Source organism: Acomys russatus, chromosome 10 (genome assembly GCF_903995435.1).
Source record: "Acomys russatus chromosome 10, mAcoRus1.1, whole genome shotgun sequence".
Taxonomy (NCBI): Eukaryota; Metazoa; Chordata; class Mammalia; order Rodentia; family Muridae; genus Acomys; species Acomys russatus.
The window spans coordinates 4,261,434-4,491,144 of NC_067146.1; the positions used below are offsets into that span (position 1 = coordinate 4,261,434).

At 47.4% G+C, this 229,711-nt stretch overlaps 3 protein-coding genes across 4 annotated transcripts; all 3 read left to right on the forward strand.

The window, feature by feature from the left end:
- Nucleotides 1-7,152: 7,152 nt before the first annotated feature.
- On the forward strand, nucleotides 7,153-58,722 carry Zc3hav1 (zinc finger CCCH-type containing, antiviral 1). The gene is made up of 13 exons (XM_051151718.1): nucleotides 7,153-7,613; nucleotides 25,416-25,551; nucleotides 29,387-29,639; nucleotides 33,582-34,613; nucleotides 34,875-34,973; nucleotides 37,536-37,659; nucleotides 42,695-42,869; nucleotides 47,441-47,561; nucleotides 49,322-49,424; nucleotides 52,595-52,673; nucleotides 53,399-53,529; nucleotides 53,963-54,096; nucleotides 58,377-58,722. Exons 1-13 carry the CDS (start codon nucleotides 7,306-7,308, stop codon nucleotides 58,643-58,645), a joined length of 2,964 nt encoding a protein of 987 aa, XP_051007675.1. The 5' UTR covers nucleotides 7,153-7,305; the 3' UTR covers nucleotides 58,646-58,722.
- A 13,447-nt stretch (nucleotides 58,723-72,169) lies between these two features.
- On the forward strand, nucleotides 72,170-78,632 carry Zc3hav1l (zinc finger CCCH-type containing, antiviral 1 like). The gene is made up of 4 exons (XM_051151720.1): nucleotides 72,170-72,615; nucleotides 73,399-73,534; nucleotides 75,921-76,176; nucleotides 78,475-78,632. Exons 1-4 carry the CDS (start codon nucleotides 72,245-72,247, stop codon nucleotides 78,591-78,593), a joined length of 882 nt encoding a protein of 293 aa, XP_051007677.1. The 5' UTR covers nucleotides 72,170-72,244; the 3' UTR covers nucleotides 78,594-78,632.
- A 26,120-nt stretch (nucleotides 78,633-104,752) lies between these two features.
- Kiaa1549 (KIAA1549 ortholog) lies at nucleotides 104,753-226,484 on the forward strand. 2 transcript variants are annotated; one of them, XM_051151711.1, is made up of 20 exons: nucleotides 104,753-104,894; nucleotides 159,944-162,778; nucleotides 166,547-166,635; nucleotides 167,631-167,808; nucleotides 174,102-174,229; nucleotides 176,578-176,761; nucleotides 178,723-178,782; nucleotides 179,836-179,984; nucleotides 182,871-183,048; nucleotides 189,151-189,335; nucleotides 200,421-200,617; nucleotides 204,031-204,146; nucleotides 210,896-211,101; nucleotides 212,139-212,362; nucleotides 213,519-213,672; nucleotides 218,371-218,688; nucleotides 220,575-220,621; nucleotides 222,219-222,379; nucleotides 223,964-224,109; nucleotides 226,044-226,484. In XM_051151711.1, the coding sequence occupies exons 1-20, from the start codon at nucleotides 104,753-104,755 to the stop codon at nucleotides 226,293-226,295; spliced, it is 5,949 nt and encodes a 1,982-aa protein (XP_051007668.1). In that variant the 3' UTR covers nucleotides 226,296-226,484. The 2 variants fall into 2 exon arrangements, with proteins under 2 accessions (XP_051007668.1, XP_051007669.1); XM_051151712.1 differs by having other exon boundaries at nucleotides 222,222-222,379.
- The last annotated feature ends 3,227 nt before the right edge of the window (nucleotides 226,485-229,711 follow it).

The window sequence follows — 229,711 nt, forward strand, 5'->3', positions numbered from 1 at the left end:
TGAGGGATTTTTGGAGATGGTGTGGGGAAGGAACATTACTTTTTGCTGTTGGGACATTGGCTGAGGAAGGTGGTCAGCTGGGTGCTTTCTCTGCCTCTCTGAGCTAGCAGGCTTTCATCCCAACATCTGGCTCCTCAGTCTTTATCGGCGAAATTGAAAATTTGAGATGTTGTTAAGAAACAATAGAACTAAACTAGACTGTTTATTTTAAAGATGTTAATTTCAGAATCAAAGGCAGGAAATATGTTGCATCGGGGAAGGGATTTTTGCCTTTGTTTCAACAGGAGAATAAAAGCTGTGGATTCCTTCAAACTTAATTAAGATTAGATTTGACTTGGGGAGACATCCTGAAAATACATATATTTTTTCAAGACAGGGTTTCTTTGTGTAACAGTCCTGACTGTCCTGGATTCATTTTTGTAGACCAAGCTGGCCTCGAACTTCCAGCAATCTGCCTGCCTCTGCCTCCTGAGTGCTGGGATTAAAAGCGTGCACCACTACACCTGGCCATCCTGAAAATCTTGACTGCAGACATGAAGGAAGAAACCAAGAAGAACAACAAAACAAGGTAGCATGAATTGGGAACAGCTCTGAGACTGCTTGAGACATCTCTCTGCATAGCCAATAAATCTCGATGGCTATAGAGTCCTCAGCACTTATCACGACATCCTTTTACATGGCATAAATGAAAATTGATAATATAATTTGGTATTCAGTCCAAATTGGCTTAAAGAAAGACAGATGCCTTTTACCAGCTTGAACACAGAGCAGAGAAGCATTCATAGCTAAATTGTGCACAAGTCACATTCCTTATGTATGTTAATGAAAAGTATTTATTACCTTTAAAAGTTTATATGTTTACAGAACAAAGGGACCAGACACCAAAGAAGACAAGACAATTAGCCAAGATGATCCAACCTCACAGACTGCCTCAGTGGCTGCTTCCTCAAAATCTGCATCCAGAACAACTTCTACATGGCTAGCTGAGATCATCCAACCTCACAGACTGTTCCAGGCAAGACTTGAGTTAAGCCCTGCCATTTCTCATCACAGAGAGAGTGGACAACAAACGACACAGCTAGCTCTCCTAGGACTTGGTCATTTTCCCAATTTTCAAGAAAACTTCACCCCAAGAAGCAAGAAGCAATTTTTAAGAGAAGGGATGGGGTGGGTGGTTTTTGGTCCTTGGATGGGTGATGGATGTTTGTAGTCATTAAAGGGGGTTAGTTGCAAGTTGTTAATGGTCTAGGTCCAGGAGGAAACAAATTAAAGGTTAGATTCAGGGATTTCTTTCTCTCTTTCTTTTTTGTTCCTCTATTCTTCTTTCTCTCCTATGTAGTGTGAAGAGGAAAGGGGTGGCGGGGGGAGAAAGAATAAAAATAAAAATGGGGGAAACATAGGAATGATAAGATGAAAGGGTAGATTATTGAATCTACTTTTAGACTAGTGAGCATCAACAAGCCAAATATTTTTACATTGATCTAGATTATTGTGTTGTAGGCTCAGTTTTCTTATCAATTATTTTTTTTATTATGAACTTATTAAACGAGCCTACCTCCCTAACAACCCAACTAACCCAAACAATTGGAAAAAGATATTAAAGAACACTATAATGAAACCTTAAGGATATGAGTTCTGAGGAATGATTCTCCGGGCAGCAGACCAGCAATTCCACCAAAGTTGCTGCTGGGATTTGGTACCTCAGCCTCAAGCTGGAACCTCAAGCCTCAGCTGGAGTCCAAAGCCTTGAAACTTTCCCTGGAGAAGTTCTTTTTGGGAGCCTCTTGAAGTGCAGGGATGAACAGCCAAAGACCAAGTCCCAAACAAAGCCTACTCTCTCCTGTTTTGGATATATATATATATGTTTTAAGGTCTACAAAGGTATTTATTGGTTGATAAATGTAAGTTATGATAGAAAGTGATTTAAATATAGAACTTTGAACTCTATTATCTATCTATCTATCTATCAAGATAGGATAAATAGTAGATTGCTTTCTCCAAGGTTGCCAAATACAGATGGACTGGACATTATGAATGTACTTTTTTTTGTTTGTTTTTTGAGACAGGATTTCTCTGTATAATAGCCCTGACTATCCTGGAACTCTTTTTGTAGACCAGGCTGGCCTAGAACTCACAGAGATCCATCTGGCTCTGGCTCTGCCTCCCAAGTGCTGGGATTACAGGTGTGAGTCACCATGCTTGGCTAAGAATGTAATTCTTACCTGATAATTTTCATAATTGTTCAAATTGTATATTGTTTACTAATGAAGAGAAAGAGCCTTTTATTGGACTAAAAGGAGGCGATGCTGGAGGATGTTTGGTGCACTGTATATTCAAATGCTGCTTTATACACCCAGAGATCTGGTTGCAGTCCGGAGATATTGTAATTTAGGTAAAGCATCTCCTGTTGTGTAAAAATTGTTCTCCATCACCCTTTGATTGGTTAATAAAGAGCTAAACAGCCAATTGCTGGACAGGAGAGGAAAAGGTGAGGATGTGCCAGATGGAGGAGGTTTGCCATGAGAGTTGTCGCTTTGAGGACACAGACGAAGCAGGAGCTGCAAGATTGAGACTAAGATGGGAGGTAACAGGCCATGCAGTTGGGAAGTAGACCAGTGTCAGGATGATTTGGGTTACTTTAGACTGAGGTAACTGAGAATCTGCCTAAATCGACTATCAATAAATATAAAGGCCTCTGTATCACTGTTTGAGAGCAAAGGAATACATTAGAAAAGCCCTTATTTTCACTTCTGGCCAAACAAACAAACACAAACAAACAAACAAACAAACAAACAGCAGTCCATTCATGAAGACATACGTCTAACCAGCAGCCTAAGGCAGCCAACATAAGGTCATAATCATCATTAAGTCCTGGTCTGCTATTAAGTTCCTGTGCTCTTATCAGAAACAAAAAACAACAAACAAACAATACTTCCAGGTTAGCAAGATGACCCTGGGTAAGAGCTATTCAGAAAAGAACATCACCAGTATACTTAAGAAATAATTCTGGCAGCATCTTTGCTGTGTAATCTCCCACCTGGCTAAGCAATGAGACTTGTAGTGTCCTGTCTCTGTTTAAATGTTTAAAGTGTAACCTGGGGCTGGGATGAAAGAGATTTAAGGGTGGCAGTGTATGAGAAATGGATAAGCCCAAGGTGTATGTAAATTAGTAAAAATCTTATGTTTAAGGCCAAGTTTTCCTTGGGCATTAGCCCCAGCCAGACAAACACTATTAAAGAGTGTTTTCTTCATCTCTTAAGTGTTTGGAGTGACTTCTTACTGGAAAAGGCATTTTATTTCTAATACACTGCCTCATTCCCACCAACAGCCCACTGAGGCAAGAAGTGTGCCTCCATCTATCTGGCCCTTTCTGTACTTTTAACTCTGTCATTAGCTCCCTCCCAAGAAACTCAACTGTGACAGTTTTCAAAATGCCCTAAAATCCCAGCATTCGGGAGGCAGAAACAGGAAGATCTATGCCTTTGAGGCCACCCTAATTTACACAAGGAGTTCCAGGACAGCCAAGACCACACAGAAAGAATCTATTAAAAAAAAAAAAAAATTCTAGCTAGGCGCAGTGGCATATGCCTGTAATCCCAGCACTCTGGGAAGCAGAGGCAGGAGGATCAGATCCCTGTGAGTTTGAGGTCAGCCTGGTCTACAAAGCGAGTCCAAGACAGGCAAGGCTACACAGAGAAACCCTGTCTTGTTTTGAAAAACAAAACGAAGCAAGACAAAAGACCCTAAATGTGTCCTTTGTCCCTTCTTTCCACAACTTAAAGTGCTCTTTTAGTTATGTATCTATACCTCCTTCCTTCCTTTTTTCTTTCTTTTCTTATTTTTGTTTTTGTTTTTTGAGACAGGGTTTCTCTGTGTAGCTTTGGCTGTCCTCGACTCACTTTGTAGACCAGGCTGGCCTCGAACTCACAGATATCTGCCTGCCTCAGCCTCCTGAGTGCTGGGATTAAAGGCATGTGCCACCACTGCCGGTTTAAAATTTATTTTTATCGTACGTGTGTTTGCCTGTTGTACTGCTTGTGGAGGCCAGACCATGATGGTGTGGTTTGAACCCCTATAAGGTGCTGGGAACTAAACCAAGATTCTCCTCAAGAGCAGCAAATGTTCTTAACTGCTGAGCCATCTCTCTAGCCCCCATGACTGAGGTAATCATTATTGGGATTGGTTATTTTTGAGAGCAAAGGGCTGAAACAGTAAGACTCCTTTCACCACTCCTAATACCTTAAGCATGTTCCGTTAGGAATATGTTTAAGGATCCCAAAGAAAGGCGTATTATTCCACCTGAAGAGTAAAGACAAGCTTTATTCTTGATCAAGAGGGTGTCCTCGGATGAGCAAACAGACAGAGGTGGGAGGCCTACATGGCTCTCCTCCTCCTCCTCCCCTCCCTCCCTCTCTCCTCCTTTTCCTCCTTCATCTTTTTTGAGGCAGAGTCTTTGTAGCCCTGGCAGTTCTGGGACTCTTTTTGTGGAGGAGGCTGGGCTGGCCTCGAATGCAAAGAGATCTGCTTGCTTTTGCCTCTGGAGTGCTGGGGTTAAAGGTGTGTGCTGGTAGCCTGGCTAATTGGCTCTTATTCTAACTCAGGTAGGTGGTGACTGAAGTCATACACACACACACACACACACACACACACACACACACACACACACACACACACACACACACACACACCATGCTAGCTAAGGTCCTACCTCACAGTCTTATTTGATTGTCTAGTCTTAAAGGAAATGCCAGCAAAAAAAAAAAAAAAAAAAAAAAAAAAAAAAAAAAAAAAAAAAATGAAGGAAAAGACGAAGGAGTTGTGTGTTTTGTTTTGTTTAGTATTTACATAAAAGTCTTTCTTACAAAGTGGGGGTGATAAAAAAATCTTTTAATTACTTGTCCTAAACATAAGTTTATAGTATTTGATAGAAAAGACTCATACTTAACATTTCTTATATTCCATTTGCCCAGTCCCTCAACCATTCATAGGAGTGACTTGACTAGTTCTTATGCCCTAGGGGGAAGCAACTCCTGTTTACAAAGCTCTCTGAGAGCAGAGACTTTCTTGATTTCGGTGTCTTCAGAGTCACTACTGTAAGAACCACACAGAAGACAGTCAATAAACACATTGATCTTACTTGATTGAATAAGAACTCTCTGAGAACCCGTCAGACAGCAGTTAAGGCCAAATGGATTAAAAGGCAACTACAGAGGCATGAAGCAAGAGTCAACGTGTAGCCAGAGCAGGGCCCAGGCTCGGCTGGTTTTCATACCAAAGAACTCTGCTCCAGCGAGTCAGGGTGAAGGACCAGGAATCAGGACACCCAGAGCGATGACTCTCATTCAAGTCTCAGAAGAATTTGAAAATTTTTATTTCTTAGTAATTTTTCAAATTTTGTAATTACATTTATTCGGAGAGAGATATATTGGAAACGTTTTTGGAGGTAAGAGGGTAATTTGCAGGAGCAAGCTCTCTCAGCATGTGGGGAGGCTCTGGGGGTCAAATTTGAGTCCTAGGTTTTAGCAACTAATGCCTTTTCCTGCTGAATCATCTTCCTGGCCTATAATCCCCCTGCCTCAGGCTCCCAAGTGCTGATATTACAGGCATACAATCACCATGCCAAGCTTTCAATATTATTTTAATGTGTGTGTATGTGCGCGTGTGTGTGTGCTGTGTGTTTGTATGTTTGTGTATGTGAGTGTGTATGTGTGTGTGTGTGTGTGTGTGTGTGTGTGTGTGTGTGCAGGCATCCTCTTACACTCTTTTACTCCTGCACCATGTCTGCAGATTTTATTTAAAAAAATTTTTTTTTCTGCAGATTTTAAAGAAAGGTTTATTTCCTATCTGATCAGTGACCCTATCCGTTCATTTCATTTTGGAGTGCTAAAAAGAAAGCCCTTTCCCTTTCCCAATTTGGGTCTAGTGTTTAGTGGCCTGCAAATTAGCTGAGACTATAAATGAAGGAAACAAACGACAATTGTCCCAAATAAAAGTTTTTTCTTCTTTCTTTTCTTCCTTCCTTCCTTTTTCCTTAGCCATGAATATGGCAATGAGTGGTAGTTTCTTTCCCTATAGTTTTATGTTTTTTCCCCTCCCTTTTCATTTATTTATTCATTTAATCACTTTACAGCCTCCTCCTTCCTTTCCTCCCAGTCCCACCCCGCCCCCGGACACACACACACACGTACGCACACACGTACGCATGCACAAACCCCCCTATATGTTTTCCTCCCACACCAAAAGTTTTTAAGTCTTAATTTAACGAGAAGGGGGCGGAACGCCGGGCAAGTTGTGTGTTTCACTGCGAGAGTCTGGAAGGATACACGGGGCTTTTTAATGCTAATGACTTGGAGCAGCTGAATCTTCTGGAATCTCCCTGGGGACCTGGATGGCTCTTTAATGTCGTCAGCTTTTGCTTCCCTCAGAGGAAAATCTAGCTACTATTTCTTTCTGCCTCTACTGTATCTCAAAGGGTTTATCTTAAAATCACCCACATGTCAATTGGGGGCGGAGGGTAACTGGGGATATTTTAAGCAATTGTTTTGGGGCACCAAAATTGGCAATTTTGTTTAAGAAGGCCAGAACCGATCAAAGAGTGGGTCTTCAAACAGCCCTGGGAGAATAACAATCACCGCCCTCTGAGAGGGACTCCGCAGCGCGTAGAAAGTAGAAAGTGCGTAGCACCTAGACCAGTGCGCAATCAGGCGCGGAGACCGATGTTTGAGAACCTCGGTCTTCCGAGCTCCACCTGTTCGTTCAAGTTATTTCCTCAAGTGCGGAGTTCGGATACTGTCCACGTCCAGGAGTGCTTAAGAAGATGGACAACGCCGGCAAAGCGCCACGCTTGCAGGAAGCGCTCACCAGGGTCAGCTCTTTCCGGGGCTGGGTGGAGCGGACTTGAAGAGGCCTCCAGTGGCCCCCCAGGATGCGTCACTCGCCCCAGGCTTATCAGAACTCCACCCGAGCCTCACGGACATCTTTACTTCCTCTCTTCCCCGTAGCAGTCTAGCGGCCCGTGCTTGAGGACAATCTCACATCTAGCCTGGAACCGACGGTGCCGCCGCGCAACAGACCTGCCCGCGTCGCGTCGCTTTCTTCTCGCTCGCTCTCCGGTGCCGCCGCTGACTTCAAATCTGACCCCAGGACCCGCCGGGTGAGGTCCGGCCTCGCGACGCCACAGCCAGAGTTGGAAAGCGAAACCGCCCTCGTCTGCAAACGGCACCGCCCGCGTCCGCCCCTGGGGCCGCCCGTAAGTTTCGATTCTCGGTGAAGCGGACTCCCGCGCGGCGGCAGCCATAGCGAGCCATGGCCGACCCCGGAGTGTGCTGTTTCATCACCAAGATCCTATGCGCCCATGGGGGCCGCATGACCCTGGAGGAACTGCTGGGTGAGATCAGTCTCCCCGAGGCGCAGCTCTGGGAGCTGCTGGAGACGGCGGGACCCGATCGCTTCGTGCTGTTGGAGACCGGAGGCAAGGCCGGGATCACTCGCTCAGTGGTGGCCACCACTCGAGCCCGCGTCTGCCGTCGCAAGTACTGCCAGAGACCGTGCGACAGCTTGCACCTCTGCAAGCTCAACCTGCTGGGCCGGTGCCACTATGCACAGTCCCAGAAGTGAGTCCCCTGGGGGTGGGGAAGGTTCTTTGCCTGCCCGGCTGGGGCTACTTCCTCGGGGAGGCCGAGCGAGACTAGATGTCGCTCCCTACGCTCCCTTCTCTCTCTCTCTCTCTCTCTCTCTCTCTCTCTCTCTCTCTCTCTCTCTCTCTCTCTCCCTCCCTCCCTCCCTCTCTCCCTCTCTCCCTCCTTCCCTCCCTCCCTCCCTCCTTCCCCTCCTCCACCCCCTCTCTATTCCTCTAGGCCAGTGGTTCTCAACCTTCCTAATGCTGAGACCCTTTAATATAATCCCTTAGGTTGTGGTGACCACCCCTCAACCATAAAATTATTTTCGTTACTACTTTATAACTGTAACTTTGCTACTGGTATGAAACGTAATGCAAACATCAGTGTTTTCCGATGGTCTTAGGCGAGCCCTCTGGGTCGTTGGACCTTCAAGTTGAAAGGCGCTGGCCAAAGCGTTATTGCAGATTCAGCACCTACTAGAACCCTAGTTAAAGTACTTTTGGGCCAACCAGAGTTTGGAAAGGTTGCAGACAGATCTTTTCCTCCTTGCTACCTTGGTACCCCGGGGTGTTGTGATCGCCTCAGAATCGTAGCCGTGCTGTGCACTCTCCCGTGTCTCCGGTGCACCGGTGGGGGTGGGGGTGGGGAGCGCTGCAACTCTCCACTCCTGGACTCCCCAAATTCCCCTTGTCTCTTGTCTAGCGACAGGTTGCGCCACCTGGCCAGATTACGGAAGATGTACATGGTCTCCCAGCCGCCTTCTCTTGTGTGCGTGGTGGCTCCCACAGTGACCCACCCCTTCTTGCGACCCGCTCCCTCAAATTGCATGAAATAATGTACTTTAACTTCTCAAGCAGCTGCTTCTTTCTGTTCCCACTTCGTCCTTATTTTATTTTATTTTTTGTTTCCTAAATGCAGGCTTGACTCCAAGGCTTGAATCGAGCCTTCTATTTAACAGTCTTCCACATTTCTTCACGAGCGCAATCACTTGCTTGGGTTCACTTGTCATATCTACCGAAAAAGGTTCCAAAAACACACCTCTCCTGCTCAGGCCTGTAGTATGAACCCAGCGTCTCCATCCAGGGTCTGAGGAACCAGTGTCGGCCCCCATGGCTCAAATTCCCCTTCAAGCAGGCCCTTCGACTTCGCGTCAGGTTGTGTTATTTCTAAGCCCTTCTTCTGCCCTTCCCGTGTTGCAGAAGTAATGAACAGTTGGTCTTTGTGAAGGTGGTGGGACTTAGGACCCGGACTAGGGCCTGTTTCATGCTCGGCAAGCACCCCACTACTGGAGCGGTCAGAAATCTTGTTTTGTTTTGTTTTTCGAGACAGGGTTTCTCTGTGTAGCCTTGGCTGTCCTGGACTCACTTTGTTTGAGGCAGTCTCACCAGCTTGCCCAGGCTGGCCTTGAATTTCGCTCCGTACCCCTTAAACTTGGCGTCCTCCAGTCACTTACTCCCCAAATGGCCGAGATTACAGGTCTGTGCCGCCAGGCCTGTATTTCTGCTCACTTATTTCTTCTGGGTAGCACACTTTGCTGCTTCTTAAAACACTGAAATCCCATTGGATACAGCGTGATCATCAACCTTTTTCTTTTTTCTTTTTAAAATCATCTCATTATTTACTAGCAAAATACTCTAGGCACTCACCTCCAGGATGTGTGTGTCAAAACACACAAAGGAGGTGTGTTAAAAAAAAAAAGTAATATTTTAAAAATTGTTTGGAGCAAGAACTCATTTAGTTCATTAAGTGTTTGAAGAAATGCTTCTTTATATAAATAGTTTTATGATGCAACAGTTCGAAAGCCTCTCTGAGCTGCAGGAAGCTGTGTTCAGAAGACACCATCTAAGTGGCTTGCAACTGAAGGAGTCACCAAGGAGGAAGGAAGGGAAGTGGTTAGAGGGAGAAAAGGAAGGAACATTCTAGCACTGTCCTGAGCAGCAGCAGGTTAGAATGCGTTGCGATTCTTCTTCCTGTTGCTGCCTGTTCTGAGAGTTTCTTCAGTAAGTGGCTGCTTTTAGTTAGAAACGTTTCGTTGTTTTTCTACAGTTCTTGGCGTATTGAAAAGTGGAGAGGGCAGATTGCTGAGTCTCTGTGTGCCCATCGTTTTTATTTCAAAATATGGTGTTGGGGATTGGTCTGGTGCACATCACTGGGAGATACGTGAGTGTGTGCTTGTCTGGGCAGCAGCCAGATCTTGGAGTCGGTATTTAGCATTAGAACGCAGAGCACCAGAGCAACTCCCAACAACATGACCTGTCTGTGTCCTGTATTCTCCGTCTCTGTCTCCAACTCCAGTGTTTTATGTTAAAGCAAATTCTGGTGATTATTTACTTCATAACTGTTCAGTATCTCTAATGGGTAAAGGCTATACCTTACTAATATTCTCAATATACAACAATCACTTTTTAAGAAATCTCTCTCTCTCTCTCTCTTGTTCTCTCTCCCTTAAGACAGGGTCTTGCTGTAGTCTAGACTGTTTTAGATTCCCCTTAGGGAGTTCCCCTTGAACTTTTTTTTTTTTTTAAACCAGAGCATTTATTTTATGGCTGAAATCCTCAAGATGAACTGGGTACCACTGCCCGCTTGGGTATAGATGTTGTTCCTTCGCGGAATCCATATCTGAATCTCCAGTAGGCAATTTTTAGACTCCTCATCCGCCCAGTCCCGGTTGTGTTTCATCTCTTAGCTTTGGTGCTCCAGTTATACTTTCTGATGCTAGCATGATAGGGCAGCCACATGTGCCACAGGCGACTTCTGAAGGTGGTCGGCCTTAGAGCCACAGCAGCGGCACAACGTGTGCGTCTTATTGCGATACTTTCCAAAGGATGATGTTCCTTCTGTCATCTTGCTTCTGCTGCTGAGGTCAAAGAGACCAGACTCTCCTTAATCCTCATACCTCCAACCAAGTGCTGGGATTACATGCTTGGCACCACCTTAACAGGTAGATGAGGTGCCAGAGATGGAGCCCAGGCCCTCATGCATGCTGGGAAGCACTTTACCAATGCAGCTATACTCTTCAGCTCTCAACAATTATTTTATTTTATTGGTTTTCTGAGTCAGGGCTTCTCTGTGTGTAGCCCTGGCTGTCCTGGAACTCACTTTGTAGATCAGGTTGGCCTCAAACTCACAGAGATCTGCCTGTCTCTGCCTCCCAAGTGCTGGCATTAAAGGCTTGCGCCACCACGTCCCGCTCAATAATTATTTTATTATCAATTAATTTAGTATTCAAATACTCCTAACTGCTGTAGTAGTCTAACATGTATTTTCACCATTATACCTGGCTAGACTGTGTTTATTTTATTTTATTTTTAATGTGGATGGGTGTTTTACCTGCACATCCACCACTTTCTCATGCTTGCCGTCTTCGGAGGGTGGACAAAATCGGTATACTCCTGTGAGTCACTGTTTAGTGCTGAGAATCGAACCAGGGTCCTCTGGAAGAGCAAGTAGCCAGTGCTCTCAACCCCGGCCATCTTTTCAGCCTCTAGACTCTCTACAAATCTAGGAAAAAAAAAAAAACCAAAACCAAGTATGAGGCCTGGTGTGGTGGCGCATGCCTTTAATCCCAGAACTAGGGAGGCAGAGGCAGGTGGATTACTGTGAGTTTGGGGCCAACCTGGTCTACAATGTGAGTCTAGGACAGCCAAAGGCTACACAGAGAAATCCTGTCTCAAAAAACCAAAAAAAAAAAAAAAAAAAAAAAGAAAAGAAAAAAGAAAAAGAAAAAGAAAAAAAGAACATGTATGTTTTATAGTAGTTTCCCTTTAGCAACTCACAGAATTTTTAAATTTTTTATTTATTTATTATATATACAATGCTCTGCCGGTATGCATGCCTGCAGGACAAGAGAGGGCATCAGATGACATTATAGATGATTGTGAGCCACCATATGGTTGCTGGGAATTGAATTCAGGACCTTCGAAAGAGCAGTCAGTGCTCTTAAGCTCTGGGCCATCTTACAGAATTTTGCCTTCTAAAATTTGTCATACATTAATGACTTTCTCTTGAATCACTGTTTAATAGTGATTAATTAATAATACCCATAATGAAGTACTATATTTCCTTTTTGTGTGTGTGTGATTTTTCGAAACTGAGTTTCTCTGTAGCCCTGGCTGTCCTGTACTCACTTTGTAGACCAGGCTGGCCTCAGACTCACAGTGATCCACCTGCCTCTGCCTCATAGAGTGCTGGGATTAGAGGCGTGCGCCACCACACCCAGCTTTTTCTGGTCTTATAAGTTCTCTGTAGTCCTTTTCTTTATAGATAGAACTTCTCCTCTCTTGGTGTTCCTGCCTTTCCTTTTGTCATGCTTCTGGCTATACATTTTGGTCCACAACAGGGCTTTCCTGGGTAGGCGGTGTATGCTTGTTGGACACTTTTGTTTGCTTTGTTGACGTATTTCCAAGCCAGTAATTCAAGTCCCAGGCACAGTACAGACATGCATTACAGTAGAGATGACAGCTAAGTTAGCCTTCACCGTAGCTCCTGAGAATAAGTACAAGTCCTTCCCTTTTCAAACCTATTTTAACATCATTATTGTTGTTGTTGCTGCTGCTGTTGTGTAGGTGTGCATAGGTGCACAAGTGTGTGTAGGGAATCACATGTGTGCCCTCTGGAGCACATGTGGAGGCCAGGTGCATAGGTGCACAGTGTGTGCAGGGGATCACACGTGTGCCCTCTGGAGCACATGTGGAGGCCAGGTGCATAGGTGCACAGTGTGAGGGGATCACATGTGTGCCCTCTGGAGCACATGTGGAGGCCCGCACAGTTCATCTTGGGGCTGGAGAGGTGGCTCAGCAGTTAAAAGCACTTTCTGCTCTTGTTGGGTTCTGTTTCCAGTATCTATGTGGTAGCTCAGAACCATCTGGAACTCCAGTTTTGTGGGGTCTGACACCCTCTTCTGGCCTCCGCAGGCACCAGGAATGCATGGGGTTCACATACATACATACATGTAGGCAAATTACTCGTGGATAAAATAAAAAATAAGTAAGCCTAAAAATAAAAATCTCATTCTAATCAGATGAAACAAGCATAGAGGTCTTTAGGTTTTTACTGAACTGTTGAAACATAGCAGAGGTGACAAGTCAACCGTATTTGGGTGACTTCTATAGCTTCTCCATTGTCTAATAGCTGTGTGAGGTATGGTCTTTCATTAATCACGCTATTTGCCTTGCTGCTGTGATTTCTGTTGAACCGGTTGGAACAGATTGTCTTAAGGTCATGGTGTTACTATGGTTTTTGTCAACGTGGGTGTTTTCTCTGGGCTGTTTCCTGTTTTTATGGTATTCAGTGCTGAAACCTAGGGTAGGTGTGAGGGCCTGTGAAATGGCTGGTGGGGTCAAAGCGCTTGCCTTGCAAACCTGATGACCTGAGTTCAATTCCCAGATTCCATGGGAATATGGAAGAAGGAAATGAAATCCACAAAATTGTTCTGGTTTCTACACACACACACACACACACACACACACACACTTTGGCATGCATGTGCCCCCATTACACGTTACACACTAGTGCACACACACTACAATAAACAAGATATTTTAAAAGGGAATAAGAACCAGGCCTTGGTGTGCACACATTTAATCCCAGTACTTGGGAGGCAGAGGCAGGCGGATCTCTGAGTTCGAGGCCAGCCTGATCTACTGAGTGAATTCCAGGACAGCCAGGACCACACATAGAAACCCTGTTTGTAAAACTACAAAAACAAAAACAAAAAAGAAAAGAAAAAAAGATGATCTAGAATGACTGTTCCTGTTTTAGTCCCATTCTTTTGCCCGTTTTCAGATCTACAAACCAATGAGTGATTTCAAGGCTAGGGTATTTGTAAGCTCCACATCTGTGGATTCAACCAACGACTGATGGAAAATACGCAGGGGGGAAAGGCTTGGGGCTGTCCTGAATCCTCGATTGCTCTCTAAACAACCCAGCAGAACAAGTATTTACATAGCATTTCCATTGTATCATGTGTTCTACATAATCTCAGGGCGGAAGGGTGTGTCTAGGTGGCATGCAAATGCTGCTCCTTTTACATAAGGAAATCTACCTCGGATTTCAGTGTTGAGGGGGGCCTTGAAATCAGCCTATAGGGTCCCCAAATGATGGCTCGCCTCCTTTCATTTTCTCTTGTTTGCTCAAACATGCTGCTACCCCTGCTCTGTTTGCTATTCTGATTTTGACTTGAGCTCTGGGGTTTTCTGGGTCTTTGTTCTGGTTTCTGCCAAGTTGTATTCATATCCACTTTTAAAAGACTACACAGTACCAAGGCATTATGGCCACTCCAAACCGGAACCTCCCCTTCTCCACACCTGCACTGTACCTGGGGCTCTTGGGCCTGTAAATGTCTCGGTGTTATTTCTAGAGTCTATCTATGCTTCCCTGGGTCTTTCTGTAATGGTTTGTGCAGTCGGATGCATCCCATACCTCAGGCTGTCAGTTCTCTGTGTGTAGGGTGAGCCCAAGAGGAGAAGAAACTGGGGGGGCTGCGGCTGGGGACCAGGGCTACTATCCTCCACTCTGAGACTAAGCAGTTAGAATCCTAAAGTCATAGCTGACTATCCTGGTCAGATCTACAAAGCGAGTCCAGGACAGCCAAGGCTACACAGAGAAACCCTGTCTCAAACAACAACAACAACACTGTTAAATATATAGGCATTTCACATGGGCCCTCATTTACAGCTTTGCTGTAGACCCCACAAATTTTAGAGGTGTACTGTTCTGATTTATTTCAGGCATATAGCTTTGTTTTAAATGCACATACACAGCATGTTTTCTCATTACTAAAATTGAGATTATTTTAAATTTTTTGTCACTAAATCAAGCTCTTGGGTTATTTTGGTTATGTTTCTTTGTGCACACCTTCCCTATAGAACCAGCAATGTGGGCTGGAGAGATGGCTCCGAGGTTAAGAGCACTGTTTGATCTTCCAGAGGTCCTGAATTCAATTCCCAGCCACCACATGGTGGCTCACAACCATCTATAACGTAATCTGATGCCCTCTTCTGGCTTGTAGGTGTGCATGAAGACCACTATATAAATAATAAATAAATAAATCTTTAAAAAAAAAAAACCATGCCGGGCGTGGTGGCGCACGCCTTTAATCCCAGCACTCGGGAGGCAGAGGCAGGCGGATCGCTGTGAGTTCGAGGCCAGCCTGGTCTACAAAGTGAGTCCAGGACAGTCAAGGCTACACAGAGAAACCCTGTCTCAAAAAAAAAAAAAAAAAAAAAAAAAACCATAAAAAAAAAAAAACCAACAATGTAACTTTCCAAACTGAAGTTTTATGGGAAGAGTGTTTGTGGAGTTGGGCGCAATGGCACATTGCTGAGTGCTGAGTTAGAGGCCAGCCTGATCTACACAGCAAGGTCCAGGTCAGACAGCACAGTTAGACCCTGTCTCAAGGAAGAAAAGAAAGGTGTTGTCCAATTTACAATCCGACTAGATAGGAATATTCTTTGTTTTTTGCTTGGTCTCATAACCCCTTTGAAATTTGAGCTGATGGAGGGAATGTAAAATTGTATCTCACTGGCTTTTTGCTATTTATTCATTCATTTTCATTCATTTTATCTATTTGTGGGCAGAGCTTCATGTAGCCTAGGCTAATCTCTGTTCTTTTTTGTTGTTTGTTTCTAAGACAGGGTTTCTCTGTATAGTCTTGGCTGTCCTGGATTCATTTTGTAGTCCAGGCTGGTTTAGAATTTACAGAGATCTGCCTGCCTCTGCCTCCCGAGTGTTGGGATTAAAGGCCTGCGCTTAACCTCCATTCTTTTTTTTTAAACGTTTATTTATTTATTTATTTATTTATTATACAGTGTTCTGCCTCCATGTACACCTGCACACCAGAAGAGGGCATCAGATCACATTATAGATGGTTGTGAGCCACCATGTGGTTGCTGGGAATTGAACTCGGGACCTTTGGAAGAGCAGGCAGCGCTCCTGACCTCTGAGCCATCTCTCCAGCCCCCTTAACCTCCATTCTTAATGAAGTTGAGGACAACCTCCTGTGTCTCACTCAATCACTCGTTTTTGAAGTTTGTTGGACTTGATGCATTTTATTGCCATTCTTCTTCTTTTTTTTAAAAAATCATTTTAGCATAGCATTCTTTTTGTTTGTTTGTTTTTGGCTTTTTTTTTTTGAAACAGGGTTTCTCTGTGTAGCCCTGACTGGCTTAGCCTGCCTCTGCCTCCAGAGTGCTGAGATTAAAGGCCTGAGCCACCACGTGATATTTGTTTTTTTTTGTTTGTAATGGTCTTTATTTTATGTTGTTGTTGGTTTGTTTTGTTTTGTTTTGTGTTTTTTTTTTTTTTTTTTTTTTGGTTCGGTTTTTCGAGACAGGGTTTCTCTGTGTAGCCTTGGCTGTCCTAGACTCGCTTTAGTAGACCAGGCTGGCCTTGAACTCACAGCGATCCGATCTGCCTGCTTCTGCCTCCCGAGTGCTGGGATTAAAGGTGTGTGCCATCACGCCCAGCTGTTATTGTTTTTTTTAAATAGCTAAACGCATTTTAAAATTTTTGTGTCAATAAGCACATTAGTGGCTTTGTGTAAACAAACATTCATGGCTTCTATCAAAATCCAGAACACTTTGTAGCCCCGACCCCCCAAAGAATTCCCTGATCCTGATGCTTTCCTACACGCTCATCTTCTGGCCAACTCTGACCTCCTTCCTGCCCATAGGACTGACCTGTTCTGGACCTTTCCTCTGGTAGCTCATCATATGGGGTGTGGCCTCGGGGGTCTGCTTTGCTCCTTTATGGCAGTGTGTTTTCAGAGCTTCAGTGGAGGGGTAGACTCTTAGTTTGCATATATTTACCCAGGAGGGGAGGGGGGCCTCCTGGGAAGTTCTTTCTGTCCTGGGGCCATGGCCTTAAAGGCACAGTCCCAATTTTCTGCACCCTGGTGACCAAAACCAGAAGAATCATTTTGGAATCTGTTCTTTTTCATATTTGCTTTATTTTATTTTATTTTATTTTTTACTTCAATCAAACTTGACGTTCAGTGTTAGCAACATTATACAAAGATGAAGCCAAGAAACTCGATATAAGTAATACTATGACCAATGATTTAAAAATATCCTCTTTTGGTGCAGTGTTGGCGGTATGGTGGTGAGCATAGCTTCCTTCCAAAAAAATCCTCTTTATTTATTTTATTTATTTTTCTGAGACAGGGTTTCTCCGTGTAGCCTTGGCTGTCCTGGAACTCACTTTGTAGACCAGGCTGGCCTTAAACTCAGAGAGCTTCGTCTGCCTTTGTCTGTTGAGTGCTGAGATTAAAAGTGCCACCACTACCAGGTTGCTTTTTACTTTTTTTTTTTTTTTTAAGATTTATTTATTTACTATTTATACAGTATTCTGCCTGCACACCAGAAGAGGACACCAGATCTCATTCTAGATGCTTGTGAGCCACCATGTGGTTGCTGGGAATTGAACTTAGGACCTTTGGAAGAACAGACAGTGCTCCTAACCTCTGAGCCATTTCTCCAGCCCAGCTTTTACTTTTATGTGACACAACCAAGAGACATGGAGGAAACCTTTGGCATTCAACCCAGCTGCCAACAAAAACAAATCGAGGGCATACTTCCAATACTGCTCTCAGGAAAATACAATCCTCAAGTAGTGCCTGAAGGACACAGCTAACCATACACATGTAACTCCATCTTGTGACTAGGCTGGCTGGAGTTTCTGTCTTTCAGAGTTTTGTAAACAAATTTCCTGGAAAAGCCATAGCCCTGGGGCAGCCGATCAGGATGGCCAGAACACCTGGCCTGAGGAAGGCGAAGTTATTTAGCTACCAGTTTAAAGAGCTGCTAACTCCTGACCTAGCTTCAAGAACACCTACCAGTTTGGGCCGGTTTGGACTCATTCAGAGGACCCCTAGCCCGGTATCAGAGCTTTAACCAATCCCAGACGCACTCGCACCCTTGCTCCTGATCTGTACCAATAGACGTAAGGATCACCTAACTCACATTGGCACTTCCCTTGATTACCTATAACAAAGCCTGCATACCCAGCTGCATGCCCTTTCGCCATCTTGCTTTGCGTTGGTGAGGACCCCAGTGCACCAGGTCTCTACAGAATAAAGGCTCCTTGCTTTTGCATACAACTTCTGACTCCTGGTGATTTTAGAGGAGTCCTTGAGATCTAGGCATAACATTACCTTATTCATGAATTTTTCTATTTTAATATTCATCTAGCCTTTCAAAGAAATTAATGTGGGGAAGTATGGGTGGAGAGAAAGGGTATGTGGCAGGACTGGAGGGAGTGTGGGTGGCCTGCTGTTTTCAGAGGATCATCAATATTTTGGTAATAACACTGCTCCCTCCCGCTCTTTGCTCCCTTTGATTCCTGTGCCTTTTCTCAGTCCCGATGTTGGCTTCGGGAAGGATGTCCCCAGTGTTGCTGCACATTGAAATAACTTGAGAAAGAATAGTGGTGCCAGCTTCTACCCTTATACACTAACATGTGTGTGTGTGTGTATATACATATATGTTACATGTTATAAATAGTATACATCACATATATGGCATATACCATATATATACACATATAGTATATAACATAATATTTTTGTGTGTGTCTACCTGCGTGTGTTTTGCATCACATGAATGCAAGTGCCCACAGAGGTCAGAAGAGGGTGTTGGATACCCTGGAACTGGAGTTGCAGGTGGCTTTGAGCTCCCCAGTGTGGATGCTAGGAACCAGTTTGGGGTTCTCCGTGAGAGCTAAGTATTCTCAACTGCTGAGCTGCCTCTTCAGCCCCAGACTTTTAGAGATTTAGTGAGGGTATGAATCAGGCACGGGAATTTTGTTGTTTAAGGGGTTTGTTTGTTTGCTTGATTTTTGTTTTGGTTTTTTGGTTTTTGGTTTTTTTGTTTTTTGTTTTTTTTTCAAGACAGGGTCTCTCTGTGTAGCCTTGGCTGTCCTGGACTCGCTTTGTAGACCAGCTTGGCCTCCAAATCACAGTGATCTGCCTGCCTCTGCCTCCCAAGTGTGCATGGGGGGTAAGGGGGAGGCCTCCTCCCCCATGAGCAAACCTCTTTGCCTCACCTTGGTTGTGCTGTTTGTTAGGACTCTGCTTCAGTCAGCCTACTCATGATGTCATTGCCTACCTGTCATCGAGGTATGGCCCTGCCGAGGGCCATATACAAGGACAAAACCTCCACCCCCTCCCCCTTTCTCTCTCCCTCCCTCTCCTTTTCTCTCTATCCTCTCTCTCCTTTTCCTCTCTACCCCCTCCCCCCCTCCCAATTACCTCTTCCTCTCTCTCTGGGGTACCCCCTTCTCCCTTTCCTTCTCCCCCTATGTTCATTTAATAAACTCCTCTACAACATGACATCTGCTGCCTTGTATCTACTTTGTATCTACCTTCTATTTATCCTTGCTTTAATTATTAAATATAAAACTGCTCTGTTCTTTTTTGTTTTGGTGGTTTTTCGAGACAGGGTTTCTCTGTGTAGCCTTAGCTGTCCTGGACTCACTTTGTAGACCAGGCTGGCCTCGAACTCACAGTGACCCACCTGCCTCTGCCTCCCGAGGGCTGGGATTAAAGGAGTGTGCCACCACGCTCAGCTTGCTCTGTTCTTTTTATGACTCCATCCTACCCAGTGATCCAAATTCAGTGACCAGTAGAAGTCCTGTGCTTTTAAAACAATACTTTCTTGGGGTTTGTTTTTGGTTGCTAACACTTTACTCTCTAGACCAATGACTAGGTATTATTTTTCATACATCCTGGTTCCTTTTCTACCTAGATCACCTTATGGTGCACAATTTCCTGTTTTCGATACAAATCAACTTTGTGTTTATCAACCCCATAGGCTATGCGGGAACATAAGGGTTGGGGGAGAGGGAAAGAATATTTCAATGTAGTTACCATCAAACCCCGAAATGATCTTCTGCTGAGCAACTCGCAAATTTACTGGCCTGTGCCTCTCAGGGAAGAACACCCAGTTCAGGAGCCACACCCAGAACTGGATGTGAAGAGCTCAACCCTCCAGTCTTGGGTCCGGAAAACATTGGAATCCCTTGGCGTCCCACACCAGTGAGGCTTCTTCAGTTGCGTTAAGAACCACTTCCCAGGCTAGATTGTTTAGGCCACGCCCCTGGGCTGGAGAGATGGTGGGCTGAGTGGGTTAAAGTAGGATTGTGTGGGTTAGAGTGACAACGCAAAAAGGTCATCTGTTGTTAGGCTTGGGGGTCTGAGAGACACTCCTGCCTCTTTTGTGGTCACCTTTGCTTCTTTTTCAAAGTTATGGTTTCCTATGCCTGGAGCTGTTTGCCTGTTGTGTGTCTGCTCTCGGGTGGCAGCAGTCAGCAACTGTTTGCATTGTCCTGGGCCATTCGTGCAGGGGATTGTAAGCAAGCTCTTTTTCAGTCTGGGAGCTGAGGGTACCAGAGCTGGGGCCACCAGAGGCTCTGATCAGCCCTCTCCGCAGGAGCACTTGTCCCCTTTTGGGGGCGGAGCATGACCACTCCCAGTATCACCTGGGAGTCCAAGTGACTCTTGTCAGCCCCTGCCTTAGATAAACTGTCTGAGAAATGGCTTGGGGCCCAGCCATCAGTAGTGTAACAAACCTTCTGGTTCTAGGCGATTCTCTTGCATGTTACAAGTTGTTGGAATCAACTAGCAGGTCTGGGATGGGACCCAAGAGCTGGCTTCAGCTACTGTTAGTGCTTGAGCTGGAAGCAGTGGTGGGAAAGAAGATCAACATTAGCTCTAACCAGCCCAGCAAACACCACAGGCGGGTTTTGCCCTATTGCACTTTATCCTTTATGACCTTTATGACCTCTGCTTTACTTCTGCACTCAATTTTCCAGCCAGTCGCGAGGAACAGTGGCTTCAAAACCCCCCTACATTTTTCATTAGTAAGTTTCTGATCTGTTTTCAGTTTTGCAGAATAGAGGGTTTTCTTCCTCTCCCTTCCTGTTTTTGAGGTTAGAGTTCCTCTCACCTGTGTCCCTCTTTAGGTTTTCCTTTACTGGGCCTTAGTTGCCCACTTTAGGGTTATTGTGATTGCTAATCCGGGTCAGGAAGCACGGGAAGGGTATTAGTTCTGTATCTCCTCAGACATCAAATGCAAACATGCCCTGCCCCCCTTTGTGGCTGATGAGTGTGCTGAGATGAAGGCCAGGGTAAAAACCTGTATGAAGCTGCTGAGGGGATGCCCAGAGTCTGTGGGGGAAAACAGCAGAGCCTGCTAGAGGTGGGGGCACCAACCCCATCCAGACTAGACATAGCTGCACCAGATGAAACCGGGTTTGAGGTGAGGACCAGAGACTAGGGAGATGGAGGTGAGAAATAAAAGATAAAACTGGAGCCATCCGAAGGACAGCATCAAGGACAACAGCCAGCGCAACTTAACTCTTCTTTTTTGACATCCATGCCTTGAGTGGGCTTCCAAGCAGATGGAGCCCTGTCAGTGTGGCTCTGTGGTCAGCATGTCTGGGCTTGATCCAAAAGGGAAGGAACCTATAGAGTCAGGGGGCGGAGCCTGCCTGTCTATGGGAGTGTTTACCCACGGAGCCACCCTGCTGGCCCTGGGCAGGTGCTTCAGCTGGGTCATTCCAGTGGCCAGGGACAGTGGGGTGCGGTGTGCTTCAAGGGGTGAATGAGGTAAGGGAACTCCTACACATCTGGCAGAGCTGTAACAGGGTGCTGGGACAAGCGGGGTGGGGGCGGGGCCGCTGGGGGGAAATTTCTCCTTAGGGCTGAGACCAGAAGGGGGAAATTTCTCCTTTGGGCTGAGACCAGAAGGGATTACCTTTAATCCCAGCACTCGGGCAGCAGAGGCAGGTGGATTGCTGTGAGTTCGAGGCCAGCCTGGACTATAAAGTGAATCCAGGACAGTCAAGGCTACACAGAGAAACCCTGTCTCGGAAAGCCAAAGGGCAGGGGCGGGGGGGGGGGGGGAGGGGAGAAGCCTTTCCTACTATAGCGCGCTCTTCAGATCCTCTCCTGTGGACTCAGGGAGTAGGTGGTAAGGTGGAGTTTTTTCCCAGCTGCCAAGGCTCTTGGTGGTAGAGGCTGGTGGGAGCAGTTATCTGAAACCGCAGAGCAGATGCCGAAAGTTAGCCCAGCAGAGGTCAGCCTTATCAAGGAGCACCAGAAACACACCGGAAACCAACGTTAGCCGTGGGGAAAGTAAGGATGGGGGCCTGCGTGGGAAAAGGCTAGGATGGAGGTCTTTACCAGCCCTTTACCTTTTCCTGAAGCCAAAGTGCCTGGGAGGGCTGGCTGGAATTCAAGGACTCCGCTACCGGCCTTCAGGGTTGTTGTCTGTAATTTTATTTTTAAGGTTATGTTACATCTGAAGGCAATTCGGGAGGCTTAGTAACATTCCTGTAAATGAGTGTGTCTGTGTGTGTCTGTGTGTGTGTGCGCGTGTGTGTGTGCGCGTGTGTGCGCGCGCGCGCACACACACACACACACACGAGCGCGCAGGAGCGCTGATTGGAACTCACCAAATAACTGAGTTTGCTGGTTGGTGAGCTACAGGGACCTGGCCTGTGTGCACTTCTTCAGTTCTAGAATTACAGAGGAGTCACTAGGTGTAGGGTTTTGTTTGTTTTAATGTATGTTCTGGCACTTGAACTCAGGTTGCAACGATGGCAAGGTGTGCACTTTTTTGACTGAGCTGATTCTGTAGCCCGCAGAAACGACTTTTAAAGACTAGTTTGGAGGACGATTTCCACTCAGATACTATGTTTCTGAAGACCTACCAGTTTCAATAAAATCATTTTGCATTTCTGTTTACCGGTGATAGAGCAACTGAAAAATAGTAGTGAAGCGGGCAGTATTTAGAAATGAAAGATAATTATTAAGGAGAAATTTTCCCTTTGGGGGGGGTTCTAGAAAGGGCTTCTCTGTGTTAACAGCCAAGGCTGTCCTAGACTCTTTGTAGACCAGGCTGGCCTTGAACTCACAGAGATCCACCTGCCTCTGCCTCCCAAGTGCTTGAATTAAAGGCATGTGCCACCACACCCCGCTGAGGGGAAATTTCATTTTAATTAATTTATTTTTATTTTATGTGCATTGGTATTTTGCCTGCATGTATGTCTGTGTGAGGATGTCAGATCTTGGAGTTACAGACAGTTGTGAGCTGCCATGTGGGTGCTGGGAATTGACCCCGGATCCTCTGGAAGAGCAGTCAGTGCTCTTAACCTCTGAGCCATCTCTCCAGCCTGAAATTTTTTTTTCAGCCAGAAAATTTTAATTAAAAATAAAATGAAAAATGGAAGAAGGGGCTGAGAGAAGGCTCAGCAGTTAAGAGCACTGTCTGTTCTTCCAGAGGTCTGAGTTCAATTCCCGGCCACCACGGTGGCTCACAACCATCTATAATGTGATCTAATGCCTTCTTCTGACATGCAGGTGTACATGCAAATAGAGCACTCATATACAATAAACTAGTAATATCTTTTAAAAATAAATAAATAAAGGAAGACTTCCTGGATAGACCAGATGCTATTTTCTGCTCCAGGGCACTCTAGTGCAGTTGTGACACAGAGGCAACAGGTCCTCATTGTGCTGTTTTGTAGAGATTCTGACACTCCTAGTAACATTTGTACATACAGAAGCAGTTAAGTACATTAAAGATCTTTTAGATAAGAGTAAGCCAATGCTACCGTGAATCATTGTGTTCATATCTTATGGTGTAAAAGGCATATAAATTATGGCCATTGGCTTCAAAGCAGGACATTCTACGAGTCAGCTATCCCATGAGGGTGCTAGGATCCAAACTCAGGTCCTCTAGGGCTTCTGAGCATCAGGCCGTCTCCAGGCCTCTTAGTGACTTTGTTCTCAGTGGACAGTGGTTTCCGAACAGGTTGCTTCCTACGTCTAAGCCATCTTTATTCTTCCTTCACAGCTATCTGCAAAAGAAATATTACACTAGTTGAGTTCAAATACTTTGTGTACATGTATATAATTTATAAAGGATGTATGCGCCCTCCTGATTTAGCTGTTTGGCAAATATATCTTTATTATTATTTATTTATTTGTGGGCTTTTTGTTTTGTTTCGTTTTTTTTGTTTTTTGTTCTTTTGAGACAAGGTCTCTCCCTGTGGCCCTGGCTGTTCTGAAATTGGCTATGTAGAGACCAGGCTGGCTTCAGACTCACAAGAAATCCTCCCATCTATACCTCACAAGTGCTGGGTTTAAGTGCATGCCACTCACTAGCCTGGCATAGTGGCACACACTGTAATTCTAGCACCTCAAAGGCAGAGGCAGATGGATCTCATGAGTTCAAAGCCAGCCTGGTCTACAAAGAGAGTTCTAGCATAGCCAGGGCTGTTACACAGAGAAAACCTGTCTCAAAAAACAAAAACAACAACAACAAAAGTGTGTGCCACACACCCCACTTTTGTTGTTGTTGTTGTTGTTTAAGGTATAATTAAAAGTAAAACAACAACAACTTGGAGGCAGAGGCATGCAGGGCACTAGGAGTTTGAGACCAGCCTGGCCTACATAGCAAGTTTCAGGCCTGTTCCAGGATATTTGATTCCTTTGCGATCCCTGAGATTGTGAACTGTAAAAACCTGTCCTTTGTTTGGTGTGGCTCAGCCCTAACACACATCTTTAATCCAAGAACTTTCTACACACAGGATTTAATAAAGTTAACCCTAGGTCAAGAGGCGCAGCAAGAAACCAGCTGACAGGGATTAAAGAGTAGGAGGGACTTTGAGTTGAGGGCTATTTAAGACAGGTGTAGAAGTGGAAGGAGCTCATGGGCTCTTCAGCTCCTTGGCTTTTGGCTTTTGGGGCCTTCTGAGCTTTGAGCTTTGAGCTAGCAAGCCTTTGGCCTTGAGGTTTTTGGCCTTTTCCTCCTGGGCTGTCAGCTGAGCTAGTGAGACTTTTGGGCCTTTTCCATCAGGACATGAGCTGAATAGGAAGGCCAGCTGGGTTCTTTCTCTGTCTCTCTGAGCTAGCAGGCTTTCACCCCAGCATCTGGCTCCTGAGTCTTTATTGGTAAAATAGGACAATTGGGATTTTCCTTGCATAGGCTCGCTGATGCCTGGGGAAGGAGACCCTGTTTTTGTTTTTTGTTTTGTCTTGTTTTGCTTGCTTGTTTAAGGTATATATTTGTGTATGTGCAATCAAACTGAGGTTATCAGGTTTGATGGCAAACCCATCTTACCCACTGCACCATCTGGCTAGACCAAGTTTTCCTTTTAAAATTGTATTCTTCCTGTAGGATTGACTATCCTGTATTAATTACCAAAGGATACAGTGTTGATGTCTGCCGAGTGAAAGTTCATTGGACTCTTTCTTTTTACTCTACCTCGCACATGCTAAGCACGTGCTCTAGCACTGAAATCAGCTCTTTTAAAACAGTCTTGGTGGCTGGAGAGATGGCTCAGTGGCTAAGAGCACTGCCTGCTCTTCCAGAGGACCCAGGTTCAACTCCCAGCACCCACACGGCAGCTCACAACTGTCTGTAACTCCAAGATCAATGCACATACATTAAAATTAAATGAAATATTAAAACAAACAAACACCCCAGTCTTTTAGGGTAGCACATGAAGTAATGGCATTTTCATGCATCCATAACATTACACTATGGTCTTATTCGTTCCCCGGTCCTGGTACCCTTCCCTGCTCCCCTGTATCCTCTTGGTAGTTCATTTCTTCTCCCCAGTAGTTCCCCGCTTCTGCATCCCTTTTTTCTTCTCCTCCCTCCCTTAGAACTCGAGATGCCTTCTTCCCTCTGCCTGCCCTCTTTCTGCCTCCATGTCATGTGTGCATGGCTGCCTTCCTTTTTATTTTTTCGGTGACGTGCGGACACTGACAGCTGTCCTCTTTCCTCCCAGGCACCTCTGCAAATATTCCCATGAGGTCCTCTCAGAGAAGAACTTCCAGGTCCTGAAGAGCCATGAGCTGTCTGGGCTTAACCAAGAGGAGCTGGCGGTGCTCCTGGTCCAGAGCGACCCTTTCTTCCTGCCTGAGGTAGGTCCCGCCTCTCACACCTTTAACCCCAGCACTTTTGGGAGGCAGAGGTAGGCAGAGCTATCTGAGTTTGACGCTAGCCTTGTCTACGTAGCAAGTTCCAGGCCAGCCAAGGTTACCTGATGAGACTCAGTCTCAACAAACAAATAAGGCCGGGCATGGTGGCACACACCTTTAATCCCAGCACTCAGGAGGCAGAGGCAGGTGGATTGCTGTGAGTTTGAGGCCAGCCTGGTCTACAAAGCGAGTCCAAGGCAGCCAAGGCTAACACAGAGAGACCTTGTCTTGAAAAACCAAAAAAAAAAAAAAAAAAAAAAAGGCAAAAAAACAACAACAACAAAAAAGAGTTTGAGTCCATATGCATCCTCCACTAGGCTGCCAGGCATTCCACTGTAAACAAGGATGAGTTAAAGACAGCTGGAGTCTGTCTGGTTGATGCTTTACATCTGGGAAGGCTTTGAATTAAAGCTGGAAAGATGTAGGCACAGGCTATGTTGCTGTACAAGAGACTCTTGCCTTAAATTCAGTGATTAAAACCATAGACTTTTAAGTTTTTTTACTCATTGATAGCCTCATCGGGGATCAGCAGGCTACAGCCCAGAGGCCAAACCTGGCCTGCCAGCAGTCTAGAAATAGAAGTCGGCTGGAACACAGTCGTAATGATGTGTTTACTGACTTCCTGTTGCTGGTCTCCCCGTTCAGGGGTCAATTGTGTTGCAACAGAGACCCAATGGCTGGAAGAGCCTAAAATGTTTACTGTGCACTGTTAAAGAAGTGTGCTGCCTCTAGGCCCCTGCCCGGCTACGGGCAGGCAGATATGCTGCGTGGTCGGGCAGGGAATCCTACACTGTCTTCCAGGGACTCACGTTGGTGGGTTAGCTGTGCTGTCTTCAGAATGAGGCTATAGAGTGGAGGGCCAGTCGATGTCTCTCAAAGCATCGTGTCTGACCTGAGTGGAGAATCTTTGAGTGTACTACACCCACAGTGCAAAGTCAGGACCGGCCTGACACAGAAAGGGTGGCAGTGACACAGGAGGAGGAGGAGGAGGAGGAGGAGGCAGAAGGTAGAAGACACTCAGAGCTGCAAGGGAGGTTGGAGTTCAGTGTTTTCTGTTCGATAAGACAAGACAGCCAATGGAGATTTCGGGAGGATTCGACCATTTGGGGTGCTTTAAAAACTTGGCCCAGTAGGTGGTTTTTGAGGTGTTCACTGAGCTCCGGGAGCTCTGAGTGTAGGACATCGCGCAGAGTGTGCTGATGGAGGAGAGAGCGTATGCCCCCTCTTTTCATAGTGCCAGGCGTTCTGGAGGTGTGTAGGACGCCCTGCTCCATGCCTTTCTCCTTTCTCCCTCGGCTCTCCTTTTCTGTCCCCTCTCTTCCCTAGCACTGCTCATTATCCTGCCTCCGCCTCTAACCACCCCTGTGACCTTGGACAGAGTTTCAACCCGCTTCTGGGCATCGTGGCGTCTGGTCTATGGTTGGCTTTGCAGATGTTAAGATTTAGCAGTGCCCGTATTTTAGTCAAATATTGACTAAAGCAGTGGACAAGACACACTCCCCTGTCCTAAAAATTAATTAGTTAATTTATCAGTTAATTACTTGGTGGGGACAGTGAGACAGTTCGGTGGATAAAGGTACTTATCTCCAAGCCTGATGAGTTGGGGTCAATCCCTAGCACCCACTTGATAGAAGGAGGGAACTGACTCCCCCCAAGCTGTCCTCTTTGTAGCTCAAAATATCCTGAAACTCACTCAGCTCTCTAGCCTAGGCTACTCTCAAACTCCTGAATCTCCTGACCTACTCCTAGGTGCTAAAATTATAGGCAATATACCATAACCTCCTTCTCTTGGATATGTAGTCTTGCTTGGTTTCCCAACAAATTTTTTAGGCAGGCAGATAGGACAAATACTAAAGGCTCAAGCCTTTAATCCTAGCACTAGGCAGAGGCAGGAGGCTCAAGGCTAGCCTGGTCTACAAATCGAGTCTAGGCCAGGCAAGACTACGCAGAGAAACCTTGTCTCAAAACCAAACAAACAGGAAAAGAAAGAAACTAGGTTACCTTGCTGCTTCTCAGGCCCTGGCCTTTAAACCAGCCTCCCTCAGCTCTGCAGCCACCTGGCCTGATCTCAGCTGCAGCATCTTTACTCCATCTTTGTAGAGCTATGTGTGCAGCTGTGTTCTCTTAGATCAGTGGCTCTCAAACTTCCTAATAATGCGTCAACCCTTTAACACAATTCCCCATGTTGTGGTGACACCCCCCCAACCATAAAATGATTTCATTCCTACCTCATAACTATAATCGTGCTACTATTGTGAGTCACATCCTGATACGCAGGATGTCTGATATGTGACCCCCAAATGGACTGTGACCTACAGGCAGAGACCCACTGGTTTAGATAGCATGTAAGGATTTCCTTACTGAGCCGGCCATAGTGGTGAATGCCTGCAGTCCCAGCACTTGGGAGGTCAGAGGAGGAGGATTGTGAGTTGAGATCTAGCCTGTGCTACATAATGAGTCCTTGTCTCAAAAAACTGAAAACAAAATCCCAGCACTCAGGAGGCAGAGGCAGGCAGAGGAGTCCAGGACAGCCAGGACTATAAAAGAAACCCTGTCTCAGAAACAAAACAAAAGGGGCTGGAGAGATGGCTCAGCAGTTAAGAGCACTGATTGCTCTTCCAGAGGTCATGAGTTCAATTCCCAGCAATCACATGGTGGCTCACAACCATCTATAATGTGATCTGATGCCCTCCTCTGGCCTGCAGATATACATGCAGTCAGAGCACTGTGTATGTAATAAATAAATAAATCTTAAAAAAAAAAAAAAAAAAAGGAATAAGCAAAACAAAAATAACTGAAACCCAAGCTGAGTGTCGTGGTGCATGCCTTTAATTCCATCTAACAAACAAAAACAAAATGGGGAGAGGCAGAGACCAGTGAAATTTTTAAGAGTTGGAGGCCAGCCAAGTGTACCTAGAAAATTCTTGGCAGGGCTGAAGAGATGGCTCAGCTGTTAAAAGCACTGTCTGTTCTTCCAGAGGTCCCGAGTTCAATTCCCAGAAACTACATGGTGGCTCACGACCATGTATGATGTGATATAATGCCCTCTTCTGGCCAGCAGATGTACATGCAGGCAGAATGCTGTATACATAATAATTAAAAAAAAAAGAAAGAAAGAAAATTCCTGGCCAACTAGGGCTATATAGTGAGACCCTGTCTCTGTCTTCTCTGGCCCCATCTCTTTCCCTCTCCTCTCTTCCTCTTCCTTTCTTCTTGCCACTCCTTGCCACATACAGATCATTTGCAAAGGTCCTGTTTTGGCTATCAGACACCAAATGACAAAATCCCAAAGTTGCACATAAGACACACGTGTCTTTTCAGCTGTAGAGTGAGCTAGCATCCAAGCGAGGCTCCTCTCTGGGGCTCCTTTATGAAGCCCTGTACACGGCTACCATTTCAGTTTGATTCTTCCTGGAATCATCAAAGTCATCGCCATGTTCTTTCCTTGCGTTTCTTACCTTTTAGACACAAAGTTCTGCGCTGACTTTATGATCCTCCTGAGCGCTGTGTTACAGGCATGCAGCACGCACCGCCGTGCACGATATTGTCTGTTAACTCGTCTTTGGACCTCTTCTGGCCTCAAATAAGTCACCCATCATCAATCTCTCTCATCAGTCCCATCTCACTGTGGGTGGCGCGTTGTTTTCTCTTGGGGGCACCTCTGCTGTTTTATGGGATGGGGGCTTATGCATTCCTTAACAGGTCCGGCAGATACGAGGTGTTCTTGCCCCGTTGCTTTTTTTTTTTTTTTTTTTTTTTTCTTTTCTCTTTTCTGTAGATATGCAAGACTTACAAAGGAGAGGGCCGGAAACAGGTTTGCGGGCAGCCACAACCATGTGAGAGACTCCACATCTGCGAACACTTCACTCGGGGCAACTGCAGTTACCTCAACTGCCTCAGGTCTCATAACCTGATGGACAGGAAGGTGCTGGCTGTCATGAAGGAGCACGGGCTGAGCTCTGAGGTGGTCCAGAACATCCAGGACATCTGCAACAACAAACACACTAGGAGGAACCCCACCACCGTGAGAGGTGCGCCCTCTTCCTTTTTAATTGTGTGAATTTGCAAAGAAACAGAAATTACAGCGTTGTGTGGTGGCGCACGCCTTTAATCCCAGCGCTCCAGAAGCAGAGGCCAGCCTGGTTTGAGAGGCACAAGCTGTGCATCCGTTCATTCCAGGCAGAATTAATTTGCATTAACTTGGAGGCAGAGACCAGCCTGGGCTATATAGAGAGACCTTGTCTCAAAAAAAAACAAAAAAAACAAAAAAAAAGTTTCTTTTTTTCTTTTTTCTTTTCTTTTTCTTTCTTTCTTTTTTTGTTTTTGTTTTTTTGAGACAAGGTTTCTCTGTGTAGCCTTGGCTGTCCTGGACTGGCTTTGAAGACCAGGCTGGCCTCGAACTCACAGTGATGAAACTGCCATTTTAAAGATGGGACTCAAACAAATATTTTTTGAGTTTCAATGTTGTTCTAGTTGTTTAGCCTCTGTCTCTGTGTGTACATACAAGCGTTTATGCACATGTATAATTTTTAATTACAATTACTTATCTCATGTGGAAGTCAGAGGGCAATTTTTGAGAGGCAGTTCTCTCTTCATCTTAAGGGTCCTGGGAATGAACTCAAGATGGTGACCGAAAGCCATCTTACCACCCCGACACATTTTTGTTTGCTTGTTTGTTTGTTTGTTTGTTTGTTTGTTTTGAGACAGTCTCAGTGTGTGGTACTAGCTGGACAAGGCCTCACATTATACACCAAGCTGTCCTCTAATTCACAGCGATCCGCCTGCCTCTGTCTTCTGAGTGCTGGGATTAAAGGCATGCACCACCATGCCAAGCACACACACACATTTTTGTGGTTAAAATACCTGACATGTGGGTGGATGCATTGTGATATTTTACAGAGATCTTATCAACACATATGTAACCAAAAAAAATGTACTTTTAGATTTAGTTTGTCACCTTAAAAACCGTGTGCATGTGTGTGGGAGTTGGGCTATGTGTATGCATTTGAGTGCAGTGCGAGTACCTGCACAAGCCAGAGGCATCAGCTCTCCCCGGAGCCGGAGTTACAGGCAGTTGTGAACAGCTCAACACAGCTTTGTAATAGCAGCGAGCACTTTTAAGCAGTAGTCTGTCTCCCCAGCCCCTCTCTTTTGAGATGCACAATGTCCTTTCCTATGGCTTGACCCCATTGTGCTTGATCAGCCGTTTGTTGATGGACAGTTTGGTTTGTTTCTGTGTGGTAGCCACTGTGGGCATAGTGCCACTGTGAATGGTGTGTTTCTGTGTGGTAGCCACTGTGGGCATAGTGCCACTGTGAATGGTGTGTTTCTGTGTGGTAGCCACTGTGGGCATAGTGCCACTGTGAATGACGTGTTTCTGTGTGGTAGCCACTGTGGACATAGTGCCACTGTGAATGGTGTCTTTCTGTGTGGTAGCCACTGTGGGCATAGTGCCACTGTGAATGGTTTGTTTCTGTGTGGTAGCCACTGTGGGTATAGTGCCACAGTGAATGGGCATGCTCAACTATCTCCTAGAGATTTCTAGATCACTTTCTAAATGTGTTGAGTGTCTTGAGGAATGCTGTGCTGTTTTCTATAGCAGCTCTGCCATTTCCTATGCCCCACCTGCAACACACAGGGTTCAAATTACTGCACTCTTTCTAGTGCTTGCCACTGTTGGAGTTTTTATGAAACAGCCATCCCAAGGGGAAAGGAATGGTACCGTTTCTTAAGCATTTTCATATGACATGGTACTGATCTGAAAATTTTTTTTTGGCTTTTAGTTTAAACTAAATTATATTATTGTCTTAGTTAGGGTTGTTATTGCTGTGATGAAACACCATGACCAAAGCAGCTTGGGGAGGAAAGGGTTACACTTGCACATATCACTGTGCATCATGGGAAGGAAGTCAAGACAGGAACTCAAACAGGGCAAGACCCTGGAGGTAGAAGTTGATACAAAGAACATGGATGAGTGCTGCTTACTGGCTTGTTCAGCTTGCTGTTTTTCTTTTTCTTTGTTGTTGTTGCTTTTGTTTTCTTTTGTTTGTTTTTGTTTTTGTTTTGTTTTTTGTTTTTTGTTTTTTGTTTTTTTTGTTTTTTTCTTTTGAGACAGTGTTTCTCTGTGTAGCCTGGCTGTCCTGAAACTTACTCTTACAGTCCAGGCTGGCCTCGAACTGACAAGAGCTCCACTTCCCTCTACCTCCCTAGTGCTGGGACTAAAGGTGTACATACAATTCAGCCAGCTTTCTCATAGAAGCCAGGACAGCCAGCCCAAGGGTGGGACCACCTATGAGCTGGGCCCTCTCATATCAACCATTAATTAAGAAAATGCTCTAAAGTTCCCTCCTCTCAGAAAACTCTAGCTTGTATCGAGTTAACACGAAACTAGCCAGCACAGCCATCTTATGGATTTACTGTGTACGTGTAACTACATGTAACTACATGTATGGAAGGCAGAGGGCACCTGACAGGAGTTCCCTCTTTCCTCGGGCTAAACCCAGGCGTTTCGGGCTCGGTAGCAAGCACCCTTACTCACTGAGCCTCTAGTTGTCTTCGTAAAGTGGACCTAGAGGAGGTGACATTTATGAAACGGTACAACACCTGACTCTAAGACGCTGCAATGGAGAGCTACGTCACCTTGTCCTATGGGAAAGGTTTATAACTCGCAGGAGACTTTGGCCTGGGATACTTCATTCATCATTATAACCCTCACAGCAAAACTGTGAGCAGTGGCAGGTTTACTGCCTGTTAGCCTCCCTTAAAGGCAAGGAAACGGGTGCTTAGAAGAAGTGTTAAGCAGCTTTTACTGCAAGCAGCTTTCAATCATACTTCCAAGACCAACCAGCACTGTGGAGATGAAATCAAAAAAGCCATGCTTTCTGCGGCTCACAGCACATGTGGGGTCGGTGTTGGGGGAGGGGGCACTAGGGTGGTTGGTGTCCCATTGTGGGTTCACAGTGTGTGGGGAAGAGCCATAGTTATTGTCACTTCTAGTTAAGCTAGGGAGTTAGCCATCATGCCTGGAGGAGGTTTGCTCTCTCGCTGCATCACTGTTGTCTGCGTTGCTCCGCCAGGATAGCGCGCGCGCACACACACACACACACACATGTTCTTCATAAGCATACAGACAGCACCACCCCACCCCCACCTTTCAAATGCCTTTCCGCCACAGATATTGCATATTTACGTTACACACCCACGCTTCACGCACTGGCTTCACCCCTCCTGTCCCTGCCTCCCAGCGGGCGTGAATATCACTTTGCTTCATCCCTTTGACGTTAGCTTTTTATATAATGTAGGGTAGGCTAGCCTAGCACTTGCTGTATAGCCAAGGCTGGACCCCTGCCTCAGCCCACTGGAATTCATTGGCACGGGCCACTGTGTCCACTTTCAGTTTTGGCTTTTGAATGTAAGTGCGGGCACGAGGGGAGGCAGGGAAAGAACTCTGGAAAGTTTGTAGCTTAGGTGAACTCATAGCTCGAGTTTGTGGTCACTTTGCTGTTTGGTATCAGAGTTAGAAATGTTTATTCAGAACCCAAGCAGGGGCACATGCTTTATCCCAGAGGAGGCAGAGTCAGGCACATCTCTGTGAGTTTGAGGCCAGCCTGGTCTACAAAGTGGGTCCAGTACAGCCAAGGTTACACAGAGAAACCCTGTCTCGAAAAACAAAACAAAACAAAAGCTTGTTCAGGTATCCATACTATAACTAAAATCTCTGTGAGTGGACTGGGGGACCTCACTGAGTTTTGGGAGAGGTTGGGGTAGGGGGTGGCTGGCTTCGGGTCCTCCTCTCTTAGCTGGACTGCTGTTGTCCTGGACTCTGCCAGGATCCCAGCTCCACCCTACTAAGATTTGTAGCCAACTGTTAGGAGACTCCAGAGATAGACCTCAGCCAACAAGGCTGGACCAGCAAAGAGAACATCAAACTGGGAATCTGAGTTTGAATTTTCTCTTTGGGTGTCTCTTTCCAGCTCCTCATCCACATCGCAGAGGCGGGGCACACAGAGACAGAAGCAAAAGCAGAGACCGGTTCTTTCAGAACAGTCTAGAAGTTTTCCCAATGGTCTCACCTGTGGGATCTGGTCCCTCTAGCCCAGACATCACCGGCTGTAAGGATTCCCTGGAGGATGTGTCTGCAGATATCACCCAGAAGTTCAGGTACCTGGGGACTCAGGACCGTGCGCAGCTTTCGTCCGTGTCATCTGAGGCTGCTGGTCTCCGAGGACACAGCCCAATGGGAGCGAGCCAGGAGTTCTCAGAGGATGGGGACCCAGATGGCTTGTTTTCTAGGAGTCGTTCTGGTTCGTCCTCAAGTCGAGCCTCCGAGGGCTTTCCTCTAGATGTTGCACTAACACTTGAAGCCGTGACCATGAAAACCGGCCAGCTTTCCGGACACCGCATGGATGTCAAGGGCAAGAGTGAGGCTCCGGGGGTCCAGCACGTGTCTTTTTTTAACAGTTACGCCGATGGGGTGACTAAGGAAGGGACGGCCTCAGGAATTCTAGGTAACAGGGCCACAGCCAATGGTCTGGGAGAAAAGGCATTGCCAAGCAGCCATTGGAAGAGTGCAGCTAAGCACCAAGATCCCCACAGCACTGGCAGAATCACCAACAGTGGCGAAGACATGGTGTTCCTGAATAATAAATATGGAGCAAACACTACAGTGTGGACAAATCCATCGACCCGTAATGCACCAAATGGCTCTAGTCGAATTACGGATGGAACTCCAAATGACCCTAAAAGTAGTGCCACTGTGTTTGGCGTAAAAGCAGCAGTCACTGGTGGAAAAGTAGTGTCTTCAGGAGCTCAGAGTCTGAGAAGCCAGGTCCTGGCTAAGCCTGGGGAGACCACTGCCCCTGTACAGGCCAACAAGCTGCCTCAGTCGCCTCTGCCTTCCTCAAGCCACAGAGTTGTAGCCTCTGGGACCCCTGGCAAGAATTCCGCCTCTGCCACTGTGAGCCTAGCCAGTGAACCTTCGTGGATGACCTCCAACTCTGGTGAGTGTGAGTCCCCTAGGGAACTCCCAAGGCTTGAGTGCATGGGGCGAGAGACAAACACAACAGCACGGCATTGAGTTACCTGCCTGAGACATCTCTGGTGCCCTGTTGTCTATATTTCATTGTACAGAAGGGCTGTGTAGGCTCTCAGGAGCAGCCCGTGAATTCCAGGATGTAGATGAATGTGGACCACATTCCCTGTGTTTTCCTACTGTAAGACCAGGCATCCTCATTTCCGGCATACATGCATCCTCTCTTGCTTTGCAGATCCCCTGTGCTACACCACAAGTCCTATATCTCCAAGGATGGATAATCAAGGCCCACAGGAAATCTGCCTGGATCATCTGTATAAGAACTGTCAGCAGGGTAAGTTGTGTTTTCTGTGAGATGCCTTTAGTTGCTGTGCACATGGCTGCTGTGAGCATAGCACCAAGTACCAGTACTTGGTGCGTGCCCGAGACCACACTGCTGCTTTTGAGTAATCTAAGGAATTGGATCATAGGGTAATTCTGTTTGATTTTTGGAGAAAACATTTTTCATTGTCGCTTGGCTGTTTTTCTCTTCCGTCTCTTTTTACCCTCTCTTTTTCTTTCTTTCTTTCTTTCTTTCTTTCTTTCTTTTTTCTTCTTTTCTTTTTTTGGCTTTTCGAGACAAGGCTTCTCTGGGTAGCCTTGGCTGTCCTGGACTTGCTTTGTAGACCTGGTTGGCCTCGAACTCACATCAATCCATCTGCCTCTGCCTCCCAAGTGCTGGGGTTAAAGGCGTGTGCCACCACTTCCCGATTTGCTTTCTTTTTATTCTTTAAAAAGGAAATCTTTGACAATATCATACAATATATACGTGAATTTTTGTTCTTTTCAGAAACACACCTACTACCCCCTCTCATTCTTTTCCCTCTCGCTGAACCTCCTTTTCCCAAGTCCTCCTGTGTGTCCATGTCTTTATTTTATTTTATTTTATTTTTGTAATGACCCACTGCATTTAATCAGGACTGCTTGCGCAGAGTTATTTACAGGGCCACAGGCAGCTTATCAGTGGCTATACCACTGAAGAAAATGACTCTCAATCTTCCAGAACAGCTTTCCTTCTCCTCTTCCTTTGTAGACCAGGCTGGCCTCGAACTCACATAGGTCTGCCTGCCTCTGCCTCTGGAGCACAATTATGCCTGGCCATTAATCCATTGATGAGTCATATAAATCTCAAGCAGTGCCATCCTGTTGAGTTCCTCTATGGTGCCTTTTTATTTTAAAGTAGCCATGTACTTTTATTTAATTTATTTTTTGGTTTTCTGAGACAGGGTTTCTCTGTGTAGCCTTGGCTGTCCTGGACTCTCTTTGTAGACCAGGCTGGCCTCGAACTCACAGTGATCCACGTGCCTCTGCTTCCCAAGTTCTGGGATTAAAGGCGTGCGCCACCATGCCAAACCTAGCCATGTACTTTTAAACATTTTTACAGTAGTTTAAGGGGCTGGAGAGATGATGGCTCAGAGGTTAAGAGCACTATCTCCGCCTAGAAATAAATAAGCCTATTCAAGTGAGATTAAAAGTTTAAAAAGTCAGGTTTATTTGGCAACGGGGCTCCTGGGAGTTCACCAGCCTCAGGGGATGAGACTTGACCATTAGGGAAGGATTTTATGGACTATAGGCCAAGGAAATTGACATCTCTGACACACGCTGGACTTGTGCCCAGATATGGGGTGTGGAGGTCTTAGGTGGCTGGCCTCTTCAGGTGAGGGGAGTTGGGACAGCTGCCAGGAATGTCAGAAGTGGGCCTTGGAGGCTTTCCAAGTGGGCAGGGTTGTAGAAAGAGAAAGGAATAGAGTTTTACTGGACCATGTTGGGGAAGACCCCCTCCCCAGACTCCCAAGGAACAGTGCTCTTATAGAGGACCTGGATTAAGTTCTTCGTCCTCACATGGTTGCTCACAACCACCTGCAACTCTAGGGAATCTAATGCCTTCTAGCCTTCATTGGCATCTCCGTGCACATGAAGTATATATAAACTCATGCAGCAGGCATACACACACACACATAAAAATGTTTAAATCGTTTTTAAAAACCAACAGTTATATTTATATATTTATCCATTTTACACACACACACACACACACACACACCATGAAATTTAAAAAATAAAACATTGATAGCTGTGGGGGGAGTGTTTCAAGACAGGATTTCTCTGTGTAGCCTTGGCTATCTTAGACTCACTTTGTAGACCAGGTTGGCCTCGAACTCACAGAGATCCGCCTCCCTCTGCCTCCCAGAGTGCTGGGCAACATTGATAATTTGAAAAGCCATTTCCTGTATTCCTGTGGGCAGGGGTCCTGATGGTTCCTTGCTCAGCAAGTGTCTGTTCTGGTATCTCTTGCCACTGGGCGGGGAGCATGAGCTTCTGTGTCTGGAATTGAAGTGGGCAACAGCGTACCCATAAACAGGAAGATTGTCTAAAATGAGTGAATACATGGCACCTAGCCCAAAACGGGTGTCAGATAGCGGCTTAAGGAATTCAAAACCCCAGTGAGATTATAGTGGGAGTGAGAGTGGTGCTGGGATTTGTTCTGGAAGAGTTGTCATCTCTGAGGCCAAGGGTTCAGAGAAAGACGAGGAGCTGTCTGTCCTAGAAAGCCCCATATCCAGAGCAGAAGAGGGCCTCAGATCCCCTAGAACTGGAGTTACAGATGCTTGTCTGAGCTGTCCTGTGGGTGCCCAGATTTTATTTCCTAATGAAATCCATGGAAACCAGAGTCCATGACACATAACCCAAGCAGGGGCCAGAATGACTGAAGGGATGGTGGGGAAATGCCTGGCAGGCTGGGTGAGCAGGCCTTGACAGGGAGGTCAGTAAGTAGTGCAGTTGACGGTCAAGGGTGAAGTTGAATTGGTTAAAAAGCCCAACACTTGGCTGTAAGGACCCTTCTTTGTCGTTGTAGGCAACTGCAACAAGAGCCACTTCCATCTGCCCTACCGGTGGCAGGTGTTCTTACTTCCCACTTGGGAGGACATGCAGGACATGGAGAGAATCGAGAAGGCCTACTGTGACCCCCAGGTTGAGATGTAAGTTGGTGGCTGTCCTCTGGCTAATGGGATCCAAATTGGAAGAGATGGGAGCTTCAAGGGCAGCCTGTGGCACAACCAAGTTGCCTAAGGCTGGGGATCCTGGGGAGATGAGTAACTGCAGTGACGTTAACGGGGATGTGATTGTTCTGGATGGGGGTCTTGCAGCAAAGCACAGTACAGAGGTCAGCTCATACTCTCTCTTTTTTTTTTTTTTTTTTTTTCGAGACAGGGTTTCTCTGTGTAGCCTTGGCCATCCTGGACTCAACTTTGTAGACCAGGCTGGCTTTGAACTCACAGCGATCCGCCTGCCTCTGCCTCCCGAGCGCTGGGATTAAAGGCGTGCGCCACCACGCCTGGCTGTAGCTCATACTCTCAATAGCTCATCACCATAAAAAAAAACAGTCAACGGGACCAACGGGATGGCTTTGAAGGAGATGAAAGCACTTTTCCCCAAAGTCCGACACCCTGAGTTTGATCCCGGAAAGTCACGAAATAGGCACATGAGGTGGCAGACATCTGGACTCCCAGAATTCCTAGAGCTAGAAGCCAGTGAGTGGCCAGCTAGCCCAGGGTACACCACATAACAGGGGAAACAGGAAAGACCATGCCTGAGATAGGTAGAAAAGAGAGAACAGTTCCAGCAAGTTGCCCTCTGCCATCTACTTGTGTGCTGTAGCAGGTGTGCCCACACTCACACATAGATAACACACACCAAAAAGCTTTTTAAAATATATACACCAAAAGCCAGGTGGCAGCTTTTTGGGTTTTGTTTTGGTTTGTTTTGGTTTGGTTTGGTTTTTTTTTTTTTTCTGAGACAGGGTTTCTCTGTGTAGCCTTGGCTGTCTTGGACTCACTTTGTAGACCAGGCTGGCTTCGAACTCACAGTGATCCACCTGCCTCTGCCTCCCGAGTGCTGGGATTAAAGGCGTGTACCAGCCACGTGTGGTGGTAGGTGGATTTCATTGAGTTCAAGGCCAGCCTAGTCTAGGATAGCTTGGCTCTTACACAAAGAACCCCTGTTTCAAAAAAAAAAAAAAAAAAAAAATCAAACAACAAAACAGTTCTAAATAAGGGCTGGGGGAACAGCTCAGTTGGTAAGGGCTTGGTCTGAGTTATACCCCTCAAACCCATGCTTTTAAAAAGCCAGCCAGACACAGCCAGACATGGTGGCATACGCCTTTAATCCCAGCACTTGGGAGGCAGAGATAGGCAGATCTCTGAGTCTGAAGACAGCCTGCTCTACAGAGTGAGTTCCAAGAGAACTGAAGCTACACAGGAAAAAAAACATATCTCAAGATTACTTAATTAATTTTCAAAAAGATTTATTTATTATGTATACAGTACTCTGCCTGCACATACACCTGCAGGCCAGAAGAGGGCATCAGATCCCACTATAGATGACTGTGAGCCACCATGTGGTTTCTGGGAATTGAACTCAGGACCTCTGGAGGAGCAGACAGTGCTCCTAACCTCTGAGCCATCTCTCCAGGCCCTGATTAATTATTTTTTATGGAAGCTAGCCAGATATTAAGGAGTGCTAGGATGCTTGCCTAGCCAGCACAAGGCTCTGGCAGGGGAACGGGGAAGCAGGGCACACGGTGTGTGTATGACCCCAGCCCTGGATCCTTAGGGTATGCTAGTTGGTCTCCCTGCTCGGGGAATCTCAGAACAGCAGGGCCCATCTTAAAGAATGAGATGGGAGGTGTCAGGAGAGTGCTGGCGGGGCTGTCTTCTGGCCTCTACTTACATGCAGACACATGTACATGCATGTACACACATACGCACACATTTTAAGAAGAAACATTAAGTGAGTCAGAAGAGGTAAGGCGTTGGCTTACTTTCTTTATTTAAGAACACTACTTGAAGCTTGGGAGATAGCCTCAGTCAGTGAAGGGCTTGGACCCCCAGAACACATGGGCGGGCTGTATGTAACCCTGAGCCCTGGGAACATGGGGACGGCTGAGTCCCAGCCTAGCCTACTTGGTGAGTTCCAGGTCAGTGAGAGACCCTGCCTCCAAAAAGCCACAGTGGCTGTGAGTTTGACCTCTGGACTCCATACACACATGCACACGCACCCCCACCCCATGTGTTCCCCACCCCATGTGATCGAGTACAGAAGTTCCATATGTCCCTACGTGTTTGTGTGCCATCTCTGTTCTAAAGGCTTCCAGGAGAATGGATTACATCTTGTCATTTAGTGCTAGGGTTGCCATGGCTGACAGCCACATGGCCACATTTACTTTCTATGTGCAAGAGGGAAGTGTACATGGTTTTTATTCTGTATGGAATTTAGAAAGCCTTTGGTAGATGTCCTGTGTTGTGTTCAGCCATTAGGGGCGGCATTAGCTGTTCTCACATGTAGATGGGATTTTTTTTTTTTCCGTGTCCCTTCCTTCTTTTTTCTTTTTCTTTTTTTAGGTCGAACATACTTTCCCAATCTTGACACTATTGATGTTTAAGAACAGGATTTGTTGTGGGGCTTCTACCCCTGGCCCCCAACAGGGTTTCCCTATGTATTTCTGGCTGTCCTCGAACTCGGCTTCTGTCTCCCAAGTGCTGGGATTAAAGGCCTGCACCACCCCCACCAGGCTTGTGGGGCAGTGTTTAGCAGGATTCTTGGTCTTGTCTTCCCTGAGTCCCTTAACCTGTGGTGACCAACCTTGTCTTCCACTGTTACCAAAGGCTCCATGATCTTTCCTTATCCAGGGCCTAAGCAGTCTGTCTTAGAGTAGCAGTTCTCCAACTTTCATCTCAACACCATTAGCACTCCTGAAATGTACTGAGGATCTGTGTGCATGACTTATAGCTATCAGTATGCCATATTGAAAGTAATGCCTCAGACCAGGCACAGTAATGCTTTTTAATCCCAGCACGCAGGAGGCAGACATAGGCAGATCTGTAAGTTCCAGGACAGCCAAGGCGACACAGAGAAACCCTATTTTGAAAAGCCAAGACAGAGCCGGGCGTGGTGGCGCACGCCTTTAATCCCAGCACTCGGGAGGCAGAGGCAGGCGGATCGCTGTGAGTTCGAGGCCAGCCCTGGTCTACAAAGTGAGTCCAGGATGGCCAAGGCTACACAGAGAGACCCTGTCTCGAAAAACCAAAAAAAAAAAAAAAGCCAAGACAAAAATCCAACATCGCTTTTTCCCTTTCCTATTTCTATGTATACAAGATCATTTTCTGGATGACACATAATACATAACTTTACAACAAGTTTAACTTTTATTTGTGTGTGTGTGTGTGTGTGTGTGTGTGTGTGTGTGTGTGTGACATGTGTATGTGATTGGAGAGTGTGTGTGATGTGTGTGTAGATTGTGGGCGCGTGTGTGTGATGTGTGTGTTTGTACGTCTATGTATATATAATGTAGGTGTATGCTGTGAGGGTATGTGTACAATGTGTGTGTGTGTGTGTGTATGATACATGTGTGCACGTGGTGTGTGCACACAAGTACATGCATGGAGGTCAGAGAACCACACTTAGAAGTCAGTTCTCCAGCTGGAGAGGAGATGATGGCTCAGCGGTTAAGAGCACTGGCTGCTCTTCCAGAGGTCCTGAGTTCAATTCCCAGCAACCACATGGTGGCTCACGACCATCTATAATGAGATCTGGCGCCCTCTTCTGGCCTGCAGGTGTATGTGCAGGCAGAGCACTGACTACATAATAAATAAATAAATAAATAAATAAATAAATACTAAATACTAAAAAAAAAAGTCAGTTCTCTCTTTCCACAGTGGATTCTGGGAGCTGAACTTAGTTCATTTCCCCCCCTTACAATCTAAGCACCTTTATCCAATGAGCCTTCTTCCAGCCCTAGGGTTTGTTTGTTTTTGTTTTTGTTTTGTTTTGGGTTTTTTGAAACAGGGTTTCTCTGTGTAGCCCTGGCTGTCCTAGACTCACTTTGTAGACCCGGCTGTCCTCGACCTCACATGCCTGCCTCTGCCTCTCAGAGTGCTGGGATTAAAAGCATTCACCACCAGGCCAGTCTTTTTTTTTTTTTTAAGGATAATGTTTTAAATATTATTGTGATAACTTTGACGTCAATCCTTTCATAGTTCTTATATTCTTCAAACTATCTGAATTACATTTGTTTTTCTTTCCTTAATTAAAACAAACAAACAAACAAACAAAGCAAGTTCCTAAATATCAAGCCCAATTATTTGTTCTTTGAGCAATTTTATTCCTTTTTGTGAATGTAGTGGGGGAATCATTTTACAATTTCCCTTTACGTAAAGATTTATTTTATTTTACCTTATTTTATGTGTATGAGGGGTTTTGGCTGCATTTGCATGTGTGGACTCCCTGGAGTTACAAATGGTTCTGAGTGAGTCAACATGTGAGTGTGGGAAATAGAGCCCCGGTCCTCAACCATGCTGAGCCTTGGCTCTAGCCCACTGGGGATTTTATTGGGGGGTGGGGTGGAGAACGAATACCTCTTCAAAGCATTTATTTATTTATTTATTTATTTATCTGTTGTTTGTTATTTATTGAGGCAGGGCCTCTATGTAAAGCAGGCTGGCCTCCAACTCGTGGAGACTCATCTGCCTCTGCTTCCTGAGTGCTGGGATTAAAGTGTAACACCACACCCAGCAGGACTATATTTTTTGGAAACCACTTACAAATGTGGTGCAGATAAATACCTTGCCTGCATTTCAGTTTGTTTATTATGTGTAAGATTAGAAGCTGTACAGAGAAATCTCCAGGAACATTTCGAATGAAAGAAAGAAATAGCCGGGCGTGGTGGCGCATGCCTTTAGTCCCAGCACTCGGGAGGCAGAGGCAGGCGGATCGCTGTGAGTTCGAGGCCAGCCTGGTCTACAAAGGGAGTCCAGGATGGCCAAGGCTACACAGAGACACCCTGTCTTGAAAAACCAAAAAAAAAAAAAAAAAGAAAGAAAGAAAGAAAGAAAGGAAGGACGTTTAAAGCCCCGTTGCAGCCCTGAAGTTTAAGTGCTGTTTTCCTGGAGGTGTACCCAGAATGCAGGAGGCAGAGGCTGTTGCACATTGAGTTAACTTTCTACTTTTCTCTCGCAGCATTTTGATAGGAAAGCATCAAATCAATTTCCAGAAAATGAGTTGTGATTCTTATCTCATCCGACGCCTCTCCACTCCTTCATCTGTCAAAAAGCCAAACGACAATATCTTCACCACCAAGTGGCTTTGGTACTGGAAGGATGAATTTAATAAATATATTCAGTATGGGGATGTGGTGAGTACCATTTCACCAAACACTATTAAAACATCTGAAGGCTCCATACCTACCTACCCTTGGAGAGTGCATATGGCAGGTGAAGGTTTGGTGGGGGCGGGGGGCGGGCATACATTCCAATTCCTGTATACTTTAGGAGGAATGAGAAACACATGTCTATATTTTCACTTGGGAGGTACAGCTCAGTCCTGTGTCGCTCTTTCTCATTCTGAAGGATGCCTGGAGCTGTGAAGTAGCTTTCGGTGTATCCATCCCAAACACACAGCAAGGAGGGTGATAACGGGGCCTTAGGAGGCTGGTGAGGAGAGATGGTGTGGCCTCATGGTGCTTCTAGCAGAATGTCTTAACCTGCTCTAACATGCAGACCACATCTGGTCCCTGATGTTCAGTCAGAGTTTGGAGTTTGCTGAACTTGAAATATTGGGCTAGAAGATTCTAGGCTGACCCGCAGTGGGGACATAGTAAGGCAGACTAGTTGTCCGGTTAAGCTGAGCATCTGTCCTTTGGTGTAAATGTCTCTTCCTCTGGTTCATAGTTTAAAAGGGTAGGGGTGGGAGGAAGATGGCAGAGAGAGGACGGTCTTTGCATCAAAGTGACTTGGAAAGAAAGAAGCAAATAAAGGCAAGAGTAGAGGAAGGGCAAAGAAATGGCAGTGTAGGGTTCTGTGTTAGAAGCGAGGGACAATGGAGCTGCCAAAGCCAGGAAAGAAACACTATTCATTAGAGAGTCCCCAGCAATACCACACGGTGGAGACACTCCTGTTTCTGCTAAAGTGTTACAGGTGTGCTGGAGGGAGAGGCCCTCTACAAGGGTCAGTTTGGCAGCACACACATTGTACCAAAGGCGCCAGACCTGATGCCTTGGTCCTTGTATTGACCCACTTTCTCCCATGGCTGGGTGGAGCATCTTTGGAGCAGAGTTCTGTTCACAGTAGGTGCAGGCCCCTATGACAGGGAACTCTCCAGTTCTTATATTCAGGCCAATAATGGTGTCGAAGTGCAGTTTCATAGAAGTGATTTTTGGGCCGGGCAGTGGTGGTGCACGCCTTTAATCCCAGCACTCGGGGAATCTGAGGCAGGCAGATTGCTGTGAGTTCAAGGCCAGCCTGATCTACAAAGCGAGTCCAGGGCAGCCAAGGCTACACAGAGAAACCCTGTCTCAAAAAAATAAAAAATAAAAGTGATTTTTGTCAAGTGCTGTGGGAGTAGACACCACCAGGCCAAATTAATTAGCCCCAGGAAAAATGAAAATAAACTATAGGTCTCAATGGTTCCTAAATCATGTATCCAATGTTCTGTCCGGTAAGGGAGAAAGATCAGGAAACGTTTGTATCCTGGTCATGTCGTCAGTTCCAGAGATCAAAGGCTGTCAGTGGAGAATAGGAGCTATGTAAGTTTAAATTCAGAGCCAGCAAGATGGCTCACTAGGCTAAGGTACGCGCCATCAAACTTGAAAACCTGAGTTCCATTTCCCCCACATAAGTAAGTAAATGTTATTTAAACATGTAAGTGTGTATAGTTCTATTGACCACATTTCAAGAAACGTCAGCCACAAGCACGGGAGTCGGGCTGGGGGGGTGGGGGGGGGGAAGGGTGTATGACTGTAATCTTATCACTGGCTACATACTGAGACCAGCCTGGGCTATGTAATGAGACTGGCCCGAACACTTCCTCTACCCTCCCACTAAAGAAATGTCAAAAGATTAGAAAGTATTTCTCTAGGTCAGGCATAGTAGCACATACCTGTAATCCTAGCAGTTGGCAGAGGTGGATGAATCTCTGTGAGTTCAAAGCCAGCCTGGTCTACATAGTGAATTCCAGACCCTGTTTCAAGGCTGAGCTGGGGGCGGGGGAGGGGTAGTACATGAGGAAAAAGCATTTACTCTTTTCCCAATTCTAAGTTACAGCCTAAGGAGCTGGTTGGTGGTCATGGGGCATCTAGAGTCGAGAAGCAGAGAGCAGGGAATGGTGATCTCGCTCATTCTGTCCGTTCTCTTCAGTCCAGCACCCAGCCCGTGAAATGGCTCATCTACCTTTGGTATGGGGCTTTCTAGCTCAATTAACCCAAGAAAGAGAGTCCCTCACAGGCCAACTTAATCTACACAGTCCCTTATTCAAATCACCTTCCCAGCAGACTCCAGAGTCTGCCAAGCTGATGTTGAAATTAGCCGTCCTAGGGCTGGTGAGATGGCCCAGTGGCTAAAGGCACTTGTTGTCAACCATAACCTACCTTCAGTCCCCAAGACCCACACGGTAGAAGGAGAGAACCGACTCTGACCTCTGACTTCCATATGTACACAGCGGCACATCCACCTCCCCAATCCAAAATAAGGTGCAAAGACAGGGAGAGAGAGAAGGGAGGGAGGGTGGAGAGAGGGAAGAAGGGAGGGAGGGAGGGAGAGAGAGAGAAAGAGAGAGAGAGAGAGAGCGCTTTTTTAAAAAATTAGCTGGGCAGTGCACTCTGGATGCAGAGGCAAGAAAATCTCTGAGTTTGAGGCCAGCCTGGTCTACAAAGTGAGTTCCAGGACAGCCAGAGAAGCCCTGTCTCAAAAATCCAAGCCAAGTACATAAATTAATTAGTTAATGAAATGAAATATAGTTTAGGAACTGATAAGAAACAAGGTGGGGATAACAATTGAGATGTAATATGAATAAATTAATAAAATACATTAAAAAAAAAGAAACAAGGTGGGAGAGGAACATGAAACTGTCACATTTAATCTGCAAAGTTCAATAGAGCTAAGAAGCTCATGACAGTTTTAGAACGAGTTCCTATTTGTCTTGGGCTGCGTTCATAACTAGCCTCAGCTGCACTAGAGCCTAGAGCCTTGTTAGTCAGAGAGCACGGTTCACAGATCATGGCCTGCATGAAGTTCAAACGCCGAACCCCCAAGCCCTCCCCCCCCCCCCACCCCCCAAACTGCAGCCTGTGCTTTAGTCAGTGCCTGGTGCACTCCCAGTGTGTGAAGTTTGGGAAAGTGACTTAAGACACATTAGAGTGGCATCTACAGAGCCGGAACAGATAGTTGGAGGATGCAAGACATCAAGCTAGAGAGCTGGCAAGTCTCTTAGCCTTACAAGGATTTGCCCCGTTGGGCTGTTCTTTTGAGTCAGAGGCACATGGTGCCGCCCAGTCATGACAGTGATCTATCTCAGCCATTTTGTGTTGGTGGCAGCTGCATCACACATTTTCATAGTTGGACTTCCTCGTTGGATGTTGGAGCTTAGAAGTCTTTATTTTTGGTTTGTTTTTCGAGACAGGGTTTCTCTGTGTAGCCTTGGCTGTCCTGGACTCGCTTTGTAGACCAGGCTGGCCTCGAACTCACAGCGATCCGCCTGCCTCTGCCCGGCTGGAGCTTAGAAGTCTTATGCCTTTTGTTTTGGCCCCATCTCCTCACCCCACGCCCATGCCGACTCCCACTCAGCATTATATACAAGCATTTGAATTCAAACATCTCCCTTCCATCCCTGCTGGTCTGTGGGATGGCAAGAGAGCACGCAGACCCTTGACCTCAACATATTTTCCTCGGGTGCTTTAGTACCAGTGCCCTTACTGATGGACATCTGGCAGGCCTTTCCCTCAGGGAAGAGAGGCCTAGCAGAAAGTGGAATGTCACTAAAGAAATCATGAACCCCTCCTCCATGTAGGCAGCTGGCAGGATTGCTCTCTTCAGCCCCTGGCCCTCGTCCTCAAGGAAGTGTCCTGCAGCCAGTAGCCCCTGAATGTGGAGGTTTTTCGTCAGACTGCTCCTGGCGTCAGCCAGATGTAGTGGGATGATGACTTAGTTTTGACACTTCTTTCCCCATCCATGCTGAGGTCCACGAGTTTCAGACATGCCTCGAAAACAGAGATTAGGCCTTCTTTGCCTGAGTATGCAAACCCCTTTCAGCTCAGCCTCCGTGGGTGTCTCGCAGCCGAAGCACATCTTCAGTGCGGTTGCCTGGTCGTGCTGCCTACTCTGGTTGTGGGCAGAGGAGAGAGCCCGGCCATTTCTTTGGGCAGCAGTAGCCCCTGTTGGAGCTTAGACGGATTTTGGAAAGGCGTCTTGACCACCCTTCCCTACAACTCCAAACTGCCCGTGACATGATGGTTCTGAGTCACACGAGATTAATTGGGTGCTGTTGGACAGCAGGTGCAGATGGGCTTGTGTTGTGTAGACAGCGTAAAAGGAATTTTAAGCAGTTAAGAATTTTATTGCAGAGCTGGGCGTGGTGGCGCACGCCTTTAATCCCAGCACTCGGGAGGCAGAGGCAGGCGGATCGCTGTGAGTTCGAGGCCAGCCTGGTCTACAAAGTGAGTCCAGGATGGCCAAGGCTACACAGAGAAACCCTGTCTCGAAAAACCAAAAAAAAAAAAAAAAGAATTTTATTGCAGTTAAGGTCTTCGGGACGGTGCTCTCTCCAGCACTGTGACTCGGTTGGTGTCTGGTGGGAAGTCGTATGCCGGGCTTGGGAGAACTTCGCTGATGTCAGTCACTAAAGCCAAACGGTGTAAGATAGAATAGTAGAGATTTCCCGAAAACCTACCCTCAGGTCTTTCACCTCTGCGCTCTTCAATTTTCATGTGACTAGAGCTCGGACCATCCCAGTTCCGACATCAGCGCTACGTACCTGGAGTCTTTCTTCCAGACCTGTCCCAGGGGAGTTGTGCCCTTTCAGGCCGGTTCACAGAGCTACGAGTTAAGCTTCCAAGGTGAGTTCCTGTCTTTGGCGATGTGGAGCACCATGGAATCTGGCACTGACCACACAAGAGTAGACAGTCCACATGCATTGCCACACTTGGGGGCAAGCGTGTTCTTTTAATAGGAGAAACAGTCTCCGAGAGTGGCAGCTGTAAGTCCATCCATGCTCTGGTGCCCTGTTCCCTATGGCCACTTTCTTTGTGAGCCCAGAAAGGCCTTCAGGCTCTGTGCGTGCCCACTTCTCTCCTGGAAACCAGAGATTTGGACAAGATGGCTCTTCACCTCTGTCCAATGATGTTTCCAATTCTGGAGGTGCACTTTGAGTTTTTAGTTGCTGATGACTTACAAAGACTATCTTGGTCCTCTGGGCATCCTTAGGCATTTAGGAACTCGCTCTTGGCTTCATACCCCTCCTCTCAGTCAGTGATTTTCTCACCACCACTTGGGCACTTGGCCCGCCGCCATGTTTATTTGACCCTGTGTAGGAAGGTCTCCTTGGTAGCGTCCACTAGTGTGCCTGCTGTGTTAAGTGAAAAGGAAATGGGGTCTGAAACCGACCTTTGAAAGCACTGTCCCCTTGGCGTCATGCCTCAGGGACATGCCAGACACTTGTTGAGTGTACCTCAAGCTCTTGACCTTCCTGGTGGTCTCTGAGATTTGAACCCTGGGCCATTGATTGTGTTGGAAACAATGTAACTTTAGAGACTGTGTTTCCTGGGTCGTTTTGGAAGTCAGCCTGGCACTCACACCAAGACATGTTGAAATATGCCCACTGCTTCATTTTCTCTGTGTTCACTAGACAAGCGATGAGTAAACAAACTCGGCCCAGTAGATGAGCAATCAGTGCTCTCGATCACTGAGCCATCTCTCCAGCCCTACCCCCTTTTTAAACATCAGAGCCGCGGGAAGATTTTGAGTAGCATCACAGCAAGATCCAATTTACCTTCTTCTTTTAAAAAAAAAAAATGTTTTTATTATTATAAATATAGTACTCTGCCTGCGTGTACACCTCCATGCCAGAAGAGGGCATCAGATCACATTATAGATGGTTGTGAGCTACCATGTGGTTGCTGGGACTTGAACTCAGGACCACTGGAAGCACAGTCGGTGCTCTTAACCACTGAACCTTATCTCCAGCCCCCAATTTACCTTCTTAACGTTATGTTTGTTTGTCATATCACCCTTCCTGACTCTTGGTTGTCTCAGTTAAGTGAGTCCATTCCACTCTTACAGCTGGTTGAGCATTGACGAGTAATTTCATGTAACAACCACTCTTACCAAGACACAAAACACTTCTGTCTGTCTAGAAAGTTTGTCCTGCCTCTTTTCTTTTTCAAAAAAAATTTTTTCTGGGGGGCGGGGGGCTTGGTTTTTTGAGACAGGGTTTCTTTCTATAGCCTTGGCTGTCTTGGAAGTCACTCTGTAGAATAGACTGGACTCGAACTCACAGACATCTGCTTGTCTCTGCCTCCCCAGTGCTGAGATTAAAGGTGTGTATCACCACTCTTCTGTCCTGCATCTTTTATAACCGCAGACCTCATCTTTTACTCCATGACAAGCTACAGCTGGTTTGCTTTAAGTGCCTATAGGTCATCTTTACCATTTAAAAAACTTCATATTAATAGATTTTTTTTCTTCAAGAAAAAGGAAGCAAGCAAGAAAGATTGATTCAGTCACGAGTATCTGCTGTACAAATGGCCTCTGGGGGGGTGGGAAGAGTCATTTTCTAGGGTCAAACCTTGATTTTTATTTTATTTTTTTCTGTCTAAAGGGATGATCCAGACAAACGTAACTTCCAAGACTCAAAGGCATGTCGTCAGAAGGCCTGTATTCCTTTCTTCAAAGGACGTGGAGCTGATAAGAAGAGGTCTAGAGTAAGTGTCTGGAGCTGCTAGCTGGCAGGTGTCTGAGGCACTCTCTCTGGCCCCGATCTCTCCGAGTCACGTCATGCGTCTGGATTCTGTGTCCTTGGGAAGTTCCAGCTTCTGCTCACTGCCGTTTCTGTTTGCTCTACCTAAGTAAGGAGATTGTTAAGCAACATGGCGTAACTGAAAGGCTGGCGGACCAAGGGTCCGGGGGTGCAGGCCTTTGGTTAATGGATACGAGGCTTTGGGTTTCCGGTGTAGGGTGGGCAGGATGTTGTCCTTAACACACAGGGGATTTTAGCGGGTCTCATGCGCATGGGCCTTCGGCTGCTCTGGCTGTCAAGGCTGGGTCAAGGCTGTGCCTGGGGAGTATGGGATACGTACACTGGATTTTTGTTTTGCTCAGGGTCCTCTCATTGTATTCGGTTGTGCAGTGTGGTTTATAGAGGACAGTAGGTTGGGGGGAAAAATGTTTGCGTGTGGCCAGGTGGTGGTGGCGCACGCCTTGAATCCCAGCACTTGAGAGGTAGAGGCAGGTGGATCTCCATGAGTTTGAGGCCAGCCTGGACTACAGAGCAAGTCCCAGGACAGCCAAAGCTGTTACACAGAGAAACCCTGTCTCAAAAAACCAAAACCAAACCAAAACAAAAACAACCCCCCCCCCAAAAAAAAAGGTATGCTATACTAGGATAAAGCTGGTGAAGGGCTTTGGTTTTAGTTTTAATTGACTTAAAATTGTTGTACTAATGGGGCATTTCAAGGCAGGTTTTGCTGTGGGGGAATTTATTGTAAGTCACCTGTCTGTTGTGAAACTCAGTAAAAATCTCATTGTTCATAAACTTTGCAATTGGATTTTTTTCCCCCCTGGGGGATGTGTGATTATACTAATCAGGTTTCAAGGCAGGTGTAAAATCAAGCTGTTCTACATTCTTGTGGTTAGGGGAGTCCAAGGTGGGTTACCACAAGGCAACATGGGAAATAACATCTAAAAGAGCTCAAATATGGGATGGGCAGGGAGTCATGTCCAGGAGGGATGTGGGTGCCAGTGCTACAGGACTCTGACCAGGTCTGAGACTCTGGTCACAGGCTAAACTTGTCACCTAAGTTCACACCTGCCCTCTGTTCACTAACCTGGGGATTTGGCAGGTGAACCACATCCTCACTGCTGACATTACACCTTCAGACTCCGGGACCGGCGGCTGATACGGGTGTTCCACACCGTCATGACTTCTCTGGTTTGCATTTCTCTTGGTGTTAGACTCTGTGACAACGCTGTGTACATCTAGCAAAACTGACGATAATTCATTAAATGTCGTGTAATATACCCATTTTATGTTTTTAGATTTACATTCTCTTTGAAATTACTTTTTGTAGTTGGTTTATCCCCTATTATATTCAAACAGGCTCTGAATATTGCGTTTAGTTGATTTAGTCCCCAAGCTGCTTTAAAAACTATTTAAGTGTACCCATCTCTATTTTTACCAATTGTGTGTATCACACGTAAGTGCATGTTCTCGCCCGTTCTGGTACACGTAGAAGACAGAAATTGGCATTGGTATGTTTTCCTTAATCACTTTACCTTGAGACAGAGCTCCTTGCTGAACCTGAAGCTTGCACATCGGCTACACTGGCCGCCCAGCAAGTCTGTAGGACACATTTCTCTCCTCTCCTACCACTGCTGGTGTTCTGGAGGGGTGCTCTCTGTCACACACAGCTTCTTCGTGGGTGCTAGAGATCCAAACGCAAGCCCTCACTTTCCCCAGTGAACCACCTGCTCAGTCCATCCCCTACTCTACCTTCCTTTCCTTTTTGCTTGTTTGCTTGTTTGTAGTTTAACCTGGCCTCAAATCAATATGTAGACCAGGCTGACTTCCAACTCATAGAGTTAGGCCTGGTTCTCCTGAGTGCTAGGATCACATATGACTCTTACCTCTATTTTAAAAAACGTGAGTAAAAAATTTTTGATCTATCAAAATATACTCCATTGTATTCCGGTGCGGTCATTTTCTGGGTGGCTCTGTAAGCTGGTCACTAGATTGTGAGGACTTGTTGGGTCCAGGCTGAGTTTTTGGTCAAGAATGCAGCACAAGGGATGGTTTCTCTTGTCTACTGACCTTAAGGAGTGTCTGCAATTAGTCTTCCAGCTGATCTCACACTCTGAAATACAGTTTCTATAGAAAGGCAAGATTCTTTCCCCTGTGTTACTCTTTTCTTTCTTTTTAAAAAAAGATGTATTCATATTTATTTTATGTGCATTGGTGTTTTGCCTGCACATATGTCTGTGAAGGTGCCAAACCTGGAATTGGAGCTACAAACAGCTGTGGTTGCTGGGAATTGAACCAGTGCTCTCAGCCTCTGAGCCATCTCTCCAGCCCTTGTGTCTTTCCATACTTACCTGTCTGTCACTTGGCAAAGAAGTTACAAGACACACATGCTCGCACTGACATACCTGTACCTTTGAAGGTTCAGCAGATACATAAAAAATAAATTGGTGCCTTTATATGGATTTGGTTGGTTGGTTGGTCTTTTTCTTTCTTTCTTTTTTGTTTGTTTGTTTGTGTGTTTGTTTTTTTTTTGTTTTTGTTTTTTTTTGGGACAGAGTTTTTCTGTGTAGCCTTGGCTGTCTCACTTTGTAGGTCAGGCTGGCCTCTAAGTCACTGCGATCCACCTGCTTCTGCCTCCCAAGTGATGGAATTCAAGGCGTACACCACCATGCCCAGTAGTAGTTTTATTTTTAAGATTCATTCAATCATACATTTATTCACACACATACACACACACACACACACACACACACACACACATACTCACACAAGAGGAGGTCAGGGGACAAACTCTGAAGAGTCAGTGCTCTCCTACAACCTGGAAGGATCCAGCAGACTCATATCATCAGACATGCATGCAAACCCCCTTGCCTACTGAGCTATCTTGGCTGCCAAGTGCTTTTACAGTTTAAAACCGTGGGAAAGAGCATTTTCATTACTAAATTATGCCTTTTTTTTTTTTTTTTTTTTTTTTTTTTAAAGCTGTGGTTACCGGAACCAGGAATTTTCAGGGGTAGTCCAAAGGAGATACAGAAGTCAGCAAGACATGTCCCTGGAAGCCCCGGCCTCCTGGCCACGCATTGAGGGTGGAGAGAAAGTTGACCAAGTGAATGCTCCTTCTGTCTTTATTTGTAGCCACGAGCCAGTGATACTGCAGGCAGATGCTCTTCCGAAGAGGAATATCAGCAGCCCCATTTCTCCTGGCAAATACGAGGTACTTGTTTCCACTTGTTTGGTGGCAAGTCCTTTAAAGGTGGGGAAATGCTGCGCAGTAAGAGTATGGGCTTGAGCCGGGCGTGGTGGCGCACGCCTTTAATCCCAGCACTCGGGAGGCAGAAGCAGGCGGATCGCTGTGAGTTCGAGGCCAGCCTTGTTACCGGAGTGAACGAGTTGCTTCTTCAAAACTTAGCTCCAAAGTCAAAGGCGGGTGTCTAGGCATGGTTGTGACACTTTCCCAGAAACCAACTGTCTCCTAGGGCAGTACAGTGGTTCCTGAAGGCAGAGTCTCACCACAGCTGTGTGGGATCATTACCTAACTAATAGGAAAACAAGATCTCAGAGTACCAGTTCTGGAGCTCCGAATGCCTCACTCGGGCTGGGACGGGACTGTTCCTGTCTGTGTAGCTTCAGGCTGCAGCTCTTCCGAAGGCCTGTCTGCTTGCGGCCCGTGCCATCTCTGATCTGATCCCTCTGGCATGGGTTGGTTTTGGAATTTGGGCAACAACCTTCCAAAGTCTCTGGACTAAGTCATGTACTGCATAAGTTGGCCTGAACAGACAGGTGCACATGCATGTTGGTTCATAAGAGGCTAGATATGGACACCCTGAGAACAGCAGTTATAGTCATGGCATGGGGCGGGCACATGTGTGGGTATAGTATGCTTCTGGTAGTTTCTACTGTAACATTTAAACATCTTTTTCTTTGTTTGTTTGTTTGTAGTTTCTAGAGCTCAATAGCCAGGATACAGAATACGTCACAATAAGTGAGCTTTTTAGAGCATCCATGAAACAGTTCAAGATTGCAAAGATAAAGAGGATATGGAATCAATCGCTCTTGGACACTTTTGAAAGGTGACATAATCAGACCGTGTCTGCGGTCATGCTTTTAAAGTAGACTGAGAGGAGAGTGCCCATTTTACATTGATTTATTTAGTACTAGGATGTGGGCCGTGCTGGACAACTTGCTTGGGTCAGTGGCCCTCCTCTGACCCTGTAGGGTCCAGTTGATTGGACTCAGGCTCTCATGTTCAACAGAGGCCATCTTGCTGCCTGGCACAGGGTTCTTTTTGGGGTGGGTGGGGGTTGTTTGGTTGGTTTTTATTCGAGACAGGGTTTCTTTGTGTAGCCCTGGCTGTCCTGAACTCACTTTGTAGACCAGGCTGGCCTCGAACTCACAGCGATCTGCCTGCCTCTGCCTCCCGGGTGCTAGGATTAAAGGTGTGCACCACCACTTCCTGGCTGGCCCAAGGTTGGTGGTTCTGAGTCTGCCGTTTCTCTCTATTAGCAAGAAGCGGAAAATGAAGAATAAAAACGAGATGCTCCTGTTTCACGCGACGTCCCGCACTCATGTGGATTATATCTGTAAGAATAATTTCGAATGCATCCTGCATGGCAACCGGGAAAGCAAATACGGAAAAGGTTCGTGCCGCAGTGTAGGGAGCCGGGACTCCAGCTCCAGGCATGGTTTTGTTGAGTGGCTCTTGGCGTTAACTTTGTAAACCTGCATGACTGGGCTTCCTTAGCCTTGAGAGAAAATATGCCTTTGTCAGGACGGTTCTGTTGACTTGGGGTGTGGGTGCTGGGCCTTGGCCTTAATGGCTCCTTTCTTACCGGTCTCGTCAGTTTTCTCTGGGAACAACTCAAGGTCGTTATACATGTAAACCGCTCTGTCTGCTGGCTATGCTGTCTGCCGATGCTACGTCCTGGAGATAGCTCTTTCTGACCTGGGTCTGTGGGTGGCTCTGGGTGGCAGAGCGTTTCAAACTAGCTTCCTAGTGTCACCAATGGACTCCAGTAAAGAATGGGAGAAGAGGACCCTTCTCATCTCAGCCGCACTGGCTTGTCAGGGATCTGCCCTCCTTCTTTTTTTGGTGAATCATTCATTCTTGGTGGCTGTTTAAGGACTGAGACGCAGTCGGACCTGGCAGCACAGGCTTGGAAGCACAGCTACTTGGAAAGCTGAGGCAGGAGGATTTGTTCAGGCCAAGGCCAGTTAGTACTGCAAAGCTAGCTCAAGGCTGGCCTGAACAATTTAGTAAGACCGTGTCTTCAAATAGAAAGAGCCGGGCGTAGTGGCGCACACCTTTAACCCCAGCACTTGGGAGGCAGAGGCAGGAGGATCGCTGTGGGTTTGAGGCCAGCCTGGTCTACAAAAGCGAGTCCAGGATAGCCCGGACTGTTACACAGAGAAACCCTGTTTCGAAAAACCGAACAAGAAAGAAAGAAAGAAAGAAAGAAAGAAAGAAAGAAAGAAAAGGGCTGGACTAATGCTCAGTGGTAGCATGACAGAGCCCCAGAGGTTTAATTCCAGTATTAAATGGAGGAAGAAAGAGAGAAAGAGAAGTATAACAGTACAGTTGGATGCATGAGGGTGTCATGGTGAACCCCACTACACTGTATGCAGACCTACATATTAACAGGACAGGAAGAGGGGGGTGGGAAAGATGATGACATGGCCATTTTGATGGCTATTGTAATGATGGGAGTCTGGGCAGCTTAGAGTAGCAATGTGCAGTAGGAATCAGACCTATCCCAATGAAGAATAATACAGAATATCTGAGTGTGGCGTTTATTATTATTATTGGTTTGTATGTTTGAGACAGGGTTTCTCCGTGTAGCCCTAGCTGTCCTGGAACTCACTCTGTAAGACTAGACTTACCTCAAACTCAGAGATTTGCCTACCTCTGCCTCCTGAGTGCTGCTGGGATTAAAGATGTGCGACACTGCGGCCTGGCTGGTGCATGCTTTGAACCTCAGTGCTTGGGAGGTAGAGACAGGAGGATCTCTGAGTTTGAGTTCAGCCTGGTTCACATAGCCAGATCCAGGAGAAGCCAGAATTACATATTGAGACATTGTCCTAAATAAAATAAAGAAGGCATGCCCCTCCCTTCTGTGACTCAGGCTCAGAAGACCAGAGTGGAGCACAGCTGTAATTTGAAATCTGGTAAAGCTGAGGAGCTGGGAACAGCTGGATGGAGGGGGGCAGCGATGACAGCTAGACTGGTGGGCTGTGGCAGTGTGGGGGAGGGTCTGACAGCTGTGGCAGTGTGGGGGAGGGTCTGACAGCTGTGGCAGTGTGGGGGAGGGTCTGACAGCTGTGGCAGTGTGGGGGAGGGTCTGACAGCAGTGGCAGTGTGGGGGAGGGTCTGACAGCTGTGGCAGTGTGGGGGAGGGTCTGACAGCAGTGGCAGTGTGGGGGAGGGTCTGACAGCAGTGGCAGTGTGGTGGAGGGGCTGACAGCTGTGGCAGTGTGGGGGAGGGTCTGACAGCAGTGGCAGTGTGGGGGAGGGTCTGACAGCTGTGGCAGTGTGGTGGGAGGGTCGATCTGTTTGCATGTTTGGCCATTTTCTGGCTCCTGGCCTACTTTGTAAATCTGCAAAAGATTCTGCACGGAACAATTCTCTTGAAAATAAGTCTGTTTTGACAAAACCTTACATTGGTAAGAAAACACAAATAGCTGGGCATGGTGGCACACGCCTTTAATCCCAGCACTTGGGAGGTAGAGGCAGGCGGATTGCTGTGAGTTTGAGGCTAGCCTGGTCTACAAAATAAATCCAGGACAGCCAAGGCTACCCAGAGAAACCCTGTCTTGAAAAACAAAACAAAACAAAACCACAAATAAGGCAATGTGGGGAGTTGGGAAGACATTTAAGAAAGTAGGTCAGGGCTGCAGAGAGTAGTTCAGGCCCAGTTAGAGGACATGAGTTTGATCCTAATAAAATGAAAATAATAATAATAATAATAATAATAATAATAATAATAATAATAATAAAATGGCGGCATGATAACATGTATTTGTAATCTCAGTGCTGGGGAGGCAGGCAGGTAGATCTCTGTCTCACTGAGTGGGCAGCATAGCCTTTGTGGCAAGCTCTGGGCCAGTGAGAGATCCAGCCTCAGTCAGTCAGTCAGTCAGTCAGTCAATAGATGGAGATGGCACCAGTACCTAAGGTTGTCCTCCCTCTTCCACATACTTGCATACATGTATGCATGGGTGGGCGCGTGCATGCGCACCCACGCATGCACACGCACACAGCAGTTCAGACTGAGGCCAGCCTTGGTTATGTAATGAGAGCTATCTCAAAACTCGGAAATAAGCGTGGGGAGTAGTTTGGCTAGTAGGCTGCCTTTGCATCGTTACACTCCGCAGCTCCCAGGGGGCTGTTTTCCTCAAGGCAGGCTTTTCTTTAGCCCCATGGAAAGTGAGGGGTCTCCTTAAGGGTGCCAATATCTTTAACAGTTTTAACCACGCTGTTGGTACCTGATCTCTCTGCCCCGCTCTCAACTTTAAGTGAATCCGTCATTCTCTCTTTGGCAGAGCTTTTATTACCTGCCTGCTCTGAATCCTCATGATAAGTCTCAGTAAACACAGTGAGCAGTGATCATTCTGCAGTCTGAATGGTGCCATCTTGAAATTCCTCTTGCCAGTCACCTTAGGCCATTATATTCAGCTTCACACTAATAGTCAGGACATGGGCTGGAGAGATGGCTTAGGGGCTAAGAGCACCGGCTGTCTTTACAGAGGACCTGGGTTCGATTCCCAGCACCCACATGGAGGCTCACAACCATCTGTAACGCCAGTTCCAGGGCATCTGATGCCCTCTTCTGCTCTGCAGGGTCCTCCATGCATGTGGGGCACATGTGCTCACACAGCTACACAAAAATCAAAGTAAGTTTTAGGGGGGGAAGAAGAAGAAGAAGAAGAAGAAGAAGAAGAAGAAGAAGAAGAAGAAGAGAAGAAGAAGAAGAAGAAGAAGAAGAAGAAGAAGAAGGTGGCAACCACGCACAGTTGGTTGTTTGCTAAATGTAGCACAAATGGCTACTAGCCCAGGCCCCAATAGAGCCTTTGTTTCCGGTTCCCCTTTACATCCACATAAGCACGGATTTCACTCTGTGTGGTTTTTGTTATTTGTTTTTTTGTTTTTGTTGGCATTCTGGTCTTTTCCACCAGAATGGTTTTTCCCATTAGGCCCCACCTGCTGCTCTAGCCCTGGGATCCAACTCTTCCATGTTCCTTCCGCGACCAGCTCCAAAGGCGAACCTCTTGCCAATGACCCCATTTGTTGACATCAGTTTTCTGTACCTGTTGTCACCATGACAACAAGAAACAGCTTAAGGGGCAATGGGTTTATTTTGGCGGGAAAGGCATAGCGGCACTAATTCTAAGCAGCTTGTCATGAAGCAGATGTGTGTGTGGGGTGGGGGGTGCACGGCGGGGGAGCCAGGGGTGCTAATGAGTATCTGTTCTTTTTTTTTTTTTTTTTTAGATTTATTTATTTATTATATATACAGATTTCATTATAGATGGTTGTGAGCCGCCATGTGGTTTCTGGGACTTGAACGTATGACCTTTGGAAGAGCAGTCAGTGCTCTTAACCTCTGAGCCATCTCTCCAGCCCTATCTGTTTTCTTTATGTTCGTTTTTCACCCAGTCTGGGTTTCCAGCCCTTGGAATGATGTTACCCACATTCAGGTGGCTCCTCCAGTTCAGCCTCTTCTGTATGTGCCTCCCACTAGATTGGAAATGCAGTGACAGTGATGCTGAGGACTAAGGGTTCTGGTTCCGGAGGGCTTACAGGCATCAGTAAGGTGCTGTTCATTGCCAGATGTTTCATTCATACCAGAGTCTGACTCTTTGTATCCTGTTGTAATCTACGCTGACTGATGGTAACTCTCCGCCTCTTTCTGGTTGTTTCTAGGAAATTACTTTGCAAAAGAAGCCATCTACTCCCACAAAAACTCTTTATATGAAACCAGGAACATTGTTATGTTTGTAGCCCGCGTCCTGGTTGGAGATGTCATTGAAGGGAATATGACATACAAGAGCCCTCCTGTGCCCTATGACAGCTGTGTGGACACCAGGTTGAACCCCTCCATCTTTGTCATCTTCCAGAAAGAGCAGATTTACCCAGCGTATGTGATTGAGTACTCTGAGTCAGAGAAAGAAAAAGCCTGCATAATTAGTTAGAAATAACGTGTATACGGTGCCCAAACAATTCTGTTGATGTCTAGGACCAACTCATCCCCAAACAGTAGACAGGCCTTTGAGTTTCCTTGCTTCATTGCCCAAAGTCTTGAACTAGCAATTCTCAAATGTTTCTGTCCCCAGAGTCACAGTCCCAGGTTGCACCCCGACACAAGCCAGGTAGTGCCAACCCCCGCCCCCCCCCAACTCCAGTGTTTTGAAATGTTTGCATCGTCGTAGTTAGACATTACCAGTCAGGCAGATTTCCAGATCGTCTGCAGTTGGCTTCCATCTCTCTCATTTACTCTTTGTTTTACTGTAGCGTTGTTCTGGTTTTGCTTAAATTGAATGGATATTAGTTTGGTAAATTTGAGACAAATGTAAATAACATAAGCATAATGCATTATGCATAATGAAATCGTGACATAAGATTTTGTAGCTTTGGGCAGAAACCTTGCTAAGGAGGAAGAAGTTTAAAAGTTAAATTTAAACACGATCGAAAGACACAAACACGGTATGCAATGTCACGTATTATCGTGCGGTAAAACCGATCTAAGGAAAACATTTCTCTCTTTCTCGCTGCCATTTACTTAGAAGACAGAGTGCATGGGGTTCACTCTCTTAAATACAATGATAAGAGCCCCCGTGTATAGTTCAGAGCCAGCTAGCTGGAGTTAACTATCCATCTAGAACCCCCGGCATTCGTGTTCTAACTAATGTGATCACAGAGGAAGCCTTTTGCAGGTCAGGCTTTCATGGAATCATCTGGAGGTTAGTAAGATTTAGTACCCAGAGTCAAACAAGCAAGCCTGGTAACCCTGAGCACTGCTGGGTTCGCTCACAGTGACAGACATGCTAGAAAAGGCTCACCAGAAACCAGGAAAGCCATCCCCGTGTGCAGGCTGAGCTTTGTAAGGATGCAAGACTGGTTTGCTGGTGAGCACAAAAGCCGTGTCCCACATAGTCCTTGTGCCTGCGAGGCGCACCGTTTTGAAAACACAGTGGATGTGTGTGTTTTTAGAGCATTTAGGATGCCTGGACCAATATTTTCTTCCTTCCGGGTCTTTCTTTCCAGTTACCCTTTCTCAACATCCTGTACCAGTTGCCATAGTTTCCTGGTGGATTCCTTCAGGCAAATATGTTTATCATTAATTGGCATTTGGTCAGATTTTTAAGTCAGTGTAAAAGGCTTCCCAGTTGCTTTACTTTGAAGGCTCCTGCCAATAACACTCTACAGAGAATTTTTTTTAGAGTGGGATTCTTTTCTAGGGTGCTTGCCATGTTTTGTTACTTTTTTTTTTTTTTTTTTTTTTTTTTTTTTTGTAATTCATTGATTTCTTTTTTCCTTTTCATATGGTAGTTTTTAATTTTGGAGTACTCATTCTCTGACCTAGACCTTCATACTGTAGACATGCAACGCATTCAACTACCCACTAAGCTAACTTCTAGTTGGATATTTACCAGTCATTGCTGATTCAGCTGGTCCAAAATGGACTCAGTTCATGATGTGTTTGTACACACCACACCCCTGCACACCTCCCCCAACCCCATAAACAGCATCACTTGCTCCCTGCTATGCAAGCAGAAAGCTAGAATTTATCCCAGGCTCCTCACTTCCCCGAGCCCCTCATACATCCATCTTACCTCCCCTGGATAAGCCTCTTGGTGCCTTTTGCTCCCAAATCAGTGGTTCTCAATGAACTGATCTGTCAGTTTTAACCCCCTACTAGGCAAATATCTTTTTTGTTTTAATCTCTGAAGTGCAATTCAGGTATATATTCTCCACACAATTCCATTAATTAAAAAAAAAAACAAATTAAATGTAATAAAAGGGGGGAAATTAAAGATCATAACTTCGGCACGACTTTACAGACGTGACGGAGCCGTCAGACACCTATATTTATCATGAACCGGTACGAGCTTATAAGAAAAGGAACTGGAGGACCATGAAAAGGCAGGAAATGTGTAGACATTAGAGTAAAAGCTAATGATACAAGTTCTCTGCAAGTGTCAGGACTGTCCGTAAGAACGAAATACTGTCACTGACATAAAGATACTACACAGAATAACTTACAGATTGTCGAAACGGAGAGGATGGAGAGACACACTAGTGCAGACGAGCTGTAGGTCATACACGAATGTCTAGTGAGACATTCTAAACTCGAATAGGGCGCAGAGTAATTTCTTACTGTGAGGAACTGCCCAAATGTACTGAAAGATGCGTAGTTGGCTCTTACATGCTAAATGCCAGTAGCGCCCTCCCCTGCCCACCGTCATGACAGCCACATGTCCTTGTAGACCTGTTCATCCTTTCAAAGATAGATCTTTTATTACATCCGTTGCCATCTGGAGATGATTTACATAGGTAATATGATCTATACGCAGGAGCTTATTAGAACCTAATTTAGCCGGGTGCTCAGGAATGATTATGCTGTAAGCTTATGAAACAAACATGTTAAACTCTTACTATGAATAGGTTTAGCTTAAGAGTCCAACAGAGGCAACTTCCTGAACTGAATTGAAGGACAGGAAAGTGAAAGCTTAGAGGGCTGTGTGACAGAGTGCAGACAGCATTCGGGTACTCCATAGCGGACTACGCACCTTGTCTGTCTATGGTAAAGGGAAAGGGCGAAGTCACTTTAGTTGAAATGATAATAAGACAGGACAAATTACAGTTTGTCTCAGAGAGAACCAAGTGTTCTCTCTCAGACGAGCTGTAGGTCCTGCATACATGTCCCAACAGGACATTAGACAGTCGTAAAGGTGCAGAGCAGTGTGTGCCGGGGACTGACCCATCCACACACAGCAGGACACTTGTTCTGCCTCAGGCTGCATCTACTCAGTGGCGACCGTCTCTCTGCGATATCCTACGTGAGAACCACTGACCGAGTCAACTAATTGCACTCTTGGAGCAATTCTTATTTCCTCTCTGTTCTACTGTAGAGTACGCCAGATCCTTGCCCCCAGTTTTAAAAATTCTCTGTGCTTTGGTTTTGTCCATCTTTATCATCCTTCTCGTTTGCTCAATAAAAAGAAAAAAACAATTTGGTTCATTTGCCTTCATTTGCTCCATTTATGGCTATCACACACACACACACACACACAATCCACTACAAACACCTGCCCAAGGCAAGTTATGCATGGTGATAGTTATATGACAGTTGATTGGCACAGCTTTGTACTACAAACTCAAGGAAGAAAGTGCTGGAAACTACAAACATACTTTTCCCCTCTGATCCCAAGGGTGGTAACAGTGTCAGACTACGGCGTAAGGCACATACATTTATAAGCAAAATTATCCTGTTGGCCAGCCACCAGAAGCCCTTTCTCTAAAGCTGGTGAGGTGGCGAGTGCCTGTTGGCTCTTTTTTTTTAATAATTAAACTTTATTATACAACCCAACTAGCTTACACAAGAAGGAAAAAAGGTTAAAGGGACAAAAGAGTGAACCCTCCGGTATCCGTTCCATGGGACGGGTCCTTAGGTGTCTCTCTGGCCCGCATGCTGGTCCAGCCGGTCCAGTCCACTGCTCCCCATGCTCTCTCCCCCAGGCCCAACTTGTTGTTTTTTCCTCCCCAACTCCTGAGTCACGTGGGAAGGGCCGTGGTGAGGGTCAATTAGAAAGACAATAGTTCAGGTGGTGTTCCCAGGTCTGCTTCCTGAATTCCAGACCCAGGATGGCTCCACTCAGTCTGTCACAAGGTATTCATGGGGGTGCCCCAAGGGTAAAGCCTGCCAAAACTGCTTCCACCTGTGACAAAGCTTAAGCTTTCCCACAAGTGCCTTTACGCAGAGACAGGTGAGTTCTAGGCCAGCCTGGTTGGTCTGCGTCAAAACAAAGAGTATTTGTCTAGCGTCTGGGGATGCAGCTCAGTTTCTAAGAGTGCCTGTCTAGGTCACATGAAGCCTAGGCTTCAGCTCACTAGCACTACGGAAGATCAGGGGTAGTGGTTCGTGTGATCACAGCCCTTGGGAGGTGGAGGGTCATTAAGTTCAAGGCCAGTTGAATAAATGACTGGTTTGTTGTTGTTGTTGTTGTTGTTTTAATCAAGTGATATGCTTTCAGGGACCATTTCTATAGTTCATTACTACTCGTTCCCTTTTAATCACAAAGTTGTGGGCCACGGAGAGAAAATGAGAGAGCAGTGTGTGGCAGCGCACATTTGACAAAGTGGGGGCAGAATTTCCATGAGTTGGGCTTCAATGCCAATAAGGCATCATACACCCATTGTCAAAGTGTTCAAATCCAAACACAAAAATGCCATCAAACCAAACATGAACAGATATTTGAGGGGTTTGATTATAAAAATGGTCTTATATGTCCTAGTATGTGCTAGCATGTGCATAGACATCAGGACATCCTGTGGAAGCTGGATCTCTCCTACCACACAGATCTCAAGTACTGTCAGCGAGCATCTTCAACCCCCACCCCCCCTCAGCCAGACCTTGATTTCCTTTTCATTGTGTTTGCCTGTCACTGCAGGCTCCTGGTAAAGTCAGAAAAGAACACATTTGCTGGTCTCTCAGGTGTATTTCTCAGTCCAGAATTCAGTGTAAGCAGAACTAAGGAACAAGTGACAAGTACCCCCTTAAGGCCACTGTGGCTATGTTCTGGGGCATGGCTTCAAAAGGGTGCCATGGTCTCATGAGCTTCAGAATGGAGCATTAGGACACAGGGAAAATTAAGAAACTGCTTAAGTCCTAAAACAATAGGGCTGAAATATTTCCCCAGCCTCAACATTTCTCTTGTAAACCTGCCTGGCATCCAATGTCTCTTACCCATTCCTACACTCCCAATAGTCTGCTCTAGGATCTTTGGGGAGGGCCTTTTGTCCCCCCCCACCTCCCCTTTTTCGGGACAGGTTTTCTCTGTGTAGCCTTGGCTGTCCTGGACTCACTTTGTAGACTAGGCTGACCTCGAACTCACGGAGACTTTATCTGACTGCCTCTGGCTCCCTGAGTGCTGGGATTACAGCATGCGCCATCACGCCTGGCTTAGAATCTTTTTCTCTCCACGACACAGTTCTTGTGAATGCTCTTCATTTTCTGCCTTCACATCACAGACGCTGTCTTTGTATCGTCAATGTACTCCAAAGGCTTAAGACTGGTAGGGAGTGGTGGAAACCAGCACTGGACTGCCACAGCCCTCAAACAAACATGCCCATTGATGGTGGACAAAACACCCCAACTGAGCCACTGTACACTTGTCTTTCAGGACTGGAGAGATGGCTTGGAGGTTAAGAGCACTGGTTGCTTCAGAGGACCTGGGTTTAATTCCCAGTGCCTACATGGCAACTCAGAACTGTCTAGAACTCCAGTCCCAGGGATCCAACAGACACATGGTGTACAGATGTTGGCAGAACATCCATTCCCATAAAATAAAAATGAAAGGTCAATAAATTTATCTTTCCAGGGCTGGAGAGATGGCTCAGTGGTTAAGAGCACTGACTGCTCTTCCAGAGGTCCTGAGTTTAATTCCCAGCCACTACATGGTGGCTCACAACCATCTATAATGTGATCTGATCATACTGTATACATAATAGATAAAATCTTTTTTTTTAATTTTTCAGAGATTTCTTTATTTATTATGTATACAATATCCTGCCTGCAAGCCAGAAGAGGATACCCGATCTCATTATAGATGGTTGTGAGCCACCATGTGGTTGCTGGGAATTGAACTCATGACCTTTGGAAGGGCAGTCGATGCTCTTAACCTCTGAGCCATCTCTCCAACTGATAAAATCTTTAAAAAAAAATTTTTTTTTAATCTTTCCTTTAAATAAAAAAAAAAGACATTTATTATGTTTGTATATACTTGTGTGAGTTTATAGGTGCACACACACACATGCAGGCACCCATTGAGGCCAGAGGAGGGCATCCAATCTGCTGGAACTGGAGTTAGGCAGCTGTGAGTTGCTGTGTGGGTACTCACACCAGAACCCATGTCCACTACAAAAGTGGTAGGCAGTCTTAACTACTGAGCCATCTCTCCAGCCCCTAAAATTTTCCTTTTACAGTTATTTTAGACAGTTGTTACAGGAACAGGAAGCAGACTGATAGGATACAGCACACTTAGAATTTTGTGTCTCTTGAGTGTGTGTGAGAGAGAGTGTATGTCACTTTCTCTGTGGAACAGTCCTGGCTGTCCTGAAAGTCGCTCTGTAGACCAGGCTAGGCTTGAACTCACAGCGATCCAACTGCCTCTGCACCACCTAGTGTTACCTTTCCTTTCAAAAGACATATTTATGGACCTTTTCATTCATTCTGTCTCTCTCTATCTCTCTCTGTCTCTGTATGTGTGTGTGAGAGAGAGAGAGAGAAAGAGAGAGAGAGAGAGAGAGAATGCATGAATGTATACATGTTCACACACATATGTGTGAGTGCACATGTGTGTGTTTTCATGTGCATGCCCTAATTTGGCTTTGGATGACCTGCTGAATTGCTCCTTACTGTATTTCTGGAGACAGGGACTTTGGCTGAAGCCAGAACTCACCAATTTGGTTAGTCTAGCTAGCCAGCTTTCCTGTGACTCCTGCCTCTGCCCACCAAGTGCCTGAGTTAGAGGTGGCCCCATGCCTTCCTGTATCTCCTTTCAGATCTGGGCATTCAAACTCCAGCCTTCCACTTGGGCTGTATCCACTAGGCCGTCTCCCCAGACCATTTGTCCTCTAACATACAGAACCAACCTTGTGAAGCTTCTGAATGCGCTTGCTTGCATCATCAGCACCCTTGAAGGAAAACTCCTCCCCACCTTTATGGTGCTTGAACCCCTCTTCTCTGTGTGTGCACGTGACTCTTGTTCTTCCCTAACCTCTTCCTCAACTCGTGTCTCATATCTTTCTCTTTCAGTTGTACCTCAGGCTGGCTTCTCTCAGAGGCCAACACACAGGGACTGATCGAGAGCAGTTCCTTTAGAAGGTAACTGTCTCTCGGTTTACATTTTAGGCTGGCCTCCCTGGCCAGCAGATGTGGATTACATGCAAGCAGGGTCTTCCAAAGGTAAGCAGGCTGTAGTCTTGGCAAAGGGGTTCATAGCCATTAGGGACCCTCAGGGAGACGGTTGAGTATCTAATTCCAAGTCACTCCTTAGAGGAATAAGATAGGAGGACATTTGTCTATTGTTAGGAGAAAAAGGCCTCTTAGGGTTAGTGCGTGTGTACGTATACCACCACCGATTTGACAATAGGAAAAATATGTATATGAATGCACAAAAGAAGTAACTCCTTAAACAGCTGAAGGTAAAGACTTAGATACACCAGGCAGTGGTAGCACACGCCTTTAATCCCAGCACTCAGGGAGGCAGAGGCAGGCAGATTTCTGAGTTCGAGGCCAGCCTGGTCTACATAGTAAGTTTCAGGACAGCCAAGGCTACACAGAGAAATAACTGTCAGGGGTGGGGGGGGGGGAGTAGAGTAGGGGGAGGGGGATGTGTGTGTGTGTGTGTGTGTGTGTGTGACATATAGTGTTACTCCTGAATATTGCAAGAGGAAAAACCAGTTCCACAATTTTGAGCCAAATCTGAAGTAAGCTTTAATTATTACAGACCAGGATGGACTGTATGTAGTCAAGACCACTCTAGAATCCCCAGCAAATGGCAATGAGACAAGTGTTGTAGGAGTTTTTAAGGACAAAACCATAGGCCACCATATTTTCCTATGTAGCTTTGCTGTTTTCCAATTTCTTTTACCTCCCAGCTTTCCAGAAAGGTACCTGGTCCTTGGGCAGGTAGGGCTGACAGGCTGACTTTTGGTCTTAACAGTAGCTTAACAGAGGAGATACCTGGGCATGGTAACACATGCTTGTTATTCTAGCACTTGGGAGGCAGAGGGGCTATATGAGACAAATAAGACACAGGGACTAAAACCTGTCTGTGAGAACAAGTGATTTTTAGGGGAACAGTGAGGAGATAAGTTTGTGATAATGCTTGTTTGTGCAGGTTTGTGTGTCATCTCCCTTTTTTTTTTTCTTCTTTCCTTTGGTGATGGTGATGGGTTCGAGACAGAGTTTACTCTGTGTAGTCTTGACTGCCCTAGACTCACTTTGTAGACCAGGCTAGCCTCAAACTCACACTCACAGCGATCCGCCTGCCTCTGCCTCCCAGAGTCCTGGGATTAGAGGCGTGCGCCACTGCATGTGACTTCATTTTTAAAAAAAAAAATGTCATTTATATTTCATGTGTATGGGCGGTTTGCCTGCATATAGTTCTGTGTAGCACATGCATGCCCACTGTCCTCAGAGGCTAGAAGAGGCTCTGAGCTGCCACTTGGTGCTAGGAATCAAACTAGGGTCCTCTGTGCTCTTAACTTGGTGAGCCATCTTTCCAGCCCTTCTGTTTTAATTTTTTGTTTGGATGTTTGGTTGTTTTTTCCAGACAAGGTTTCTCTGTGTAACCTTGGCTGTCCTGGACTTGCTTTGTAGACCAGGCTGGCCTCGAACTCACAGTGATCCACCTGCCTCTGCCTCCCAAGTGCCTATTTTAATTTTTAAAGACAGTCTCACATTATAGCCCAGAATAGCCTTGAACCAAACCTCCCAAGTGTTGGGATTACAGATGTGAGTCACCACACCAGGAGGTCTCTTTTTTCTTTTTTTCCCCCATAAACAACCTCAGAGAGGGGGTCGTGCAGTACAGTGAATGTAAATATGATTTAGTTTTGATCCCAAGTGTGGGATGCGAAACAGACTTGTATGAGGGTGTGTGATGTTTTCCCGCTGGAAACAGATTTGTGAGAGAACAGGTGATGTTTGTCCACTAGAAGAAGAACCACCTCTTGTGCGGGCATGGTCTTTGCCGACTGATAAATATCCTACTAAGGACTCTGGGACTCTGAGGACTATATATATACCCCAGAACAATATGCTTGGCTTTTTTGGTTTTGGCATTGCTTCTTATTGTTTGGCTATTCCTTGCTCCACTTGGAGACACTCCTTGAAAGAATCACTCCAGAGAATGCTTCCAAGTTCCTAGTTCCAGCTGCTGCCCGGGTTCTGGCTGCTGCGGTTGCAGTCACCTTTGCTGAATTGTTGGTTTGCTGTTTTAACAGGTCTGCTGAAATCCTAAATCAAGATTAACCTCTTTTCTCTCCTATCTAGGATAGGTGGGTTGGAAGGGGGCGGATAAGCATTGAATAACTCCAAATAAAGTAGCTGCTTTTGTTGTTGCTGTTGTTTTTCCAAGACACGGCTTCTCTGTGTAGCCTTGGCTGTCCTGGAAATTGCTCTGTAGACCAGGCTGGCCTCGAACTCATGGAGATCCGCCTGTCTCTGCCTCCCACGTGCAGGGATTAAAGGCGTGCGCCACTGCCTGGCTTAAAGTAGGTTCTTTTAGAAGCTTGTTTTTAGAGAGGTCTCTGCATCTGTTAATTTTGCATATCTTTACAATAATCCCTCAGATCAATTCTCTGGGTGAGAGCTTTGTTTCCCCCTAGAGGCATGGGCTCCTTGTTTTCTCTACCACTGGCAAGCTCAGCCCTCTGCGGAAGACCTCAGATAGAGTTCAAGTGCAGATGCTAGTGCCAAAGAGACATAGGGGCTGCTGCCACTGCCCAATTTTTCTCTGCCTCCACCCATTTCTTTAATACTGACCATCCCCAGAGAGGCACGCTTCTCTCACTAGACACTTTTAGGAGCCGAGGACAGAGACCAACAATACAAAGAAGATTCCTGCTTTCATGAACCTGAACCCTAGAAACAAACATAGAAACAAGAGAGAAAAATGTCAGTGGCATGGCTCTATGCAGGGACAAGGGACCTGCTTTATAGTGGGTTGTCACAATGACAACCTGGAACTGACTGACACAGAGATGTCCATGGAGATGGCCAGGCAGAGGGATCCTGTCACTTCCTAGCTAAAAATTGTTTAGTGGCTTCTTTGCATTTCCATGAAATCAATTCATCTGGTGCTCAGAAGCATCTGGTAAGGTTAGCGGCCAGGCTGGCAAGGTTAGCGGCCAGGCTGGCAAGGTTAGCGGCCAGGCTGGTAAGGTTAGCGGCCAGGCTGGCAAGGTTAGCGCCCAGGCTGGCAAGGTTAGCGGCCAGGCTGGTGAGTCTCTCATCTGTCTTCTTTATCTTTGCATTTGTCACCTCATTAGCAGCTCTCAATAAGCAACCAGTAGATGAACAAAATGGAGAGATATTTAGTAAAATACAGGCCTGGATTGGTGCTACCCAACAGAAATATGTAATTTTCCCACGGGTAGATTAGGAAAGTAAATGAAATGGCTTAACAGTTTTTTGGTTTTGTCTTGTGTAGCCTTGGCTGTCCTGGACTTGCTTTGTAGACCAGGCTAGCCTCGAACTCACAGAGATCTGCCTGCCTCTGCCTCCCGAGTGCTGGGATTACAGGTGAGCGCCACCATGCCTGGCTCATGGCTTAACCGTTAAGAGTACTTTGGTTTGGTTCCCAGCATTCATGTTAAGTGGCGCACACTCTACCTACAGGGGATGTACCTGGTACTCTCTTCTGGCTGCCTTCTATGGGGCACATGTGCCACACACACATTTTAAAAACTGCTTAAAAAGGAACCGGGCGGTGGTTGCACACACCTTAAAAAAAAAAACTTTTTATTGATTCTTTGTGAATTTCATATTATACACCCCAATCCCACTCACCTCCCTTCATACTCACTCTCCGCCCTTGCAAATAAAATATGACACCCTCCGTGAGTTGGGTGTCATATTTTAAAATAATATGTAAAAATAAATTTAAAAGCCGGGCGTGGTGGTGCACGCCTTTAATCCCAGCACTCAGGAGGCAGAGGCAGGCGGATCACTGTGAGGTCGAGGCCAGCCTGGCCTACAAAGTGAGTCCAGGACAGCCAGGGTTACACAGAGAAACCTTGTCTCAAAAAACCAAAATAAAAATAAATAAATAAATTTAAAATAACATTTAAAAATAAATTTAAAACAAAAAAATCAATATAAATAAATTAATTAATTAAAGATAAAATAGAATAAACAAAAAAATTAGAATAAACAACAACAAAAATCTCATCGACGAAGCTACAGTGTGTCACACAGGATCTTTTGTCCACACATCTTCACTTGCCAGTGTTCATTGCAGGGACTCACTCGCTGGTCTGGTGTGAGGGCTCTGGCTTCTGCTACACTAACACTGGATTCTCTCTGAGACTCCTCTCAGAGATCCTGTTGTGGCTGTGTCATGGAGATCCTGCTGCTTTGGCTCTGCAGGACCCGCCCTTTTATGTACTCACAGATGGAGTAGATGGTGGCGTGGGCCAACTCAAAGCCCTGGATCCGGACCTGGGTGGTGACTGAGTTGGTCAGCATGCCAGCTCTGCTGCGCCACACCGCCAGGGTGAGCTCTCCAGCACTGCCCCTGCTAGCTCATCCGATGCCACCAGAGCTGAGTCTACTGTGTTGGGAGTAGGGGTTGGGGTGGAGATGGAGGGCATCTCTCCGAGGTGGTACACACCTTTAATCAATCCCAACACTCAGAAGGCAGAGGCAGGCAGATCTCTGAGTTCGAAGCCAGTCTTATCATCTATAGAGTGAGTTCCAGTACAGGCAAGGCTACACAGAAAAATCCTGTCTTAAAAAAACAAACATCTGAGCCGGGCGTGGTGGCGCACGCCTTTAATCCCAGCACTCGGGAGGCAGAGGCTGGCGGATCGCTGTGAGTTCGAGGCCAGCCTGGTCTACAAAGTAAGTCCAGGATGGCCAAGGCTACACAGAGAAACCCTGTCTCAAAAAAAAAAAAAAAAAAAAAAAAAAAAAAAAAAACAAACATCTGGGCTGGAGAGATGTCTCGGAGGTTAAGAGCACTGTCTGCTCTTCCAAAGGTCCTGAGTTCAACTCCCAGCAACCACATGGTGCCTCACAGCCATCTATAATGTGATCTGGTGCCCTCTTCTGGCCTGAAGGTGTACATGTAAGCAGAGCACTGTCTACATCATCACCATCATCATCCTAAATAAATACATCTAAAAATATTTTTAAAAAAAACAAACATCTTTAAAAGGAAAAACCAAAAATCTTTAAAAGGAAATGTTGCATTTTGCTATGCAAATATTTCACACACAGTACTCACTTAAAAAAAAAAAAAAGATTTATTTTTTGTATTATTTATGTGTAGGTGTACCTTACGTGACCTGGTGCCCTTGGAGGTCAGAAGAGGGTGTTGGATCATCTCGGACTGTAGTTAACAGATGATCGTGACCCACCACACCTGCGGAGCCAACTCTCCCACCCAACTTTCAAGCAAATAAAATGGAGATTTTCTTTCTTTTTTTGAGATAGGGACTCATGTAGGACAGGGCAGTTCTCAAACTAGATGTGCCATGGAGGATAACCTGGCGCTCCTGACCCAGCCTCCACCCGCCCAGTGCTAGGATCACAGGCAAGCCCCCAAGGCCCAGCGCAGCGCTACTTGGGAATGGAGACAGGGCTTCCTTCGTTAATGCAAGCCGGCAGTCTACAGAGCTAAATCCCCAGCTCACAAACTGAGATTTTTTTTTTTCCATTCTAAATCTAGTGTGTGTTTCACCTCTCAGTTTGAACTGATCATATTTCATAAGCGATCAGCAACCACACGTGGCAGCCTCTTTCAGAGAGGTTCTCCACCCATCCACACACCCACCGGTCATCTCCTTAGTAACCTACCAGCTTTCAAAAAACAAACAAACAAGCAAAAAACCTTTAAGTGTTATCTATTATTATGTGTGTGGATAGTATGCGTCAGCATCTATGTATAATACGTGTTAGTGCAGATCCGCACATGTGGAGATCAGAGAGCAACATTCTAGACTCGGTTCTCTCTGCCATGGGTTCCAGAGACCAAACTCAAGTATAGGCTTTACCCAGTGAGCCATCACTGCTGGTTCCTTAGGTTTTTTGTTTGTTTGTTTTGGTTTTTTTGTTTATTTTATATGCATTTGATGTTTTATTTTTTATTTTGTTTTTTCAAGACAGGGTTTCTCTGTGTAGCCTTGGCTGCCCTGGACTCGCTTTGTAGGCCAGGCCGGCCTCGAACTCACAGCGATCCACCTGCCTCTGTCTCCCAAGTGCTGGGATTAAAGGCGTGCGCCACCACGCCTGGCTGCATTTGGTGTTTTAAATGCATGTCTGTCTGTCTATGTGAGACGGCCAGATCTTGGAATTACACACAGTTGTGAGCTGCCATGTGAATGCTGGGATTTGAACCTGGTCCTCGAGAAGAGCAGTCGGTGCCCTTAACCGCAGCGACCCATCATTCCAGCCCCCTTACTAGATTTTTAAAGACGGGGTGTCTGTCATAAAGTTAGACTCCAACTCACGAAGGGTGTCGGTTAGCCCAGGCTAGCCTCCAACTCCTTAGGTAGCCAACGCTAGCCTTGACCTCTGATTGTTCCTGCCTCCACCTCCCCAGGCGCTGGCATTACAGGCGCGTGCAAGCAGTCTGGGCGCACCACTTTGCCAGTGTGTATTCTTTGCAGGCCTCCCCGGTATCTGCAAGGAACCCCCGAAGGTTGCTAGGGGCCCAGCCCTTGCCTTCAGAGGTCCAGCCCCCTACTGCTCACAGGCTCCGGTCGGTCGCTATGGCGGCGGGGGAGGAGCCTGCAGGCCCCAAGCTGGCGGGGACGAACTGCGCGGGCTCCGGGGGGTCATGGCGGACCTCACTGTCTGCGCCTTCCTCACCAAGGTGCTGTGTGCTCACGGCGGCCGCATGTTCCTGCAGGACCTGCGCGGCCACGTGGAGCTGTCGGAGGCGAAGCTGCGGGCGGTGCTGCAGCGCGCTGGCCCCGAGCGCTTCCTGCAGCAGGAGGTGGAGCTGCGCGACGGCCCGTGGGACCCGGAGGCCGAGGTGGCTGGGGGCGCGGGCGCGGGCTCGGGCGGCGGCGCCACGGCCTGTAGGGTGGTGGCCGTGTCCTCCGCTCGCCTCTGCGCCCGCTACCAGCGCGGGGAGTGCCAGGGCTGCGACCAGCTGCACTTGTGTCGCCGCCACATGCTGGGCAAGTGTCCCCACCGCGACTGCTGGTGAGGGGGCAAGTGGGTGCGGGCGGGAAGCGCCCTCCGGATGCTGCTCGGAGAGCCACGGGTGGGATGAGACAAAGGCCTTCGCGCAGGCCTCCCCTGTGTTCCTCGAGAGCAATAACCTGGAAGGTCTTTCTCCACTGACGTTTGTTATTCATACACCACCCCCACCCCCACCCCCAATTGCTCTCTCGGGCAGGGAGAGCAACACCAGCCAGGTTAAATCCGTGTCGCCACTTTTGAGTTCAGATGCCAAGAGCCTCAATGAGGGACATCTGAGGCCCCCATGGCCCGCGGAACTTCTGATCCCTTCCTTCCTTCAGTAATTACAGCCCATTCGGGGTTAAAAGGCTGGTCTAGTGCAACCGCAGGAAATTGGTGACCAGATGGGGTGAGCGAGGGACCCCCTCCCAGGGCGGGCGGCTACATGGGCCAAGCCCAGTGCTTTGCAGCCGCTTCTGGTGCTTTCTTTCTTGTGTTGGTGGACAACGAGAGATCAGCAGCTGTTGTTGGTATAAAGATAAAGTTTTCGTCTTCACAAAACAGATGAGTAACCTCAGACAAGGCTATAAGGGTGGGGTGCTCACCCTCGGCTTTATAGCTACTCACTGAACAGGAAAATGACCCCTGGAAATGGAGTTGCCTCAACCCTCATTTTTTTTTTTTTTAAATCAGTACTTGGGGATTTCACATGTAACTTGGAAATGCCATAGGCAAAGAATTAGACCTAACAGGCTTTTTCCTCTTCTTGACCTGGGCTTCTGAGAGTGTTTTGAACTCTTCTAGGTCTACCTGCGTTCTCTCTCATGATATCCATACACCTATCAACATTCGAGTCCTGAAAAAGCACGGGCTTTTTGGCCTCAATGAAGCGCAGCTCCGAATCCTGCTTTTGCAGAATGACCCCTGCCTCTTTCCAGAGGTGAGTCCTTGAGGCGCTGCCGCTGCGGCCCTACCACCATCAATGGTGGCAACTCTTCCTTTCGTTGATCTTCTGTTCCTGGAATGTTTGTTGTTGTTGTTGTCGTTGAGGTAGGATCTTTATAGCCCAGACTGGCAATGAGCTTGCCAGTTACCTGAGGCTGCTTCTCCCAGTCCACCTCCCAAATGCTAAGGTTATAGGTGGCCCCTCCCATCACCACTTTAGATGTTAATTTTATTTATTTTTAATTTTTTGAGACAGGGTTTCTCTGTGTAGCCCTGGCTGTCGTAGACTCACTCACTTTGTAGACCAGGCTGGCCTCGAACTCACAGCGATCCTCCTGCCTCTGCCTCCCAAGTGCTGGGCTTAAAGGCGTGCGCCACCACACCCGGTGACTAGATGTTAATTTTAACTGCTTTGAAGCGCTATGATTTGGTTCCAGATACTTAGAAAGCGCCCAGGTTTAACTGTTGTAATGGTAAAATTTGCGCTTTTGTTTCTATTTATGTGAAGAATTTGCTAACAAATTCTCAAATGATGATCTCAAATAAAAATTTATGAGACTACCAGTAGAATTTTTAAATCTGGCGTCATCATTCTGTTGTAGACATTCCAGTCAGAGGCAGGGAACCGACACATAGCTCGAGGGTATCTCCTTCTACACCCTGAGGCATTTCCTCATCTTTGAGGGACCCCAGCCTAGATCAATCAGATTTCTGGCTTCAATGTAGAAAAGAATATAGGGAGAGCTTGCATGAAGTAGGGTTTATTAATAGACCTTAAACTTAGAAGTATTTACCGGTGAGGTGTTTTGGTTTTTTGGGGGGGTTTGTTTGTTTGTTTGTTTGTTGTTTTGGGGAGGGGTCTGGTGAAGCAATGTAGCAAGCATCTGTGTGGTAATGAATTCCTGTAGCCAAAGGAAAGGTAGGAGAAAACTCTGAACGCTTCAGACCTGCCTGAACTACAAAGTGAGCTGCAGTCCAAATAACTCCATGCATTGGACCCCTGTCTTAAAAACAAAAACCCACAAAGTATCATTTCATCAGATTAAATTGGCTATTGTCAAGAAAGAAAGAGGGAAAGAAAGAAAGAAATGAATAAGAAAAAGTAGATGTGTGTGATGGTGCAAACCTGAAATTCTCTAGAGACTGAAAGATCGAGAATTCAGGGCCAGCCTGGGCTACATAGCAAGATCTTCACTTGGAAATGAAGCAAACCAAAAAAAAAAAAAAAAAAAAAAAAAAAAGAAAGAAAGAAAGAAAGAAAAAAAAAGAAAAGAAAAGAGAAGAAAGAAAATGAAGCAAACCAAAACCCAAACGAAGATAAAACAGAGATAAATTATGGCAAGGGTGCTGAGAATTCTCATACATTGTTGGTGAAATTATAAATTAGCGTAAACATTGAACAACCAGGTATGGAGGTTTTTTTTTTTTTTAGGAAACAACAAGGCTAGGCATGATGGCTCATTCCTGTGATCCTAGCACTCAGCTGAGGCAAAAAGATAGTAACAGACCTTGTCTCAAAACAAAACCACAAGGGCCAGAGACGTAGCTCAGCTCCTGGAGTGCTCGCCTAGTGCGGGAAAGCCCTGAGCTCAGTCCCCAGCACTGCGTAAGAACCAGGTTTGGAGGCACTTCTGACCCCCTGTCCCTGTCTCCCTGGTATGATACAGGTGTGGACCAGCATGCCCAAGCATGTCCAGTTTTATGCAGTGCTGGGGACGAAGCCCAGGACCCCATATGTGTTAGGCAAGCTCTCTCTACCGGCTTTGTTGGACATAGGTATAATTTCAGCTCCAGAGGGTCTGTGGGCACCTGAACTCACATGGTTGTACCCCTATACACAAACACACAAATGCATAAAGGGTCCCCCTCCCCCCCAGACAGGGTTTCTCTGTGTAGCCTTGGCTGTCCTAGACTCACTTAGTCAACTAGGCTGGCCTCGAATTCACATTGATCCGCCTGCCTCTGCCTCCCGAGTGCTGGGAGTACAGATGTGTGCCACTACGCCGGCTTTCTCTCTCTCTCTTTCTCTTTCTCTCTCTCTCTGTCTCTCTCTCTCTCTCTCTCTCTTTAAAGACAGATGTAGCGGGTTACCCTATAGTCATAATGCTGGGGAAGAGGAGACAGGAGAACCCTGGGGGCCTGTTGACCAGCCAACCTATTGAACCAGTGGGCTTCAAGTTCCAGGGACCTGGCCTCAAAAAATGAAGTGGAGAGTGATTAAAGAAGACACCCAGGTCTGACCTCTGACCTCCACAGGCATATTGGCATACATGCAGCCCTCCCCCAAATATGCTGTTAAAGTTCTAAGTAAGCTATAGTTTATTGGCTTAAAGGTAATGGTGGAAAACTCCTATTCAAACCTGGCTTCACTTCTGCCCCAGGTCTGTTTGCCCTACAACAGAGGCGGTGATGTCCTTTATGGCTATTGCAGCCTTAGGGATGAATGCAACAAGTTCCATGTATGCAAATCCTTTGTCCGGGGTGAGTGTACACTTCAGACCTGCAAACGCTCCCACCAGCTCATTCAAGCCGCCACCCTGAAGTTACTAGAGGACCAAGAACTGAGTGTTTCAAGTGTCGTGAACTTCCAGATAATCTCTGTCTACAGACATAAGAAGTTGCACAAGATGCTTGAAGGTAAGGTAGGCATAGAACCATCGGCGAGGAGGTGCAGGGCAGGCATAGAACCACCGGCGAGGAGGTGCAGGGCAGGCATAGAACCACCGGCGAGGAGGTGCAGGGTAGACATACAACCATCGGCGAGGAGGTACAGGGCAGGCATAGAACCAACGGCGAGGAGGTGCAGGGCAGGCATAAAACCACCGGCGAGGAGGTGCAGGGCAGGCATAGAACCAACGGCGAGGAGGTGCAGGGCAGGCATAGAACCATCGGCGAGGAGGTGCAGGGCAGGCATAGAACCACCGGCGAGGAGGTGCAGGGCAGGCATAGAACCATCGGCGAGGAGGTGCAGGGTAGACATAGAACCATCGGCGAGGAGGTGCAGGGCAGGCAAAGAACCACCGGCGAGGAGGTGCAGGGCAGGCATAGAACCATCGGCGAGGAGGTGCAGGGCAGGCATAGAACCATCGGCGAGGAGGTGCAGGGTAGACATAGAACCATCGGGAGGAGGTGCAGGGCAGGCGTAGAAGCACCGGCGAGGAGGTACACTTGGGTTTTCTGTTCTGTGGGGTAGGAGGAGCAGTGAACGGAAGTGGGTCTGGGGGCAAAACATTTCGTTTGCTAATTGCAAAGGTTAGGACTGTCAACATCTTATTTTGTTATTTTATTTGTGTGTGTGTGTGTGTGTGTGTGTGTGCACCCATGTGTGAGGGAGGTGCCAGAAGAGGGCACTTGAGGGATCTGAGAGCTTCCTGACGTGGCTGATGGGATCTGCACTCAGGTCCTTGGGATTGCTGTAGCCAGTGCCTTTAGTCACCGAGCCGTGTTTCTAGCCCCGGTTAGCACTGTATGACATGGGAGTACGATTCTAACCAAAGAAGAGCAGATGTTTGCCAAGTTAGAGACCTGGCCCCAGTATCTGAATGCGGTAGCTTGTGGGGGCCATGAACTTGGTGGCTAGCCTTAACAGTTCAGCTGGGAACATGGGGCGAGGGGAGCTGGCCCATGAGGAATAATGTACATGTGGGTTTCTTTTATCAAATTGAACTAAGGTTTTTTTTTTTTTCCTTTCTTATTTTCATTTTTGAGTAATTTTGACCACCTTACAAGCAACAGACTAGAAATAAAATTGCACGTCTCAAGAAGGGCTGGAGAGAGAGGGCTCAGCTGTTTAGAGCACTTGCTGCTCTTGCAGAGGACCCTAGGTTCCCAGCGGCTCGTAGCCATCCTAACTCCGGTTCCAGTGACTCTGACGCCCTCTTATTGCCTCAGCAGTCACTGCATGCATGCACATGGTGTGTTTACATACATGCAGGCAAAACACTCCTCCTGCACATAAAAGAAAATACTTTTTTTTTTTTTCCCGAGGCAGGGTCTCTCTGTGTAGCCTTGCCTGTCCAGACTGGCCTCGAACTCACAGGGATCCTCCTGCCTCCACTTCCCAAATGCTGGGATTAAAGGTGTGCACCACCATGCCTGGCCCGAAAATACTTTTTTAAAAAGTTTGTCTTAGTCACTGTTCTGTTGCTGTGAAGAGACACCATGACCACGGCAGCTCTTATGAAGGAAAGCATTTAAAAACGGGGCTGCTTACAGTTCCAGAGGCTGGTGTCATCATGCAGGGAGTGTGGCGGTGCGCGGCAGGTGTGGTGCATGGCAGGCATGGCGTGCGTCAGGTGCAGGAAAAATGGTTGAGAGCTATATCTTGATCCACATGCAGAGAGAGAGAGACAGAGACATATATATAGAGAGGCAGAGACAGAAAGAGACTGGGCCTGGAGTGGGCTTTGAAATCTCAAAGCTCACCACCAGTGACACTGAGCCTTTAACAAGGCCACACCTCCTTTAATCCCAGCACTTGGGAGGCAGAGGCAGGTGGATTGCTTTGAGTTCGAAGCCAGCCTCGTCTACAAAGTGAGTTCAGGACAGCCAAAGCTACACAGAGAAACCTTGTCTTGAAAAAAAGAAGAAAAAGAAGAGGAGGAGGAGGAGAAGGAGGAGAAAAAGAGTACTGACTGCTGTACCAAAGATCCTGAGTTCAATTCCCAGCAACCACATGGTGGCTCACAACCATCTACAATGAGTGCTCTCTGGTGCCCTCTTCTGGTATGCAGGTGTTACATGCAGTCAAAACACTATATACGTAATAATAAATAAATCTAAAAAAAAAGAGAGAGAAATATCTCCTCATATTGCCACTTAGTCTTTCTGACTGCTTATTTTTATTTACTTATTTGTGTTTTGATCCAATTCCCTCCCGCGTTGCTTCCAACATAAAATTAAAACAGAAAGCTCCATCTCTCTTCTTCCTTTCAGACAAGGCAGCTGCTGCTGAGAACTCACAAGGCCTTGGGAAGCAAGGAGCCAGGGCTGGGGCTAGAGATGCCAAGCCTCCAGTCCCTGCCCCTGCTCAATTGCCCAGGAAGCCCCAGTAAACCTTAGAGAGCACGGAGGACAGGAGAAGCAGCCTGCCCATCTCGGAGGGTCAGAAGCAAGACTTCCGCCGAGCCGTTCGCTCTCGCTTTGCCTTACTCGATAACACTGGCAACTCTAATACCTACCTCACAACTGATGGCGAGAACCCAGAGTGGAAATGAAATTACACTTGTCGGTGAGGCTGGACCTGGACGCAGCAAAGAGAGGGTAAACTTTTGAGCACATGGCGACCAGTTCCGGGCAAGTCCTGAAGCTGCAGCCTCTACCTGCAGTTCCTGAGTGCCTTCCCAGCCTCAGGACGAGGCCTGGTTTCTGCTGCCCTTCTGTGTCCAGCTGGTGTTTTCCAGACTCCGCTCACACAGCTTACGTTGTGGACATCACAGAGTTTCTGCACTCTGTGCATTATTTGTTGCTTGGGTTTATATAACATTCCTTTTGCACAGAATTGTTCATATAATTTAGTTAACTCCCTTTTTTTTCTGGAGTATTTCAATGCTCCTAACAATGTTTTGAATATCTCCTTTGTATCTGCAGTATTGAGTTTAAAAGCCGTTTCGTGCCTTTGCTTGGCTTGTTGGTGCTAAACAATACTGTTTTTTGTTTGTTTGTTTTTTTCCGAGACAGGGTTTCTCTGTGTAGCCTTGGCTGTCCTGGACTCGCCTTGTAGACCAGGCTGGCCTCGAACTCACAGCGATCCGCCTGCCTCTGCCTCTCTAGTACTGGGATTAAAGGCGTGCACCACCACCGCCCAGCGGACTTGACTTTTCAAATTAGTTCCATGGCACATGGTGAACAGTCATCGAAGTCAGGAGTTGACCAGTGCTTATGAAGTGGAGTTTCCCATCAGAAGCCTGTCTCTCCACCATCGTTGTGCCCTGCCTCTCCTTACTGTGCTTTATATAAATCTATTATGCTAATTATTTCTGGATTATTTTTTGCTTGTGTTGCTACTAATTTTGGGGCTATCCCATAAACATTGTTAACTTTGTTTTCATTTTTCGAGGCAGGGTTTCTCTGTGTAGCCTTGGCTGTCCTGGATTTTTGTAGACCAGGCTGGCCTCGAACTCACAGAGATCCATCTGCCTCTGCCTTCCAAATGCTGGCATTAAAGTCATGCGCCACCGCACCTGGATTTGCACTGTTGACTTTTAAGATACTTATCTTTGAGTGAACTGTTAGTTGTAATAGTTGTAGATAGCCTGTATGTTTTTCTGACTATCAAATCATAGCTACAAAGCGATTTGTTACGTAGTTCTTGCATTTTTTTTTTTAGTTCTTGCATTTTATGTTAAAAACAAATAAAAATATTTTGATATTTCTTTATTAAACATAGTTGTTAGTTTTAAATGACTGTTCTTTATTGGAATAAGAGAAACACTCTATTCTTTTGTTTGTTTGTTTGTTTGTTTTTCAAGACAGGGTTTCTCTGTGTAGCCTTGGCCATCCTGGACTCACTTTGTAGACCAGGCTGGCCTCGAACTCACAGCGATTCACCTGCCTCTGCCTCCCGAGTGCTGAGATTAAAGGCATGCGCCACCATGCCCAGCAAACACTCTATTCTTATTTGTTAGAAGTTGAAGGCCTGATAAATACATCAATCTCTTAATGTAATATTATTTTAATCACCTTGCATTAAACATTTTTATATTATTAAAACTTCGTTAAATTTTTGTAATACACTCGGCCTAACTGTGGCATATACTTTTTAATGTCATTTTTTCCTACTTGTTATGTATCAATACATTCAAATAAAAGTCATTTATATTTTATTGTGTATATAGTGATTTTCTTAATTATATTGGTATATATGATCAAATATATTTATATTATTTATTTATTTATTTTTGGTTTTTTGAGACAAGGTTTCTCTGTATAACAGCCCTGGCTGTCCTGAACTCACTTTATATACCAGGCTGGCCTTGAACTCAGGGATCTGCCTGCCTCTGCCTCCCAAGTGCTGGGATTAAAGACATGTGCTACCATGCCCCCAAAGTATACATTTTATCTTAGGTAACAATTACAGCTTTTGTAAGTTGATTCATTACTTATTTGACTTTTTTATGCAGGGTCTCACTCTGTAGCCCAGACTGGCCTGGAATTCCTGGTCCTTCTGCCCCACGTCCTCAGGTTCCGGGATTATTAGGTGTGAGCCGTCACTCCCAGCTTCATTTTCATTTTAAAATTTATTTATATTTATTGTATAGGTATGAGTGTTTGCATGAGTTTATGTATACCACATGTATGCAGGTGACCAGAGATGTCTGAAGAGGACATTGGATCCCCTGGAGCTAGAGTTACAAATGGTTGTGAGCTACTCTATGGATGCTGGGAACCACCTTGTGTCCTCCACAAGAGCAGCAAGTGCTCCTCTCTATTGAGGAACCTATGTGGGGTTCAGAGGTATAGCCTTCAGAAATGGATTGTATCCTGAAGGGGTCTGGCCTTATGAATCTATTCACATATTTATGGATTTAAAGTATAGGGGCTGGCGAGATGGCTCAGAGGTTTAGAGCACTGCCTACTCTTCCAAAGGTCTTGAGTTCAGTTCCTGGCAACCACACAGTGGCTCACAACCACCTATAATTAAATCTGGTACCCTCTTCTGGCATGCAGGCAGAACACCGTATACTTAATAAATAATACTTAAATAAATCTTGTTTTAAAAAGTATAATGGGATAGTGGGAGATGTTTGAAACATTGAAAATTGAGCTATAGTTGGAGGGTGTGCCCTTGAAGGGTGTATTTTGTCCCCTTTTCCTTCCTCTCAGCTTCCTGGCTGCCACAAGCTGAGCAGCTTTGTGTCACCAAATGCTCCCACCATGATGTCCTGTTTCACCAAAGGTCCAGAAACATCAAAGCTAAGTGATGTGGCCTCAAACCTCTGACTGGGAGCCAAAAGAAAGTTTTCCTCCTTTAAGCTGACTTCCATGGATTTGTCATAGGACAGAAAGCTGACTGGTGCAATGCAAATATATTAAGAAAGTAATAATCACCTATTATACCACTATATAACAGTCGTAAGGGGGGGGGGGGTTGGTGGCGGCAGTGGCAGTGGCAGTGGCAGGGGCACGCACCTTTAATCCCAGCCCCTGGAAAGCAGAGGCAGGCGGATCTCTGTGAGCTCAAAGTCAGCCTGGTTTGATCTATGGAGCAAGCTCCAGGACAGCCAGGGCCACACAGAGAAACTTTCTCTTGGAAAACGATAGATAGATAGATAGACAGACAGACAGACAGATAGATAGATAGATAATCATGCTGGCTGATGAGATGGCTCAGTGGGTAAGATCACTTACCACCAAGCCTGTGTGATTCCCTGGACCCACATGACAGAAGGAGAGGACTGGCTTCTGCAAGTTACCATCTGACCTACCCACCTACACACACACACACACACACATACACACACACAGTACATGATTAAAAAAAAGAGGTAGTCATTGCCAATATGTTAAGTATTTTCAGTGTTGAGATATCGAGGCTATGTTTGTCTAACTTGGATCTTATAGGCATTTTCCTATAACCAAAAGCATTTGTAGTTTTATTAGATGATTGTGTTACACTTGTGTGTGTCATATAATCATAGTTCTGCTGTTGGATGTTTATTGTCTGTGTCATCTTAGTGTGCAAGCAAGTGCCTGTAATTGTTATTTTCCTAGACTACATTTCTAGAAGTAAATAGACCATGCTCAAAGCTAGTGGACAGTAGAAAGACTCGCAAGGGATTTCAGAACTGCCTTCCCCAGTAGCTAGAGCAGTCTCTGCTCATCATTGGCATGGAAAGAGCTGGTCCAGGGTCTCTCAGAAGTGTGCTGTCTGCATATTCTCATGAGAGACACACCACGTTTCGTTCCCTACATGGTTGTTCCAGACAATATATGTTACACAGAGTATAATTCAATATATTATATTATAATGTCCTTATTCCACAACAATTATGCTTTCCTTCTGTAAGAAAAAGTAAACGAAGCTTTTAAATGTTTAAAAGAATTTACAGCATGATGGATCACGCCTTTGATCCCAGCACTAGAGAGGCAGAGGCAGGAGGATCTCTGTGAGTTTGACAGCAGTCTGGTGTGGTCTATAAACTGAGTTCCAGGAGGACAGTCAGGATTCATTTTCTCTGTCTCTCTGTCTGTCTGTCTGTCTGTCTCTGTCTGTCTGTCTCTGTCTGTCTGCCTCTGTCTGTCTCTGTCTGTCTCTCTCTCTCCTTCCCCCTCTTCCTCTCTCGACCCCCTCCCCCACCCATCTCCCTCCTGAGTGCAGGGCCTTGCAGGCATCATCACTGAGCACCAGCACCAGCCCCAGTGTTCTCTTTCTCAGTACTGGCCGTTGAGCTCACAGCCTTGTGCATGCTACTCAAGCACTGTATCCTTAGGCCTCTGGCTGCTTTAGAAAATGTTCTTTACTAACACATTCATTGTACATAATCATGGGTTCCATTGTGACATTTCATACATGGATATGCTGCATTTAGATCATATTCACCCCACTACCCTCTTACCCTCCTCCCACTCCCCATGTTCCCCTTCCTCTTTCAGTTAGCCACCTCAGTTAGCCACCTCAGCCACCTCAGTTAGCCACCTCAGTCACCTCAGCCACCTCAGTTAGCCACCTCAGCCACCTCAGTTAGCCACCTCAGTCACCTCAGCCACCTCAGTTAGCCACCTCAGTCAGCCACCTCAGTTAGCCACCTCAGTCAGCCACCTCAGTTAGCCACCTCAGTCACCTCAGTCAGCCACCTCAGTTACCTCAGTTAGCCACCTCAGTCACCTCAGTTAGCCACCTCAGTTACCTCAGTTAGCCACCTCACTTAGCCACCTCAAGTAGCCACCTCAGTCACCTCAGTTAGCCACCTCAGTCACCTCAGTTAGCCACCTCAGTTAGCCACCTCAGCCACCTCAGTTAGTCACCTCAGCCACCTCAGTTAGCCACCTCAGCCACCTCAGTTAGCCACCTCAGTTACCTCAGTTAGCCACCTCAGTTACCTCAGTTAGCCACCTCAGTCACCTCAGTTAGCCACCTCGGCCACCCTCAGTTAGCCACCTCGGCCACCTCAGCCACCTCGGCCACCTCAGTTAGCCACCTCAGCCACCTGTTAGCCACCTCAGTTACCTCAGTTAGCCACCTCACTTAGCCACCTCACTTAGCTACCTCAGTCACCTCAGTTAGCCACCTCAGTTACCTCAGTTAGCCACCTCAGTTAGCCACTTCAGTTAGCCACCTCTCTGTTCGTGCTGTTTTTTGGAGGGGATGTTTGAGCCAATGAGTTTAATTAGGGAGGTTATAAGGAACATAGATAACTGGTAATTTACAGTAGCATGGACAGTTCACCAGTGACTATACCACTGGAAAAAACATGTGTCTGCCCCCAGCAACTACTGCCTTTAGCTCCTCAGCAAGAGGAGGCTTTGAGCCTCTGAGCACCTCCCAGCAGCAACCACTGGCTCCTGGTGTCCTTGTATAGTAAGGATGCTTTGGCTCTCCTGACCTGTGGTTTTACCTTACTAGTCTGGACTCCTAGTCAGTGCACCCCAGAAGCTGCCCTATCCTCTCCTTTATTAAAATAGAAGGAGAAAGGTTTCTTAGATAGTCAGGAGGTAGGGGTGTAGCTCAGCTGGGAGTGTGCTTGCCTGCCTTTGATCTCTAGCATCTCATAAAACCGGGCCTGGAGACCCACACCAGTAATAATAGATCCAAGGAGCTGCAGATAGCAGAGACAAAGGGACTTCTCTCTAAGAGATAGTTCTTCCCCGAGCCTGGGCTGAGGAGGAGAGAGGAAATACACAAGGCCCCTCTAAGACTGAGAATTGGCACAGTTTTGCTTCTGTGCTACTTTCTGTCAATTGGACACAAGCTAGAATCCTTGAAGAGGGAACCTCAATTGTGAAAACACTTCTATCAGATTGGCCTACAGGCAAGGCTGGGCTTTTTTTTTTTTTTTTTTCTGACTGATGGGAGAGGGCCCAGCCCACTGTGGGCAGTAGTATCCCTGGGCAGGTGGTCCTGGGTTCTATAAGAAAGCAGGCTGAGCAAGCCATGGGAAGCAAGCTAGTCAGCTGTACTCTTCTGTGGCCTCTGCCTCAGTTTCTGCCTTTAGGTTCCTGCCTTGAGTTTCGGCCCTGACGTGCCTTGATGATGAACCTTTCCTACCTTTCCTACCTGTGAGCCAAATAAACCCTTTCTTCCCCAGGTTGCTTTTGGTCAGAATGTTCTATTGCAGCAATAAGAACCAAACCAGGGCAGCTTTCCCTGCATTCTCTTTTCCAAAACAGCCCATGGCGTGCAGGGAGTGAGGAAAGAGATTCTGCTTGCGATGGGAAGAGCTACAGCTTCAGACAAGAAAGGAGAGGGAGGAAGCGGGAAAGAGAAGTTCGCAGTTGAACGACTTTTGCAACCAATAGCCCATAGTGGATGCCGAATACAGAAAAATGACCAGCTGGGCATGGTGGCACACGCCTTTAATCCCAGCACTTGGGAGGCAGAGGCAGATAGATCTCTGAGTTCGAGGCCAGCCTGGTCTACATAGAGAGTCCAGGACAGCCAAGACTACACAGAGAGACCCTGCCACCACCCCCCCCCCCAAATGACCAGACAGTAAATCCAAGACCACCAGGAAATCCCTGCATTCAGGATTTGGGTAGTAGCTACTGTTATGTCATGTGTGGGAGAAGCTGAGGTGTTTCAGATACCTTACCAGCCAGTTGGCCAGTTTCTGTGAGGCTTTCATATCTTAGATCTTGCTGGCTAAGGAGGGATTATCCATCCCTGAGCTATAATATTCCTAGAGACAAAAAAAAAAAAAAAAAAAACAAACCTCTCAGGTGAGCCTTTCATATGCTAACTAATGGCCCTCTTATGGATTCCTGCCTGAGATGTCATGTGCCATTCCTCTCAGGAACTATGATAAGCGACTTTTTCTTATATAACTGAATAAAATCAATAATCCTATTTAAAAGCCGATACCATTTGTCTCGTATTCAGGATATATAACAGGCTTGGTGGAGTCTTCCAGCAAGTGGCAATATTTTTAGGGAAATAAATGGAGGGTCTGGTGCAAGCCACTGGAAGAAGCTGTCATTCCTGACACAGTAGGGGCCAAGCAGAGGACCACCACAGGGCAGACAGAGAGGGTTTCTGGTTACTGAACAGACAAACAGGAAGAGCCTTGCTCCCCTGACTTCTCCATCACTGAGAAAAATAAGGCTGATTTGGACATAAGCACCGTGCTGCTGGGACAGTCAGTCTGTTGACCGAGATGATTGCCAAATGAGCAGCAGTGGGCAGGGCAGGCAAAGCAGGCACGCCGCGTGAAGGGCCCATTGACACCCAGGGCGCACCGTGATCCCATTACCCAGAAGGGCGTGCGATGTAAGAGTTATGAATTGTTCTGGTCTGGAATTTTTCATTTGGTCTTTTCCGGCTGTAGTTCACTGTTTAATGAAACCACGGAAAGCAACGCCATGAGCAAGGAGGGAGACACTGCATACTCTTCTGTACTTTTTGTTTTCACTTAGCAATTTAGCCTACAATTCATTCCACATGCGTTCACAGGGTACCTTCACAGAAAAGGATAAATAACCCAGACCTGGTGAAAATTTAGGAAAATTACTTTCATATGTGATCATAGAGCGTGTGAGCAAATTCTTTTTTAGATAGATGTAGGTTGAAGATCTTTAGAATTTGAGGAATCAAATAAAAATCACTTGACACCATGAGCACCCTTTGAGTTGGACTCCCTGTGGTTTTTGTATATTTTTTGTTCCTCAATGGAGTGAGGGGAAACTGAGTTAGCCTAAGGAGGGCTAACTGCTGTGGCATGGCACAAGTCTAACGCTTTGCCTATGACTTTAACCCTCGTGGAAGGGCAGGGTAGTCTTATGTGATGAGCACATGCCTGGGAATTCATTCAGGGTCCAGCTCCGCCTTCAGTATACTGTGTGATGTTTGATGGATCGGAGACTCTGAGCCTGTGGCACGACACGGTGATGCATGTCTTTGACTCCAGCACTCTGCAAGCAGAGGCAGACACATCTTCCTGTGCGTTCAAGGCCAGTCTGGTCAACGCTGTGAGTTGCAGGCCAGATGGTTGACACCTTGTCTCTTAAAAAAGAAAGTGAAAGGAAAAGGAAAGAAAGAAATAGCACTTTGGTGTTCTCAGTATGTCCCCCCAGGGGGCGGGGTCTCATGTATTTAAATACTTGGTCCCCAGTAAGTGGCGCTGTTTTGGGGGCTACGGAACTTTTAGGAGGTGGAGCCTTGCTGGAGGAAGGCTAAGGATAAATAACTCTATCCTGGTGAAAATTTGGGGAAATTATTTCCATATGTGATTGCAGAGTGAATTAGCAAATTCTCTTTAGATGGATGTGGGCTGAAGATCTTTAGATTTGAGCAATCAAATAAAAAACAGTTGAAACCATGAAAGCGCTTTGAATAGCCACCATATCACTGGTGGTGAGATTTAAGGGTTTATAGCTTCACCCCAACTTCTGTTTCTCTCTCTCTGCTTCCCGCTACTGCCCCCATGCCTTCTCTGCCAATATGTACCTGTCCCTATGGAACTGTTAGCTAAAATTCTTTCTTCTTTATGTTGGTCTCAGTTGTGGTGTTTCTTACTGCAACAGCAAAGTACTACGTGAACTAACACCATCTGCATCAACTCAGAGGCTGCTTCTTTTTTGTTTGTTTGTTTGGTGGGTTTGTTTTGTTTTTAAGACAGGGTTTTGGTTTTTCGAGACAGTGTTTCTCTGTGTACCCCTGGCTGTCTTGGAACCTGCTATGTAGACCAGGCTGGCTTTGAACTCACAGAGATTTGCCTGCCTCTACCTCTCTAGTGCTGGGATTAAAGGTGTGCACTACCACTGCCCAGCTTGGTTTTGTTTTTTCAAGACAGGGTTTCTCTGTGAAGCCTCGGCTGTCCTGGAATTCACTCTGTAGACCAGGCTGGCTTCAGAGATGCACCTGCCTCTGCCTTGAGTGCTGGAACTAACGGTGTGTGCCACCATGCCGGGCTACAGGACTGTTTTTAAGGTAATAGAGGAAATAAAAGTTCCGAAACAGAACAGAGATGCTAACCCTTATATACATAAGTTACATTTATATACATAATTGTATCACAGTCACAAGTAAGGAAGTATCAGAAATGGCGATACCATGGGTCTGAATGAACCAAGTGCTTTAGAGCTAGACAAGGGGACGGAGAAGCGGGCTGTGAGATAGAGGAAGTGTTGCCTGGCTTGGCTGTACACACTAGCCTAGTTTACATGAGGTCTTGGGCTCAATCCCCCAGCCCTCAACAAACAAACAAAATTCAAAACAAACAAACCCCACACATATCGTCTTGGTCAATGTTCTACTGCTGTGAAGAGACACCATGACCATGGCAACTCTTGTTTTGTTTTGAGACAAGGTTTCTCTGTGTAACACAAGCTGTCCTTGGAACTCACTCTGCAGACCCGGCTGTAGACCCGGTTAGCATTGAACTCACAGAGATCTGCTTGCCTCTGCCTCCAGAGTGCTGGGATTAGAGATGTGCACCACCACCACTTGGTTTATGGCAACTCTTTTTTTTTTTTTTTAAGATTCATTTATTTATTATGTATACAATGTTCTGCCTACACCTACATGTGTGCCTGCACATCAGAAGAGGGCACCAGAATTCATTGTAGATGGTTGTGAGCCACCAGGTGGTTGCTGGGAATTGAACTCAGGACCTCTAGAAGAGCAGTCAGTGCTCTTAACCTCTGAGCCATCTCTCCAGTCCCTACGGCAACTCTTTGAAAGGAAAGCATTTAATTAGGGCTGGCTTACAAGTTGGGAAGTTTAGTCTATTATCATGGTAGGAAGCATGGCAGCACACAGGCAGACATGGTGCTGGAGAAGGAGCTGAGAGCTCTACATCTTGGTCTTCAGGAAAGTGAGAGAGAGAGAGAGAGAGAGAGAGAGAGAGAGAGAGAGAGAGAGAGAGAGAGAGAGAGAGAAAGAGAGAGAGAGAGAGAGAGAAGAGACTGGACCTGGCTTTTGTGTTTGAATCCCCAAAGCCCAGCCCCAGTGACACACTCCCTCCAGCAAGGCCACACCTACTCCTACAAGGCCACACCTACTCCTACAAGGCCACACCTCTTAATCCCCAGTCAAGTAGCACATTTCCTAACAACTGAGCATTCAAATATATGAGCCTATGAGGGCAATTCCTTCTCAAAATCAAAACCAAACAAACATACTGGACATGACGGCACATGCCTTTAATCACTGCATTTGGGACCAGCCTGGTCTACGTAGTAAACTCCAGGCTAGCCAAGGCTATACAGTGAGAATCTGTCTTTAAAAAACAAACAAAGAAACAAAAAAGCCAGGCGGCACATAGTACATGCTTTTGGTCTTCCCAGATAGGAGGCAGAGGCAGGCTATCTCTTTGAGTTTGAGGCCAGCCAGGGCTACATAGAGAAACCCTCTCCCAAAAACCAAAACCAAAACCAAACCAAACCAAACAAACAAAAGTTCCCCAAAGTGACTATATGTGACTGCCCTGCCAGCCTGGGGCTGTGGGAACATGGGATGACATAGCTTTGACTTTGCAGAAATGTCTGGGGTGGAAATGTGTAGGTAAGCAAGCAAAATCAAATGAAAGCATCCAGCGCTGCATGGCAGGCAGCCCTGGAAAATCAAATCGTTTTGCCTTGTTACTTCCGGTGTCTGTTTTCTGTTCGCACTATGTTCCAGTAAGCTGTGCAGAACATACTCACAAATCTGACAGCTTTCAGTACAAGGGCACACTTCAAATGTGGAATATTATATATACTGAAAAAAATTCAAAGGACTTTAAATTAGTAGACCATATAACGTGAGAGGCAGGATATTGACTAGTGTCTTTTAGCAATTGGAATGGTGCATACTGAATGTGGACTCGAAGATGCCTCACTTTTATGAAAATAGTGAGATTTAATTACATTAAAAACGTTGCCGGGCAGTGGTGGCGCACATCTTTAATCCTAGCACTTGGGAAGCTTAGCTAGGTGAATCGCTGTGAGTTCTCGAGGCCAGCCTGGTCTACAAAGTGAGTCCAGGACAGCCAAGGCTACACAGAGGAACCCTGTCTCAAAAAGACCAAAACCAAAACAAAACAGTAAGTGCAACATGATCTCAAGGTAACTTAAACCCGAGAAAGTGGCAAAGGCCCTGTAAGGGGAATGTGACTCAAAATTGCTTCAGCTTTCACAGAGCATGGAGGAAGGCAAGACTGCTATACAAACGGGAAAGAAGTCAGCTCAGATTTTAATGGACTCTTCACAGACAAGGCCACAGGCCAATCTGCTGGCCTCAGCCATTCCTTAATTGAAGTTCTCTTTTCGCAGGGGACTCGAGGTTATGTTGAGTTGACAATAAAAACAATCAGCACAGATAGTGTGTTTAAAAATGAGGTGGAGAGGCCCTGGATGGTGGCGCATGTCTTTAATTCTGGCACTTGAGAGGCAGAGGCAGGTGGATCTCTGTGAGTTCGAGGCCAGCCTGGTCTATAGGGTGAGAGAAACCCTGTCTTGAAAAACCAAAAAAGAAAAAAGAAAGAAAAAAAAAGTAAATAAAATAAAATAAAAATGAGATGGAGAGATGGCTCAGTGGTTAAGAGCACTATCTGCTCTTCCAGGGGTCCTGAGTTCAGTTCCCAGCAACCACTTGGTGGCTCACAACCATCCATATTGGGATCTGATGCCCTCTTCTGGCATGCAGGTGTACATGCAAATTGAGTGCTCACAAAATAAGTAAATACATTAAAAAAAAAAATGAGGTGGAGAGGCTGGGCCATGGCACACACCTTTAATCCCAGCACTCAGGAGGCAGAGGCAGGCGGATTTCTGAGTTCAAGGCCAGCCTGGTCTACATAGTGAGTTCCAGGACAGTCAGGGCTACACAGAGAAACCCTGTCTCAAAAAACAACTAATTAACTAATTAGACAGACAGACAGATAGACAGATAAGGAAGAAAGAAAAAGAGAAGGTAGAGAGCAATTGAAGAGGACACCCCCCATAGATGTCTGGTATCCACATGGGTTCCCACCTACACACATAAATACAACCTCTCCCCAAATATTTATAAACACCAAATGTGAAACTATCCAGTTAGACAAAGGGCCACAAGGCTAGCATTCTCACACCCTGCTGCAGGGATGGAAGACAATTTTGCTATGTTACAAAGCTCTTTAAAATATGTAGCTCAGGGGCTGGAGAGATGGCTCCGAGGTTAAGGGCACTGACTGCTCCTCCAGAGGTCCTGAGTTCAATTCCCAGCAACCACATAGTGGCTCACAACCATCTATAATGTGATCTGATGCCCTTGTCTGACCTGCAGATGTACATACAGGCAGAGCAGTGTATACATAATAATAAATTAATTAAAAAAATATGTAGCTCAGGGCCTGGCTGGGGGGCGGGGGCTCTGTGGCTAAAGGCACTTTCTGCTCTTACAGAAGATCCAGGTTCAGTTCCCAGCACCTAGGAGATGGTTTACTGTCATTTGGAACTCTAGTTCCAGGAGTTCTGATTCCTTCTCTGACCGCTGCAGGCACTAATACATGCATAGTGTATATATGTGCATGTGTGCAAAATACCCACATACATAAACATAACTGAGTCTAAAAAATAATTAAACTATGCAGCACGACGTTTAGGTGCCTTCTGCGCTTCCCTCTAGAGACACTAGGATTGCAGGCCTGGCTGGGACGTCTGATACTAATGCTTCTTTGGGGGTTAGTGAGATTATGGATAATTTTAATATTTATAATTTTGCTTGGTATATTTGCTTTTCCTACAACATGTGATTTAAAAAAATTAAAGTTCTTTTAAGAAAAAATGAGAAAGATGACATGATCTTGAATTATTTCTGGGAGTTAAGTAGGTGCTCTTCTTACCAAAGATAAGGAAGCTTCTTTAAAAATTCTATTAGAGGCCAATTTCATCTAGGAACACAGTTACAAAGTCCTGAAAATCCTGGTAAAGCATTAAGCAATAACAATCACCCTTGTATATTTACTTAGATGCCTGTTACTATATGGAGTGTGTAACATGTGTGTGTAGTGTACCAGAGCCATGCTATCTAATTTGTAGCACATTAAAATATTTAAAGTTAAATTAATCTGCAGTCCAGCCAGGCGTGGTGGCACATGCCTTTAATCCCAGCACTCGGGAGGCAGAGGCAGGCGGATCGCTGTGAGTTCGAGGCCAGCCTGGTCTACAAAGCGAGTCCAGGACAGCCAAGGCCACACAGAGAAACCCTGTCTCGGAAAAAAACAAAACAAAAAAATTAATCCACAGTCCTGCAAGCTGAATGTTGAATTCTTGGCAGCCATGGATGGTTCACTACACTACAGATTTAAATATTCATTCATGCATGGCTGCATGCATGCATTCTATTTGTGAGTGTGTGGCTGCATGCGTGCATTCTATTTGTGAGTGTGTGGCTGCATGCATGCACTCTATTTGTGAGTGTGTGGCTGCATGCATGCATTCTATTTGTGAGTGTGTGGCTGCATGCATGCATTCTATTTGTGAGTGTGTGGCTGCATGCATACATTCTATTTGTGAGTGTGTGGCTGCATGCCTGCACTCTATTTGTGAGTGTGTGGATGCATGTGTGCATTCTATTTGTGAGTGTGTGGCTGCATGCATGCAGAAGCATGTCTTCTTCTACAATTTCCACTTCATCTTTGGGATGCTCCCCAGTTCAGCATGGCAGCCTGGCAAGCCCCTGTCACTTCCTCCAATGCTGGGCTAATAGGTGCGCGCAGACATGCCCAGATACTTATATGAATGCTGGGGATTTGAACTCAGATTCTCGTGTTTGTAGAACAAGCACTCTTACCCACTGAGCTATTTCCCCAAGCCCAGACAACAAGAATTTATAGGACAATTTCATCACCAGGAAAGGTCTTTTCCCTAAAAATGTCTCAATTTGTCCCTTGAAAGTGGTGGATGAAGCCTGGCCTGGTGGCACACGCCTTTAATCCCAGCAATTGGGAGGCAGAGGCAGGAGGATCTCTGTGAGTTGGAGACCAGCCTGGTCTACAGAGAGAGTTCTAGGAGAGCTAGAGCTGCTACACAGAGAAACACTGTCTTAAAAAACAACAACAACAACAACAACAACAAAAACCCAACAAAAAAGAAAGAAGAAAGAAAGAAAGTGGTGGATGGACAAAAGCAAAGCAAAACAAACAAAAGGAACTGGTGGCGCATGCCTTTAATCCCAGCACTTAGGAGGCAGAGGCAGGTGGATCGCTGTGAGTTCAAGGCCAGCCTGGTCTACAAAGTGAGTCCAGGGCAGCCAGAGCTACACAGAGAACCCCTGTCTCAAAAAATCAGAAAAACAAACAAACAAACAAAAAAACAAACAAACAAAAAACCAAACAAATGGAAGTGGTGCATGAATTCCACCCAGGGTTACCTGTGGGCAGGTAATTTTGTCACCCAGATTCTGGCAATTTTCTTCCTGAGTCTACAGCATTCAGTTTTGTCTATTGTGGAGTAAGATCCAAACTCAAAGCATCTTTTCTTTTTTGGGGATGCTACTTTCTGAAGGATAGAGCTGTGCTCTTCCTGGAGCCGTGTCAAGAGCCTTGGTCCACTAAATTTAACAAAACATTGGTGGATGCCAACTCACTTAGCTCCTGGGCTCTGTGGAAGGCCAAGCCCACATGGGGTTTGAAGCGGCCTTTTTATACTTCCCCAGTGATCTCAGCTGGCGTTTTGGAATACGTGGCAGAGAAGCCCAGCATTTCCTCACATGCTTTGAAACTTGAGTAGTTACTCTGTCGGAGCAAGGGTGCCGAAGTAGATGCCAAGCTACTTCCCTTCTGGGCCTGGTACCAAAGAGCTTGGCCAACCTCATGCACTCTCTCAGGGGAGCGGGGAGGGGTGAGGCAGGAGGAGACACTGTCTCTGAGCTTTGCTCCTGATTCCGTTTGTCCATTCACCAAGCATTCGTTGAGCGTTAGTGACCCCTCCACCCGACAGGAAAGGAGGAAGTGTCTGTCCTTGGACTCTCCCTGGAGATGGAGAGCTGACACACAAACTCCATACAATCATCACAGCAACAGAGGGGTCTCAGGGCCTGCATAAGAAAGAGCCAGAACACTATGTTCTGGAGACCAGGGAAGACTTCCGGAAAGAGTGATACTCACAGCTCTGCAGTCTCCTGACCAGAACTCCTGGGAAGGACGTGGCTCTGGGAGGTTTTGTTTTTGTTTTTGTTTTTCTCCTTTTGTTTTTCTTTGTTTGTTTGCTTGGTTTTTCAAGACCAAGTCTGTGTAGACTTGGTTGTCCTGGACTCATTTTGTAGACCAGACTGGCCTCAAACTCGCAGGGATCCTCCTGCCTCTGCCTCCCTGAGTGCTGGGATTACAAACATGTGCCACTGTGCCCAGCTACGCCTCTGGGATTCAGCTAATTAAAGGAGTCGTCTAGAGAGTGAGTAACGATGGTTAGGATGATGTTCTGGCTGGATTTTAAATGTCAACTGGACCCTGTCACACATGACAAGGGTCCTTTGGGAGGAAAGAATCTAAATTGAGAAAATGCCTCCCTAACATTGTCCAGTTTTCTCGCTGATGACTGATGAGGGAGGGTCCAGATCACTGTGGGCAGTGCCACCCCTTGGCAGGTGATGCCGGATGATACAAGCAAACAGACTGAGCAAGCCATGGCAAACAAACCGGTAAGCAGCACGCCTCTGTGGCCTCCGCTTCAGTCTTTGTCTCCAGGTTCCGGCCCTGACTTCTTGCCTTGACTTCCTCAGTGATGGCGTGTGACCTGAGCGTGGTGAGCTGGAACACACATCCTTTCCTCCTCAAGTTGCTTTGGTCACGCTATTTTATCACAGGAAGACAAACTCTAAGGCAGACAGTTATCTAGTTAGTGTGGTTTTGGCTTCGCTTGTGCTTGCTCTGAACCCGTGACAAGACAGAAGAGCGAAGGATGGAGCTAGGCCACGCCCGTTATAGGCCACGCCCATCATTCTGGGTCCCAGCTCGCAGGAGTCAAGTTTCAGACACACTCACGTGGGAGTCGGAGTCAGTACAAAGCTAGAGAAGGAGGCTGGTCCTAAAAATAGTTTTCGCCAACTGTCGCCATGATTCTGATGTGGGTATTTGGAGGGCTGCCACCAGTTGGGGCTATAGGAGGAGATGACCATGGTGAGTGTAGGCAGAGGGTTTAGCTCATGGATTGGTGACAGCTTGTGCGTTGGGGGCTGGAGCCTGGCGGAAACGGAGGTGGGGGAGCTGAGATAGGCAGGGAGGTGGGCCTGGAACCTCCCTCCAGAAGGTTCTTGCTTGCCACCATTGCTACCAAATTGTGTAACAGGGAAAAGACTTTCCAGTTCAGTCTGTGCTATGGGACTGGAGAGCCTTGGGACTGGGGAAAGCTGCCTGGGGCAAGAGTGGGATCTAAGTGTGTCCAAACCCTCAAAATCTTGTCCTGATATCAGCAGTAGTAGGACTGTTCCCCTACTGACCTGGGCCTATTTTTCTACTCCACCCCCGCCCCACCCCCACCCCCCAATGCTGCCTCCAGGTCATGTAGCCTGGTAGCCAGGTTAAACTTTTTCCTTATGAAGTCATGTCCAACAGCACCTAGAAATCCATCTCATGCAAATGAGGCATTCCCAGCACCCTGGCCCCAGCCTCATCCTAAAAAGCCCCTACCCACTCCCCAAAGGTGCTGGGATTAAAGATGTGGGCCACCACGCCCAGCTGTTCGTGCCCAGCTGTTCGTTTCATCTTGATTGCTTGTTGTTGTTGTTGTTGTTGTTTTTTTTTCCCAGCAGTGCCTTCTTCTTCTTTTTCCCCCTTCTTTTGCTTTCTTTCTTTCTTTCTTTTTTTTTTTTCCTTTCTTTTGAAGAATTTTACTCACTGTTTCTGTTGCCCAAGACAGATCTTAAACCCCAACGTTCTGGGGCTCCTTTTGTAGTTCACACTGATCTGCTCCTGTTTTTGGTTTTCCTGTTCACAGTCTTGCAAACACTGTCATCTAAGCCGGAGACTGACATTAAGAGGGAGTGATTGACTGTGAAGGCAATCTTCACAGTCCTTTGTCCTTATCTTGGGGGAAGACATTGCCTTCTAAGCATTTATTTTCACTTATTTTGGTCTTTGAGATAGGATTTCACTCTGTGGTCCAGGCTGCCTCTGTCTTCAGAGTGCTGGGATGAAAGACATGAGGCATCATAGCTGGCTAAGATGTTTTTTTTTTTTTTTTTTGACTGAAAAGATAAATATAACAGCTTTATCATAGTAATCAATGCCCCACATCACATTATCTTTATACAACAATCTTTTTTCTTTTTTTTGGTTTTTTCGAAGCAGGGTTTCTCTGTGTAGTTTTAGCTGTCCTGGACTGACTTTGAAGATCAGGCTGGCCTCAAACTCACAGCAATCTACCAGCCTCTGCCTCCCGAGTGCTGGGATTAAAGACCTGCACCACCACGCCCGGCAATACAACAATCTTTAGTGTTGCATTCCTTCCAGTCATGCAAATTGTTTTATATTAGACCATGCACTACATAGTAACAATTTATTCCATTTTCGTGTGTGTGGGCGCACATGCACGCACTGCTCATAGAGGCCAGAAGAGGGCACCAGGCCACCTAAAACTAGACTTAGAGGTGGTTGCGAATCCCTTACACACATGCCCAGAGGTTGTCTCCTAGGTAATTCTGGATGCTAGCAGGTTGATAATCAACATGTCCACTGCACACCTCACTCTGTCCAAAAATTGCTATTGGTCTTTTACATGGGCTCCATTTAATCTTTTCCGCAGGTAAGTCTTTCTCGAGTGCCTCTCATTGGTCCTTGTCTGCCTTCAAGTCCTCTCTTCCTGGGTGCAGGAATATACTCTCATAGCTGAGCTACCAGCCTGCTGTAGATGATCTCCATGTCTGTGTCTTTGGCTTTTGGCTGAATCTTTTAAGGCACAAGTCTTCCTTACCTATAGCTCATATGAGCTGGGCTCCCACAGCCAGCAGTCGAGTGTTCCACTCTTCAGTTTGTGTCTTAATCCAGCCTTGCCTAGTCAAATGTTTCCCAGATATGACACAAAAACCAGGAGCAAAAAAAAAAAAAAAAAAAAAAAAAAAAAAAAAAAAAAAAAAGCAAGAAAGGCTGGCTTTCATCAAAGTGAGAGAGAGAGACAAAAATGTCTGCTCTTTGAAATATACCATCAGAAGAATGAAAAGACAAGCTGTGGGCCAGGGAACATATTGCCAAAATATTCATCTGATGGAATATTTATACCAAAAATATATAAAAATGCTTACAAGTTGGCAATAAGAAAAGTGGCCCATAAAAAAAAAAAATGGGTAAAAGATCTAGAAACATATTGCCCTGAAGAAGATCTGGTAAGTACAATTAAACACAAAACACAGCGCTCAGCAACATTATAATGCAATAAAGAGTCATCTGTGCACAGCTACTAGACCCATTGAATTAGAGCTGCAACAAGGCTGGGATCATGGTTCATGCTTGCTGTTTCGACCATCTGGGAGACTGACGTAGGAGGATTGAAAGTCTGAAGTCAGCCTGGTAATTTAGTGAGACCCTGTCTCAAAATGTATAGAGGGCTGAGTTTCTATTCCAATACTGAAAAAAAAAAAAAAAAAAAAAAAAAGGCAAACAAATTTAGTTGTGTGTACAACTAAAAACCAATGTGGACAAGAATATAGAATATCTAGGATTTTCATTCATTGCTAATGTGAATGTAAACACGTATACTACTTTGGAAGACAATTTAAGAGTTTCTTATAAAACTAAATATAGATTTGCTATAGAATCTGGTGATTCTACTCCTACGTATTACTCAAGAAAAATAAAAGTACAAGTTGATACAAACATTAGGAAACAAATAATAGCCAAGAAAATGGAAACAACCCAAATGTCCATCAGTTAGTGAAACGCATAAAGAAATTGTGGCATATCCATTCAGGGAATACTACTAAGCAACATAAAGGAACAAACTACTGATACATGCAAAAACTGATATATATTAGATAAAGCAGAATCAAAAACTTGTATATATTTAATGGGGGTTTACTTTATCAGCTGGGTGGTGGTGGCATACACCTTTAGTCCCAGCTTTCAGGAGGCAGAGGCAGGTGTATGTCTGTGAGTTTGAGGCCAGCCTGGCCTACAGAGTGAGTTCTAGGACAGCCAGGGATATACAAAGAAAACTTGTCTCAAAACACAAAACAAAACAAAACAAAAAAACCAAAAAATTGTATATATCGTATGAGTGCATATATATGAAATTCTGGAAAAAGCAAAACTATAAATGTATAAACTATATCATTTGGGCTGTCAGGAATTGTGTGTGTGTGTGTGTGTGTGTGTGTGTGTGTGTGTGTGTGTGTGTAGGAATATATGGCAAGATGATATAAGGCACTGGTAATGTTCTATATACTGAATGTGGTGGTGGTGGTTATGGGATTCCCTAGGCTTGTGAAGACCAAGTGAACATTTTAAAAAGGTGAATTTCCTTGAATTCCATTGCCTGACTAAAATTATCTAACTAAATTAAAGATAGAAAAATGAAAGAAATGGGAAGAATTGAGGGTGGGAGAGAAAGAGGGAAAGAAAGAAGAAAAGGCAAAGGAGAGAGAAAAAGAAAGAAAAGAGAATGAGAAAGGTAAGTAAGGGGGAAGGGAGAAACCGTACATATTCTGAGGTGGCCTTTCTGGGTTGCATTGTGAGCCGATTTTAAATACTGAAAGAAAAATAGAGTGAATGAATGGGAGAGAGAAATCACACACATTTCAAATTTATTTAATTATTAATTTTCTGTGTATGGGGATCTTGTCTCTCTGTGTGTCTGTGCACCCCATGGGCCAGAAGAGGGTGCTGGGTGACCGGGGATTGGAGTTATAGATGGTTGTGAGCCAGCATATGGGTTCTGGAAATGGAACCCAGCTCCTCTGCAAGGGCAACCAGTGGCCCTTAACAACCGAGCCATCTTCCCAGTCCCAAGAAACCATTTGTATTTTGAGTCAGGCTTTCTGGGCTTCATGTTTGTTGAGCCAGTTTAAAATTTTGATGGATAACGCCAAGACAGCCTCCAAAACGCTTCTATCAACTGACGGTCCCGTCAGCAGGATCTGAGGATGCCTATTTCCCTATATTCATGTAAAAATGGATAAGATAAAAAAAATTAAGCTTTCTCTCTTTGATGGTGGGAGATGCTCAAATCCTTCATGGTTCGTGCACACAGGGTTGCAGTTTCCTAACTGGTCTTCCCTCTTCAGCCTTTCCTCCCCAAAATGGTCTTATACATTGTTAATAGACTCATCTTTCTTATGCTTCCTTCTAATAATAGCTCCAAAAAGATCTTTACTGGTACACTTCATCGCCTGCACATGCGGTTCAGACCCTTTAGCCGCTGTGGCTCAGGTCTTGCTCTGCTCTGATTCGCTCTTCCTTCCTGCTCACCAGCTCTTCTCTTCACTCTGACTGAATGGGTCCCCTCCCTGACCGCACATGAACATCCCAGGAAACTTGCTAAACAGAGGGATGCCCAAGCCTTAACTGTAGACATTTGAATGTAATTACTGGAGGTATGGCCCAGGGGTGGCATGCTGTAGTTATTGAACTCCAGTTGAGTTTGATTAGTTGCTAGGGTTGGGATTCAGGGTTCCAGTTGAGCTAACATATTAGAAGAATTGCATGTCCCCTCCAGGTGCAATCCCTGCTAAATCTTTTTATATTTATTTATGTATTTATGTGTTTATTTATTTATTTATTGGTTTTTCAAGACAGGGTTTCTCTGTGTAATAGCCCTGGCTGTGCTGGAACTCTCTCTGTAGACCAGGCTGGCCTCGAACTCACAGAGATCTGCTTGCCTCTGCCTCCCAAGTGCTGGGATTAAAGGTGTGCGCCACCACGTCTGGCTTTTCCTGCTAAATCTTGGAGCTCTCTAATTCCTAAAGTCCTAACTCCTGTGCTGCTGAGTGCTGGGACTTGAACCCAGGGCTTCATGCATGCCAGGCAAATGCTCTACCACTGTACCACTGTGCTCACGAACCTTTCCTCCTGTCCCCTCCAAATACAAGCGCCCCACTTGAACATTTAGCGATGCCATTCTGACACATCTTCTGCTTTGTGTTAGAGTCACTTTGAAACCTATTCCTCCCCTGTAAGATTATAAGCAGTTTGGAACCAAGCCATGGTGTTATATAACAGTGCCCTCTGGGACTGAAACATTCCATCCTTCAGAGAAGCTCCTGAAGCAAGAAGGGAAAACAAAACAAAACAAAACAAAACCAAAAAGCAAACAAACACAAACTTCAAAATAGCTTTAGGATGTCCCTGAAACTGACAGAATTCTCTAGGGCCCCTCCCTGCCAGAGTAATAAAGGTTGAGAGTCCCCTTCAGAGGAGCAGAGCCAAGCTGCAAAGAAGACCCAGACAAGCCACGCTGCAAGGAAGACTCTCAGACCGCACCAGCTGCCTGGAAGAGGCAGAAGCCAACTGAGATGCCTGGAAGAGATTTGGACCAACTGAGTCACTTGGAAGGGACAGACACTCTCTGCCCTGTTGAGCTGGCTGCAGGCTGTGTAGTGTGCTGCGGGTTCCCAGCTTTTGTGAGCTGTCACTCGTGCAGGGGTGGGCTTTAGTGGTACAGCTGCCTTTGAGTCATTTCTGCTTCTGTGAGTGACCCCTCACCCATATTCCTGTAAGTAACCCCAATAAAACTCATGGTTTGCCAAGTTGGACTTCGGTGGTATCTGTACGTTGTTTTGTCATAGGCTCCCTGTTTGGGGCAACACACAATACATGGCTAATTACTCTTCTTGGAGGCCCACCATTACTCTGTGGGACAGCCTCAGGGGCCCAGTAAACTGTTGGATACTTAACCCTGCTTGGTTTTTTTCATTTTCATTTTCTTTTCTTTTCTTTCTTTCTTTTTTGGTTTTCCAAGACAGGGTTTCTCTGTGTAGCCTTGACTGTCCTGGACTCACTTTGTAGACCAGGCTGGTCTCGAACTCACAGCGATCCACCTGCCTCTTCCTCCCGAGTGCTGGGGTTAAAGGCGTGAGCCATCATGCCTGGCTTCCCTGCTTGGTTCTTTATCATGCACAGTTTCCCCCTCTGCCTGGCACCCTTTGCTCCAATTGTGTCATGGTTCAATGTCGCCTTATTGAAGAGACTGTCGTTGACTCCTCTAGTTGTCACAGTAACACTGGCTTTGCCCACACTCCATTCTTCCCTTATTTTATTTATTTATTTAAATTTTGAGACAGGGCCTTACTTTGCAGCCCTGGTTGTCCTGAACTTGCTATGTAGACCAGGCTTGTCTTGAACTCACAGAGATCTGTCTGCCTCTGCCTCCTGGGTGCTGGGATTAAAGGCCTATGCTACCACGCCCAGCCTTCCCTTTAATCCCTTTAAAGGTCTCCAAGTAGCTGACATCAGTGGCATAGTCTCTTGTTTATCTCTCACTGCAATGCACTATCAGAAAAAGCTCCCTTCTGTCTGCTGTGTTATCCCCAGAGCCCACTATGGGGTCTGACACATATAACAAGTGCTCAAAATGTGGGTGGGACTTAATGGACCTTGTATTTCTGTGACAAAATATTGACAGAAGTGAAGGAGAGATAAACTTTTTTTTTTTTTTTTTTTTTGTTTAGATCACAAGTGGGGGATGAGAAAAAGACTTGTGAGAGAGCAGGTGATGTTTATCCCCTTAGAAGTTGAACCACAATGTGGGGGAGATTGGTTATTAAGCAGCTGAAAAACATCCTTGAACAAATGCTAAGAGGAGGTATAAATGTGAGCCAAAAACAAGAGGCTGGGCCTTTGGAGACTTGGGATAGTTTTGGCTGCTCATCTCTCCTCTTCGAGATGCTCCTAGAGAGAACCGCTCAAGGGAAGGCTTCGTGGCTCTAGGCTCTGGGCTCCAGCTGAGGCTCCCGGTTCTGGTTGCTTCAGGTTCCAGCAGAAGAAATCCTGATTATGCCAGGAGAATGGTTCCTTGGAATTGATATCCTTATGGTTTCATTACTGTCTTCATAATCCTCTTTTCCTATTGTTTAGGTTAGTCGGGTACTCTCAGGTAATAAGTTCGTAATAAAATATATTTGTTAAGAAAATTGAGCCTACACAGAAGCAATGCAAAGGAAGAACAATTTAATTTGGTGTGTGGTTTCAGGGGTATCAGGGCACTGTGGTGGGGAAAAGCAGGGACATCCGTGTGGCTCAGGAGTATGGTTCAGCTCATGGTAGATCAGGGAGCAGAGCCATGTGGATAGAGGGCAAGAGGGCACATAGTGAATTATCAGCAAGTGCTACGATGAGCAAGCAAACAATGCAAGAAGGCACCCACCTTTGCCCTTTAGTGTACAGACCTTCCTCCTAACCTGGCAGGCCGAGTTCAAGGGCACAACTTTAGACTCCCTGGGTTGTGAAAACATTCACTCAACCCCGTGTGAGGCAGGAGCTTGTCTGACACTTCCTTCCCACCCTTGAGGTTCTTTGCTTCATCCTGTTGGCTTTGCATAGGTGCCCTATCCACCTGTCAAAGCCCCACCTGCACCCCTGGGAACAGCTATGCCTCGAATACTTGTAGCCTGACACACCAGCGACTGACCCACTTTGGGGAGGACAGACCTCAGGATGGTACCGCACAGACTCTGGAGTGGAATTCTGGGGTTCTGGGCACTCAGGCACTCAGGAAGACTGAGCCTGTTGGGCCTGTGGGGGTGCAGCTGCCAGAGGCCCACAGTGATGCCTGTTTTACAGGGCTGAGAGTAAAAACTGAACCTTTCTCTCTCCTTCCCCAAACCAGGCCAGAAGACTTGCTGAGAAGCCATGTCGATTCTCCCCTCCTCACTGTTGGCACCTCACTTGCGGCCAATGGGAAGCTCATCTCTCATGTATTTATACATAAAATAAAATGATAATTGGGTGAAAGAGTCTAAAAATCAATTCTTCTTTCTTCTTCATCTTCTTCTTCTTCGTTTTTTTTGATACAGGGTTTCTCTGTGTAGCCTATTAATAAGTCATACAAAGTGCTAAGAAATATTATTCACTAGGTCTGTTCATTGCACAGTTTTGCATGAATGCCCTGAGGTTGTGCCTTGATCCATATTCTTAGACACAAATGTGCATAGTTGTGTGAATATGTGTGGGGGCATGCATGTGCACACATGTATACACACACACACACACACTTACCTGGCACATTCACTCCTGCTGGGACTGCAAAATCACACTATCTGCCAGCTGAGCCCCGGGAGACGTTCTCTTGGACTCTGAGGGAGAATGCTCTAATTCCCAACAGAGGTTGGTTTTATGTTTTCAGAGAGTCTCTAAGTACCTCCTCTTCCCCAGAGAGTTGATGCCTGGGAGTCCTTCCTGTTGGCCCCAGGTTGCATTTTTGCTTATTACTAGCAGAGCCTCGCTTGACTCAGAATGGCGAGAGGGTTCCTTTCTCCCACACCCTCGAGTCTACTGCAGATGGGAACTTCCTGGAGGCCGAGGCCAATTATACACTGTGCATATAGGTTCCCATCAATAAATACATAGTGAAATCTTGTTGGGGTGATGGGAGATTCTATGTGGGGTGATAACATATTAGAATGTAATTTTAACTTAGTGGGGGGAGGCAAAGCCCAGGTTCATTAAAAAAAAAAAAAAAGTATAACACAGTAGGATTAAATGTCATGAGCTGCCCCAGGTGGGGGGCCTGTGGTCATGAGTTGTGTACACAAAGGCTTCAGAGAAAAGCCAGGAACGAGGGGACCCATACTTGGAGCTAATGTAATGAGGGTGCAGACATGCTCAGACTAGCAGACCCTCCACTGGGTATGCTGACGGCAGCTCTGTGGGTGTGGGTGGCAGGGGGAGCAGGAGAGCAGCTTCCGCAGGCTGCTTAAGGCAGGTGGCATAAGGAAGCACAAAGGTTAGGATCATCTACCAAAGCGGTTAATCTATATTCTCATTTTCCTTGAAGTTTAACAGGTGCCCGTCCTTCTGAGAAGAGGCGCTCTTGATGCTCTTCCTAGATAGCTGAGTTGGCTCAGCAAAACCGGGGAGCTCCTCCTGGTCCTATTTGCCCATCTCATTGAAAAGCAACCTGGATCCTTTGTCCAGAGCGGAAGTCTCACATTTCTTGCTGCCTGTCATAGGTTCTCAGTGCCGAAGATACTTCCCTCATGTACAACTTTAAGGCCATGACTGGTGTGCAACCTCTAAAATACAACTGTCCAAAATCGTGGCGTGTTCCAAGGCCTTCTAACTTTACTGGTCTTCGGAGTTAACAAGCCTGGCTCTTAGCACAGAGACAAATGTTAACACTCATTCGCCCTGGAAATTAACTCCCAACGGGGTCTTTCACATCATCCATTCGTGTTACTTTTTCCTTAAAAAAAAACAAGGCCTGGATCCGTGTGTTTGTGTCTGTCCACCTCGGTGCAGCCCAGCAGCTCCTTTCTGAAGATTCCAGGCAGTAGGCCCAGATCTCTCCAAAGATCCACCTTTGCAAGGTGGCAGAGTTCTGGGGGTGTGGGGGTGGAAAGGATGGGCAGAGTGGTGTGCGCCTCCTCCCCAGCCTTTCCTGCACGCGGGCTCTGGGTAAGAAAGCCCGACTTCTTTCGGCTTTGTCCGCTCTGCAGCGCCGGGCCTGCCAGGGACCCTGGCCGTCCCGCACACACACCTGCTGCCTGCCCCGCGTGGGCGGCTCAGGAGGCGCGATCGCCAGAATCCCCGGGATCCCAAGTGTTCCTGCAGCGGCTCGCGGGGTGCGGGTGCGGGTACGGGTGCGGGGCGGCGCCGTCCCGCTGGCCCTCCCGAGAGGCGGGTCCTGGAGGGAGGGCGGGTCCCGGGTCCCGCCGCGCCCTCCGCCCGGCCGCCCGCAGGCAGGCGCCGGGCCGGCCGGGAGGTGGTGCTCGCCTCCCCGCGCGGGGCGGTGCATTGCCGGGCAGCGGCTGTGAGGCTCGGGAGGGGGCGGAGCGGCGCGGCCGGCGTGCAGCGGCCCCTGTCCGCCGATCCGGCCCGGCCCGCCCCCGCCTCGCCGGCCTCGCTGAGCGCCGGTGCGCGGCGCCCAGTCTTCGCCGCAGCAGCCGCCGGCGTCCGGAGCCTGAGCGTGCCCACGCCGCGAGGCCGGGGTGCTGAGGAGCCGACGCGTGGCCATGGAGCGGGAGACCCGCGCCGGGGTTGCGCTGGTGCCGAGGCGGAGCGGCTGTGGGCCTTCCTCGCGCCACCGCCGCCCAGGGCTGCTGCTCCCCGGCCTCTGGCTGCTGCTGCTCGCCCGGCCGGCCTCGTGCGCCCCAGGTAAGCCCCACCGAGACCCCCTGGGATGCGGCCGCCACCCTGCGCGCCTTCGTGGCCGCTCTCGCCAGCCACCCCCGGCTCCCCACACCCGCCCATCCTCTTTTATTCTCCACCGCTTCCTCGCCCTCCTTGCTGGAGATGCTTTCCCATTCTCTTCCTGGGCCCAGCAAATAATGGCACTGAGGAAATGAATAAATGCAAAGGAAAAGAGCGAGCGGTTTCTGACCGGTCTTGTTAAAAGGTCTGCAACCTAGTCTTCCATGAACCATGTTGCCCGAGGCGGGTCTGGCTAGTGTTTCTGCTCTGAAGATGCCTATTTTCTTTTTTGTCTTTGCAAAACGCCGGCACTGGAATTGTGTTTGTGCATGGCTATGTGAATGTGGCGTAGCGAATGTTTTGGGATACTTTATTGTTGGGGCAAAGGGGTACATCTGGTGTGTGCTGTAGGGCAGTTGTGCATTGCCGTTAACAGCCAGTGTTCTCCCAGATGCAAGCAAGCTGGCCGTGTCCCCCAGTGCGCCAGGACACAAAGAACATTCAAAGAAAAAAATCTCTTGGAAAGCGCCCTGGTCATGGATCTTTCCAGGGAACTAGCTATTGGTATGGCCTCTACAAAGGCATTACAATGGAGTGTGAAAATATTTTGAGTTTGAAGTGTCAGGGTATGAAAGGAGTCATGGTTGGTTTTTATAATAGATGCAATTTAGTGACTGTTCATCAGCGTGGGATTACGAGACATGATTTATGAGGCGCGTGGGTGGGTTTTGCTTGTTGAGGAAATGGTTTAATTCACGTTGCTTCTCTGAAATGTTTATTTGTCCACCCTGACTATGCACTGGGAGGATGGCCTGGAGACCATCTCCGAGGTGACAGACACACACTCACTGTGAGCCTAAGATTGCCCCAGCACACACATACATGCTTGCCTACTTTGTGGGGAGGAAAGGGAAGGTGGAAGGAGTGGTTTAGGGTAGACAACTACTTCTCATTGCACAGGGTGTGGAGTGTGGGGTGTGGGGGTGTGGGGTGTGGGACCAAAAAAGCCATGGGAGCAGCTAGGAACCCTCCCCTGCTTGTAGGAGCAGGGCCAGGGGGCTGCTGGGTGGCTGGAAGGAAGTGGAACACATCTGCAGGTGTCCCTTAGGGCCTGCCTGTGGGCATTGTAACTGCCTGCCACGAAGGGCATGGTGGAGTGGAAGCCAGGAAGGGACTTCAGGGAATGCAGGATGAAACTGCTTTACCTGTGGGGAAATTAAGGCAGAAACATCTTGCTCAAGGTCACTGGCTAGATGGGAAAGGAAATGCTGTAACCGTCCATCTCCCCCCCCCCCCTTGCTGTTTTGACCCACTGACTGGGTTCGTAGCTGATGTCTCTGGAGATATCCTTTAGCTGGGTGGACCACTGCCTCAGGGCACCTCAGCAGAGGCAGGGTTGACAGAGTGGGTCTCTTTGAGGCTCTGTACAGTGGGTACCGAAACTCTGCCCACACTAGCGCCTCCTGTCTTAGTGTCACTCCATGAGAGTTCCAGTCCAGTGTCAGAGGAGAGGGGTCAGTCGTCTGGGAGTGCCCTTGTCTTTAGTCAACAGAGGAAGCTGGATTCCGCTGGATTTGCTCATCACGGGACCTAGTTCGATGGTTGTTTCCACTGACACGTGTGCCAGGTGCTGTGTGACCCAGTCACATTGGGAGTTAGGTTTTATGAGCCCTCCTTTACGGAGGAGGTCCTTAACAGGTGTTCAGGAGAGTGTGCCTCCCGACTCTATGATACACTTAGCTTCCAGGGGGTGGGGAGGCCCCATGTTTTCCTGCATGCACATTGTCATCTGACAATTCTGGAGAGGCTGTAGGAGAGAAAGCTATTTTGCTAAATTTAAAGTCGACAGCGGCTCTGCCTCCACTGCCCCCACACCTTCTTTAGAGACCTTCTTCTGTTTCTCTGCCTACTCCTAATCCCAATGTCCAGCCTGGAGGTGAGAAGTTACATGTCTGTGACATAGAGGTGACGTCACAGAGCCGGAGGCCTCCTCTCCTTTTCCTGATTTGCTCACTGGGCCCCTCCGGTTTGCATAGCTGCTTCTGGGCAGGAATGTAGAGTGAGAACCAGTGTGCATAGTATCCAACGGCAGGCCCCCTCCCCCCCTCAGGGATCCCACCTGCAAACAAGAAGCCACTGTATAAGCAAGTGTGGGTGTTTGTACCCACTCAGAGAGGGTCTTCAGGGGTGACTTGAAGATGGTAACTTGATTATAGGCTCTGGGAAACTGGCTTCACGGAGGGTGGCTTGCTGAGGTGCGTAAGGCTGCTTGGGGATGCTTGGGCATAGCCTGTGGCTGTTGATCCTGGGAGGAGGTGGCGTGTTTGGCCCAGGTTGCCCCTCAGTGGCACCAGGACCATCTCATTTTAGTGATGCACTTTCAGCAACAGTATGGGCAGTGAGACTTGGCTGAGGGCTGTCCTGGGGGAGGCGGGATGTGGGGAGTGGCGGGGAGTGGGGGTGGGTGGGAGGTGGGGTGGTGCCTTAATCCTGTTCTCAGCTCGTCTGGGAAGCAGCAGTCAGTCCCTTCCGGTCTGACAAGCTCCCCGCCTTCAGCAGAGATGGAGTTGCTTTCCAGGTGATCCCCTTATTACAGACTTGAGAGGGACCTCTGCGCTGTATTGGTATGCTGTCCCTTTCTAGTTTCTTCAGCATTTTAAATGAACTTATTTTTTGTTTTTTGTTTTTGGTCCTGACCGTTCATTGTTGTTTGGAAGTAACATGAAACGCTGGGGGATTTCTTTTGAAAAATAGTGCTTTTAGGTAGCCAGCTACCCACAATGGAAAAGGAGAGAGTGGTGCCCCATTGCTTATTCAGGGACAAATCTACTTAAGAATTTTGATTATCATGAAATGGACAGCATGGCAGAATCTAGAAATTAATGAAAGGTTGCCAAAAAGTCACTTGGGACTTGGGGTACGACTCAGTGGTAGAACATTGGGTAGGTAGCTTGCACAGGCAGCTACCCAGTCTTGTGTCCTTGTATTCTTGTTCAACTCCCAGGACATGAAAGGAGGGAAGGGTGGCTTACCCACAATTCCACAGCCCACAATTAACACTGTCAATGGTTTCAGTTTTGCTTTTGAGACAGAGTTTTGTTATATAACCCAGGCCTTACTGTGTAGACCAGGCTAGTTTTAAACTTGTAACAGTCCTGCCCTCACCTCCTGTGAGCTAAGGTTTCAGATGAGTGCCACTAGGCCCAGGCCTTTTTGTTGTTGTTGTTGTTAATGTCTAAAAAGCGAGAAAGCATATGCATTTACTGTCTCTGCTCATGCACAATTTTCTTTTTGAAAATAAACTTTTGAGGCGCCATAAATGGTTTTTTGTTTTTTTTGTTTTTCCTGAGACAGGGTTTCCCTGTGTAGCCCTGGCTGTCCTGAAATTCATTCTGTAGCTCAGACTGGCCTTGAACTCAAAAAGAGATATGCCTGCCTGTGCTTCCTGAGTGCTGGGATTAAAGGTATGGGGCACCAATGCGCCACCGATGTGCTACCACTGCCTGGCCAAGCTGCCATAAATGTTAAGGCGAACAGCCGTACAGATGAGCCTGTGGCTACTTTTCTGTATATATTGGTCTTTATTTTCAAGCATGTATTGGTAGCGTGGAGATGACAGTATGATTAAGCTGTCAGGTGTGCCTGGCTGGCTTCCTGTGCCTCGGCTGAGGTCGATGAATGAGTCAGTCTTCTGAAAGTTGTAATGCCGGAAAAGACACAAAAGTTTATGTAGATGTCCACCACCATACCATTTATTATTATTATTATTATTATTATTATTATTATTATTATTATTATTATTATTATTATTATAGACATCATCTCTCTGTGTGGTCCTGACTATCCTGGAACCCTGGTCTTGAACTCATTGGGATCCCCTGCCTCTGCCTGACCAGGGCTGGGGTCACAGGCGCTTTCTTTGATGGTTTTTAAACACTGTTGTTAGCTATATTTGCAATACATTGTTTTAATTTTTCACCTTTCTTTAGTGTTGAAGTTTTGTTTATTTTCGTATTTGCATTCTTTGAATTTTGTCCTTGTTCCTTCTATCGTATTTTCCAATGTGTTTTCTTTTACATTTAATTAATTAACTAATTAAACTTTGAGGCAGGGTCTCATATAACTCAGGCTGGGTGCAGACTGACTCTGTAGCTGTGTATGATCCTCCTGCCTCCACCTCCCCCGTGCTGGGATTCAGCACGCATCACTGTCCTATACATGTTGGTGATTACACTCAGGGTTTTGTGCACGCTGGACAAGGGCTCTCCCAGCTGGGCCACAGCCTTGGCGGCTTCTTTTACATTTTACATAATTGAAAAAAAAAGTGTGTTTGTGAGTGTCCATATGTGCATACATGCTATGGTGAGCCTGTGGGGCAGAAGAACAACTCTCTGCAACTGCTTCTCTACTTTTGTGTGGGTTCGGAGGCGGGGGGGGGGGGGGGTCAATCTCAGGTTGCCTGGCTCCAGTGCCAAGTGCGTTTACTTGCTGGGTCATCCCACTGTCCCCACTTTTCATGTAAGTTTGAGACACAGAGGCGTAGAGTCACTATGGTTAGCAAAATCTTCTTTTTCTTTGTGTAATATTTTTTCATACATAGATGCTTGCTTCATACATAGCAGCTTGCTTAATTTTCATTTGTCTTAATGAGCTGCCGGTCATTTCAAGGTGAAAATTTGCTAGACCTGGTTTAGAATTGTGAACAAGGACTTGAAATGTGTGCAAAGTGTGATTCCCCAGACCTCCTGCACCCTGTTATTTGGAGTTGGGGGCATGCTTGTTAAGAGTGTAAACTTCTGGAACAGGGTTGGGTATTGCAAGCCTCTAATCTCAGCACTTGGGAGTAGAGGCTGGAGGATCTTAAGTTTGGTCTATATATGGAGACTCTGCCTCAAAAAAACAGGAGCAGAACCCAAAAAAATGACAACCAAAGGATTTAGATTTCTTTTCTTTGAGAAGACTGTCTTATGATTGTCTTTTTGTTTTTTGTTTTTTTGTTTTTTGTTTTTTTTTTTGAGACAAGTTTCTCTGTGTAGCCTTGGCTGCCCTGGAGTCTATTTTGTAGATCAGGCTGGCCTTGAACTCACAGGGATCCACCTGCCTCTGCCTCCCAAGTGCTGGGATTACAGGCCTGTGCCAGCGTGCCCCCGGCCATGGTTGTCCTTTTTTATCTTAGGTTTTATTTATTTATTTTATGTTTATATATACAGGTGTCTTTGAGGCCAGAGGAGGGCATTGGATCCCCTGCAGCTGGAGTTACAGGCAGTTGTGAGCCACCATGCAGGTGGTGAAATCTGAACTCAGGTCCTCTGTAAGAGCAGTGACCAGTTGAACCGTCCCTCTGTCCCCTGCAGCCCTCTGTTTACACACTCTGCTGACATTGCTTTAGGTCTTCGCTGGGTCACTGTTGTTCTGAGTCTCCCTCCTGGCTTCTGGGCACTGCAGCCCCGGAGTCTTAGTCAGGAAGTGCCTCCCTCTACTCTTGAAAACTGAACCCCCACAGGGAGCTGTTAAAAGTCACCAGGGACCTGGGAGCAGGGAGCAGGGCTTTTCTGTCTGCCCTGGGTGATAACAGCAGCTAATTATTGTGGTTATAATCACAACAGGTGGTTTTTCCTAGAGAGGAGGACACAGTTCTGACTGCAGCGGCTGCTTACAAGTTGTGGCCACCACTGACCTTTTCACCTGGAGCCCACCAGGATGCGATTTCCGGTCGGTGTGCTGCAGGGTGCATATCCTTCTGCACGTAACTTACTGTGTGACCACAGACGTGTAGCCTGGTTATTTTGGATGCCTTGGGAATGTACAGATGCCTGTTTCTCTCTGTCTGTCTGTCTGTCTGTCTGTCTGTCTCTGTCTCTGTTCCCTTTGCCCCACTAGGTTTGCTAGGCCAATGATCTACTGAAGACAGGTTTTCTCATTTCATTAACAACCAAAAAAAAAAAAAAAAAAAGAGGTGTTTTGTTTTATTGAGACAGGTTCTCATGTATCTTGGGCTACCTGCTTCCATGATATGTAGTTGAGGATGCCCTTGAACTTCTGATTTCTTGCCTCTACCTCCTAAGTGCTGGAAGTATAAGTGTGTATCATCATGCCTGGGTTATAGGGTACAGGGATTAAACCCTGCTAGGCAAGCACCCTAACCAAAACCTTGTTCCTTTTTTTTTTTTTTTTAAAGATTTATTTATTTCTCATATATACACAGTGCTCTGCCTGCATGTACACCAGAAGAGGGCACCAGATCTCACTGTAGATGGTTGTGAGCCACCATGTAGTTGCTGGGAATTGAACTCAGGACCTTTGGAAGAGAGCAGCCAGTGCTCTTAACCTCTGAGCCATCTCTCCAGCCCCCAAAAACCTTGTTTCTTAAATCTTTCTGCTGGCTGTTGTGGCGCTTACCTGCAGTCACAGTTTTGTCAAGAGGCCAAGGGAGGAGAATAAAACATTTGAGTGACGCTAACCTGGCAAGTAAGTGGGACTCTGTCTCAAAGTAAAACTGGAAAGAGGCAAAGGTGGAGTGTCGTGGCTCAGCAAGAAGGTGCTTGCTGCAGGGCCTGACAAGCCGTGTAGTGGAAGGACAGAGCTGACTCTAGGAAGTTGCCCTTTGATCTTCACACGTGTGCCCACACACATGCACACACTCAAATAAAATAAATAAATGCTACCAAAAAAATAGGGGGAAATGAAAAAGGGAGGAATTGTATGAGGCTGGGGCTGTAGCTCAGCGGGATAGCAATTACCTAACATGTTCCTGCATTTTTTTTTTTTTTTGTTTCTTTGGGTTTTTTTCCATCTCCGTTGACAGTGTGGTAGGTGCCGATGCTGTGGCCTGTGGCTTCAGGCATCTGTTAACACTGGTGAAGGTTTATGTTCCTGCTCCCACTCGTGAGGGAGTTCACGTTCCCTCAGCAGCGTCAGCTCCTGACAGATTGAATTTGCAGGGTCCCACCCTGGACCGTCTGAATCTCAATCTGAACTTGTCAAGTCCCTAGGTTCTTGTGTACCCACAGTTCAAGTTTAAGAGGCCCTGGGTGTGGAGGCAGTACTTCCTGTTTCAGCCTCCTGGGGCCAGGTAATGCCAGCCCCTGTATCTTCTCTCCAAGTGCCCTGCCCCTCTGTCCTCCCTCAGGATCTTTCTCTCAGCTTCTGCTCTCTCAAGTTCCTGTGGGAAAGGGAGCACTGTTACAATGGCTGCCCTATGATTACCCTTGACAGCCATTTAGCAGCTGTGAAGTGATGCACCCCGACAGCTGTGTCTTGTGTTACCCCCCTGATTACTGATGCCTGGCATTTATACCTCTTGACCATCGTTATATCTTGAGAACTTTCTCTTCAGATCCTTTGCCCTTAAGCATGATAGAATAGTACCAGTTCTTTTAGACAGTGCTCACGTTCTGGTTGCCGTTAACTGTGTTGGCATGGATACAGAGGGAGATGTGCACCCTGTGTATTGGCGATGCAGTGGCCCAAGGTTGCCAGTAAAAGAAGTAGAGGGGTGGATGTGGACCCTAAATTCTGCTGTACCTAGATCACCGCCCAGCATTACAGAGGTTGTTTCTCAGTCCAGGGAGGCCAGTGTTAGAGAGGTCCCAGGCCTTCAGTGCTTTCTTGCCTGTGCATGCTCAAGAGATGAAGCAAGACAGTAAAAGGGTCAAGAGGTGAAATAAGGCAGTGAGCTGGTCTTGGGGGTGAAGGAGACATGTTGCTGGAGGCAGAGAGGGCAGGAGTGTGTTTGCTCATGTTTGGAAGGGGTGGGAGCCAGGGCAAGTGTGAAGAAAACAGAGGAGAGGCAGGCAGCGGTCTCTGGAGGCAGAGATGCCTTGAGTGGCTCTTCACGGAGGGAGGGAAGTGGAGGTGCACCTGGGAACTGGGAAAGCACCGCTGTGGTCCAAAGGAGAGAGGGAGGGAGGAAATGCCAGGCCAGGTGGGGAGTTGGAAGGACCCTTGGCAGTAGACCAGACGGACAGAGTCTTGGTGGAGAATGGTGGTATGGTCCTGAGTGGGGATGGGCGGGGCTGGCGGGGAGGCAGCTTTTCCTACGGTAGGCTCCTCACCGGCCTGGGCCATCATTTGGAGACTTTTTTTTTTTTTTGCTCCTCTTGTTGGGGCCCGTGGAAAGAGCCCTTCATTGTTTAGCGTTTCAGGTGCAGGGATTAACTCCGGAGCCAGACAGTCTGAAGGTCTGTTTTTAAATGCTGCGGAGCGGAGGGACTGAAAACATACTGAACAAATCATCATTTGGAGTCAGCTCTGGGGAACTCCGGCAAAGCCCAGGAACCCAGGGCTCACTGCTCCCGTGTGGTCCCCCAAACGAGTGCCATCATCACTATCAGCATCACCTGGGAGCCTGTCAGAACCTCAGCAGAACAGGTGCTAAGTGCCTGAAATCCCAGCTCCCAGGAGATGGAAGCAGGAGGATCCGCAGTTCAAGGTCAACCCTATGTACACAGGGAGTTAGAGGCCAGTCTGAGCGACACAAGAGCTGACCCGCGCCCTCCCGGCCGGCTGAATAAGCCAGCTCCCCCTTTAGGTATCTCTAGGTGAGTTGTGTGTTCCCTAAGGTTTGGAAGCATTGGCCTCAGCAGTGTCTTTTTTTTTTTTTTTTAAATATTTTTAAAATATGTATTTATTTATTATTCATACAGTATTCTGCTTGCATATGAGCCAACAGGCCAGAAGAGGGCACCAGATCTCATTATAGATGGTTGTGAGCCACCATGTGGTTGCTGGGAATTGAACTCAGGATTTGTGGAAGTACAGCCAGTGCTCTCAACCTCTGAGCCATCTCTCCAGCCCAGCAGTGTCTTAAGGAGCTTGAGTGTATTTCAAAGATTTCCGGTTGGCCCCCTAATTAGGGGGGAGTCCTCAAGTTGTTGCAAAAAGCACAACCTAGATTTCTAGGGATGTGGAGGGTAGAGCCCTGAGCTGGTGGTGTCTGGCTGGATGTGGTCAGAGCTCTGCTCCTCCTCCGGGCTTCTTTACAGAGGACCAGAATCACTAGTCCTGGTTTCCCAAGCTGTGTGGATGGGTCTCAGCTAGGCTATCCACCAAGGGTTACAGAAACCCTAGAAGACAGGAGGACAGATGGTGAGCAGTGGGTGTGTAGGGAGTCTTCAGCCCCCCTCCCCACAAGAGGGAGGAAATAGTGGCACACTGCAAAGTGGGTAGACCTTGAGTTACAATGAGTGACATCACCTAAGGGTAGGAGGACGGATGCTCGGTACTTTCCATTAGGCGAGGTCCTGGGTATGGTGGACATTTTAGAATCTGTCTGAAGGATGGTAGCTACCAGGGCCTACGAGGCGGAGCTTAGAGAGTTGTGTGAATTATAGAGTGTCAGTTTGCCAAGGGGAAGTGTTTAGGAAATTGTTGTTTAAAAAGTAACAGTCGTGGTGGAGTCGGGCCTGGAGTGGGGCCTAGTTGTGAAGGAAGGTAGGAGAGAGCATTAAGCTGAAGTGCGCTGTGGTCTAAGTAAGTGGGAGGTGGTCCCGGGAGCAGGGAGCCCCGGTTCCAGGCAGGTGACAGGCATGGGGCGTGGGGCAGGTGAGCAGCTGGTGGCCAGACAGAGATCTCCAGGTGGTCCACCTCAGGACTGCTGTGCCGGGCCTTGCTTAACAGGACTTCTCCTGCCTCCCCCTCCCCTTCTCACCCTGAGGGTTTTGAAGGCTTTTTTTTCTTGGTCAACTGTTGGCTGGAGCCTGGGCTGGGCAAGGCAGTTGGACAGAAGGGTTGGTGTTTTCATCCTGGGCCCGCATAGTGGATGCTGCTGCTGCTGCTGCTGCTGCTGCTGCTGCTGCTGATAATTTGGTGACAGAGTTTTGCTAAACTCTTGGGCCCAGGTGATCCTCCTGCTTTCAAATAGTCTTAAAGAATTTGTAAAATTTCACTATTCTTCACAGCCCTTGGAATTGGGCTTTTAAGTATCTTTATGTGTTTTTTAAAAAATGTATTTATTATTATGTATACAGTGCTCTGCCTGCATATATATCCTCAGGCCAGAAGAGGACATCAGATCTCATTATAGATGGTTGTGAGCCACCATGTGGCTCCAGGACCTCTGGAGGAGCAGACAGTGCTCTTAACCTCTGAGCCATCTCTCCAGCCATCTTTATGTGTTTTGAAGGTTACAATAGTTTTATTGGTTTCCCTCCCTGATTATAAAAACAATATGCATTGGTTGCAATAATTAGTACTTGCTGATCCTTCTGTCTGGAACATTCTTGTCTCAGATTTTATCTACAGTCCCTTCGTTTTGTACGGGTCTCTCCTCAGCTCCCACACAGTCAGAAGAGGCATTCGCCAGCAGGAGTGCTTTCATTCCTCCGGAGTCCTCCGTCCTGCCTGTATTTCTTTCTGTCTTTTTATTCTCACTAGGCCACAGGCTCCGAGTGGATGGGCTTGCGTTGCTCAGTGTTTCGGTTCTGTGTTTTTGCCCATTTCTGTAGCAAAGCTTCCTGCAAGCAACAATCACCTCAAATCCCACAACTCCAGATGTTTGCTGTGGCATTTAGCTGTCTCTCCTCTTAGTGTTTCACACATACAAGCACACATGAACACACACACACACACACACATACACGCAAAGCAGTGGTATCATATCCGACACATTGTTTGGCAGTTTGCATTTTTCCGTTTCGCACATCATTGTGGGATCTTTGTGTTGTCAGGAAGCACCGCACACAGGTTTGTACCACAAGCCGTTGCATTTGGTGCTGAGCTTGTTCTCTGCCTCCCTTAACCAGTTTCCAGTTCATGGGTTGTGATTGTATTGCGTTGAACTCTTGAGCGTTAACTCCTGTACATCTTCACACACTTTTCTAACAACTTCTGTAGGATGAATTCCCAGAAATAGACTCACTGGCCTAGGCAGTGTGTACACATTAAATTTTGATGCACCCTGCCAAATTGCTCTCTAGAAAAGTTGAAGCAATCCACATCATCTCTAGCCAATGACTCAGAGTTGCCACTGTTGTATCGCCTCTCTGAAATACAGCCCGTTACCCATCTATCGCCTTTGCCAAGCCCCCCCCCCCCGTAAGTCACGTCTTCCTAACTGTTGCATTCCTTTGATTGCTAGTTGGCATTTGAGCCTTTGATCACGTTTCCCCTTGACGCGCTTTCTCTGGTTTTCTGCTGAAATCCCAGGGCTAAGGGACTACAGAGAGAGAGTTTAGTGGGTTTGAGCACTCGGTGAGAAAGAAGCATGAGATGACCAGTTTTGAGCACAGGGACCCAACACTCATGTAAAAAAGCCTTTTATACTAATAACGCCAGAGCTGTGTGGGGTGGGAGATGAGAGGAATGCGGGGGGTTTGCTGGCTGTCAGCATAGGTCTCAGTTAACTGAGAGACCCTGACTAGAAAGGGACAAGGTGAGTAATAGAACGGGACGCCTGCCATCTCCTCTGGCTTCCGAGCATGTACATAGGGTTGTGCACATACACACACACATATGCACACCTACATACCCAGGTGTATTCTCTCTGTGTCTCTCTCTAACCCCAGAGCTGGGTTAGAGCAATAATAGCCTAACCGAGCATGGTGGGAGGCCGTCTAGCTCTCATTTCACTCATAGGACAGGTCTGTGAGATAGGTGTTCCTGCCACTCCTGTTACATGAGTGAAGACGCACCTCGGGGGGGGGGGGGGGCACCAGCTTGCTCAAGGTCACACAGCTAATGAGTCTCCTCTCAACCCTCAGGTGAGTGTGCACACCCTGACTAGGCCATGTTAGTGAATGGTGTTCACAGGTTTGGCTTGCTTGGCAGAGTGACCTCTGTAGACAGGTCCAGGGTCACGGCTGACTGTGACCACCTTCCCTTGTCGCCCCCCCCCCCCCCCCCCCCCGGAGAGCCCTAGGCCGGTGGCACGAGACAAGCCTTGACTGAAGGCACATACAGCCCTGGTCATAGAAGGATCACACCAATCCTTGGTTGGGAGAAGTGAATAGGGCAGGCTTTCCAAAGCCACAGAACTGCACGGACGCCTCTTTTGTTTGGCTTTAGTAGTTGAACATTTAACAGTAACAATTTCAGAAAATGGAGGTTCCCCTTCCAGAGTGCGTTCTGTGTCTCTCTCGGCCTGGAGGGAAACATAATATTGGGTGACATTTTCTCCCCGCGCTAACCCCGTTCATTGTGACCTGGATCATATCCTGTGGTGTAGATAATATTGCTACGTGGGTGACGCTGTCTCTGTGGGTTGTTTCTGACGGCCAAGTGTGTGGTTCAAGGGTTTCATCTTTGATCATAAATTATAATATGCTTCTGGTTTAAAAATCAATTTTCTCATGAACTTTCCAATTTTGTGGGGGGTGGGGGCGGGAGTGGGGAGGAAGTCAGTGCCTTCCGAGTGCCTTGTTCAAAACCAACAGTATTCAGCTGGCCGCGGTGGCACACGCCTTTAATCCCAGCACTTGGGGAGGCAGCAGCAGGTGGATATCTGTGAGTTCAAGGCCAGCCTGGTCTACAAAGCTAGTCTAGGATAGCCAAGGCTATACAGAGAAACCCTGTCTCAAAAAATAAAAACAAATCAAAACCCACAGAGAGATGATGACCCGGTCCTTAATAGCATTAGGTCTTGTAGAGGACCTGGGTTTGGTTCTCAGGACCCACATGATGGCTCACAACTGCCTGTAACTTCAGAGATCTGGTGCCCTCTTTAGGCCTCTGTGGTCACCAGGCACACACATGGTGTACAGACATGCATACAGGAAAACACCCCCATATACCGCCCCCCCCACACAGATTAAAACAAAAGCAAAAACCAGAGCAACCCCACAGCCAGCTACTTTTCCGTGCTTTCTCTACCCTTTGAAAACCCAAATAAAGCCGGGCGTGGTGGCATACGCCTTTAATCCCAGCACTCGGGAGGCAGAGGCAGGAGGATCTCTGTGAGTTCGAGGCCAGCCTGGTCTACAAATTGAGTCCAGGACAGCCAAGGCTACACAGAGAAACCCTGTCTCAACCCCCTCCAAAAGAAAACCCAAATAACAGTACATTAATATCTTGCTTTTGTGCTAGGATCTGATGTTAAATATTAACTTTCTAACTGATGCCCGGAAACAGTGGTCTTGGGAACTGTTATTCTTAAAGAGTTATTATTATTGTTGTGTGTGCTATGAGGGTGAGGGGTGCATGTGGGCAGAGTGTGTGGGCATAGGGCAGAGGGCAGAGGACAGAGGGCAGTGCACATAGAATGTCAGCCCTTTCCTGGCGCAGGAAGGAAAGTGACTGGTGCAGGTGAGTCACGTGAGTAAGTGGATAGGGGGAGGAGGCTGCTGTTGACATACGGTGTCCAGCATCCTCTGTGTCTTTTCTTGTGGCGTCACAGTCATTATGGAAGGGGGATGGGGCTGGCACAGGGTGGACTTTGTGGGGAAAGTGGTTTACAGTTGCCATTTTTGTGCCTCGCAGAGGAAATCGACGTGGAGTATCTTGAGTCTTCAAAGTAGGGTGGAGTGGGGAGCTCAGAGGGCAGCGGAGTAGGCACAGGTCTGGAGACCTGAGGCCGCAGTATGCAGCAGTTTCTGCCGTAGGGGAGCCAGCTGCCCCATGCCAGGGTAGACAAGGCTCACCACAGGGCTGTCCCACCGTGGCTCCAACCTTTTGCTCTGGTGGCTTCTACATGATCAGATTTCCCGCAACCTCCAGCATTCCTACTGTAGATGAAAGAGGGAGCTCCCCAGGGGTCCTTCTGCACAGACTATATGTACTTATTTATTTATTTATTGGTTTTTCGAGACAAGGTTTTTTCTGTGTAGCTTTGGCTGTCCTAGACTCACTTTGTAGACCAGGCTGGCCTCGAATTCACAGCAATCCGCCTGTCTCTTCCTCCCAAGTGCTGGGATTAAAGGTGTGTGCCACCATGCCTGGTCATGGACAGCCTTTTTTTTTTTTTTTTTAAGTTTTTATTTGTTTATTTATTATGTATCAGTATTCTGCCTGCATGAACATCTGCAGGCCAGAAGAGGGCATCATATCACACCACAGATTGTTGTGAGCCACCATGTGGTTGCTGGGAACCAAACTCAGGATCTGGAAGAACAGACAGTGCTCTTAACCTCTGAGCCATCTCTCCAGCCCTGGGCAGTCTTGTGACGTCTGGTGTTCGCCAGTCTTTTGACCTTTAAATGTGCAACTGTTCAGCCGTTCTCTTGAAGTGTTGAGGTACATTTTCCTAGTTGTCTATGGGCATGATTTGAGGTAGTTAAAAAAAAAAAGTTTGGCTATGAGGGAATGAATTAGTGTGCATCCAATTTTTAGAATACTATTAAGGTCACTTGGTGACAAAAGGTATGCCTGAGGTAGGGAGGCAGAAGCTCTGGAGATGCCCTGGACTGATAAAGTTCTTTTCCAGGAAACTGCCAAGAGGTTGCCTACGCTTGAGAAAAGGTACAGACCGGCCAGAGTCAGAGGTGGAGGTCCGAGGACAGCACCACTGAGTAACCACGGTGTCCTCAGAAGCAGGTTCCGGGCGGTGGATTTCAAGGTGGATTGGAGACTGGCTTCCTTAGCCGAGACTCCAGGAGAGAGTTAAAACAGTGTTAGAACATCTAAGTAACCGATTGTAAAGAGAAAACAGGATCAGCAAGATGGCTCAGTGAGCCGCTGAAGGCCCTTGCTGCCCATCCTGAGGACCAGGGCTAGATTCCCCGGGGCCTGTGTGGTGGGAGGAGGAACCAACTCTTGCCAAGTTGTCCTCTGACCTCCACGTGGTATACGAGTGACACCACCTCCAACACATGCAAAAAAAAATCAAGAAATGCAACTTTAAAAAAATAAAAGCCTAGATAATATATAAAACGATGGATGAGAATTGTAGGCCACAGAACTGATCTGTATTATTTGTCAGCAGTGTCCTGTGTTCACCTCTCTCTGAGAGAATGGCTGGGGTGCGGCCAGTCTGTTTGGGTCATCTTGGGTTGCTGGCCCTCCCTTTCTCCGCTGAGGACGTTGCTTTCTGCTGTGAGGATGAACAGGCTTCTCTGGACTCAGGAGAGGGGCACTCACTGGTGTGGGATTGGAGCGGGCATGCCACTGAACCAGAGGATGAGAGGCTCCACCTCTAACCACCTCTAACCACAAGCGCAGGCACAGCTGTCATCATGGGGACTGTGTGAGAGACTGTTCTAAGGAGCTCCTGAATCATAGAACCTGACAGCTGGCAAGTTGCATACATATTCATATGTGTATCAGTTTTTACTTCTGTGGTTCTGACAGGATGCTCCAGGGCCCACGGTTTAAGGATGCAGGCTGTAGGAGGCGGAGACTGACTTGTCAGGGCATAGCTAACAGGGTACATGCCAGCTGCTTATTATTCCGTTGGAGATTCAGATTCTGCAGAGGGAGCTGGGACCCAGGAGTGGCGCCCAGCCCTCGGCCAGGAGCATGCACGGATATGCGAGGGTGTACATGTCTGCATGCAGACACGATAATACATGGGTGCTTTGGAGGGGAGGCTGAGTACTAGAGAGTGGACCAAGCATAGCAAAGGGGCAGGGCAGATCAGGAGGGGTCAGCAAGTGACCGTGGGAAGCCAGCTGCCTCGGAGTAGTTGGTTGAGCTTTGTGAAGGGACTTTGAGTTTCTAGCATTCCCATTGCTGGGCCTCCTGGCTGTGTTCCTTATCAGTGTGTACAGTAAGTTCATTTGATTGGGACAGCCGCTTCCCTGCCCCGCGTCTAACCTGTTTCTTCCCGCCACACTGCAGTGGGCTAGCCTTCTCCACAGGGGGAGCTCTCCTGAACGGTTTGATGCTTTTATGCTTCCCATGTGCTGTTCTTTCCTTCTTGTTTGCCTCTGTTCACTTTTCCCTTAGAAATTCCAAGCCTCACTTCACCCTCCGCGTGGTCTGTGAGTGACATGTAGAAAACAGACTGGCTTACGTGTTCTCGGTCCACCTGCAACTCAGCTAAATTCATAACCTCCGAGAGCAGGTCTCGCCGTGTTTCCCGACTCCTACCAGTGTGCACTGTGGCTGGCCCCGGAGGCCATCCTCTGTGAATACCCAACGAATTGCTAAAAGGGTGAACGGAGGAGGAGTGACTGCATGAGAGAGCCACTGACTGCACAATGGAATGAGCTAGAACAGCTAATGACATGGCAGGTTTGGTGTGACTGTGGCTTCTCTCGCGTTGAAAAATGGATCTGGAGAAAGAAGCCGGCACCCTTCCCTTTCATTACTGCCTCTTACTGGTTTCTCCTCCCACATTCCGAGCTCAGACCTCTTTGTACCCCCTCTTTCTTTGTATCTTTGTCTCTCTCTTGGCTTCAGGAGCCCCATCCATGTGGTCAGACCCCACAACTACATCTTTGTCCCAGATTCATCTCAACATAATCCCCTGCGAGTGACTCTGTCAGTCTGCCTTGAAAACGGTGGACATGCGCACGTCTGTGTGCTGAGTCCCCAGTTGAGACAGAAAAGCTTATTAGTCTCCGATTGTAAATGATAGTCACTTTCAGATGCTTTGCAATATGATGTATATTTAGAAAAAAGTACCCATCTCCATTTCTGCTTCATAGTTTGATACGCATTTTCGTAGTCGGTGTTTGTTTGTGTGTGTGTGTTTGTTCATGTGTGCACAGGTGTGTACATGCATGTTCATGTGCATGTAGAGACAAAGCGTTACCTTGGCCATAGCTCTTGGGAGCCATCTATCTACCTTGTCTTTTGATAAAGTCTCCCTTTGGCCTGGAGCTCTTTGTTTAGGTGAGGCTGGCTGGCCAGCGAACCCTGGGGAGCTGCCTGTCTCCCCCTCCTCCACGCCTGGGATCACAGCTGGGCACCACTGTGCTTGGGTTTTTTACTTGGGTTCCGGGGTGCGTTCAGAGCCTCCTGTTTGCTGAGCAAGCACTCTGCCAGCTGGTTCATCCCCTGGTCCCTTCTTCCTGGTCTCCTAAACACTGTGCGTTTATGTATATGTGCTAGACCCCACTTTTTTGAAAAATAGAAATTGGATTGTACTAACCATAGAATTTCGCGTCTCCCAGTTTTCATTTGATTGTAAATGTTTTCCATATGCGTTAAAATATTTTAAAGCAAACACATAATATTCATTTATAGGGCAGAATTTTCCAAGCTATTCCTGAATTTCTTGTTTTATGTTTTTACGATCCTGGGGATCCAGCCTGGGGGCCCTTGCACATGCTAGGCGAGAGCTGAAGCCATGAGCTACATCCCAGTCACTCCTAATCGTTCAGCGGCTTATTGGTTCTCCTGTGCCAAACTTTGTAATCCTGTGACGAACTGTGTGCAGAGAGCTTCGAGCTTCTCTTTATTTCCTTCAGGATAATTTAAAGGAAGGAGTTGGATCACAAAGGGTGCATTCGGAGAAGGAAAAAAAATCCCCGAATCAGTGTACACGAGAAAGCTTTGTGGGGCTTTGTGTTGGAGAACACGCACAGGGCTGGGATCCTAGAGTCCAGTTTGTGTAGCTCAGCAGCTTTTAAGGAGACTATCTAGACAGATGGCTGCTTGCCCCATGCCCTGCTGGCTGCCTTCTTTATACATGAGCATGTGTTGACCCACTAAGGGTTAGCACCTTTGGTGACCTGTGAAGACCAACGTCAAGGAGTCAGTATGGGTGGTGTTGGGAATCTTAGCTGCCCTTGGGACTGCCACAGGAGAGCACCGCTATTCTCTGGGACTGATGGCATGATTTAGTGCCAAACGACCAGCGCCTGGGGAGCGGGGGAAGTGGGGAGGAAGGATGTGTGTGTGTGTGTGTGTGTGTGTGTGTGTTGCGTTGCATTGCTATTCTCTGAGCCTCGGAGCCAGCCCCACCATCTTTCCACAGCAGACTGCCTCTTCCTCGACCCTCCTTTCTCGCCACAGCCGTATTTAGTGTCTCTATTCTAATTGTTTCCAACTTGAATTACAGTGATTACTTGATTTTCAAATTTGTGGTTAAAATGCATATAGCATAAAATTTGCCATCATAGCCATTTTTTAAGTACAGGGTTGAGCAGTGTCAAGTACCTTTGCAAACCCTTTTCATCTTGCAGAACTGAGCTCTGTATCCATTGGAAACATCTCCCTGTTCCTGTCCCTCCAGCCCCTTGGAGCCACAGCCCTACTCTCTGTTTTTATGAGCGAGACTCCTGTGTTCTTCTAGATACATGGAATTATATGGTACTATCCTTCAGGCGCCAAGTTCAATCTTGGTGGAGGATCTATCACAGTTCCCCTTTAAGGCTACATAGTATTCCATCAGATGCATGATCCATGCTCCCTCCCTTTTTCCTTTTTCAAATATTATGTACACATTTCAAACTAAAACACATTAAGTGTTTGTAGTCTGGGTGGTAGAAAAGCCAGATGAGGCTTGTTTTGTTTATCCATCATTCCTGAGTGGACATTTCTTTAAAAAAAAAAAACCTTTTGGCTATTGTAGATTATAGCGATTTAATCCCATTCTCACTACCAGACTCAACAGTGCAGTCAGGGGCAGTGTTTGACTCACCTCTATGTCCTGGAAATAAAGTACTGTCTTCGGCACAAGTAAGAGGTAAGTTGGTGTTTGAACAAAGAGATGATGGAGCCGTCCAGGACACCCCAGAGGAGGGAAGAGAAAGAGAGAGAAAGAGAGAGAGAGAGAGAGAGAGAGAGAGAGAGAGAGAGAGAGAGAGAGGGGAGAGAGAGAGTGTGTGTGTTTCTGTGTAGGGTGTGTGTATGTATGTATGCATGCATGCATGTATGTATGTGTGTATGTGCGGGGTGTATATGTGTATATGCATGTATGTGTTCACTTCATCCAAGTCTTGTGCTCTGTGGTGCCACTGAACGCACTGTGACTTTGCTTTTTTTCCGTCCTTGTCCAGCCCTGAGTGTCCCACAATACCCCTCATTTCTTCTCTGCCACATTCTCAGTCCTCGCCTGGGATGTTAGCCTGCTCTCCAGCACAGAGATCTCCCCCAGCCCTGAGTGTCCCACAATACCCCTCATTTCTTCTCTGCCACATTCTCAGTCCTCGCCTGGGATGTTAGCCTGCTCTCCAGCACAGAGATCTCCCCCAGCCCTTGCACGGCAGCATCGCCTCAGGAGTTGGGCAGGTTGCAGGGTGACACTGGAGTTAGGGAGGGTACACTAAGACCAAGGGCTGAAGTGGAAATGGACTGTGGCATCCGCTAGGGATGGAGGATCCTGAGGGAGAGGAATGTGTGTGTGTGTGTGTGTGTGTGTGTGTGTGTGTGTGTGTGTGTTTGTGTTTGTGCACGTCCAGGTGGGCAGATCCACATGGCCAGAGGACAGGAGCTGCACAGTGTCCCTGGCTGTTGTAGAGAGCAGTGGGACTGCAAGTTTTCCCCAGAGTTAGGCCCAGGAACCTTCCCCAGCTTTCTAGGCCCTGTCACTACCCTGTGAACCCAACCCTGCTGGACAGTGACATGATACCCACTCTGTCCCTTGCGTTGTCTCTGACGTCTCTCCCCTGCGCAGCACCGCAGAGGGAGCAGGAAGGTCTCCAGTAAGCAGCATTCCTCTATGGTTTCTGCTTCAACCTCCTGCCTTGAGTTTTTGTCTTGATTTCACTCAGTGATGGCCCTGTAGGCCAAGCAAACCCTTTCCTCCTGAAGTTGGTTGGTGTGACAGCACAGCAGCAGGAGGCTAGCTAGGACACTTCCTACCCAGGTTCATAGCTGCTCACTAATGCTGTAGTACAGCCTTGTCCCCTGGTGTCTGTGGAGAGGAGGGAGCTGCTGGGTCTAGGCGTCCCACGGACACCAGTGTCTCAGGGCGCTCACATCACCAGCATTCTCCCTTGTGCACTCTGCTGTATTGTGTACGTCCTGTCTAGATGACTTCTGCGTCATGCAAAGGCATTGCTCTGTGCATATGGTTACCCAGAACTGTTGAGGGGCTAAGCCCAGGAGGGAAGCTTGCATATGTTTACTACAGACACACGTTTAAGGGAAGACAAGGCTAAACAAAACTGTTTTCAGTGCCTGTTGTTTGAACCTAAAGACGCAAAGCCTGTGGGTACTAAGGGCAGGTTATAGAAATAATCCTGCTGACCGCTAGCTTGTGTCCCACGGGCACTAACGTGCCATTGGTAGAGTGGACACCGTTTGCTTTCTGTGTCTCTGAAAAGGAAGTTGCTGCCGTTGAGAGCCCGCCACCCCCTGTGGATGCATCCTGACACACGGCTGTAGTCAGTTTGCTCTTTTGAGACTGGATCTTAGGTAGCCCTGGCTGACCCCGAACTCCTGATTCTCCCGCCTCTTCTCCCAAACGCTGAGATTGAAGGTGTGACCACCGCAGGCAGCTGAGGAGGTCCAGACACCAGCACAGGAAAGAACAGTCCTGGAGGGATGGATCGCAAGTCATTGGGGGCCAATGCTGGCCAGTTTGCTTTGTTTACTGCGAGCATGTTTGTGTGGTGTGTGGGAGGAAGATAGATGAGGGAGTTTATAGACAATAGTGGAAAAACTCTTAAGTTTTTATTTCTGAAAAATTCCTAATTAAATTCCCGTGAGTCTCTTCCTAGGAATGTGGATGGAGCCCATGACTTTCCCTTTTGAGTTTAGCGTAGTTCCTGTGGGTCTGTCCTTTGCTCAGGTGGCTTTCTTCATTTTCTCTTACCTGTTTCCTTTCGTGTGTGTGTGTGTGTGTGTGTGTGTGTGTGTGTGTGTGTGTGTGTGAGAGAGAGAGAGAGAGAGAGAGAGAGAGAGGATCCCACAGTCTTTGTAGGAGGGTGACTGTTGTTTGCTTTTAGAAGTCTCTCTCTTAGAACTCTGTATTTTTATAATTTTCCTCACATTATTACTGCACGTGAAAGAAAGCAAAGATGAAGTTGCTTTCCAGCAGGGATTGAATTTGCACAGAACTTCTCAGTGATAACATTTGACCCCGGCTCATCTTAGAGGATCGCTGGCTTATTGTCCATACGGACGGATCCTGTCACTCCTGCCAGTCTTGCTTTGCACTTCTCGAGTGCTCAGTGCAAACTTGCCTACTGTCTGTGTTCCAAGAATCCTCTCCTGGGTTTTTATCCTTTCCTTTTGGGAGGTAGAGTCAGGAGGATCAGGAGCCATGTGAGACTCTTGTCTCCAAAAACTGAAGCTTACCCCTCTCCTGCCAAAACAAAACCCTCCTAGCAAAAACAAATGCATGGATGACATTCTTAAATTGTGTGAGGACGTGGGTATATATGCCAGTGTGTGGACATCCGAAGACAGCTGTGGGAGTCAGTTTTCTTCTTCCATTGTGCTTCCGAGGATTGAACTGGAGCCACCAGGCTTGAAGGGTGGTGCCTGTATCTTTATTGGGTGTTACTTATTGAGGGTTTCAGCTTACTGGTTTTGGTGGCTTTTAGAATGTTCTAGAATTCTTTGTTGGGACTGTCTCAAGATGATCACCAAGAGGCTGGGCATGGTGGTGCATGCCTTCAATCCCAGCAGTTGGAAGGCAGAGTCTGTGAATTTCAGGTCAGTTTGGTCTACATAGAGAGTCCCAGAACAGCCAGGGTTACATAAATCCCAGCACTCAGGGGGCAGAGGCAGATAAATTTCTTGAGTTCCAGGCCAGCCTGGTCTACTACAGAGTGAGTTCCAGGACAGCCAGGGCTTCACAGAGAAACTCTATTTCGAAAACCAGCCAACCAACTCCCACTCCCATCCCCCCCGAAAAATCCCAAGAACTTGTCTCCAGTGCTAAGTATTAGTTTCAACTTGTGAAAACACATTTTTGGATTAGTGTGTAAATGTTTTGCTCCAGGAGGCCCATCAGGCAATTATTGTGACCCTTACACCCTTTCCCTGTTTTTCATCAGCTAAGATTAACTGTTCACCATCTCATTTAATCCTGTTCCCAACTTTCCTGATTTCCCTATTGATTGGCCCAGGGTCAATGGAGATCCTAGTACAGTCTATATAATCACAGAGGCTGTCATTGATTGATTGATTGATTGATTAATTGACTGATTGTTTTTTTTTGGGGGGGGGGGTCTCATTGTATCCTTGGGTGGCCTGAAACAATAGGCTGTTCTCGAACTCACAGGGGACCCACTGGTTACATACCTGGCCCAACAAAGGCTGTTTAAAAATTTTTAAAAATTATTTATTTTATTTTATGTGTATGAGTCTTGTGCCTGCACGCCTGTATTGTGCAACATGTGTGTGACTAGTGTCCATAGAGATAAGAAGAGGGTGTTGTGTTCCTTGAAATAAATCTGGGTTCTCTGCGAGAGCAATAAGTGCTCTTACTGGCCGAGCTACCTCTCCAGCCCCTCAAAAACTCCTGTGTGCCTGCTGTTTTGTGGTGGAGGAAACCTTGGAGTAATACAAGGTAGTTCTGTAATGCTTGTAAGGGTTTGGCCGTTGCCTCGTGGAGTGCCTTTAAATTCCTGACTCTCGCTTGGACATGTATGCTGTGTGCTTTTCCTGTGTAATTTGCCCATCACGATGGCAGAATTTCCACTACTTTTGAGGTCTTCGCTGCTTAGCATTTTATGAACCCAGACTGGCTCCAGATGCTTCTAAGGAAACAAGCTATGGTTTTGCTTCTTTATTGAAATTACTCATTTCGAGCCCATAGTTTTGGGAGAGAAAGCAGGTTATCGCTTCCACCACGTGCCCTGCTGAGCTGCGCAGGTGAGAGAAACAGTCTCGGGGCCAGCTTGCGTGTGCAGATTTCTCAGTGGGAAGACACAGCAGTTGGGAAGACACAGCGAAGGGTTGTCAACTGAGTATTCAAGGACACGAGCAGAGCAGGCAGCAGGGATGGAAAGGAGAGTCACTTACTGCTCCAGGGAGAAAGCTGTGGGAGGAGGATGTGAGGAGGGCGGAAGTGAGCGGTTCTGCATCTGCCTTCTGTGGTGCCTCATTCCCTTTTGGAACACAGGAACGCGCCAGTCGGGGAGGCTATGCGTGCCCCTGATCTCGGTGCCGACACAGACTGTTACACAGGTAATTGGCAGAGTTGTAGCAGGGAGGACACTGGCTAAAGCGAGGGGTGAAGGCTATTTCATGTGAGATGGTGTAGGTAACTTCAGCCAAGTTGGAGGCAGGATCTGATGGAGTGTGCGGTTTCAGCTCTGGAGAAAGCCAGTGCCCAGGAGCTAGAGGGAGGGGGCGAAGAACTGGTCAGGCTGTGTCCTCTGGGGACTAGCTGCTGAGCTGGCACTGCAGCAGTGCATGGGAGCCCTGTCCACTTCCCCAGCACACCCCCCTTCTAGGACAGAAGGAGTCCGCTGAGGCTTGCCAGTTGTGTGGAACAGATTGGAAGAGGCTCTTAATGGCTATTTTAGTTTTTGAATTTTTGAGACACGATCTCACTGTGTAGCTCAGGCTAAGCATGCGGCAATTCCCCTGCCGCAGCCTGTGTGAGTGCAAGGCTTGCAGGTTGAACTTGCCTTTCAGGCTTCCGCATGAGAAGTGGTTTAGTTGGCCTGTAGACTTGTTAAAACTGTTGTCAGTTGCCAACAGTTAAAAGCAAAGAGTTTTCATTTAGAATAAATGACTGTGTGGCTTGCAGAGCCTACTTGTGTAACTCCAGTAGCATGGCAGCTTTGAACTTAGTCCCTTTTTGATGTTTACTCCTGAGCTGCCCTCACTTGACCCCAGTAGGTCTTTGAGTCTCCTGTGATTGTAAAGGCAGTCCTTTAAAGATAATGGCAGGGTTTCTTTCTTTTCTTTTTTTTTGAGACAGGATTTTTCTGTGTAGCCCTGGCTGTCCTGGAACTCGCTCTGTAGACCAGGCTGGCCTTGAACTCATGGAGATCTGCCTGCCTCTGCCTCCCAAGTGCAGGGATTAAAGATGTGTGCAACCACGCCAAGTGTATATCATTGCAATTTTTTTTTTCTTTTTAAGAGATGGGGTCTTGCTTTGTCGCTCAAGCTGGAGTGCAGTGGCTATTCACAGGCGTGGTTCCACTGCTGAGCACCACGGAGTTTTGACCTGCTCTGTTTCCGACCCGGGCTGGTTCACTCCTCCTAAGGCAACCTGGTGGTCTCCACCTTCTAGGAGGTTACCACATTGAATCTGACCTTAGTGTAGACATCTGATCGGCACAGTGCAGTACAGCCCAGGACTCCTAGACCTAAGCGATCCTCCTGTCTCAGCCTCCCTAGTAGCTGGGACTACAGGTGTGTGCCACCGCCAGCAAGTGTGCACTCACACTGGCCCGCATGGGGATTGAACTGCAACCTTGGCGTTATTAGCAGCCAGCTGAGCTAACTGGCCAGCCACTCATCCTAAGTTTTGCTCCTCGTCTTGGGATCTTGTCAGAACTGAGCACAGAAAACAGATTTCCATATTATCAGGAGCCATGCATTGGATTTTCCTACAAGTTTTATTTATTAATACAGCTTTTACTCAAAGGTTATCCTTTTATGTTTCAGAATTTATAAGGCACACGTTTATAAGTAGAGATGCATCCTTCCTATCTGGTGTGTGACACTGTTCCTAGGAAGATGAGAGCAAAAGTCTACTCAGGGACCCGATAACAGACCAAAGTAAAGATCCCATCAAAATCCATCTTGGTGAACCAGTGGTTTTTATTGGGTTATATACAGGTGTTGAGGTGAGGGCTTCTTAGCTGGAGTAGAAATGACTCAAAGAGAGCAGCATCACCAAAGCCCACTGAAGCGTGCGTGAGTGACATCTACAGATCACTGCACAGCTTTCAGGGGGATGTCTGTTCCAGACACTCAGTTGATCTGAGCCTCTTCCAGGCAGCTCAGCTGGTTTGTGTCTGTCAGGTGGCTTGGCTGGTCTGAGAGTGTCTCTTAGCAGCCCTTATTCCTTATATATGCTTGAGGAAGGAGAGTCTAGTGATTATGGTCAGTTTCAGGGACTTCCTGAAGCTTTTGAGTTGTTTACTTCCGGAGCTGAACTTGCTTCCCCAGCAGCATGGCCAATATTATTTCACCTCCCGTTAAAACATCCTGGTCTTAAGAGAATCGTTAACACAACACCCTATTACCCAACACCCCCATTCCCCTTCTCAAAACCTCCCAGACATAGTTAACAACACCCCCAGTCCCCTTCTTGAAACCCCCCAGACATAGTTAACACATCATAGACTCATCAGTTTATCCCTTTTACACAGACACCCCGTCAAGCTCACTGCTCTGACCCGTGACACTGTTTCATGTTGGTACTTAAAGACTGCTTCCTCATATTCTAACATGTACTGTGGGATGCTGGAGAGAATTTTAAGATCGTTTGGATTTGGATGCTAGAAGTCAGGTGTGGTGCTTTGTAATTCGTACAAAGGTCCCACTTTCAGGGTAGCACCTGCTCCTCGGTTGCTGCTGTTTGTCATGCTCGGGCCTGGGCTCTAGGGGTGTGTGCAGCCGCTCTGCAGCTTCTGGATCCTTCAGCAGCTCTAGTTTGGAAGTTCTGATGCCCTGACAGGCACACTTCATTGCAACTCTAAGGATTTGCAAGTTCCCTGTGCCTCTCCTACTGTGTGTCTGTGAAATCCATCTTTTTTTTTTTTTTTCTCTTCTCCCTGAGACAGGGTAGCCTTGGCTGTCCTGGATTCACTTTGTAGACCAGGCTGGCCTCGAATTCACAGTAATCCGGCTGGCTCTGCCTCCCGAGTTCTGGGATTAAAGGCGTGTGCCACCACTGCCCGGTCTAGTGACCTAGTGAATACTCTAAGTAAGTTCAGACTTGGTGAGCCCGGATGCTCTGACTTTTCCAAACTCAGAGTTGGTTGCTTCCGTGAGTACTGGTGAAGTTGTCAGGAAAGTCCCGCAGCTTTCGCCAGAATCCTCTTCTTCCCATGGTGTGAGAAGAGCCCCAGCGGAGCAGGCTTTTGGTCTCCACAGTGGAGTGTGGGAAGGAAACATTAGAATTTTCTGTGTTTGTTTTTCTTCTTAGACTGTGTGTGTGTGTGTGTCTGTTGTCTGTGTGTATGCTTTTGAATGTGTGTGCATGCATATTTGAGTTCATGTAGAGGAAAGAGCTTGGTGTCAGAATCACTCTTGGCCACTCTGCCACCTTCTTCAGAAAGACAGATTCTCTTAGTCAAACCCAGAATTTGCCAAAATGGCCAGTCTTGCTCTGAGGACGCCCTGTCTCTGTCTCCTAGGCTGGAATCACAGATGACTGCCATGCACACCCAGCGTTTATGCGTTTCTGAGGATATACTTCAGTCCTTTTCATTTGACATGCTGGACCATCTCCCAGCCCCCTTTGTGTTCTTAAAAAGTAGCCATTAAAAAAAAAATTAAGTTTTAGTGATGTCTGTTCACTGTGTTGACTCTGCTGACAGAGTATTATGTTACATATGGAAAGAAAATCGTCCTGAGGATAAACAGGAATATGCCTTGTCACGGGGGCTTGGCTTTGCATAGGTCGCCTCCTCGTTGGTGTCTTTCTGTGACTTGGGATGGGTGAGGTGACCAGGGCTTACTGTAAAGAGTTATCAGGTAATTAGAAGCTTTGTAAAAACAAAATTTCCCTAAGTGGACAGTTGACCCCAGAGATTTGTCGAGGGCTGGAAGTTTACGGACTGAAGGTTGCATTAACAGTGCCGATGGCAGCACTCTTATGGAGTCAGATCTTGTTAGCTTCATGGCTTTGCACCTTGGAGTCGTACACAGGACCTGGGTAGCAAAGGACCATGGGCGGGGTGGCCTGAAACCAGACTCCGTTTCCCTACAGTGTTGGAGGACTCAAGTCCTAAACCCTGGGTTCGTTTGGCTGTACTCCCTCCCTGGGCTCTAGGGGAGTGTCTCTGCTTCTCCCAGCTTCTGGCTTTTGCTGGCAATTCTTGGCATCCCTTGGCTGTCACCGCCAGCCATGTGGCTGTCTTCTTGCTGTGTGTGTTCTGTGCATCTTTCTCTGGGCCTTCATTGTTTTGTGCATGCCCACGTTCCCTCTTTTTTTATGAAGACATCAGCCCTGTCAGAACCAACGCCCCCCATGTTCTTAACTATCTATGTCATCAATATGATTATCTTTATTAAGACTGTTTCCAGATAAGGTCCCTGAAGTGCTGTGGATAAGGACTTCATCATAGCTTTTGGGGGCCCACACAGTTCCTCCCATCAGAATGTCTAGAGTTGGTTCCTGGGTAGTAGAGTTCTTCAGGATGATCAGCAGCCTGGTTGACATTTACAGTTCTTGTCAGACCCGCACATGGGTTTGATTTTGCCTTCTCATGCTAGTGAGTGTAACTATGAGAGCTTGCTTGCTTCATGTATGATTCATATGATTCATGTGTGCATTAGGGAGATAGCTTGGTGGTAGAGCACTTAACCTAAGACGCACGAAGCCCTAGGTTGAATCTCCGCTGCACAAACAAACATGACTCACGACATGAAAGTGAGCTGTGGTTGGTTGTTGGAGGCAGGCTCTTGCTCTGTAGCTTAGGTTCATCTGGAACTCTCTCTCCACTACCTCAGCCTCCCAAGCAGCCGTGTCGTCATACCCAGTGGTAGCTTTTAAATGAAGTGTAAGTATGTACTTGGGAATTTTCTTAATTTTAAAGATCATTTGTTTATGTATTTACTTACTTATTTACGGGCATGTGCTTGCATGCGTTTGGTTTATGTGCACCACATGTGTGCAGGCACCTGAGTAGGCCAGAAGATGGTCTTGGGGGGGTCCCTGGAGCCCCCAAGGGAATTGTGAGCCATCTAATGTGTTGTTGGGAACCAAACCCGGATCCGCAGCAGAAGCCACAAGTGCTCTCAACTGCTGAGCCATCTCTCCAGCCCCCGGATTTTCCTTACGAATGAGGTGTGTGACCCGGTCTATTTGGAGATACCTGGGTGGTCTGAGGAGTGGCGTCGCTAGCCCGCCAGCCCCACCCCGCCATTCTTTGCTAACTTAATTGGCTGTAGTGGTTTTTAACACCCTCTCTAACTTTGGTTTCCTCATTTGAACAAGTGGGTTGTTGGGGGAAATTAAGCCATTTAATCGCAGAAAGGTTCTCAGTGCAGAGCTTGCTTATGGTAGGCAGTCGGTAAATAGAAATCATCCTAGACATTAATGAGTTCACTTTTCCTTCTTTAATTCTGGCAACTTACTTAATATTTCATCTTGGGGAAACCAGTCAACAATAGGGGCTACAGATTTCACAAGTAATTAATTAATTCAGTCTGCTGAGGTATGATTCTCTCATGGACGTAAGAGCTGTGAGCAGGGTGTGGGAAGCGGTCAGGTTTACTTTTTTGCCTCCATCTTGGAATGACCATGATAAATAAAATGCAAGTGAGCGGTGCTTTCTTTCTATACAGCGGGCAGTAGGTGCCAGGCGTGTTTGGCGTCTCTTTACTTATTCCCTGGTTTGACTTTCAGGCTGTGCTAGTGAAGATACCGTGTGTTCTAGCGTTCCTATCTGGGCCCTTCTCCTGCGGGTCATTTTCAATGCCTAGAGGTACATCTTGTTCCTGGAGTGGAGTTTATAGACAGTGGGTGAGGTCCAGGGGTGGGGGTGGGGGAAATCCCGGGGACCTCTACATGTCACTGTGTAGGATTGCTAAAAGGCTTAAAAAAAAAAAAAGTTGAAGTTTTTTTCTTAGAAAATCTTTGGTCTGTGAGAGACGTCTCTTTCTATCCCTGTAGCCAAAACAGAAGAAAGAGTAATTGTGTCCGCTGGAAAGTGGGCTCACATGCTCACTGAAGATGCCTGTGTTTCTTATTTAAATAGCCTCAGCAATCAAGAGTCCTTTTCTCTTAAAGGCCACTGATTCCTCTGGAGAAATCAAGTAAGTCTTACACACAGGCAGAAAAGCATTTCTAAAAGAACAAATCACAAGCAGTGTTTAAGCACAGAGAATAAAAAGCCTCACTCAGTAAGTGCAACAATGAATATAGTATTCGCTTTCATATTGTTATGATACATTAAACCAGCTAAAGAGGAGAGCCGGTGATGAGAGGCAGTCCCCGGGGACGCAGGCAAGGCGCCTTGCTGAGCCGGGAGGGAGGGAAGAGGAGGGGAGGGGAGAGTCCCTGGCAGGAGGAGAAGTGGGTGGGATCAGTACACTGAGATGGGAGGCCAGGCTTAAAGATGCCTACTGTTGTCTTTGACAGCCGGTCAGTAAATCACCACGTCGTATAAGGAGAGCCTTTCCTAATCTCGTTTAAAACATGGCCACTTGTTGGTGGTGCTGTTTCAAAAGAGGCTTGTTTTAATAATGTCTTTGTGAAAGCGTGTTAGCAACTCAGCTTTAATACTAGATTAAACATGCATGTATTTACTTAGTGTGGGTGCATGTATGCCACAATGTGGGTGTGTGGATCGGAGGACAACTTGGGCAGGTGGCTTCTCTCCTTGCACCACGTGCATCCTTGGGGGGGCAAGCGCGTTTATTCACAGAGCCATCATGTCAGCCCAGCAAGCTGCTTTTCAAGTAGGGGCGGCCAACAGTTAATCATAGTTGTTGAGCCTGCAACATGAGCAATTTCATACTTCCGACATGTAAAACTGATGGATGGAATACAAAGGAAGTCTGATTAGTCTCTGAAACAAGAGGTCACTCCTTGGGCCAGAAGTGGCACAGAGCCTTAAGGTAGTCAGGCAGGCAGCCTCTGCCAGGTGGAGAGGGCCCCACACAGAAGGTGCCCCTGGGAGACAGACATAGCTGCTGCCGTCAGCTCGGAACTGATAGCCAAACATGGCGGCTGTCAGCACGAGCAGACTGACCATAGTGAGGACTTACCCCGTACCTTCCCTTCCTGAAGCTCTAAGAATGGTCTAGAAGGACACTTGTAGACTGCCTTAGACTTTGGATGTCACTAAGACACTTAAATGAAGCTAAAAATGTTTATTCCTGGCCTTCAGGCTCCAAAACTATAAATAATAGATTCAAAAGCTCTCCAGTGATTCTAAGAGCAGGACCCCTCTGAGGGGCTCTGCTGGCAGAAAGGACAGTGGGCTCTAGGAAGGGAACAATTTAACCCAATTAAATGAGGCTAATGTGGCTTAATTTCTATCAATGCGTTCTTGTACGTGTGTCCTTCAGTTTACTGCTTTTAAGTTATTTTGGGGGAGGATGTATATAAAATTTAGTATTTTAAGCACTTGAAGTTATGCAGTACGGTGGCACTAATTTCCATTTATAATAATGTATAGCAGTCATTGCCTCCTGCCCACGGCAGTACCTAGCCACCTGGCTGGCACTGGGCTGCTGTTAGTGTCTATGAGTTTGCCTTTTGTGAATGTTTCCTATATGTAGGATCATACAGCATGTGTGAGCGTGTTAAGAGTGTGCATGTGTGTGTGTGTCTTTCTGCTTGACTGTCTGTGTGTGCTTTCACTTAGCATAATGGTTTCAAGGTTTAAGGTCTATGTTGGGACACGCATTGCCGTTGCATTCCCTTTCTATGATTGGATAATGTTTCATATATGGATATACCGTGTTATTTATATTAGTTGATTGACATTTGGGTTGTTTCCACACTTTGGCTGTTAATGCACAATGCTACTATGGACATTCATGCACATGTCCTTGTTTGAACACTTGTTTTTAGGACCAGCAAGTTATCTCAGTGAGTACAGAGTTTGCTACCAAGTCTGGTGGCCTGAGTTCAGTCCCCTAACCCACAGGGTAGGATATGCTGTAGCATATACCTGCCTACCTCCCCAAATGTTATAAATGTCAAAAATAATACCTCTTTCCCCTTTTCTTTCCTCCTTTCTTTCCTTTCCTTTATTTTATTTTATTTTTTTTAATTTTTTATTTAAAGACAAGGTCTGTCCATGTAACCTTTGCTATCCTGGAACTCACTCTGTAGAGCAGGTGGGCCTCGAACTCACAGAGATCTCCTGCCTGTGTCCTAGGCCCAGCTGCAGTGCCTGTTCTTTTTTTTTGTTTTTGTTTTTGTTTTTGTTTTGCTTTGTTTTTTGAGACAGGGTTTCTCTGTGCAGCCTTGGCTGTCCTGGACTCAATTTGTAGACCAGGCTGGCCTCAAAACTCACAGTGATCCACCTGCCTCTGCCTCCCAAGTGCTGGGATTAAAGGCATGAGCCACCACCGCCCAGCTGATTGGTCAATTTTTAATGGTTTTCATTTGCATTTCCCCGGTGGATGATGCTGAGCATCCTTCCTTGTGTTTTGGCAGTTATCTGACTTTCTTGCTGTTGAGTTGAAATTTATTTAAAAGCGGGGCAGTGGCGGTGCTCGCCTTTAACCCAGCACACTGAAGGCAGAGGCAGGTGGATCCCTCAGTTTGAGGTCAGCCTGGTCTACAGAGTGAGTTACAGGACACCCAGGGCTATGTAAAGAAATCTGGTCTGGGAAAACAAAAACAAAAAGTTATTTAGAAAGAAAGGGTAGTTATGGGCTTGGGTGATGCTGGCACAAAGGATAAAAAGTTTCTCTTAGGAACGAACAATAAATTCAGGAGGTTAGGCAGCATAGTGACTGTAGTTACTAACAATGTTACTAAGTGAGGTTAATTGATTTGGCTTAGCCGTTTTACAACATCTGCAAACATCAGAAAACGTGCTGTAGGGATCAGTGAGGTGGCTTAGTGGGTAAAGACACTTGCTACCACGCCTAGCAATTTCACCTCCACACCCCACGTGATGGAAGAAGAGAGCCAGTTCTTGCAATGTGTATCTTTCCCCCACACACTAAGTGCACACTAAATAGCGTGTGCACTATTATATTAGTAATAATAAATATGCCCATTATAGATAGATACAATTTTAAAAGAATAACGATGGTATTTCCCAAGTGCAGGAATCAGGCTTGCTTGTTGTGTTGGACAGACAGCTGAGTGTGGTAAAACCTGTTGAGTGATGATCGTAGCAGCCCTGCTGAGAGCCTTAGGGTATATGAAGGGCACGTGTGACATACCCAGCTACAAAGCGGGTACCTTGTTTTTCCGTTGCCACGGTTGTCACAGATAAGGCAATCTGTCATTACCTGTCTGTTCTGTATGGGTCCAGCAGGCCACCTCGGCTTCTCAGTGGTGGAGGATGGACACATATTGGTTGGCCATCTGTTGTGTGAGGCCCCAGGCAGCCATTAACAGGTTGCTGGGTATAGCAAGCAAGCAAGCAAGCAATTTGGTCCCTTACTTGAGCCTTTCTTGTTTCTGGTCCAACTTCCAGTATGTCTCTGCAAGCAAGGTAATGAAGAACTACTAGGCCAGTGCCTGGGAAGTCGAGGCCCTGGTAGACTCTGTTGGTAGCACACGCCTTTAATCCCAGCACTCGGGAGACAGACATGGATGGATCTCTGTGAGTTCGAGGCCAGTCAGGTCTACAAAGAACCGCTTGGGATCTTGTTACAGAGAAACCATGTCTCAAAAAAAACAAACAAAACAGCAGCAGCAGCAACAGCAGCATCCCAGCGTACCCTTATTTCCGTTCTAGAGGCATATAGGCCCTCTTGTCTAACTGACCCCTGAAAGTTACCCCGGTGCCCATGTCCTTCCTCCCTTTCCACTTTCTGCATGTGCCCAGCTGGTCCTCATCATGAGGGTCAAACTCGCTGTCTGCAACTTGAAGTTCTCCAGTGGGGGTAGGTGGGCACTTGCTGAGGGGGTAGGTGGGCACTTGCTGAGGGGCAGGTGGGCACTTGCTGAGGAGGCAGGTGGGCACTTGCTGAGGGGCAGGTGGGCACTTGCTGAGGGGCAGGTGGGCACTTGCTGAGGGGCAGGTGGGTACTTGCTGAGGGGCAGGTGGGTACTTGCTGAGGGGCAGGTGGACACTTGCTGAGGGGCAGGTGGGCACTTGCTGAGGGGGCAGGTGGGCACTTGCTGAGGGGTAGGTGGGCACTTGCTGAGGGGGCAGGTGGGTACTTGCTGAGGGGGCAGGTGGGCACTTGCTGAGGGGCAGGTGGACACTTGCTGAGGGGCAGGTGGGTACTTGCTGAGGGGGCAGGTGGGCACTTGCTGAGGGGTAGGTGGGCACTTGCTGAGGGGGCAGGTGGGCACTTGCTGAGGGGCAGGTGGGTACTTGCTGAGGGGCAGGTGGGCACTTGCTGAGGGGGCAGGTGGGCACTTGCTGAGGGGCAGGTGGGCACTTGCTGAGGAGGCAGGTGGGCACTTGCTGAGGAGCAGGTGGGCACTTGCTGAGGGGCAGGTGGGCACTTGCTGAGGGGCAGGTGGGCACTTGCTGAGGGGCAGGTGGGCACTTGCTGAGGGGGCAGGTGGGCACTTGCTGAGGGGGCAGGTGGGCACTTGCTGAGGGGGCAGGTGGGCACTTGCTGAGGGACAGGTGGGCACTTGCTGAGGGGCAGGTGGGCACTTGCTGAGGGGGCAGGTGGGCACTTGCTGAGGGGCAGGTGGGCACTTGCTGAGGGGCAGGTGGGCACTTGCTGAGGGGGCAGGTGGGCACTTGCTGAGGGGGCAGGTGGGCACTTGCTGAGGGGCAGGTGGGCACTTGCTGAGGGGCAGGTGGGCACTTGCTGAGGGGCAGGTGGGCACTTGCTGAGGGGCAGGTGGGCACTTGCTGAGGGGGCAGGTGGGCACTTGCTGAGGGGGCAGGTGGGCACTTGCTGAGGGGCAGGTGGGCACTTGCTGAGGGGCAGGTGGGCACTTGCTGAGGCTGGCTATTAATAGAGGCTCTCAGGTCATTAAATGATTATGGGGAAGGTATTAACTAGTCTCTGACTGGGGGAGGGGTTCTTCTCTTTACACAGGCATTTTACATGCTGCTTTTCTTTATTTTATGTCTTAGACTTGAAACTCCTTAAAAAGCTTTTTAATTGACATACACATAACTTGTTTCGTTATGTTTTTTCATACACATGTATGGTATTTGGTTCACATTTACCCCTTCCCACCTCCCCAAGACTTCCTCCTTTCCTCTCACTTATCCTCTGCCTCTCCCCCAAATAGTCATATCACACACACACACACACACACACACACACACACACACACACGCACACACGCACACACATGTGCACACATGTGCGTACACACATACAAAGACATACTATATATGTGTATAGCTGTAGATTCTACACAGGAGAGAGAACATGTCTCTCCACTTAGCTCTTTGCTCCCTTTAGATCTAGTCTCCTTCCGTTTTGATGTCATATATATGCATAATACAAGTTGTATGTATCTATGTCACATGTAGAGTGAACGTGCAATGTTTGTCTTTTTGGGTCTGGCTTATTCTGCTTAACATAATCATGTTCTGTTCCATCCATCCATTCATTCATTCATTCATCCATTTATTTATTTATTTTTGGCAAAGGATCTAATTTCATTCTGCTTTGTAAAAGAACGATTTGGCTGTGTGTAGATTCTGCATTTCTTAACCCATTCGTCTGTTGATAAGCATCGAGGCTGCTCCGTACCTTGGCTGCTGTGAGCATGTGATAAACAAGAATAATGCACAAGTGTCTCTGTGGGGTGCGGGATGGAAAGAAGAAGACTGGGATTCTTTTTGTCGCGTTCTAGAAGCTCTCAGTATGGAGCTGCAGAGGGAGAGGACGCTGACACCCATTTAGCCACAGTGATTCCAGCTTACTTCGGTCCTTCATTAATCTGCGTCTAAAATAAGCATGCTGCGTTGGACATGTTTTAACATTTCTATTTCCTCCTCTCCTTCTTCAGAAGTGTCATAATTCCAAGATCTGCTTGTTTCTTTATTCGACGTCTTTCTGAACTCTGAACTAACAAGAGAAGGAGAGCTTTATCCTACATTCTTAGAGCCAGGGGCTCATCTGCAGGATTTCCAAGGAGCAGCAAGACACCGGAAATTTTGTATTGAACCCCTAGTCAGTCGACTTAGGGGTATTCTAAACATAAACATGATAGCGCTTCAGACACCAAATAATTATCATTCTTTCTTTAATTATATCTTTGAGCATTGGAATATCTTTAATTAACGCAGCCTTACAAATGCACCCTCCCTAATGCAGTAATGAGTGTCGGCAGCAGTCGGGGCAATCGCTTCAACAGCGGATGAAAAGCTGGCGAGGAGCCTCCCACTGCTGGAGCAGGCCGCCACCACCTAAGCCCACTCAAGAGTGGCACAGCTGGAAACCCCCACAGCACCTGGAAGGTGTCGGGGACCAAAGCGTTGACCCTTAACCCCCAGGAAGCTTCTTGATCCATCCAGCAGTACAGGAGATGTGGGGCAGAAGAAGTTGAAACGACACCATGAGCCAGTAGCCAGCCAGAGTGTGGGCTGTCTGCGGGGACAGATGACCTGCTTTCTTTAATAATGAACAAGTGAGAGTCTCAAAAAGAAAAGGAGAGGAAAACTTAATAACGTGTGAGAGACTTAGGAGACATATGAACCAAAGCAGTGTGTTTCCTGTTTGGGACTTGACTGTGCAAAAGTATCTTATGGCCATCAAGGAATACTGACTATGAAGTGGGTAATTAGGTGATATTAGGAATTATTTTTAATTTTGTCAGATGTGATGATTATACTTGGTTATTATCTTAGAAGCCCGTAGCAGAGAAATGGAAATATTTCTTGATGTTAGTAATGATGTTTGGAATTTCTGGTGTGTTCTTGGGTGTGCATAAGCATGTGTGCTGCTCTGCGTGCAGAGGTCAGAGGTCAACCTCAGGTGCCTCAGTCCTCAGGAGCTGCCCGCCTTGTTGTTTGAGACAGTATCCATCACTGGCCTGGAGCTCACCAAGTAGGCCAGGCTGACTGGCTAGTGAGCGTCATAGATCCTTTGTCTCTGCCTCCCTCCCTCCCCCCCCCCCACACACTGTGGTTACACATGTGAGCCACAGCCTTCTTTGCTTGAGTTTGAACTTGGGTCTTTGTGCTTGCTTGGTAAGGACTTTGACTATTGAGCTATTGGCTCGGCCTTAGAATTTACTTTGTCTCCCCGTAGCTGTGGACCTAGTGGCATTAAGGCTGTGCGATAGAGTCTGGTTTTGTTTTGCTTTTAGCTTTTGTTTATGTTTATACGACAATAGAAAATTTAAATGCCAAAAATGGATGCATTGGCAGCATTTGAACATTTTACCGTAAATGGTAAACGCATATATCGAACTCCGCATTTGCACCTCGGCTTTAGAAGATTGCTTTTTGGTTTATTCATACTTTCGATCTGGCTAGTTTCTTGGCAAATTAGTATTTATATTAATTTTATGTTGATCTTCATTCTGGAGTCCCAAAGAGCCTCCCAATAAACCATATTGCCGATGCTTGGAGAGTTAATGTTATGGATAATTGCTAATCAGTAGGCTCTTTGTACCAATAAGCAGGCAGATAGAGGGGGTTTGGGAAAGGACTTAGTGGCTGGGGATACGTTAAGTAAGGATGAGAATAATCTGAGTGCACGGCTGCATGGAGCCCATGAAGTATGTGCCCATAGCACTTGACCTGGCGTGGGACTTAGCCTGTTTGTGCTGCTGCAATGAACTACCTTAGAGTAGGCACTTCCTAAACAGTAGAAGTCTGTTGCGCACTGTTCCGGTTGCTGGCAAGTCCAAGGCCGAGGAGCAGCAGATTGGGTGTCTGCCGAGGGCACCATTCATATGTGTGGCCAAATGGGAGGAGAGGTGGCTAAGCCCCCTTTTATAAGGACACTAATCCTGATGGGACCCTAATGACCTAGTGGCCTTCGAAGGCCTCAGCTCCTTAAATTCAGCCCCTTTTGGGGGAGGGCTTCGACAGAGACTTTGGGGGAACACAAACTTTGACACCACAGTAGTGTGACTACTGCAGAAGACCCTCAAATGAGCCTTATCACAAGCTGCAAGTTTTACCCCCTGGCCTCATGGCCTTTTTGTTGGTAACTGCCGGTCTCTGGTGATTGGTAAGTCTCGACTGCCAGCTTGATGGGATCTAGAATTACCATGCGTATTAGTTACTTTCCGGTCGCTGTGCTAAACCAAGGCAGTGCATAAAAGAAAGGGTTTAATTGAGCCCGCGATTCCACAGAATTAAAGTCTCTGACAGAGAGGAGCAAAGGCGTGGTGACAGACACCGTGAGCAGCAGCTCCGAGCTCAGCCCACCACCACTCCAGGAAATGGCACTAAGTGTTTCGAAGCCTCAGATCTCCTCCCCAGTGACACTCCTCCTCCAACAAGGTGGTACCGCCTGGTCCATCCTAAACAGTTCTACCCAACGTTGGGGGCGGGAGGTGGGGGCGGGGCGGGGGTGGGGCTGGGGCGGGGGTGGGGGACCAAGAGTTGAAGCACATGAGCCATTCCCGTTCAAATCACCACACCCTTGGGAATACATCTCTGGACGGATCTGTGAGTTTTTCTTAAAATTGAGCTAATCGAGGTGAGAAGACCCACCCTCAGCATGGTTAACACTGTTCCGTGGGCTGGGAGGAAGAAGGGTGAGGCAACCACATTCACCTTGCTCTGCTTCCTCACTGTGGGTGCAGTGTGACCAGCTGCCCTGAGCTCCCTCAGTCCAATGCCTTCCCCGCCATGGCACGTGATGACCTGGAGCTGTGAGCTTAAAGTAAAGCCTCTCTTCAGTTGTCACATATTCTGTCTCAGAAGTGAGAAGGTAACCAACACATGCTTTATCGTCCCAGATTGTTTTCTGAAGAACACGTTTCTAGCCGCACACCACACAAGGCTCCCGGTGGCTGGCTCCCTTCTGGCCACGCGTTCTTCCTGCCAGCCATCCCCGCAGCATCTGTAAGGAGCTTTCCCAGCCCAGGCTCTGATTTCACTGCCGTCAAGTACACAGACGATTCACACACTGATGCTGTCCTGTCTTGCTGGCGCAGCCTCCCAGTGCTTTCTGGTTCCTCAGCCTCTGCTGATTTCCTTGTCTATCTGTTCCTTGGCAGTCTCCCCAATCTGCCCTTAGTTCTCTGCCTCCTCTGTGTGACAGAGTCCACGAGCAGGGAGCTGGTCAGTCTGGGTTAGCCCCTTACCTGGCCTTAGCTTCCACAGTCCAAATGGTCCTGCTGGACTTAGGGAAAGATGTGTTAAACTTTGGGCTGGATATGGAGACAGAGCCAGGAAAGATGCAGCCTTCCTCTTCAGATTGCTCAGCGTCTCCTAAGGCAGGCCGAGGAGTAAACCAAGAGTACAGTGTAAGTTTGGCTTTCGAGAAAGGATTTCATTTTGTATAGCCCTTGTTGGCCCGGAATTCGTCACGTAGACCAAGCTGGCCTTGAACTTATTATATAGATTTGCTCTGTTCTATCTCCCCAGCCCTGGGATGAAAGTCTTGCACCGCCACGTCTGGCAAGGATGCAACTTAAGTTTGATGAGAAAAGCACAGGCACACAGGGTCCAGGGAAAACAGGAGAGGGAACCTGGGTATGATAGGAGTTGTGGGGTGAGGAGGGTGTGGTGGGGAAAACAACCTCTCTGAAAGCATGGCAGCTACAAAGAGCAGTGAGAGGCTGGAGCGTGGGCCGCCTGTGGGGACAGTGTTCCCGACAGGAACATGATAGAGATGGAGCCTCTGGTCCATCGTTGGAGCCTCTGGTCCATTGTTGGAGGGCTTCGGATTTTCATTTTGTATTTTTTGGGGGAGGAGTTGGAGAATTAAGACAGAGTTCCATGTAGCCCATGCTGGCCTTAAACTTCTGACCTTCCTGCCTCCACCACCATCCCCACCCCCCCAGTGCCACGATAAAAGATGTGTGCTACTGCATTTGGTGCCGTGGCCCTGAGATTTTTGATGGGTATTAAGAACCAGTGAGAGATTTTTAAGAATGGGATAACCTGAGACATTTTATTTCTTTTAAAGAGACCAGTGATATACAGAAACACATCAATCAGGATTGAAGATTAGAAAAGTCTAAAAGGCTTGGAGTGGGTAGGAAGAGCATAGAGCTATGGGCGTGGCTTATGAGGAGGGGCTAGGCCTCAGCTGATGCCCATGGCCTGGAGCGTGTGCCTCTGATCAAGGGTTGGGTAGTCAGTGTTTAACAACCTAGCATTCCTTTGCCTACAGCGCCAAGGTTGTGGGGTGCTGTGACAGGTGTCACATACTTCTAGTGACTGTCTGAACAAGGTGGGAAGAGTGTGACAATAGAGGTGCCTCTGTCTGTTTTACTTGGGTTTCAGGGACCTTCTGCCTTGTATCAGGAGACATAGCCTTGAACTGCCACCAGTATCCTGGTAAGTTGCTGCCTCCCCTCAGTAATGAAGGACCTTTGACTTTGGAGGAGAAAAGAATATCAGGACGAGCCAATATGTGGCAGAGCTGGAATTTACTAAAATGGTGTAATGATGTTTAGCATTGATCTTAGGTGCAGGGGTTGGCCTGTAAAAAAGACAGATGTGTCTTGGGGCTTGGCTTCTCAGAGGGCCTGTGTGTCACTGGCCTGGTGGTAACTGTGTATAGTACTTTATGTTTTTAAGCTTTAACAATCCCTTTCTTCTTCTTCTTCTTCTTCTTCTTCTTCTTCTTCTTCTTCTTCTTCTTCTTCTTCTTCTTGTTATTATTATTATTATTATTATTATTATTATTATTATTATTATTATTATTATTAATTTTGTTTTTTTTTTTCAAGACAGAGGTTCTCTGTGTACCCTTGGCTGTCCTGGACTTGCTTTGTAGACCAGGCTGGGTTTGAACTCACAGAGATCTGCCTGCCTCTGCCTCCCAAGTGCTGGAATCACAGGCATGCATACCACTCCTGGCCCTTACTTTTATTTTTTATGTATGGGTGTTTTACCTATGTGTATACCTGTGCACCGTGTGTATGCCGTGCCTGTAGAGATAGGAAGAGGACTGGAGTTACAGATGGCTGTGAGCCACCACGTGGGGGCTGGGAACCAAACCTGAGTCCTTTGGAAGAGTAGCCAATGCCTATCTAGTCCTGTTTGTGTTGGCCCTGGCTGGCCCAGAACTCAAGGCTGGCCTTGAGTTTACAGAGCTACTCTGCTTCCTCAGTGGTGCTAGCAAAGATGGTTGGTATGCAGAACTCTTGAGATTTCACTGTGTCTTAGTTGCTGTCCTGGTGCCATGAAGAGACGTTATGATCAAGGCAGCTATTGGTTGGGGGCTTGTCTACAGTTCCAGAGGTTTGCTGTGTTTTCCATCACGGCAGGAGGCATGGTGCTGCTCACGGTGCTACAGCGGTATCTGAGAGCCACATCCTGAGCCGCGGACTGAGAGAGAGTCTGGGGTTGGCATCGTTTGTTGAACCTCAAAGCCCAACACTTTCTTCCAAAACTTCTTCCAACAAGGCCACACTTCTTAATTCTTCTAATCCTTTCAAATAATGCCACTTCCAGGTGACAAAACGTTCAAAGATAGGACTTCATAGGGGCAATTCTTATTCAAACCACCGCACGTTGTTCAGCAGATTTCCAAGAGATGCCAAGAGATGTCCCCGCCCCCCTTTTTATGCTTATTTCCCTTTTTGATGATCTAGATTATAGGGGGCTCTGGCGGCACCTTGGATGATACCACAATTAGATAAAAGACAACCACAGGTCCCCAGAGTTACAGAAGAGGATTAAAAATATACCTCTCATTATAAATAAGGTTTCTTATGAGATTCCTAGAAGGTTTACAGCCTGAGTAAACTTGGGTAAAAGTCTGGGTGGGAGCAGGCTGAATCATACTTTATTGCTGTTTAAGCGCCCCTCCCCTCCACCTTGTTTTTTTTTTTTTTTTTTAAAACAGGGTTCCCTTTACCTAGCCCTGGCTGTCTTAGAACTCACTGTGTAGGACCAGGCTGGTCTCTTACTCACAGGGATCCTCCTGCCTCTGCTTCTGAGCGCTGGGATTAAAGGCATGCGCCACCACCATTCCTGGGTGTTTTAAAATATTCTTATTAGAAGTGATCTCTCTTTAAGAGAAGTACTGCGTAGTGTAGCCAGCCTGCACAGCAGATGCTAACTGTGCTGGAATCCTGATTCTACTGACAAAGGGTTTCCACCAGGTCCTCACCCGTCTCCTGTTCCCACCGTCGTCTTCCAGCTTTAGAGCCACATTCCGAGCAAGGGAGGAGGCAGAGTTGTGTCTGGGTCTCTACCTGTTGCACCTGCTGCCCAGGGTGCTCATCTCCTGAGGACTCTATAAGGCTGAGCTCTGACAGGTCATCCTCAGGACACAGTGGTGCATGGGTGGTAGGGAGGAGAGAACGAGGAGTTAACAGTGGTGACAATGTCTTAACAGTGAGCATGCGTCAGTGCCTGTGAGTCCCCTGGGGGAGGGTTGGGGCTTTTTAGACACTCAGAGGAGTTGTCTAGTGGGCAGCTGGCAATGGTGCCTTTTCTTTTTCCTTCCTTCCTTCCTTGCTTCCTTCCTTCCTTCCTTCCTTCCTTCCTTCCTTTCTTTCTGAGATGTGATCTTGCTGTGTGGCCCAGGCTGACCTTGAACTCCTGTCCTTAAGTTTGAATCTCCTGAGGAGTGGGGACTTACCCTTGTGCCCTGCCTCAGATCACCTTCACCTATTCTCTCTCGCCCCACAAACCCCATCAATTGCTAAAGCTCTGTTCTGTTTAACTCTGCTTTCTCTGATCCTGAACTTCCCCACCCCACCCCTTCTCGTTCCTGGCTGTACCCCCTTGCCCGGTGGTGCCCGGTGTGTCTGTGGAGGATAGAGCCTGCTCTGCTGCTTCTCTCTCTGTCAGGGTGATTTTTTCTGCAGCTCAAAACTGTCCAGTGGCGGCTCCCCATCGTCTGCTGACGTTCTCACACTCCTGAGCCAACTTCCCTAGCGTCCTTCCCAGCTGAATGGGGCCACTGCTCTTTGTCTCTCTCTCACACACACACACACACACACACACACACACACACACACACACACACACACACACACACACAAAACACATCCAACACTGTCCTTACTTCCCTTTTGTCCCTGCTGGTGCCTCCAGCCAGACTGACCTCTCTCTCGGTTAAGCCTCTAGCTCCCTTGATATCAAAGAAAAGCTTAACTTGGACCTGAATTAGGGTATTAAGCCTGCAGCATAAGCTGGTTGCTGTTTGTTAGGATTAAACTCACTCGGGGAGGGAGGGATGGCTCCCCGCTGCTCTGCCCTAGGCTGGGTGCGCACTGGTGTGGACTTTAATGCTGTTGCCTCTGGGGGAGGCACTGAGGGAAAGTGCCTCTTCATGCTTAGTCATAGGATGTCGTGTGCCATCCAGCTCCGAGTGTAATCGGAGACGAGATTATCTTGAAGCAGGTGGTGTCCTTTTCCCTGTTGTTATAGGACTGTTTTGAATTAAATTATTTTAGGAGCAGATGGCTGGCAGAGCGATGTTTTCGCCTTTGTTCCTGGTGATTTGAGTATTTACTTTGTTCTGGATGCTCCAAGTGTTAATGGTCTTGCTCTCCGGGTTTGGTAAGGGAGGATCACATCTTATTTAGGAAAAGAGTAAAAACCCAAACCAGCTGTGACATCATCCAGTAAGTACACTTTGAATTACGCCGGCATTTTAATGCCCTTACCTCGTCAAATAGGATCTTGCAAAATAAGAGCCCTCAAACCCCACCCTGAGTCCTGTGTTGGTGTTTTGACTATAATAATACGAACTGTTGAAACGCTTTACCATGCCATTGCTAAGAGTTTTAACATTTTTCTCAAGTTCCCTTGGTGTCCCAGGGATGTCACTGGTGGTTTATCTGCCCCCACCCCCAAATGGGAAGTGTGACCAATCACAAGGAATTAGTCCTAGAGAGCCAGAGAGCTGGGGATGACATGGTGCTTTGTTCTCTGGGGTGTGCTGTAGGCCTGCCCTGTGTGCTCAGGTTGTAGTGTGTGGGGCTGAAGTGCTCTGCTTTTTATTGGCTGGGTTTTTTTTTTTTTTTTTTTCCTCAGCTACAGCTGAAGTCTCCACAGAGGCCACTGTCATCTATGGCTTTTTGAGACATATTTTCTCTGTGTAGCCCTACTTGTCCTGGACTCACTTTGTAGACCAGGCTGACCTTGAACTCACAGAAATCCGCCTGCCTCTGCCTCCCGAGTACAGGGATTAAAGGTGTGCGCCACCACGCCCAGCTTGAGCTCTCTCTCTTTTTTTGATCTTGGGAATGCTTGTCCTATGACAGTCTCGAGGGCCAGGGGATTGATGGGGCAACATGGCTTGTGACCTAGGCTTGGCTAGTTGGACCGTCTCCCATCTGCAGATGTTGGTCTCAAGGGAGGAGTGGAGCCGTGGAGCTGAGCACAGAGGGAGGGCTGGGGCAGCCCTGCAGATGCAGACAGATCTAGCTAAGGCCTTACCAAGGGCACCACCTGCTCTAGACCTCAGCTGTCTTCTCAGCCCCTCCAGACTTGGACTTGCCATTTGAAATTGAATCTTCTAGTGAACTCTGTAGCTCCTTTGAGGTCCCTTTGTGAAGTCTGCCTGTGTGGACAGTCTTCCATCGCAAACAATCCCAGTTCCTGACTGAGACAACCTTGTCTATAGGAGGGGACACATTTTAGTCCTACATGCAAAGCGAAGCTTCAGTACTCTTTTTTTTCAGGTGGCAAGCTCCAGGAATCCTGCATTGAAAAGTGAACTGAGACCCAGGAAAGCAAACTGGGCTTCTTATGGGCAGGCTCGAGGAGCTGGGGGTGGACCCAGATGAGCCTCAAGGCAGAAGGCTCTGGTGTCCAGCAGTTCCTTTTCTAAGGCAGTGCTTTCTGTTTGAGTCGGAGCTCAGACGTGAACCAGGGTGGTCCAGACATTTTAGTGAAGACTATGACTTAGTCAAATAAGAAAAGACGTCAAAGGAGGATTCTGCAAAGGAGTGTTTAAGTAGTTGTGGATGTGTAATCCTGGGGATGTGCAGGGTGCCACGGAGGCCTGCTCTTTTCTGTGGCAACACGCGTCACAGTGGCTGCCCACCGAGTCTCCACCCCCAGTTGTGGCCTGGAACGTGGACATGGGAGCAGGGGTGTTCCTACCTTGAAGACTTACCTTGTGGGTGGGGGCGGGGCTCCTGCTGGTCATTTGGTTTCTGTGGCCAGTGCTCTTCCCTGCCCTCCAGGTCTCTTTGCTCTCTCTCCCATTTCTCCTGCACTGTGTACCACCTTAGCACATCCCCTTCACAACGGATGGCCGCCGGAACTCATCAGGAGAGATGCTGCAGAAGTGGACCCTCTGCCAGAGTTCCTTCAGATTCCCACACCAGCCACGGATCTCTCTGGGGTCTCTCCACTGGCCTCTGGCTTCCGTTTGCTTCTTCCTGCTCCCCTGTGCTCATCCCTTATTCTTTTCATCTTCCACGTCTTCTTTCTGGGTTGTTTCATTCACGCTGCTGTCGTCTGTCATTTTTTTCAAAGAAAGTCACTGTAGTTGCATTTGAATTATTCATGGTGTCGATTCAAAAAGATGGGTTCTAAAACATCACATACAGACCCAGATTCCAACCTCCTCTCATACACACACCACTTCTGGGCCTGTGCCTAACCTGCCAAACAGAAACTTGAGTTGTTTTAGTTCTCATTTTGAAAGGGTTTCGGAGGGCTGGGGAGATGGCTCAGCAGTTAAAAGTGCTTGTGCGGCTCTACCAAAGCATCTGGGTTCATTCCCAGCCCTCTGTGGGGAGCTCACAGCTGCCTGTAACTCTAGTTTCAGGGGATCTGATGCCTTCTAGTGGCATCTGTGAACATCCACACATGTGTCACGTGTGTGTACTCACACACAACTTTTTAAAAAAAGATTTATTCATTATTTATACAGTATTCTGCCTGCATGTATGTCTGCCTGCCACAAGAAGGAACCAGATCTCATTACAAATGGTTGTGAGCCACCATGTGGTTGCTGGGAATTGAACTCAGGACCTTTGGAAGAACAGATGGTGCTCTTAACCTCTGAGCCATCTCTCCAGCCCCACACACAACTTTTTAAATCTTAAAAACAATTTCAGAGTTTACCTCCTGTATTGTCCTTGGCTGGTGCCTTAGTTTGAGCGGGACCCCTGGGCCCAAATCTGCCTATCATAATGTTCTACTTGTAGGTTTCTAGGACCCTCTGGATCCTTCTACTTTGCTATTCTCCCATGCTTCTCTCATTTAGAGTCCCAATAGGATGTCCTCCCCTCTGACCCAGTTTCCTGGTAAGTGAAGGCTTTCATGGGACATGCCCCTTGGGCTAGTATGCAGATATAAGTGAGTATATACCATTTGATTCTTTCTGCTTCTGGGTTAACTCACTCATTATGATCATTTCTAGCTCAACCCATTTATCCACAAATTTCGGGAATTCCTTGTTTTTAATAGCTGAATAGTATTCCACAGTGTATATGTACCACAGTTTCTTTATCCATTCTTCTACTGATGGACACTTAGGCTGTTTCCATGTTCCGGCTATTATGAATAAGGCTGCTGTGAACATGGTTGAACAAATTTTCTTGTTGTGTGCTGGAGCATCTTCTGGGTATATTCCAAGGAGTAGAATAGCTGGGTCTTGAGGAAGCCCTATTCCCATTTTTCTGAGATAGCACCAGATAGATTTCCAAAGTGGCTGTACTAGTTTGCATTCCCACCAGCAATGAAGGAGTGTTCCAGCCAAGGACAATACAGGCGGTAAACTTTAAACCCCTACCCAGATCTAGCCAATGGTCAGAACATTCTCCACAGTTGAGTGGAGAGTGGGATATGACTTTCTCACGTACTCTGGTGCCTCACATTTGACCATGTCCCCTGGAGGGGGAGACCTGGTGGCACTCAGAGGAAGGACAGCAGGTTACCAAGAAGAGACTTGATACCCTATGAGCATATACAGGGGAAGGTAATCCCCCTCAGGAACAGTCATAGGGGAGGGGAATAATGGGAAAATGGGAGGATACAAGGGATGGGATAACCATTGAGATGTAACAAGAATAAATTAATAATAAAAAAAAAACAATTTCAGAACAAAAGTAGATCAACACTTTTGTTCCTGCACCATTAATTCAAGTTCTCCTAATATTAGCAACGTGTATGATCCTAAAAGAGTTTTGAAAGTGAGGAATTATCCTTGGGATGGCTCCATGAACTTAACCACAAACTTAATAGCTTCACTAGTCTCTCACCTCTGGAATTCAATCCAGAATCCTACCTTATAATGCTTTACTACATCTTCTTAGTCTTCTCAAGTCTGTGAGAAGTCTTTAGTCCTTCCTTGTCTTAAAAAAAGGAAAAAAGTGAGCCGGGATAGCTGGAAGAAAGACACTCAAGTACCCATCATGGTGGGCACCACTATGATGAGCAAATATGATGGAGACGTGGGAAAATGGAGTGCATGGTGGAGAGAGGGAAGAGAAGAACCGGAGATGCGATGGCTGTGAGGAACAGGCTGGGCTGATGTTGGGGGCCAAACTGAACTGCGTGGCCTGTGGTACCACCTGAGGCCATGGCTCAGTTGTATATCCTGGCTCTAGCTGCAGCTGGGCCATGTCTGGGTCTATGATCCTCTAGCAGCCAGAGTCTGTGTTGATGTTCGAGGCCTGTGTTACCACCAAAGGGCATGTGGATGCCCCTGGTCTGGGCTGCTGCCTGAGCCCATGTTGATGTCTGAGCACTGTGCTGAACTGGTCCTGCCCCTCTCTGGCCACCACACTTGGGAGACCTGGCCCCTTCCCTCAACTGGGCAGCATGGGAGAGCTGAATCTGATGGAATGGGTGCAGGAGAGCTCGCCCTGCCCCTCTTCTGCCATGTGGTGCCGTGGACAAAGGAGAAATGCCCTCACTCCCTCCCAAGCTACCTAGGAGTGTGAGGGTGGGAGAGCTCACCCCTCCCCTTGGTGTCTGCAGCATTAGGGAGAGCAGGTCCCACTCCTTGCCTGGGCAGCACAGTAGAGCTGGTCCTGGTGTCAGGGGCTCCAGTGAGGCCACCCAAGGGCGTGAGTGTCAGATAGCTGGCCTGGTCCCTCATCTACCATGTGGTTTCATTGGTGAGGGAGAGGTGATGCCATTCCCCTTATTGCAGCAGGCAGGCTAGCTGGCTCCAGTGACCTGCACCTTGCCTGGGCAATGCAATAGAGCTGGCCCTGGAGGGGGCGGCAGGCACAAGAGAGCTGGCAGCTGACAAACTCAGCTTTCACCCAGGCCCAGATCTAGAGCTCTAGGTTGGCCCACGCCAACATCTCTCCATCTATGAAATGCTGGTGCATGTGAGAGGGCTGGTCCCGCAGATCCAAAGCTGCAAGATCTCCATGACACGTGGCAACAACAGGGTATCTGAGAGGAGTCCCTGTGAGGACCCAGTACTGATGGTGTAGCAGAAGCCAGAGGGCTCACACCAGACCAGTGACTCATTGCAATAAACATTTGCAGGTAAAGCTGTTTGGTCAAAAGCTTCCATGGCAAGATGGTTTTTGTTTGTTTTGGGTAGGGAGGTTGCAAGGGCCGAAGGTGGATATGAATGGATGGCAGATGAGTGGGATTGGGGTACATGATGTGAAATTCACGAAGAATCAATAAAACTTTTTTTTTTTAAAGTTAGTTAATTTTATGTATGTGCGAGGTCACGTGCATACTATGACATCCGTGTGGAGGAGAGGGAACAATTTTTGGGAGCTAGTTTTCTCCTCCCACCCTGTTGCTTCTGGCTTCTCTTGTTTCTGCTGTGCTGCCCACTTCAGGCTTGCTGTCCTGTGAGCTGACCCTGTCTCTTCCTCCCATCCCACTATAGGACTGCTGGGGCTACAGATGGATGTCAACACATCCAGCTCTTTACTGTGGTTCTGGGGCTCAAACTCAGGTCATCCGTCATCTGTGCCATCTCCCTGAACTTGTTCGTTGCCTTTTATGGCCTTGACATTTTTGAGGAATTGGGTCTTTTATGGGACATCTCTGATTTTGGCTGATGTTTTCTTATGATTAGCTTTTACAACTCTTAAGACCCAAGCAACCTCTCGGGGCCCCTCCAGATGTGTCTTGTCTCTCCCTGCTCCAACATGGCTAAACTCTCAGAACAGTTGTCTGCACAGAGTCCCTCCCTTTTTTAATTCCTGGAAGCCAGCCTTGGCATCCTGAGAAAGGCTGGTAGCAGCTTTTCTGTCTTGGGGTCCTTTACACAGGGACGCCTCTCAGAGCTGAGTCTGCTTTTTTGTCACTTTCTGGTATCTCTGCCTCTCCGGCTTCTCTTCCCTTTGGTAGTTTTATCCCAGGGCTTCTGTGTTCATTTGCATATTAGATGTCACTAGTTTCATTAGAATAAGCCCCAGGCTGCTGTTTCTTAGACTTTTTTGTTTGCTTGCTTCTTTGTTTTTCCAGACAGGGCTTCTCTGTGTAGTCCTGGCTGTCCTGGACTCTCTTTGTAGACCAGGGTGGCCTCGAACTCAGAGAGACCCACCTGCCTCTGCCTCCCTGAGTTCTGGGATTACAGGTGTGTGCTGCCACCATACCCAGCTATGTTCCTTAGACTTGAATGGACATTCGAATCCCCTGGGAGCCTTGGAATGGCAGTACCTGATTGAATGGGGTTTCACCTGGCCTGAGCAGTTGTGTTTTTGAAGCGTGGCAAGGCACAGCTTTTGGCTACCAGACCACCTTGGTTTCTCAGTGGTTTGGGAGTCCCTGAGATGTCTAGGCTAGATGGCCAGTGAGCCCAGGAATCAACCTGCATCTATGTACTTTACGAGCGTTGGGATTATAAATGTATACCAATGTTCCTGGCTTTTTTATGTGGGTTCTAGTGATTGAATGCAGGTTGTCATGCTTACTGAGGTATCCCCCTAACCCTGAGGTACCTCCTAACCGTGAGGTATCCCCCTAACCCTGAGGTGCCCCTAACCCTGAGGTATCCCTAACCCTGAGGTATCCCCCTAACCCCAAGGTATCCCCCTAACCCCAAGGTACCCACTAACCCTGAGGTATCCTTTAATCCTGAGGTACCCCCTAACCCTGAGATACCCCTAACCCTGAGGTATCCCCTAACCTTGAGGTATCCCCCTAATCCTGAGGTACCCACTAACCCTGGGGTATCCTCTAACCCTGAGGTACCCCCTAACCCTGAGGTAGCCCCCTAACCCTGAGGTAGTCTTTTATTGTCGTCTTTTTTAAAGGTTTCTTCCCTTTTTCAGACACACTGGCTTCCTTTGCGCCTCTGTCCCTCAGTGGACTGTATTTACAGTCCTGTTCCTGTTTCACTGCAGGGGCCTCCTACACATCCCATACCTTCCTTTAAAACAGGAGAACAGGAATTTACCCTGGAGTGGGAATCCTATCTTGGGGCTTGTATGTCTTTGCAACACTGTAATTCTGAAGGCTGCACTGATTCAGGGGCAGGCTCAAGCACTTTTAGAAAAAGCCTGTGGCCTGTTCTTACACACCACTGACTGGCCTGGGATGCCCTTACCCATGTTCATACCCCATTTGCACGTAAGCGTGTGTGCACAGACACAGACACATCTGTGTGCTCCGAGGCTCATTTAGTCCTAAATGTGAAAAGCAAACACTTTAAAAACTTCGGAAGATTATGTAGATGCATCATTACACCTTTTATAGTAGAGTGACAACTTCTTAAACCTTTCTGTCTTTTAAAGGCTTGTTTGTTTATTTAACTTACTTGTTTATAGGCCACAGTGTATTTACAGAGGACAGAGGACAATTTTCAAATCAGTTTTCTCCTTCTGTCATGTGGTTCTGGGGCTTGTCAGATCCTCAGGCCAAGCAGCAAATGCCTGTCTATGTGGAGTCAGCTCACTGGCCCGGACATTGCTACCTTAACACACACACACACACACACACACACACACACACACACACCTCTCAAAATTTGATCAAACTGAGACCAAAAGATATTACTAGATTATATTAAAATTGAGATACAGAGACATCCTAAAGAGAGGCAATAAGCATGACCGAGAGGAATTTTATCTGACTTAGGATATTAGAATCAGAAATGCAGAAAGAATTGCTTTATATTAGAAGGATATTGGTGGGCAGTCCAGTAGAAGAGCAGAGAGCAGAGGTAACATGACTGACCAGCGGATGGGGAATGGTACCTTGCAGGAAGCAGTGCATGTTAAAGTTAAGACTTAACAGAGCTAGGTTGACATCAGTGTGGATACCAAGGGATGTGCAGTATCGGTGCAGATTAGCAACAGTTAGGTTTTTACATAATGCCAGTGGGAGTATAAATTGGCTCATCACCGTTGAGATAGTGTTTCGTTGCTTGGCAAATCTGCAGATAGACATGTCCCCAGATTCAGTATTCTATTTTTAGACACCCCCCCCCAATGTGGATAGAAAAAGTCACACCAGAAATGTTTATAATAATTGCCGGTGGTCCAATGAATCGTCCACAGTAGAAGCATTAAATGCATTGTGTGTGTGTGTGTGTGTTGTGTGTGTGTGTGAGATAGAATTCCTGTATCCTCCTCAGGACATTTTGAGAACTACAGGGAGAAAAGCTGGTGAAGATTTGCCAAGTTGGTCGACAGTTTCATCTGCCTGCTTTTGTCCGGTTAAGTCCTAGGCGTCAGTCACTGGAGCCTTGTTTTGTTTCGTAGGTTGAATGTCTACAGTGAGTTGAGATGAGTCATCCTGTTTTTTGTTTCTCTGTCCTCCTCTGTCCCCCTCCTACCCCCCATCCCCCCACCTCCCCAATTCCCAGACAGGGTTTCTCCGTGTAACAGCCCTGGGTGTCCTGGACTTGCTCTGTAGACCAGGCTGGCCTCAGACTCACAAGTCATCGTGTTTGAAAACTACACAATTTTGCAAAGAAACAAAAATAGAGCTCTTTAGAGATGGGTGACATTGCTGTTGCCCAGGCCAACTCTGAGAGAGGATGTCCTTTCTTGCTAGCTCTCAGGCCTGTGGCCTAGAGGTGCCCATAGGTTGCTGCTCTAAAACAGGCACGTTTATGTAGATTCCAGCAGCCAAGTCTATCATGTATTTTCAGCTCAGTTATAACACAACACAATTTGACATGCTTTTCAACTTACTTTCTTTATTAACTATTTTGGCTAAAACAAACTGGTTTGGCAAAACACGGTGAGGTGTGAAGAGCCTACAAAGCTGCCTTTCTAGCCCGGACCCCGCCCCCACCCCCGGCCCGGCCCCGCCCCCGGCCCTTCCCTCGCCCCGCCCCCGGGGAGGTGGGGCTGTTTTCAGCAAGCCAGCTAAAACCCTGTAAGCCCCATTTGTGACAGGAGGGGACTGGCTGGAACGGCCCAAGGATTCAGCAATGTTCTGCTATAGTTATGAGAGAGTTAGAATCAATCGACTCAAAAGCATTTCAGAATGCCACATTTGGTTTTGCCTCCATGAGTCTCAGACAGACAGCTGGGTGTCTCTGCAATTGATTCTTAATCACCGTGAGCAAGCCCGGCGTGGCGGCGAGGCCTTATGGGCAGTTTCTGGGCTGAAACAGCTAGCCAGGTCCCAGGTGTTCAGCCAGTGAAAGTCATGTGGGGAGAAAGTGGCTCCACGCTGGCTCATGGGGACATGCTCTTCTCAGACCTGGGTCAGCTGAGAGAGACACAGACACTGCAGAGTTGCTGGGCAGTGTTTGCTTTTTTTTCCACAAGGCCTCCCGTGTCATCTACACTGCACGCCCACGTCACTGCCTGAGACGTAGCACCTCTCTAGAGCCCCTTTCCCATCAAAGGAAAAAATAAAAAATAAAACAAAACTTTCACTCTTGGGTGATCTACAGCTTGATAGCTTGGAAACTGATCTCCAGGGCTTGAAATGAGAGTCCCTGGTGCCTTTTATGTGGAGAGAAAAACCTCACCTGGGCGTTCTGACCTCTTCCTGAATTAACTACAGAGGTAACTCCTTGTGGCATTGCAGCTGCAGCCTCTTCGGAGCTGGTGACTACCCAGGGGGTTTGGCAGGGAGAATTAGACAGCCTCCTGGGTTGGCATCTTCCAGTCCTCAGTGTGAAGTTTTTTTTGTGCCTGCGCTTTTTCAGTTGGGGACTTTTAGGTTTATTTTTAGGCCCTTTGGCCACTTTGCCTGTCCTTGTCCCTGCCTTTTAATTGTAATTTTCGTCATATCTTTGAGTCCATAAATCGGCCACTGAACAGTGCTCTTCACATTTTATTCCTTGCATCCTCTGGTTCACACGAAGGTGTGTTTCTGACTCATTTTTCAGAAGGGATCTTGTCCACTGTATGGCTCTCACATTTTAAAACAAGTTATGGCTGAGTGCTTTTATTTTTTAAAAGTAATATTGCCAGGCATGATGGTGCACGCCTGTAATCCCAGCACTTGGGGAGGCAGAGGCAGAGGCAGAGGCAGGTGGATCGCCAGCAGTTCAAGACCAGCCTGGTTTACAAAGTGAGTCCAGGACGGCCAGAGCTGTTACACAGAGAAGCCCTGTCTCAAAAAACCAAACCAAAAGAAAAGAAAAGACTATTATGTGTATGAATCTGAGTGTATGTTTTTGTACCACTAGTGTGTAGGAGCCTTTAGAAGTCTGAAAAGGAGTCAGATGCCTTGGAGCTGGAGTCACAGATGGTTGTGAGCCACCACGTGGGTGCTCAGAACCAATCCCAGGTCCTCTGGAAGAGCTGCCAGTGTTCTTAACCCCTGAGCCATGTCTCCAGAGTTTTATAACAGACAAATAAAATGATTTATTGTCAGGCAAACTTTCAAACGTGTATCAACATAGTTGGGCAATATTGTGAGTTTATAACCTTTTAAATGCATGCTTTTTTTTTTTTTTTTTTAAACCATAGACAGGAATGGCCACTCTTTGGCCTGGGCTTGGCATAAGACAGGTTGAGACACAAAGCATTCAGATAGGAAACTCTACAGGCAGGCTGTACAGAAGATAGCAAATGCTTAATGATGTCACCATGAAACAGGTTTTGTCATGCCCCTCCCTCCCGCCCACTTTAAATCAGGAGCTGGAGAGATGGCTCAGCAGTTATGAGCACTTGCTGCTTTTGCAGAACGTAGGTTCAGTTCCCGGGACCTGCATCTGGCAGCTTGCAGTCACCGGTAACTCCAGTTCTTGGGGATTCAAACCCTCTTCAGTGCTGGAGATCAGACCAGGGGCCTTCTAACTGTGCCCTGCTCCTGAACCGCACACCTGTGCACTCAGTTTCTAAAGTCGTGCCACAGAGACTTTGGGAATGGCAGTTTAAACCGTTTACATCTGGTGTGAGTGTGTGACTTACAGATGCGAAGGGAGTAAGTGGACAGCGTGTCATCCACAAGTCTTAAGTAGTGCTTACAAGTTACTGTCTGCTCTGAAAATTGATTCACAGGGTTTAGTTTTGACGCCCAGCTCCCGTTTCCGGCAGGGGCAGGGGTTCATACACGGACCCTGTGCCGTCCCTCAGCCTCTGTTAGACGTGCTATTGTTGCTGGTAGGAAGTGTGTTTTGTGAAAACGCACAGATTATGCGACAGTATTATTTTGACTGTATGCTATCACCCCTTGTCTGCACTTTACCATATGCTATCACTATTTATTTTCTACTTTTTTCCTGACCTCTCACTGGGAATAGTAATGTTCTTTCCTGAGAGATACTCTTCTTCAGGGGCTCCTTAACATAGGGTCTTTGGTTGATATAACCACCCTTTGCTTACTATTTATGTGTTTTCTTGTGTGCGTGCAGGTGTGTGCAGGAGTCCATATGTGTCTGTGGAGACCAGAGGACAGTCTTCGGTGGTGTTCCTCAGAAGCCATCTACTTTGTTTGTTTGTTTTGAGACAGGGTTTCTCTGTGTAGCCTTGGCTGCCCTGGACTCGCTTTGTAGACCCAGGCTGGCTTCGAACTCACAGCGATCTCCCTGCCTCTGCCTCCCGAGTGCTGGGATTAAAGGCGCCACGCCCAGCTCACCATCTACTTTTAAGAGAGATTTATTCAAAAGATATTATTAATATCATTACTCTGTGTGTGTGTGTGTGTGTGTGTATGACCATGTGTGGATGCCTGTTTTACAGCACATGTGTGGCGCAGAGGACACCTTTGTGGAATTGAGTCTTTCCTTCCACCTTTATGTGTGCCCTAAGGCTCAAACTTTCCAGTACCAGGCTTTCAAGGCAAGCTCCTTTATCTGCTGAGCTATCTCTGACTCAACCTCAACTTTTTTTTTTTTTTTTTTTTTTTAAGATTTTTAAAAAATTTTATTTTATGTGCATTGGTGGGTTGCCTACATGTATGTATGTTTGTGAGGGTGCCCGATCCCCCTGGAAACAGAGCTACAGAGAATTGTGAGCCACCATGTGGGTGCTGGGAATTGAAGCCAGGTCCTCTGGAAGCGCAGCCAGGGCTCTTAAAACTGCTGAGCCATCTCTCCCAGCACCCCCAACCTCACTGCTTGAGACATTTTTGGTGTGTTTTCCTTCAGAGAGCTCGTCTCACTATAATTGCTAACCTGTTTCCAAATTGATTAGCTCAAATAATCCTCTTGCCATAGCCACCCCAGTCGCAGGGACGACACGCACAAGACACTTTGCCTATCCCGAGGACAGACCTTGTCTTTAAAGTAGGACTACAGACAGGATGCAGGTTCTGACCCTGAGGAGATGTTTTACCAGCCACGTTCCTTTGGTGCTTAAACAATAGAAATGATCCATTTCCTTTCTGGAGCATAGAAATCCCACGTTCAGTATCAGCCCTGTTGATTGCCTCTGGGGACTGTGAAGGACACTCGGCTCCATGCTGGTCCCTCCCCTCCGAGCTCCTGACATTTGGCAGGCAATCTTTGGATTTTGGCTACACTACCTTGATGTACTTTCATTTTCACGCCTTCCTTCCGGTATGTGCGTATGCCACTCATAAAATAGATGATTTAAAGATTATCTGCACCATTTCACACACATTTGGGGCAAATGGCTCTGTGGCTGTGACTGTATGAACTAAAGCGTGTGTGTGAGTGAGTGAGTGAGTGTGTGTGTGTGTGTGTGTGTGTGTGTGTGTGCCTGCTTGCACATTCAAGCTTGTGTCTATCCGTGTCTACTGCCCCGAGGATGCTTCTGTCTGGCTTCCAACTAGAGTTTCTGTGAGTTGTGGCTGCTTTATGGGCAACGGATATATTTTTAGATACATTTTTATTTTTATGTGTAGGAATTTTGTTTGCGTTATTTTACATGTTTGGTATGTGAAGAGGCCAAGAGAGGGTACTAGGTCCCCTGGAACTGGAGTTTCAGAGGCTTGTGAGTCACCACATGGGTGCTGGGAACTGAACTCATGTCTTCTGCAGGAGCAGCCAGTGCTCTTAACTGTAGAGCTATCTCTCCAGCCTTAGTGAATGGGTCTTTTTTTTTTTTTTAATGAGTGGATTTTTACATCTGAAGTGAAGTGTTAACCCTGTTACTGTCTGCATGGCAGCTAACTCACCTTTGCTTTTCTCCCTAGATGAACTCCACCTGGGGCAGCACAGCCCTTCTCCACGTTCCTCCTCCGTGGACTTCCTGCCAGAGAGGAGCATCACGCACAGTGCTGCACATGTGGTCTTACCAGAGACTGTTCCAGGGACCCAGCCAAGCATTTCTTCCCCTGTCCCGTCCCCTCCATCTGCCCCTACTTTTGATACAGCCTTTTTAAACCACAGACAACAGACTCAAAGTACAGCAGAGCCCAGCATCTTTGAGGCAAATTATGGATCCGTGACGAGTAATGAGGTAGCCATTGCTGATGAGGAGATGGATAACTTTTTGCCAGAAGCTCCCTGGATCTCTTCACGGGTGGTCTCCTCAACGCCGTATGTCACATTGAGCCCCCCAGAGCCACCACCCCAGGAAATGTCAGGGCCTGGGATGACTCCCTTACTGCCCACGATTTCTTTGCAGGATGAAGGGCTGTCTGGATGTCAGAACACAGCGCAACAAGCAACTGTGCGTGCTGAGTCCTCCGGTTATCCCAGCACTTCTTGGTCAGCTTTTCTCACATCTGAGGGCATCATTCCAACTCCTAGTAGGAGTTTGGTGCTTCATCCTACAGAAATTCCCAGCCAGTTATCAAGCAACGCTTTGCCAGAGATAGTAGCTCCTGTGACAGAGGGCGCAGAAAACCTCCCTTTCAGCTCCTGGATTTCAGTGTCTCGGCTGTTAGGCAATGGCATGACTCAGCAGCCATCTGTTCCCCTGTGGGAGGTCTCCCAGCTTCCAATGGGTGTCCTGGCCACAAGCACAGACAGATACCCTAACGAGACCATTGCCTGGAGTAAACATCTAGAAGATGCCACCTCTCCAAGAACACACACCAGTGTGACCACGTCACCTACAGACCCTGTTTTTAGCAGCCTACCTTCTGCTTTATTTTCAACTCCACTTTCATCTGTGTCTTTCGCTGCCCAGTCACCCGGAGTTTCAGATAGCCCCTTTCTCTCCAGCGAGGCCATGGAAGCCTTCGAGTCGCCGCGCAGCTCCACGGTCCCCAGTTTTACTGACCATCCTTATATCCTGAGCCCCGAGGCTTCCCTGAGGCCACAGATGCAGTGTGTGTCCTGTGCTGTCTCATCATCTCAGCAAGTTGTAGCCAGGAGCCTCACAGAGGGGGATATGGAATCAGGGGACAGGCTTGAGACTCTGTCTGTGGCCTCGGTAGAAGCAAGCCGTCTCTCTCCATTGAGTAGCGTGGGTACAGACCTCTCTGAACTCGAAGATCTTCACGAACTTAATACACTTTTCCCTTCCCGACCTGTGGTTTCTCTTCCTTCCGGGTCTGTGGGGCTGTGGAAAGCCAGCATGCATGTATCACCTGAGGGAGATATGAGCAGCATTACCACCACCCAGGTGGACCCTACCCAGGTGGACCCTACCCAGGTGGACCCTACCCAGGTGGACCCTACCCAGGTGGACCCTTCCCAGGTGGACCCTTCCCAGGTGGACCCTACCCAGGTGGACCCTACCCAGGTGGACCCTTCCCATGGCCTCCTCTCTACACCAAGCTCACTTGATTCCACTTTTGACTTCTCTGTCACCAACAATCTAGTGATGCCATCCAGTGTGACCCATCTACTGTCCTCGGTCATCCCCAACACCCATTTTGGCTCTTCTTTCACCTTGACTGCAAATCAGAATACACCATCCCTCCTTCTAGCTGGAAACCCAAGCCTTCTTGAAACCTCTCTCAGTTTGGTCCCCTCAGTAGAGTCTAAAGTTTTCTCTGACCAAGAACCTACCAGCCTCCTGGAGCTTGAGTCTGGAAGTCTTTCGAGTTTCACACCCAGCTTTTACTCCGCTTCGCCCCTGGACTTCAGCTCTCCGGCCCCTCCACGGTCAGATGATCTTGCTTTTCCATCTTTGATGTCAAGCGATCCATCAACTTTCTTTTCTCAACCTTCTCCCACCATGGCTGACACCTTTTCATTGTTCAGCTCTATCGATTTGCAATCACCTCAGCTCTCTGTTCTTAATTCCACGAGTCTAGAGCCGTCCCAGCCTTGGTCAAGTTCAGACCTTTTGAAGACAGTCACTTTTCTTCCTAGTCACTTCGAAATGCCCCCACTTTCAAGTTCCCCCTCTGAGCCTCTCAAGTTTGCCGAAGCGTCGAGAATTTCACTGATAGAGCCCGATGTCCATCTTACCTCAGCTTTCTCCGAAACTACCTCTGCCTTTGACTTTTCCCTCATCCCCCATGCACCCACAGTCAGCACACTGGTGTCCTCCAGCTCTGAACCCACCCTTGGCATCTCAACAGCCGAGATGCACGCCACGTCACTGCCAGCTGCTTTCCATTTGACACCCATTTTAACTGAGCCATCTCCATTCTTGGTTCTGACACCTTCTGACGGCAGTGTGCGTGTAACAGACCATCACACACCTGTCTTGATCACATCCTCCAGTGTCGTTATGACCAGTACAGAGTCGATCTCTGTTCCATACCTCTCAGCCTCCTCCTCACTTGCTTCTGAAGTCAACTCTTCACCTCTGCCCACAAAGCCAGTCATGGGCTCATCACTGACACCCACAGATTTGCCACCCAGTACCTCCCCGGAACCAAGTACTTCCCCGGAACCAAGCATGCCCAACACCAGCACTGCCCCTGGTGATACCGTGGACTCTGCTCTGAACGGTGACCCTATGAGTCAGAACCCTCAGGGGAACAGTGTGCCCCCTCCCCAACCCTCCCTCGGTCCTGTGACCACCTCCACGCTCGAAGCCACAGTTGGTACGCCAGCCCTGGCCACAGCCAAGCCGCCATATGTGTGTGATATTACAGTTCCCGATGCCTATTTGATCACAACTGGTAAGGCCCTGCTTCCAGTCACCTCTCTGAGGTAGGGGACTTCTCTAAAGTGTTTGTGTGCAGTACTTACGAGACACACCGTCGTGGTTGTGAGAGTAGGTGTTGGTGTCACGTAACCTGTGGGTGGCCGTCCTTTTCCTCTGCTAGCCTCACGTTTGCTGTCCAATTACTCAGCCTCTTAATCTGTTTTCACAAGTGTTAAGGGAGGACCATAGTGATACTAGGCCCCATTAGCTTACTATATAAAGATTTAAATGTATATAATACGTAGCACATAGGAAATGACCACATCGTATTGCATATTAGTTAGTAATTACCATAAGGGCAGGTGAAAGATTTAAGCGAGCTGTGGAATTTTGTTTGGTAGGCTCTCATTGCCCAGCATGTGTGTAGATGGCATGGTTGAAACAAAACATGTTCTTGTTTATTTCAAGGCCTGAGCTGGGCAATTGTGTCAGGACGGCGCATGTTTTCTTACTAATTTAACGCTTCTAGCCTTTGCTTTTATGTATTCTTGTGTCACTTGGATCCCGAGGTGGGAAAGATTGAATGGACAAATGTCCTGTGAATCTGACTACATTACAGGCCCCCCCCCCCCCCCCCCCCCCCGTCTTCAGCCTTGCTTGGTCGCACTCAAACTGCAGTGTCTCTTTCAGCGACACTATCTATTGCCTGTTCTGTTTGCATTGGCCCGCAGTTTCCCTGAGCCGGTGCCGGGAAAGATGGGTTCCTCTCAGGGATAATAAGGTCTTGGGACTGTGGTTTTTCTTCAGCAGACTTGACGCGGATGGACGTGGCCTTGGGAGCTATCAGCATGTGCTGACACACTTCAACCCAGGGTTTTCTTGGTGGTATCTGTAAGAATGGTGAAAACACAGTTCGCGTGGTCAAATGCAGGTTTAGAAGATAGTAAAATTAGTGTCTCACGCCAAAGGGAGAGAAGAATGCCGTTGTCTGGCCGTGCACACTCTGTTGGCTGGCAGTCAGACCAGAGAGTGAGGGTAGTGGGTAGGAAATGAAGTTGGAACACACTTAGGAAATTTAATCTGCAGATTAGAGCAGACTAGACGGTAGGTAGAAGCGGTTTGGATTACTTATTTGCTTGTTTACTGTAGGCTGAATACTTTTCTTCTTACGAAACAGTCACGGATCAGCTTCAAGCCAGTTGGTTCTACAGGAGCTTGAAAAAGCTATTGAAAGCTTTTAAGTAGGAAATCATGGTATTTAGGATACTTAATGATGGTGCACATTTTACAATTTTTCTATAGATAATTAGAAGCTATTTTAGGACTCTCTGACTACCAGGTGTCATGTGGTATGATTTTAAGTTATGTGTATGCTTTATATATTTAATGGTATCTGGTGTTCTTTATTGAGTGTGTAGCTGTTCATGAAGCAGCCCCGTGAGCCTGTGCTTTAGCAGTTTTGGTAACTAGCGGAGCTGTGTTGTCATACTTTTTCTGGACAGGCATTCACAGGTCTGCAAGGGCACGCATACTGGCCTCTTTCTTCTTGGCAGCTGTCTGTCAGGGAGAGAGAGTCTAGACAAAGCCAGAGGCGATTTTTTTTTTTTTTTTTTTGATGGCACTCCATAATAACAAAGCGGAGCCACTTGAGGGGTTGTTGATCCGTGATGGCTGTAGGCAGCTGCTTGGACTCCACTGAGGGGAGCCAGCCAGCCTTCGAAGGTCTCCACACCTCTCTTGACTTTGGAGAAACTACAGATAGTTGGAAATCAATTTGTATGATAGATGTTTCTGGATGGTTCCTGTTTCCCAGACTTACGCCCTCATATCACAGGGCTGCAGTTTCCTGTTTTCCTCAAATTAACCAGGGAGGTTGGGAGTTAGGGTGGTAGGCAGTGGGGCCACCGAGTGGTGCTCAGCTATCTGGAGTGGTTCCTGTAGCGGCACGGCGCTGCTTGTAGTCTGTACCTCCCTCCTTCACTGAGTTCTTCTGATTTTGGTTTTCTGTTACGACTCACCTTCTCCAAGGTTAGCTCTTCTTCTTGCTTTCCCTCTCCGCTCCCTCATTACCTTCCTACTCGGTTCATTTTTCTGTTTAGCAGTCATGGCATAGTGTGGTCCACTCAGAGCTTAGCAGGCCACGCCCAGTTGGCTGTTGTGGGCTCAGCCCAGGTAGTTACGTAGACAGGGGCCATGGATTTATTGTAATGAGTCCATGAATTAAGAAAGTGATACTTGCTGGGCCTTTCATCCCGGTTCTCAGGAGGCAGAGGCAGGTGATCTTTATGAGTTTGAGACCAGCCTGGCCTACAAAATGAGTTCAGGACAACCAAGGTTATACAGAGAAAACCCTGTCTCAAACCCTGACTTATTGGAGAAACATCAAACAGATTATTTGTTTTTATAATGAATAAAGAATGAGGGATGATTCTGTCTCAAATTTTAATAATCAAGATAGGATAATGAAATCTTGAATAGTGGGACTAGAAAGATGGTTCAGTAGTTAAAAGAACATACTGCTTTTGCAGAAGTCCAGAGTTCAAGTCCCAGCACCCATGGTAGCTGTCCCACAGCTGCCTGTCACTCTAGCTCCACAGGGTCTGACTAACTTCTTTTGTTCTCTGCAGTCACCTGCACATATATATAATCTATAGACACATATACATAAGTAAAATCTAAAAAAAGAAAACAGCTGGGCTTGGTGGCGCATGTCTGTAATCCCAGCACTTGGGAAGGCAGAGGCAGGCAGATCTCTGTGAGTTTGAGGCCAGCCTGGGCTATAAAGTAAGTCTAGGACAGCCAAGGCTGCACAGAGAAACCCCGTCTTGAAAAACAAATAAAAATAAATGATAAATAAATAAAAAGAGTAATAGTATCAGATATATTATAATTTTACATATAGACTGGAAGGGGAGGGAGAATGCTGTAAGATAGAGGGGAGGTTTACTGTTAACTGGGAAACACATATACTCACTGGCACAGAATTACAGTTTTTTATTTATTTTTAAATATATTCTTATATCTTTAAAGTGTGTGTGTGTGTGTGTGTGTGTGTGTGTGTGTGTGTGTGTGTACAGGTGTTTCAAGAGGTCAGGGAGGATGTTAGAGCCTTTGAAGTTAGAGGTTGTGAGCTACCTGCTGTGGGTGGTGGGAATTAAGCCTCGGTCCTCACCACAGAGTCAGCTTTCTGGCCCCAGTATAGATTTTTAAGTTGGATATTTAGGTGAAAAATAAATAGAAAGAACTAGACTTTGGAATGATAAATACTTTATTTCCTATATACAGTGTTACGATTTGGATATTTTGAAGAGGTTTTCCTCCCATCAGTAATGGTTAGCACTCCCAACAGCTCTCTGAACACTCAGTGCAGCTGCCCTCCTCTGGAGGAATGTGTCACTAGTTCATTGAGTAAGCATCTCAGGCACTTTAAACGATACCGCTTCGGAGAGCTTTTAAAGCCACATCCTGTGCCACTGGGTGCATAGCTGGAGACATTCTGTTACTTGTTGAGAAGGAACGTGGGAACTGAAAGCTTCCTGTCCCTTGGGTGGGCCACAGTTGCTCTCTGGTCTTATCTACCAACTTTCTCAGTGCGTTGGATTGATGCTATGCCCAGTTTCCCCGTTTCCTGCAATGCTAAAACAACAGCGCTTAGATCTCTATACTCTGTTCTTAGTCTGGGGCCTTATTTTTCCAAACAAGTTGCTATCATGCTTCATCTCAGCCATGGCTTCCTGAAGTAACGCCTTCATGCCCTCATGACAGCACTAAAATGCATCTGGTGGTTGGCTTTCATTTGTAGTGCTGGCCAGACGAGCTGTGCAGGAGTACATCATCACATCAATAAAAGAAGTACTGAGAATTCACTTCAATCGTGCGGTGGAGCTGAAGGTGAGACCCTGAGCCTGGGAGTCTGAGTAACTGGCATGCTTTCTGGGTCTTACAGGGTGTGGTAAGAGCCCTGGGCCCTGCACTTTGAATTTTTTCTCTCTCTGTCTCTCATTCCTCTGCATCTCTGCTCACGTGTCATTTTACCCTGTGTGGCGAGGGGAGGGGGGGTGCCTTCGTAGGATTGGAATAGAGTCTGTCAGACCAGAGGCAGTGTAGTTTGGGGCAACCATAGGAGTTTTGAGTTACTTGAATAAATGACCAGGGCTTATGTTAGGCTTCAGAGTGAGGGCGTTTGTGTCTTTCTGTACATCCAGTGCTACCGAGATGGATCTCTACAGTTTATATTCCGCCCGCTGATGGTACCCTTTTCCCAAAGGAGCTCAGAAAGCCACGCTCTAACTAGTCCTGCTCCCTGTCCAAGCAGAGCCACAAGCCGTACTGGCCAGGGGCGCGCGAAGTGGGCTTGGCATGAGCTAATGAGATGCTCGGTGAGTGTGACTTCACTCAGATCTCAAACCTGCACCAAGTGGAGGAGTGTAGGACATCTCACTAATAGGTTTTCTCTGTCCTGACCACACATTGGAATGTCCCCTGTACTGAGTGAAATGCACTTAAACTTAGCTTCCCCTGTTCCTCTACTTTAAAATTGTTTAAGTGGCTGTCACTGTGTTGTTTTCAACAGCGAGGCTCAGTGAACAGACTGCTCCTTTATGTGTGGCTCAAGCAGGGAGACATCTTGAATTTTTCACAGATCATTTTTCAACCCATGTTATTGGCTCTCCTTTCTTGCTGCTCCTATGCTTTGGTGCCGTGTCTGTTGGGATAACGTGAAAGGAATACGTAAAATAAAATCTTGATTATCTTTGAAACATTTATTTCCATTTAAGCTGCTGATACATACGTTATTGTACTTATTTTTTTTTCTATCCAGCACAGCTTTAAGTTTGAACTGTTTTTGTAAATTTTTTTGTAAATTTTAAAAAAAATTTCTCTAGGTTTACGAGCTCTTCACAGACTTCACTTTTCTGGTGACATCTGGTCCTTTCGTTTACACGGCAATATCGGTCATTAATGTCCTCGTCAACAGCAAGCTTGTGCGTGACCAGACTCCTTTAATCTTGTCTGTGAAACCGTCTTTCCTCGTGCCAGATCCCAGGTTTCAAGTTCAAACAGGTGAGACAACTCAGTGTGGATGGCCGGGTTTGTACGTAGAATTTTATTTTCTTTAAAAAAAAATAAAAAAAAAAAAAAAAAAAAAAAAAAAAAATAAATATATATATATATATATATATATATATATATATATATATATATATATATATATATATATATATATATATATATATATAGAGAGAGAGAGAGAGAGAGAGAGAGAGAGAGAGAGGCTTACGTGCCAATGAGATGGCTCTGTAGGGGAAGGTCCTGGCCACCAGACCTGAGACGTGAGTTTGACCCTTGGAACCCACGTGGTAGAAAGGAGAGAACCCTTTGTTTTTACATACACGTGCATGCACACACACATGTCAAAGAAATGTAAAGACTGAGCACTGTGCACACATGTAGTGCATAGACATGCAGGCAAGGCATCCATACACATACGGATAATAAAAATCTCAAAAAATTAAATCGAGTATTATTTTTAAGTTATTTGTATATTTATTGAGACCGTCTTGCGATGGTCCTAGGCTGCCCGTCAGCTTTTGGCTTTCAGCAAAGTGTCTGACTTGGCCTCTGAGTAGCCAAGACTCCATCCATGGGCTGTTTGCTACACCTGGGCCTGTTACTTAACTAACAGCAACAACAGCAGCTTTATAATTATAGAAAAAAAAAAAAAAAAAGCCAGAGGCACACCCCGTGTGCCGTTATACAGTCTGTACAGTTTCTTAGTTCCTCTTGTGTGTGTGTAATATCAACACGCGTGCATGTGCACTTGCAATGTTGGAGGCCAGAGCACAGCCTTAGGAGTCATTCCTCAGGTGCTAACCACCTTGGTGTTTGAGACAGGATCTCTTACTGGCCTGGAAGTCACCAAGTAAGTTGGCTATCTGGACAGGAAGCACTTGCCGTCTGTCTGCCTGTCTCAGCCACCCTGGCACTGTGATTGCAAGCAAACACCACTGTGCTTGGCCTTCTTTGTTTCTGTTGTTTTATTATTATAATTTATTCCGATCACATCCCAACTATTATCCTCACTTGTATCTTCCCGTTCCCCCTACCCTTTCTCTTTTCCCTATTCCCCTAGACCTCTGACAGAAGGGGACCTCCTCCCCCATCGTATGACCACAGCCTATCAGATCTCATCCAGATAGCCTGCTTCCCCTTTGTGCTTGGCTTTTTTTTTTTCCTTCCCCTTTTTCTTTTGGTTTTAGAGACAGGGTTTCTCTGTGTAGTCTTGGATGTCCTGGGCTCACTTTGTAGACCAGGCTGGCCTTGAACTCACAGCGATCCGCCTGCCTCTGCCCCTGAATGCTGGGATTAAAGCCTGTGCCACCACCACCACACCCGGCTGTGTGCTTGGCTTTTTAAGTGCGGCTTCTGGGGATGGATCTTGGGTCCTCATGCTTATAAGACGTGACACCTTATTGATTAAGCTGCCTCCCCAATCCTAGTAATTTTAAATTCTTAGTCAAACTTTTTCTACCTTTGCTTCCAGCCACTTTTCTTTACATTATTTTATAGTAAATCCTAAGGACTATATAATTTCACTCATGTGTTTCAAGCTGTACCTCTACTAAAAAAAGGACTATTAAACACATTGGTCCATATGACCACACTGCCCAAAGTAAACCATAATTGCTTAATATCTTATTTAACCTTTTATTATGGACATTTTCAGTCATGTATAAAAGTAGAATACATAAGGTTCACATACGTGTATTAATAAGCTTAAACATAATCAAGATTTTTACCAGTTTTCAAGCAAAATTAGAAAACCTTTTTTGAAGACGCAAGAATGTTTTAATGTGATGCCAGATGTCATGGCATGTTACCTACTTGTACTTAACAAATCACCTGTAATGAATATTCTATATATCTGAAATGTTTACATCTTCTGATGGGTAGATTTTTGACTGGATTTGAACTGGTGCCGAAGTTTTTCTGTCTCGGCCTCCTAAGTAGCCGAGCCAATCACCTTCACGTTGCCTGTGTCCATGTAGTTACAAAGTTGGCTTCCTACATTTCTATGATATGAAACTTTGAAATAATATGACTCATCCTAAGTTCTACAAAGCAACCAGGCAGCATCACTTGTAACCCGAAGAGGCAGTTGAGTAGCCCCAGCTCAGGAACTTGACCTGTTGAGTTTCTGCAAAGTAGGCATGCCCTTCTGCTCTGTGACCCTGGGACACCTTGTTAGCCCACCCTAGGCGACTTCATCCCCAGAGTCCCTCAAAGTAAATCAGCTTCGCAGCTCTCTTCCCACCAGAGCTCCTGCCTCCCTCAGACCTTGACAGTCACCTGTCTTATCATCAGGAATGTTGTGGCACACCCACCACAACCCACTGGGTAGCCTTCCCCGTAAACAACATGTGGAAACTGACATGTACCCCACAGCCGTCTCATGTCCTCTGCAGCCTAGGCCTTTAAGACACTTGGAGACACAGCCTGTTTTGGTTATAGGTGATGCTTTGCAGGCACTGTACCCAGGACCAGGAGCATAGTGTTTTCCAGCTGACACCAGAGGACACATGGCAGGAGAAAGCCATCTTAGAAAAGTGGTAGAAGGGTGCTAGAGAGATGGCTCAGCAGGTAGGCGTGCACACTATTCTTACAGAGAACATGGATTTGATTCTGAGAGTCTGTATTGTGTGGCTCACACTTGCTGTGCACTAGCTCTGGGGAATCCAATCCTCCTTGGACTTCCGCAGGCACCTGCATCCCTCATGTGCACCCTTATAATTAAAAAAGCATATTTTAGTCGAGTGTGGTGACGCACACCTTTAATCCCAACACTCAGGAGGCAGAAGCAGGTGGATCTCTGAGTTCGAGGCCAGCCTGGTCTACAAAGTGAGTCCAGGACAGCCAGGGCTACACAGAGAAAAACAACAAACAAACAAACAAGTAATAAAAACAATAGGCAGTGAATCCATTTGGCATACAAATGGTAATATAGGGATACAGGTTGGTTGAAAAAAACAGGACAACGTTATTCCTTTAAGGGAATACAGAAACTCTAACAATAGACCCTAAAGAAAAAGAAAGTGATGGATAACCTGGAAAAGAAGTTGAAGAAAAAAAAATATATAAAAAAATACTTACTACGGGGTTGGGGATTTAGCTCAGTGGTGGAGCGCTTGCCTAAGGCCCTGGGTTCGGTCCTCAGCTCTGGGAAAAAAAAAAAAATACTTACTACAAAGTGATCTGTAGGCTCATTGCAGTTCCTGTGAAAATACAAACAAGATTTTCACAGGCTTAAGAGGAAGGGCCTTCTGAAATTTGTATGGAACCCAATGCAAAGCAAAACCCCCAAAGAGAAGGGGGTTTTGCCTGAGCAAAAGAGAAAGCTGGAGGCATTATAATACCCAATCTCAAAATAGATTACAAAGTGACAGTAACCAAACAGTCATGGCGTTGCAGAGGAGCAGACATGGAGACCAACAGAACGGAACAGGAAGTGCAGCAGCAGACGCACTTATTGGCGGACACAACAAGAACGCGTATTTGGGAAAGTATGGTCTCTACAGTGAACCATACACGGAAAACCTCATAGAGGAGAAAAAATCTAGACCTCTAGCTTGCACTCTACTTAAAAACAAACAGCCCTTAAAATGGAGCCCAAATATAAGATCTTAACCTGTAAAACTGACTAGAGACATTGAAGAAACAATTTTAGAATATTGGTCTGGGCAAAGATTTTCTTTCTTTCTTTCTTTCTTTCTTTCTTTCTTTCTTTCTTTCTTTCTTTTCTTTTCTTTTTTTTGATATGACCACAAAATTATAGGTACCCAAAACAAAAGTTGACCAGTGGGTTCAGTTTTGTACCATGAGCGGCAGTGACCGTGTGCAGAGTGAGGAGACGGCGTACAGAAGGGAGAGGATATTTACAAGGCATTCATTTCTAGAATATGCAGGAAGCTCAAGCAAATGAGCAGCAAACCCCTTAATAATCCAGGTTTTAAAACAGGCAGGCTGAGGAGACGGTTTCCTAGGGGATTGCCGTGCAAGCGTAGAGACCTGCGTTTGGTCCTCAGCGCTAAGGTAGAAGCTGAGTTGAAAACTCCCAGAACCCCAGCACTGGGGAGGCTGATACCGGAGGATCCCTGGGGCTTGCTGACTGCCATTCTAGCTAAATCAAAAGTAAGGTGTGGAACAATTGAAGAAGACTCCTGACATGGTTCTCTGGCATGCACACACGTGTATACACATGTGTACCCCTCCCAAACCCAAAGGGTGAATGTCCAGAGTAAACATCTGTCAAAAAAGGATATACAAACAGCCCAGTAAAGACATGAAAAAATGCCCAGCACCACCAGTCAGAGACATGGACATCGAAACTATCATGAGATAACCTTTTGCCTCAGAACAGCTGATGCTGACAAGGACGCAGAGGAGGATGACTTCACACACACCACGTTTTGTTTGTTTGAACTTTGTGTGTGCATACATGTGCATTTTGTTTACTTAGCATGTGCACATACATGTGTGGGAGCCACAGCGCACACATGAAGATTAGAGGACAATTTGCGTGTTCTCTCCTTCCACCACAGAGTTTCCCAGGACCAAACTGAAATGGTCAGGGTTGGTGACAAGTGCTTTTACCCTCTGAGCCATCCTGCATGCGCGCGTGCTCTCTCTCTCTCTCTTTCTTTCTCTCTCTCTCTCTCTCTGTGTGTGTGTGTGTGTGTGAAAATTTTTGGTCCAAGATTGAATCCCCAGATACACAAAGCATGTTACAAAGGGTGGTCTGTACAAATCAGCCATTTACTATCATTAGGTAGCAGGAGCGCAGTGAATTTACGTGCCCCATAGAGGGCAGAGAGCATCAGATCCTCGAGATCTGAAGTTAACAGACTCTTGCGAGCCACCTGATACGGGTTCTGGGAACCAAACCCTGGTCCTCTGCAAAAAAAAAAAAAAAAAAAAAAAAAAAAAAAAAAACTGTTTATTAACTGCTGGGCTCTCTCTCCAGCCTCTGCTTTTTTTTTTTTCCTTCTGAAAACAGGGTCTTGTTATGTAGCTCAGACTGCCTTACTTTCATATCTGATCATATAACACTGATTATACAGGCCATACAGAGAAAGCTGAAAGTTTACTGCGTGGCCCAGTAGTCACATTGCTGTGTATAAATACACCGACATTACATGTTGAGGAGATATCACCTGTGCGTTTTTGCAGCTGTGCTCACAGTGAACAAGATAGACGGTCACCCTGTGTGTTCATCGGCCGATGGTGAGAACACAAATGAGCATCGTTCAGCCACGACCCTGCGGTTTGCATGCGTGGAGCTGGGGCACTTGGTACTAAGCAAACTCGCAGAAACAAAAAGCCAAAGACCACATGTTCTCACTTAACTCGTGGAAGCAGATGGGAAAATAGGGTGCACGATAGTGATTTCCAGACAGAGTCTGGAGAGGAAAGGTAGGGGGAGGAGGGCTGACCCCCCAGTACACAGGTGGATAGGAGAAAGAACTCTGTGTCTTGTGACATAGTAGGGGAAATGTGGCCTACAACCAGCAGCTGTATATTTAATTTAAAAAACAAAACCCTTCATTTTGTTTTAAGTGTGTGAGTGGTCTGCCTGCATGTGTCTGTGCACCAGGTGTGTATGGTGCCCCCAGAGGCCAGAGGAGGACGTTGTTATCACCTAGGACCAAAGTTGTACCATGGTGAGCTGCCATGTGAACTCTGGGAAATGAACCTCGGCTCTCTGGAAGAGCAATCAGTCCTTAACCATCCACCTCTCCACCCCCAGCTATGTATTTTAAAGTAGCCAGCAGGGATGGTTTAGACTATTGCCAACACAAGTCACAAGTAATACATTTCTGAGCAGCAGACACATCATTGTGTACATGTGTTGAAATGTTACCCTTTAACCCTTCTGTAAGTTTACAGAAGGAAGAAAACAGACTCCTGTCACTCACCACTGTGTTAACTAACAACAAGAAGTATGGCTTACAAGGCTATCTTAAAAACACAAACAAAAACAAAAACGGGGCCTAGAGATGACTCAGCAGTTAAGAGTGCTGGGATTCAGTTCCCAGCACCCACATAGTAGCTCACAACCATCTAGTTTCCAGAGGATCTGATGCCCTCTGCTGGCAGCACGCATGCAGTGCAGGCATACACGCAAGCAGAGCACACCCATACACATAAAATAAAAATAAGCACACATTAGAAAAGCAAAAGAAATGCGGCCCCACGGTGGGGTGCTTGATCTTGGGCAGCAGATGAGCAGGTTTGTGCCAGCACTGCTCCCCCTCTTCCACACTCTGTTCACAGGCTTCCGTTGCCGTCTTTCTTTCTAGTGCTTCAGTTTGTGCCCCCGAGTGTGGACACTGGCTTCTGCAACTTTACCCAGAGCATTGAGAAAGGCCTGATGACAGCTCTTTTTGAAGTGAGGAAACACCAAGGGACATATAACCTCACAGTGCAGGTGAGCGCCCCACTGACTGCAGGGCAGAAAGCGTGCTGCTCTCCACAGCAGTGCTGCGTGTGGTGGCACACGCTGTTAATCCGGGCACTTGGGAGGCAGAGGCGGGCCGATCTCTCTGAGTTTGAGGGTTAACCTGGTCTACACAGTGAGTTTCAGGACAGCCAAGGCTACGTACTGAGATCCTGTCTTGGTGGGAAAAAGACCAGTGTTGGTGACCCAGCTCGCGTGGGCCAGGGCCGTCCTTTGGTGAGGCGCGGAGTCTACAATGTGACTGCAGGTCAGGGAATGAGATCCGCTGAATTGAAAAGAGACGGTCATGTACAGGAAATTAAAAAAATGTTCCATACAGGAGTGCTGTTAGACGCACAGTCAAGGAATACCCAAGCACACTTTCCTTTTCCAACAGTTTGAGTGTCCCAGATCTGAAAGGCTTGGTGCGGAATTGTTTCAGAGCCTTTGGATCTCTTTGGGATATTCTGCGTAGACTTTACTCACTGAGTTTCTCTAGCCTGAAAGCAGGAAATGATTCGAAAAATCTAAAACATCAGCCTGATGCTCCAAAAGTTCTGGAAGTTTGGAGCACTTCCGTTTTCATGCCAGGGACACCCCACCTCCGTCAGTGGGGGCTCTTCCGGGACACAGCCTCTCCATCTAAACAAAAGGCTGGCTTCATGTGTATTCTATCCGAACCGTTAGTGCTTTATGACTCCCTACCCATCTTTGCTTCCTTTCTGAGATGTATGTTAACTCTAGACTTTGGCACTTCTGAGTTCACTTTTGTGTGTGTGTGTGTGTGTGTGTGCTTCTTAATTTCCCCTCATATGGTATGGATTTTTCCGTTCTCTGGTTAGGGATTTTGGAAGGTTTGTCCTCTGAGTCACTAATTTCGCCTTCAGCTGTGTCCATTCATACTGAAGTTCCTGAGTAGTCGTTTCTCCCTCTTGTTCTGTGCTCCCTTTTCATTACAGCCGTTTGCTGAGATGTGCGAGAGTGGCCTTCAGGGTCTTTGAGGACATTTAGTAGGATTTTAATAAAGCTTTTCTTCTATGTCATTCTTACATATTTTTTTTTTCTCTCTGAAGTGTTGTTGTATATGCCGATCTTTATTTTTGGCTTTGTGCTATTTTTCTGTGTCTCGAGGCCCTTGGTTAGTACGTGGTTGATTGGCTGCGAGGCATAGAGAACTTGGTTAATTATGGCTGTCAGTCTGGCTGTCCCCTTTGGCTATGGAGGCTACTTCAGTGTCAGCCCTGTCTTCTGATGGGAGAATTCATCGGAGCTGGGGAGCTGGGGAGATGGGGAGCTGGGGAGGGCAGGGTTCTGTCTACAGCACTGCGCTGCTTGTCGCTTGTTGTTAGACATAGATGGACTGGCCCTTCCTTGTGTCAAGCACAGGAGACGCCCTTTTGGGGCTGGATCCCTGCTGAACGTTTTCCGTGGCACACACTCCTGTCGTGTCTTGTGTGCACTGAAGTTACTCATTCCTGCCCTCTTTGCGGGAGGTCTTAACCCACAAGAGGCCTTTGGTCTCCTCTGGGATATGGGCTTGTTTCCTTAGAGGGCAGTGTCTGGGCTGTTCTGGGAGATGGTGCCTGCATTGGCCTGGGTGTGGAGCCGGCAAGAAGTGTTGTGCAGCCTCTTAATTAGCCATACTGATTCCTGCTCTGTAACCTACTTCTGCGGTCAGGTCCTCCACTCTCTCCAGGGGTCCTCTCCAGGTCCCCTGCAGGGGGCTGAGGGTGTGGCGGGGATGTGGGATGTGGGGGGTGGAAGGTGGGGGGAGGTTGTTTTAGCCTCTGCCTGTGTGTGTTTAGGGTCTTGGTTCTCTTGGTTCTGGCTTACTTAAGCACAATTCTGTCCTTTCTCCGGCTTCTGGAAATTTGACAGACCCTCTGGTTTTCTTGCATTCTCAGTGCTCTTGTGGGTTTATCACCCTTTGTTCGGCTGTCTGTTATTTCAGTGGGGTTTGGGGCTGGAGCGGGGAGGCGCTGTCAATGCCTGCGCTCACCCCATCACTTAATGTAAAAAACATTTCCAGTAAACAGAGTGTGTAAAGTCTCACTGAAAAAGAACACGGTTAGAAAATCAGCTCCTTTTCCTTTTAAAATTTTACCTCCTCATAAGTCAGGCTTGGAGACAAACACCTGTAATCCCAGCGCACCGGGGCAAGAAATTCCAAGCCTGGGCCCTATTAGTGAGACACCATCTTTAGAAACCAAACCAAACCAGAGCATTCCTTCACTTCAGCCCCTCTGAAGAGCACGAATCAGGGAACTTGTGATAAATATCATGGTCAGAATTTCAGTACCGCGTGTTTCTAGAAGCTTCTTCCGACTTCCTTCTTTCAGATTGTGAATGTCACCATTGGTTCTTCTCGGGTGGCTCCCCGGAGGGGCCCAGTGAATATCATGTTTGCTGTGAAAGGTGTGCAAGGCTTTCTGAATGGGTCAGAGGTGAGCGACCTGCTCAGGAACCTGACAGTGGTGGAGTTCAGCTTCTACCTGGGGTACCCGGTGCTGCAGATCGCAGAGCGTAAGTACTTCCTGGCTCTCTCGGGAGCACTGGGGAGGGGGCTGCCAGCAGTTTTGTTGGTAGACCTCTGAAGTATTTTGAACTTTCAAAGAGAGACCCGGTTGTCCTAGAGTGCTTTTGGGCTCACAGTAAGCTGGATCTGGACGGAGAGAGGACTCTTCCTGTGTTCCTGCTTGTTCATGTGTGCAACACGCCTGCGAGAGTGGCCCATCGACCACAGCCGGGGACGCACACACTGACACGGTGGCCCAGAGTTCATAGGTTTATGGTAGGGCTCACACTCAGTGTTGTACGAATGTTTAGTGCTGTGTACCTGCCTTTATAGTGTCACACACAGTAGGTTTACTGGGACTTCTTTTTTCCACCAGACATATTTGCCTACTCCTCAGGCGCAGCCAGGGCAGGCTCCAGAGCCCTTCTCTGCCCCGTGCCTCCCTTTCCTGTTTGGCTTTGAGAATAAAGTTCTAGGGAATGTGAAATTATAGGGATGAGGCTCAGCTGTGCATAGGGGCAGAGAGGGGCAGGACACGGGACTACAGGAGGGTTGGGGAGTTGGGTTTGGGGATGGGGAGGGTGGCTGGAGAGTGAACCTTCCTAGACCCTCACTTGGTAGTCCTTGCAACAGTGCGTTTCTCCAAACCTATGAACCTAGATGCCAAAGAAAGTGAACTTTATTGTCTAATAAGTTAAAAATATAAAAAAAAGTAATAAATGAAAACAGAACCTTGCTTCCTGGTTGAAGAAATCAGACTTCCAGGCAGTTGGGGAGGAAATACAGAGACACTTACTTCAGAAAGCAGTGCAATTCCACAGTTAAGGGGCAGCAAACTAATAAAATTCTTTTTGAAAATGGACCAGCCAAACCATGATTTTTTTTTTTTTTTTTTTTTTTTGAGACAGGGTTTTTCTGTGCATCCCTGAGTGTCCTGGAACTCGCTCTGTAGCCCAGGCTGGCCTAGAACTCAGAGATCTGTCTGCTTCTGCCTCCCAAATGCTGGGATTAAAGGTGGAAATCACCATGCCTGGCTTAAATCTTGATTCTCAATGGTTTTCAATATATTTATAATTAAATTAAGGATAAACTATAAATTACTAGAATAGTGGGCGACAGAAATGGCTTAGTAATTAGAACACATACGTCATGCTTTTAGCCGAGCATAGTGGTGCATACCTTTAATCCCAGCAGTCAGGGAGGCAGAGGCAAGCAGATCTCTATGAGTTCGAGGCCAGCCTGGTCTACAAAGCAGCTCTAGGACAACCAAGTCTACACAGAGAAATCCTGTCTTGAAAAACCAACCAACCACAACATACACCCTGTCCTTGCAGAGGACCCGAGTTCATTTCCCGGCAGTCACGTTGTAACTCCTTCTCCACGTGCTCTGACACCCCCTTCCGGTCTCTCTGAGTGCCTGACCTCATATGTGTACAAAGCCATATATACTCACGTGATTAAAAATAAACCATAAAAATACGTACATAGAAAAGTACGTATTTTTTTATATGCAACAATTTTGATTTGTGCACACTATATGTGCATACAGCCAACATAATAATAAATGGTCTGAGCAGGAGTACACAGAGACAGTTCTGAGCAAGCCAGAGCATGCGTGCCTTTACTCAGGCGTTTCTGCGAAAGCCCTGGGTTCTGAAGAACACAAGCTTGCAAATGCTTTGCTCTAGAACAGCAGACACAGGAGACGTCACAGTGACCTGTGTGATACAGCCGTCTGTGATGAGGCAGGGGAAGCCTGTTTCTTGTCCCTCTTTCTCCTAGGGACAAGGTACTCAGGCCTGAGGCCTGCCCGTCTTCACACCCGCAGTGTTTTGGTGCTAGGGTACTACAGTGTAGAAAGAGCAGTGTGCTATGATTTATCCCACACTCCCAGAAACTAGCCTTCCTGACCAGTGAAAACATATTTCTTACAGTCTTTTCTTCTTCTCTGACTCTTTCTTTTTTGCAGCCTTCCAGTACCCACAGCTCAACTTGTCTCAGTTACTGAAGTCCTCTTGGGTCCGAACAGGTATGTTCAACTTAGGAACTGTTTGGAGAACTACACACTGTGAAGTCTGTGAGGGCATGTGGGGCATGATGCGCCCCTCCTGTTCCATGTATTCAGGACAGGATGTACTCTGTATTCTTGGCAGAGAATGAATGAGAAAAGGGGTTTGATTTGGGCTGTGGGAATGTGCCCCACTGAGTTACGGCACAGAAAGGGCTTCTTTAAAAATGCATCCATCTAGTCCAGGGCAGAGTCTACCTAGAACCCACAGTCTCCTGACCTGAGACAGAACGGAGCTCAAAAGCAAGGATCTTCTGGAAGGGTTGTCTAGATGAATAAAGTAGTTTCGGGGCCCAGGGTCAGGTATTTAGATAGACTTGGGCACATTCGAGTTGATACGACCGTAGACAGGGCCATGTATTTACACTGAGGACATGACACTTCAGTGCAGGGCTCTTTACTGTGCTCCTGGAACTCTGAGAGACAGTGACACAGTCCCAGGTCCCAGTATGCAAGCAGCAAGTGACTACTCACAAGGAAAGAGTGTGTCTAAGTAGCGATTAGTCACCATTTACGGGGCGCTGAAGCCTTGCGTGGCACTCGGCTCTTTGCGTGTGGCAAAGGGCGCATTTTTCCAGACCTCAGAGTGTTGAAGTGACTTGTCCAGACTTGGACAAGTGCTGTTTTTGCTGAAAGGGCTCTTTCTCCCATCAACCAGAGGATAAGCTGATAATCTGTTCAGATACTTCAGTCTGATACAGATAGCAAGAAGCAAGCAGATCCTCAGTCCTCAAGGGAGACTGCAAGCCCATGTCAAAGACAAGATAAGAGCTCACACTATCCCTAGGCTGACAGGATGCCTGTTTGGCCTTAGGTAGATGCTCTGTGCGCAGGGCTCTCACAGTGCCGAGCTCCTGGGGCTTCTGGTCTTCACTATGCCCTGGACTAGGGCCACGCTGACGGCCCTCTACCTGCCCAGGGATCAGTGTTTTATGGGGATGGGGTGGGGGTGCGGGGGACGTCCCTGCCTGTGCTGACTTTCTCTGGGTGCCTTGTGTTTCTTGTTGAACACAGTCCTCCTGGGTGTGGTGGAGAATCAGCTCCACAGTGACGTGTTCCCAGCTGAGATGGAGCGCAAGCTGGCCCAGCTGCTCAGTGAGGTGCCCACCAGGAGACGCATGTGGCGGAGGGCCACTGTAGCCGCTGGAAACAGTGTGGTCCAGGTACTCACTGAGGGGAGGGGAGGGGAGGGGACAGAGGGAACGTCCATTGGAAGTCAGCTGTTGTCATGCAAATGGAGAAATCCTGATGTCAGTGACCGTTCTTCTGAACACGGTAGAAACCTTGGCAATTGATTGGCCCAGCCCTGGACTGCCTGGGAGCGTGGCAGAGAGCTTACCATTGGGCTCTCCTTTCTCACCATAAGGCTTTGGTTTTCGAAGAGCAATTTTTAAAAAATCACCAACAGCTAAGCTTGCTTAATGGTACCAGTGGCGTTTTAGACATGAATCATAGACCTGGGCGAGTCCAGAGCAGACAGAGAGAGGGGCGTTTTCTGCCCTCTATTCAGACATCTCATCTTCCCCGCCTCCTGCCGGCCTGGCTGTCTTTTGTTACCCCAAATCATCTTCACTCTGGGGAGCGGGCAGACAGGCCACAGAAGCAGATTTGTTTGAATTGAAAAATGACCTACTTAAAAAGCGCACACACTCACTGGACGTTGGAGGTGGAGCCGTTATTTAATTCCTGTCTCTGTGTGAGTGGTGTGAAATTTCTTTCTTTTACCAGTTACAGACTTGGAGGATCACAGAAAATGAGGGGGTTCAAGAACATTTCAGAAACTCAAAACTAGGGTGAAACTCAGCAGTGCAGGGTAGCTGGTGGTCAGGGCGTGGGGGGGGGTGGCTACAAAGGTACGGGAGGTACATACAGAACAGAAGCCTGGGTGACCAGGTGTCACACTGGATGCCCAAGCCTCTTGAGGAGGAACACCACGTCTGTGGGAGTCAGCCGAGCTTCCTCAGACCAGTGCCACCTGACAGGCTGCCTTGAGGCCACTCTCTGTTTCTGGTCTCCCTTAGCATGACCAAGCCCGTGTAACTATACGACAGATACTGTGTACGAAGTACAAGACTCTGTACCCAAACCATATTTGTGAACATGAAAACACTGACCAAGAGCTAGTGACATGGCGCTTGCCACCAAGTCCGATGGCCTGAATTTGACTCCTGGGTCTCACGTGGTAGAAGGAGAGAACCAACCCCTGCAACTCGTCCTCTGACCTCCACCTGTACAAGGAGGGACACGTGAGCCCACATACATACACATACGCACACACACACAAAACAGATAAATGCAGTTTTAAAAATGAACAAAGAGCCAGGCATGGCGGTACACAGCTTTAATCCCAGTACTAGGGAGGTAGAGGCAGAAGAATCTCTAAGAGTTAGAGGCCAGCCTGGTCTACACAGTGAGTTCCAGGCCTGCCAAGGATCCAGAGTGAGGCCTTCTTTTACTCCACCCCCCATCCAAAATTAATAAAAAGAGATAAGAAAATATTGAGCTAAAATAACTGTCTAGGAGTTAGGGAGTAGGTAAACAGTAAATCTTTATGTATTATAATACTTTTTAGCCATTTAAACATTTGGTAATACAAAGCCGGGCATGGTGGTGCAAGCCTTTAATCCTAGCACTTGGGGAGGCAGAGGCAGGGAGACCTCAGTGAGTCTGAGGCCAGCCTGGTCTACAAAGCGAGTCCAGGACAGCCAAGGGTACATAGAGAAAGTCTGCCTCAAAAAACAAAACAAACCAAAACCAAACCCAAAGCAATTAGTAATATAAAAGTGTGCTCTGGTGAAAAGGAGCTGTAGAGAGAAGCTTGAAGAACAATTTTTATATAGAATTCACATGGAAATACATTTAAGTCCTTAGAGTGTTTTTTTTTAATTGGTTGCATTTCAAGAAGTTTTCATTTAATTCTTTATAGTCTTTTACACATGTTTTTCAATATTTCTTCATTGGGCCATATAATTTGTGTAAGGCACACATACTTTTAGTCACCGAAGTTGCTGACTGGGAGATACCTGGTTCCTGATATATATCTGATTAGCCATCATCCAGAAAGAATGCTGGAGTTCGATTTTCTGATGGCTCCTTCCAGGCTGGACAGCTTGTGGAGTCTTTAATCAAAGTGGCTACCTCCGAGAATGTGATTTCTATGAGAAGAAGTTGTAGCTTCTTAGTTCCCCGGTAGAAGTGGAGACAGCTACGAGCTGCTCAGTTTTCAATGGCGCTTCGGTCTCTTCTCATTCTACAGCAATACAAGTGAATCAGTGTGGCACAGTGGTGAGTGAGGAGCAGGGGGCTTGGGAGCAGGTGTGGCTAGGAAACTGACCTCAGAAGAGCAAGCAGAGGATTGAAAGGTCAGAGTGCGGACCCTCCAAGTGAAACGCTGTGTTAATGTGATGCTCTCATGTACCAAATGCACAAGATTCTGATTAAAGATAGGTTCGTTTTGGTCGGCTTATAAGAGCATAAATTCACAAGGCATTTGGGATGCCTGGAGATGCTTTTGGCTATCACTTTGGGTGGCAGAGGGAGGGGACAGTGGGTACTGACATGTGATGGACCGAGCCCAGGGATGTTGCAGAGCATTCTGCAGTGGCAGTCCAAGAGCAAAGATTGCCCTGGTTCCACGCACCCGTAGCGCTAAGGTGGAAAACAGGATATTTGAGTAGACTCAGGAAGAGATTAGGTGGTCACAGCCAGGAAGGTCAGTACACTCCAGTGACATAGTGGGTTTGTCTGTCACAAGTTCACACTGCCTGGAGCTACTCTGTGCAGTCCGCTGGTCCCCTTGTCTCAAAGAAGACATTGAACCAAACAAAGTACAGTTGCTATTCCTCACAGAGGAGTGTTCATTTTAACCCTCTCTCCACCAGCACAGAGAGCTCCATGGAGATTCTGGGATTGGATGTGGTGATAGTCAGCTTTCTAAAAGAGCTGGGACAAGTCCCAAGTCACACACTAGGGACTAGGTCCCCTGAGAAAGGGCATCTGTCTGGCAGCGTGAGCTTCCTTGGTGCTGATGGGACTGTGTGTTCTCGAAGGTGGTGAATGTGTCCAGGCTGGAGGGGAATGACAATCCGGTGCAGCTCATCTACTTTGTGGAGAATCAGGATGGAGAGAGACTCAGTGCAGTCAAGTCTTCAGACCTGATCAACAAGGTCGACCTCCAGAGGGCAGCCATCATCCTGGGGTACCGGATTCAAGGCGCCATTGCTCAACGTAAGTCCAAGGGGTTTGTCCTGCCAGCCACGTGTTCTGATGGTGAACTCTGAACTGCAGCATTCTGACCTGGGTGTGTGTGGGTCCTGAAGTGGCGCTTATGGAAGATGCTGGTTGTTGGTACCCACCCATTGGCTGAGACTTTCTTGTGTTTGTCTTACATTTATTTATTATTACGCTGGGTGAGTGTGTGTGCGTGTACATGTGTGTGCGCACATGGTGCATGCGTGGAGATCAGAGGACAACTTTGTATAATCAGTTTTTTCTTTCCATCTTTATGGGGATCCCGGGGTTCCAACTCAGGCCGCCATGCTTGCGTGGCAAGTACTTGATTTTTTTATTTTCATCTGTGTGCCTGTGGCCATTGCTGTTGTTTTTCCGACTTCACACCTCATATTAACAGAGTTAACTTGTGAGTCATAGAACCTTATATCAACACAAACGTCTTTGCCCTACCCCTGTACTAGTTTTCAGTTAAAAAAAAAGAGAGAGAGAAAAAAAAAAAACCAGTCTTAGGTAAAATAATGTACCTATTCTGTTTTTATTCCAAAATCTTCCATGTCACACCCTGCATGTTGGCGGGGACAGTGAGTCACTCAGGAAGCTGGGAGGCGCCCTCTAGGTTGACTGGCTTCCTGCGGGGTCTTTAATACAAAGGAGTCCCTTGATCCTTACGGTCTTTTCAGTCCTGTGCCTCACACCACTCTGCACTTAGAAAGACCTGTTTGATATTGATATTGCTTATTATGATTGGACGGCGCTTGGCCCAGCCCTCTGCCAGGGACTGCTCTCAGTGCCTCTCTTCCGACTCACAGATTTGGGGTGTAGACTTAAAATGAAGAAAAAGGGAGCAGCATGGAGAATCATAGCTCTCTAAATATGATTTTACAATCGGACTGCCTCCTCAGTCATCTCCCCCGCCCCCCCCCACCATGATCCGGAGCAGGCCTTGATAGTTAGTGCATGGGAAAACCTGCTCCCCACAGCAGTGGGGCAGGTGGATGCCCTGACATCAGAGAACCCTGAAGCACTTTACCAAGGACAAGTAGGAGACAATACAAGGCTTGTTTTTTCCTACGTCAGTATGTTTACTTAAAACATAGACTTACGGGCCTGTGCTTAAATGTCATGTGAGTGCATGCTGACGTCCATAAAATATACCCCAGACAGATGTAAAAATGTAATTAGAAGTGATCACCAAGACAGTCACATTTCAGACATAATTTTGTAATTAGCACTTGTAAGATAATGGAGTCGGCATAACCAACAATTCCGCCAGCACTCAACGGAGGCCGAGCATTACAGACAGAGGGCACGCTGTGACCACAAGACATGGTTTTGCACTTCTCAGGTAGCTTTGTACTTCAGCTGTGAAGGTCGGTTACCACAGCCTGGCTTGTCCATAGCAAGTAGGACTTTGATGTCCTCTCAGTCAGTCACAGCTTTCTGGACGAAATTATTTGCAGATGGAGGGAAACTGCAGCCAGCTTCTTTATATCAGGCGCTCCACGTGACTCTCACTCTTCAGATATTAGCCAGGTTCTTCCTTGTGAATGGAGAGACGGGGCTGGCGAGGTGGCTCGGTGGCTGTGAACACTAGCTGTTTTTGCAGATGACCTGGGTTCAGTTCCCAGCACCCACATGGCTGCTGATGACCATCATAACTCTAGCTCCAGGGGATCTGGCGCCCTCTTCTGGCTTCTGCAGGCACGCACAGTGCACATTTGTACATCTGGGCAAGCACTCGTATATAGAAAATACATCTTTACGATAAGTGGAGTGACTCTAGCAGAGCCATATTGGTGAGGAAGTTCCACATAGAGGCGACCCCACCCGGGGGTGACCCCACCCCGGGCATCTTCTGCTTTTTGCCCTCATGCCCTTCAGCTCTGGCTTCTGGAACACTGCCACCCTGTTACCACAGCTTTTAGCTGTTGCAGCTTGCTCTCCCCACCACTGTAGAGCCAACAATGCAGCTTTAAACCCTTACTTCAGCTTTTAATTTTACTTTTTAGTGTATGCATGCTGGTGTTTTGCCTGTATAGATATCTGTGTGCCACCTGTTGTGCAGTGCTCACAGAGGTCAGAAGAGGGCATTGGGTCCTCTGAGACTGAAGTTACAGACAGTTGTGAGCTACCATGTGGGTGTCAGGAACCAAAACCCGAGTCCTCCAGGAGAGCAGCAGGTGCTCCTAACCACTGAGGCCTGTGTCCAGCCCAGCTTTTAAGTGATATTTCAGAAATGACCCTGTAGAGGAGAAAACTTGTGGGGAAATCGGTCCTTGACCCTGAAGGCTGAGCTGTGTGGGGGCTGCTGTGTGCACGGCTTTCATCTGATGAACAGTGGTGGGCGAGATGAAGTGGCAGCCGTTAGCAGGCTGTTTGGCGTGCTCTGGAGATGGCTGTGTAGCAAATGGGCTCAGTTTTAGATCAGTGAAGAAATAATAATAACAACAACAACTTTCTAATATTGCATTCAGAGCCTGAGGCACATGAGAGAGCTGCCCCCTCCATATTTATACAAGGTTGATTTCAAGAGCATATGGATACCTTTTCGGGGGTGGGCAGGGAGGTAGGGAATGGTGCGGGGGGGGGGGGGGGGGGCGGGGGGGGGGCATATATGTCCATACTGGCCTATCAGCAAGCAAGTACTTGTCACTGGCTACAAAGTTAGACGATGATCAAGCAGTGCTGGCTTTTCAGTAAATAATGGGAGGTCCGCAAGTAGCTTCTAGCTGGCCCCAGAGCTGGCTATAAGCCTCCTGAGTGCTGGGGTTAGAGGTGCACACCACCACATTCCACTCTCGTTTCTTAGCCCTTGCTCTTCTCCGTCTCCCTCTTTGTGAAGTATCCTCACTTACTTGAGTCCCCTGACCTGAGGACAGTCTCAAGGCCACATAGGCAGACATCCTGGGATCAGGGTTGGTAGAAGCGGCATCCACACTTGCTACTAGACCCAGGCCAGGGGTCCTTGAGGACACCTTTCTCTGCCTCTCTGTGGTTTCCCTAGATTAGAACGAAGAAGAATGCCAGTTGTTTCAGCTCCTCCACGGAGCTGTCAGGAGCTGTCACCACGCCTGTGCTGTTGTTTGTTCTTGGGCAAAATGAGCTAGCAGTGTGAATTCCACCCAAGCCACATGTTAAAATGCAGCCTTGGCCCCTCCATTTTAAACCTAAACTTCTCCAAGACTCTTTCTGTTGGGGCTGGAGGGATGGCTCACTTGTTAAGAGCACTGGCTGCTCTTCCAGAGGCCCCGGGATGGATTCACAGCACACACATGACAGCCTAGGAAATCTGACAGTTTTCTGCCCTCCACCTGCACTGCACACATGGGGCTCACAGACATACGTGCAGGCAAGACTCCCATACATATAAAGTAAAAATAAATAATGAATCTTTAATAAAAATAATCTTCTTGTAGCCGGGCGGTGGTGGTACACGCCTTTAATCTCTGCACTCGGGAGGCAGAGGCAAGTGGATCTTTGAGTTCAAGACCAGCCTGGTCTACAGAGTGAGTCCAGGACGGCCAAGGCTACACAGAGAAACCCTGTCTTGAGAAACAAAACAAAACAAAACAAACAAACAAAAAAAAAAAAAACCCACAAAAATCTTTTGGTCTTGTTGCTACATCTCCGAGCAGACATATTTTCATCCCATGACAGGTATTAGATTTAGTCCCTGCCAGTCACAATTTAAGGGTGTTTGAAAAGACAAGACTTAGGAGCTGGGTGAACTGAGCAAGAAGGATTTGTACAGCATCTAAAGTTGAGACTTTGATGTACAAAGGGCTATTTTAAGAGAACAGTAAGGCACCGTTCTTGGAACAAATATAAGGGCGTTGTCTCAGGGAACGTTATGAAGCAGCCGCCTGGGTGGGGTGACAGGGAAGAACAGGGGGAACATTTGGGCTTAGTGGCTGAATCTGAGAGAGAAGGGCTCTGAGCTCACAGGACCTGCAAAGGATCAGCAAGGAGGAACGGAGAGGACACAGGGCAAAGGGTCAGCCAGTGGAGGGAGCTGGAGAGTGTGGGAACAGAAGGATCCGTGCAGGATCCTCTGGGCAGGAAAGGCGAGAGGCTGTGGCATGTGGCATGGCTGTGAGCACAGACAGGAGATTCCAAAGAGCATCACCTAATAATTGGTACCTGTTACTTTTTTTTTGTTTGTTTGTTTGAGACAGGGTTTCTTTGTGTACCCTTGGCTGTCCCGAACTCGCTTTGTAGACCAGGCTGGCCTCGAACTCACAGAGACCCGCTTGCCTCTGCCTCCCAGAGTTCTGGGACTACAGGTTGATACCTGTTATTTTTAATAAGGCAGTTTCCATTAAGACTTGTGTTCCAAGGATTCAAAGAAGATCACAGGTGAGGAAGACAACACCCCGAAACCACACATTCAGGCTTCCATTTCCCAAAAAACACTCCCTGTAGTTAGGCCTGAGTCATCTTTTATTGCTTAAAAACATGTGGTGAAATACATGTATTCCGAGGAAGGGGAAAGGAGAAATGATATAATTATAATCTCAAAAACAAAAGAGAAACTCACACGTAGCATTTATTGACCTTTTTGAAACCATAGGGACAAGTGACAGTGGCTGTACTCAGTGCCTGAAGCCGCCTCCACTCTCTTAGACAGCACTCTGCCCGCCGGGGTAGTACCCTCACTTGGCCGCAGGTCCTAGCAGCCACCGTTGTCCCTTCTGTCTAGGGATTTGACTGTCCTAGGAGCCTGGTTTGCTGTTCACCCTCGTGTGTCTGGCTTCTTTCACTGAGCATGTTTTCCAAGTTCAGTCGCGTTGTGGCTGTTTGGATGCTCACTCCTTCTTTTTTCTTCAGTGTTTGCATGTGAGGTGGGTGGCCTGCTCTGTCATTCTCTACCCAGTTCCTTGGAGACAGGGTCTCTCACTGAACCTGGACATCCTCCTGTGTCTGCCCTACGCAGTGCTGGGGTTGCGGTGGGGCTGGAACTGTGCCCCTCTTTGATGTGGGTGTTAGAGCAGGTATCCTGACCCAGTGAGCCATCTCCACAGCACCCCGCTTCCTGTTTCGAAGCTGAATAGTACGCTGCTGTGTGGATATTGCCGCGTTTTGTCTGTCCGTTCACCTGTTGATGGATTTGAACTTTTCCACCACAGCTGTTTTGGTTAGTGAGGCTATGAACAGTCTCTCTCATGACGTCAGATGTCTTTCTTCTGGTGCTGTGTTTTCTCTGGCATGCAGCACGAGCTCCATTATTTGGGGATTCATTTCTTGGTGTTTTCCCTCCCACTACTAGAACCAATGTACTGCTTCTCCATTGGCATTTCTTCTTCTTCTTCTTCTTCTTCTTCTTCTTCTTCTTCTTCTTCTTCTTCTTCTTCTTCTTCTTCTTCTTCTTCTTCTTCTTTTTTTAAGATTTATTTATTTATTATGTACACAGTGCTCTGCCTGCATATGTGCCTACAGGCCAGAGAGGGCACCAGATCTCATTACAGATGGTTGTGAGCCACCATGTGGTTGCTGGGAATTGAACTCAGGACCTCTGGAAGAGCAGCCAGTGCTCTTAACCTCTGAGTCACTTCTCCAGCCCCCATTGGCATATCTTGCCTTTAGAATGGTGTCTGGCATTGTCAATAAACATTTTGTAGATATGAGAGGGGGGGCGGGGAGAGACTGAGAGAGAGAGACAGACAGACAGACAGACAGACAGACAGACAGAGAGACAGGCAGGCAGAACTGAGTTGGAGTAGGGAAGGGCTTCCCTCCCAGATCTCCAAGTTCTACCTCATGTTCTTCCCAGTCACAGCAGAGTCTTGAACATGTAGCTCTTCTCCTCACATTTGAAGAGAACCGTTTTGAATGAACTGTTTTATGAGATGTTACAGGAGCAGGAAGAATAAACCAGACACCGGGAGACTAGAATCAGCCGAGATTCTGTCCTCAGACGACACAGCCTCTGTGGCACTGTCATCCCTGGTGTGTTCCATTCAAACGTGCCCGGCTACTTTTCTGTCCTGAGCTGTGTGATGAGCCCCTGAGGCCCCTGGAGGAAGGCACATTTTGTGCCCGCAGGTGAGTGAAGAGCGTGCTGCTGAGAGCCTTTCTCCCTCGTCTGCTCATCTGCAGCTGTGGACAGGGTGAATCGGCCGTCCCCGGAGTCACAGAGCAGCAGCCTGTGGGTCGTGGTTGGTGTGGTCATCCCAGTGCTGGTGGTCACCGTGATCGTCGTCATCCTCTACTGGAAGCTGTGCCGCACGGACAAGCTAGACTTCCAGCCCGACACGGTGGCCAACATACAGCAACGGCAGAAGGTAAGCGCCCACCCAGTGTCCCCGTGAGCACCCTCGTGAGGCAGAGGCAAGTCCAGGCCTGGATGCTGAAACTCAGGAGAGGGCCCCTGAAAGAACTCTCTGGTCTAATGGCGGGGTGCTTGGTCTTCATGTGTGCTTACTGTACGCCAGTTCTCTGTGTTAGTAATACATTAAAAACAGGACCTGTAGCCTGGCGCATGCCTTTAATCCCAGAACTTGGGAGGCAGAGGCAGGTGGATCTCTGTGAGTTTGAGGCCAGCCTGGTCTACAAAGTGAGTCCAGGACAGCCAGGGCTCTGTGTAGCAGAGAAACTCTGTCTCAAAAACCAAAACAAACAAACAAACAAACAAACAAACAAAGAAAAACACCAAAAGCCAAAACCAACAACTATAAAAACATTTAGGTAGAAAGTGAGCCTGGATCCACTGTGATTTTATTTTTGAGAGGCTCAGTACATCACTTCTTCCCGTGAATGAGATGTGATCTGTTCACTATGGCTACTTTGAAAGAGCAGTGACCCCGCAGGTTCCCTCTGGTCTGTGTATCTCTCCTCCTACACAGATCCACCAGACAGCTATATTAGTTTCTTTCTGTCCATGTTGGGAACCCATTTGTGTGTGTGTGTGTGTGTGCATGTGCGTGTGCATGTGCACACACACGGGAGCACATGCACGCACACCTTAAGAGGTCAAAAAAGAATGTTGGATCCTCTGGTCCTGGAGTTAGAGATGGTGCATGCTGCCCGGTATGGGTGCTGGGAGCCAAACTCTGGTCCTCTGGAAGATCAGCGCGTGATCTTAACCACAGAGCCATCTCTCCAGTGCACATTTAACTGTTAAAAACTGGCTGTTCATGTTTAAAACATTGACACTTCAGTATTATGAATGGACTTCAGCCTTCAGCTTTCCCACCTCTTTGTTGTTGTATCGAGTGGTTGTCTACTGAGAGACACTCAGAGCATCTTCCTCTGAGGCAAACAACACCCGTACGTGTCACCTGCTGTTCCCGACTTGGCTTTCTTTAGATAAGAGCAAAAATAATCTCAATCCCCAGTTCTCTAGGTTTTTTTTTTTTCAATGCCTCTTTCTATGTTTTCTGTGCCCCTGTTGGACTCCCTAGTTGTTTGTTTGTTTTTTAAAGAGATGTATTTATTATGTATACAGTGCTCTGCCTATATGTATGCCTGCAGGCCAGAAGAAGGCATCAGATCTCATTATAGATGGTTATGAGCCACCATGCGGTTGCTGGGAATTGAACTCAGGACCTTTGGAAGAACAGCCAATGCTCTAAACCTCTGAGCCATCTCTCCAGCCCTGGCTGTTTTGTTTTTTAAGTTGGTTGAACTATACCTAATTTGACAGCAGTTGTTTTTAGCTCTCCACTTTTCATTTGTCTCTCCAAAGCACTAATTTTATTTATTTATGTATTTATTTATTTATTTATTTTTAGGAATAGGGATCCTTTTTTATATGAGTGTTTTGGGAGTTTCTATGATATTTTTGTATATGAGGTTTCATGGCAAAGTAATTGAGTTGGGGTTAGTGCCTAGCAGCTCACCTGGTGTGAACAAAAACCTTGCCTCAGTCTGGAGAAAGTGTTTAGCTGTATACATGGACCAGCATGCATTTCTCCTAGCCTGTTTAGTCTGTCTGCTGACTTATTAGCGCATGGCCATTGTGTAAAACTTTCCTACTTGGAAGGATTGCTCTATTCTGAAGGTGATAAGATCAAGCGAAAGAACAAGAAATAAAAGATTACCATCATTAAAAAAAAGATTACCATAGTAACTTTCTGATTTTATTAGATGATTTAAAAAAAAAAAAAATCTCCCTTTTAGCCAGGCACAGAGGTGCATGCGTGCAATCTTAGCACTTGGGAAGAAAAGGCAAGAAGATCACAATTCAAAGCCAGCTGGGACAAAAACAAGACAACAAAACAAAACCGGCTGGGGAGAAGGCTCAGTGAATAAAGAAGTTGCCGGGCAAGTGTGAGGACCAGAGTTCAGATCCCTGTGCCTACGTAAAAACTAGGAGCATGTGGTGTAATCCTGGAACACCTGAGGAAGACACAGGATCTTTGGGACAGATGGCTAGTTAGGCAGAGGAATCTGTAAGTTCTTGGCTCAGGAAGAAACCCAGCCTCTCAGTAAAGAAAATAGGGAGTGGTCAGGAAGTCAGCCAACATCAGTTCACACATGTGTGAACATGCATCCACCACATACCACACACATGGAGCTCGCCAAGATGGGAAAACGAAATGAAGCTAACACCATGACTATTACAAATGCCAGTGTACTAAATGAAAAAGTAATTTTTAAAGATTTCTTTATTTGTTATTATGTATACAGTGCTCTACCTGCATGTACACCTGAAGGCGAGAAGAGGGTGTCAGATCACATTGTAGATGATTGTGAGCCTCCACGTGGTTGCTGGGAATTGAACTCAGGACCTCTGGAAGAGCAGCCAGTGCTCTTAACCTCTGAGCCATCTCTCCAGCCCCCAAATGGGTGTTTAAAAAAAACAAAACACAAACAAACAAACAAACAACCTTGCAGCCTGAGGACAGGAGCTGCAAGGGTCTCTGTGTACACACTTACAGCCTTGTTGCATCAAACACCTGTGTGACAGAACCCCAAGGAAATGGCTGTCCGCTCGCACCATCGGGAGGCTCGCACTGTGAGGAGGCGAGGCCGCCATGTCTTCTTTCCCTGGCACTGCGGCTCTCTGTGCAGGCTTGTCCACAGTAGAGCGATGGTGACCTCCCATTAGTTTAAAACAAACCTCCCTGCTCTCTTCTGGGACTACACAGCTTTGAAGGTCACCGTCCCTCGAGGTTGTCGGTGAGGTACTGTCGTCTGGTACTGTCAGGTTGCTTTCCCTGCTCCTGTGGCTCGCTCTCCCCATCCTGCTCAGCCCACCCCCGATGCCTCCCCGTGTTACTCTGCGAACTCCTACAGCAAACCTCAGGGTTGCAAACATCTGGAAACAATAACTGTACTGACCTGCACTCCCCACCCCTTCCCCTGGTAACGAAGAGACTGCTTCAGCTTGTCTGGGGGGGGGCTGGGGAGGGTCCGTGATTTTTGAAATATGATAAGAGGGGAGAGGCCAATCTGTCTCAGGTTTCCAGGCAGGGCCTTTTCTTATTTCCAGTAACAAGAGAGAAAAATCCACGTATCTTTTCTTTATTTGCTTTAATTATCTATCCAAAGCCGTCAATTGTTACTATGGCCTAGAAAGCTATGGTGTGGATCCTTCTCACCATAAATGGCTGGGTGCTGTAGGCCCCAGGGGACTGGGTTCTGATGGGAATGGCCCATACCAGTTATTAGAGTGGAATTGTAGCCTTTGGGTGGTTCACACCCTCAGTGGCTGCTACCGTGGGCACTGTGGGCAGCCGGAAGGAGCTGCCCACACCATGCACGTCCTTTGTCTAGACTCCCAAGTGTTCAGGCCAGACTAAAATACAAACACGAAGAGCATGCCGTCTCTCGGTCCTGCAGACCTAGCCTTCCCCAAATGGACCTGGCGTAGTACAGGCAGAGCGGATATGGGCTGTGGCAGTGGCTGGTGATGGGGAATCGACGACACTCAGGAGGTAGCAACCTTCAGAGAGGAGGTGATGCTGGGTTGGAACCGAGGTGGAAAGGACAGTGTGGATCTCTGTCGCAGTCACTGGTTCTCCTGCTGTGAAGGGACACCATGACCAAGGCGTTTAGTTGGAGCCTTGCTTACAGCTTCATAAGTCTGGTCCATGGTCATCACCGTGAGGAGAATGGTGGCACACAGGCAGACGTGGTGCTGGAGAGGTAGTTGAGAGTTCTACGTCTGCATCACAGACTGATGGGCCTTGCCATGGCCTCCCCCCCCCCCCCAAGGCAGGGTTTCTCCATGTAGCCTTGGCTGTCCTGGACTTGCTTTGTAGACCAGGCTGGCCTCGAACTCACAGCGATCCGCCTGCCTCTGCCTCCCTAGTGCTGGGATTAAAGGCGTGTGCCTCCACACCCAGCCCAACTGCTGGGTCCAAAAGACCACACCTCTTAATCCTTTTGATCCTTTTAAAGAGTTCCACTCCCTGGTGACAAAGCATCAAATACATTAACTGATGGCCGTTCTTTCTTAACCATCACAACCTCAGAAGGGATGCATGGAAGGGTCTCAGTTGAGCTGGAACAAGCTTGCAAGGAAGGGCACAGCCTAAACCATGTGACAGAGGACCCATCTCAAGAGGCCTGTACATGCGTATGGGGTTGGAACTGGTACACAGGCAGCCTTTCAGGATGTCTGTCCAGGAGAGCAGTTTGGACAGCTGTCCATTTGCACTGGTCACTTGGGAAGTCAGTGTGGATAGTGCCATGAAGAGAAATGCCCCAGTGTCCTCCTGCCTAGCTCCAGACTCAGAGTCGGCACCGTCTGCTGCCCACAATTCAGTGTGGCCTGTGGCTGCCAGAACCTTGGGGTGTTCTCCTCCCAACTTAAGGATCACGGGGTCCCGCGTGGCCACATTGAAGACAAACAGATGGCTGTAACTCTGCCTCGTCTTCGCTTTTTAAATGGAAACAAACATGGTAGCTGTGGGAATTTTTCACCAATTGTTATCAGTCGAATAATAAATTCATACAACGGCACTCTCCGCACATTGTGGGAGTTTTTTGGTTTTGTTTTTTTGTTTTGTTTTGTTTTTTTTTGCTCAGACACTTTTGGGATTTGCTATATGGTTTCTATTGTCATCTTAACTGCCCCTCCCCTGGGGATCAGGCAGACCCAAGCACTGGGGGGCTTTGCTGCGTCTTGCTCCATCTGGGTCTTGTTATATTTATAGCTCACGTGTTTTAAAATTCATCACGTGTCTCTCTTGTTACTTGGCTGACCTGCCCACCCAGACCTCCCCGACTTGTCGGCAGTGCGTTCCCATGGGGCCCAGACAATGTGGCTTGTCCCCCGAATGATAGATTGAGAAACAGAAAGAACAAAAGAGCCATCTTTCTTCAGAAATAACCGGCTGTAATTTGAATATTGAAGACTCGAATTCATCATGGTCCCTCTCCTATGAAAAACATGACAATTGCGCACGGAAGGTGGGGGGTGCTGTGCCAGCCTGGCTTTAGTCTAGGTTCCATTTTTAAGGAATGGAAAAACAAGTTCCTAGTGGTTCAGAAAGCAGGGGTGAGGGGTTGTGGGGTTGTGGGGAGTCGGGGGCCAACTTAAAAGTAGGGAGTTCCCTGGGTGGGGGGGAAGGCGATGCTTTTGTAATCTTTCCCCCCTGTGTGCAGGTGGCTCTGTGTTGTTTAAGTGTGGATGACTTGCTGTGTTTCTATGGTGGTTAAAGGTGGTGACTTCCCCCAACCTGTGAGGCGGGCTCTCGTGAGGATGTTTATGGCCGTGAGTTGGGACTTGCGTCTTGCATTGAGTCTTGGTTCATCAACCCTAGTAAGTTTGGTTGTGTCAGTTGAATTTCTTGTATGTCATTTAGGCATTAGATGCTTATGGAGGGCCTACTGTGTGTCACATTTCTACTCAGACCTTCCATGTATACCTGTAGCTCATATCCTGAAGGCTCCACCGTTTATATTTACCACTTGGCATTTCATCAACCAATAGCAGTTGAGCGTGCCTCCAATCTCATTTGCATAGCCTTGGCATTTACACAGCATCTTTACATATTGCCATGTTTGTGTCTGACCTGAGCCCTGCCGTTCTCTTGGGACGTGGTTAGTGCTTGGCCTTTGCCTATGCGGATGCTGCTGTGGAGGCCAGAGATGTTAGTGTCTTAATATCAGTCCTTTCAGAGGCCTTTTGCGTAGGGAGCACTCCGTGGCTCCTTCAGTTTGACTAAAGCAGGCCCTGTTATGTGTAACTGCGGTCGGTGCCCATTTCTTTGAGGCATGGGCTTTCCTGGCGGGATATGTAGCAACAGGGAGCTCAGCACGGTTTTTTAGCTGAAGGTCGTGCTGCTCGGGTGGCTGCTGTTGTACCTGTGACTTCTTGACTTCTTCACCGAGAGGCACTTGTTCAGAAAGCTGGAAGACTGTGTAGCTTGCAGTACAACATATGTATACAATTGGTAATTGCTCATTTGGGGGTTTTCCTCATTAGCTGGGAGTAATTGGTGTCAATTTGCCAATTTTTCTAGGCATCTTAAAAGGCTTGGCAGATAGACACTTGAGAATTATGTGGATAGGTAGATTTGTAATTTCAAGATGAAAATGATATTTGTAATCACATATTTCCTAAGTTAGAACAGCATGTCTAAGTCTGGTAGACAGGAACCCATACTAGTAATATACAGTAGTGGATTTTTGTTTTTGTGGTTTTGGTTCAGGGGTACCTTTTTTTTTTTTTTTCTTTCTCTACCCATATATACATAGATGCTCAACTGAGTCATTGTGTTTACTTAAACAAGGAAACAAATTTGAGCTAGCAAGTGGGGGACGTATGAAGGGCATTTTGCTGATTGCTATTAAGTATGTTATTTTTAAAAAAATATTTATTTTATGTATATGTGTGTCTGGGTGCATGTATGTGTGCCTAAGTGCATGTGTGTGTGCTGCCTGTATGGAGGATCCCTTGGAGGCCAGAAGAGGGGTTTAGGCCCCCTAGAATTGGTGTTACAGATAGTTATAAGCCACTGTGTGGATGCTGGGAATTGAACCCAGGTCTTCTGCAAAAGCAGCCAATGATCTTAAGCTTTGAGCCATCTCTTCAACCCCATAAGTGCATTGTTTATGCTTAAGTCCAAGTGTGTCACTCTACAGCTAAGCGGATAAGCACAGAGGGACAACAGATAAATGAGCACACAACATTCCTGGGGGACACTTACTGAGCAAGGGGTCACGTGACGGCTGGAACACGTTAGGGTCCAGTAACTGAAAGAAGCTGATGGACACTTCCTGCGGGAATGGATAAAGGTTCAAGAAAACAAAGACGCCATCTTGGATTTGTTATTTCATTCTTTGAAGTACAATTTTGATCTTTTTAGAGGTAACTATGAAATTTTTTATTCTTTTGCTATGTGATACAAAATACAGACTTAGGCTTTCTTGCCGGGGCGATGACTCAGTGATTAAGAGTGCTGTTCCTCTTGCCCAGGACCCAATTGGTTCCTAGTACCCACTTTGTGACTCCCAGCCACCCGTAACTAGTTCCAGGGGATCCAATACTCTCCTCTGGGGTCACAGACACCAGGCATGTAAATGGCACACGTAGATTCATGGAGGCAAACATTCATACACAGAAATAATCCAATTAGAAGAAAAAAAGGACATAGGCTCAGCCCAGACTAGTGGTGGTGTACATTGTTTTTAATAGTTTATATTATGTGCACTGGTGGTTTTGAGTGTATTTATGTCTGTGTGAGGGGGTCAGATCTCCTGGAGTTGGAGTTACAGACAGCTATGAATTGCCATATGGGTGCTGGGAATTCAACCCTGGTCCTCTGGGCGAGCAGCCAGTGCTCTTAACCGTTGAGCCATCTCTCCAGCCCCAGTGGTGCACAGTTTTAATCCTAGCATGTAGAGCATGAGGCAAGAAAATTGAACTTCTGGGCCAGCCTGGGTATATATACAGCAAGGCCTTGATCTAAGCAATAGCAATGAAAGCCAAGCTGAGGCCTCGTGAGCTTGCTGCTTACAAGCTCTTGGGGTCATGGAGGATGGTGATCTTGCGGCCTGGGTTCCCTTCAGGGCTGCCGTGCACAGCTGAACAGACAACACACAGAGCCCTTGACTCAGCAAGTCCCGCTGGCACCCTCCTTGCCTCGTTCTCACCGACTCTTTGCAGGAGGGAAGTATTCGAAGGAGGTAGAAATTATGTTAAATAGAAACAAACCCTATTCTTGCTGTTTCTGCAAACATGTGAGTTCACAGTGGAATTCTCAATTAAAGAAATGCGTGTGATGGGCCTGGGAAGATGGCTCAGTGGTTAAGTTAAGAGTGCTGTCTGCTCTTGCAGAGGACCACAGTTCGGTTCCCAGCACCCATGTTGGATGCCTTATGGCTACCTCTAACTTAAGCATCAGGGACTCCAACACCCTCTTCTGGCTTCTGTGGGAACCTACACTCACATTTGAACACACACACACACACACACACACACACACACACACACACACACACACAGAGGCATGCACGCACGCAAAAAAACTTCAAGACAAAAATAGATGGCTATAAGGGCCAAGAGACAGATCTTAGGTTAAAGTGCCTACCGCACAAACACAGGGCCAGACCTTGATCCCCAGCATGCAGGTAAGAATGCGGGCATCATAATATGCACATGTAATCCTAGCGCCCGGGGTGGTGGATCTCAGCCAGCCTCGCTGAGTACCAATGGGAGATCCTGTCTTAGTAAAAACAAGATGGGGTGCCATAGAGATGGCCTAATGCTTAAGAGCACTCGTTGCTTTCTGCAGAGAACCTGGGTTCAGCTCCCAACACCCACATGGTAACTCCAGTTCCAGGGGATCTGATGCCCTCTTGACCTCCCCAGGCACCAGGCATGCATGTGGTACATATAAATACATGCATTCTGGTTTATGGCCTCTGCACATATGCACACACAAATGCTCGCATGCATGCATGCATGCGCACATGCATTCACACACACACACAGGAAATGCATTAAGATAGGGAAAAAGGAAGGCATCTCCAGGCTTATTGTGCTTTGATGAAAGGGGTCCGCTAAGCCCTTCGAGTCGCCATTATTTACTGTCCTCGGAGTTCCTGGTCTCTCTACAGAGCACTCTAAGAAGCGACTGTGTTCATAAGAGCAAGGAGTCTCTTCTGTAAGGGGCAACAAGACTGTTGGAGGGGTGTGAGGGAGGGGAGAGAGGTTCTGCTTTTAGGAAATGTTTGTCCACCCGCAAGGAGACCAAGTGGACCAGTTGAGGAAAGGCAAGTTGGATTTATCATTTGCCACTCGGGTGTTTCTGAGTGCAGGGGCACAGGGAACAGCGGCCTGCTCTGGTAAAGGAAGCTCATTAATTAAGGAATGCTTTGTGGCTGCCAGCTGGGCCGCCTTTTGTTTCCAGGCAACTCTTTGTAAACTATCTTTACAGTACCATTTGTCTCCCTCTGCTGGCAGAAGTCATTATTGCAGACTGCCTTCCTCCTACCCATCTGGATGTTTAGTATTGAGACTTTAGGTCACAAACCTAAGCCAATAGCGTCACTTTTGAGCATAAAGTAATGCATTATGACATAACCTTTTGCTCCTACACATGGTCTATTGTGTGAAAGTATTCCTGAGAACTCTGTGGTCAAGTCAAGCAGCGGTCCTAATGAACAGACCCCCTCTGGATGGCATCTTCTTTTTCTAAGTTCATAAATTTAAATTTTTTATGTATCTAAGTGCTTTGCGTGCATGTTTGTATGTATACCACATGTGTTCCTGGTGCCCACAGGAGTCAGAAGAGGGCATTGAACCACTAGAACTGGAGTTAACAGGCAGTTAGTTGTAAGGTACCATGTAGGTGCTGTGAAAGCAAACCTGGGTCCTCTGGAAGAGCAGCAAGTGCTCTTAACCACTAAACCATCTCCCAAGCCCCCAGAAGTGCTTTTATTTTGCATTTCCATTTTCCTATACCCTGCAGGCCGGATTTAAGGAAACCATTAAGACCCACCATTGACCCTTGTGATGCCATTAAAATGATGTCACCAGGCATGGCACTGTGCATCTCGGTGCCACGAGTGTTGTCCTCCCTCCCTATAGGCTCAGAAGCTTCAACCTGGAGGAGGTGCAGCTCCCATGGTCTGACTTTGGCTGTGGTGTCGGGTGCACTGGTATCCCCAGAGAGAACACTCACCCCAGTGAGTGTGGGTGTCTGTGCTGTGGAGCACGCCTTTCTAGAAGATCTTTACACCTTTGGTTTCTGGTTCAGTGAACTTTCAGATGTTTCTTTCCTTTTTAAAATTATTTATTTATTTTTATTTTCCAAGACAGGGTTTCTCTGTGTAGCCTTGGTTGTCCTGGCCTCGCATTGTAGACCAGGCTGGCCTTGCTTGAACTCACAGTGATCCACCTGCCTCTGCCTCCCAAGTGCTGGTATTAAAGGCGTGCGCCACCACGCCTGGTGGGTCTGTTTCTTTGAAGCCTCCCGTTTTCTCTCATGCTTCTTCCTCTTCTCCCCAGTTCTAGCCTGTTAGATGTTGCCTTAACGGAGACTCTGCGTTCATGCCCACATGTCTCCCGGCAGATGGTTGTCAGTGTCACCACTCAGACTGAACATCCAGGCTACTCTCCTCTCTCTCCAGCTTCCTGTAGCTGTTTTCCTTTGAGACTTTGTCTTTCAAACTAATCGTGTTGAAAGGGAAGTCGACTGTTTGATCTTCTGGAAATGCTGCTCCTTTAGGACACACCCTTAATGTCACCTCCACGTTGGAGATGCGCTGCCTGGGGCTTGCAGGCCGTTATCTGTCCTCCTCTGGTGTCTTCTGTCTACTCGCCGCCGCCTCCCCTCCACCGGTTCCCAGAGCTGCCCTTTCTTCCCGTTTGCTTTGCTGGGATCTGGGCAGATGTTCCTGATTTTACTTGGGGCTCGGTCTGCCTGGAGTTTAGACTCTGCCTCTTTGGAAATGGAGGCTGCCTGAGTGTGCAGAGGGCAACCCTAAAGGCTGCCATTCGGAATATGTGTGCAGCCTGTCTTCTCTCTCCACTGCCCCACTGTGTTCGGCCCTGTTAGTACAGCTAATGTAATCTTTGAGGCCTCGGGTAGTCTCACAGTTTAATCTACAACAAGCCCTTTGAAGGCTTTACAATTTCTAAGGCCTGGGTGAAGTGCCCCTTTCCCTATAAAGGATGTTACACTTCACAGGTCTGTGACAGCAGAGCACGTGACCTGTTTGGAGTGGAGCTTGCACTGCGGTCTTGCTATTTAATCCTTGTGTTCTTGCTTACATGTTCATAAGCATCTGTGACAGATCCCTACGTATGAACAGAACCTGGCCCCATGTCCGTTAGAGAGGTGTTTGTGAAAGGGTTGGTGGCTTTGCTGGCAGTCTTGGGTCAGGGGTCATGCTCCTCTGGTCAGCCCTCATCATCTTCGTGTCACCCTCAGACCTGGTGTTGACCTCCTTGTTCGTGCGTGTCTTAGTTGCAGATCCCCAGTGTGAAAGGCTTCGATTTTGCTAAGCAGCATTTGGGCCAGCACAATAGAGATGATATACTGATTATTCATGAGCCAGCGCCACTGCCAGGACCTGTGAAGGACCACGCCACACCCTCTGAAAACGGAGACGTGCCGAGCCCAAAGTCAAAGATCCCGCCCAAGAGCGTCCGGAACAGAGGAAGGTCAGTACTGGGCTTTCTAGATAGTTCTCTATGGCAGAACATGTTTCAGCCCCTGGGTCTGTTTCTGGGTGTGAGCTGTTGCCTTGCATTTGTAGCCAGGGAGACTGTTGACTTCTCCAGCTCCACAGACAAACCCCAGAGTGTTCTCTGTCCCTTCTGCTGGGCCACCGGATCAGGCTGGGTGTGATGTCTTCCCACTATATATGCCTATTTGGTTGGCTTGCCCCCAGATTTGATCAGGGGTCAGCCATCCAGAAGTGTGTATGTTCTGAAGTGAATGCCCTAGGCTTTGTGATGGTAATTCAAGAAAGAATGTATGGAAAGTGAGTAGCAGGGGCCAGTGAGGTGGCCTGGCAGGTAAAGGCGCTTGCTGCCAAGTATGATGGCCTGAATTTGATCCTGCAGGGGTCCAGCCCCAGGCCACAGAGGAGATAAGGAGTGAGCCAGGCTCAGTGGCGGGAAGTGGTGGTGGTGGGGGGGGGGGGGGCAGGGGGGGTGTGTGGCAGGATGGGATATGGATGGATGGACATCTTGCTGCTCTGACTGATTATCCAAGAAGTACAGGTTGTGCCATTTCGTCTCTGGGCATGTGTTTGATCTTTCTTTACATGACCAGGGTTACAAGTTCAGTCACAATTAGTCCCACAAAAAAAAAGTACAAATAGAACAGATTTTGTTTTGTTTTGTTTTTTTTGGTTTTTCGAGACAGGGTTTCTCTGTGTAGCCTTGGCCGTCCTGGACTCACTTTGTAGACCAGGCTGGCCTTGAACTCACAGCGATCTGCCTGCCTCTGCCTCCCGAGTGCTGGGATTAAAGGCATGCGCCACCACGCCCGGCTCTAGATTTTGTTTTTATTATCAGCCCTATAACTCCAGTTCAGAGAATCTAAAGGTTGCCTCTGTCAAAGCAAACACGTTTGTTACATGGCAGCCTGCTCTTAGCCTGTCAGTATTTGCAGTTTTAAAGTGTTCCAGGCAATCAGAAAATAATCTGAGCCAGTCTTTTTATGAATAGAAAATAAGAAAGTACCCAAGAACGTAACACGGAGACCACGAACCTAAGAGTGGGAGGCAGAATGACAGCAGTCACAGCACTCAGCTCAGCTTTGCTAGGAGGGTATCAAACAGCTATGCTGGCCTCATGACTTCTGCTGTTTGCAATGGACATGGCTGTGGTGGAAGGAGAGGACGGATTCCTGCAAGTTGTCCTCTGACCTCTGACCTCCACACAGGCGCTGTTGCACAGGTGTTACTGCCCCCTCTTCCCAGAGTAAACAGATAGATGTCAATAAACAAGTGAAGGAATGGTAGACAGATGTCAATAAATGAATGAATTAATCATTAGTAAGTATATGTATGTGTGTATGTATGTCCTCTGCGCATGCTCAGTCAGCAGGGCTTCTGTATCTGAGTTTGGTCGGTTGATGACTGGCTTGCTTTGTCTGCAGGTGACCATCATCAATTCCTCCTGTTTGCTTTCTTTTTTGTCCCCAGCTTCTGATGCTGTGACCTGTGTTAGCACAACACAGGTCCCCACCCAGCCCTCCTTGCCCATTTCCAGCCCACTTTCAATTCCACCTGTCAAAGCAGAGCTTTTAGACAGTTGTGTATTTAACTTTCCAAACGGCCTGAGGCCCTTGTTGTCCCCTGCCTGTGGGACAGAGCCAGGATCAGGCCTGTGAGTCAAGTCTGGTTCATAGCTTCTGCCTCTGAGGCTTCTCTCTGTCAGCCCCGCCTTGGGAGTCCGAACTCTGGCTTCTGATTGGCTGCTTTGTTGAATGCCAGGCTTCACTGTCCAAACCCATGGCAGCACTTCTGCCTTGAGGATCTAGCCTAGCTGAAGAATTTAATGGACGTTGGAGCGTGGTTCTTAGCAAAGAAACTGAACTCTGCAGAGAGATGCTCTTGGCTTAATTATATCCCAGGCCTAGAGTGCAGCCGATCAGCAAAGGTGATTTAATGTGTTAGTGAAAGTTTTCAGGGAATTGCTTTCTCCCCCAGTAACCTCACGGTAAACAACAGCTGGTCCCATCATCATCATGGTCTTTGAGGTAGACGGAGTTACCCCGCGCTGCTTTTTAGTTCCACCGTCATGGATTCCACCAGCTGTGCCTCAGAAATGCTCAGGGGCGAAGCCAGTGCTAGTGTGAACGCACAGCCGTTATTCTTAAACGGTCCATGGCACTGTTTGCAATGTTGTGCGAGGCGCTGTAAGGAATGTGGGGATGGTCACAAGAGAATGGTGTAGCTGCAAGCACTGAGCCATTGCACATAAGGGATTTGAGAGCGTCCGTGGTCCACAGATACTGAGGGACGGCTGTGGAGAGAGTCCCCCGAGGGTACCAGAATGTTAGCAGTTCATGTTGCTGTGAGGCCAGGTACTCACTGGGTAAGGCTGGTCCCTAGCCTGGTGCATCCTGGTGATGTGCTACCCTTAACTCGGGGAGTCAGATCTCATCAGGGGTCAGAGGAGGTTTGGAGTTACCTGAGTGGCCCCAGAACCTCCCTGGCTTCCCAGGGTTCTCAGGCACAGGTGATGCTAAACCAGGCCAGAACCCAGGTTCTTCTTCCTTCCTCTCCCCCCCCCCCCCCTTTTTGGTGTTTCAAAACAAGGTCTCTCTATGTAGCCTGGGCTGTCCTGGACTCACTTTGTAGACCAGGCTGGCCTTGAACTCACAGAGATCTGCCTGCCTCTGCCTCCCAGAGTGCTCGGATTATAGACGTGCACCACCATGCCCAGCTTCTTTCTTTCTTTCTTTTTTTTAAATCCTCTCTCTCTCTCTCCCCCTCCCTCCCCCTTCCTCCCTCCCTCTCTTCCTCCCTCCCTCCCTCCTTCTCACAGGGCTTTTCAAATGCTGACCAGTGCTCAAACACTAAGGAGATTCTTTTCCATCCAACTTATGTGAGACCCATCCTGACTGTCTAGATAAAGAACGAGGGCCAGAGGCTCAGCCCTGGGCCCCGGTAGCTATGGGGTCTTCCTCCCCTCCAGCACTTAGTGTCTTAGCTTTGGTTGAAATGCACCGTGCTCAGTTGTTAGTCATGCCAGTCTGTTCTCAGGACATGCTCACTAGAGCCAAAGTATGATCCTTGAATTTTGGATTATTTTTCCCGGAAGCCTGCTTCCTAATGAACATGCCATTTTAATTTAATTTAATTTAATTTTTAAAGATTTATTTATTACTATGTATACAGTGCTCTGCCTGAATACACCTGCAGGCCAGAAGAAGGCATTAGATCACATTATAGATGGTTATGAGCCACCATGTGGTTGCTGGGAATTGAACTCAGGACCTCTGGAGGAGCAGTCAGTGCTCTTAACCACTGAGCCACCTCCCCAGCCCAACATGCCGCTTTAAAGCACGCCCTGTGCTCTTGTTGCTCTGATGCTTGCATTCTCTTTTCTGTCTGCAGAGTTTCCCCCTCAGATGCCGACTCTACGGTCAGCGAGGACTCCAGCGAGAGGGACGTGAGAGAGAAGCCACCAGCCACTGCCCAGGAGAGCAAGGCCCAGAGAGCTCTGCAGAGCGGTGGGTCACTGCCCTTCTTCCCCTTGTTAGCAGTTGTCACCGTCAGAGTCCCCCATGCCAGGAGGGGTTACCCTACTGCAAATACTAAGCTTAAAAAGAGTTTCTCAATCTTGGACCCTGTGTGTGTCTGTTTCAAGATAAGGCACACGAGCGTGGGGTGGTGGTGGAGGTCAGAGGTGGTGGTGGAGGTCAGAGGTGGGGGTCGGGGGGGGGGGGTGGGGGTGGAGACTAGCAGTTCACTGAGTTGTGTCTTAAAGCTAGCCATGCATTCTAACTTAGCGTCCAAACAAATTTCCTGCCTGAAGGACAAAGGGGAGTTTAATGGAAACTGTAGTCCTATAACTGCCTTTAGGACACTGACTATTTTAGGAACCAGTTTAAGGATGTCACTGTCTGTCGGATGTTTGTCTGTCAGAGGTTCCTACCCATCAAGTGTGGTGTTGTTTCTAGATCATTCTCCCAGCAGGTAGCTGGGTGTAATCTAATGGCTCAGCATCTTCTTTGCAGACCAGGCTCAGAACAAAGGTCACTCCCACTGTGCAGTTCATTGCTTTGGGTCTGACACCAATAAAGCAAACAAACAAAACAGCAGACCAACCAAACAAAAAACTATGTCCAACAGGCCATCCTTGCCTTGGTGATACTTTTTGGAGTGATGGCAAAGTGTTATGGTTTTATTTTATTTTGGTTTTTGGAGACACCGTCTTGGGTAACCCGGCTCTGCCTGAAAATCTGGATCGTCCTGATTCTACCTCCTGGCTGATGAGGTGACAGACATGCTGCGCCATGCCTGGCTGGCAGCTTGGCTTCATAATTGTCTGTCTGTCTGCTGTCTATCTGTCTGTCTGTCTGCCTGCCTATCTATCTGTCTATATGAATGTGCTCTTGACTTGGCTGGGGTTTTGTCTCAGGATTGTATTTCACCAGTTAAGAGATAAGGGATTTGAGAGAGAGAGAGAGACAGAGAGAGACAGAGAGAGACAGAGAGGAGCGATTTAAGAATGCCTCTTTTGTTTGTTGGTTTTGCTTTATTTTTTGTTGTTGTGTGTCCCCACCCCCTACCCCTCACCCTGGTTTTGCTGTGTAACTTTGGCTCTCCTGGAACTCAAGCTGTAGGCCAGGCTGGCCTCAAACTCAAAGATCCACCTGCTGAGAGCTGGGATTAAAGGTGTGCGCCACCACTGTCCAGCAAGAATGGCTTTTATACTTTTGCTGTTTTGGAGACTTGGGTTTTGATGTCTCGCTTGAGCTGGCCTTACGGTGTTCTACCTTCCTGTGCCTAGTGCTGGAATTAAAGGCATATGCCATTCTACCCAGCTATTTTTACTTAAAAATGGTGGTTGTTGTTTTATATTTATTTAGATTTTGTGAGACACGTTTTGTAGACCAGGCTGGCCTCAAGCTCACAGAGATCCACCTGCCTCTGCTTCCCAAGTGCTGAGATTAAATGCAGTGCCTCCACTGGGATGGCTTTTGTTGTTGTTTTGAGATTTATGTTGTTTTATGTGTGTGAGTGTTTTGTCTGTGTGTGTGTGTGTGTGTGTGTATTTATACCATGTGCATGCAGTGCCCCTGGTGGTCATAGAGGGCACTGGATCTCAATAACAAGAGTTTTGGATGGTTGTAAACCACATTGTGGGGGAGTGGGAACTGAACTCAGGTCTCTGCAAGATGAGCAAGTGCTCCTAACCTCAGAGCCATCTCTCCTGCCCCAGATTCACTTTGTTAGGTTACATATTTCTTGGTTTGAAAATACAGCACAGTGCGAGAAGCATTCTATAAATGAAGACAGTCTGGGCCAAAGCCCTAGGGGCCTCTTGTGCCCCTCACACCCACCCACAAGGCCTTGCAGGTCCCGCCCCCCTGCTCCTGTCACTCACCCTTGCCATTCCTCCTGCTGGTTCTTTTGTAATTTTGAGGAAATAGCCTTTTAGATTAAGGGAAAACTTTTTTCCCTCGTGGTCCAGTTTCACAGAATCTTAAAACTTACTTAGCACCATGGTAACGGGTGCCGTGTTTCAGATAGGCAGGATTAAAATCTCGTTCCGACCCTGGGAAAGAAATATTTGAGAAAGAAAGAAGAGAGCCTTAACCTTTCTGGGTCTCTGGTGACCGCTTACCTAGTTAGCTTGTGTTGTTTGTTGTGCCTCCCCCTCCTGACAGGAGCACACCAGTGCAGCCTGGGAAAGAAACAAGCCAAAGTACCACTGTCAGCGAGCCGTCAGAAGCCCACTGAGGCAGGGCACTTTAAAGCACTCACCTTCTTAGAAGCTTCAGGGCTGCCATAGGCATTTTATTCTTATAGCAAAAAGTTTCATTCAGTGCCATGTCCGTGTGTGTGTGTGTGTGTGTGTGTGTGTGTGTGTGTGTGTGTGTGTCGGGGAGAGGGGGAGAGAAGGAACTTAGGGCTTTGCACATGCTAGGCAAGTGTCCTCTTGTTTGGACACAGTGGCTTCCATGTAGCCCAGGCTAGACTTCAAACTAGCTTTGGTCTCTTGAGTGCTGAGATCACAGGTGCACTCCACTGAGCTCAGGTTGTTTCTAAAAATTCACATAAAGATACATTTTTTTTTTTTTCTGGGGCTGGAGAGATGGCTCAGAGATTAAGAGCACTGCCTGGTCTTCCAAAGGTCCTGAGTTCAATTCCCAGTAACCACATGGTGGCTCACAAATCTACAATGAAATTTGGTGCCCTCTTCTGGCGTGAAGGTGTACTTGCAGGCAAAATGCTGCATACTTAGTAAATAAATAAATCCTTTAAAAAATCAGTTTTCTGCTGCATGTCATGTGAGTGGAGGAGGAAGTTGTTGACAACCAACAGGAATCTCATTCTTCAATGCCATTAGCCTAGTGTTCCCTGTCACCGCTCCATGTGACACACCCAGTGACTGGCTTTATGGTCCCTGGCACACCATTTTCAGGCCCCCTCTTGCAACAAAAGCTCATAAAAAAAAGAGTGCTGTTTGTGTTTTGGCAAATTCATGCTTGAACATGTTTGCTGCCTTGCCACTTGGAAGGTGCTGACTGGACTGTCCTGCAGCCCTTGCATGCACCTCTGAGACCTACAGAGGTGACTGACCCACAGGGTACCGTGGGCTCTATCATTGCAGTTAGTGTGGGCCACCTCTGTTCCACCTTCATCACTGAGGAGAATGTGGGGAGGTGAAAGTGGAGCAGGAGCAGCCGGCTCAGGGTGTCGGTGCTGTCCTCGCCGTGGCCCTGCCTAACCCCTCCTTTCCTCAGAAATGGACTGCCAAATGCCCTACCCCTCACACCCCCCTCCCCAGGGGCCAGGAGGGTTGTCTGGCTCTGCGGCTCTGGGTGGCTTGGTGTTAACTATGTAGACCCCATTGACCTTGAATTCCCAGTGGTCTGCTTTTATCTGCCTCCTGGCCGCTGGTGTCAAAAGTGTGTGCCACCACCCTGTCCTCTCTCCCCAGTGCTTCTTGATGGTCTCACGTATGCAAGTGTGTCAGAATTTCATCAACCTGAATTCTATAAGCCGGAGGTGCAAGGCGTTCTCCTGCGAGTTGCGAGAGCATTTATTTTGGGGCCTGATAAGGTCCTCTTCAAGAGCAAAAACTTCCCTCCCAACATTATGTTTTAATATATTAAGTATATATGTGTATATAAATATGTATATATGCTATAGAATGGTGATATCATCAATTTATTTACTATATAAGATAATAATCACAGTTACCTTTTTTTTTAAAAAAAAGGTTTTTTTTATTACATATACTGTGTTCTGCCTGCACATGTGCCTGCATGCCAGAAGAGGGCACCAGATCACATTATAGATGGTTGTGAGCCACCATGTGGTTGCTGGGAATTGAACTCAGGACCTCTGGAAGAGCAGACAGTGCTCTTAACCTCCGAGCCATCTCTCCAGCCCCGACAGTTAATTTTTTTTTTATTTTTTATGTGAGAACACTTAATATCTCTCACAGTGGTTAAGAATTATTTCCATGTTATTTGCTTATTTGTATGTTTGTATGTGCACATGCACACACATGTGCTTGCTACAACACATCTAGACATCAGAGGACACATTGCAGGGGTCAGTTCTCTCAGCATGTGGGTTCTGGGCCTCAAGCTCAGGCTGTCGGGCTTGGTAGCAGGTGTCTACCCTCTGAGCTATCCTGCCAGCCATTTCTTGGCTGTTTAAAAATAGACAATATATTATTTATGTATTCATCAGATAGATGATAGATTTTTTGAGCACATGGTGTAGTTTATATTATTGCCTTTTAAAAATAGCATAGAAAGAGAAAGGCTTTCATCCAGAGTCCTTCCGTGCCTTAAGGCAAGACTCCTCACACATCTGTCGCTATGTTTCTATTATGCACCCCCATTGGTTGTTATTATCTAGGGAATTTTTAGATTGTACAACATATAACATAATACATCTTATAAATTAATGCACAATTAAAAAGCCCTTTCCAAGCCAGGTGTGGTGGTGCACACCTTTAATCCCAGCACTCGGGAGGCAGAGGCAGGTGGATCTCTGTGAGGTTAATGCCAGCCTGGTCTACAAAGTGAGTCTAGGACAGCCAAGGCTGTTACACAGAGAAACCCTGTATAAAAAACAAAAAAAAAAAACAACAAAAAAGCCCTTTTCTAGGTATTTTGAAGAGCTAGGTACTGGACAGTACAAGAGTTGGGGACTTTCTTTCATTTTCCTGCCTTTACCTTGCCACTTGGCAGCGGAGCCTGAGGTCTGAGCATGCCTTGCCTTGAAAGCTGTAGCTCTGGAATGATCTAGCAAAGCTCTGTGAGCTCAGCTGAGAGGACCACGAGCACCCAGGCCTGGGCTGCAGTTGTCGCCTAGCCAGCTCTTTCCATATTCCTACCATCCTTCCTCCTCTGAGCTCTTTCCCCTCCTCCCTCCTCCCTTATATGTGCCGGTTTGTTGTGCATGTGCCTGGTGACTGAGGAGGCCACAAGAGAGCAGCAGGTCACCTGTATCTGGAGTTAACAGCTGAGCGTGCTCCACCATGTGGGTGCTGGGAACCGAACCCAGGTCCTCTGCAGGAGCAGCCAGTGCTGTTATTACCTGCTAAGCTGTCTTCCAGCCCCCATTTTTCATTTTAAACTTTAATTTTACTGGGGCCATTTCTACTACATAAAATATTCACTAAAGAAATTACTCATTACTAAAAATGAGGAAATGGGGAAAGTCAGTCATTATATAAGGTGCTGTCTCTGTTTATACTTTAAGTGCTTCTTTCTTGATTTGTCTGTTTTTTGAAACAGGGTCTTGCTGTGTAGCCCTCGCTAGCCCGGAGCACACTATCTAATCCCACGCTGGCATTGAACTTACAGAAACTCACCTGCCTCTGTTGGGATTAAAGGTGTGCACTACAGTGCCTGGGTTGGCCGTTTTTTTGGGATGTGCATACATTTCTTAATTTTCATAGGTCTGATTGCTTCTTTAAAAATATTGCAGTAAAACGTACACAGTAGAAACCTGAGCCCGTTTACTCCTCAGTGCCCTCTTCAGAGCGGAACTGATTCCTTTTAAGGGTGAGGGGTTTTTGTTTTTGTTTTGTTTTGTTTTGTTTTTTTCTTCTCCTCGTGTTTCTTCAGCTTTTCCTTCTACGTAAGTTAAAAAAAAAAAAAAAAGCCTGAAGCATTCAACAAACATATTTTTAAGCTATATGTATGTTACCCAGTGTGTGTAAGCTTTCTCATCACTATTCCTTAAGTGTTAAAATAATCATTAACACAGCATTGACATCGTGTTATTAGTGGTGTATAGTTTAGGGGTGCTGTAAAGATTTCAGGGCCGTGTGCTTGAGTTGAATGCGTGGGCAGAAGAGACAGAGCCCGTTGATGGACTTTGGTATGTACAGTGTCCCGGAACCAGAACCAGTCCCCGCCTCGTGCCGGGGAAGACGTCACAAGGTTACGGTCACAGCTAGTTGTTGGCATTGCCAATGAGCGCCCAGAGCATGGGGATGCTCTGTGCTGCTGTCCGTATTTGTAGTGATAATTCTGTAAGTCGCTCACTGACTGGCTGAGCAGCTTCAGCCTCTATCCTTCTTCTTTTCTCTGTTGCTGACAGGCTCTCATGTAGCCCAGGGTAGCCCAGAACTTGCTTTGTAGCTGGGGATGATCTTGAACTTGTACCCCTCCTGTCCTCACCTTCCAAGTGCTGGAGTTACAGCCATGCTCCAGCATGCCCAGCTCAAATGTTTCCTGTTTGGTTTGGTTTGGTTTGGTTTGGTTTGTGGCTCTGGTCATTGAACCCAGTGCTTGAGGCACACTGTGGAAGCACTCCTCTCAAGGGAGCCTTCCTTTTTCTTTATGAAGAATCTTAACTACATCTAGAAAAAAACAGTAGCGTGATCTTTGATGTGCCAAAGTGTAATAGTGACTTTCTCACATCTTTCCTAAAGGCATTTGTTATTGTATTAAGTGTGTGTGTGTGTGTGTGTGTGTGTGTGTGTGTGTGTGTGCGTGCTTATGCACAAGTGTACACCATGGCACATGTGGAGGTCAAGAACAGCTTTCAGGAGTCAGTTGTCTCTGCCTTGTCATGAGACCCAGGATTGAACCCATGTTGTAAGGCCTGTGCACAAGTACCTCTCTGCCTGCTGAGCCATCTTGCCAATCGCCATTTAAAGTTTTTTGTTTGCTTTGGTCAGAGACTAGACCCAAGATCCATTTGGGGGTGCTGCGTAATTCTGACTGCTTATTGCTGCGTCCTGGTGCTCCCCTGCTCATATCCTCCCATTCTGTTCCAGGCGCGCCCCCGCCCAGCTCAGGCACCGAGCAGCCGTCCTCAGCCTCCATCTTCGAGCATGTGGATAGGATTTCCCGGAACGCAGAGGCCAGCCGGCGGGTCCCCAGTAAGATCCAGCTTATTGCCATGCAGCCCATCCCGGCCCCCCCAGTGCAGCACCCCATCCTGGCTGACCGAGTGGCAGAAACCAACAAAATCAACAAGGAGGTATTTGCTTTTAATGAAAGTGCATTAATTAAAAAGCTCATGCAGAGGCTGGTGGGTCACTGTAAGTTCAAGGCCAGCCTGGTCTACAAAGCAAGTCCAGGACAGCCAAGGCTACACAGAGAAACCCTGTCTCGAAAAAAATCAATCAATCAAATTTAAAAAATAAATAAAAAATAAAAAAGATCATATCCCAATTCAGTGTCAGAAAAATGAGTGAAAGACCCAGCATCAAACAGTTGCTAAAAGCATGCACCACTGCGGATGTACCTAGTTCAGCACACTGCAAGCTGAGTGTGGTGACTGAGATCTGTGTCCCCAGCATCCTGGAGGCTGAGACAGAAGGGTCACTCCTAGACTCCATAACTCGGGCTGCACTGTAAGACCATGTCTCAGAATCAAAAAACAAAACAAGCAAGAAAACACACGTACGCATGTGTACACACACACTCCACCTATGTCTTATTTTTTTTAATGTTTTGTTTATTCTTTGAAAATTTGGTACATGCATACAATGAATTTATCCCCATCCCCCAAGCTCCAGCTCTTCCCCAGACCCACTAACCTATCTCCATCCCAACTTCCTGCCATCTTACCATCATCATCATTGTTAATAATAAACCCCATCTTCTGGCCATGGGCAGCCTAGCAGCAGCCACATCCTTACAGAAAAGCTGACCTTCCCTTCTCCGACACCATCAACTGCTAGTAGCTCCTGTGCCTCTGGGCTGACAGGCTGAGTAGAAGCATTAAGGCAGCAACCCTGAGAGGGCTGCTCTCAGCCTCAGCTGCCCCTGCCTCTTGAACACTGGCTTTAGCCTGCAAATGGCCGGCCTTCCTTAAGCTAGTGATCATTAGTGAGTGGCTGGCTGGCTCTCCGCCATTCCCTGTAGGCAGTGTCCGTTCTTTGTCACCTCCGCGGGTGCAGAGTTGGAGAAAGGAAGATGTGTCTGGAAGGGCTTTTCAGAGGGAGTGTCCCAGAGACCCCAGGAGACACCCTGAGGGATTGTTCTCACTCACTGTCCACCGCCTGCACTTAGATCCAGTCGGCGCTGCGCCACAAGTCGGAGATAGAGCACCACCGCAACAAGATCCGCCTGCGTGCCAAGCGCCGGGGCCACTACGAGTTCCCCGTGGTGGATGACCTGTCTTCCAGTGACACCAAGGAGCGACACCGAGTGTACCGCAGGGCACAGATGCAGATTGACAAGATCCTGGACCCCGCAGCCAGTGTGCCCTCTGTGTTCATAGAACCCAGGAAGAGGTGGGCTGGGGCCGGGGACATGGTGGGTGGGTGGGTGAGTGGACCAGACGTGGGGCAGGGCGAGGCTGAGGCCCATGACAGAAATCCTGGCCCTATCCGGGTGACAGTCTGTGACAGTGAATTGAGGAGATTTCTGTAGCGGTAGGGCAGGGGCCGGAAGTGGAGGAGCTGGCTCCTGGGAAGGGGCCGGATTCCTATCCTCCATATCCCAGAGCTAGAAATCTGATAGCTTCCTCTGGCTTACGTAACCATGCACCTACCTGTTCTTAGCTCTTCCTGTCCCTTCCTCTTGCTCCATCACCTCTTTGGTCTCCGTCGCCTGGAGATTCCCTGGATAGTGTGGCAGGCCTCCACGTTCGACGCCCCACAGCCTCCTGCAGCCTTTGGTTTCACCTTCCTGTCTGCTGGCTCCTGCCCATCGTGGAGATGTGTTTTCTGTAAACACACTGTGGCTGGATAAATAGCTCAGTGGTTAAGAGCAGTAGCTGCTGTTCCAGGGGACCCAGGTTTGCCCCTCCCCCACCCCGGCACCTCCATGGTGACTCACATGTAACTTCAGTCATGGGGATCTGGTGTTCTTCTCTGGGTACCAGGCTTGCAGTTGACACACAGGTTCATGTAGACCAAACACCTACACTCTTAGAAATAAATAAAATATTTAGCTTGTCTTTCTGTGCCCAAACCTGTGCCCCTGGAGGAGGAGGGGCCTTCCCCTCAAACTGTCATTTTGTGAGTGGGGAGCCACACAGACAGAGCCTGTCTGTGGCTACCGTGGATGGCCCTCGTCATCTTCAGGTTCACCTGCAGCCAGTTCTGGCCCTCAGCCTGCTGGCCTAGCGCTTACTCGCCTCTTCTCATGTCTCTCCTCAGCCTCAGATCTGTTCACCCGTTCAGGTCATCTGTACGGTATTAACACCTCTCGTCTGCACCTGCCGCTTCCTGACCGACCATGTCACTAACTGACACCCTGAGTACAGAATGCTCCGTTGTTTGTCTGTGTGTTAGTTAGGTGGCTGTCACTTTGTCCGAATGCCCTGGAACTTTTCCTACGGCCACCAGCCCATTGCAGCATTCAGAAAACATTCGGTGCTCAGTTGATAAGCCAGTGGCCAGCAGGTTTGCTTTCTGGAAGGATGATTTCTGTTTTTCCTGTCAGCTCACGTTTGAAACGGTCTCCTAAGCCACGCCGGAAGCACCAGATCAATGGCTGTCCCGCCGATGCTGAGAAGGACAGGCTCATCACCACAGACAGCGATGGCACGTACAAGCGGCCGCCGGGTGTGCATAACTCTGCCTACATTGGATGCCCAGTGCGTAATACGGAACCCTTGGGAAACATGCTGGGGGCTCTGAGGAGGGTGCCTCAGTGGGAATTTGCTGGGGGGCTCTGAGGAGGATGCCTCAGTAGGAGATGCTGGGGGGCTCTGGGGAGGGTGCCTCAGTGGAAGATGCTGGGGGGGCTCTGAGGAGAGTGCATCAGTGGCAGATTCTGGGGGGCCTCTGAGGAGGGTGCCTCAGCGGGAGATGCTGGGAGCTCTGAGGATGGTGCCTCAGAGGAAGATGCTGGGGGCACTCTGAGGAGGGTGCCTCAGTGGGAGATGCTAGGGGCCTCTGAGGAGGGTGCCTCAGCAGGAGATGCTGGGGGCTCTGAGGAGGGTGCCTCAGAGGGAGAGGAGCAAGCACAGTAGTGGTTGCAGCCCGTGCAAAGTGAATGCCAAGGCCACCGGGCCATGCAGCATCCAGAGTAGATAGAGTTGGGCACCCTAGCTGCTGATACCTCTGGGAGTATGTCCCCGCTCTCCTTTGCATGCTAATCCATCTCTGCTTTCGGAATGGGAGCTGCCTGAGGTAAAGTGGAAGACCGACAATGCCCAAGCTTTAGCTCTCTGCTCAGATGGCTGTTCAGGTTTACTGGCTATTTCCTGTTTTGTCTGCATAGCCCCACACTCTCTCTTTAAGGAGAGGGAATCACTCAGTTTAGTCAACTTTATCCAGAATGCCAGAGACCACACTGCTTCAGATAGTGCATGTGTTGGAATGTTTGGACATCCTGATAGGAAAGTCTACAATGTGAAATGCTCAGAATCCCCAGCTGAGTTTCTCACTTCAGATTAAGGATGTTCAAGGTGTGTGTGTGTGTGTGTGTGTGTGTGTGTGTGTGTGTGTGTGTGTGTGTGTGTGTATGATTTTCATGGGGAAAAAAGAGCTTAACGGAAATCAAAGAATGAAAATCTTTCTTTTTTCAAATGAAAAAGGACATAGTATGGCTTGATGTGATGAAGACAGACACTGATACATTATGACATAAACACACAAGTTCCATTAAGGAAGAAAGAAACCTAGCTTCCCAAGGGACCACCAGCAAGAGACACAAAGATGCCCTGGGAAAGAGAGGGAGAGTCTGATGGCAACAACACAGCTCCCTGGCAGCAGGGGGAGCATTAAGGACTCAGCCCTACTGTGCCGAGCACACTTAGGGGCCACCTTTGTTTGAGTGACCTTAGCAGCAAGCATGTCCTCAGAGGAGGCATTGTGATACGACACAGCTGCTCTCCCGTGCTTACGTTTATTTTCTAAGTGGCATGTAACTAACATTGAAAAACATGTTTATGCAAATGTGCCAGACATTGTGCTGACATGGGCTGAAGTCTAATTTCATCAAGATCGGCTGGAAGAAACAGGTTCTTCTTTGGCAGCTTAATGTGCTCCAGGGCCTGACTGTGACCTTTATTACTCACTCCTGAGGGTTCTTGTGAGCTATCGCTGCTAATTACAGATGCCACTGGGGAGCAGAGGAATCAAGTAGTCTCTCTTCCTTTCTCTGTATGCAGTGTTCCCTGACTAGGGGCACGCGTGCACGCGCACACGCACACCACTTTCTGTGCCCTGCCTCTTTTGGAAGTGTGTGCCCAAGCACTGGTGGTGTTGCCTCAGTCTGTGAAAACTGTCCCTGTAGGTCTTCAATACAGTCACCTGGTGCTTTTGTGGAACTAGTAACAGAAGCAGCAGCAACATTCCTTTCCCTACCCGGACAGCCTTCCTAACCAGCCTGGGCTCGTCCTCTCAAAGGAGCCTGCAGGAGATGCTTCTTTCCCAGCCCTTGAGCCCCGTCCTCCTGTTGAATTTTGTGCAGGGAGTCTGGTTTTCCTCAGGTTATTCATTCATTGTCATCGATGACCGCATACCAGGCTTCCCTTCCCTCCTGGTGCCCTGGGTTCTCCTTTCGTGTTTATTTTAATTTGGGGGAAGAAAATCTTGCTATGTTGCCCAGGCTAGCCTCCTCAAACTCCTAGCTCAGCATCTTCCCACCTCAGCCTTCTGAGTGCTGGGACTGCAAGGTGCCATTGCTCCCGGCTTGGCTCTCCATTTGCTTTCTCCATTTCTGTCTTTCACAGGAAGTGCAGGGGTCCTCGGGGATGGCAGGAACCGTCCTGGAACCTCCTTGGGCTTTGTCTCCAAGGATGGATGCCTTTCCAAAGGTTCCCTCCCCAGATGTGTTTAACTTTGGACTCTCCCTGAAATTCTGTGACACGTGCTTCAAAAACAATGCCTTTCTCAGAGTCCACCTTTTCCTAGCTAGGTTTTTACCCTTAAAACCACGTTTACTACATAGTTTTCAAGTATCTGTCTGAAGTTTTCTACTTTTCCACTCAAAATAACTTCTCCTTCAGGGCTGTCCTCCAAAGTCCTCAACCCCTTCTACCCAGTCACCTCTCTAGTACAAGCCTGGAAGATTCTCAGCCCCTCCCACCCCCGGGCCACATCCAGCCCGCTGCTGCTGTTTTGGTCAACACTGGCCTTTTTGTATGACAGCCTCACCCTTTTCTTGCCTGCTGTCTTTGGCAGACTTTTATGACTTGCAGAACCTAAAATATTTATTGTCTGGCACCTGACAGTTTTTGTTGGCTCTGGACCTGCCGGTGCCCATCCGCAGTCCCAGCTGCTTGGGAGGCGGCTGTCTGGCACTTGCTCGAGCCCAGGAGTTTGGCCACAAACAGAGGCTTGTCTCCTTAACACCAGCAACAAAACGCTGCAAGTCTGCTGACTCCCTCATGTCATTTAGTGTCCAGAGGAATTGCTATTCATGATTATGCCAGGGCAGCAGGATGTGAGGTCACTCTTTTAAGAGCCCACTAAGGATTGCAAAACAGCCAGTGCAAGGCAGGAGCAGCGGCGTCTAGAAGAGCGCCAAGTGTACTTCTGAAGAGTGACAGGAACAGGCCTCTGCTGTCAGCCGCTATCCTCTGGACGTGATGAGGCTGAGGCCATTATGAGATCAGAGCAGCTGTTTTTATCACTAGGCAGGCAGGAGGGGCTCATGAGGAGGTCCAGGAAACTCAAGGCCGCTCCCTAAGGATTAGTCATTGCCAGGAGGCAAATTTTCTTGATAAGTGTAGCTGTCTGTCAGTTGCCCATGCCCCTTTCAGCCTCACTTCTGTAAGAAATCCCAGTTAAACTCGTTGGCTCACCAGGCTGCGCTGGAGTAGGATTGAGGTTGTGGTGACCTGTCTGGGGTGAGTTGGTGTTTGTTCATGTCTGAGTGAAAGGGATGAGCGGGACCAGAATTCGAGAGAGTAGAATTTAAATTCCACGCCATGCTTCCTCAGGGAATCTTGCCGTCATGGGCCTCAGGTTTTCACTTGTTGAGTTCTGACTCCTCTGTGTGAAGCACTGTGCTAGATGGTGGGACGTGGGGAAGCAATCAACTTTCGAGTTCTGAGGAGGCAGCAGGGTGACAGAGGAGCAAGACGCCCTGACTTTGTGCCTCTCCTGGGTTTTCTGGTAGGATTCCCATGCCTGTGGGAACCCAGAGAACCAGCCTTTCCAGTCCCAGAGCCTGTCTGTCCTGCTCTAAAAGTTAGATCATCTCTGTCTCTCCTTTAAAGTATGGCCACTGAGGATGAGAAGGAAAGGGCCTAAAGTGTTGGAACTCTGTGTGTGTGTGTATGTGTGTGTGTGTGTGTAGAGGCAGGAGGATCTCTGTGAGTTCATGGCCAGCAAGGTCTGCATAGGAAGTTCCAGGCCACTCAGGGAGAGAGATCCTGTCTCAGTAAATAAAATGAAAGATTTGGGGGTGGGGGTGGGGAAGCAAAACGCCACCTTGTTTCTCTGGTTCTTGCCTCTTAAATAGTGGGGACAGGACATTAAACTTCCTTACTCAGATAACTTTATTTTAGAGACATAATTTCTGGGTACTTGTCACTCGTAAGCAGTTTTTAAACAGGTATTTGAATTACTTACACACACACACACAGACACACACACACAGAGTGTTTTCTTATTGTTAAGAGTCTGAGCCAGGTGTAGTGGTATATGCCTTTAATCTCTGCACTTGGGAGGCAGAGGAAGGTGGATCACTGTGAGTTCAAGGCCAGCCTGGTGTACAAAGCGAGTCCAGGACAGCTAAGGCTACACAGAGACCCTGTTTCGAAAAACTGAAAGAAAAAAAAAAGAGTCTGCTCTGCCTTTTGGTTTTTACATCCTTGGAAAGTTGACTGGACTTGTGTCCTGTATGGACTTTGAAGTCTGATTTGTGGCTGCTTAGGCCGATCTCAGTGAAGATGCCCACCCCCAGGTCTGAAATCTGCTTCACAAGGGAGTTTTGCAGAAAAGAACTTGTTGAATATTCCCATCTGGTTTTTCTCCAACTGAAGTATTTGTCTCTCACAAAATGTGATACATATTATGTAGATGATTTTTAATTTGTATGGGGCTGAAGAGAAGGCTCAGAGGGTAAGAACACCGTCTGCTCCTCCAAAGGTCCTGAGTTCAATTCCCAGCAACCACATGGTGGCTCACAACCATCTATAATGAGATCTGGTGCCCTCTTCTGGCCTGCGGGCAGAATACTGTGTAAATCATAAATAAATAACTATTTCAATTTTTATGACAAACCCTTTCCCACATGGTAGGGCCATTGGTAAAATCCACTCTGACCCAGAATTTTGTTCCGTGCTCCGGCCCTACCCCGCACTGAAGCACTCTGTCATCCTCCTTACTTCACACAGTCTGATCCCGACCTGCCGGCTGACATGCACACCACCTCCTCCGCTGAGCTCAGCAGGTATCCCGGCCTGCCCTTCTCCGCCTCTCAGTACATCCCACCTCAGCCGTCCATTGAGGAGGCCCGCCAGACCATGCACTCCCTCCTGGATGACGCCTTCGCCCTTGTGGCTCCCAGCAGCCAGCCTGCCAATGCTATGGGAGCAGGCCCTGGGGTGCCAGCCAGCCTGCCTGTGAACAGCACCCCTTCCAGGGAGGAAAGGCGAGCCACGCAGTGGGGGTCTTTCTACAGTCCAGCCCAGACGGCCAACAACCCCTGCAGTGTAAGTACTGGCCTCCTGGCATTTTCTGCTGGGCAAGATGCTTGAATTTCATTACCTACCTGTGTCACTTGAAGGCTTCCTGCAAAACTTTGGCTGTGTTTTATGAGATTTAAAGCTTGCCTGGGTAGGTCTCAGCTTTTGCCGTCTGGTACAATGAATGCTTTCGGTGTTGGAAGCAACCTTTCATGCCGCTCTGATGTTTGAGGAGGCGGTGTTCCAGGAAACATCTTCCCAGCTCCCTCCTCACAGGGTCACGAAGGGGAGATGGGTTGTCAGGCCGTGTTCCCATTGACTTCTGTGAAGGCATCAGCTTAGAAACAGCTCTGGTTGTTGAACTTGGTCGTGGACCAGCTGGTCCTGTAAATGCTCCCAAGGCACAGACAAGGTCCACCATTCGCAGATACCAGCCTCCCATCCTGGGAGCTGACACTTCAGTCTTCCATCTCTCTTTGTTGTTATCGTTTATTCTTATTGTACTTAGTCTCTTTTTCAAGTCCTTCTTTATATGTGAGTGTGGGTGTGCATGTGTGGGTAGGAGTGCGGGGCTGGGGCTTGCTCACATGTGGATGCTTGTGGGTGCGTATGCGTGCAGAGACTGGCAGTCAGTCTTGGGTACTGCCCTTTAGGGGCTGTCCATTTTGTTGGGGTGGGTGAGTCTTTCTCTAAAGCTTATCAACCTTCTTTATCATTAATTTTTGTTAGCATAGGAAGTAGTGGACTCCAAGTGGCACCACCCTGCCCACTCTGCACGTCTTGTTATTACAAAAGTGACGTTTTAACTGTGATATAAAATAGACGAGTAACTGATTGCAAGGTTGAAAAAAAAAATGTAAAGAAAGGGTCTCATGTAGCCCAGGAGAGCCTGGAACATGTCATGTTGCACAGATGGCCTTGAATGTCTGATCCAATGCCTGTGTCTCTCAAATGCTGAGGGTTCCAGGTCTCTGTCACCAGCCCTGCCTTACAGGGGGTTTCTGGGGAAGTGCCGGGGATCAGACCTAGGCTAGGCAAGCACTCTTGCAACTAAGCTACCTCCCCAGCCTAAGGTGGGGGAGAAGGTTTTGGACAAAGGGATGAAAGACAATAATTTTAGGAGGAGAAAAAAAAATTCTAACAAAACAATTGTTATGATTAAGAAATACAGAAATGGGGCTAGAGAGATGGCTCAGAGGATAAGAACACTGGCTGCTCTTCCAAAGGTCCTGAGTTCAATTCCCAGCAACCACATGGTGGCTCACAACCATCTATACTGAGATCTGGTGCCCTCTTCTGGTATGCAAGCACACATGCAGACAAAACACTGTATACTTAATAAATAATCTTAAAAACAAAACAAAACAGTTTTTGCTGGGCATTGTGGCATGTGCATTTAATCTCAGCACTTGGGGAGGCAGAGGCAGGTGGGTTTCTGTGAGTTTCAGGCAAGCCTGGTCTACAGAGTGAGTTCCAGAACAGCCAAGGCTATCTAGAAGAGACCCTGTCTCAAAAATAAAGCAAAGCAAACAAAAACAGTTCTTGCTAGGTGTGGCAGCATATTTTAGGGATAGCCTGGTCTATATAGCAAACTAGCAAAGGCAATATAATGAAACATTTCTCAGTAACAATAACAATAATATTTCTATAAGCTGACTGTAAAGGCCTAAGTTTGTATGCTTGACATTGACTTTATGCTTTTTTGAAACAGAGTTTCTCTGTGTATTCCTGGTTATCCTGGAGCTTGCTGTGTAGACCAACCAGGCTGGTCTCGAAATCACAGTGATCTTCGTGCCATTCCCTCCTGAGTGCTGGGATTATAGACTTGTGCCACCATGACTGGCTTGATAGTTAGTGTCTTTCTCTAATAAGTATTAAATGTTGGTCTTTGTGTTCTTTTGACTTTTTCCTAGAGATATGAAGACTATGGGATGACTCCACCGTCAGGGCCATTGCCAAGGTAAGGCATCTTAATTTCATTTTAATGTTCAGGTTTTTTTTTTTTTTTAAGGGAAAGGATTATAGACTCTATAATCTAGACAAGTAGACTTTTGCTTGGGATGAAGTTTACCTGTTCGTGTGCTGTAGGTACCATTGTTACTAATGCATACGGCCTTTTTTTTTTTTTTTGACTGTTTGAGTCTGTCTCCTAAACCAGATTTCACTTTCTCTAGAATTTAAAAAAAAAAAAAAAAATGCTTACTGCACAAGTATTAGGATTTGGGCAGGCAAGATGGCTCAGTGGATAAAGGTACTTGCCACAAAACCTAACTTACCTGAATTCAGCCCCTGGGACTCACACAATAGAAGGAAGAAAACTGACTCCAGCAAGCTCCTGCTCTCTGATCTCCTCATGTGTGCCATGGGTCATATGTTCACACTTAGACACACACACACACACACACCACAAACCCACATACATGCACGCATGCATACACACCAACACACATGCACACACACATTCCACAGAACTTTGCTGTGGTATCACACAGTGTGAAGTGATGATCCGAGCATTTCTCAGAAAGATTGTTAGCATCCCACCTCTGAGAACACACTCTGCAGGGGCAGAGTCTCCTAAAGTAACGCATGTCAGCTGACTGAATAGAAAATGCATGCAACACTGCTGTTTCGAGGGTGTAATCTTTTACTTTTTAAAAACTAATTTATTTACTTTTTAAAAAATGTGACTGGTGTTTGGCCTGCATGTATGTCTGAATGAGGTCCCCTGGAGCTGGAGTTACAGACAGGTGTGAGTAGCCATGTGGGTGCTGGGAATTGAACCCAAGTCCTCTGGATGAGCAGCCAGTGCTCTTAACCACTGAGCCAACTCAGCAGTCCCACTCTTTCTTTCTTTCTTTCTTTCTTAGACAGGGTTCCTCTGTGTAGTCTTGACTGTCCAGGACTTGCTTTGTAGACCAGGCTGGCCTCAAACTCACAGCAATCCACCTGCCTCTGCCTCCCAAGTGCTGGGATTAAAGGCCTGTGCCACCACGCTCTGCTAATGTTCATTTTAACTTAACAATAAAATTAATATTGATGGGTAGAGTCCACATAAACAAAAGGTCTTAGGAGCCCTTAATAATGCTTCCTTGTAAGTATAAAGGGGTTCACAACTTAAAAGGATTGAGAATAAATACCTCCTTAGACTTGTTTTCAGTCTTGCTGGACAAAGTGAAATAGGCTGTGGAGTTTTTCCTTTGAAAACAAAAACCCAAAAGCAAACATCAGACAACTTACGTCTGGGTTGCATTTTTGTGGGGTGCACCGTGGGCAGCCAGACTGAAAAGTGAGGCTCTAGTCACATGCCTCCCCTCTCCTTTCCTGTCCCCTCCCCTCCCCCTCCCCTTCCATTCCCCTCCCCTTCCCCCTTGCCTTTCTTCTTATGGTAGTCTGTCAGACTTAGCACTGAGGTAGGGCCCTGAATAAACAGGGAAGTTGTAGTACGTAAGGAGCCAGAGAGCGTCCTGTATTCCAGGAGAGAAGATAGATAATGACATGAAGCTGTCTTGTCCCCAGAGCCAGGGTAAGGGGTTTTCATGCATGCTGTGTTCTCCCAGCAGACCTAGCTTTGGCCCAGGGTTGCTACCGGCTTCAGAGTTGGTCCCCCCTGACCCCCCACAGCCACCGTCATCAGCTGATGCTCCATTTGCTGCCCGAGGGGTCTACTCGGAAGAGATACCATCAGTGGCCCGGCCTCGGCCTGTTGGGGGTACTACAGGTGGGTACGGTGGCTGAGCTTGCATTTCTGCATGGTGGGACACATGTTTTAGGGGTCAGGAAGTTGGGTCAGCAGGTAAAGCACTTTATTCGGCAAAGGAAGAAGAAAGGGAAAATTTCCTCCCTAAATACCCAGGGAGTAGACAGTGCAGCTACTTTGAAAATTATTAATTCATTAATTATTATTATTATTATTTTTTTTTTGATATAAGGTTTCACTGTATAGCCCTGGCAGATCCGCCTGCCTCTGCCTCTCAAGTGCTGACGTTATAGCCTATACCTTCTGTTCCTTGAAATAGCCCTCTGAGGTGACTGGGGACCGAGGGACAGATGTCCAGCAGGGGCAGGAACCAGCCTCCGCAGGACACATGGCTTGTCAGCGGCTGGGCATCTGCCAGGCCCTAAGTCGGGTCAGCTGGAAGCCCGCTCTGTTTTGCTAAAGGATCAAAGGAGGATTCAAAGTCAGGTCCACATTCTGATTTCAGCCACCATGTGGTTTAACACAAAGGTATGCTTTAATCCCTTGCTGGGCTGCTGTCTGTAACCCTAAAGAGAGGAGCTCAGCCCGTGTCTGTTGTTAGAGGATTTTCATGCTACCGAGTCTGCGCGGTTGCAGGTGGGGGCTCGTGTGGACCTTGTCACCCTGGCTGAGGCCCAGACTTTTCCCCCTGCCCATCAGTCACTTCTGTGTGTCCAAATATGACCACTGAAGGGTTCCCTTTAAAATGTAGTCTAGTAGCTGGGAATGACTGGACCACAAGGGGAATGCGCTGAAATGGAGAGGCCACATAAACCTAAGGACCCTCAGCTTCTGTACCACGGGTAAATCTGATGGTTTTGGCAGTGTTTAGAACTATGTACTGTGTTTCACATTGCTCAGAGATCGAGTTTAAGGAGTCTGGGTGCAGCTCACTACTTGCCTAACAGATACAAGATCCTGGGCTCAGTCCTTAGCACACCAAAAAATAAAATAAAGGGCCTTTTCTTTTCTTCCTTGATTTCAGTGTAGACGTATTTCCATGTGCCAAACTCTGTCAGGAGAAAAAGACATAAAGACTTGGCTTCTGGAACCAAATGCAGTCTAGGGGTGGGGAATTAGTCCCAGAAAGCCACTGGCTTTGCCTTCACTGCCTCTTGCCTGTAAGGTGGTGGGTGGGGTGACTTGTGCTCTGGTTGTAATGGAAACATGGAGTGTTTTAAACATTCTGAGTTTAACTCATTTTATTATCTGCTTTTTAAGAAAAAAGCACATTATATATTTAGGTCCTTGTGAATATCAGTGCCACAAGCAAGAAGGTGCCAGGCCCCAGCATCTTTACAGCCTGGAAACGTTCTGCCCCTCTCAAGGCTCCACTGTGACCCCCTCATCCTCAGACATCTGACGTTGGCGAGCCTGGCATCCGTGTCATGCCACAAGCCCTCCCACCCGCTCTCTTAGGAAAGGCTACTTCTGGAGATGCTGGACATCGGCTGGGCACTGAGTTTGAAAAGCACCCATTTTCCTTGTGCTCGAAGGAGCCCGTGGTCAGAGCTGAAGGGGTCAACCTCAGATGCTAACCGCCTCACTACTGTATGTTCCTTCCAGGCTCCCAGATCCAGCATCTGACACAGGTGGGACTTGCCAGCAGAATCGGGGCCCAGCCAGTGGAAATTCCTCCCGGCAGAGGCAGCCAATATGGGGGACCAGGCTGGCCTGTGTACGGGGAGGAGGAGGCAGGGCGCAGAGAAGCTGTGAGTATCTGGGCCTTGGGCCGTCAGCTAGAACTGGCACACAGTCACTGGGTGGCACCCCTTTACAAAGCTGTGCTAAGAGGGCTCCCAGCCCTTACTCCTCTTGCCTTGGCATGGTCGTACTTGCAGTTTGGTAAACTCCCTTCCACTTTTGGAACGCCTGATTCTCCTGGAGGCAGGCTTCAAGTCTGGATAAAACCCACACTGCCTCTTTGGTGTGGCCGCTGTAGCTGTGTACGACCTTACCTTTACTGTATTGCTGTGCTCACTGGATTGATGGTGACACTCCTACCTTTACTACCACCTGCGGATGGTTTAGTAATAAGTACGTGGCTTGGGCCATCTCAAGGCATCCGTCATCTTTTGGGTTTCTAGCCACTCAGCATGGGCACCGTTAATCTCTGCAAGGACTTTTCTTACTTTCTCAAGATTTTATACGGCTGGAGAGAGCATTCAGTGGTTAAAGAGCACTTGATGTTCAGTCACGAGGACCAGAGTTTGGATCTTAGAACCCAGGGGCTCTCAAATACCAGCACCTCCAGTTCCAGTTATCTGATGTTCTGCACTGGCCTCGGTCACACACACACACACACACGCATGCATGCACGCATGCACGCATGCACGCACGCAGACATGCACACACACGCGTGCACTCATACACAGGTGTGCGCACACGCATAAACACAAATAAAAGAAAATAACTGTTTTTGTTTTGTATTTTAAAGAATTTTCTATCTTGGGGCATGAGCTAACTGGTTTTGAGACCATGAAGCCACAGATGGGTTTGTTTTAGTCTCGTTGCTGTGTACCAACTTTCATTTCAGTGTGCTACCCTCTCGGTGCCCACACTTGGGCCACACTCCAACCTCTCACACAGTTGCAAGCTATCACTCAGTGAGAGGAATGTAACTCTAAGAGTGTGATTGCTTGCATGGAGACTTACCATCTCAGGGGTCTGCTTCAAGTGTAATGGCAATGTTGTGTTGCTGATTTGCCCGGTGATGTTGTGTCGCTGATGTGCCCAGCTTCATTTCGTGACGGGTTGTGGGCATTCTGCTCAACTCAGCGATGGTCGCTTGAGAGAGTATCTTCCTCAGCATGTGTGGAAGTGAGATGTAGAAGCAGCCGGGGCCAGGGGCCCACGTTTGCCTCACACTTAGACCTGTACACTGATTTAGAAATTGACCTGTAGTGTGGTGCACTGACCTGTGATTTAGCATACTGAACTGCACTGACCTGAGACCCTTTTTTTGTACGACAAAAAAAGAAAAAAGTATATATACTGAAAAATGGAATCATTCTTGCCAACATAATGCCAAATCAATCCATAGCCTGCCAATTTCAGAAGAACTGATGTCTTCTAGTAAAAATAGCCTATTTTCTTTTTTAAAAAAGCCCTAAAAAGTATATGATGGGTAAGGTGAGGCTGGGTGTCGAGGCTGAGGCTGAGTGTCGAGGCTGGGTGTGAAGGGACCTGTCTGTAATCCCACAGTTAGTGCAGGTAGGAGATCAATGAGTTCTAAGGATAGGGGCACCTTGACTCAAAATCACAACAGGAAAATGACTTCGTGGACAGCTTTGGCCTTGAAGTCGCAGCGTGTCCTCATGCATACTCCCTGGACACCAGAAAGGAGACATGCGTTCTCATCATGCCGGTTGCCAGTGGTTCCTTAGCTGCCTCCACTCTGGCATATCATTAGATGGGTGTCCCCCCACTTTCCAGCTCCCATAGTTCTCTCTGTTCTCCCCATGAACCAGAAGCCTGGAGCAGTTCCCGTCTGCACCCACTCACTCTCCACCCAGTGCACATGGGCTCGGGTGGCAGGGGCCGCACCAGTAGGAGGTGGGTGGCGGACCATCCTTGGACCAGTGTGAGTCTGCTTTTTCTCTTGTTCCACATGGGAAGTGCAGTAATGTTTACCAATGTCTTTCAGACCCATATGCTCGGACAGCAAGAGTATTCTTCACCGCTGTTTCAGGTGCCAAGGACTTCGGGCAGGGAGCCCTCGGCTCCTCCCGGGAACCTCACCCACCGAGGGCTGCAGGGCCCCGGGCTGGACTACCCGACCAGCTCCACAGAGGACCTGCAGCCGGGCCACTCCTCTGCCTCCCTCATCAAAGCAATCCGCGAGGAGCTCCTGCGGCTCTCTCAGAAACAGGGCTCAGTACAGAGCTTCCACAGCTGATCAGCCTCCCTCGTGGGGTTGCCAAGTATCCGCTTCCCGTGGAAGCAAGACCAAAAGGAAATCAACTGAGTGGGTGTTTGTGAGAGTCGGAAGCAGCGTCTCCGGGGCAAGCTGCCCGAGGAGAGGGACAAGTCGGCAATTTTAGAGGACGCCAAAAAGTCACTCGGGCAGCTCAGGGTGCTTCTACAGACAGGGTTGATGATTTGGTGACCACTTTGGTTTGGTTCAGTCAGAATGTGTGTACTTACACACGCACGTGCGCACGCGTACACACACACACACACACAACCAAAACAGGTTAGGGACTGAGCGGGCAGCCTCTCCATGGGACTCTCTGACTGGCACGTACAACACACCCACTGTTCTGTTTCCTGAGAAGAGAGATTTCAAGACATTTTAGTAACAAGCTTGATCCCTCTTTTCCTCCCTAGGAACTTATTTTAATAGTAACATTAACAAGACACACTGAGACTGTTTGGTAATGGAAGAGAGCTACTAGTGAGAAACCTGATGATAGGTCGTAGAGCCTGGTGATCTCAAACAAAGCCATCGCCTGCGTTCTTTCCTTTCTGGTGCTACAGCTCTGAGGGCCCTTCACCTTTCTGCCTGTGAAACACAACCGTGGCTTTTGCAGTAGGGGAGTATGTTGGCCGTTTCATTGTGTTTTGGGGTGGGGTGGGAGGCGGGGGAGGAAAAGAAAACAACTCCTGCACTGGGGAGTGGGGGTGGGGTGGCGCTTAGTATTTATTTGGTTATTCAAAATACATATCAGACTTTAGATTTCCAGTCTTAGTTGTATTTGCTGTTTTATCTGTTGGCCTCACCCAGCTGTTGCTGACTGTGTCACTGCATCTCAGTGACATCTGTCCTACAGAGTGAGGCCATTGGGATGGCCTAACTGCCAGGTCCTTGTACACCTCACTGGCAATTTGCTCACAGACGATGTTTGAATGAGGAGTCTTAGAAAAGCAGATGCTGTTTTCGGTGATTGTTAGGGCCACCCAGTTGTCATGAATCTACCCAGTGTCTCGTCAGCTACTCTGAGTTCCACACCTGAAGGGGAGCTCTGTCCCTGTCAGCCTCTGTAGACTGGACAAATGCAGGATTTCGAGACCTCGAAGAAAATGAGAGTTTCCCTCAGTTTTGATTTTTGCTGTTATTTCTTTGTCCAAAAACTGTCTCGCTCACGTTAGGCCAGAGAGAGGTGGTCTTTCAAGTGTGCTTCTGAGGACACATTGCTCGGCCTCTGGCGTTTAGACATTCTGTAGTCTGGTGCCTGGGTGACACTCTGGGAAGTTGCAGGCTCACAAGGGCCTCCCACCATGAACCTTTCATCGGATAAAGGGATAGTTTTAACTGAACAGCGGATAATGGGGTAGAGTTTTGGGGGGGCTCAGCCTAACCAAACCCCATGTGCCTGCACATTTCAAGAACAGGGGAACAGAGCTAGAACAAGCCCCCAGAGTGTAGTCACTGGTTCCAGAATTGGTTCTGCCCTTCCCAGTCACTCTCAGAACACAAGAAATCCTTGTCCCCGGAAACTGGACCAGCCAGTGATTATCTGCACGCTCCAGATGAGCAGGTGCACAGGCAGGACCCACAGCTCTTCGCCAGATGCCTAGCAGGCACTGTATAGCGTGCAGGAGGGGACCCCTGCTCTGGGCTTATTTTGGGGAAGTGGGGTTCGAGACAGAGTTTCTCTGTGTAGCCTTGGCTACCCTGGACTTGCTGTGTAGACCAAGCTGGCTTCGAACTCACAGAGAGACAGCTGCCTCTGCCTCCCTGAGTGCTGGGATTACAGGCATGTGCCACCGCGCCTAGCTGCTCTGGGCTTATCCGTTAGTCTTGATTTAATACATATCTTCACAAGCTTGAAGGTCCTCTTTCGAAGCCACTCAAAACAACCAAGTCTCAAATATCCAGGCAGAATTTTAGTATGATACCGTGTGAGAAAGTCGAATCGTACAACGCACACACACAGTAAACGGCCCTTCTCACCCAGTGTCATGAGTGTTTTGGGCATAGTGTCCTAAAAATGATCGCCTCCTCTGTACACTGCCAAAGTGAGTATCAGTGTCGGAGGATGTGATGACAACAGCAATTTTGATGCCTTTGAAATTATCATGAAGGGATTCTACCTGTATTTTTATTCTTAGAACAGATACACCTTTAAACAGGTGTCACAACCAAAGGTGGGGTGTAGTTTGGCACACGGGTGCTTTGGGAGCTCCCACGCTCGCTTGCTGGTTATTTAAAGCACACACAGTTTGCATTCCTTTCCCTTAAATGCCCTCCACAGCAGGTTTACCACACTCCAACTGCTGTGGGATATGCCAACGCCAGCAGGCGTCCAATCAATCGTCCGGTGTGCTCCCCTGAAAAAGGCCGTCCTGTTCAACATGTGTAATTTTGGTATTCCACATATTAAAGCACCCCAAAATGAAAGTTAAGTTTAATGTCTGTCCTTTTCTCCTAATTTTAGAAGGTCCTATTGAGAAACACAAACTGTGAACTTGGGTCAGAATTTTAGTACAGAGTGTTTGGAGAAGTGCTTTTTTGCAGTCTCCTTTGTTGTTAATTTCTTGTGTCCAATTCCTTTTGTCATTCTTGTTATCAACAAGCTCATATCCTCCCCCCCCCCACCCGCCCTCTCCCTCCTCATAGGATCTCTGCTTCTTAGAATCAGGTGTGAGCCGCTTGCAAACATCCTGGAGGAGGGAGCCTTGGTCGCTGCGAACATGTAAAAGGTTGTCTGTGTGCATGTTCCGGCATGAATGATGTGATTTGCTGTGATCTGCCAGTGTCTGGGTTCACACGCAGATAATCAAAACAAAACGGAGAGCTGAGCGTGACTCCTCCTACTGCTGCTGTTTTGCTTCAGACTTAACAGTTTCTCTGTTAGCTTCAAAGGTCGCCTGGGAAGCATCGTTTTCTTGCTCCCGACTTTCAGGAGCCCTGTCTTCCAAGAGATAGTAGCGTCTCAGCTGGATAGTACAGACAGGTATAAAAGATGGACGTTGTAGATAAGCAGGGCGGCTTAGGTAGCCATAAAATACAAAGGGCACACATGTGCTAGATATTCAGAAGTCAAAGAAGTTGCATGTTTGGGATTGATGAGGTTTTAGGGGAGAAGCCGACTGCAGACGCCACTTTGATGTTAGTTACTCAAGCCAGTGATGACATGACAAGGCCTAACCCTCACAGTTGTCCTGGGAAAGGGCTTAGGAGTTGGGTACTCTGTCATGGAAAGCGAACTCGATCCAAAGAGGAGGAAGTAGTGTTGGGAGGAAACTGTCCAGTAATGCAGCAAGCAGATGTCCAGGCTGGCAAAGATCGTCCAGGAAGAGCCCCAGCATTGGGGAGGGGAGGCCAGAGACCCAAACTGCTGACTCATGTCTGCTCTAAAGTCAGTCAGT

Coding starts and splice junctions, on each gene's coding strand:
- Zc3hav1 (XM_051151718.1), top strand. CDS start 7,306: ATGGCCGACCCCGGAGTGTGCTGTTTCATCACCAAGATCCTATGCGCC. Junction 7,614..25,415: donor CACTATGCACAGTCCCAGAA/GTGAGTCCCCTG, acceptor CTTTCCTCCCAG/GCACCTCTGCAAATATTCCC. Junction 52,674..53,398: donor TTTCTCCTGGCAAATACGAG/GTACTTGTTTCC, acceptor GTTTGTTTGTAG/TTTCTAGAGCTCAATAGCCA.
- Zc3hav1l (XM_051151720.1), top strand. CDS start 72,245: ATGGCGGACCTCACTGTCTGCGCCTTCCTCACCAAGGTGCTGTGTGCT. Junction 72,616..73,398: donor TGTCCCCACCGCGACTGCTG/GTGAGGGGGCAA, acceptor GAACTCTTCTAG/GTCTACCTGCGTTCTCTCTC. Junction 76,177..78,474: donor GTTGCACAAGATGCTTGAAG/GTAAGGTAGGCA, acceptor TCTTCCTTTCAG/ACAAGGCAGCTGCTGCTGAG.
- Kiaa1549 (XM_051151711.1), top strand. CDS start 104,753: ATGGAGCGGGAGACCCGCGCCGGGGTTGCGCTGGTGCCGAGGCGGAGC. Junction 167,809..174,101: donor CAGGTTTCAAGTTCAAACAG/GTGAGACAACTC, acceptor CTTTCTTTCTAG/TGCTTCAGTTTGTGCCCCCG. Junction 189,336..200,420: donor ACATACAGCAACGGCAGAAG/GTAAGCGCCCAC, acceptor TGCGTGTCTTAG/TTGCAGATCCCCAGTGTGAA.